Source organism: Capra hircus, chromosome 19, assembly GCF_001704415.2.
Source record: "Capra hircus breed San Clemente chromosome 19, ASM170441v1, whole genome shotgun sequence".
Classification (NCBI taxonomy): Eukaryota; Metazoa; Chordata; class Mammalia; order Artiodactyla; family Bovidae; genus Capra; species Capra hircus.
In genome coordinates, this window is record NC_030826.1 from 39,154,707 (window position 1) to 39,366,829 (window position 212,123).

The 212,123-nt window shown below is 47.2% G+C and overlaps 6 protein-coding genes and 2 non-coding genes across 17 annotated transcripts; 1 reads left to right on the plus strand and 7 right to left on the minus strand.

Moving 5' to 3' along the window:
* Positions 3,779–28,390, minus strand: FBXO47 (F-box protein 47). 2 transcript variants are annotated; one of them, XM_005693734.3, is made up of 11 exons: positions 28,227–28,390; positions 25,585–25,791; positions 24,897–25,064; positions 20,142–20,218; positions 18,599–18,676; positions 15,534–15,642; positions 10,479–10,655; positions 9,138–9,284; positions 8,307–8,449; positions 5,082–5,241; positions 3,779–4,419 (listed from the first exon to the last, which is right to left on the minus strand). In XM_005693734.3, the coding sequence occupies exons 2-11, from the start codon at positions 25,763–25,765 to the stop codon at positions 4,307–4,309; spliced, it is 1,353 nt and encodes a 450-aa protein (XP_005693791.1). In that variant the 5' UTR covers positions 25,766–25,791; positions 28,227–28,390; the 3' UTR covers positions 3,779–4,306. The 2 variants fall into 2 exon arrangements, with proteins under 2 accessions (XP_005693791.1, XP_017920480.1); XM_018064991.1 differs by lacking the exon at positions 18,599–18,676.
* On the minus strand, positions 86,431–149,518 carry PLXDC1 (plexin domain containing 1). Its single transcript, XM_018064992.1, has 14 exons — positions 149,269–149,518; positions 141,510–141,688; positions 118,932–119,075; positions 118,575–118,644; positions 117,822–117,944; positions 117,076–117,194; positions 115,988–116,087; positions 106,902–106,997; positions 103,390–103,471; positions 100,000–100,060; positions 98,527–98,662; positions 92,056–92,091; positions 89,092–89,252; positions 86,431–87,754 (listed from the first exon to the last, which is right to left on the minus strand). Exons 1-14 carry the CDS (start codon positions 149,342–149,344, stop codon positions 87,635–87,637), a joined length of 1,503 nt encoding a protein of 500 aa, XP_017920481.1. The 5' UTR covers positions 149,345–149,518; the 3' UTR covers positions 86,431–87,634.
* TRNAC-GCA lies at positions 151,280–151,351 on the minus strand. Its single transcript has one exon. It is a non-coding gene; the product is annotated as a tRNA-Cys (tRNA).
* Positions 152,032–152,103, minus strand: TRNAC-GCA. Its single transcript has one exon. It is a non-coding gene; the product is annotated as a tRNA-Cys (tRNA).
* On the minus strand, positions 153,202–159,588 carry ARL5C (ADP ribosylation factor like GTPase 5C). Its single transcript, XM_005693735.3, has 6 exons — positions 159,477–159,588; positions 158,784–158,844; positions 157,370–157,517; positions 156,433–156,516; positions 155,735–155,886; positions 153,202–153,767 (listed from the first exon to the last, which is right to left on the minus strand). Exons 1-6 carry the CDS (start codon positions 159,520–159,522, stop codon positions 153,719–153,721), a joined length of 540 nt encoding a protein of 179 aa, XP_005693792.1. The 5' UTR covers positions 159,523–159,588; the 3' UTR covers positions 153,202–153,718.
* CACNB1 (calcium voltage-gated channel auxiliary subunit beta 1) lies at positions 164,258–182,755 on the minus strand. 4 transcript variants are annotated; one of them, XM_005693737.2, is made up of 14 exons: positions 182,463–182,754; positions 179,939–180,025; positions 176,807–176,926; positions 175,736–175,858; positions 175,034–175,170; positions 174,725–174,801; positions 173,331–173,350; positions 172,984–173,064; positions 172,483–172,541; positions 172,189–172,298; positions 171,891–172,042; positions 168,660–168,755; positions 168,050–168,235; positions 164,258–166,095 (listed from the first exon to the last, which is right to left on the minus strand). In XM_005693737.2, the coding sequence occupies exons 1-14, from the start codon at positions 182,544–182,546 to the stop codon at positions 165,631–165,633; spliced, it is 1,797 nt and encodes a 598-aa protein (XP_005693794.2). In that variant the 5' UTR covers positions 182,547–182,754; the 3' UTR covers positions 164,258–165,630. The 4 variants fall into 4 exon arrangements, with proteins under 4 accessions (XP_005693794.2, XP_005693793.2, XP_017920482.1 ...); XM_005693736.3 differs by lacking the exon at positions 173,331–173,350 and adding an exon at positions 174,161–174,315 and having other exon boundaries at positions 182,463–182,740; XM_018064993.1 differs by lacking the exons at positions 173,331–173,350; positions 179,939–180,025; positions 182,463–182,754 and adding exons at positions 174,161–174,315; positions 178,523–178,625.
* RPL19 (ribosomal protein L19) lies at positions 185,813–189,545 on the plus strand. The gene is made up of 6 exons (XM_005693740.3): positions 185,813–185,911; positions 186,612–186,718; positions 187,793–187,915; positions 188,536–188,656; positions 189,020–189,130; positions 189,336–189,545. Exons 1-6 carry the CDS (start codon positions 185,907–185,909, stop codon positions 189,457–189,459), a joined length of 591 nt encoding a protein of 196 aa, XP_005693797.1. The 5' UTR covers positions 185,813–185,906; the 3' UTR covers positions 189,460–189,545.
* Positions 194,591–208,453, minus strand: STAC2 (SH3 and cysteine rich domain 2). Of its 6 annotated transcripts, none has more exons than XM_018064997.1 (11): positions 207,984–208,453; positions 200,701–201,007; positions 200,234–200,331; positions 199,969–200,059; positions 198,533–198,645; positions 198,383–198,455; positions 198,229–198,290; positions 197,682–197,779; positions 197,264–197,315; positions 196,781–196,918; positions 194,591–196,098 (listed from the first exon to the last, which is right to left on the minus strand). In XM_018064997.1, the coding sequence occupies exons 1-11, from the start codon at positions 208,071–208,073 to the stop codon at positions 195,994–195,996; spliced, it is 1,227 nt and encodes a 408-aa protein (XP_017920486.1). In that variant the 5' UTR covers positions 208,074–208,453; the 3' UTR covers positions 194,591–195,993. The 6 variants fall into 6 exon arrangements, with proteins under 6 accessions (XP_017920486.1, XP_017920485.1, XP_017920488.1 ...); XM_018064996.1 differs by having other exon boundaries at positions 197,237–197,315; XM_018064999.1 differs by having other exon boundaries at positions 197,237–197,315; positions 200,962–201,079.

A 212,123-nucleotide genomic window follows, 5' to 3' on the forward strand; every position in this document is an offset into this window, starting at 1 on the left:
TTGTACACCTGTAATTTATATAATGTTATACATCAACTTAAAACATTTAATTTTTAAAATAAAAAAAAAAATTTAAGGCATTACATGCTCAGTGGTTTGCATAAAGACAAACTCTGAACAAGAAATGTTTCTAATTGTATTTTACTAACATTAATAAATAACAAATAAAATTTAGCAAATATGTATAAAGACAGTTCACCATAAATACAATACTTTAACAATGAATATTTTTCAGTTTTGTGCACTTTTAAGAAAGCAGTGATCTTAGAAAATCTACAATTATTAATCTTATTAAATGTAAAAAATTTTCAAGGGATAAACTAAGTTGTTTTTTTTTTAAGTCTAGTTACTTGAGGAATTTTCTGGAGTTGTATTTGCTTTCTTGATGGAAAAAATGTGTTCCTAGTCCTCTGGGACCTTTTTTTTAAAAGACGTTTTTTAGAAAAGACTGTCCAATACAGCTGCCTGTCGGGTCACCTTTCCTATGTTAGTGATGTCTCAATAAGCCAAGGAGCATATGTCCATCACCTGATCTCGTACAGCTTTCAGAGCTGCCTGCTAGTGGAACTGGTAAAGGAGTCCTAATGCTAGTATGGTATCAAATAACAAAACAAGTTTTTGTGGGAAAATCGTGCTTTTATCCTTTACAATATTGACATGCAAATCTGTAATCATATGCTGCTGCTGCTGCTAAGTCACTTCAGTCATGTCTGACTCTGTGTGACCCCAGAGACGGCAGCACACCAGGCTCCAGAACACTGGAGTGGGTTGCCATTTCCTTCTCCAATGCATTAAAGTGAAAAGTGAAAGTGAAGTCGCTCAGTCGTGTCTGACCCTCAGCGACCCCATGGACTGCAGCCTTCCAGGCCCCTCCACCCATGGGATTTTCCAGGCAAGAGTACTGGAGTGGAGTGTCATTGCCTTCTCCATGTAATCATATAATTGAGTATTATTCACTTAGGCAATTAACTCTTGAGTAATCATCGCACAAAGAGGCTCAGGTTTGCTTTTTATTGACATAATGTGGTTTTTCCAGTTACACCTTTTACTGGGCACCTCATGCTTGCTCTAATCTCCAAAGGTGAATAATTATCCTGGCAATAAAATATCTTGTTATTAACAGAAGAACTGGAAGCACCAACTAAGCCATGAAGGGATGGATAAAGTATGAAATCAGGTGCCAGTTGTTCTTGTCATGGAGAGCCACCTGACAGAACAGTTGCTTGAGCTTCCTGAGTGGCTTTCCAAGTACAGTATGTACTACATTGTGAAGATGATAAAGCTGAGGGGTCAGCACAGCATGCGAAGGAATTATCTAAAAAAGTATTAATGATAAAAGTTCTATAGATTCATAAGGCACAGAGTATTTCTCACAAGATAGAAACTTTAGTCTCTAAGAAAATGAGTGTCATTAGATTGTTATTAGTGTTATTGTGGTGTGATGTCTGTGTTTAGAAACAATAGTAAAGATAAATATGATGATGTTAAGTTTGTCTTCTAGTGGAAATAAAAACCATCCTATAAATCAAGCTCAAAAGAGACTGAGGAAATCATTATCAAAAGAGGAAAAAGCTAGAAACCCAGGTTAATCTCGTAGTTTAGAAAGAGGTACAGGATAAATTATCTGACCTGTTGACAATTTACATCATTATTTTATCATGACTGTTCTAGAGTGGGTTAGAAGTGGACAGACAGCCCCCCACTGTTTTTAGGCTATTCATTTTGCAAATGCTCCCTTTCTGTAGTGATATGACTGCCTCTACCATCACTTAACCATCAATACTATCGATAATAATATATACTTTTGAAAGTTAATTTCCCACTTTAAAATTTGATATCACATTTCATTCCTGATGACAAATGTATTCAGCAAAAAAACTGCCAAGTTGAGGAAACTGCAATTTTGGTCTCAAAGATTATCTATATCTATTAATAATCAAATGAAGAATTTATCAGTCTACTTTTTATTGGTAACAAGATGATATCATTTATTTACTGTATCCAAAGAATGAATCAGATTTTCTTATGTTCCAAATTTCTGGGGAGGATGAGATAATAATCTCACAATTATTAAGAATAACAAAATAATGTGAGTAAAAAAAATTTGCTGCAGCAATCATGTCAGGTGAAGTGTGTAACACAATTCACAATCCAGATTAAAAAAATGTTTTAAATTAAGCCATTATTCTTTTGTAAACATGCTGAAAATAACTGGTGTGGAGACTTGGTAATTCAAGAAATCAAAGCAATTTCACAATGTTAAATTTCTTTCTCTAAGGCAATGAACTTAACATCCATCTAGGAAATATTTAAAATATTCACTATTTATATGAAAATTTTTACCTTTAAAAATTTTTCTTTTTTCCCCCCATATAATCTAATATTCTCAATTTGGAATCACCAGTGTTTTGATTAAGAAATGGATTAGGGTTTCCAAAGCACGTATGGAAAAAAGAGTGAGAAAAGGGGGGAAAAAAGCTAATTAAAGTGTTATTTTTGTATTCTGGTATCTGACAACTTTTAATCCTTATAATTTAATTGTGGGTGAATCCTTAAATTGAAAAGAAGAAAATGAAATCAGGATAAAAGAAAGAACTTTGTGCAAAAATATACAAATACTAGACTCTGGAGAAAAAAATTCCTGCTACTGATGGAATTAGTTGGACAGTCCATCAAAGAAAGGCAGTTAATTTCTGACCCCTCAAAATAAAGGTAAGTCTTTTTGCTATTAAAGTGTAGTAAAATCTTGTTACAATTCATATTTTCTCCACAATTTTCACTCATTCTCAACCCTATTAAATCTCTTAACCCTCTTTGTCGAACTTGAGAATTTCCCACAATTTCTATCCCAATTCTGTGGGTAATTTCCATATCTTCTAGTTTTTCTTTCCTTCATCAGCTCCAGAGATGATTTAAAACGTCAAGGGCTCAGGAAAAGAAAGTCAGCCTCTGAGAAGTCCAGTGGGAAAGGGTGTATCTTCAGCAGAAGTAAAGTGATCAAACCCAAGGAGAAGAAAATGGGAGATCCAGGAGGGCTCCAGCATTATTTCAGCTCAATGGGCACTATTTTTTCTATTTTAATAGTAAGAGTGATGGTTGCAGATACTAGTCAAACTGAAATAGTCCTGGAGCTTCTTGGAATCCATTTACTTGAGTGAAGATAAACCTCACTCTCTCATGGATTGCTGGAACCATTCATGCTGGAACCATCAAGTCCTATTATTTAAAATAAGGAGAAAAGCTTTAGGAGCAGAATAGCTACTTTCTCTCACTTTATATTTTCCCTTACTTGCAACATTTTACTCAAATCCCCAGGAAAGAATAAAAGATGATTTGATTGTGTTAAGATAATATATACCATCCTCTATTTATAGACTTTTTAAATTATTTGTCTTAAAGAAGGACATATATGTGTGTTTGCACATGTGTGTGTATGTGGTATGCATATATATATACATACACACGTATATATACACATATATGTATGGATCTGTATATACACAAAAACATACTTCCTTTGCTTTTTTTTTTTTTCCCCCGCGGTGCTACCCCTTCCTTTGCTTTTTGATCCATAAAAACTTGAACCAAATACAATGTTCTCTGTGAAAGTGAAAGTGAAGTCCCTCAGTCGTGTCTGACTCTTTGCGACCCAGTGGACTGTAGCCTACCAGGCTCCTCTATCCATGGGATTCTCCAGGCAAGAATACTGGAGTAGGTTGCCATTTCCTTCTCCAGGGGATCTTCCCAATCCAGGGATTGAACCTGGGTCTCCCACATTGGAGGCAGACGCTTTAACCTCTGAGCCACCAGGGAAGTTTCTCGAATGTTCTCTGTAATCATATGCAAAAAGGTGGTAAAAAAAATATGATTTATATCTGCACAACCCAAAACATCATACTGCAAATCTTCATAAAACATTCTAGGCTATGTCTATACAATCTAAGCAAAGTGAACACAGACACACTATTTGGGTCTGCTCTAATTATGTAACAGAATTTTCTCTTGCTTTGAGGATCCACATATATGGGTTAGCTGGCCCTGGAATTTTTAGCACTAATGTTCCATTTAGTTTGAGAGGCACAGCTTGTTTTCTAGAGAAATCTCAATACAGGCTGGGTTTGCCTGTAATTTTTATATTAATAATGATTTAAGCAGTTGCTTCTAGAGTTTTATGCAGCTTTTAAATTCTTAGGTTACTTAGGTGATAAAAAGTCCCAAGGATGCTATTCTTTGAGTGTGGAAAAGCAACACTCTTCTAATCATTAGTTCAGTGAGGTATTCTCTAAATGCAAAGATTTCTGAGTATTTAGGAAGAGAGAACATTCATGGTCAAATACAGGACCTCTTTATGGAAGCTAGCCTGAGCCTGCACAAGATGGAATAAATTCATAAAGCTTCTGTCGTCGTCATCACCATCTCCTATGCCATACACAGGAACAGACATAGAGAAAAGAAAATGACAGTTAAGTTGCTAAATATATGATTTATTCAAAACATACTACACATTATCCCTAATACTGTGTAACAGAAGACTAGTTAGTGATTTTCATTAAGTTAGATGTTAACAACCGAAATCATGGAATTATATTAAGAGCACTGAATTAGAAATCAGAAAAAAAATATGCTGGTCCATACTTTATTGCTTCTAACTTCATGACCTTGGGCAAGTCAGGTAATTTCTCTAAGCCTTAGTTTTCTCCTTGGCAAATTAGGGTTAATTATAATGTTTGCCACCTAATAAAACTGTGAAATAATATAATGAGCAAACTATATGAATAAAGGATATTATTATGATGGTTATAATAGTTGGTCAAGTAAGCAGCTTAAGATTTTTTGCTGTGCAGAATTATATTGGTTCCTTTCAGAGCAGACTCTTCAACTTTATGTTTTCCATTAAAACCAATACCAGATTTTAAAAGTGACAATACTAGAAACTAAATATATCTCATGAAAACACTAACAGTGACTGACTTTTCGATTCTTTGCTTAGAAATAAAAGTCTACACAGAATTATATTTGTCTTAAGGGAAGACTAGCATGCATTTTACTCACACTTGTGTACCATCTATGTGTATACTCACCAGACATAACGGACTGTAGCATTTCCATTATAGCACATGCAAACGCATTTGCCACACTCTGCAGGAAGTTATTTCTTTCCACTGGAGTGCTGAAGACTTTACAGACTTTTTGCATCATTTTAACTGCCCAGTCCATGGAGTATAGCTCTTTCTCACACACCTGGTTTAGACATACAAAGCACTGTGGTAAATTTCCATGTGAAGAAAGTTGTAGAATTTGAAAATAGTATTAACAATTACTGTTTATAAGTTTAACATAATTTAATAACATAGTATATTGAGTCTATAAATGGCAAATGCTCTTATATCTAATACTCCTTTGCTTTCAAATGGTACAAATTTTATGGGGAAAAAAGCATGAAGTAAATAAAAGCCTGGTTCAAGATTATTACAGGATACTATTAATGCAAAAAAATAATATTGAAAACAATTACTGGGAATTCCCTGGTGGTCCAGCGGTTAAGACTCTGTGCTTCCACTACTGGGGGTATGAGTTCTATCCCTGGCTGGGGAACTAAGATCCCACAGGCCACACGGCCAAACACACACCAATTATTCAGTTCAGTTCAGTTCAGTTCAGTCGCTCAGTCGTGTCCGACTCTTTGCGACACCATGAATCGCAGCACGCCAGGCCTCCTGGTCCATCACCAACTCCCAGAGTTCACTCAGACTCATGTCCATCGAGTCAGTGATGCCATCCAGCCATCTCATCCTCTGTCGTCCCCTTCTCCTCCTGCCCCCAATCCCTCCCAGCATCAGAGTCTTTTCCAATGAGTCTCATGAGGTGGCCAAAGGACTGGAGTTTCAGCTTTAGCATCAGCCCTTCCAAACAAACGCCAGGATTGATCTCCTTCAGAATGGACTGGTTGGATCTCCTTGCAGTCCAAGGGACTCTCAAGAGTCTTCTCCAACACCACAGTTCAAAAGCATCAATTCTTTGGCCCTCAGCTTTCTTCACAGTCCAACTCTCACATCCACACATGACCACAGGAAAAACCATAGCCTTGACTAGACGGACCTTTGTTGGTAAAGTAATGTCTCTGCTTTTGAATATGCTGTCTAGGTTGGTCATAACTTTTCTTCCAAGGAGAAGAAATTTCATGGCTGCAGTCATTATCTGCAATGATTTTGGAGCCCCCCAAAATAAAGTCTGACACTGTTTCCACTGTTTCCCTATCTATTTCCCATGAAGTGATGGGACCTGATGCCATGAGTACATCATGAGAAATGCTGGGCTGGAAGAAGCACAAGCTGGAATCAAGATTGCCGGGAGAAACATCAATAACCTCAGATATGCAGATGACACCATCCTTATGGCAGAAAGTGAAGAGGAACTAAAAAGCCTCTTGATGAAAGTGAAAGTGGAGAGTGAAAAAGCTGGCTTAAAGCTCAACACCAATTATTAAACATTCGGAAAGAAAGGCTCCTGCTCATTTACTCATTCATTCAGTAAATATTTATTGAGCACATGCTAAGAGCTGGGGATACTATGGCAAGCCATAAACACAAGGCCTCTATATTCAAGGGATCCCATGAGGGTGACAGAGACACAGGCAATTTCAATAAGCAAGAGACCTCTATGATAATAATAACTTTCCATCTTGAGAGCTATAAGGAATATTTCTCTCTTATTTAAAAAATAAATAAAATGAGGATTACATGTTTTTAGCTAAAACTGACTGAAAGCAAAAAAGGCTGATTTACTAACATTCTAAATGGCAAATTGTTCATGTAGCCACATAACATACAGCATGAAAATAAACTATATAATAATATAAGCAAATAATGCTAATCTGACAGGAAAGATTTATTGACTACTTATTATGTATAAATCACTGTATAAGACATTGTGAAAGAAGTAAGTGACACAGTTCTGGATTTCAAAGAGTTTCCCTATTTAGGGAGACAATTACCTCACAAAGATAGTGGCTTAAGAACACCAGTGGTAAATGAAGATAAATAGAAGACAAATCTGAAGTGATTTAGAGAAAATTAATGATCAGAGTTGAGATGTTAATCAGAGATGGCTTCTCCACCCCTAATGGCTTCCTCTCCATTCCTTTTGCCAGAGTGAGGCCAAAGTCACCTTCCAAAAAGTAAAACTGATAGTGTCTCCCTGTCTCCTAAAACTGTCAGCAATGTGGCTACTGTGGTTCAAGCTCCACAGAATGGCCTGCCAGGACCCTCCTTGCCTGGCCCCTCTCTTCTTATCTAAACTCCTCCCTTCTTATCCACCTCCTCCTCTTCTGCACATTTTCCCCTTCAGAAATGATACTGAGATGTTTATAGTTCCCTGAAGACAGCCATGCAATTCCAATTCTCTCTTTTTTTTTTAGGACATCTGCTTATTAAAATAAATATTTACATTGAGAATACAGTTAATTTGGTAGCTTTCTTCACATTTTCACATCTTTTAAAAATACTTATTTACTTATTTAGTCGTGCCAGAGCTTTGTTGCAGCACACGGATCTTTAGCTGAGGCATGCACACTCTTAGTTGTGGCATGTGGGATCTAGTTCCCTGAGCAGGGATTGAACCCAGGCCGTGGCAGTGACAGTGCCAAGTCCTAACTACTGGACTGCCAGGAAATTCCCACACTGAATTTATTTATACATACTTTGATATGTCTTAAAAGACTATAAGCAGCTTTGGTCAGGGATTTGTTCTACTAATTTCCATAGTCCTAAAATCTCACACAGTGTATGGCCCATAGTAAACACTCAATTTGTGTTAAATGAATGGACATTAAATATATTTTTTAATGTTTTATTTTAAAAAACATTTTAACTACATAAAAGTAAAGAGAATAGTATTATAAACGCTTAGTATCCATTCTCTAGCTTCAGCAATTACAAATCTTGTTTCACTTCTACCACCACTCACTTCCACATTCTCTTCCTGATGCCCAGGAAGTATCCTGGAGCAAATTATAGAGGGTGCTTTATTTTTTTTAAATGGAATCTAAGGGGAAAAAAAGAATATAACTTGGCAGAGCTGTATAATGACAATCCAGATATGAGATATGGGGAGAGGTTAATATAAGGAATGTCTCCAAATATGATAGTTTATTATATAAATTTAAAAATTTAAAGTATATATAAAAATATACTTAAATACTTATTTTTTCAAAATGTTTTGTACATATTTCAGTTCCTTCATGGCAGCTTCTTAGTAGGTCAGCTATAATGTTAAACAACTTGCTAGAAAAAACATTTTTTACTTACCAAAGCCAAAAAGACTATCAGCCTTGCCAGTTCAATGGTGCGTCCATTCACAGCTTTACTAGCCATGAAAGTGAAACAGATATTGTTCCCACTTAGGATTAGGAGACGTGCATTATTCTCCAGAAGCCACTCACGAGGAACCACTTTTATTAAAGGAAAAACAGTATTTAATGAGATATTACATAATAGCTATAGTAAAGATCATTAAATACATGTAATGTTATATCACTTTATTGAAAATACAATTAGTGTCAAAGGAGAATCTTGGAGAAAATGCTTTAGTTTTCCAGTTACAGCCTTTACTGGGCAAAAGACATTATTGCCAAGTCACAGTGACTCTCAAAAATGTACTAGTAATATAGTCAAAGCATTTCTCCCACAAAGGTCTACCAACAAATAGTCTAATCTTGGGAAAAGAAAGAAATCTTGAGAACTTAAGAGTCTAAAGGATGAGGCAGGAATGGGAAACATTGTTTCGTCTCTTTAGTACCAACTGGAGAGGGCTTTCCTCTTATGCAACAGTAGGAGGTGTTTCTGAGAATTGCAAAATGGGAATAACTAAGCTAATAAAATAATGAAACTTTCAAATAATAATAACAACAATGAATAATATCTATAAAATTGACAAGGGAAACCAAAGGAAAGTAAATTGATTATATGCATTCTCTTCAAAAATCAAAAAGTGATTTCCGATGATAAGTCATTTGTTTCCGATAGAGCTGTATGTATAACTTTAAAAAAATTTTTTAATTGCTTTATGTCCTTACAATTTTATAACTGTATTCTAATAATATGCTTCCATTACTCTATGTGGTAAATATTTTTTTTTACCTGATAGTTCATCTACAAGACTGATAACATCATCTGCTGTCCATTCCTTGGTGCTTGTGTCATATAGCAATTTAATGGCATCAGCCAAACTTTTCAGGCAGGATTCATCTGTAGGTCCTTCTATCATTTTCTGCCAAACCACCTGTCCTGAATGATAATTGAAACAAAAACTAGGCTATGACAGAATAGTTGCTTCTCTGAAGATAAAGATTATATGGATTATTTAAAAAGGAACTTGGATTGCATAATGAAATCCATTACTTATACATGCTACTTTCATAATGAAAGGTCAATTCTGATAACAGTATAAATTTTAATGTCTCTGACTGATGCAATGAAGCACAGCAACAATAGCTAACTGAAGTAAAGAAAAGGTAATTTCACCAAGCAAAACAGTGTTTATGGTTCAAAGATAATGTTATCTATAACAGATATGAAAATAAACAATCGACAGAATCTTACTAAAATGAAATAAAACCTAGTGATAACCTTCCAAAAAGAGAGCATGCTGTATTTCAGAATCTTCCAGACACTTATATCAAAACTGAGTAACCCAGTCAATTTTTTATTGTTTACCTATGACCAATTTTTTTCTGAATTATACACACAAACAAAATTTGATTGCAGATTGACTTCCTGCTGCTACGCAACACACTTTAAACTGGTTAAGTCCTGACATAATGCCGTGTGAACTTTAGTAATTAAGAATGGTGAGAGGTCTCTGCTCTCACGCTGCAGCCACAAGGAGAGACCTCTCATCATTCTTAATAACTAAAGTGGATACAACTGTATACTACATTACACTACATTTGCTTGGATGAATATATTTCTTTTGTTCACACGGCAAGAGTATGAACTGTGGCAGCTGGAGTCATGTATTAGTTGAAAGACGTGCAGCCGAAACTGTAACCAAAGGAGGCATTATGCTTTCAGAAAAATCACAAGGAGAAGTATTGCAAGCAATGGTGGTAGCTGTTGGATCCAGCTCTAAAGGGTGGACAGATTCAACCAGTTAGCATGAAAGTTGGAGATAAAAGTTCTCCCAGAATATGGAGGCACCAAAGTAGTTCCAGACAACAAGGACTATTTCTTATTTACAGTGGTGACATTCTTGGGAAATATGTTGACTGAAATTGAAATGGCATCATGTGAAGCTGCCCATTCCACTGAAGTTCTGAAATCTTTCATCATGTAAATAATTTCCATGGTTCTCTTTTATAATAACTAATGATACCCCCCAAAAAAAAGAATGATGAACTAAGCAGGCACAAAATGATGTTTCCTAAAGTAAAAGTAATTAACCAGCTTTGAAACATACATCCCTAAGAAATAGATGCTCACCATCTTGAGGAGACACAGGTCCGAAGATGATATACAGTAATCTTGCCTGATTCACCATTGGCCACGGTTTCAATATACGTGTCAACCAAAATGCAGAATCACTTCGATGGGTCCAATGATCAAGCAGTACATTCCTACAGAATAGTCTGATCCTTAATTCCAGTTTTCGGGCGCTTCCTATGAAGACAAAAGAATTGTAAAGCATTCTTCTTAGATTGATACGCATAATTGGATAGATCAAAGACATACATCACTAATATGCTTTGTACTGAGAGTGTTACTTCATTTACTCTGTAAAAATTTTAGATTATCAAGAAACTACTTTTTAAAACAACTTTACTGGGATACAATTTACATACCATAACACTTACCAATTTAAAGGATATACAATTCAACTTTTTTCAGTATATTCATAGATATATGCAGCTATCACCAAGTAAATTTTAGAACATCGTCATTACCTCTAAAAGAAGCCCTGCTCTTTTAACTATACCTCTCCCATCCCTCTGTCCTTTATCACCCACAGCACTAACCACTACTTTCTGTCTCTATAGATTTCCCTATTCTGAACTTTGATATGAATGAAGTTATATAGTAGATGGTCTTTTGTGACTGGCTTCTTTCCAAAGCATGTTTCCAAGGTTCATCATGTTATAGCATGTATCAATACTTCATGCTTTCTTATAGCCAGATAATATTCCATTGTATAGATATGCCACATTTTGTTTATTCACCCATTGATGGTTGTCTCTACCTTTTGGCTCTTATGAACAATACTGCTATTAACATTCATTTACAAGCTTCCGTATGAATATGTTTCTCTTGAGGGTATACCTAGGAATAAGATTGCTTGGTCATATGGTAACTCTATATTTAATCATTTGAAGAACTGCCAGGGTGTTTTCCAAAGTGGCTGTACCATTTTGCATTCTGTCCAGCAGTGTATCAGGGCTCCAACTGCCCCACACACTTACCAACAATTGCTCTCTGATGTTTTGGTTCTAGCCATCCAAGTGGATATAAAATGGTATCTCATGTATTTTTAAAAACAACTTTATTGGAATATACATATAATTTATATACCATATAACTTTAATGTATATAATTTAATATATATAATTCAACAGTTTTTGATATATTAATTATTTTCTTAAATTGTAGTAAAATATATATATAATCTAAAATTTGCTATTTTAACCATTTTTAAAGTATAAAATTTAGCGGCATCAATTATATTCATAATGTTGTTCAACTGTTATCACTCTTACCCTATCTAAAATTTATTCCCACCTCAAACAGAAACTCTGTGACCATTAAGCAATCACTCTCCATTCCCCTCTCCCCCCAGTTCCTGGTATCCTCTAATCAACTTTCTGTTTTTATGAATTTGCCTGTTCTAGGTGCCTCACAGATGTGGAACCATACAATATTTGTCCTTTTGTGTCTGACTTATTTCACTTCATGTGTTTTCAAAGGTCATCCATGTTGTGGCCTATATCAAAACTTCACTCTTGTGAATTCCCTGGTGGTCCAATGGTTAGGATTCTGTGCTTCCACTGCTGGGGCCCAGGTTCGATATCTGGGAAGGGAACTAAGATCCTGCAAGCCACATGCTGTGGCCAGAAACTTCACTCCTTTTTATGACTGAATAATATTCTACTGTATATATATGCCACATTTTGTCTATCCATTCATCTATTGATGAACACTTGGGTTGTTTCCTGGTTTTGGTCATTGAAAATAATGTTTCAGTGAATTCTGTTGTACAAGTATTTATTCAAGTTCCTGCTCTCAGTTTCCTTAGTTAGGTGCCTAGGAGTGGAATTACTGGGTCATATGTCACTCTACATTTAGTTTTTTGAGGAATGACCAAACTGTTTTCCATGGTGGTGACACCATTTTACATTTTATATTCTTATACTACTTATGATCTACTTACTTATACATAGGTGTAAATGGAAGGTCTACCAACACACCAAAAAAAGAGTGCAAGTGAAGTCACTCAGTCGTGTCCAGCTCTTTGCAACCCTGTGGACTGTAGCCTACCAGGCTCCTCCCTCCATTGGAGTGGGTTGCCATTTCCTTCTCTAGGGGATCACTTCCTTCTCCAAGGGATCTTCCCAACCCAGGGATTGAACCTGGATATCCCACATTGCGGGCAGACACTTCTGAGCCACCAGAGAAGCCCTCACACCAAGGCCATGTGTAAATAAGTATTTCTTGATGTGTTAAGTCAAGTAGCTCAGAAGTTTAGAGGAGAGAGAGTATTGCAGGTCTAGGGAGATCAGGAAAGATCAAGTAAACTGGGTCTTAAAGGATGAAAAGGAGACATGGCATTTCAGGAAAAAGAGAATGAATGAAAGGTATGAGGTAGAAATGTGTAAGAGGAATCTGTGATACAGAGCAATATCCTTGTGTCCAACTGATAGAGAGTAGTAGGCAGTAAGTTTGGAAATGTAGTTTGGGATTAGTATATGAAGAGCAGGATAGTTTGGACTTTGAAGATATCAGTTGCTTAGTGTGCTTAGTCCCTCAGTTGTGTCCGATTCTTTGCAACCCCTTGGACTGCAGCCCACCACACTCCTCTGTCCATGGGGATTCTCCAGGTAAGAATACTGGAGTGGGTTGCCATGCCTTCCTCCAAGGGATCTTCCCAACCCAGGGATTAAACCCAGGTCTCCCGCATTGCAGGAGGACTCTTTACCAACTGAGCCACCAGGGAAACCCAAGAATACTGGAGTGGGTAGTATTTCCACTACTGGAGAAGTAGCTACCCTTTCTCCAGGGGATCTTCCTGACCTAGGAATCAAACCAAAGTCTCCTGCACTGCAAACAGATTCTTTACCTGCTGAACTACCAGGGAAGATATCAGTTCAGTTCAGTTCAGTTCAGTCGCTCAGTCGTGTCCGACTCTTTGCGACCCCATGAATCGCAGCGCGCCAGGGCTGCCTGTCCATCACCATCTCGTGGAGTTCACTCAGACTCACGTCCATCGTGTCAGTGATGCCATCCAGCCATCTCATCCTGGGTCGTCCCCTTCTCCTCCTGCCCCCAATCCCTCCCAGCATCAGAGTCTTTTGCAATGAGCCAACTCTTCGCATGAGGAGGCCAAAGTACTGGAGTTTCAGCTTTAGCATCATTCCTTCCAAAGAAATCCCAGGGCTGATCTCCTTCAGAATGGACTGGTTGGATCTCCTTGCAGTCCAAGGGACTCTCAAGAGTCTTCTCCAACACCACAGTTCAAAAGCATCAATTCTTCGGCGCTCAGCCTTCTTCACAGTCCAACTCTCACATCCACCACAGGAAAAACCATAGCCTTGACTAGATGGACCTTAGTCGGCAAAGTAATGTCTCTATTTTTGAATATGTTATCTAGGTTGGTCATAACTTTTCTTCCAAGGAGTAAGCATCTTTTAATTTCATGGCTGCAGTCACCATCTGCAGTGATTTTGGAGCCCCAAAAAATAAAGTCTGACACTGTTTCTACTCTTTCCCCATCTATTTCCCATGAAGTGATGGGACCAGATGCCATGATCTTCGTTTTCTGAATATTGAGCTTTAAGCCAACTTTTTCGCTCTCCTCTTTCACTTTCATCAAGAGGCTTTTTAGCTCCTCTTCACTATCTGCCGTAAGGGTGGTGTCATCTGCATATCTGAGGTTATTGAGGGAACTAATAAAGCTTTCTGAGCAAGAGAAGGACACGATAAATTAATTTTGCTATTGTTTCACTGGGCTTCTATAACTACCTTAAAAAATTCTGCCATGATTTGTTTCATAATAAAATATTTTAAGCTGACAGAAAAACAGAGATACTATAACAAACACTGTATACTGATCATCTAGTTTTGTCAAATCTTATTATATTTGCTTCAGAATTTAAAAAAGAAATGAAACATTATTCATACAGTTAAAACTTCCTGTTTATCAGTCCCAATCCCCTTCTTCCCTAGAGATAATCACCATCTTGAATTGGGTTTTGTTCCTGCTGTATGCATCAGTGCTTTCCAGAGAAACAAAAGTAGCAGGATGTGTATATATACATAGCATTTGTCTTGCTTATGCAGATCACTGAAGCTTGGCAAGTCCATAATCTACAGGGTAGGTTGGCAGGCTCCAACAAGGCAGGGACTTCTAATTCAAGTCCAAAGACAGTCTGCTGGCAGAATTCTTTCTTGTTTGGGGAGAAGAGTCATTTTCTATTAAAGCCTTCAAGTGATTGGATGAGGCCCGCCCACATTATGGAGGGTAATCTGCTTTACTCAAAGTCTACTGAGTTAAATGTCAATCTTTTCTAAAGAATAATTTCAAACATCTAGAATAATGTTTGATTAAATATCTTGGTACCATGGACTACCAAAGTTGACACACAAAATTAACTATCATACCTCCCAACTATGTTCTTATATTTTTTTACATATGTATATAACCATAAAGAATACATAGAACTATTTTACATGTTTTTAATATGTATATAAATGGTATGTTAAAAGTATTATTTGGTAGCCTTTTCTCTCAAGTTGTATTTTGAGATTTATCCATATTAAAAATACACATGGCTCTAGTTAACTCATTTTAACTATTAATGGTTTTTAATTGTATAAATATGCCACAATTCATTTATCCATTCTCTTGACAACAGGCATTAGGTTGTTGGCAGTCTTCCCTGTAATGCTCATTCTTATACATGTCTCCTTGTGCACACTGTGGGAGTTACTCAGAGTGACATTGCTAAATTATAGATTTAATTTTTAAAATATATTTCAGATATATATAAAGGTTTCAAGAATATTATAATGAAAACCTTTGTATCCTCCACCAGTTTAAGTAATAAAATATTATTAATATGGTTGAAGACCCTCTGAGCTCATCTCTGTCTGTAGTTAGAGGCCACTTCTGCCTCACTATCTGATTTAGTGTTTATCATTCCCTTACATCTCTTCGTCCTCTTTCTACAAGTAAACACTGCAGTTTATTTAAAAATACACTTTAGAAATATATTATTTTTTTCTATTTTAATCTTTGTATAATGTTATCTCCGAATTTTAGTTCTTTACCTGGTTTGCTGCAGACAACTGTCTGCATCTTACGGGACAGATGAGTCAGCTCACATAAGAAATTATAAACACGATGGCACTCGAGTTCATCCCAACCTGCTGTTAAGGTCTGAGAATGATAAAACAAAGGAAACTTTGCAGATATTCAAACCATCAAATCAAAACATAAGTCACTATTGCCTTATGATCATCAACTGTTGCAGCACAAAATCAGGGTGATGTGCAATTTTTATCCAGTATGGGACTGTTAAAATTCATACGAAATTTTATACTAAACAAAACCTAGAAATGCTTCAAAATCCAATTTCTTTGTGGTTGCATTGAGAGTCTCTTTTCAGAGAACTAAATGGTATTGAATCCTGACCTCTGACAGTTATGAGGAAAATAACAAAGTAAGGCTCAAACCCTAGAGCACAACTTTAGATATCTGACTCACAACCATACCATGGCTTAGTTTCAGACTACAGTAGAATTTAAATCAATCCCTTATAACTATACAGTGGAGGTGATGAACAGATTCAAGGGATTAGATCTGGCAGACAGAGTTCCTGAAGAACTATGGATTGAGGTTTGTAACATTGTACAGGGAGTGGTAACCAAAACCATCCCAAACAAAAAGAAAAGCAAGAAGGCAAAGTGACTGAGGTGGCTTTACAAATAGCTGAGAAAAGAAGAGAAGCGAAAGGCATGGGACAAGGGGAAAGATATACCCAAATGAATGCAGAGTTCTAGAGAATAGCCAGGAGAGTTAAGAAGGTCTTCTTAAGTGAACAGTACAAAGTAATAAAGGACACCAGTAGAACTGGAAAGACTAGAAATTGCTTCAAGAAAATTGGAGATATCAAGGAACATTTCATGCAAGTTTGGGCACAATAAAGGACAGAAATGGTAAGGATCGAAGAGAAGCAGAAGAGATTAAGAAGTGGTGGCAAGAATACAAAGAACTATACAAAAAAGGTATAAATGACTCAGATAAACAGACGGTGTGGTCACTTACTTAGAGCCAGACATCCTGAAGTGTGAAGTCAAGTGGGCCTTAGGAAGCATTACTACAAAGCTAGTGGAGGTGACTGAATTCCAGTTGAGCTATTTCAAATCCTAAAAGATGATGCTGTTAAAGTGCTGCATTCAAAAGTCTAGCAAATTTGGAAAACTGAGCAGTGGCCACAGGACTGAAAAGGTCGGTTTCCGTTCCAGTCCCAAAGAGAGGCAATGCCAAAGAATGTTCAAACTACCTAACAATCGTACTCATTTCACATGCTAGCAAGGTTATGCTCAAAATGCTTTGAGCTAGGCTTCAGCAGTATGTGAACCAAGAAATTCCAGGTATACAGGCTGGGTTTAGAAAAAGCAGAGGAACCAGAGACCAAATTGCCAATATTCGCTGGATCATAGAGTAAACAAGGGAATTCCAGAAAAATATCTACTTCTGCTTCACTAACTACACTAAGTGGATCACAACAAACTGTGGAAAATTCTGAAAGAAATGGGAATACCAGATCACCTTACCTGTTTCCTGAGAAAACTGTATGCAGGTCAAGAACCAAGTTAGAACCAGACATGAAACAACAGACTGGTTCAAAACTGGGAAAGGAGTATGACTGTATATTGTATATACAGCCTGTGTATATATATAAAGACTGTATATTGTCATCTTGCTTATTTAACGTCTATGCAGAGTACATCATTTGAAATACCAGGCTGGGTAAATCCCAATCTGGAATCAAGATTGCTGGAAGAAATATCAACATCCTCAGATAAGCAGATGATACCACTCTAATGGCAGAAAGCGAAGAGGAACTAAAGAGCCTCTTGATGAGGGCAAAAGAGGAGAGTGAAAAGCTGGCTTGAAACTCAGCATTGTAAAAAAAGAAGATCATGACATTCAGTTCCATTACTTCATGGCAAATAGATGGGGAAAAGTGGAAACAGTGACAGATTTTCTTTTCTTGGGCTCTGAAGTCACTGCGGACAATGACTGCACCCATGAAATTAAAAGATGCTTGCTCCTTGGAAACAAAACTAGGAAAAACCTAGACAGTGTATGAAAAAGCAGCGACATCACTTTGCTGACAAAGGTCCACATAGTCAAAGCTATGGTTTTTCCAGGAGTCATGTACAGATGTGAGAGTTGGACCAGAAAGAAAGCTGAGTGTCAAAGAATTGATGCTTTCAATTGTGGTGCTGGCAAAGACTCTTGAGAGTCCCTTGGACTTCAAGGAGATCAAACCAATAAATCCTAAAGGAAATCAACCCTGAATATTCATCAGAAGGACTGATGCTGAAGCTCCAATACTTTGGCTACTTGATGCAAAGAGCCGACTCATTGGAAAAGATCCTGATGCTGAGAAAGCAAAAGGAGAAGGGGGCGGCAGAGGATGAGATGGCTAGATGGCATCACTGTCTTAATGGACATAAATTTGAGCAAACTCCGGGAGATAGTGAAGGACAACGAAGCCTGAGGTGTTGCACTCCATATCCGACTCTGAAACCCCATGGACTGTAGCCTGCCAAGCGTCTCTATCCGTGGTATTCTCCACACAAGAATACTGGAGCAGGTTATCATGCCCTTCTCCAGGGGAACTTCCCAACCCAAGGATCGAACCTGGGTCTTTTTTGTCTCCTTCTTCAGCAAGCAGGTTCTTTACCACAAGTACCACTTGGGAAGCCCCATAATAAAATCAGTTGTATCTATCATTTCCCATAGTCACAATTTTTAAAATACAGTTGATTTCTAAAATCACATCCCAATAACTAGCCCAAGACTTAAAATTCATTACACATCCACACTCTGTACCCCACAATATTTCCAGTCATTACAATTGGCTGGAAACTTCAAGGACATTGGTATAGAGCATATAAATGTTAAACATTTCTTACTAGTGAGAAATCCAAGAAGAAAACCTTAGGTGGGAAACATATTAACACATTCTCAAAACTTTACAATGTTATTTTGTTTTCTTTTTAGATTATTATCACTTTTATTATTTTACAGACAGATTACACACTCTACTTATTAACAGTTCAAAAAGAACTTTTTCTTCTTTCAGTAAATTAAAATGTACCTGTAAAAATATGCCATAACATAATAATCCTACACATTGCAAAGGAGCTGCACATCCATTGAATTTAAAACAGGAAACCTATAAAGAGAACAACTATTAATTCCTCCTTTTCAGTGGAACTGTACAGTGATTTGACATTCAAATTAAGTGGAAATATGCAATGACCTTTTTCAATCTTAACTGAAAATAACTAAAACACTATATAACTGATTAGCATCATGTTACATAGGTGGAGGATTATGAAAGAAGTATAAAACAAAGTCTCTGCCTCAAGGAGCTCACAATTTATTAAGGCCAATACACACATCTGAAGTTATCTTTACATTTCAGGTTAGAATATGTATAAATGCTACAATGACCAAATAAACATATCAGACATGATGAAATCAGGGAAAGGATCATTCTGAGAATGATTTAAAAAGCTTATGAAGGATGTAAAACAAGTAATGTTTTTGAGTGGGATTCAAATATAATGAATAGACAGTATTTGTAGGGAAACAATAAAGGGAAAATTATATAGAGGCAAAAATAAAAAGAAAGATATGAGCAGCTTAGTCAGGCTCAAGATAGTAGGAATTAAGCTTGCACTGTCAAAGTGAAGTTGCTCAGTCATGTCCAACTCTGCTTTGCAGCCCCATGAACTGCAGCCTCTCAGGCTCCTCCGTCTATGGGATTTTCTAGGCAAGAGTACTGGAGTGGGTTGGTTGCCGTTTCCTTCTCAGAGGATCTTCCCAACTCAGGGATTGAACCCAGGTCTCCTGCATTGCAGGCAGACACTTTACCCTCTAAGCCACCAGCGAAGCCCCTGTCAAAGGGAATCTAAATACCACCTGTGGACTTTGGACCTTATTGTGATGAAATTGAGTAACCATTGAAAGATTTTTAAGCAAGAAAATTAAATGATGAAAGTGATTCAGCATACAGAATGTCCTGGGGAGTGAAGAAATGAATGGCAGGAAGATCATATTGGAAGTTGCTGCAATAACATAGAGGCTGAAGCTAATGCAAACACTGACATGAAAAAAGCCAGTGGAAACAGTTTGCATACTATTGACTGTAAAACTGAATCAGCAATAGTAGATATATATTTGGATTTATATAACAAAACTCAGTATCTAACAGAGATTATGCCCTAACACATTAATACACATTTCCAAGTCATAAATTATCATAAAAGGTTTGTCATTTTATATATTAAAAATGCTTTTAATATTTAAACAGTAAAATGTTAACACTTGGAAATTATTTTCATTTTAATAAAATATCTACATCATCACTTTAAAACATCTTCAGAATTCCCACGAGGTAAAAATACTTTTACTACTTTGATAACCTAATAAACTTGAGAGTGAAAATACTCCTAACTACATTTTGGTGTTTCATAATCTGAGTACTTGGTAAAGTATTAATTATCATCAATCAATTTCTAGTACTAATTCATGAAATTCCATGAAAATAAATACAGATTTAACATAAGATAATTAATAATAAAACATCTTTACTGGAAATCAAGATTGTGACTAATTTAAAAGTATGATCTTACATCTGCAAGTATCTTGTGAATGTACTTTAGTCTTTCCTTTGTGGGTAGCAGCAACGTACATCTTTTAAATAGCAGACCTGAGAAAGTAAAGAGACACATGAAAAAAACAATAATGTAACTAACTTAAGAATATCTGTAACTCACAGCATAATGTTTCCTGAAAGTGAGATGTACCATAGTGGACTGTGAGTTGATATCAGTTGTTTTTAAGGGGAAGTTTGGGAGGAAGGGTGCACAATACTTGTAATACATGGTGTTTACCAAGGATGACTCTGGTATTCACCCAAGAGGCTATGACATGAAATCTTACAAAAAATTGTGAAATTGGTGCTATAGAATAGATTTAAGAAAGTATTTCAATTTAAACTCCATGGACTATAGCCTGCCAGACTCCTCTGTCCATGGGATTCTCCAGGTAAGAATACTGGAGTGGGTTGCCCTTTCCTTCTCCAAGGGATCTTCCTGACCCAGGCATCAAACCCAGGTCTCTTGCATTGCAGGCAGATTCTTTACCCACTGAGCTACAAGGGAAGCCTCCCAAAAGACAACAATAACCAAATACAAAACACAATTGGGAAACTCTGTCTTTATTCCATAGAAAACATATTCCAGTATCTCTTTTTTTCCCTGTATCTCTTAAAATTAACCTCATGTCCACAAGGGAAAATGTTTTAAGAGTTGCGAATGGAAAGAGTGAGAGAAGAGATTTTGTATTCTTTTCTCCAAATACTGTACAAAAACTTAGTCATAAGTACTTGAAATTTCAGAGATTAGAAGGCTTTTTTCCCTCGCAGAAAGTATCCAGTTTGGATGAAATATTTATTTCTTTCTTTAAAGATATCCTTTTATGGGGCTCGCATGTTAAGAATGTATAGAATTTTGTGTTTACATTTTTTTTTAAAGCCTTTAATTTCCCAGTGAGCTATGTAACTTGAACTACAGTGACAGGAAGTGTATGATTTGTTTTCTCTAACTTTAAGTGTTCTGTTCTCCTAAAATGGCAATATATTGTTAACATTCCTATAAGGGCAAATATCCTCAAACTAAAAATAAGATATAGGGTAAGAAAACGCATACCTGAATATCATGACTTTCTTTAGCCTTCATCTTCTCTGCATTTACTTTTTTACATAATATAAAAAACTTTATATATAAATTCTGTGGAATCTATGGGAATTGAACTTATTTTTAGAAGTTGCTATGTTTGGGCAACACATTACCAGGATTGCATTTTAAAGATAAACTCTTCTTATTTTTGTACATAAAAAGACATTTTCAGTGTTTGGTTTTCGGGCTGAGTTCTTTTCCTTTCATGTTCTGGCATCCAGTCTCAAGGCATATCATAGTTGGGGAATCGTAAACTCTAATTGCATGCTGGTTGTTTCTTAAAATGTAGAATGCCTATTTTTAAGGGTTGCAATTTCCCATAAAAACCAATTCTGGTTGACTTATTTATTTTTTAACACAGGTGCTCTGTTATACCCTTTAGAGACCAACTTCTTTAATTTCTTTTCACTAAAATAGATCAGATGTACTGTTCTTTTCACACTGGCCATCTGCTCTGTTTTGTATGAAGCAGCAAATTAAAATGTATAAACCTCAGAATGCAGAATTCTGAAAATGTTATTTTAATGTCGGAAAACAAGAACAGAGGAATGGCAATGTGAGGAAATGGTAAGTACATCAAACATTTATCTAAAGAATCAGTCATAAGCTAGCTGTCTGCACCAAATTTAAATGGAAGGTTGAAATCATTACACGAATGAAACCATATTTAAAAGCTACCTTTAAAGATCAACACATATCTGTATTTTTAACTGAATTATCCACATAATTGTCTTAATGCTTTTTGTTTGTGTGTTTGTTTATGCAATTGAGCCTGATCAGGGAGAAAAAATTCTTTCTAATTAAACTAAAGAATAAGCTTTTCCCAAGTACCACTTCCTCCACAACTGATGATGTTTGAAAAAAGATATTTACCATAAGTGGCAAAAAGTAATTGATGTATTCTTTTGCAACCTTTGCTAAGCTTAATCATAAATACTGAAAGCAATAACATTGTAACTAAATCACATACTTTTCATTTAGTCTTATTAAGTATACTTATCAAATACAGTTTGATGTATTTCACATCTATGCAGTCTTATTTCATTATTTAAAAACTAGGCATCCTTGGGCTACTAAAAGGTAATATTCACTTAACTTACTCTCAACATCAGATATTTTGTTTCATTGCCATGTTTTGATTAACTACAGGTAGGTTCATAATTAAACTGGTGTCATTAAGTCAAGTCAAAATTAGAATTTTATTTTAGCACTCAGGAAGAATGAAATCAATGAATGGGATGAAAGATATAAATGATTACAAATCCAGGGAAGAAACCGTCCACAACTTCCTTTGCTAAAGTTAATTTAATAATAGTATAATGATTTATTAGTAAATGCACAGCATCCTTAAGAGAGGAAACCATTGTTTCTGATAACAGAATAAGTGATTTTCCACAATAATATATTTATTTTATATTTTAAGAATTAGATTATGGTTGAAAAGGAAAAGAAATACAGAGATAAAACTCATCATATCCACACAAAGTTTTACATAGAAACACATCAGTTTCCTAAACTGGTAAGCCACTAGATGAAAAGCTTCAGTGACATGTGTCCACATGAAGTCACAAGGACAGACACTTTAAAGTGCATTCTCATCTTTAAAGATAATGTAAGGGACTGCTGTCTGAGGAGGCCTTACAAATAGCTGAAACAAGAAGAGAAGTGAAAGGCAAAGGAAAAAAGAAAAAATACACCCATCTGAATGCAGAGTTCCAAAGTATAGCAAGGAGAGAGAAGAAAGTCTTCTTAAAGGAACAATGTGAAGAAATAGAGGAAAACAATAGAATGGGAAAGACTAATCTCTTCAAGCAAACTAGAGATAACAAGGGAACATTTCATGTAAAGAAGGCCTAATAAAGGACAGAAATGGTATGGACCTAAAAGCAGCAGAAGAGATTCAGAAGAGGTGGCAAGCATACATAGAAGAACTGTACAAAAAAGGTCTTAAAGACCCGGATGACCACAATGGTATGACCATTCACCTAGAGCCAGACATCCTGAAGTGTGAAGTCAAGCAGGCCTTAGGAAGCACTACTACAAACAAAGCTAGTGAAGGTGACGGAATTCCAGTTGAGCTATTTCAAATCCTAAAAGATAATGCTGTTAAAGTGCTGCACTCAATATGCCAGCAAATTTGGAAACTCAGCACTCGCCACTGGACTGGGAAAGGTCAGTGTTTATTCCAGTCCCAAAGAAGGGCAATGCCAAAGAATGTTCAGACTACCTAACAATCACACTCATTTCACATGCTAGCAGGGTTATGCTCAAAATCCTTCAAGGTAGGCTTCAACAGCATGTGAACCGAGAACATCTAGATGTACAAGCTGGGTTTAGAAAAGGCAGAGGCACCAGAGATCAAATTGCCAACATTTGCTGGATGATAGAGAAAACAAGGGAATTCCAGGAAAACATCTGCTTCTGCTTCACTGATTGCACTAGAGCCTTTGACTGTGTGGATCACAATAAACTGGAAAATTCTGAAAGAGATGGGAATATGAGACCACCTTACCCATCTCCTGAGAAATCTGTATGCAGGAAAAAAAGCAACAGTTAGAACTGGACATGAAACAACAGAATGGTTCAAAATTCAAAAAGGAGTACGTCAAGGCTGTATACTATCACCCTGCTTAATTAACTTACATGCATCATGTGAAATGCTGGGCTGGATGAACCCCATGCTGAAATCATGACTGCTGGGAGAAATATCAATAATCTCAGATATGGAGATGACACCACCCCAGTGGCAGAAAGCGAAGAGGAACTGATCAAGTTTCTTGATCAAGGTGAAAAAGGAAAGTGAAAAAGCTGACTTAAAACTCAACATTCAAAAAATGAAGATCACGGCATCCAGTCCCATCACTTCATGGCAAATAGATGGGGAAAAAGTGGAAACAGTGACAGACTTTCTTTTCTTGTGCTCCAAAATCACTGTGGATGATGACTGCAGTCATGAAATTAAAAGACACTTGCTCCTTGGAAGAAAAGTTATGACAAACCTAGACAGTGTATTAAAAAGCAGAGACATCACACTTTGCTGACAAAGGTCTGTATAGTCAAAACTATGGTTTTTCCAGTAGTCATGCAGGGATGTGAGACTGGACCATAAAGAAGTCTGAGCACCAAAGAAATGATGCTTTGGAATTGTGGTGCTGGAGAAGACTCCTGAGAGTTCCTTGGACAGCAAGATCAAAACAGTCAATCCTAAAGGAAATCAACCCAGAATATTCATTGGAAGGACTGACGCTGAAGCTGAAGCTCCAATCCTTTGGCCACCTGATGCGAAGAGCTGACTCACTGTAGAAGACCCTGAGGCTGGGAAAGACAGGGCAGCAGGAGAAGAGGGTGACAGAGGATGAGATGGTTGGATGGCATCACCAACAAGACTTTGAGAAAACTCCAGGAGATTCTGAAAGACAGGAACCCTGGTGTCCACAGGGTCGCAAAGAGATGGACACAGCTGAGCGACTAAACAATAAACAAAAGGATTGCTGTTAAGGGAAAGTCCTCACACTGGAAGAGTAAAGTGTCATGGAAATAGGAAGTATTCCATTTCCCACAGGCCTTATAGAATTGCATAATAAAACTCCCTTAATTAAAAGTATAGTTCTTTATGTGTTACAATTCTCATTATATTACATAAATTACCTAGAGATCTGTAGTGTTCCAACATAGTGGTGTCTTCTCTGTCAGGCAGCTCAAGGTCATGAAAATCCTGTAGTAAAAGTCTTTTGCTTCCTGATGAGGTTGAGATATAATTAATAACGTGTTGGCTGACTGTTTTGGACACCATGCTTAGCATGCTGATATCCTTCACTATTAAAAGAAATATACATATATACATATATGTGAATGGCTTAAATACAAGAACATCACTATTAGCAGTCTATGAACTTACAGATTAGCTCATTAATAATACTACTATTAATAATACTACTAAAATAAATAATTAAAGGGGAGAAAAGGGAAAAATCTTAAAATTGTTTGAAATCTCGTTCTCAATGAATTAGAAACATTTGGGGATGTAACAGTCAAATTACCATGTCATTATAATTAGAAGCATACTTTAAGGAGCCTGAGTATCATATTTTCTCTGAGTACCACTTACCTAACAATGATGAAATTTAAAAAAATAAACTAAATGTGAAGACAGACAGGGAGGCCTCGTATGCCACAGTCCATGGGGTCGCAAAGAGTTGGACATGACTGAGAGACTGAACTGAACTGAACTGAACACCATTAGCATTCTAGCAGGGTCTAAGATGACAAACTACTTCTTGGGGAAAATAAAATATTTCAGTGTCCATGTTGCCTATTTATAGTCGCCAAATCTCACCTGACAAATATTTTAGAATTATTTGGAATATTTCCAATGGCAAGGCTTTAAAATTTCCAAGCGTTGATAAGGGCTGAGAATCTGGGTCAAAGGTGTTGGAAAAATAGCTGGATCGACGATTACTACGTCTATATTTCTGGTTAGGAATCAAAGTGAAACTGGTATTTACTCTAGACGCCATCCTCTTCCTTATCTCATGAATTTATTCTGATTAGAAAAAAAAAGCACAAGAGACAAAGAGAAAAGGAAATTATATTGATGAAGCGATGTTGTTTCTTTAAATGGAAAGATTCATATTTTGATAGGTAACAGTTATCTCTCTACAGTTACAGAACTTTTAATGTGATGTCCAATATATGGCATTCCAACCAGTAGAGTCTATTTATTCATTCCAGCATGATATGAAATATTTAAAAATCTTTTCCCTCTTACACAGATATTTCAGACAGAGTTTTAGTAGAAAATGAGGTATGTATTTAGATGAAATGTATTCAAAGAAAAGAAGTGTGACATTTTCAAAAAGCAAAAAAATTAACACAAAAATTATCATTTCAATCCATTCAATATTTGTCAATTAGTATGTTGTTTTTACTTTAATTCTTAAAACATTCAAAGTATTAATATAGAATTAAAACTTTTCTATTTTTTAAAAACTTAATACTGACATATTCTTTTGTTGGAAACAATGAAGACAGATTAAAAAATAGACTTTAGTTTGCAGCTTTTTAAAACTGACTAGCTCTAACAGATTAAGATGGTTTCATTATGATTCACTATGTGTGGTGAAATCAAAGTTTTGTAAAATTAATAAGACTAGAATAAATTAATGAATAATTTTCCCTCAATTCCAATTTTGTTTAATAACAGCTAATAATGAAACTCCAATACTTGGCCACCTGATGCGAAGAACTGACTCATTGGAAAAGACCCTGATGCTGGGAAAGATTGAAGGTGGGAGGAGAAGGGGATGACAGAAGATGAGATGGCTGGATAGCATCATTGACTCGATGGACATGAGTCTGAGAAAGCTCTAGGAGTTGGTGACGGACAGGGAAGCTTGGTGTGCTGCAGTCCATGGCGTTGCAAAGATTGGACACAACTGAGTGACTGAACTGACAAGTCTTAGGAAGGATCTACATAACTTATTCCAAACTAAACATTTCCTAGAAAGAATTTTATTGAAGTTACTAGTAATTCACTTACACTAAACAATAATTCTTTTAAAAAGTTATCACAGTGACTTTGTGTCATTCCTTTTCCTATTCAGAAAACACTCTTTTGTAAACATACATGCATATGTACACATGCATAACTCCAATCTAGGGCTCCTTATTTCTGAAGAAACAACTAAGACATTTCATCAAAGAGTTACAAATATATCTGACCAAAATGCATTTTCTCCTTTTGGCACAAAATTGCTAAAAAATCACATTGCTACTTACTCATCTAAAAGGTTACGTGTCAATTTACATCAGTTTAAAATCAGCTGTATAATTGAAAATGTGGCCAAGAAATTTAGTGCTTAGTGAAAAGCATATTGTGAATTTCCCTTAAAACTATACCCTACACAGTGCTTTGCTAGTAGATATTTTAAAATAATCATTAAAATTACACAAGTAACATGCACTGTCAAAAATTTTTACAAAATACAGCAAAACAAAAAGAAAATTAAATTCATTTGGTTTTTAGCACAAAATCAAGCCCTTTGGCTTATAACATTCTAGAGCTTTCCATATATGTTTTTTACAAAAACAGAGGAAATCTGTGTTCACACTATTTTGTAATCCTTTTCAGTTGTAATTAAAATTGTTATTTCTTTCCATACCAATATTTATATTTCTACAAGTATATATTTTTTAAAGGACTGCATGGGATTTCACCAAATGAAAGAATATTAATTTATTCAATCCATAAGATTGTTTTTAACTTGTCACAGTAGGCATTTAAGAGCATTTTTCATTATAGTAAAATATACACCTGGCCTAGGTTTTGTTCTGTTTCTCTGCGCACTGTGTAACCTGGGGCTTGGGTGGGAGCCTGTGGGCTCTTCAGAAACTCACTGACACCTAAAACCTAGGGGGCTTTAGTGTGTCAACCACACACTGTATATATTTTTAAACCTCTGAGAGGAGTTAAAACACAGTGATCTAAATTCTGCTAAAACTAGTCTCCTCTTACAATTCCTTCTTTAACAAGACTTTGAAAATCCTAAAGGTGTAATCCCAAATTATTTCTGGTTTCCTCTCAGCCCTCTAGAGAATGAGAATCACGAACCCAAATAATCGTAATACGATGACGTTTCAATGCCCTGTTCCATCTCACTACTTTTGCCCACGTTTGAAAGGCTTTAAGTACCTCTTGGATGAACTTTTCTCCCTCTTCTCTGATAAAACCTTCCGAGAGCAATTCACTAGGATTTCTATTTTGTTTTAACATAGGAAAACCCTTTGAAGAGACCCATCCCCCCCTCTGCTCCGGAATAAGCTCAAAATATCTTCAAAGAGGTAAACTAGGGAGGCCATAAAAGAAAAACTTTCCAATTTAAGAGTCAAACCACACTGGGATGCATTTCTGACTGTCTCCAGTCCATGGAAAGATGAAACTATCTCCAGAAATTATTGGGGAAAAAAAATTTTTTTTACCACAGATTTTGACAGTTTTCCGGTTAAAGGATCACAGGAAAATGGGACTTAGTCGTTCTGCCCCACCTCCTCAAATTTCTTAATATTTAGAAAAGAAAGTATTTCCGCAAGGTTTTGCCGCCAGGAAGAGGGAAGGTCCGGCTCCCGTCGGCTCCGAAGCTGCGTTCCAGTCTCGCAGGCGCCCCCTTGGCCTCGAGAATGTTTTAGAATCCTCCCAGGAGCCCCAGCGGGAAAAAGGCCCCGCCCCCGGACCCCATAGTGCCGTCCTCCCTAAGGAATATTTTAGAACCCTCCCTGAGCTCCCTCAGAAAGGAGACTCCGCCCCTTATAAATATTAAAGAAAACTCCAATCAACGAGGACGAAGTAGGTCCTTGGTGCCAGAACCTAAGCCAAAGCCACTCGTTGCTTCAGGCTGATAACAGGAAGGGGTGGGGCCGTTAGAAACAGGAGTGCGTGCGTGCTAAGTCGCGTCAGACTCTGCGACCCCATGCGCTGTGGCTCTCCAGGCTCCTCTGTTCATGGAATTCTCCAGGCAAGAATACTGGAGTGGGTTGCCATTCACCTTTCCAGGTGATCTTCCCGACCCAGGGATCGAACCGGCATCTCTCAAGTCTCCTGCATTCGGGTTCTTTACCACTACCGCCATCTGGGAAGCCCAGAAACGGGAGGGGAGGATGCAAAATGAAGAGCCCCAATCTGGTGAACCGCACATCTGTTCCAAACAACTTCCTTTCCTTTTAACCTAGTTTTAAACCGGGTTTTAAATCCACGCCCCCTACCCCCTGGTGGCTCAGACGGTAAAGAATCCGGTTGCAATGCAGGAAACCTGGGTTTGATGCCGTGGGGAGATGCCCTGGAGAAGGGAACGGACTCCTGTATTCTGGCCTGGAGAATTCCATGGACAGAGGGACCTGGCAGGCTAGTCCATGGGATCACAAAGAGTGACTCCACTGAGCCACTTTCACTCCCCCTCACCCCGCCCCCACCCCCAAGCCAGGAGGGTAAGCTACGAAGTTACAAGAGCTTTCGTGAAAACTTATTTTGGGGAAAACCCCCAATGTTCCTTTTTAAACCTATCTGGGTGTGCCTAGAACAAAGAAGGATGAGTGCCTCCAGCATCTCAAGTTGGAGTCCGAGACAAATCTTCCTTGCTTGGTCCTCCTCCTTCCTTGAAGAATAAGTTCTCATTCATTTATTCATTCATTGGCAATTTATTGAAACCTGCTTTGGGCCAGTCACAGGATCAGGTCCTAGAGATACAACCGAAAACAAGTCATATGTGTTCTGCCTTACTGGAGCTCATTAGTCTAATGGGAAATATAGACTGAGCAGACAAAATAAACTACAGATAGCAATGTTATGGAGGAAACAAGGCAAACAAAATATGAAAGTTGGAGGCAGGGAGCGTGTACCTATTTTAGATGGACTGGTCTGAAAGATCCCTTTGAAGAGGTTACATTTAATTTGAGAGCTAATGGAGAAGGAGCCAGTCAGGAGAGGGGATGAAGAAAAGGGAACAGCAATATAGATTTCGGTTTGTTCTAGGTATTTGCAAGCCTGGCTGGCAGAGTTTAGCAAGCAACTAGGAGTGACTCTATGGAGATCCTGGAGAGGCAGCACAGATGTGGATGTGCAGGACCTCATATAAAGGCCCTAAATGAGAGCCAACTTAGAACACAGTAGGCTCTTCCTGGTAACTCAGCTGGTAAAGAATCTGCCTGCAGTGTAGGAGACTCTGGTTTGATTCCTGGTCAGCAGAGTCCTTGAAGGAATAGGCTACACACTCCAGTATTCTTTTCTGAAGCATCTCCATGAACAGAGGAGTCTGGTGGGCTAAGAGTCAGACACAGCACAAACTCTGTCTTTGCAGACCCACTCCACATTATATGCAAGAAATTAAGATGTACCCACATCCTCAGTAAAATAAAATATATAAGTAACTTCATAAAGGTTGAGATGAAATTTAGGATTAATTGACATATATCATGTAGTCACAGACATTCATTAATTTTGACTTACAAAGTTTTTTGTGGAGAAGGGAATGGCAACCCACTCCAGTATCCTTGCCTAGGAAATCCCATGGACAGAGGAGCCTGGCGGCCTACAGTCCATGGGGTCGCAGAGTTGGACACCACTGAGGGACTGAGCATGCAGTGTTTATTCAAATTTGAGCTCTTTGGAGCATCCCCTGGTTCTTGGTTCTGCAGTCTTCCCTGGGGCCCTTCATGGAGCTGACTGGGACCAAGTCACCTCATGCAGCTACATTTCTTTCTAGAGCACCTAGCCCTTTAGATTGCTGGCTCTGAGAAACAAGTACTGTGTGAACTGTGCTTGTAGTGGTCTGTTAGGAGGGCCACACAGGAGAAGGTGGCCGCGGGCCCACAGTGTCCACCATAAGCTAGGTAGAAAGACGTGTTTGTTCTGCAACGTGATGAACATACTGCCAAATCTCCAGACAGTCCAGAGGGTCAGTTGTCAAGCAAATGAGCACTTTTGAAAAGTAGTTTTGCAAGATCCATCAAGAACCACAAAAATATTCATACTTATTTACCCAATAATCCCACTTCTAGAAACCTTTTATAAGAAAAATCAGAGATGCTATAAAAGGTTTATACATGAGAACAGTAACCCCAAGACAGCAAAAACTCTGCAAACATTCATCATATGAGAATGACTAAATAAATTATGCCTCTTTACACTACAACTTTGTTCGTTATTAACAATATCCTTTCAAAGATTAAAAAATCTTCATTAAATATTTTTCATTGAAAAATGACATAGGATATAAAATTAAGTTTTAAGAAAGTTATGATATGACTCCAAATTTAAATATTCTGTTTGTATATATATATTCACACATATATTTTAAATATATAAGTGAATTAAAAGACTAGACAGAAAAAAAAAAAGTGTTTTGGAGCTACTTCTTTTTTTCCTCTTGTTTTTTATTAGGTCCACGACAAGATATGAACCTCTAGGCCTCTAGTGCCTAATGGATACAAACATACAGAGTGATAAAAAAAAACTTAGATTTTATTCAATGTCATGGAAAGTCATGGAGGTCTTTTAAGCAGAGAGTGATACAATCTGACTTACATCACTTAAAGATTGCACTGGCTTTTGTGTGGAGAATGAATGAGGCTGGTGAGGGTAGAAGAGGTAAGATCTATTAGAATTGTTGTGCAGGGTTGGAGTGATTGCCCTGGAAAGACAGATTAGAGATATTTCGGGGGATAAAAGTAACTGAATTTGTTGCTGGATTGGATATGGGAGGGAGGAAAAAGGAGATAGGGATGATTCCTAGCCTTCTGACTTCCATAAGTGGATGGATGTTAATTTCATTTACTGAAATACTCAAGGCTGGAGTTGTTCTAGCAGAAAATAAAAAGTTTAATTTTGCAGATGGTAAGTCTGGTGTATCTATGAGATATCAAGGGAGACGTCAAGAAGGCAGTTGAATTACATCTGGGGGCTCGAGGAAAATAATCTGGGTTGGATATATAAATTTAAGAGTTTTCTGCAATAGAAGAACAGAATCTCTTCAGAGATTGGGAAAAGGGAGACAGTGAAGCTCCAGACCACCTACTGAATCAGAATCTGCTTTTTTCTTTTTCTTTTTGTCACACCTGGAGGCATGTGGGATTTTAGTTCCCGATTAGGGCTCAAACCCTTGCCCTCTGCCTTGGAAGGGCAGAATCTTAACCACTGGACCACCAGGGAAGTCCTCAGAATCTGCATTTTAACAAAATCCACAGTCAAGTTTGATATATACTGATTTAGGCCTTTCACAGGCCATCTCCTCCTTTTCAACGCTTTAAAATTCCTAAATGAGAAATATTTTTCCTCTTTTGAAACTTCTTCATTCTTTGCTTGTACTAAAACCGTGCAACTCAGATTGGGACTTGAACCTACGGTCTTTTAATTGAGATCACACCTGGTCTTAGAACCTAATGAAGCTCAGTTCTCGATGTCTCCTGGCAGAATGAGTTCAGTGAGAGACAAAGTGATATGTAAGAAGTGGATTTATTTAGGATGGCCTCCACAGAGTGTGTGGAAAGTCTTCCCTGGTAGCTCAGACAGTAAACAATCTGCCTGTAATGCAGGAGACCTGGGTTTGATCCCTGGGTTGGGAAGATCCCCTGGAGAAGGGAATGGCAACCCACTCCAGTATTCTTGCCTGGGAAATCCCATGGACAGAGGAGCCTGGTGGGCTACAGTCCATGGGGTCACAGAGAGTCAGACACGACTGAGCTACTTTCACTCACTGACTCCAGAGTGTGGGCCATCTCAGAAGGTGAGAGGCCCTGAAATAGCGGCTGGACTATTTCATAGGCTAATGAGTGGGAGGATTATTCCAACTATTTTGTGGGGAGGAGGGGCATGGGAGAGGGTGGGCATTTCCAGGAATTGAGCCACTGCCCACTTTTTGGACTTTTATGGTTAAGCTCTGGACTGTCACGACACTGACATATTCAGTGTCATATTTAGCTAACATATTACAATGAACATATAATGAGGCTCAGGGTCTACTGGAGCTAGTTTAGCTCTAATCAGTTTTTGTCATGTCCTATAACTGAAGAACCTCTTGATGAGGGTGAAAGAGGAAAGTGAAAAACCTGGCTTAAAACTCAACATTCAAAAAACGAAGATCATGGTATCCGGTCGCATCACTTCATGGCAAATATATGGGATAAAAGTGGAAACAGTGACTGATTTTATTTTCCTGGGCTCCAAAATCACTACAGATGGTGATTGCAGCCACAGAATTAAAAGATGCTTGCGCCTTGGAAGAAAAGCTATGACAAACCTAGACAGTATATTAAAAAGCAGGGACATCACTTTGCCGACAAAGTCCATATAGTCAAAGGTATGGTTTTCCAGTAGTTGTGCACAGATATGAAAGTTGAACCATAAAGAAGTATGAGCACCAAAGAATTGATGCTTTTGAATTATGGTGCTGAAGACGACTCTTGAGAGTTCCTTGGACAGTAAGGAGATCAAACCAGTCAATCCTAAAAGAAATCAACCCTGAATATTCATTGGAAGGACTGAAGCTCCAATCCTTTGGCCACCTGATGCAAAGACCTGACTCACTGGAAAAGACCCTGGTGCTGGGAAAGATTGAGGGCAGGAGGAGAAGGGGGTGACAAAGGATGAGATGAGATTGGACAGCATCACCGACTCAATGGACATGAGTTTGAGCAAACTCTGGGAGATAGTGAAGGACAGGGAGGCCTGGTATGCTGCAGTTCATGGGGTTGCAAAGAGTTGGACAAGACTTAGTGACTGAACAACAATAACAATACCTATGTGATTTTTTTAAAGGTTGTGCCCTGCCCCCTTCCCTCTTGTTTCAGTAATTCCCAACAGTCACTTCATTTGGCCTTGAATCATAATTAATTACATACAGGTCTTAGTTATCCTGTTAGGTTGTGAGCTCTTTGAAGGATATAACAGTAAAATCTCGATTTAAAGTTACTAGACTTGGTACTTTGCTTGATGCTCTGCTACTTCCCATATACACATGTAAACCGACCCAAACCTAAGTGGTGCTAGTGTTGTAACTGATACTCAGAATTTTCCAGGATCCATATGTAAATTGACTCTCATATGTGCCATGTGTGGGAGGGACTATCTGTTGCAATTATTATTATTTTTTAAAGTTGGAAGATAATTGCTTTACAATGTTGTATTAGTTTCTGCCATCAGTTCAGTTCAGTTGCTCAGACATGTCTGACCCTTTGCGACCCCATGGACTGCAGCACACAGCCTTCCCTGTCCATCACCAGCTCCCAGAACTTGCTCAAACTTATGTCCATCGAGTCTGTGATGCCATCCAACCATGTCATCCTCTCATCCCCTTCTCCTCTTGCCTTTAATCATTCCCAGCATCAGGGTCTTTCCCAATGAGTCATTTCTTCGAATCAGGTGGCTCAAGTATTGGAGTGTTAGCTTCAGCATCAGTCCTTCCAATGAATACTCAGGACTGATCTCCTTTAGGAAGGACTGGTTGGATCTCCTTGCAGTCCAGTTCAGTTCAGTTCAGTCGCTCAGTCGTGTCTGACTCTTTGCGACTCCATGAATCGCAGCACGCCAGACCTCCCTGTCCATCACCAACTCCCGGAGTTCACTCAGACTCACGTCCATCGAGTCAGTGATGCCATCCAGCCATCTCATCCTCTGTCGTCCCCTTCTCCTCCTGCCCCCAATCCCTCCCAGCATCCTGGTTGGATCTCCTTGCAGTCCAAGGGACTCTCAAGAGTCTTCTCCAACACCACAGTTCAAAAGCATCAATTCTTCAGTGCTCAGCCTTCTTCACAGTCCAACTCTCACATCCATACATGACCACAGGAGAGCCTTGACTAGACGGACCTTAGCTGGCAAAGTAATGTCTCTGCTTTTGAATATACTATCTAGGTTGGTCATCACTTTTCTTCCAAGGAGTAAGTGTCTTTTAATTTCATGGCTGCAATCACCATATACCGTGGTTTTGGAGCCCCCAAAATAAAGTCTGACACTGTTTCCACTGTTTCCCCATCTATTTCCCATGAAGTGATGGGACCAGATGCCATGATCTTCGTTTTCTGAATGTTGAGCTTTAGGCCAACTTTTTCACTCTCCACTTTCACTTTAATCAAGAGGCTTTTTAGTTCCTCTTCACTTTCTGCCATAAGGGTGATGTCATCTGCATATCTGAGGTTATTGCTATTTCTCCCGGCAATCTTGATTCCAGCTTGTGTTTCTTCCAGTCCAGCATTTCTCATGTTGTACTCTGCATATAAGTTAAATAAGCAGGGTGACAATACACAGCCTTGACATACTCTTTTCTCAATTTGGAACTAGTCTGTTGTTCCATGTCCAGTTCTAACTGTTGCTTCTTGACCTGCACATACAGATTTCTCAGGAGGCAGGTCAGGTGATCTGGTATTCCCATCTCTTTCAGAATTTTCTGCAGTTTGTTGTGATCCACACAGTCAAAGGCTTTGGCATTGTCAATAAAGCAAATGTAGATATTTTTCTGGAACTCTCTCGCTTTTTCAACGATCCAACGGACGTTGGCCATTTTATCTCTGGTTCCTTTGCCTTTTTAAAATCTAGCTTGAACATCTGGAAGTTCTCAGTTCATATACTACTGAAGCCTGGCTTGGAGAATTTTGAGTATTACTTTGCTAGCATGTGAGATGAGAGCCATTGTGTGGTAGTCTGAACATTCTTTGGCATTGCCTCTCTTTGGGACTGGAATGAAGACTGACCTTTTCCAGTCCTGTAGCCACTGCTGAGTTTTCCAGATTTTCTGACATACTGAGTGCAGCACTTTCACAGCATCATCTTTTATGATTTGAAATAGCACAACTGGAGTTTCATCACCACCACTAGCTTTGTTTGTAGTGATGCTTCCTAAGGCCCACTTGACTTCACATTCCAGGATGTCTGTCTCTAGGTGAGTGATCACACCATCGTGTTTATCTGGGTCATTAAGATCTTTTTTGTATATTTCTCCTATGTATTCTTGCCATGTCTTGTTAATATCTTCTGCTTCTGTTAGGTCCATACCATTTCTGTCCTTTATTGTGCCCACCTTTGCCTGAAACGTTCCCTTGATATCTCTAATTTTCTTGAAGGGATCTCTAGTCTTTCCCACTCTATTGTTTTCCTCTATTTCTTTGCAGTGATCACTGAGGAAGGCTTTCTTATCTCTCCTTGCTATTGTTTGGAACTCTGAGTTCAAATGGGTATATCTTTCCTTTTCTCCTTTGCCTTTAGCTTCTCTGCTTTTCTCAGCTATTTGCCTTGTCAGACAACCATTTTACATTTTTGCATTTCTTTTTTTTGGTGATGGTCTTGATCACCGCCTCCTGTAAAATGTCATGAATCTCCATTCATAGTTCTTCAGGCACTCTATCAGACTTAATCCCTTGAAACTATTTGTCACTCCCACTATATAATTGTAAGGGATTTGATTTAAGTCATACCTGAATGGTCTAGTGGTTTTCCCTACTTTCCTGAATTTTCAGGGCATGGACTTGGATTACTGTGATATTGAATGGTTTGCCTTGGAAACAAACAGAGATCATTCTGTCATTTTTGAGATTGCATCCAAGTACTGCATTTTGGACTTTTTTGTTGACTATGATGGCTATTCCATTTCTTCTAAGGGATTCTTGCCCACAATAGTAGATATAATGGTCATCTAAGTTAAGTTCACCCATTCCAGTCCATTTTAGTTCACTGATTCCTAAAATATCAATGTTCACTCTTGCTATCTCCTCTTTGACCACTTTGAATTTGCCTTGATGCATGGACCTAACATTCCAGGTTCCTATGCAATATTGCTCTTTATAGCATTGGACTTTACTTCCATCACCCGTCACATCCACAGCTGGGTGTTGTTTTTGCTTTGGCTCCATCTCTTCATTTTTTCTGGAGTTATTTATCCATCTTCTCCAGTAGCAATTGGGCACCTACCAATATGGGGAGTTCATCTTTCGGTGTCATATCTTTTTGCCTTTTCTTACCATTCATGGGGTTCTCAAGGCAAGAATACTGAAGTGGTTTGCCATTCCCTTCTCCAGCGGACCACATTTTGTCAGAACTCTCCTCCATGACCCGTCCGTCTTGGGTGGCCCTACGCGGCGAGGCTCATAGTTTCATTGAGCTAGACAAGGCTGTGGTCCATGTGATCAGTTTGGTTAGTTTTCTGTAATTGTGGTTTTCATTCTGTCTGCCCTATGATCAGTTCAGTTCAGTTCAGTCACTCAGTCGTGTCCGACTCTTTGCGACCCCATGAATCGCAGCACGCCAGGCCTCCCTGTCCATTACCAACTCCCAGAGTTCACTCAGATTCATGTCCATCGAGTCAGTGATGCCATCCAGCCATCTCATCCTCTGTCGTCACCTTCTCCTTATGGAAGCTTCCTGATGGGAGAGACTGACAGCAGGAAACTGGGTCTTGTTCTGATGGGTGGGGCCATGTTCAGTGAGTCTTTAATCCAATTTTCTGTTGATGGGCAGAGCTGTGTTCCCTCCCTGTTGCTAGACCTGAAGCCAAACTATGGTGGAGGTAATGAAGATAATGGCGACCTCCTTCAAAAGGTCCCAAGCATGCACTGCTGGACTCGGTGCCTCCGACCCTGAAGCAGGCCACCACTGACCCACGCCTCTGCTGGAGACTCCTGGACACTCACGGGCATGTCTGGGTCAGTTTCTTGCGCACTGTCACAGGTTGGCCGTGTGTCTTAACCACCTCCTTGATCCCGGCCACTTGGTTTCCCGGGCACACCATGAGAGCACCGTCTCAGGTATGCTGAATATCTCCTCTGGAGAGCTGACCTCAGGCTGAGACCCTCCTGGCAGATGTCAACCATCCAAGACCTCAGGAGGAGGTGGTTAGCAGCTGGGAGCTTGCTCACAGTTTGGTGGAAGATGCCATCTCTGGGGCTAAGAGTGTAGCAGCCCCTTACATTCAGAGCCTGCCTCTCTGCCTCCTGGTGGGGAGGGGCCAGTAGGCAGCCAGCTAGCTCTCTTTTTGTATTCGCTCAATCCTTTGTTCTGAGAGCAGGCCAGGCTGCGTCTTAAGCTGTTAGGTTAGAGCCTTTCGCAGGAAAGTTCTCTTTTGTGCAGTTGTGGTTAGGTGTGTATTCTGCGGGTTGGTTTTTTTTTTTTCTCCCGGTTATGTTGCCTTCTGAGATCCCCAAACTCCTCACAGACCCGCCTGTGAGAGGGTTTCCTACTGTGTAGAAACTTCTTCTTCACGACTCCCTCCCCAGGACAGGTCTCCATCCCTAACTCTTTTGTCTCTCTCTTTGTCTTTTATATTTTGTCCTACCCGCTTTCGAAGAGAATGGGCTGCCTTTCTGGGTACCTGGTGTCCTCCACCAGTGTTCAGAAGTTTCTGCCGTACAGCAATGCAAATCAGCCTCAAGTATACATATATCCCCTGTTGCCATTATTTTTTACTTAATAAAATGAGCAATTAACTATTACTTTATGTTATGAAAGCCTAGAATATCATTCCTTTTACCTTCAACTGCAGCGAAGTGATCAAATTATGTCTTCATTCACGAACTCCAGAGTAAGCGGAGAGCTGACATAAAGTATTCAAAAACAAATGGTTATTTGCAACATCACACGAAAATTTTAGGAAAGGAAATTTCACAAATTTCTTTGATTAAACCAATACATATGTTTTTTCTTTAAAAATATTAATTTAAAATTCCTATTAGAAATCATTGTTCAGTGCAGAAAAAAGAAAAATATACACAAGTCTTCTTTCCCTCCATCCCTTAAAAATCAACTTAATTTTTCTACTTGAGGGTAACCAATAATAATACTTTGGGACATTGCCTTCCTGATGGAATCTTCCCTGGTCTGTAAATATAGATCTGTATCATCTTTTTCACTAGTTACATGGTATTTCACTATAAAGATACATCAGACATTGGTTTAACTGGTTCAGCATCACTATTTTTTTTCCAATTTTTTTATATTAAGCAATCCTGTAAAGAGCACTTTGTATGTTCATTTTAGGATAAACTTTGAAAAATTTTGGTTGTAAGAGGCTATCACTTAAAATTAGGAAAAGCCTCAAGTGATAGAAAACGCCAAAATATAGTAGCTTAAACAAGATAGAAGTTTATTTTTCTCATATAAATAAAGTTTAGAGATAAGTAATTGGGACTGGTGTGGCAGCTCCACAAACATGTGGAACCCAGGCCCCTTCTATCTAGTTGCTCCACACCCTCAACCTGTGGCTTCCACCTCATGGCCCCAGAAGGCTTCTTGAGCTCAGGCTATCATGTTCACATTCCAGTCAGCAGGAAGAAGGAAAGGAAAGAAGGGACTTCTCCCTGACAGTTTAAAGACCCTTCCCTTGACGTGGATTTAACCAGAATTTAGTAACATGGTCAGTCCTAACTGAGAAACATCTTGGAAGACCCTGTGTCCAGCTTAAAAATAGGGGATGCTATTACTATATAAGAAGGGAAGAGCAGCTATCAGAGTACAACAACAGTCCCTGTACAAATAGTGAGCACATTTTCCACTTTTGGTACATTTTATCTTTTGGTTTCCCAACCCTTAGTAAACAGTTTTTAAATATCCAAATTAATCTAATAGCTTAAATCAATTTCCTGTTGGTTCTTGATAGAGAAGACCACATAGTTGGCTTATATCTTTTATATCATTGAAAATAATTAAAGCTACTTCTAAATTCCCTTGTTTAGACAGTGATTTCCTTTCTAGTTTGATTTCCTTGGCGTATCCAAATCCTATTCCATCCTTCTGGGATATTTCTCATCTTCTCTTAATGTTGCTTTATTTGGACCTAAGTCTGTTACCTTTTTTTTTGACTAAAGCCTAACTGATTGAATTGAATTGAAACATAGTGATTTCTGTCCTTTACTTTTGAGCATTTATTTCTTTGAATACGAAAAATAAAGCCCACTGACTAATTAAAAAAAAAAAAAAAAACTTGTCCACGCCCCATGGTGTGTGGGGAGTCCCCCAACCAGGGGGTTGAACCTATGGCCCCTGCACAAGAAGCACAAGTCCTAAGCACTAGACCTCCAGAGAAGTCCCCCAATAGATGGGGGTTTTTTTAAAAATCATTTTTTTGGTCCTCATTTTTTTTTCTTTCAGAAAAGATGGGTATTTTTTTATGTTTATTTTATTTTTAAAATTTTATTTTTATACTTAAAGACTAGTCAACTAAATCAGAAAGATTGCCAGCAAAAATAATAAGGCAAATTCATGTGCCTTGGGCACTTGAATCAGGCAGTCAGAAAAAAATAGACTAAGAATAAAACTGTGTAAGGGTATATGGAACCAGAGGTTATTACATAAAGTTCTTAGACTGTAACCTGGTGACAAGATTTCATCCCACAGTAGGCGTTGATAACAGAACGGCAAGACATTCCTCACTTTTCAGGCAAGGACACCAAGGTCCAAAAAATGTGTCTTCCTAAGTTTTTCATCTCCAGTATCCTGCTTGTTATGAAGCCAGTTTGAGTAATTACATTTGGGTCATGTCAAATTTTGCCTGGAAAATTGAGGGCAGGAGAATAAGAGGGTGACAGGGGATGAGATGGTTGGATGGTATCACTGACTCAATGGACATGAGTTGAGAAAACTGGGAGATAGCGAAGGGCAGGGAAGCCTGGTGTGCTACAGTCCACCAGGACGCAAAGAGCTGGACATGCCTAACAACAACAACAAAAACTCTACTGTATAAAAAGAAGGGAGGGGAAGAGGCCAAAAAAGTATACTATAACGTGCATGCTGCTGCTGCTGCTAAGTCGCTTCAGTCGTGTCTGACTCTGTGCGACCCCATAGACAGTAGCCCACCAGGCTCCCCCGTCCCTGGGATTCTCCAGGCAAGAACACTGGAGTGGGTTGCCATTTCCTTCTCCAAAGCATGAAAGTGAAAATTGAAAGTGAAGTCTCTCAGTCATGTCTGACTCCTAGCGACCCCATGGACTGTAGCCTACCAGGCTGCTCCGTCCATGGGATTTGCCAGGCAAGAGTACTGGAGTGGACTGCCATAGTGTTATACTATTTTAAAATGAAAAAAATGTATTCATGAGTATATAAAATGCTGGGAGTGTAAGCTGATAGGGTAGGGGCTCCCTGGAGAAAAGAGAACCAGACATAGCTTTTTGTAATCTAAGCCTGGTCTCAGTGCTCGCCTTTGAACAGGGCTCAGTAATAATGAACGTGAAGTCACTCAGTCGTGTCTGACTCTTTGCGACCCCGTGGAACCTACAAGTCTTCTCTATCCATGGGATTCTCCAGGCAAGAATACTGGAGTGGATTGCCATTTCCTTCTCCAGGGGATCTTCCCAACGCAGGGATCGAACCCAGGTCTACCCGCATTGGAGGCAGACACTTTAACCTCTGAGCCACCAGGGAAGCCCAGCAATAGTGAACTTAAGGAAACAAAAGAACAATCTGTTAGCAGGCAAGAGAAGTACCAGCAGCAACAAAAGAACAATCTGTTAGCAGGCAAGAGAGGTACCAGCAGCAAAGATAACAAATCAGTTATAAAGATTTCAGATTCTGTTTCAAAGGTAGAGATCAGCCTGAAGCACTTTCTTGAGCTGTTTTGTAGAATTCAAACCTCCTCAGCACCAAAGCAACTGGAATCTAAATGATGATTGTATTGACCCCTTTTGACCTCCATGGCTTTAATCAACTGAAACTTGGATTCTGTTGTCCTTTACCCCAGTTCTATGCTGACTTCTCTTTTCAAGTCCCTTCAAAAATATGTATGTATGCTTGGCTTAAAACCTTGCCCAATTTTGCTGTTTGGGGAGATACTGCTTTGAGAAAGATCCTCTGTGGTGTTCTTACTTTCTGCAAGTAATAACTCCTTCCTTCCTCCAAACTTTGGCTTGGGTGTCTCTTTTGGCTCAGTACCCACTAAGAGGTGAACCCAGTTTTCAGGTAACAGAAGAAATGCCACAGTAATATGTCGTATGTCATGCGTGCATGCTCAGTCATGTCCAACGCTTTGAGACCTGATAAACTATAGCCCTCCAGGCTCCTCTGTTCATGGGATTCTTCATGCAAGAATACTGGAGTAGGTTGCCATTTCCTTCTCCGGGGGATCTTCCCAACCCAGGGATCAAACCCTCGTCTCCTGAGCCTTGTGCATGGGCAGGCAGATCCTTTACTACCATGCCACCTGGGAAGCTCTCCTGAGTAGTACAGTAGTTATTTTTGCATGGCAATATTAAGGGAGATTTAAGTAAGTTCTTTTTTCTTTTGTGCATTTCTGGGTTTTCTAAGCTCTTTGTATTGAGTATGTATTATTTGTGTTATTAAAAGCATTATTTAAAATATACACTGTTGCATATTACTGTAGGACAAATGGAAGAGATGGAAGAGGGTTGAAAAGTCATTTTGGATGTTTTTTAATGAGGATCATTATCAACTGAAAGATATCAATAAATAAATATACTCAAATATTTAAGCCAGTTGATAGCTGTCTGGGAAATCACGAGGCAGAAGAACAAATAGCAGAGAAGTTAGTAGGCACTACCCAACTTTCCCAAAATCTTTTTCCAATCTCCTTTCAAAAGGAGCCCTCCTCCAAGATTAGTTTTTAAAAAGGTGTTGGATTCTGATTTTTTTTTTTTTTTTGAATTTGCGACTTGTGGGATTTTAGTCTTGGCAGGGAGAACAGTCTTAACCACTGGACTGCCAAGGAATTCCCCAAGATTCTGATTTTGTTACTTCTTAGATTGCATCAAGGTCCAGGCAGCTGTACCAAGAAACCCCTAGATACTGTGGATTCAGATATGAAGGGACTGGCTATTGGCTCCGACCCTTGGGAGCCAACTCAATCCCAACTGGCAATACATTTTTAAAAACTGAAGTATAGCTGGTTTGCAATATTGTGTTAGTTTCAGGTATATAGCTAAGTGAATTAGTTATTTTTTTCAGATTATTTTCCATTATAGGTTATTACAAGATTTTGACTATAACTCACTGTGTAATACAGTAAATAAATCCTTGTTGTTCATCTATTTTGTATATATTGTGGTATATCTGTTAACCCCATACTCCCAGTTTATCCCTTCCTCCCTCCCCTTTTGGTAACCTTAAGTTTGTTTTCTATGTCTGTGAGTCTGTTTCTGTTTTGTAAACAACTTCATTTGTATTATTTTTTTGATTTCACGAGTAAGTGATATATAATATTTGTCTTGCTCTTATTTCCACTTAGTATGATAATCTCTAGGCTCATCTCTCATTTTGCTGCAAATGACATTATTTCATTCTCTTTTTTGGGGTAATATTCTATTGTATATGTGTACCTCATCTTCTTATGCATTTATTTATCAATGGATACTTAGGTTACATTCATGTTTTGACTATTGTAAATAGTGCTACTATGACTACTGGGTGCATGTATCTTTTTTAATTAGTCTTTTCTGGGGGGGTGGCAAACCACATGGCTTGCAGGATTTTAGTTCTCCAACCAGGGATGGAAACCATGCCCCATGCAGTGGAAGCATGGAGTCCTAACCACTGGACTGCCAGGGAATTCCTTGAATTAGAGTTTTCATCTTTTCTGAATACATGCCTGGGAGAGGAATCACTGGATCATATGGTGGCTATATTTTTAGTATTTTGAGGAGCCCGTATACTGTTCTCCATATTGGCTGTACGAATTTACATTTCCACCAACAGTATAGGAGGGTTCCCTTTTTTCCACACCCTCTCCAGCAATTATTATTTGTAGTCTTTTTGATGATAGCCATTCTGACCTGTCTGAGGTGATATCTCAATGTGATTTGTTTTGCATTTCCCTAATAATTATCATTGTTGAGCACTTTTTCATGTCCAACTAGCAATACATTTAGTCCTATATTTTATATTTCATGATTGAATTATTTAGGTTGCACTTTTAGCATTGTGTTGAGAATTCTGGAAAGTGGTTTTAATTACTTAAATAATTAAGGCCAGTGAGGCATAAATTGGGAGCAAATACTTGCAAAAGACATGTTGAATGAAGGAAATTTACCCAAAATATACTATAATCTCTTAAAATTGTAAGAAAATGAACAACCCAATTAAACGATGAGCGAAAGACCTGAACAGATAGATAAACCTCACCGAAGAAGATACACAGGGACTTCTCGGCGGTCCAGAGATTAAGGCTCTGTGCTTCCACTGCAAGGAGCACAGGTTTGATCTGCACATCGGTCCCGCATGCCATGCAGTGTGGCCAAAACATAAAAGTATTGAAAGAGGAAGACATTCAAGTGGAAAACAAGTATATGAAAGATGCCATGCATCACGTCTTCAGGGAATTGCAAATTTTAAACAACAGTGAGATCCCGTTACACACCTATTGGAACGGCCAAATTCCAAAATACTGACAACACCAAATGCTGGTGAGGCTGTGGAACAAAAGGAACTGTCATTTATTGTTGGCAGAAAAACAAAATGGTACAGCCACTTTGGGAGACAGTTTGGCAATTTGTTACAAAACTGAGCATGTTCTTACCATATGATCCAGCAGTCACACTCCTTGGTATTTACCCAAAGGAACTGAAAACTTATGTCCACACAAAAACCTGCACATGGGTGTTTATAGCAGTTTTGTTCATAACTGACAAAACTTGGAACCAATCATGTCCTTCAGTAGGTGATAGATAAATAAACTGTGGTATATCCAGACAACGGATTATTCAGTGCTGAAAAGAAATGAGCTATCAAGCTGCTGAAAGACAGAAAGGAAGCTAAAACACATATTATTAAGTGAAAGAAGCCAATCTGAAAAGGCTACATACTGTATAGTTCCAACTATATGACATGTGGAAAAGGTAAAACTATGGAGAGAGTTAAAAGATCAATGGTTGCCAGGGGCTAGGGAGGAGGAGGGAATGAACAGGCAGAGCACAGAGGATGTTTAGGGCAGGGAAACTATTTATGATACCATAATATGGACAGAGGTTCATAATATTCTGCAGGAGGCAATGATCAAAACTGTACCAAAGGAGAAGAAATGCAAGAAGACAAAGTGGTTATCTGAGGAAGCTTTACAAATAGTTGAGGAAAGAAGAGGCACAAAGGCAAAGAAGAAGGAGAAAGATATGCCCAACTGAATGCAGAGTTCCAGAGAATAGCAAGGAGAGATAAGAAAACCTTAAGTGAACAATGAAAAGAAAAAGAGGAAAACAATAGAATGGGAAAGACTAGAAATCTCTTCAAGAAAATTGGAGGTATCAAGGGAACATTTCATACAAGGATGGGCATGATAAAGGACAGAAATGGTAGGGACCTAAAAGAAGCAGAAGAGATTAAAAAGAGGCGGCAAGCTTACATAGAAAAACTATACAGAAAGGACTTAATGACCCAGATAACCATGATGTGTGATCACTCACCTAGAGCCAGACATCCTGGGATGTGAAGTCGAGTGGGCTTTAGGAAGCATTACTACGAACAAAGCTAGTGGAGGTGATGGAATTCCAGCGGACCTATTTCAAATCTTAAAAGATAATGCTGTTAAAGTGCTGCACTCAATGTGTCAGCAAGTTTGGAAAATTCACCAGTGGCCACAGGACTGGAAAAGGTTGTTTTCATTCCAATCCCAAAGAAAGGCAATGCCAAAGAATGTTCAAACTACTGAACAATTGCACTCATTTCACATGCTAGCAAGGTTACGCTCAAAAATCTTTTGGGCTAGGCTTCAACAGTACGTGAACCAAGAACTTCCAAATGTACAAGGTGGGTTTAGAAAAGGCTGAGCAACTAGGGATCAAATTGCCAATCTTTGCTGGATCATAGAGAAAGCAAGGGAATTCCAGAAAAATATCTGCTTCATTGACTATGCTAAAACCTTTGGCTGTGTGGATCACAACAAACTGGAAAATTCTGAAAGAGATGGGAATCCCAGACCACCTTATCTGCCTCCTGAGAAACCTGCATGTGGGTCAAGAAGTAACATTTCAAACCAGACATGGAACAACAGACTGGTTAAAAATTGGGAAAGGAGTACAGCAAGGATGTATATTATCACCCTGCTTATTTAACTTCTATGCAGAGTACATCATGCAAAATGCCAGCCTGGATGAATCCCAAGCTGGAATCAAGAGTGCCAGGAGAAATATCAACAATCTCAGATATGCAGATGATACCACTTTATTAGCAGAAAGTGAAGAGGAACTAAAGAGTCTCTTGATGAGGGTGAAAGAGGAGAGTGAAAAAGCTGGCTTAAAATTCAATATTAAAAAAAAAAAGAAGAAGATCATGGCATCCAGTCCCATCACTTCATGGCAAATAGAAGGGGAAAAGTGGAAACAGTGACAGATTTTCTTTTCTTGGGCTCCAAAATCACTGCGGACAGTGACTGCAGCCTTAAAATTAAAGGATGCTTGCTCTCTGGAAGGAAAGCTATGACAAACTTAGCATATTAAAAAAAGCAGAGGCATCACTTTGCTGACAAAAGCCTGTATAGTCAAAGCTATGATTTTTCCAGTAGTCATGTACTGGATGTGACAGTTGGACCGTAAAGAAGTCTGAGCGCCAAAGAATTGATACTTTCAAATTGTGGTGCTGAAAAAGATTTTGAGAGCCCCTTGAACTGCAAAGTGATCAAACCAGTTGATCCTAAAGGAAATCAGCCCTGAATATTCTTTGGAGCTGAAGCTCCAATCCTTTGGCCACCTGATGCAAAGACCTGACTCACTGGAAAAGACCCTGGTACTGGGAGAGACTGAAGGCAAAAGGAGAAGGGAGAAGCAGAGGATGAGATGGTTAGATAGCATCACCGACTCAATGGACATGAATTTGAGCAAACTCCAGAAGGTAGTGGAGGACATGGGAGCCTGGCATGCTGTAGTCCGTGGGGTCACAAAGAGTCAGACACAACTTAGCAACTGAACAACAACAATACTGGATACATGTCATTCAGTTCAGTTCAGTTCAGTCGCTCAGTCGTGTCCGACTCTTTGCGACCCCATGAATCGCAGCATGCCAGGCCTCCCTGTCCGTCACCAACTCCCAGAGTTCACTCAAACTCACGTCCATTGAGTCGGTGATGCCATCCAGCCATCTCATCCTCTGTCGTCCCCTTTTCCTCCTGCCCCCAATCCTCCCAGCATTAGAGTCTTTTTCCAGTGAGTCAACTCTTCACATGAGGTGGCCAAAGTACTGGAGTTTCAGCTTTAGCATCATTCCTTCCAAAGAACACCCAGGGCTGATCTCCTTCAGAATGGACTGATTGGATCTCCTTGCAGTCCAAGGGACTCTCAAGAGTCTTCTCCAACACCACAGTTCAAAAGCATCAATTCTTTGGCACTCAGCTTTCTTCACAGTCCAACTGTCGCATCCATACATGACCACTGGAAAAACCATAGCCTTGACTAGATGGACCTTTGTTGGCAAAGTAATGTCTCTGCTTTTGAATATGCTATCTAGGTTGATCATAACTTTCCTTCCAAGGAGTAAGCGTCTTTTAATTTCATGGCTGCAGTCACCATCTGCCGTGATTTTGAAGCCCAAAAAGATAAAGTCTGACACTGTTTCCACTGTTTCCCCATCTATTTCCCATGAAGTGATGGGACCAGATGCCATGATCTTTGTTTTCTGAATGTTGAGCTTTAAGCCAGCTTTTTCACGCTGCTCTTTCACTTTCATCAAGAGGCTTTTTAGTTCCTCTTCACTTTCTGCCATAAGGGTGGTGTCATCTGCATATCTGAGGTTATTGATGTTTCTCCCGGCAATCTTGATTCCAGCTTGTGCTTCTTCCAGCCCAACGTTTCTCATGATGTACTCTGCATATAAGTTAAATAAGCAGGGTGACAATATACAGCCTTGACATACTCCTTTTCCTACATGTCATTATATGTTGTCAAAACTCTTAGAATGTTCAACACCAAAAGTGAAACCTAATGTACTTTGGACTTTGTTTTGAGTGACAATGATGTGTCTATCAAGTTTAACAAATATTACATTCTAGTGGGAAATGTTGATGCTGAGGGCTGTTTTGTGAGCAGGGGATCTCAGGCGAGGGGCAGGAGGTATATTGAAAATCTCTGTACCTTCCATTCAATTTTACTGTGAACCTAAAACTGCTCAAAAAAAAAAAAAAACTCTATATGTAAAAAAGTTAAGGCCAACAATTAGTCTTTAATTTAGGAACATTTTTCCAGTTATAATTAAAAAAAAAAACTAGACTTTCCAGATATAAAGCAGATTTTAAAAATAGGTATATGTATTCCAGATTATGTGTGAGTGTGTGAAAATAGTTGAGTGTTTGTAGAAACAAAAATTAAATATCTCAAAAATCTTTATAAGATACTTTAACAAAAACATTTTTTCTGTTCTATTGAGTACTTCTTATCAGATCTCATAAATGCAGCAGTAACAGTAAATAATTTTATTTGAGTAGATTTGGGAGGACAGTCATTGCAAAACACTGGGTGTTATGGGAAAAACTGCTAAAAACTAATTTTTTTAAACTTATTTATTTTTAACTGGAGAATAATTGTTTTACAATGTTGTGCTGGTTTCTGCCATACATCAGCATGAATCACCCATAGGTATACATATATCCCCTCCCTCTTGAACCTCCCTCCCACCTCCTACACCATGCCACCCCTCTAAGTTGTTACAGAGCCCAGGTTTGAGTTCCCTGAGTCACACAGCAAATTTTCGTTGGCTCTCTATTTTACATATGGTAGGGTATATGTTTGGAGAGGGAAAAGGTATATGTTTCCGCATTACTCTCTCCGTTAGTCCGACTCTCTCCTTCCTCCCCCCACTCCCATGTCGATAAGTCTGTTCTCTGTGTCTGTGTCTCCATTGCTGCTGCTGCTGCTGCTGCTGCTGCTGCTGCTGCTAGGTCACTTCAGTCGTGTCCGACTCTGTGCGACCCCATAGACGGCAGCCCACCAGGCTCCCCAGTGCTACCCTGCAAATAGGCTTATCAGTACTATCTTTCTAGATTCCATATATATGCGTTAATATGTGATATTTGTTTGTATCTAGGTCTACTTCACTCTATATAATAGGCTATAGGTTCACCCACCTCCTTAGAACTGACTTCAATGTGTTCCTTTTTATGGCTGGGTAATATTCCATTGCACATATGTACCACAGCTTCTTTATCCATTCATCTGTTGATGGACATCTACGTTGCTTCCATGTCTTAGGTATTGGAAATTGATTTTTAGATGGTCAACTCAGATGGCTTGATTCATTTGGAATGTTTTAAAAATGGAAAACAGGGCTTCCCTGCTGGCTCAGATGGTAAAGAATCTGCCTGCAATGAGATCCCTGGATTGGGAAGATCCCCTGGAGAAGGGAATGGCTACCCACTCCAGTATTCTTGCTTGGAAAATTCCATGGGCAGAGGAGCCTGGCGGGCTGCAGTCCATGGGGTCACAAAGAGTCAGAGACGACTGATCAACTTTCACTTTTACTTTTTTTCCCCAAGGAATGCAAAATGCTAGAACTGGGAAAACTTGCAAATCTATAATTCTCATTAATCGACTGAAATTACTAAGTAAACAAGCCATAGGATCTAGAGAATTCAATGGCTACTGAAAAAGAGTGCATTTCAAGCAGAAACAGGTTCTGTAATTTTTCCAGCAGGTGACAGCAGAGAGCTGTGTAAAATTTAATATGTTTTCTCAAATGAGTGGAATCCTGAAGATGGGGAACTGCAAAGAGCTTTAGCACAGAACACTCTCAGTTTATAGATGAAGAAATTGAGCTGCAAGAGATTATCTGACCTTCTTAAAGCAAAATTCTTCACTAGGCTATGCAAATTTCACTTATAGTTATTTTATACTCAAAGCAAACAAATTAATTTGATATGAAAAATATATTTCATATGAAATATTAAGTTATGATAGGAAAGCCTTTGTTTGGAGTATTTGCAGAACGCTTTCCTTTTTTGGTTAAAACTTAAAAGAAGAAAGGAAGGTCATCTGAAAGCTTTCTAAAATGGGAGGTGCACTGAGGGAAAAAGTACAGATTTGGGAAGCAAGCCTGAATTTGATGCTTCATCCACCTCATTTCTGTTGCCTCATCTTGAATAACTTATGCAAGCTTTGTGTTCATTTAAAATTTTTTTCTTTTTATCTTTGAAAATTATTTTATATATTTAAACAAAGTGTACAGCAAAGTGATTTAGTTTTATATATATATATATATACATACATAGATTTTTTTTCAAATTCTTTTCCCTTCTAGGTTATATATAGCTCCCTGTACTATACTGTTCGCTTTTAAATGGAATGGTAATATGTATCCCATGGGGTTGTTGTAAAGTTTAAATGAGATCACAGTTGTAATGTACTGGGCTCATATGGAGCCAACACTCAACAAACATTTCTTTCTTTTTCTAACCACTGTGGGGCACACAGGGGTGGAGAAGCTGGGTATGTATGTTAATGGGGGCTGCCAGATAAAATATAGGACACCCAGTTGAATTTTATGATTTCAGATAAGTAGTTTTTTAGTATGAGTCCATCTCATGAAAAATTTGGGACATGGTTACACTGAAAAGGTGTAACCTTTTAATTTTTGCATGGGACATACTCACACTAAAAATTACTTGATTATCTGAAATTAAAATTTAACTGGGTTTCCTGTATTTTTCTTTGCTAAACCTGTATCATAAATTTTAAAGGTTCCTGATTTATTACAAAATGAAGAAACACCAAAGCGGTGTTATACAATTAATTGTAAATTTTAATAAGTTTACATTTAATAAATTAGAATGCTGAATCAAGAAATGTAATTTTTATAAATTCTTGTCAAAAGATAACAATGGGACTTGGCCTGCTACTGGGACACACACTTCAAGTTACATAAAAAATGTCTTTTAAAACTCTTGTTTGTGTGCCTTTGTGACTGTATTGTAATCTTATTTGGAGATGAGGTCAAAGATCTAAATTTGGGGTTCCTTGAAACTGTAAGGGCTCTGCCAAACAGCCCTCTGGTCCCCCATAATAAGCCCACTTACTTTCTAATATAATAGTAGAGATATTTGGTACTTTATCCTGGAAAAAGGTTTCCTTTGTCAAATATGACAGGATCTTTTATATGGCTGTATTTTATGTATTGTTCCTTCGTTGATGTTGGGAAAAGGCAGAGAAAGTTAATGGAATGAATGCAGCCAAGGGACATAGTGGCCCACTTTCTACCCTGTAAGGAACTGGAGGAGCCACAGCAAAACTTTAATAGCCCAGAGGAGGGCACATTCTCCTTTTAACCACTTGCATAAAGGAGAGTTATGGTTTATTATGTACTAAAGCTGTCTGCTCATCACATTACAAGTACTTCTTCAGACAGCTGTGATGGTCTCAGGGCACCACAAAGGTAGTAGGATAGAAGTAGCCTAGACCAGTCTAATGAAGCGGTTGGCCTCAGTGTTTGATGCTGTGCCAGATTTACAAATAAAGCCAAACCTCTAAAACATATACTGTTAGGGATCTTTTAAAAAATTACATTTATTAAATACAGAATAAATTAAAAGGAATATTTGAAAAATATGTGTAAGAAACAAGAATCATGAGATAATAGACTCCTGTGTATATCTCACCTCTCCAATTTTAGGGGAAAAAAAAAAACAGAAAACGAAAACCATCATGACCAGTGACGTCCCCTAGGGTCCCCCTTTCCAGATCCCTTTCCTTCCTTCTCCTCCCTTCCCCTCTTCCCTCTCACCATTATTTTGAATTTGTGTTTATAAATTCCCCTGTTTTTCATGATAGTTTTGCCACATACATTTATATTCCTGATATTTATATGTATATGTGTATTTAAAATTTTAAGAGAAATATGGCATGCATACAGTATCAGGCATGAAAATACAGTCTTTTAGTTTAAAAAACAGCAATGAATACCTATGAGTCTATTACCAGGCCAAGAGGGAACATTGTCAAGACCCTACTTCTCTTCGATTGTATCTCCTTTCTTCATCCCAGAGATGAATATTAATCTGGAGCTTTGAATTAATATTAACCACTTTTTGTTGTCAAGGCTATGGTCTCTGTGGTAGTCATGTACAATTGTGAGAGCTGGACAGTAAAGAAGGCAGAGCGCCAAAGAATTGAACTTTTCAAACTGTGGTGCTGGGTAAGATTCTTAAGAATCCCTTGGAAAGCAAGGAGATGAAACCAGTCAATCTTAAAGGCGATCAGTCCTGAATTCTCTTTGGAAGGACGCTGAAGCTCCAATATTTTGGTCACCTGATGTGAACAGCTGAATCATTGGAAAAGACACTGATTCTGCGAAAGATTGAAGGCAGAAGGAGAACAGGGTGACAGAGGATGAGATAGTTGGATCGCATTACCGATTTAATGGACATGAACTTGGGCAAACTCTGGAAGCTGGTGAGGGATAGGGAAGCCTGGCATGCTTCAGTCCATGGAGTCTCAAAGTGTAGGACACGACGTGGTGATTTAACAACTTTTATTGTGGTAAAAAATACATGATATTTACCATTTTAACTATGTGTAATATACAAGTGCAGTGAACTGGAGTACCTTCATTTTGTTGTGCCACCATCACCACCATCCATCTCCAGAATTTTTTTTTTAATTTTCCCAACTGAAACTCTGTACTCATTAATACTAACCCTTCATCCTCTCCTCCCCACAGATCGTGGCTGCTGCTGCTGCTGCTGCTAAGTCGCTGCAGTCGTGTCCGACTCTGTGCGACCCCATAGATGGCAGCCCACCAGGCTCCCCCATCCCTGAGATTCTCCAGGCAAGAACACTGGAATGGGTTGCCATTTCCTTCTCCAGTGCATGAAAGTGAAAAGTGAAAGTGACGTCGCTCAGTCCTGTCTGACTCTTGGCGACCCTATGGACTGCAGCCCACCAGGCTCCTCTGTCCATGGGATTTTCCAGGCAAGAGTAACTGGCAGCCATGAATTTATGAATTGCACTACTTTAGTTCCTTATATACATGGAATCTTATCAATACATTATTAATCCTTTATTTAACCTGACGTCTTTGAGCATCATCCATGTTGTAACACGTGTCAGAGTATCCTTCCTTTTAAAAAGAGGCTTAAATTTGAGATAGGCCTAGAACCTGGGACCATTCACTGCAATACTGCAGTGCTTGCACCTGGACACACCTCTTCTCAAGCAATAAAATACAAAGAAACTCCATGAGACTAAAAATGCCTGTGTGCTTGCGCAGTTGGGACAAATTCTGGACAAAAGATACAAGAGACTAAAAGACCCAACTGCCACTTTTGAGGAGCCTGGAGCAAAGTCAGGGGGTCTGGAGCAAAAATGGGGTACTGCGTATGTCCTCTGCACACACCACCACCTAAGAGGTGGACAAAACACCTCCTTCAGCCTGACTCCTGGACACACCCGTACCCTCAGCCTATATAAGGAGCAAGCTTGCCCACCCCACCACCCCGCCCCACCCCTACCCCCACCATCCACCAGGGAGCAAGCAAAGGAGACTGTTGTTTGTTCTCGCAGAGGCCCCACTAAGGCCTTGCCTGAATTTCTTGTCGGGTCTCTAGTCAATTTCTATTTTTCTATTGATTGGGGAAGGCCAAGAAATCTGGTCGGTAATAAATTCATCTGTGGAATGGGACTGCCATGAATCTGAAAGTTTTATTTGAGGACACCTGATGCTTTTATTCGGAGAAGGCGACGGCACCCCTCTCCAGTACTCTTGCCTGGGAAGTCCCATGGACGGAGGAGCCTGGTAGGCTGCAGTCCATGGGGTCGCTAAGAGTCGGGCACGACTGAGCAACTTTACTTTCACTTTTCACTTTCATGCATTGGGGAAGGCAATGGCACCCCACTCCAGTGTTCTTGCCTGGAAAGTCCCATGGACGGAGGGGCCTGGTAGGCTGTAGTCCACGGGGTCACTAAGAGTCGGGCACGACTGAGCGACTTCACTTTCACTTTTCACTTTCATGCATTGGGGAAGGCAATGGCACCCCACTCCAGTGTTCTTGCCTGGAGAATCCCAGGGACGGGCGAGCCTGGTGGGCTGCCGTCTGTGGGGTCGCACAGAGTCGGACAAGACTGAAGCGACTTAGCAGCAGCAGCAGATGTTTTTATTAATGCAAATCTTGCAGTTTATGAACATAATAAAGCCCCTGTTTATTTTAGTATTCTTTAATAGCTCTTAACAAAGATTTACAATTTTTCCCCATAGCGATTTGGCACATCTTTTGTTAGATTTAGTCCTAGGTACTTCATTATTTTTAACTTTATTATAAATGATATCTCTTTAAAAGTACAATTTCTTTTAGAGGCTGGTGTAGAGAAGTCCTCTTGATATTCATTTATTGATTTTGTTTCTAATACAATTGCTTGCTAAATTCTCCTATTAAATCTACAAATATACATTTACATCCTTTAAGATTTTCATTGTAAATACTCTTATCATTTGCAAATAATGACAGGTTTGTTTCTTTCAGTCCAATTTTTGTACGTGCTGCTACTCTGATGGTCTTCAATACAGTATTGGAAATCAGCCATTCTTGTTTCCAGTCTTAAAAAAGGAAATGTTTATATATCACCATTATGTTTGCTAATAGTTTTTCTTTTTAAAAATCATTAATATATGTTCAATTTTATCAAAAACTTTTTTCCCTTATTCAGTTAATGTGGTACATTTCATTGCTTGGTTTTCCTTTTTCATTACTTTGCATTATGAAAATTTTCCAATGTACATAAAAGTTGGAAGGATGGTATAGCGAACATAACGTATATCTATGACTTAGGCATAAAAATTGTGAAAATTTTACTATTTTTTCTTTATCTCTGTACCATCTGGGCTTCCCTGGTGGCTCAGATGGTAAAGAATCTGCTTACAATGCAGGAAACCTGGGTTCGATTCCTGGGTGGAGAAGATCCCCTGGAGAAGGAAATGGCAACCCACTCCAGTATTCTTGCCTGGAGAGAGAAGTCTAGTGGACTACAGTCCATGAGATTGCACAGAGTCAGACATGACTGAGCAACTAACACATGTATCATATAAGTAACATAAATGTCTATATAGATTTTTTTGGAATAGGCTGTATATATTTTTTTAACTTTTATAACTTTGACTCCACACATTTTATTATCTATTTATTTATTTTTGGCTTCACCTCTCAGTTTGTGGGATCTTAGTTCCCCAATCAGAGATCAAACCCAGGTCCTGCACAATGAGAGTACAGAGTCCTAAACACTGGACTTCCAGGGAATTCCCTGTATCCTTTTTCTTAACTATTTAAAGATAACCTGCAAATATCATGACATACCACCCATAAAATACTTCAGTATACAGCTCCTAAATATAAAGGACATTTTCCTATTAAAACACAATAAATTATCACACCTAGGAAAATGAATAATTAATTGACTTCTTAGTATTCAGTCTACAAGATATTCCTGGGGTAGATCCAATTTGAGAAAAGTGTATTATTCTTTTAAACTCTGATGAATTCAATTTGCTAATAGTTTACTTATGGTATTTGCATCTATGTTTGTGAGTGAACTTGGCATATAATTTTCCTTTCTGTGCTATTCTTGTAATGGTTTACAAGGTTGCTTGGACATTGTTTTTAATTTAATCAATTAAATTTAAATTAATTTAATGTGTCCATTAACTTGAGCTTGGTAATTGTTCTATTCAAATTTCATAAATCCTTACTGAGTTTGCTTTGTTTGGTTACCTGCTTGGTTTCCTGATCACTTGAAGATATTGCTGTCTCTTGTTATGATGACTGTTCAGTCCCATCTTTCAGTTTGCCAGTTTTTGTATATTTTTCATCATCATGTAGTGAACTTTTCATATCTAATAGTATTTTTGGCTTTCGAGTACATTTTGTCTGTTACTTATGTAGTTTTGTCAACTTTCTTTTACTTAGTATTTGCTTAATGTGTCTTTTCCATTCTTTTGATTTCCGCCTTTCTGTATCCTTATATTCTAGATGAGTCTTTTAAAAAGTATATAAAGCTGGATTTTTTACTGCTCTGACAAGTTTTTAACTGAAGCATCTATTACATTATACTTACTGCAATTACTGATACACTTTTTTTTTAGTTGTCTCTTTGGTTCCTCTTTTTATGATTATTTGTTCTCTTCTCTCTTAAGTTTGTTTTGATTGCTAACTTGTTATCACTACATTTCTATTAGTTTAGAAGCTAAATATTTTATTCCTAGACTTTAAGTGGTTTGATCTAAAACTTTATTATGAGTACTTAACTCATCAAAGTCCAAAGTAAATCATTACTCTTTTGCCTTTTCCAAACACTGTGAGAACCTTAAAACACTTTAATTCCAGTCACCCACCTTCTGACTTATATGTTCCTGGGCTGTGTATTTTGGCTCTACCTTAGTTGAGTTTGTTTTCTCCTGTGAAGTTTTTATTATGCACAGAGCAGGGAGGGGACTCAGTCTCTTGGCAACTGCTTCCCTCGTGGTGGCCAGGACATTGCTCAGTTCTCTTGCTTTCCTCTTGGCGCAGATATGTGTCCCTAACATTTTCTGGATGAACTTGAGGGCCTGCTTGTCCTTGGAGACCTTGAACTGTTCTGTGCCATGTTGCTCATTTAGCGCAGAGCTGAGCACTTCTTGGATCGCGTCCTGAGAGAACTTGGTAGTGTGCTTGATGAGGTGCCCAAGGCCACAGCTGTGTCTTGGTTGGGTCATGACCTTGGTCCCTTTCTGGCCCTTGTTAAGCCCATGGCAACATGGGGTAGCATGGAGCTGTGGCTGGACCTATACTGCAGGCCCTGGGGCCAGATGACCACAGATATCCTCTTTTTTTTTTTTTTTTTAATGCCTTAGAAACTTACTATAGTTTTACATAGTCAAATGCTTAGATAAAATAGATGATCAATATTTGATTAATTATTTTACCCCTTACCACTCTACACTCCTTTTTATTTGTTTAATATTCCTTCTTTTCTAGCCTTTGTTCTTAATAGATTTTCAGTGGGTATGGAATTCTAGGTTGATTGTAATTTCCTCTCAACACATTGAAGATATTTTTCCATTATCTTCTTACCTTTATTGTTGCGGTTAAGAAGCTGGCTATCAGTCTAATGTTGCAGCTTTGAAGTTATCTGACTTTTGTCTCTGCTTTTATGATCTGGTCTGTCTTTGGTGTTCTGCAATTTATTATGATGTGCTGGATTGCAAATCTCCTTTCTTTCTTTCTTTGGCTACCCTAGTCTTTGAGGCATGTGGGATCTATTTCCCTGACCAAGATTTGAGCCCAGGCCCCCTGCATTGGGAGCATGGAGTCTTAACCACTGGACCACCAGGGAAGTCCCTGCAAACCTCCTTTTATTTCTATTAGAAATTCACTAGAAGGATGTCTCTGGTTGTCCAGTGGCCAAGACTCCAGGCTCCCAATGCAGGGAGCCTGGGTTTCATCACTTGGTGAACTAGATGCCCACATGCCTTAAATAGGAGTTCACATGCTATAACTAACAGAAAATGCAAATAAATAAATAAAAATATTTTTTAAAAGAAATTCACTGGGCTTCTTGAATCTGAGTATTCTTTCATATTTCATTTCTTTGTGTCACTGAATTTCTTCAGGTGTTTTCTAGTTCAATAATTCTTCAGTGTGTCTAATCTACTATTCTGTCTACTGTTTTAAATTTTAATTATTACATTTTTTCATTTCCACCATTTGTTTAAAACTTCTTAATCATTTTTGTAGCTCTTCTTATTTACTTTATTATTTCTTTTTCTTTCTTCAAAGCTCTTAAATAAGTTTTTAATATTGTGTTTCTGATCATTCCTATATCTGAAGTTTTTATAAATCTGATTCTGCTGCCAGTATAACATTTCATCTCTGGTGATAATTTCCTTGGGTTTTGTGATTTTTTTTAATTATTTTTAAAAAATTTTATTGAAGTATAGTTGATTTACAATGTTGTGTTAATTTCTGCTATACAGCCAAGTGACTCAGTTATTTATATATATATATTCTTTTTCATTATGGTTATCACAGGATGTTAAATATAATGTTGAGTATAGTTTCCTGTGCTATACAGTAGGACCTTATTGTTTGTGGGGTTTATGATTTTGGACTGTGATTTAATATTTCTTAAAATTTTATCTGTGGGAATTTTGTAGGGCCAAGGATAAAGGTGGGTTCACCTAAGAGGCTTTGTATTTGCTCTTTCAGCACTTAGGATCACTTTACATTACATTTTCTGCTAGAGGCTTTTCAGACCATCCAACTAATATGAATCTGTGCTGCGGATTTGGGTTAGGGCTAGCTTTTAGTTATACATTTTCCAGAGTTTGTTTCATTTTCCTGTGGTATCAAGAATCAAGGCAGCTCCTTCTAGTTGCAGATCTTCCAGATGAAAAGATTAGATATATTTCTGGATTAGCCTAACAGTGAAAGTGTAGACTTTAAGTGCCTCACCTACATGCTGCTGCTGCTAAGTCGCTTCAGTTGTACCCGACTCTGTGCGACCCCATAGACGGAAGCCCACCAGGCTCCCCTGTCCCTGGGATTCTCCAGGCAAGAACACTGGAGTGGGTTGCCATTGCCTTCTCCAATGCATGAAAGTGAAAAATGAAAGGGGGTATCAATTAGAATCTCCACCTTAGGCAGACCTGGGGCTCTGTCTTATTCCTTGATCTCCTTGAAGTCTTGAAAACTGAGAGCTACATGGTTTGATAATTTCCCCACTTATCTCTTGGGGTTCCTACCACCACTTGGTTTTGGCTGATATTCCTTATTTTTATTAATGAATTTAGAAGGTATTTTCAGTATTTTATCCCAAATTTTTATTTTCAGTAGAGGAATTAGGATATCTGGGTTTATGACACTATCTTAAAATCAGATTGAGACTTGAACCCAGCCAAAACCCTGATTGGGACTTGGACTATGTTCTTTTAATTAGAATCACTCATCTGGTGTCTGGACTTACTGAGACTCAAATTCTTTGTGTCTCCATGCAGAAAGAAGTCGGCAAGAGGCACAGTAATAGGCAAGAAGTAGATTTATTACTGTAAGATGCTTGTGGATTCCCTGAGGATTAAGTGGGCTACAAGTTTACAAAGGAAAGTAGGGGAGGGCGAAAAGACCACCTTCTTCATGTAGATGTCAGGCTTATATCACTAGCTCCCCCTTCATGTTGGGCAGGAGAGTTTCTGACCATATGAGGTCAAACTAGGATTATCATAGCGCTTATTCAAATCAACAGAAGGGTGGTAACATTTTTCTTTCACCTAAGGACCTGGGGTACATCTCATTCTTTTATTTATGGCTTTATAGTTAAGTCTGCTTTGTTCCACAGGGTTCCAATAGCTTTCTTGAACGATCATTAACTTATAGTCATCTCCCAGCATTTCCTGGGTTTCCTTCTCTATCCACAGTTCCCTACTGGGACCTCTGCAACTACCTGCTTAACTATCCCATTCTGTCCCCATCAATCTGAAATGGAAGTCTGCATCATTTATTTTTCGATTATATTCATAAAGTTTCTTTAGAAAATACTTAGGCTTTTAAGTGCATTGCCTTTATGTGCCAAACCTTTTTTTCCATCCCTTTATGTTATTCTTTCTTTTCAATACCCTGTCCTTTAAGCATGACACATACTCATTGAATTTTAGCATGTGAAACTGATATCTTTGGCTGATGAAGAATTATGTAACGTTAGGCAGAGAAAAAGATTTCAAGGGCAGCTGAGGTCTGCAATGTTCATGCAGTTTTGGGTCATTTTTTGCCTCTTGTTTTCTCTTATGGTTTAAACTTCAATTTTTAAATACTTCTAAATAGCCCTGTTTATTTTCCTCCTTAACATTTCTGGTAAACAGAACAGCTTAATGTTTATCAAAGGAACATTTTTAAGGACAGCATGAGCAATTGGATGGTCTCCATTTTCAGCATGTTTGGTTTTGAAGCACATAAGAAGCATTTTGAGCATCTGATTCTCCACATTTTATCAAATAACAAGATTTATTTTCTATGAGTGCTCTGATTATTGCAGCAAGAGCAAGAAAAGACAGCAAAGAGGAGAGGAGATGGACTCTACTCTCTCTTCTATTTCTCAACTCAAAGGTGCCTTTTCTTTTTTCTCACTTATCTTTTATTTGCTAAAACCTCTGACCAGCTTGGAGGAAGCCATCCTCCATCCTTCAGAAAGGGAAGAAAAATGGGACTGCTCTCACTTTCAGGAGCATCCTCCCAGGTGACCTGCTTAGATCCCAGTCCTTTCTGGGACATCATTTTCTCCTTTTTTTGCTCTCCTGTCTCTCTGGCTTCTCCTTCTCACCGATTTCCCAGCTCTTTTCTTTTACCTGTTCCTTAAATGCCAGTGCTCATCAAGGCTGTGTGAGAGACCATTTTCTCTTTATCCAAACAATCATCCCCACTCCTGGCTCCATCCACCTCCATATGTTGATGATTCACAAAGATACAGCTCCAGGTCAGCCTTCACAGGAGCTCCATCCAGATCCCCATACCCAACTACCTACTGGACACCCCCGCCTGGATGGCCCGGGGTCTTTTCAACCCAGTGCGCCCCAAACTTATTTTTATTTTCTAAAACAATTTCATTTATTTATATTTTTGGCTGTGCTGGGTCTTCATAGCTTTACATGGGCTTTCTCTAGTTGCAGCAAGCAGGAGCTAGTCTTCATTGCGGTTCGCCAGCTTCTCATTGTGGTGGTTTCTCTTGTTGAGGAGCACAGGCCCTAGAGTTCACAGGCTTCAGTAGCTGTAGCTCCCAGGCTTAACTGCTCCAAGGCATGTGGAATCTTCCGGAACAGGAACAAACCCATGTCCCCTGCATTGGCAGGCAGATTCTTATCCACTGCACCACCAGGGAAGTTCCCAAACTCATTTTTCTGCTCAGCTGTCCCACCTCCACTAGTATCCATTTCTCTTCCTGCTTCTGTTTCAGGCAGAATCTAGCAATAATTCTACATCATTCTGTATCCTTTTTCCCTTATCTCCTTTGTCCTCTAAGGCTGACAATTCTTTCTTCATATACATAATTGTAGTAGTAGTAGTTCAGTCGTGTCTGACTCTTGCGACCCCATGGACAGTAGCCTGCCAGGCTCCTCTGTCCATGGGATTCTCCAGGCAAGAATACTGGAGTGGTTTGCCATTTCCTTCTCCAATATACATAATTAATCCAAATAACATGATATGATATTATTCATTCTCTATTCCATTACCAGTGCTACTGCCCTATTCAGCCTGGCCCTTATCCTTTCTTGCTTAGGCATCCACCCTCCACTCTGCCTCCAGGGGTCCTCCAGAATGCAGGTTCTAGAATGCAAATCTGAGGATATTGTTCTCTTGCTTAAAATCCTTCAATGGGGCACTTACCTTCAGGACACATTAGAATCCCTCAGGGTAGCATGCGAGCTCCCCTGCTTCTATCCTGGCACTTGGCCTCTCCTGGCCACACCTGCCCTTGTGTGCAGGCGGACTGAATAACTCCCAGTTCCCAAAGGCCCCAGGCCAGTGTGCTTTGCTGGGAATGCTTTTCTCCTTTTGACACTTCTCAGCCAGCTCATTTCTGTTTATCCCTCCAGACTCAGCTCAGCATCACCTCCCCTTGTAAAGCTCCCTTGACACATAATTCCTCTCCTTTCCTTCTCCTGAATTAGCACCTCTGTTGAGCACTTTTATGTCTTAGAGCCTCTGTCTATACCATGGAGCTCACTCTACTGGGTTGTCAGCTTCTTGTGGGTAGGAGCTATTTCCTACTTTGTTTGGGATCTTTGGCACCTACAAGGTGCTGGGGATTTTAATCAGTGATTGTCTCTTGATTGATTTCTTGTTCCCAAGTTCTTCTGTATATTATCTGTGTGAATGAGTCTTTTAACCTCCTTATATTTGAGTAGAAATAATAATAACATGCCTATCACAAGGATTAAATGAGAAGGCATTGCAATGAGAAACCCATGCACCACAACGAAGAGAGCCCCTGCTCTCTTCAATTAGAAAAAGCTTATTTTTGTGTATAGTGTGACCGAGTGTTTTAACTTCAATAATTTACGTATGACTGTCTAGCTTTTGCAACACCACTTGACGAAGACACTGTTTTTTCTCCATTGTATTATATATTCTTGCCTCCTTTGTTGAAGATTAATTGACCGTCTATGTGTGGCTTTATTTCTGGGCTCTCCATTCTGTTCCATTGATTCATGTCTGTTTTTGTGCCGATACCATGCTTGTTTGATTACTCTAGGTTTGCAGGGTCATGTGAAGTCTGGGAGGGTGATGCCTCTAGGTTTGTTTTTTTTCCCCCTCAGGATTGCACTGGCAATCCTAGGTCTTTAGTGGTTCCATATACATTTTAGGATTATTTTTTCTAGTTCTGTGAAAAATGTCATGGGTAATTTGATAGGAATCACATTGAATCTGTAGATTGCTTTGGGTAGTGCGGCCATTTTAATGATATTGATTCTTCCAATCCAAGAGCATGGTATATATTTTCATTTCTTTAAATCATCTTCAGTTTCCTTTATCAATGTTTACAGTTCTCAGCATATGTTTTCACCTCCTCAGTCAGGCTTATTTCTAAGTATTATTTTTTAAATATGACTTAAAAAGGAATATTTTCTTTACTTTCCCTTTCTGATATTTCATTTTTAGTGTAAATAAATGCAACCGATTTCTGTATGTTAATCTTGTATACGGCTACCTTGCTGAATTTGTTTATCAGTTCTATTAGTTTTTATGTGGAGGCTCATATTGTATTCTACGGGACAATGCTGGTTTCAAATAATGATCAGTCGCCATGTTTTAGATGCCTAACTAAATGCTAAGCACCTTATGTGCATTCCCTTATTTGATCTTTCCACCATCTCCACAATTTTATTGTTATTCTGTTTTACAGATGAGGAAGCCATAGCTTAAAGGAGCTATATATAACTATGATAAAAGGGTAAGTTAAAAATAAATGTATCACAATGGAAAGTGTCCACAATAAATTGGTTTTTTGACCATACTGGCTCTTAGCTCACCAACCAAGGACTGAACCTGTGCCTCTTGCATTGGAAGTGCAAAGTTTTAACCACTGGACTGCCAGGGAAGTCTCTAAATTTTTTTTTTAAAGCAATGATCATCCATTATCAGAAAAATAAAATATACCTATATCACTTATTTAAATTAAAACATTAAATGACTTGCTTGCGGCCGTCCAACTAACCATAGGGCCAACACTTGAATCCTGGGCCTGTGATGACTCCAACTTCATGATCTTATCCCCATGAGGAGCCATAGAGATAAAAAGGCTTTGGAGGGCATAGGAGCTAAACGACCACACATGACAGGTCTTCTTTCTGGAATATTCTTGGAAAGTAGCCAGCTAGCCCCTGCTTGAATACCTATAGTAGTGGAGAGTTCATTACCTTCCTAGGCAGCATGCCCCATTGTTGACTACTTAGGAATCTGTTCATCCTAAATTCTGTCCTTAAGTTTGGAATGCTCTTAGTGAAGGTGGCCCCCTTGAGCTAGGCTGAAAGGATAGGCTGGTTTGCACTGGTCTCTAAGGAGAGTCCAGCATGTTCCCCACTGCTTCACGGGGATGGGAGCCCTAATCTGCCTCCACCCCTGCTCCCACCTCCCAGACCCAGCACTTCCTGTGGACTGACTCAGGTAAACCTTACCAACTCAGCATAGGCTGCCTCCCTCGTGTGGCTGCAGGGCCACAGCTGATGCAAATGCCTGAATTTCCATTCACGGTGAAGCCTCCCTCCGCTGAAAGGATAATCAACTCCCTGCTCCACTGACAGGTTCTCATTGGGTGAGGGCTGAATGCTGGGTTTTTGGAAAAGACACCAGAAAAGGCAAGAGAAGTAACAATAGCAAAGATGATATATCATATCTCTGTATTTAATTATCTTAAGTGGACAAAAGAATGCAGGAACTCTACCTGTTATCAGGCAAAGAAGTAACAATAGCAGATGATATATCAGTTGTAAAGACTCCCAGTCCTTTTTCCAGCAGTAAAGATTACTGAAGTGCTCAACCATTGGAACTGGATCAACTGGAAACTAGGGGACGATGTGACCTTTTCTGACCTTTGTAACTTCAATCAGCTAAAGCTTAGACACTACCTACAGCCCAAGCTCCTTCATGAATAGGTATATATCCTTCAGTCTGTTCAGTTCAGTCACTCAGTCATGTCTAACTCTTTGGGACCTCATGGACTGCAGCATGCCAGGCTTCCCTGTCTATCACCAACTCCTGGAGCTTGCTCAGACTCACGTCCATCAAGTCAGTGATGCCACCCAACCATCTCATCCTCTGTCATCCCATTCCCCTCCCACCTTCAGTCTTTCCCAGCATCAAGGTCTTTTCCAATGAGTTAGTTCCTCTCATCAGGTGGCCAAAGTATTGGAGTTTCAGCTTCAGTATCAGTCCTTCCAATGAATATTCAGGACTGATTTCCTTTAGGATTGACTGATTTGATCTCCTTGCTGTCCAAGGGCCTCTCAAGAGTCTTCTCCAACACCACAGTTCAAAAGCATCAATTCTTCAGCACTCAACTTTCTTTATGGTCCAACTGTCACATCCATATATGACTATTGGAAAAACCAAAGCTTTGACTATATGGACCTTTGTCAGTAAAGTAATATCTCTGCTTTTTAATACGCTGTCGAGGTTGGTCACAGATTTTCTTCCAAGGAGCAAGCGTCTTTTAATTTCATGGCTGCAGTCACCATCTGCAGTGATTTTGGAGCGCAAGAAAATAAAGTCTGTCACTGTTTCCATTGTTTCCCCACCTGTTCGCCATGAAGTAATGGGACCAGATGCCATGATCTTAGTTTTTTGAATGTTGAATTTTAAGTCAGCTGTTTCACTCTCCTCTTTCACTTTCATCAAGAGCCTCTTTAGTTCTTCTTCACTTTCTGACATAAGGGTGGTGTAATCTGCATATCTGAGGTTACTGATATTTCTCCTGGCAATCTTGATTCCAGCTTGGGATTCATCCAGCCCAGCATTTCACATGATGTACTCTGCATATAAGTTAAATAAGCAAGGTGACAGTATACAGCCTTGACGTACTCCTTCCCCAATTTGGAACCAGTCTATTGTTCCACGTCTGGTTCTAACTGTTGCTTCTTGACCTGCATACAGATTTCTTAGGAGGCAGGTAAGGTGGTCTGGTATTCCCATCTCTTTAAGAATTTTCCACAGTTTGCTGTCATCCACACAGTCAAAGGCTTTAGCATAGTCAATGAAGCAGATGTAGATGCTTTTTTCTGGAATTCTCTTGTTTTTTCTATGATCCAACAGTTGTTGGCCATTTGATCTCTGGTTCCTTTGTCTTTTATAAACCCAGCTTGAACATCAGGAAGTTCTCGGTTCATGTACTATTGAAGTCTAGCTTGGAGAATTTTGAGCATTGCTTTGCTAGCTTGTGAGATGAGTGCCATTGTGTGGTAGTTTGAACATTCTTTGGCATTGCCTCTCTTTGGAATTGGAATGAAAACTGACCTTTTCAAATCCCGTGGCCACTGCTGAGTTTTCCAGATTTGCTGGCATATTGAGTGCAGCACTTTTACAGTGTCATCTTTTAGGATTTGAAATAGCTCATTTGGAATTCCATCACCTCCACTAGCTTTGTTTGTAGTGATGCTTCCTAAGGCCCACTTGACTTCGCACTCCAGGATGTCTGGCTCTAGGTGAGTGACCACACCATCATGGTTATCTGAGTCATTAAGATCTTTTTGTATAGTTCTTCTGTGTATTCTTGCCACCTCTTCTTAATCTCTTCTGCTTCTGTTAGGTTCATATCGTTTCTCTCCTTTATTGTGCCCATCTGCCTGAAATGTTCCCTTGGTATCTCTAATTTTCTTGAAGAGATCTCTAGTCTTTCCCACTCTATTGTTTTCCTCTGTTTCTTTGCACTGATCACTTAGGAAGGCTTTCTTATCTCTCCTTGCTGTTCTTTGGAACTCTGCATTCAGATGGATATATCTTTCCTTTTCTTCTTTGCCTTTCACTTCTCTTCTTTTCTCAGCTATTTGTATCCTTACCTCACAACTTCCCTAATTTTGCTGTTCAGAGACTGCTTTGGGAAAGATCCTTGGTGTTCTTACTTTCTGCAAGTAAATTAATCCCTCCTCCTGTTCTTTGGCTTGCTTGTCTTTTGGCTTGGCACCCACCTGAGGCAAACCCAGATTTCAGGTAACAACCCTGTCTTTTCCCACTAACAGGCTTCTCCCTTGTTGTCTTATTTCTACCAGTGGTCTTCCCATTCTCTCCTCCATCCTAGAGTCCTTGCTCTTGCTTTCCTCCCACATCCAGTCACTTGCCAAGGTTTTTAGATGCTCATGCTGAAATACTGTGGCTCCCCCACCTAACCATTTCTACTACAGCCACCCCTTCAAATAGGTCTCAGTACTTGAGCCCTAAACTGTCTTCATAGCTTATCACAAGTGTGGCTTTTTCCTTTCTTCCTTCCCTTCTTCCCTCTCTTCCTCTTTTTTCTTTCTTGTAACATTTGTTGAGCACCTACTATGCACCAGGCGCTAATAATTTTATTGAATACCTACTAATGTCAGGCAGTAGGGAAACAAAAAACTAACACAGTGCAGACCCATTCCTCAAGATGTTTAGAGCAAGTATTAAGGAAAACACTGATCGAAACTGCCTGCTCCAGCCAGGCAGTGTAGTAACCATTTGCATGAGTTATTCTATGACAGGAGGTCCCAGTAAAGAACTAACAAGCCATTACCAATTGGAAAAATTTGGGAAGGTCAAAAGGAGACACCAGTCTATATATCCTACCTACCTCCCAGAATCCTTCTGGCTGGATTCCATCTTGGTTGAGCCATGCACATGCCACCAGGAAGGACCCTGAGTCAGAATGATTGGCCAGACAACCTGGAAACTAACACCATTGCCATAAAATCTGAGACTCTGATACGTGGCAGAGCAGTCCTCCTGGGTTCCCTTACCCTGCTGCTCTTTGCCCAGGCACCCCTTCTCAATAAATTCTCTTGCTTTGTCAGCTCATGTGTTTCCTCAGACAATTCATTTCTGAATGTTGAACAAGAGCCCACTCTCAGGCCCTGGAAAGAGTCCTCTTTCCTGCAATACAAGTAGAAGGCGTATTTCAAGAGGACTACTTCCCAGTGGGGGTAAGTAAGCAGATAATTACAAAGAGGCTAGACCCTAGGCCTTCTTTCTAACTGGTCTCCTGGCTTCCATTTATTTCCTCCGTTCCAATCCATGTCGCTTGCTCTGCCCAGTTGACATTCCTAAGGTACAGTGACAGTTCTGCCAGGTCCCTTCATTAGCTCTTCATTGCTAATGTAAGTCCTCAACATGTTCTTATGGTGTTCACAAAATGCCCCAGACTGCTTCTCCAGATACCCTCCATGGTTCGCCCCATCTTGCCCTTCACTGCAGCTCATCCACCAGTTGGAATATCCTGCCTCTGTCTTTCTTCTTATAGTTACCTCTCCCATCACTTCTATCTGTAAAAACCTTAACAATGGGTCTATTTGCTATAGACCCCCAACCTATATACCTCCCAACCCTAGAAGGTATAACTCTTTCCTCCAATAGAGCTTCAAACTGTCTTATCATCTTCCCGATACTCAGAAAACGGATGGTTTGATGAGCAAACACATCTGTTGGAGATGCAGAGAGCTGCAGCGTCACTCTGCCTTCTGGGGTTAACAAGCAAACCCTGAGAGCCAGCAGCAGCAGCAACTAGGGTTCCATGGGAGAGACAGCAGTCCAGAGCAGTCAGGGGCACCTTGGAGTCATGGAATAAGAATGCAGATGGAACCAAAGCCAGCTACACTCAGTTAAGGGCCATCGCCAGTGTCATGATGCGGAGAGCACAGTGTGTGGCCTCTAGAGTCGCTGGCTTGGGGCATGCACAGCGAACTGCACCAAGTCCTCGGAAGCAATCTGTTTGCACCTCCGCCACCAAAGTTTCCCGGTTTCCCTCAGTCGCGCATAAAGGCTATCGCCTTTCAACTCCCTGGACATGTTATTTTTACATCTGCTGTGCCAGTTGGTATGTTCCTCTTTATAGATCTTTTTATTTGTATATTTTGTCTTATTACTAAGTAATTTGCAGACTTGAATACAGAGAAATATCTTGCATTGTAGTATGAGGCAGGAACTATATTCTATTCTTAGTACCCCCTATGGTGACTCATAGGGTGACTTCTGTGAACGTGTACATTCTCCAGAAATGCTGCTGATTGATGGACTCAGCCCCTGAAGGGATTATATAGACTCCTTTCCATAATATTCCAGTGCAGGATGGAATTCTGAACCAAATGGAAATTTGTTCTTAAAAAATTTGTATTTACGTATTTGGCTGTGCCAGGTTTTAGTGGCGGCATGCCGGATCTAATTCCCTGACTAGGGATCGAACCTGGCCCCCCTGCATTAGGAGAGCAGAGTCTTAGCTACTGGATCACCAAGGAAGTCTCCAAGTGGAAATTTGAGCGGAGAAAAATCAGATTGAAATTTTCAAAAATCATGCGTTTGGTTCCAGACACATAAGGAAGGAAGCCCCTAGCTCAGTGTCTGACATATGGTATGTGTGCCAAGTTGATGTTAATGTTATTCCATGGGCACATGACAGCCAACAAGGTAACAAGTTGTGAGACAGTGCAGCTGGAGAGAACTGGTTCGGTAATATTTTCCAGCAGATAAATGTTACTCAGGGGTAACTGGCAGGAATGTTATCCACGTGGCCTGGTGGCCAAGTCCCCATGATGTGGGACTGCCAGATGGGCGTTCCTGGACTTAGCAGATAATGACTATATCCTCCCCGCATTACGTGGAAAGGTCAGATGCAGTCAGAGAATGCTTCATTCCCCTCTGGAGGTAATGGAAATTTTGCATATTTGGGGGTACTTTCTCATTATTGGGTCATTATTTTGAGGAGGTCAAGAGCACAGATTTTGAGCATCCCTCTCCAATAGAGACACAGGCTGGACTATTTACAGATAAAATGGTACAACTTAAGTTTGCTTCAAAATAACCCAATAAAGGAGCACAGGTGGACGCAGAGCTGCCACAAGATGGCCCTGTGTTAATGGTCATTATAACTTGGTGAGGGGTATATGGCAGCTCATGGTACTAGTTCGTGGCAGTTTTATGTAGTTAGAAATGTTCCATAATAAACGTTTTGTCTTGTTATGATTTGTTTAATTTAATTTTGTTTTTTTTTTTTAAAGCACAGAGTTTTAGCCCAGGACAGATCTAGGTTCAAATCCCTTCCTGCTATTTTTTTGGCTGGGCAGTCTTGCATTTAATGCTTCTGAGTCCAGTCTCCAATTCCTAAACATTTGTAAGAATAATTCCAGGCTCACAAATTTGCTGCAAGTACATAAAGCCCTTAGGGCAAAGCCTAAAACACGGTTGGCAATCAGTAATGCTACTATGAGTTTCCTTGAGCCTAACCCTCTAGTTACACCAACTCTTAGGAACAACCTGCAATCATGGTATGGTTGCAAGCAGATGGCTGGCCCGCTGTCTTGACCGCAGGGTCCGTCACAGCTTTGGCAGATGGAATGGAACTGGGGATCAAATTATAGGCTTCAGACCCTTTACTAAAACTCCTGGAGGGGGGGGGGCATTTCTTTTACAGCATTTTTATTCTTTATAAAATTTTCAAAACTGAAGCATAGTTGATTTGAAATATTGTATGAGTTTCAGATGTGCAGTGGAGTAGTTCATTATTCTTTGATGTTGAAAGCAGCCATGAGAGGAGAGAAGAGGCGCTGGGAGGGGTTTGATGATGCCACTTTTCTTGGCTGTCAGTGTTCCAGGGTTCACAGCTCTGCTGTCACTGGCAGGGGTCAGACTGGGAAAGCACACCCCATGATGTACATGGTCAAAGTTGGGGGAGGTCCTGTCTGCAGATCCGTCCTTCCAGGACAGTTGCCTGTCCTCCCTTTCATCTGTTCACAGGCAGCTAGCATTTCACAGGTTGTCCAGGGACTTGGGGTTCTGTCCACCTGGGTGCATTTTCAGGCCCCGGCTGGCAAGGCAGCCCCATCCATGTTGTAGAGGAGCCTGTGCTGGAAGAAGAAAAGTGAGATCACAGGAAATTCTTTAGCATCCCAGATTCTGCTTCTTTCCTCTCTACACATCCTCCCCCCGCACTGCCTAATCTTTATCCCAGCAATTTCTCTTTAAAGTGGCTGAGGGAATCTGTCAAAGCTGGGCCAAGAACTTGCCTTTTCTGGTGTCTTTTCTAAAGACCCAGCATTCAGCCCTCACCCAATGAGAACCTGTCAGTGGAGCAGGGAGTTGATTATCCTTTCAGCGGAGGGAGGCTTCACCGTGAATGGGAATTCAGGCATTTGCATCAGCTGTGGCCCTGCAGCCACACGAGGGAGGCAGCCTATGCTGAGTTGGTAAGGTTTACCTGAGTCAGTCCACAGGAAGTGCTGGGTCTGGGAGGTGGGAGCAGGGGTGGAGGCAGATTAGGGCTCCCATCCCCGTGAAGCAGTGGGGAACATGCTGGACTCTCCTTAGAGACCAGTGCAAACCAGCCTATCCTTTCAGCCTAGCTCAAGGGGGCCACCTCCACTAAGAGCATTCCAAACTTAAGGACAGAATTTAGGATGAACAGATTCCTAAGTAGTCAACAATGGGGCATGCTGCCTAGGAAGGTAAGGAACTCTCCACTACTATAGGTATTCAAGCAGGGGCTAGCTGGCCACTTTCCAAGAATACTGCAGAAAGAAGACCTGTCATGTGTGGTCATTTAGCTCCTATGCCCTCCAAAGCCTTTTTATCTCTATGGCTCCTCATGGGGATAAGAGCATGAAGTTGGAGTCATCACAGGCCCAGGATTCAAGTGTTGGCCCTGTGGTTAGTTGGACGGCCACAAGCAAGTCTCTTAATGTCTTAATTTAAAATAAGTGATATAGGTATATATATATATTTTTTATAATGATGATAATTGTTAAAAAAATTTTTTAGAGACTTCCTTGGCAGTCCAGTGGTTAAGACTTGGCATTTTCAATGTAAGAGGCACAGTTCGATCCTTGGGTGGGGAACTAAGATCCAGCATGGCCAAAAAACCAATTTATTGTGGACATTTTCCATTGTAATACATTTAACTTTTAACTTATCCTTTTCTCATAGTTACATAATTTACTCATTTAAGCCATGGCTTCTTCATTCATAAAATAGAATAACAAATAAAATTGTGGTGATAATTAAATAAGAGAATGCACATAAAATGCTTAGCATTTAGTTAGGCATCTAAAACGTGACAACTGATCATTATTCAAAACCATCATTGTCCCATAGACTATTATGTGAGCCTCCACACAAAAACTAGTAGAACTGATAAAAAAAATTCAGCAAGGTGACAAATTAACATACAGAAATCTGTTGCATTTATTTATATTAACAATGAAATATCAGAAAGGGAAAGCAAAAAAAAAATTTTTTTAAGTCACATCAAAAAGAATAAAATACTTAGGAATAAGCCTGACCAAGGAGGTGAAAGACTTATACACTGAGAACTATAAAACATTGATAAAAAAAACTGAAGATGATTTCGGAGAAGGCAATGGCACCCCACTCCAGTACTCTTGCCTGGAAAACCATGGATGGAGGAGCCTGGTAGGCTGCAGTCCATGGGGTCTCGAAGAATCGGACACGACTGAGCGACTTCCCTTTCACTTTTCACTTTCACGCGCTGGAGAAGGAAATGGCAACCCCCTCCAGTGTTCTTGCCTGGAGAATCCCAGGGACGGGGGAGCCTGGTGGGCTGCCGTCTATGGGGTCGCACAGAGTCGGACACGCCTGAAGCGACTTAGCAGCAGCAGCAGCAGAAGATGATTTACAGAAATGGAAATATATACCATGCTCTTAGATTAGAAGAATCCATATCATTAAAATAGCCATACTATCCAAACTAATCTTTAGATTTAATGTGATTCCTTTCAAATTACCCATGACATTTTTCACAGAACTAGAATGAATAATCCTAAAATGTATATGGAACCATAAAAGACCTAGAATTGCCAAAGCAATGCTGAGGAAAAAAAAAAAACAAAGCTGGAGGCATAACACTCCTAGACTTCAGAGGATGCCACAAAGCTACAGTGACCAAACAAGCATGGTGTCGGCACAAAAACAGACATATGAATCAATGGAACAGAACAGAGAGCCCAGAGATGAAGCCACACATAGACGGTCAATTAATCTTCACCAAAGGAGGCAAGAATATGTAGTACAATGGAGAAAAGACAGTCTCTTCATCAAGTGGTGTTGGGAAAGCTGGACAGCCATATGTAAATCAAAGAAGTTAAAACACTCCATCACACTATATACAAAAATAAATCTCAAAACGGCTTAAAGACTCAAATATAGACAGGACACCATAAAACTCCTAGAAGAGAACATAGGCAAAACATTATCTGACATGATTTGTAGCAATGTTTTCTTAGGTCATTCTCCCAAGGCAAAAGAAATAAAAGCAAAAATAAACAAATGGGATTTGGGCATATATCCAGATGGATCTCTAAGTCAAAAAGATACAGGTACCTCAGTGTTTATAGTAGCTTGTTTACAATAGCCAAGACATGAAATCTAAATGTCTACTGAGGTATTTAGATAAAGAAGATGTGATACACACACACACAATGGAATACTACTCAGCCATAAAAAGAATGAAATAATGCCATTTGCAGCAATGTGGGTGCACCTAGAAATGATCATAATAAGTGAAGTAAGTCAGAGAGAAAGACAAATACATCACTTACATGTGGAATCTAATATATGATACGAAAGAACTTATTTATAGAACAGAAATAGACTCACAGAGATAGAGAACAAATTTACAGTTACCTAAGGGGAAAGGCGGGGGAGGGATAAATTAGGAGTTGGGATTAGTAGATACAAATGGCTATAAATAATGGCTATACATATACATACATATATATATATAGCTATATATATATATATATAGCTATATATAAAGACTTTCTTTTCTTGGGCGCCAATATCACTGCAGATGGTGGTGACTGCAGCCGTGAAATTAAAAGACACTTGCTTCTTGGAAGAAAAGCTATAAGAAACCTAGACAGCATATTAAAAAGCAGAGACATGACTTTGCCAGCAAAGGTCTACATAGTCAAAGCTATGGCTTTTCCAGTAGTCACGTATGGGTGTGACAAAGTCAAAGTCGCTCAGTTGTGTCTGACTCTTTGCGACCCCATGGACTATATAGTCCATGGAGTTCTCCAGGCCAGAATACTGGAGTGGGTAGCCTTTCTCTTCTCCAGGGGATCTTCCCAACCCAGGGATCAAACCCAGGTCTCCGCATTGCAGGCGGATTCTTTACCAACTGAGCCACCAGGGAAGCCCATGGATGTGGGAGTTGGACCATAAAGAACGCTGAGTCCCAGAGAATCGATGCTTTGGAATTGCAGTGTTGGAGAAGACTTTTGAGAGTCCCTTGGACAGCAAGGAGATACAACCAGTCCATTCTAAAGGAAATCAACTCTGAATATTCACTGGAAGGACTGATGCTGAAGCTGAAGTGCCAATACTTTGGGTACCTGGTGCAAAGAGCCAACTCATTGGAAAAGACCCTGATGCTGGGAAAGATTGAGGGCAGGAGAAGAAGGGGACAACAGAGGATGAGATGGCTGGATGGCATCACTGACTCAATGGACATGAGTTTGAGCAAACTCTGGGAGATGGTGAAGGACAGGGAAGCCTGCCATGCTGCCATTCACAGGGTCACAAAGAGTCAGGTATGACTGAGTGAACAACAACAACATATATAAAGTAGACAACCAACAAGGCCCTACTGTACAGCATTATATTCACTATCTTGTACTAACCTATAATGGAAAAAGAATATGAAAAAGAACATGCATTGTATGTATATGTATAAATGAATCACTTTGCTGTACACCAGAAACTAACACAACATTGTGAATCAACTATACTTAAATTGGGGTTCCCTGGTGGCTCAGACAGTAAAGAATCTGCCTGCAGTGCAGGAGACCTGGGTTCTTAAATTAAAAAAAGGAAAATATAACGAGCATCTCATATGTAACTTAAAATTTTCTAGAAGCCACATTAAAAAAGCAAAATTGATTTTACTAATTTATTTAACCCAACATATACAGAACATTATAATGTTAACATGTAATCAAGATAAAAATTATTAATATGATATGTTTACAATAATTTTTTTGGTACTAAATTTTTAAAAATCCAGAGTTCAGATTGAATCAGCTACAGTTTAAGTTCTCAGTAGTCACATGTAGCTAGTGGCTATCATACTAAACAGTGCAACTCCAAGTCTTCCATCTGGGGCTTCCCCTGGTGGCTCAGTATAAGGAATCTGCCTGCCAATGCAGGAGACATGGGTTCCATCCCTGGTCCGGGAAGGTCCCTCGTCCCGTGGAGCAACTACGCCCATAGTTCAGCTCAGTTCAGTCACTGAGTTCTGTTCAACTCTTTGAGGCCCCATGGACTGCAGCACATCAGGCTTCCCTATCCATCACCAACTCCCAGAGCTTGCTCAAACTCATGTCCATCAAGTCCGTGATGCCATCCAACCATCTCATCCTCTGTCATCCCCTCAATCTTGCCCAGCATCAGGGTCTTTTCCAGTGAGTCAGTTCTTTGCATCAGGTGGCCAAAATATTGGAGCTTCAGCTTCAGCATCAGTCCTTCCAATGAATATTCAGGATTGACTTCTTTAGGATTGACCGGTTTGATCTCCTTGCAGTCCGAGGGACTCTCAAGAGTCTTCTCCAACACCACAGTTCAAAAGCATCAGTTCTTCCGTGTTGAGCTTTCTTTATGGTCCAGCTTTCACATCCATACATGCTGCTGCTGCTGCTGCTAAGTCACGTCAGTCATGTCCGACTCTGTGTGACCCCATAGACGGAAGCCCACCAGGCTCCTCTGTCCCTGGGATTCTCCAGGCAAGAACACTGGAGTGGGTTGTCATTTCCTTCTCCAGTGCATGAAAGTGAAAAGTGAAAGTGAAGTCGCTACATGACTACTGGAAAAACCACAGCTTTGACTATATGGACCTTTATTGGCAAAGTAATGTCTCTGCTTTTTAATATGCTGCCTAGGTTGGTTGTAGCTTTTCTTCCAAGGAGCAAGCATCTTTTAATTTCTTGGCTGCAACTATTGAGCCTGTACTCTAGAGCCCATGAGCCGCAACTGCTGAGCCCACGTGCCACAACAGGAAAAGCCACTGCAATGAGAAACCCGTGCACCGCAATTAGAAAAGTCTGAGCAATGAAGACCCAGCACAGCCAAAAATAAAAATAAACGAATATTTTAAAAATTATTTTAAATCTTCCATCTTATTTCTCCTTTGAGCTACTGTAACTCTGAGAGTTTAGTCTGCTTACCAATTTGAAAGAAAGTGAAAGTTGCTCAGTCGTGTCCAACTCTTTGCAACCCCATAGACTATACAATCCATGGAGTTCACCAGGCCAGAATACTGGAGTGGGTAGCCCTTCCCTTCTCCAGGGGATCTTCCCAACTCAGGTGTCCCGCATTGCAGGTGGATTCTTTACCAACTGAGCCACCAGGGAAGCTTACCAATTTAGGCCATATAAATTAGATTGTATTATTTTCTGTCTTGAAGCATCTCATCTTCTCTCTGATAGACTTTACAGTGAGTACCATAAAGACAACTAGCTCCTGAATTCTCTCCCTCTTTTTTTTTTTTTTTTTGGTAGGGAGTAATGTGCCACGAAGCTTGCAGGGTCTTAGTTCCCCAACTAGGGTAGAATTTGGGCTCTGATGGTGAGAGTACCGAGTCCTAACCACTGGACTGCCAAGGAACTCCCTGTGTTTTGTATTTCTAAACTCCTGTTTTACTGGGCTCAGGTTGATGCCTAAAAAATGCACTTTGATTGGTGTCCTTAGGAATTGAACAGTAAATGAAGTCACTGGCTTCTTTTCTACTTTCTGGCCGAAATGCCTATGAGATGCTTAGTATTGCCTGGACCATGAATGATACTCCATAAACATTAGCTGTCATTGGTAAATTATCAGTGGTGGAGGTGAAGCTCTAAATGTGATCTTCCTTTCAGAGGCAGTGGGACCTGGGAAAATCATTCAGTGTTCTGAGCTTCGGTTTCTTTTATCCTTAGTAGGAGATGCAAGTTTCCACCCTGCCAATCTCAAAAGAGAACTACATTGCTCAGATAAGATACCATATTGAGAAAGAGTTTTGAAAGAAGCCAAGAAGATCTGTCAATATCACGTATGATTATACTAGTACTGAACTCGGCATCTTGCTTGGTGTTGGGCTGGGAGTAAGGACAGGATCAGATTTTCCCTGGTGGCTCAGATGGTAACGTGTCTGCCTACACTGCGGGAGACCTCTCGATCTCTGGGTGGGGAAGATCCTCTGGAGAAGGAAATGGCAACCTATTCCAGTACTTTTGCCTGGAAAATCCCATGGACGGAGGAGCCTGGTAGGCTATAGTCCATGGGGTCGCAAAGAGTCTGACATGACTGAGCGACTTCGCCTCAAGGACAGGATCAGGGGTCCAGATGGTCCTCGAGGCACACAACTTGAACGAGAAAAAGTGTTTTGAAAGCTGTAAAGCCCTAAGGGAGCTATCTTTTTATTATGAGTGAGAGTGGAGGCGGGAGAGGGAGCCCCTGTTATGCCAAACTGGTGAGGAGCTTTGTTTTACTAGAGCATAGGGAAATACAAGTGCTGTGAGAGCTGCATTCATTTGGGTTCTTGTAATTGTTGGTTGTCAGATCTACAGCCTGTAAAGAAGGAACTCATGCAACTAACAGAAATCACTGTGGTAGATGTTTCTTTAACTATCAGCTCCAAGTAAAAGAACCAGGAGAAACCTTAGAGAAGGCTACTGGGAGCTTTTATGCTTCTCTGAGCCCTGAGAGGCATAATGACTCCCTCAAAGGGACTTTTCAATACATCTTCATAAACACAGGAAAGGGGATATTCCTTTGTAGCCTTTTGATGCTTAACTCTGATCCCCTAGGGCCATGAACCCTTCCGTGCCTCCCACTCTGCTTGGGTGTTTTCTGCGGCAAAAAGCGATTTTACCCAGAAATTGAGAACCAGATGACAAAGACCCGGCCTGGAAGGAGTTTGTTTCAGAAACCCCTCTGGCACTTTGCTCTGCATTTTGTGTCCTTTTCTAGTGCGGGGGCTGCCTGTGAGTCTTGTACTTGGGTGCTGAGGACTGAGAGCTAATTTGTGCCTTTTCTCCCAAATAACCAGAAACTGGCAGACCCAGCCCTGGGTCCTATATGAGTGGGAAGTGCTTCTGTGTCCAATGACCTGTTGTCCTGATTCTGGGGTTGCCGGGGACTTCGACATCTCCCCTCATGAAGGAGAGGAAGCTGGTAATCAGAGGAATGAGGATGCTAAATGTGGGTTTTCTGGTTGTTCTGTGGACCTGCAGGAGAGCCACATTTGGGCTTATTTTGGCCTCACTTTGAAAAAACACTAAAGGCTTTTCATTCTTTTCCTTTTCATCAAAATATCAAATATGATTTCCTAGGTGAGGAAGGGTTTCTAGTTAAGAGGAATTCCTCTCCTACATGCATCTTTTTTACAAATACGCAAAGTATTTGCACTTATTGCAAATAAGTGCAAATATACACTTATTGTGGGTGCTTTGTTAGTTAAATCTGTTTTTTTTAAAAAAGAAATTGCAACAATTAATCTGATTTACGTTGAAAAGGAACTAGAAAAGCTAAAAAAGAAAAAAGGAAATGGAAAAGCCAGACCAGTGCCTCATCCAGTCTACTTAAAAAAAGTCAGCCTTGAGTACTGAGACCTTCCTTCAAAATTATTCACTGAGGGAAGTGTCTAAGGTTTGATTTCTGCAATATTCCTTTCTCTTATTCCCTTTTTTCCCTTAAAGGACACGAAAATGAGCTTTTGAATATAATTATAGAAAGTTTAGAATGACGAGTTTCAATGCCTGTTTCCTTGAAAGAAACCAGAGCCACCTTGTTACATGGGTGTCTGTTGATGTCTGTCCCCATCTCCAGGGAAAGTGGGAGGCAGTCTGAGACGGATGCTTTCTGAGCAAATTAACCAGCAGAGCATTTCCTTCTGTAGCAGTGATGCTCAAACATACAGACAGCAAGAAGCACCAGAAAATCCATCCACTGCCCTGGATAATAGGTGGTGTTGCATTCAGTAACTAACAAGTAAAAAACAGTCCAGGACTTTTGGAACACTAACTGCTATGTTTGGCTCCAAACACTGAAATGTTTAACCCTCACAAAGCCTGAAGAGGCAGGTGCTATTTTACATATATATGTATGTTGTTCAGTCACTAAGTCATGTCCTACTCTTTGCAACCCTATGGACTGCAGCGTGCCAGGCTTCCCTGTCCTTTGCTGTCTCCCAGAGTTTGCGCAAATTCATGTCCTTTGGGTCGGTGATTCTATGTAACCATCTTATCCTCGAGGGGCTTCCCTCATAGCTCAGTTGGTAAAGAATATGCCAATGGCACCCCACTCCAATACTCTTGCCTGGAAAATCCCATGGACAGAGAAGCCTGGTGGGCTGCAGTCCATGGGGTCGCTAAGAGTCGGACACAACTGAGCGACTTCCCTTTCACTTTTCACTTTCATGCATTGGAGAAGGAAATGGCAACCCACTCCAGTGTTCTTGCCTGGAGAATCCCAGGGACGGGGAAGCCTGGTGGGCTGCCGTCTATGGGGTCACACAGAGTCGGACACGACTGAAGCGACTTAGCAGCAGCAGCAGCAGCAGCAGCAATGCAGGAGACCCCAGTTTGATTCCTGGGTCAGGAAGATCCCCTGGAGAAAGGATAGGCTACCCACTCAGCATTCTTGGGCTCCCCTTGTGGCTCAACTGGTAAAGAATCCACCTGCAATGTGAGAAACCTGGGTTTGATCCCTGGGTTGGGAAGATCTTCTGGAGAAGGGAAAGGCTACCCACTCCAGCATTCTGGCCTGGAGAATTTCATGGACTATAGACATGGACATGGTGACCTATGGACATGGTCACAAAGAGTCGGACATGACTGAGTGACTTTCACTTTCATTTTCATCTCATCCTCTGCCACCCTCTTCTCCTTTTGCCTTCAGTCTTTCCCAGTATCAGAGTCTTCATGGACCAGAGCCTTGTCATGGCAAAGGGGTTTGTGTAAATTAATGAAGCTTCATAAGCTATGCTGTGCAGGGCCACCCAAGACAGACAGGCCATAGTGAAGAGTTCTGACAAAATGCAGCCCCCTGGAGAAGGAAATGGCAGTTCATTCCAGTATTCTTGCCTGGGAAATCCCATGGACAGAGGAGCCTGGTGGGTTATAGTCCATGGGGTTGCAAAAGTCAAGCACAACTTAGCAACTAAACCACCAAGAGGCTCTTTAGTTCCTCTTCACTCTGCCATTAGAGTGGTATCATCTGGGCATCTGAGGTTGTTGATATTTCTCCCAGCAGTCTTGATTCCAGCTTGGGATTCATCCAGCCTGGCATTTCGCTGCTGTACTCTGCATAGAATTTAAATAAACAGGGTGACAATAGACAGCCTTGTCCTACTCCTTTCCCAATTTTCAACCAGTTAGTTGTTCCATGAAAGGTTCTAGCTGTTGCTTCTTGACCCACATACAGGTTTCTCAGGAGACAGGTAAGGTGGTCTGCTCTAAATATATATCTGTATTTATTAATTTGGCTTCACTGAGTCTTAGTTGTGGCATGTGGGACACTTTTTTTAGTTGTGGAATGCAGGATCTTTTGTTGAGGCATGTGGGATCCAGTTCCCTGACCAGGGATCAAACCTGGGCCCCTACATTGGGAGCACGGAGTCTCATCCACTGGACACCAGGGAAGTCCATGGTGCTGCTCTTTTCATCTCTTCCATTTAACCAAAGCAGAAAGTATACAGGGACATTGAGCAACTTTGTGAAGTCACAGAGGTGGTATGTGGCATCACCAGGATTCAGCTCAGGTGTGGTAGCATCAGAGCCACTTACCCTCCATACATGCTGGAGAACCAGCAGGGGCAGCTCTCTCACTTCCTGTGTGGTCTTGGGTGTGACTCTTGACTTTCCTGCAGCATAAGTTTTCCATCTATGAAACTAAGGGATTGAGAGACTGGACAAGAGAGTCATTTTTACATTCTGGGCTCTTACAAATGAGAAAACATCAGGTAAGAGTCTCTTAGATGTGTGGCCCAAGGATGGGAAGAGCACCCCAAGAGGGTTCATTTCTACAGGGTGAAAGACTAATCACCCCATCTGTGGGGTCTCAGAGATTCAAAACTTCCACTTGAAACTAGGGCAATGGTGCCTCTTCCCACCCAATTTCACTTCCTGGCTGGGAAATGAGTCTTCTGTGGAGGACAGGGTCCACAGTGCCTTTGAAAGAGGATGGGTCAAGGTGTTAAGGGTAGGAGGAGAGTGGGCATACCTTGGCCTCAGGAACCAAAGCTGAGGGCCAAAGGCTTCAGTTACCCTTGCCAAGTTCTAGATACCTTGCCTGAGTGACCTCATTGGTGACCCTGAGCAAATTCCCTCATGCTCTGACCCTCAGTCGCCTCCTAGGTAAAGTAGATAGATATAGCAGTAGCATTGGCCCATAGGTGATGATACAAATAACTCTCATAAATCACTGCCTGGAACACAGTACTTAGCAAATATCACCTGTGTGATCATCATCTCAAAAGTAAATAGATCAGGGTCTTGGTAAGTAAGCTTTGCTAATGCCTGGTTTTGTTGGGTTGGTTCGTCCTTCACAGTGAGGGAGGGCTGAGTGCTTGTCTCTGGAGGCAGAAGGAACTGTGAGCACAGAGGGCCTGGGGGGAAGAACTCTGTATGGTTGGGCTACTCAAGATGGCCATTCTCTGGCTCTCTGCACATCTTCTGCCCGACCAGTGTCTGCTTCACTTCTGTCTTGCCCACACAACTGACCTTTCCATGAGCTTGCCCCTGGCCCTAGCAAGTCATCATTCTTGTCAAAGGGGCAATGAGGAGCATGCCCCACTGCTGGTTTCTGTGTAACTAATGAGCCCACTGATGTCAATTCCCTTATAACTGGTAAGCTCCCCTTCCCCTTGGGAAGCAGTGAAGACTACCACTGTGTCCTGCCCACTGCCATCTGCTGCACACAGTAGGGTGTCACCCCAGGACCTTGCTTCAGACGTGTAACCTTCCCATTCATGAAACCATTCATAACTCTGATGCTGACTCTGGGCTCCTTCTTCGGTCTTGAAGTTGGGCGGCACAGGCCTCGGAGGCCTGTGGGGTACAGCCCAACAAGCCCCATGGAACACAGCGGGGTGTCTGCAGCTCTGGAGGTGGGAGTGAAGCTGGGACTGGCTGCCTTTTGAACTTGAGGGGGCGATCTTGGAATTAATACATACCATTCCTTGCGGTGGGGGCAGTAAGAACAAAAGATCACCACTAGACCCTTGCCTCCACTGTGCCTGAGTTAGTTGAGAGCAGCAAAACTCTGCATTCAAAATGCGGTCTAGGCGACTTCCCTGGTGGTCAGTGGCTGAGACTCAGTGCTCCCATTGCAGGGGGCCTGGGTTCAATCCCTGGTCGGGGAACTAGATCCTACATGCACCACTAAAGATCCTGGTGCCACAACTAAGACCTGGTCAGTCAAATAAATAAAAATTTAAAAATAAAAACTTACAAAAAACCAAATAGGGTCTAAACTGAGAGATGGTAAGATGGATCAATGGGGGAGAGATGGGATCTGTTATTTTTTAAGGCTTTTCAGACTTCTCACCACTGGTTACGGTGATTCTTATACCTTTTGGATACCCCATGTGGTGACAGCCACCTTCTGAATAGAAAAATGTGAAAAGGAAAGACTGAAGCTGGAAAGGAAGTTTCTCACCCAAGACTGGGAATGTATGATGAGATTTTATTGGCCTACATTCAGATGTTTCTTTGTGCTTTTAGCTTTGTGGAAAACTGTGGGTATGATTCAGCCATCTCTAGGGACCAAATGTAAAAATGTTTTGTGAACATCAGAAAAGCCATCCCCTGAAGAATTTCTTTGGTGTCAGCAGTTAGAGTAAGGATTCTCCCTCCCCTCCCATCTCCCTTCTCTCCAGCCCCTTGGGGACCGTGAAGTAATCAATTGTCTTCCATTCAAAAAAAATAAGCCCCAGGGCAAGCCTTGTGTTCTGTAAAACTTTAAGGACAGTTTTTCCAAATCTTCCTGAGGGAGTGTGACTGGAGTGGGGGATCCGGATGAGGAGGCAAGAACAGTGAGTCTTGGACTGTGTAAATACATAGCTGATAAGCTCACAGTTTCAGGAAATAAGAGTGCAGGTCCTTGTTCTGCATCTTTTTAAGACTCTTATAGGCCTAGGATGGCTCTGTTTATCTTTATTTATTTGGGTGCTCCGAGTCTTAGTTGCAGCATCTGGGATCTTTGGTTACAGCATGTGGGATCTAGTTTCCGGACCAGGGATCGAACCCAGGGCCCCCTGTATTGATAGCACAGTCTTAACCACTGGACCACCAGGGAAGTCCCTGCTCCCCAATTAAACTGTGGCCACTTGCTCTGGCACTGCCCCACCCTAGAGGAACAACCCCAGATGGTAACCCAAAGTCCTGGGTTTGGGAATTCTCTCAACTACTGGGTGACCTTGGGCAAGCCACTTAATGATGCCTGGCACACAGTAGGTGCTTAATAAGTATGGAGAGAATTAGTAGATAAACAAGGAAACCTCCTGAGTCTCAATTTCCTCATCTGAGAGATGGAGAAATAATGCCTCCGCAACAGGCTGTGATCATGTCAGTAAAATTGCTTCCTAGAAATGCTTCTCAAATGTTCATGCATCTCACCTGAGTCACCTGAGCAGCTGGTCAGTTGCAGATTCTGACTCAGTAGGTCTAGGGTGGGTAGGCCTGAATTCTGCATTACCAGCTAACCCCCAGGGGATGCCTGTATGGACCACACTTTAATACTCTACTGGTACTTGAGATTGTTAACATCTCCTCAACCAATGGGTTCAGGATAGACTCCAAGGATAGACTAACCACTGTCCCAGTGGGTTCTTGATCGAGTGGTTTCCCGGGACACAGGACTCTCAGTGTTAAAGTCGGGAAGTCTCAGGCAAACTAGAACAAGTTGGTCACTTTATTAAGGATAATGGAAACCAAAGGGATGCTTCCATTCAAGCTGCTTGTTAATTGGAAAGAACAAAACCAGATGAGCATATTTGCTAAGGAGAGGAAAACATCCTCTCCTTAATTCAGTTAGTCCTCCCACTTCTTATTTTGCAGAGGCCCAGGGAAGTTGGATGACTTGGCCAACAACACACAGCTTCTCAGGGGTGGGGCAGGGGCCAAAGCTCCCACCTTCTGAAGCACTGTGGAGTAACCCAGGGCTTTCTCATCAATCCACATCACCTTCTCCAATACACCCCTCTTTATTTGACAAACACAGCATGTTTATTTATAAGCTGGCTTGTTTGGAGCCTGAAGTTTGGCACAGCTGAGTTTGGCTGTGAGGAGTTCAAATTTTTCCTCTTTCTGTTTTGATTTGCTTAACCATGTTTTGTGAGCAAAACTGAGAAGTAACAAAAACACGGCGAAGCTGCTAAGGCGGTTCAAATGCAAAATCTCCAGAAATGTGGCAGCATCAACTTAGCAGATTTATTTTCTGTCTCTAGATAGTAGATTAGAAACCCATGTAATTTACTTCCAGGGACTTACAAACCTCTAATAAATAAATAGCTAGAATCTCTTTCCAGGCTGTTTCTCTTTGAGGTGGGACAGGAGTTTGGGAAGAACACGACTGCTTGGCAGATTGCTGGAGGCTCTTCCCCTGCTCCTTAGGGTAGGTCCTCAGAGAAGGCCGTCAGCAGGACTAAGGGCCGTGTGATGACTTGCAGAATGTCATTCAAAATCTTTTGCACTTAATTTTGCACATGGCAGAAGTTATAAAAGAATGTTGCCTTTTATTATTAACACTGGGAATCTGTGCAAAGAATTCTCATGCTAGATATGTGAATAGATTGCATTTAAAACAGGGAGGCTTCCCAGGTAGAGCCAGTGATAATGAATCCATTTGCCAGTGCAGGAGACGAAGGAGATATGGGTTCAATCCCTGGGTTGGGAAGATATCCTAGAGGGGGAAATGGTAACCCACTCCAGTAATCTTGCCTGGGAAATCTCACGGACAGAGGAGCCTGGCGAGTTGCAGTCCATGGGGTCCCAAAGCGTCGGACATGACTGAGCACAAGCGCGCGCGCACACGCACGCACGCACGCATGCACACACACACACACACGGTGCCCTCATATCCCAAATCCTTTGAATTGTGCTGTAAGCTCAGGTGTCTTTTTGTTTCGAGGGGGGGCACCTGGGGGAGGGGAGAATGGGAGATGGTGAGAGATAGAGAGAGGCTGATTTGATTTGTGACTCTACCTGATGTGGGGAGTCTGGATATGGCTTCTGATCAGTGCTTTGTGCAAATCTGCTCCAGCACCCAGAGAAGACAGTCTTAGCTCTGTCCACAATGAGATAAGTGAACAGCTCAAGTGAATACTCTGTTTTTCACATAGTGTGGTTGACTGACAGCTTTTCCCACTGTCTTAACACATCAAGCTACAGGCTGAACACAGCTATAAGCTTCATCCAATGTTTTTAGCAATTTTACATACATGTTTATGTGTGTTTGTATAAATGTATATACATACACAGGGGCTCCATTACACAGTAGAGTCCTGGCAAAACACACAAATCAATAAAATTGCTTCCATAGGCCCATCGAGAACCTCTAATAGTGACAAAAGGACATTTTCAACCTCAGGCTCCAGGCTGAGACCTGAAGACATGAAGAGGCAGTCTCCAGAGTCAAGGGCCTGCTGGGGTGAGTGGGTGGTGACAACCTGATTAAAGCAGGAGGGAGATGGTGTGTTAATCCAGCTTGGAAACCCCATCTGCTCCACCTGGGGCATTCCTGGGTACTGGAATTGCTGGCTGGGCTTATATGCATTCATGTTCTAGAATCAGAAACCCCCAAGGACCTTATTGGACAAATCCACAAATGTAAGGGCAGCTGATTACAGGGGAATTAAGTTGTGCTCACACCCTGATCCAGGGATTCCCCCCTCACACTTGGCCTCTGCATTTTTCTTCTCTTTTTCTTTTGTGGCTTGGGAGATTTTAGTTCCCTGACTGGCCACCTCAGTGGAAGCAGAGTCCTAACCTCTGGACCGCTAGCAGATTTCCTTCTCATTTTCTTGTTGGCTCTCTTAAGAGTTCTGATGTAAAACAGAGCCTCCCAGAGAGCTTCTGATTTCTGGGTACCACATGGACAGCTGTTTCACGGGATTCAAGCTTTCTGTCAGTGATGAGCTTTCATGGACCCGTCCAAACCCTCTCCAGTGGGCTCACTATGAGGATGCCCAAAGGCACCACATAGGGAAGGATCTGCTGAGCACCTGCTCTCCTGGGTGATTTTGTTTGCCTGTGGGTCAGAGAGGCCTGGAAGTCTGCAAGCTATCTGTGGTTGATGGTGCACAAAAGTACTCCTTTGCTGGTTGACCATGAAACCGCTATGTCTCGTTTTGGTCATTCACTCTGCAGCTACCTGGTGAACCCCCTCTAAACCTTGGAGTTAAACTCTCGGGTCTGAGAGATGCTTGATCTCGTGAGAGAGCCTAAGGACAGGTGAGAACCAGCATTAATTCTGTGAGCTACTGGCTGTTTCTTGGGAGCGCTTTGTTTTGACTTGAGGCACTCTGCATGGCCAGGGACCTCTCTGAATGACACAGCTTTAGTTCTTTTTTGCTGTTAACAAACCAGGCTACTTGCTGACAAACAGCTCCGCTGCCCTCACCACTGTCATCCCAGGGGCCAGCGAGGCTTGCTCCGACTGGCCTGAGGTATCTTGTGCTTTCTCTCTCCACCTGCAGTGTTTCTAGTAGAGGCCTCAGCACATCACTGCCCATTTTTTCATCCTCAGTCTTCTTTCCCTTCAGGAATCAGCATGATCAGAAGAGCCCCCGTTAGGAAGAAACATGCTGAAGTTTGGGAGTGGGACCTGTGATGCTGTGCACTGCATCTTGTCACAGCAGGAACTCCCTCACTGGCTGTTTTAGACACACAAAGGTCATAGATTTTCTGCTTGTCAGCCAAGGGCAAAAATCACCCTCCTGCCAGCCAGCAGTGCTGGAATCCCTGAGTATTTCAGTGCCTGGCTACGATTCTCTCATTAGGAGGGCTCTGTTTCATACCTTCAGAAGCTTGAAAAGAACTCTATTCTCTTTGTTGCATTATCCTTTTACTTTCTCAAATTTGGATACAGTTTCTCAAAATCATAGCTCTTCCTTGCCTGGCTTATGAAGGATACCTATGGAAAGCAGAGGTCCAGCATGTTTCCCACTCCAATGGTTATTAGCATTCTCACCAAGGATAAACCATGGAGCATCTGCAAGACCATCAGTCCAGTGTTCGTATGTGCCCGGTTATTTGCAGACCCCCTACCCCCCTTCAGGAGGCTTTGTATATAAACTTCTTTCTTTGGTAGCATGCTAGTGATATGCATAAAAGGACATGACTAAGGAGAGTGGAGGGCTTCCCAGGTGGCTCAGCAGTAAAGAATCTGCCTCCCAATGCAGGACACATGAGTTTGCTCCCTGGGTTGGGAAGATCCCCTGGAGAAGGAAATGGCAACCCACTCTAGTAATCTTGCCTGGGAAATTCCATGGACACAGGAGCCTGGCAGGCTACAGTCCATGGGGTCACAAACAGTCTGACACAGCTTAGTGACTAAACAACAACAAAGGACGGTGGAGACGATGATTTACTGTTTATTTGCTGCTGACATTTTTTTTTTTACTTTGAATGAGGGTGAACTATAGGTTTTCATTTGAAATGCTCTTCAGAAGCAACACCAACTCATCTCTAGGGCAGAACTCACTTAAAACCAGATTAGGTTTGGGAGCCTAAACTCTCTGCCCCAAGAATTTCCGGCAGATATAAAGTCCTTCCTTCCCGCATCAGCTTCCTCTGTCCCAGTTGTTCTAGAGGTTTTGCTTTTCAACAGAATCCAACTGAAGTTCCCTGTTGGGTATGTTTCAAGAAGCTTCTCCCCACCTTATTTTTCTTTAATGGCGATAAAATTCCAGCTCAGAGGAGGCAAAGTATTGATCAGGCAGGCCCTGCCTTTGGAGGTACTGACTGGCACTGATGGAAGACCAGGCCAGTGAAGACAGTGGACACCCAAGCGTGCCACTGGAATGAGGAGCCCACCTGGTGGATGTGGCCGCGCACAGCACGGCTCACCTGGTGGGCTGGGCTGCCAATGGATAAAGCCCGTGACATGGGCCACACACATGTTCAATGCAGAAACTAACTGGTTCTCAGCAGACAGGGCAAGTTGGGGGAGCGAAGCCTAAAAATGCAATCTGCCCACAAGTTCTCTCTCCTCTCCTTTGGCTTTCTTCGGATGCCAGCATGCCAATCAGTGTTTTGCCGAAAGCGCTGGGAGCAGCAGTACCTGTGTGTAACAGATGGTGAGAACTCCTTCTCCAGACTTCTAGACCACAGAAGCTGGAGCAAAATACGCTGAATCCATAGCCATGAGGACCCGCTCTTGAATCTCTGGACCCTGGAATGCGGTGGCCACCATCAAAAGCTGGGTTCTCTTTGTCATACACGGGGGCATTAGGTGATGGGGGCAGGGCATCTGTCCATTTCCAGGTGGGAAGGGACCTCTGAGGCAGCTCCAGGGTAGACCATTGAGAGACTCAGAAGGGGAGACCCCTGGCACTGGTGATTGCTACTGGTTATTGTGGCTTTTCTGCCCCTGCTTCAATATCTGGGGTATGATGGCCAAACTGTAGTGCAGGCACCACAGACCACGGGCTCGTTTTCCCAGCCAGAGTGTGTTCAGAGGAGGCCAAGAAAAGTCATTTCTCTGCTTTGCTTTGACTCATGTGTTTTGAGGTCCCCGGGTCTTCCTTTGTACCCTTCCAAGGGAGACCTGGCGCTCTCAGCACTGCTCCGCCTCCACGAAGCCCTCCTTCTCGTGCCCTGAGGGCTCAACCTCTGTGTAGGTGGAGTGGCTGGGGTGGTTGCGGAACTTCATGGCTGGCCAGTGGTGAGGTCTCCGCTGTAGGGGCACAGACGCAGAGTGAGTGGGCGCAATCCCACCCACTGGGGACCCTCCCCACTTTCTCCCCTTCACCCAGGGGGACAGCTCTGAGCACTTTTCAAGGGCTCTTGGGGGCTACTGTGTGTGAGCCAGGTGAAGTGTAGACCCCCTTCCCAGAAGGCTCCCGGCTGTGATCCTTGGTGCATTGGGAAACCCGCTTGGAGCCTCAGGAGTTGGGAAGGAGGTCATCTGATGCTTTGCCATGTGGACTGCATGACACAAGGTGAAAAACTCAGCAATACACAGAGTGGAGCCCTAAGACTTCAGAAAGTGAGGAAATGGGTAAGAGATGGAATGATCTGGGAGGTTCTGGAAATGCCAAGATAACCCTCTAGACAGGACAGGTCCTGTGTCAGAGGTGGGGAAATGAAGAAAACGCAGATTCCCAGGTCTCAGACCTTCCTGTCTGCATCCCTGTGGCTGGGGATCTGCAGGTTCCCCAGGTGAAACCAGGTAGGTCTTAGCCTTGGCAGGTCTTAGTGTCAACCTACCAATGACTGGTTAGAATTCATAAGAAACAGGTGGCATTGAACCAGAGGGGAGGGAACCACCCAGGCCTCTGGATGATGAGGTCAGGGGGCGTGTGACCCACGTGGAGGGCTGTGGACCTAGAGGCCACCCTGCTGTGGGATTCAGGGAGCTGGTCAGTCACCACGGGTGGGCGGTGGGCAGGGGCTCCTGAGCTCTGCGGCTCACAGTAAAGGAGCCCAGGCCTTGCTTCCCACGCTGCACGTCAGGCTGGCTCTGCTGAATTTCTGAGACGTTCAAAACTGCAGTATCCTCAATGAAAGCTCCCAGACAGAGCGACTCTTATGATTACTATGGCCTGTCAAATCTAATAGAAAAACGCACACAGCAGGCCAAAAGGCAAGACCTCAGTTTCATTATGGCTTTGGATAAGCCCCAGGCCTTGGAATTTGGGTGTGAGAAATCATAAATCATTGGGGATGGTCACATAACCACTCAAGGGCATGTGAGCCATCTGTGGTTTTCTCTCCTTCCTCTGGGGATGGTCACTGTTCTGATTCCACAAATGGCGGAGGCAAAGCAGAGGCCATTCGACAGGACAAGCAGGCCAGAGGAGTCTTGAGGGGCCAAGCCCTGGGGATTAGGGACTCAGAGAGTGCCTGCTAGTGGGAGATAAGCCCGGATGGAATTGATGAAGCCCCTCAAGTGGAAACAGGAGCCTGGTGTGAGGTGGGTGAGGGATGAAATAAGGAGAGATAGGGACTGAATGGCTAGGGAATGCTGACACAGATGGGGATGGCAGAGGGGTGGCCCCACCCCGCACGGACCTCGATGAAGAAGAGGGCAGCATTGGAGGTGGGGTGGCCATTGATGTAGATCCCAGCCAGGATGATGGAAGCCACCAGGAGGACGGCCAGCACAATGCCCACGATGGTGCCCAGGTGCAGAGGGGACCCCGTCGTCTTGGGGGCCAGGTTGTTCTGAAGGCCTGCGAAGAGACCATTAGGTCAGGGGATCGAGGAAGGGGGCACTGTGGAGTCCTGGGTTCTGACAAAGTCCCAGAGATGAAAGCCGACAGAACCTTCAGATCTACTTATCAAATACATGAAAGGGTGGATCGGGTGGAACTATCATGAGGGTGACATTAACTTTGTTCTTAGCACAATTTAGGTGGTTTCCCAAAATCACTTAAAAGTTGCCCAAATGTCTCCTAGGGATCATAAAAGCTCTCTCGAATACCCATCCCATATAGGTCCTTTTAAGGAATTCACAAAGGGCATGTGATGGTTAAGAGATCCGATGGTTGTGGGGTCTGGAGTCTGGCTGTCTGGTTTCAAATACAGACTCTTCTACTTACTAGCTGTGTAATCTTGGGCATCTTATTTAACTTCTGTGTGTCTCGGTCATCATTTCTATAGAACAGGATAATAATGATAACTACCTGATAGGATTACAGTGAGGATTAAAATGAAATAATTCATGTTAACTGCTAAGGAGCACAGCCAGTCTCTGGGACAACTTCAATAAGTGTAGCTATTATGAGAGCAAAATGACCACAGTTTTACCTGTCACTGTCCACTACCAGATTGTGACCTCCTGGAGGGCAGAGACGGTGTCTTATTCATCTCAGTGTCCTCAGCTCTTAGAAAAAATGGCAGACCCATCAGAGGAACTCAATAAAAGAAATGAACTAGGTCCTCTAAGGGCTAATAAGCCAGCAAACACTCTCTGAGAACATTGCAAGCGTTTGAAATACAGCCCAAGGAGAAGGCTGAATATTTTCCATAGACTATGGAGCTGGAAGCACATCCGGCCCAACCCTTTCTCGTACAGCTGAAGGAATGGAAACACAGAGAGGTAAAGGGATTCGTCCAAGGACACAGTCAGTGCCAGTCACTAAGAAGCCTTAGTTCAGTTCAGTTCATTCACTCAGTCATGTCCGACTCTTTGAGACCCCATGGACTACAGCGCACCAGGCTGTCTATCACCAGCTCCTGGAGCTTGCTCAAACTCATGTTCATCGAGTCGGTGATGCTAAGAAGCCTCGTTCGCTAATATTACCTGCGGTGGCTTTTTGCTGCTTCTCCTTATATCCTAAAAGGATGTGGGGCTAATGACACAGAGAAGACAGAGGATCATGCGAGCAACAGAAATACTGAAGTTTGTTTTACTTCGCTGGTGGGTGTGATGGGAATCAACAAGGGGTGGGGATTTTTAATAAAATGTTGCATACGTCCAGAGTCATTGTGTTCCCCATCCCCTTTTCTCTTCAAGAGAAAAAAGCTTAGGAGAGAAACTACCCTGGGGCACTGCCAGAGTATCTGCCAAGAACTGGAGGAGTGGAGAGGACACACCCCAAGCTGGCCTCTCCTGACCAGGCCATCAGCCCGCAGCCTTCAGTGACCCTGATGATCTGAGGGCAGGGCTTGGGATGACGAGCACATGGTGTGGAATAAGGGGAACGAACGTGGCTCAGAGCCCCCTGCCTCCCCTCAGCCCAATGGACACAGGTGCACTCTCACTCACACCTGGTGCCCACAGATGATCAATGGCTCCATCTCTGGTGGGAGAAACCATCTAACTGTGCTGTGTTAACAGTCCCTCCTCTCCTGCTGGAGCCAGGTTAACAGTCTCCCAGCCCCTAGAGCTGGAAGGCTCTTCCATCTCCCCTTTGTGGTAGTTGCAGCAAGGGCTTAAGCTGGCTCTGAGCAAAGGCCAAGGGAGATGGCCGCCCCCGCCTCCACATCACCAGAGAGGAAATTATCCCCCCAGGCAGTCCTGGTAGCAGGGACCCTACCTTCTTAAGCAGTGTAAAATTGTGGTGGACAACTTTTGTGTCCTCTCTGCCAACCCACGTTGGGAATCAAAGGCAACTTAGTTAGGGCACACACTGATCAAAGCTGCCTGCCCTGGCCAGACCCCATAGTGCCCACTTGGATGAGTTATCTTAAACTCATGGTTCCGGTAAGGAACGTGGAACTAACAAGCTACCACCAACTGGCAGAATTCGGGAAAAGTCAAAAGGAGAGAGGAGACTCCAGTTCATGCACCCTACCAACCTCCCAGAATCCTGGCTGGCACCCATCTTGGCTGATGCACATTACACCAGGAAGGACCCTGAGGCAGAATGACTGGCCAGCAACAACCCAGAAACTAACACCATCACCATAAAACCAGAGACTGCAAAGCACATGGCAGAGCAATCCTCCTGAGTTCCCTTACCCTGCTGCCCTTCCCCTGGGCTCCCCTTCCCAGTAAAATCTCTTGCTTTGTCAGCCCATGTGTCTCCACGGACAATTCATTTCAGAGTGTTAGACAAGAGCTCACTCTCGGGCCCTGGAAGGGGTCCCCCTTCCTGCAACAACTTTAACGAATCTACTCTCCACCCATCATTGGTTGGGAGGCCCCTTGGGGACAGAGGCCAGGGCCACAGGTCCGTGGCCATGCCTGCCCTAGCTCAGCCTCTCCTCTGCTTCTCACTCCTTTCAGGGCAGTGAATACTCAAGAGCACTGTGGTCAGAAGAACTGCAGGAGGTTCCCGCCTGAGAGGAGAAATGTCTAGACGTAGATTTGCTTTTTCAGCCTAGGAAGTGTGTGCCCAGAAGCCCCCGCCCACTTCCCGCACCTTCCCACTGAGCAGGAGGTTGGAGAAGCCCAGGCTGCTGCTGTTTCCCCCTCCCCCACTCCGGGAGTAAAAGCAAAGAGGCCAGGTGAAGGCTGTACCACCCTCTTGGGGGGTGAGTCCAAGAGGCAGTGCTGTGATGAAGAGGGGCAGTTGTCTCTGTACTCACCGTCTCCTCCTGCGTAGGGGTTCACCTTGGTGTCGTCTTCAAACGGAAAGGAGAGAAGGTGCAAGGTTAGCAGAATAACAATGGCCTTTGTCCCGTTGGATTGGATTGGATGAGACTTTAGGGAGGTTCAGTTCAGCCCTTCATTCTGAAGGCTAGGAAACTGAAGCCCAGAGAGGGGAGGCGACTTGCTCAAAGTCACACAGCAGTCTAAAGGTCAAAGGCCACAGACAAGCCAACTTTCCCCAGTGTTCATTCGTTCAACAAATACTTACTGAGTGTCGGCTGGGAGGTGAGCCCAGGGAGTAAGTACTGTGGATAGATGTGATCTCTGCCCTTAGGGAGGTCATGGGGTGAGGGTGGGGGGCGGGGAATGGAGGGACAATGAAAATTGTCCACACAAAGGCAGTCAAGAAGGCAGGATGAGACGTGGGGCTGAGACACAGTCCCAAATAGACGGTGGGGCAAAGGCTGGAGTCAGCAAGAACTTGGCCAGTAGAGGCATAAAAAGCAGTTCAGTGCAGCTGGAGGGCAGACAGGCTGTGAGCAGGGGGTGATGAGAGTGAGTGAGGCTGGGGGTGGGGGTGGACAGCGGCCTGGAAAGCCAAATTCAGGGCCTTTCACAGTATCCTAAGGGGCAGCAGGAAGGGGAGGAAGGATTTGAGGTGGGTGTGTGTGAGTCACAAGATTAAATCTGCTTGAAGACCCCCAGGGTACAATGTGGGAGACCGATTTCCAGGCCAACACACTCCCTCTACACCTCAAGGAGTGTACCCTGCAGCCTCCTAAATAAGTTCCAATGGTTGACCCTTCCTGTGGTTCTTCCCCACAGATTCCTGTGGGGAAAGGACAGCAAAAATTTCTACGTCAGGAGAATGTTCTAGATGACTAGAGATTACTGCTTCAAGCATCAAACATTAAACGAATGGAACCTTGCACAATGTAGGACCTGCAACCTGCTCTGCGTCCCTTCTCCCCCTCCACTGGCTCCTCATTCAAAGCGGAGCTTCCACTGACTCCCCTTTGATCAGAGATGTTCAAGACCCTTGGAAGTTTGTCCCAGTCTTCTCCTGTCACCTGGGCCAACTCAATAGCACTTGTTACAGTGGCTGTAACAAGCTACGCAAGGCTCTCTAGACCTTGGGGTCTTCTCAGATCTCTGAGTCGCTGCATATTCTGTTCCTCCTACAGGACATGCCCTTCCTCCCCTTCACCACTCCTCTTTCAAAAGTCCCGCTCCTGAAATGCCTCTTGCAGGGCTGAGGCTAGGGTGACACAAGTGAAACAGGGTCTGATTCTGTCTTTTTAAAAATGTTTTGATATTTTGTTTACCGTGATTCTTGGCATTACTTTTGATTTTTGCAAATATTGCATGAAAAGATTATTTCTCTTAATTATTGCTTTTGTGTGTGCATGTGTGTGTGTGTGTGTGTGTGTGTGTGTGTGTGTGTGTGTGTATGTCTCCTTAACTTTTATATCTGCATTGAGTGTGTCACTTATCTCAGCCTAGTCCTGGTCCCAGCCCTGTCACTTCCCAGAGGATAGATGGGTGTGTCCTCCCCCGTGTCCCATGCCATTTGATCGGTTTCTGGAGCATCTTGGGTCCCCTTGTTTGCATAGAGTATGAGCCTCTCAGCAACCAACCGTTTTACGCTCCCAGTACCTGAATATAGCACCTGGTTCTGCTATGCATTTCCAATAAATCTTCAAATATCAAAAAATCACACTAGACAGTAGAAGAACAAACCATAAGAAAATTTAAAAATAGTACCCCATAGAGGAAAGGGGCTTCCCTGGTGGCTCAGATGGTAAAGAATCTGCCTGCAAAGGAGACCCTGGTTCGATCCCTGGGTTGGGAAGATCCCCTGGAAAAGGGAATGGCAACCCACTCCTCTTTCCTCCAGTATTCTTGCCTGGGAAATCCCATGGACAGACGAGCCTGGCAGGCTACAGCCTATGGGGTCACAAAGAGCTGGCCACGACTAAGCAACTAACACTTTCACTTCACTTTCACAGGGAAAATGGGGAATAGAATGGAGGAAGAAAATGAGAAACTAAGCTTCTTTGGATATAGTTGCTTTTGTAGATTTCACTTTGGAATCATTTAATTGTTTATCATGTATTGTCATCGTCGTTGAGTTGCCAAGTCATGTCCGACTCTTTGTGACCCCACGGACTGCAGCACATCAGGCCTCCCTGTCCCTTACTATCTCCTGGAGGTTGCCCAAGTTCAAGTCCATTGAATCAGCGAGGCTATTCAGTGATGCTTTTTCATCCTCTGCTGCTCTCTTCCCCTTTTGCCTTCGATCTTTCCCAGCATCAAGGTCTTTTCCAATGAGTTGACTGTTCACATCAGGTAAGTTAAATTCAGAAAGTTAAGAATCTGCCTGATAATACAGCAGATATGGGTTTGATCTATGGTCTGGGAAGATCCCCCTGGCTGTGGAGCAACTGTGAACCACAACTAATGAGCCTGCACTCCAGAGCCCAGGAGCCACAGCTACTCAGCCCGTGTGCTGCAACTTAACGAAGCCCACCTCCTGGAATCAGTGCTCTGCAGCAGGAGAAGCCGTCACAACGGGAAGCGGCAGCTAGAGAAAAGCCTGCACAGCAACGAAGGCCCCGCAGGGTCAAAAATAAATGAACAAAATTATAGAAACACCGTAAAAATTCAAAGTAAAACAAAACAGAGAATTGTTGACTTATAATAGAAAGATACGTTTTCTTCAGGAATTGCAATACACAAGGTATTTATATACACCTCTGAATCTGTTTTTTTTACTACAAGTTAAAAATGATGAATTGATTACTCGAAATTGACCAAAATAATCCTAAACATGACTGGATGAATTAACTTGATTTTTTGAATCAACTTGTTTTGAATCTAGACCATTGGAAATACATTGTAGCCCAAGCCACATGTAGTCTTGATAGACAGACACCTGCAGCCAGTCCCTCCCACAAGATGACTAAAGGTGACCACGCTGTGCCCACAGCAGCTTTTCTTCCCCTCACTGAGGGCTGGGTCCCAGATGCTGCCTTGCTAGGGGTCCATGGAATGCACACTCATTCCCTAATTAACAGATTGTGGTGCAGGCCCATGAAAACCCACAGAGTGAAGAAATGTGTGTGATGTCTACTGAATAAGTGGTCATTTTCCTGTGGTTAGCAGTCACTTCTTGCTGCTACCAACATGTTCTGTTCAGCTGCTCATCAGATGAGTCCTTAGACTGCACAGATATTCCGGGTCAGTGCCTGTCTATCCTTAACGATAAAATGCATAGATTTTGTGGCAGCTGCTCGCCACTCTGAGGTCATTCTGGTTCATTTAAGTGAGCAGCATTTAAGCAAGTAAGTAACTTAAAATCCAGCTCCCACACTTCCTGCTTCCCTAGCCCTTTCTGCTTTTCTGGCTGGCTGGGGAGAGGAGGAGTCCACGACCCTTCAGCAGCCGCTCCCACTAACTTCTCTGCTCTCCACCCCTGCCCTGACCAGGTGGGTCCCCCTGGCTGAAGTGCTCTATCCCCTTCGTTCACAGCACCTTCCTGGACCCTGAGCATGTCATCTCCCTGTGTAGGCTGTAATAACACAGGCAGGGGGTGACCCAAACCTGTCCCTCCAGACATCTTGAGAGTTTGTTGCAGGGACAAGTCCTTGTCACATTTTTTTCTTATAAAGGCAACTTGCTAATCTTTGCCACCTCCTCCAGGACTGGAAGGCCATAAAGCCATAATTGTCCTTACTCTAATTAATGTTTCCCATGTGGAATTTTATTACATAGCAAACAGGAGGGACACATTCCTGGGCTGACAGGAGACACACACATGATAAAACTGATCAACGGGACACACTGTGTAGGGACAGCCCTTCATGGCAGTAGCCCGGGACTAAAGGAGAATAATTCCAAGTCAGGGCTTGAACCCAACCTCCAGATGCCAGACATTGGGCTCTCTCCATGCCCGCTGTAGCCACTCCTCTGGGCTCAGGCACCGTGGCTCACCCAGACATAAGCCCCTCAGGGAAAGGCTGGGTTCTCACCTCTCAGACTGAGCCCCCGGTAGCACATAGGGTTAACTCAAGGGTGACTGGCCAGGGGGCTCTTTTAAGTGGCGTTTCCTTTAACTGGAAGGTCACCCCTGAACTCCATTATAATTCCTGAGGGCAAGGTCTCCTCTTGCCCCTTTTTCATGTAATGTATTGAATCTCCCGCTTCACTGCTCACCCTTCACTATTCTCCCACCCACTGAACCCATGAAGACCCTTCTCTATTCCTTTCAACAGTGAGTGGGCTTGAGCGAGCCAGACTGCTGCTTTGGGAACCAGATGAGACCCGATGCCACATTTTCCTGGCTGTGTGATTTTGGGTAAGCCCATCAACCTCTCTTAGCCATAGTGTCTCGTCTGTAAACTGGGGATCAAAGAGCATCAAAGTTCAGGATAGTTAGGAGGATTGAGTATTAATGGGTACACAACGTCAGCACCCTACCTGGTCCATGGTCAGTCCCCTCAAATGTTTGCTCTTTCTATCAACTATTGGCTTCCCTCCAGCCAGATCCATGGGTTCCTGCTTTCTGGTTCTCTACGTTGGACACGACTGAAGCGACTTAGCAGCAGCAGCAGCAGCAGCACGCTGCATTTCAAAGGCAGGCAGAGACCTCAGAATATTCCACTGCTGAGCAACCTACTTTGCCCCTCACGAGCCCATTTCCTTGTCTATAAAATGGGGTTGTGGATGAATAATGTTTAAAAATACCAACTTTTTTCTCCTTTCCATTTGCTCCTTTCAAACAGGTAATTGGGCTCAGGGGAGGCAGGAAGACCCCATACGTCTTTCCGTCTTAGACTTAGAGCAAGGGCTTAAAATCTAGATGCCATGTATCAAAAAAGGATGAGGGAGGAATTTCTCAGAGTTAGCCAAAGAATCCAGGGACCCTGCCTGGTCTTCCCCCCAAGGTGGATGGACCTCCGGCAGCTTTGATAAAACCCTAGGCCTGGGTGAAACAGAGCAGGATCCTATGGCCCTTGCCCCGCATGTCCTCAGCCTACATTTTCTCTGCGGAAAAACTTTACCCAAGGAATAAGTTTAGTCAGAGAGGTGAGAAAACACGGAAACACAGGAAAACAGTTCAACAAGACTAAATGATAATACAGCCGTTAGGCACAGTCAAGGACCTCTGGACACCACAACCTCCACCAGGTGGAAGAAGCTAACTGCATGCTGAGCAGACTGCAGCCATGACTGCACAGTTCCGAGAACTGGCCTCAAAGAAATGGAAGCAACTTGACCTTGGAACTGAAGACTGGTAGATAGCCAGTCGGGCATGAGCTTGTCCCACCCCATCCTGGACAGGGTCACCTTTCCCTGCCTGACCTGGACCCTGGTGACCAGAACATGCCCAGAGAGCTCCCTTTTTGTGGTTAAGGACTGCAAAATTTCCAGCCTTATCAGGACCAAGTCAGATAACAAAAACCCAACGGGGCTTTCCAAACCGCCAGTACTAGTTGGTATAATGACCTAAGAGGTGACTTGGAATAGCCTGGGGTTCATTATACAGTATTTATAATAAATTAGTATTGCCATTCCCTGCCCAACACCCCCCCAACCCGTTTCCACTTGGGTGCTTATGGGTAAGCGGCTGTACACAGGAGAAAAGTTATGTAACCTAAAGCTGTCAATCAACTCATCAATCCAGTAATGGAGGACACAGGGAGGGACTTCCCATCACTCTGAACAACCCAACTCTACCTTCACTGTGGGGCTGCTTCTGGCCCCCAGTCTGCTCTCCTCCCTTCTCAAGAGTGTACATTCTCCTTTGCTTATTAAAACTCCTGCTGCTTAAAACTGTTCCATGTCTCTAGATTGCTTTCTTTCCCTTGTGAGGACGAGAACCCAGGAATCACCATTCCACCAGTAACATGAGGATGGCAGAGAAGTCCCCAGGGACAGCCAGGCCTGAAGAAGCAGTTCAGCAACAACCCAAGATGGTCAGAGCTGTCCTGCATTACCCTCTACCCCCTGGACATCACAGGAGTGGAAAGTCAAGCCCCAGCACGGTGGGGGTGGAACTTCCCACCCCGCCAGCCCAATGAGGAGTGGGAACCAGAAGGGAACAGAAAAATTATGCAATCTTTCTCTGATGTCTGAGTGTATGGGACTGAGTTCATACCTGCTACCAGGATGCTAAGATCTCACAGGTTCTCTGAGAATTGCTATTAAGATGAATCAAGTTATTATGTAAACAAATTGGCATTGTGCTGGGACAGTAATTTTTCCCATCGCCACAGTGAATTCTGTTCCACAGCTCTGACGTGCACGTGGAGTCCACTCGTCCTAAACCTAGCTCTGTGTCTCACTGGCAAGTGACCTCTGCTCTGGGAGCCTCAGATGTGACAGGATGCAACAACTATGTTCCCTGAGATAATCCCCATCAGGGGCAGTGATGCTGCAGGGCCACGGCTCCTCCCCACCCTTACCTTCCGTGGTGAGGCTGTCAATGAAGAGGGAGGAGGAGGTGGTGGTGAAGTCTCCGTCAAAGGGGCTGAAGGAGCTGTCGGGCGAGGACGAGTAGGAGTCCTCGTCCTGGAAATCCTCACACGTTCTGCCTTCTGCCTGCAAGAGAGACCCAGTGCTGCAATGGACAGAGGCCTTGCCAGCAGCTACGTCGCACACAGGAGGACCCTGGGGGTGCTTTCATCCCTCAGCAGCCAGAAGATTTAAGATTCCAGTGAGTGGTCCAAGCATGGTAATCTAACCAAAGCTGGGCTCTGAATGCATTTAAGCTTTCCACTTTATCCTGAAAGTGTCTTATCTTACAGGGCAATTTATCTGTCAGCCGCTTTGAATCCTTCCTGAAGGAGCTGAGATGCTAATCTTAAATAAATAAAGCGAATGAGTACATTCACCAATAGCCAATGTTAGAAACAGGCTGCTGGATGGACAAGGGGTTTTGGGGTTTTTTTTTTTTTTTTTGAAGACCAGAAACAGCTCACCCAGCTTCACTGATAAAACAGATGGTAGTGAAAGCCTAGCAGTAATTCTGGGAGTTCACATTTAAATGCTGGGCCCAGCACCTTCACCATTTCACCAGCTGTGAGCTGCAAGCCAAGTCACTGAACCTCTCTGAGCCTCAGTTTCCTTCCCTGATCAGTGGGGACACTGGTCCTTAGCTCCTGGGACTATGATAGGATTAAATCAGAGCAAATGCTGGGCACATGCCATGTGCTTGCCCTGCAAGAAGGGAAAGTGAGAGGAAGGGAGGGGAAGGGATGCGTACGTGAGTGGGTCTCTCTGTGTCAGTAAAAGGTGTGAGAATAGGACATTACCCATCCAAAGCGTTGAGCATTCTGGAAAATTCCAAGTGACAAGGAACCTGTGCTTGTGCATGCGTGCTAAGACACTTCGGCTGTGTCTGACTCTGAGACCCTATGGACTGTAGCCCGCCAGGCTCCTCTGTCCCTGGGATTCTCCAAGCAAGAATACTGGAGTGGGTTGCCATGTCCTCCTCCAGGGGATCTTCCCAACCCAGTGGTTTAACCTGTATGGGATTCTAAATGGGAGGTGCCAGGTACAACCCACTTTGCTCCCAGAATGACTGCCTTCCTTAAATGCCTGAAGGTTGGAGCCAGGGCAGTCACTTCTTGAATGTTACCAGGCACACAGTCTCCTAGAAGATTCCAGTGTGGCCAAGGCCACACCCAATATACTCTCTGCAAGGCCCAAGAGAGCCCCTGGAGAACTGCCGCTCCGGGCCAAGTCACTGGGAGAAGTGCTTGTCTCAAGGACTCACTGAGCCCTCAAAAACCTCCCACAATGGTCTCACTGGTGCAGAGCAGAGAGGGAGGCGAGCCCCAGGTAGAGGGGAGAATGTCACCAAGAGAAGAGAGACCAGGCAAGGGGTGAGCCTGCAGCCCTGCCCTTTCCCCACCAGGCTCACTTCAGCCTCTCACCTCCTGGGCACAGCCGTAGGCCAGCCACTCCTGGCGGTAGCGGTCAAAGCCACTGGAACATCTGCAGGGGGAATCAAGAGGCCGGAGGTGTGATGGGATTGACAGAGAAGCCCTCCCTTACCCCCATGCAGTAATAGCTCTCCAAGGGGAGCAAGGAGGAGGTGAACCTCCCCAAGACCACTGAGCAGGTGCCCCGGCACCAGGTGGCTGTGATCAAGCCCCTCCTGCCCCCTCTACTCCTTCCCTCAAAGGAGGGGAAGCTATCTGTGGCATCCTCACCCTTCTCCTGACCCAGCTCCCCAGGACCAAGGCCACACCCACCCAGATGCATGTGTGTGTATGCGTCTGTGTGTTTGTATGTGTCTCTGTATTTATGGAGCTGACAGACTGCATGACCTTTAATGACCTTAAGCCCCACCCTGCAACTCTGGGCAGCCCAGAAATTGCTGAGAAACCAGGGAGTTCACACACATGTTCTCATCTGGGGAAAGTCTTGCTTATTTGCTGAGCCTCCCTTCTTTGTGGAGGAGCCTAAATTTGGCAAGGAGGGGCAGGGCCAAGGATGGACATCAGCCAATCTGGCCAACACCCACCATGTGGTCACTGAAGGGCAGAGGTGAGGTCCTGCCAGAGACTGGGAGAGATGAGATCTTGGCTGACCAGGGTCCCCTGAGAGGACACCGCACAGCTCAGCTGGGCTGGAAGACATCAAGTGCTTCCTTAGGGAAGGGGTGGGGTACGAGGATGAACCAGAGAATATTCTCCTCAGCGTCATACTCAAAGTTCCGTTCTTCACTCTTTGGTGCCAGGAGAATCCACCAAGTCTTACTCAAGTGCAGGGATCTCTGCATGGAAAGCCAGTATTACCAGCCACCAGTGCTGAGAAAGGATGCGAGGCTGGTGAACTCTGCACCGGCAACTGCCTGCCCATCTGTCCAAGATCTGACGAGGCCGAGGCTTCCAGGCTCTGTGAGTCGTTCCTTCTGAAGACGCTTCTGAGCTGCTCTTCCTGTAGCAGGGACACTGAGCGGAGCCATCCACAGGCCCCTGTCTTGGGTCCTCCGTGCCCCCTCCTTTGAAGCGTGGAAGACTAGGGGCACCGTTGGGGGCTGGGAACTGAAGTTTCCTTTAGGCCAAACTAACTGGTTCTTTCAAGGACTGAGCCTTGGATATAGGTCCAAAAGCACCCCATTCCAAGCCCGGGGCCAACCAACCCAGACGCAAAGGAGAAAGGCATGAGAAACGGCCATTGTTTGAGCATCTGCTGAATGCCAGGTGTTGCCCCAGTCACATGCTGCCCTTGCGCTATCTCACAGGACCTTTGCAATGACACTGTAAGGCAAGGGTTATGATGCTCATTTTCTGAGCCAAATCCTGGAGTCAGGGTCACCCGTAGACTCCAAGGCGGGCCGTTAGGGGACAATGTGGGACGAAAGGAAAACATCTGCATGATAAGTGAAATCATCTGAGTCAGATCCGGCCCCCACGCAGGGAAGGAAGGCTCTGCAAGGCTGCAGAGAGCTAAGCAGGTGGAGGCAAAGCCAAGAACCATGAGGTGGTTTCAAGCAGCAGTTGGTGGGAGAGACCACGGTGGCCGACTGCCCTGCAGCAGCCCTGATCTCTGGCTTTTTAGAAATCTGGAGTCAGCTCTCAGCTGAGGCTCCAGAGATCTGTCAGGAAGGAACGGGCCTGGCTCGGGTGAGCCCAGGCCCACGTACATCTGGGGACAGGATCCCTGATGGAGCTTTTCTGTCCTCTAGTTGACATAATCCAGCAAAGACAATGTCTGCAGCCAAGGCCCTGCCCTCCCCCTGACCAACTCTCATTAAACTGTCATGGTTTCCTGGGTATGGGCATATGCATTAAGTGGGGGTGTAGCAAGCTAGGGTTTTGCTTTCATCTGACCCATTCTGCAGTCCTCATGGCTCAGCTGTTGTTGGATGATGCTGAGTCACATGGTGGCAGCCGGCCGCAGCATTCCAGGGCTCATCTGAGGTCATCTGGATTATCGCCTCACACTCACACAGGGCTCTCACACTTGAAAGTGCACAAGATGGATCACACCGCAAGTCTCCATGCCAGGAAGACGCAATCTCGGGTCTCCCCCGGGTACTCTCTCTGAGGCTCTGTGCATTTCACGTGAAGGACTCTGAACACTTTGCAAAAATTCTGTTTGGTATTTGAGGAGTTAAAATAACAGGCATGTTCCTCACCCACATCTCCCTGAATCACATAACCCCAGCCCATTTTACAGGGAAAATAAACTGAGGGCGCAAGAGAGTGAATAAGAACACAGCTGGTGGGAAGAACAGCTGGGAGGCCCGATGAGGGCCCCTTTCTCCTCCTGGCCCTGAGCTGTGTCTTGTCTGCTAGGCAGGCCGCCTGTAAAGGCAGTGGCTTTTATTTCTGCACCAGGACATTGGAAAGGAGCAAAGGAAATATTGACAGTTACAGGACAGCTGCAGGAACTCAAAGCCTCTGTAATTTGCAATTTTCAAGATTCCAAGGTTCTTGGAGTTCATAGGTCTTCCCAATCTCATGGGAGCTCTAGTCCCCCAAGAAACTCCTTTTTCCCCCCAACTCCCCCCTCCCCCCACCATTTATTTATCCTGGACAGGAGAACAGGGATCAAATTTTGAGTCTAATCTGTGAGGAAATGATTTCAGAACAAGGAGTAGAAGATGAGTAGGATTTAAGAACTTTATCCCTGAAACTGAATCTCATCCAGAATTTTCCCTGCTTCCAAAACCAAACAAACACGGCTTTGTAACTTGTCCCAGCTTTCCACAGATGCCTGAAATGTCCACACCCTTGGATTTCAGGGAACCCTGTTGTAGCCTGAGAACAGTCTTGAGGTGCGGTTTCGGGATCGTGGGGTTCTCGCCCAATGACGGTGTGTCTTAGGTTCACCCCTGAGCTGGCAGGTCTCATGCTTGCTTACAGATGAGACAATGAGGTAAAATGTAGGCTCCCTGGCTTCTTTCTGAAAGACCCTGATGTGGGGGGCCAGGGGTGGGCCCCAGGAATCTGCACATTTAGCTCGAGCCCTAGCTGATTCTGGGATGCTCACAGCTATGGACCACTCTTGGAAAAGGCCTGCCAGAGAATGAACCAACCGTCCCAGTTGTGAGGAGAGAGCTGCAGTAGCTGGAATCTCTGCATGGTCTTCCAAAGTCTAGAGTCACTGCAGGGTGACAAAGTCACCTTGATGGGTCACAAGCCTCAGGGAGACACTCACTGCTGTAATATTCTTGTCCTAAGCATCTGAGTAGCACTGGCCAAAGTTACCTTCATGTTGGCCATGAGACTTGAGGCAGGGAGCAGGGCGGTGCCACCCTCTGCCCCCGCACAATCTGCCTGTGGGAACCAGAGGGTGAGCCTGGTACAAACCTCTGCAGGACGTGGCACCAGCTGCAATTGAAGGTCAGGTCTGAGGACATGCAGGTGTCACAGCTCCGATGCTGTAGGCAGGCTGCGAAGAAGAAGAAGGCAGCAGTCACTCAGCACCAGTCCCGCCACAGACCTCCAGAAGTGCAACTTCCCTGAATGCTGGGTCCTTACAGAACTCCGGAGGCTCTGACCAGCAGGGACCCTAGACGTTTATAAGGCCACCCTCACTTGAGTCCTTCCCTGGTGGCTCAGATGGTAAAGGAACTGCCTGCAATACAGGAGACCCAGATTTGATTCCTGGGTTGGGAGGATCCCCTGAATGGCAACACACTCCAGTATTCTTGCCTGGAGAAGTCCATGGACAGAGGAGCCTGGTGGGGTATAGTCCATGGGGTTGCAAAGAGTCGGACACGACTGAGCAACTAGCGCATTACATTGGGGTTTCCAGTGGTGAGAAGGGCTAGGAGAAAAGTGGAGCAGAACAAGCGGGGGATGTGTTTTACTCAGGGAGGCTGGGGAAGGCCTCTAAGGAGCTGCAGAGGAGGGAAGCCAGCAGGCAACTCTCCTGGGGGGGAAGTCCAAGCAGAGGGACCCCCCCTGGGCAGAGGCCCAGGAGGAGTAGGTTCCAGGGTGCTCCCAACAGCAGGCAGCACTCTGCAGGGTGGAGAGGTGGAAGGTGGTGGGAATGAGGAGGAATGGCAGCTGGGGCCTCACTGGGCAAGGCAGGGGTGGAAAGCAGGGAAGTTAGTGCAAGTGGTGGCTGGAGGGAGTGTGGATCCCTTCCATCATCAGCCAGCCAGGAAAGCAGAGAGGGCCAGGGGAGCAGGAAGAATGGGAGCTGGATTTTAAGAGTTGTTCACTTGCCCAAATGCTGCCCACTTAAATGACCTCGGAGTGGCAAGCAGCTGCCACAAAATCCATCCATTTTACTATAAGAACAATCAGGCACTGACCCAGAATAACTGTATGCAGTCTGAGGACTCATCTGGTGAGCAGCTGAACAGAACACGTTGGTAACAGCAAGAAGTGACCGCTAACCACAGGAAAATGACCACTTATTCAAAAGGAATTTCTTCACTCTGTGGGTTTTCATGGGCCTGGACCACAATCCATTAATTAGGGAACCAGTTTGCATTCTGTGGACCCCCAGCAAGGCAGCATCTGGGAACCGGCCCTCTGTGAGGGGAAGAAAAGCTGCTTCGGGCACAGCGTGGTCACCTTTGGTTGCCTTGTGGGAGGGACTGGCTGCAGGGGGCACTGTGTGCTTTCCAGGGCTTGGCAGGCTTTGGAAGGGTGGAGGGAACTCCGTAGGCAGAGAATAAGCAGGGACTGGCCTGACCCCAGAATGACAGCGCTCTGGCTATTTTCTTCTCTGGTGCACCCCGAGGGTCTACAGCAGTGCCCAGCATGTGGTAGGCAGTTAACAAAAGTTTATAGGATTGATATAGAGTTGCTCTCATCCCCATTTTACAGAGGAGGAACCTGAGGCTTGGAGAGAGTCACAGAGCTAAGAGAGGCAGATCTGGGTTTGAACCAAGGTCTGTCTAAGCCAAGAACCTGAGCTCCTAGCCTTGAGGTCCCCCGGGAGACCCCCTTCCCCAGCTTCCACCTTCATGCCAGGCCACCTTTTCAGGAGTCTGTTCTAGAAGAAGGACCAGCCATGGCATATGATGGCTTGAAGAGCCACATCTCTGGAAGAATTTTGGCTAAGTCCCCCTGACCCCCAAAGGCAAGGGAGAAAACCTGGGGCTGTGGGGTGCAGAGTTTTCTGAGAACAAGGCAAACCAGCTTCCAGGAGTTTAAATTAGTTTCGTAGCAGTTCCCTCCTGGACTTGGGAGCCCGTGACCTGGTCATTCCCAAGTGACTCTGGAGGCCCCTTAAATGGCTCCAGTCAAACTGAGAAAAATGCCTAGGAGCCTCATGAGACATTAAAAAAACACACTGACCTTTACTTTCATCTGCATTTCAGATGTCCTGTGTGCTATTAAATGCTCACAAAATTCACTGGAGGGGTGGAAAGAGGCTTAAATGTACAGACGTGTCCCAGAAACCGCATTCCCAGGTTGTTTCACTTCTTCTGCCTGGGTGGTTAGCCCTGCCCTTGGATGTCCTTGCTCCCAAATGTAGTTTAGTCATTCCTAGGACTCGAGGTTTGCTCTCACCAGTCCTAGAGGAAGCTCTGCCCAGAGGGAGGGCGACTGGGATGGGGGTGAGCCTGGGACCCCAGCGGTCCCAGCCCTGTCCCTAGGCATCAGGGGAGGACACCTGCTGGGATATGGCCTAGCATTTGAGAAGACCCTTCCTCCTCCTCTTCTTTCTTCACCCCCTGCTCCCAGAACCTCCAAGGAAAAGGAAGAGGAGAAAGAGAGGCAAGAACAGCCCCAGAAGGCAGGGAGAAAGCCATGGCTCCAGAGGGAAGCTGGGAGGTATCATGAAACAGGAGAGGAAATTAAAACTGTCTTTAGAAATATAAGCATGGGGGCAGGTGGCAACTTCTCTCGTAGTCCAGTGGTTAAGACTCCACGCTGCCAATGCAGGGGACCTGGGTTCAATCCCTGGTCAGGGAACTAGATCTCACATGCTGCAACCAAACACATGCACCATAACTCCTGAAGCTCATGAGGCAGATAAAAGACCTGGTGCAGTTTATATAAATATATATATATATATGAACAGGAGCACTGTCCTTCCCTCTCTCTCCCCATCTGCCCTGACTGGATCTTTCAGGCTCCGCAGCAGCAGTGGGAGGCCTCCACCATGGCATGCCTTCAACAGCAGGTGAGCAAGGTGCAAAAGAGTGACAGGACCCAGCCCCCTGGATCCTGGAGGGCTGCTGGCTAAATCCCGACACTGCCTTCTACCTGTGGATGCCAGCATCACGCCTCCTCTGAAGAAAATGCAGTGATAAACTTATGGTTCCTTTCAGTTCCTGTATTATCTTTTCTATGAGCTCAATCCAAGTTATCAGAGGTATCTCTTTCCTGGGTTACAATTACATGTTAATAACAGCGCCTGCGTGCTAAGTCGCTTCAGTCATATCCAACCCCTTGCGACCTCATGGACTGTAGCCCACCAGGCTCCTCTGTCCATGGGATTCTTCAGGGAAGAATACTAGAATGAGTTGCTGTGCCTTCCTCCAGGGGATCTTCCAGACCCAGGGATCAATCCTGTGTCTCCTGCAGCTCCTGCACTGCAGGCTGACTCTACCTCTGAGCCACCGGCGAAGCCTGTTAATACCAGCAGCTGTCATGTATCAAGCACAAGCCATGCCCTGGGCCTGGGATGTGCCAGTGAGTGTCTGGACTTGCAGTTCTCACCCATAACATAGCCCTGGGAAGGAGGCAGTGTGAGGCCCATGTTACAAATGAGAAATGGAGGCCCAGAGAAGTCAGGTGGCCGTATCTAGACAGGGGACCCTAGTGAGCCTGGGATGGAACTCAGTCTGACTTCAGCGCTCTTGCCAGGATGGTGGCATGCCTCTCTTCCATCAGTGGGGACAAGTCCTACTTACTTGGCAATGGGGTGAACTCCACGGCAGATGTGCTGGTGACCTTGCTGGGGTCCAGCTCCACACGGTGGTATTCGAAGATGGTCCTTCTCCGAGATTCTGAAACACACAGAGCCTGTCATCGGGAGCATTTCATAGGCTTTGGGACCTGGAGCCTGACAGGGGGGCAGGAGATTGTAGTGAGAGGAACCTCTGAGGGCAGGAAGTAAAACCATCATCCCGGGATGATGCTGTTGAAACTCTGGAGAGACAGGAGGATGGGAGTTGACTTTGAGCGGCGAGCTCTGTGTCATAAGCAGGCTGAAAATGCAGCGGCCCAGCTGCTGCGGGGGCCAGAACACAGGAGTCCACCTTCTGCGCCTTCACAGCTGCTGTTCCCTTGACCCATCACACTCTTCCACCCTTTCTCTTCTTGTCTAGCTCACTCTCTCAGACCTAGCTCAGGGCCACTTCCTCTGAGCAGCCACCCCTGGACCAGCTCCCTCCCTTTGCTCCAGGCTCTCCTCCCACTGCACTCCTTGCAGTATGTGGTCATGATGGTCAATTTGGAGGGTGGGGACCACTCAGCTGTGATCTCTGGTCCTGAACCTGACCCACAGTGAGTGCTCTGCAAATGTCTGCAGATGGATCGGCTGACCTCGGAGATCCTCTCCCCTCCTCGATGGTTCAAGGGCCAGAGTCAGGGTGACATCCTGCCTCAGTCCCTGCAGAAACTTCCTAGGGGACCTCAGAGTTGAAAGACCTGAATTCTGAGTCAAGTTTTTCTCCTGACAAGTTGGATACCCTTAGGGCCTCAGTTTCTTGTCTGTGAAGTGGAAAAACATTACTACCCCAACACCCTTGCGAGGAAAAAGCTGGAATTGTAGATAGAAAGACTTTTCCTAAAATGGCAGTCTGAGATGCTCTGATATTTCCCCCATGCCCACCCAAGAACCATGACTTGTGGTTGGTTTCCTTCAGCTCCAAAACACAGGCTGCAAGCAGCTGAGTTTCATGAATGAGTTTTCCCATGAGGGGAAAGGGCCACTTGGTATTTGGCCTACCCAGCACCCCTTCTTCCTTCTGGAAACAGAAGGAACTGCCCCCAGCCCCTTCCTACATGTGGTCTGTACTGTACCTTCTTTCATGACTCTGCCTCCCTGGCCAACAGTGATTGGTCCAGGGTTGGGCATCTGATGAAGCTGGACCAATCAGAGACCTTCCCTGGGACTTTTTAATTGTAACCACATAGCCGTTTGCTCTCTAGTAATAATGCTGAGAAGATGCAACCTCAGTGTCCATGAATGGCCACAGTTCCAGTCTCACGGGGAAAGCTAGAGGATGAAGTCACCTTGTGGAAAGAAGCATGGAGTACTAGCGGCATCCCAGTCCCTGGAGTCCCCAAACCTGCCCTGGTCCTATCTTCCCGGTGTTGGCTCTTCCTTTGGTTCTTTGGGCTACTTCAGTATTCCCAATGCACCCCTTTTCAGCTGAACTAGTTTCAGCTGGCTTTTTTTTATCACTAGAAGCCCAGAATAGGTGAGGATATAAGTTTCCTTCCAGCTGAAGGTGATTTTTAAGGAAAGTTTCCTAAGGTGGCAGAACTCAGTAGCTGCTGCTGCTGCTGCTAAGTCGCTTCAGTTGTGTCTGACTCTGTGCGACCCCATAGACGGCAGCCCACCAGGCTCCCCTGTCCCTGGGATTCTCCAGGCAAGAACACTGGAGTGAACTCAGTAGGGGCATCCATAAAAAGGAGGGTGTCCTGTGCAACCGCTGGGCACCCCGACCTGAATGAAGAATCTAGGGCAGCAAATACTGCTCAAAAGAACATTTCAGTTATGTTTCTATCATCTATTTATCCTCAATCTATAGCTTGGCTGAAACGGTAAAGAATCTACTTGCAATGCAGGAGACCCTGGGTTTGATCCCTGGGTTGGGAAGATCTCCTGGAGAAGAGAATGGCAAACCATGTCTGGAGAATTCCACGGACAGAGATGCCTGGTGGGCTACAGTTCATGGGGTCACAAAGAGTCGGGCACGACTGAGCAACTAACACCTTCTGCTTAAGCCAGGATTGAACCCCAGGTGATAACCTCAAAGCATGCTCTTTCCACTGTGCTCTCTGCTCTGTGGCAGAGCCTGGGGACACCTCTGTCCCTGAAATGTCTGCAACCACAGAATGTCCTTGAGACATTCTGTGCAACACAAAGGAAACTGCTCTGGCGCAGGTGGCCACAAAGCTCCCCTGGAACTAAAGAGGAATCTGCAGCCCCATCTCAAAGGTCTGCACTTGAAATGTGAGTACCACCCACTCACATGTGCACATGTGAGCGCCTGCACACACACACACACACACACACAGAGTCATATGTGTGTGTGTGAGTGCCTGCACGTGCACACACACACACACGAGATTCTTTTGATATAAGAAAGGCCCCTTGCCAAACAGGGGTGGGTCTGAAAGAGATTGAGGTGAGAGGTTATCTGCTCAGAAGAGTCTCCAATTTTCAATTCACCCAACAGCCCACAGGTGTGATAGGGCCCTCCCTGTGTGACACCAACTTCTCTGCAAAGGTGGCCTGGACTTGACTGAGCCTGGGCCATGTGAGACCTTAGGTGGAGGATGGGGAACTTCCAGCAGCCTTCCGCAGCTCCATCCCACCCGCCACCCCCAGGGGTCAGCTCTACTAAAAAATCACCCCCTTCAACACCCAAATGGAATAGGATAAAAGTAAATGTGAAACCAGGTCTTCCAAGATGCCTGAGGCCCTGGAGTCTAGACTCTGTGTAAACATTTATTCCTTAATCTGCCTCTTCTGTCAAGGTTCAACTCAAACAACAGGTCCTCCTTGAAGACATCCCCCAAGCAGGGATGCAGTTAGTGGCCCCTCCTCTGAGTGCCACAGCCCCCTGTGCCCCATCCTGCATCACCTGCTTTACAAACATTTACTCTGCTGGCCACCCATCCCCTGAGACCGTGAGCTCCCCAAGGGCAGAGCCTGCAAGTTATACCTCTCTGTCCCCCAGCCCCTCGCCCCAGGCCTGGCACACAACAGGGTCTTGAGAAAGGACTGTGAATGAATGAATGGCTTACAAATAGTCAGGAAAACCCTAGCAGTTTCTCATAACTTCAGCGCACAGCACAAAGGAAGAACACCTTTCCTCCCCAGCCCACCACAGATTGTGCCTATTCTCAAGAGGGCCGCCCCCAAAGCTGCTCTGTCGTGTCCGACTCTTTGTGGCCCCATGGGCTATACAGTCCATAGAATTCTCCAGGCCAGAATATTGGAGTGGGTAGCCTATCCCTTCTCCAGCGGATTTTCCCGACCCAGGAATCAAACCTCAGTTAGAAGGAAGGTGAAATAGGACAAAGGGGTCAGTGTTGAGGCATGAAGAGAGATGCATGAACTTGTCAAGAGAGTCAGTTTTAGGGATAGAGAGGAGCAAGCAGCAGCTAGGGAAGCCAGGGCTCCCAGTAAACCCTACCCCAGAATCTAGGGATGGGTCTCCGACCAGCCAGCTGGGGAGTGGGGATGTGCCTCAAGTGAGGGTTCAGCCAGAGATAATGGGATATATCCTCCAAAACCCAGCACAGCCCCACCAGCAGGGAAGGGGAGATGTGTGTGGTAAGAAGGGGGAGGAGGGTGGGTGGACGGAAACATATCTCTGGCTAAAAATATTTGCTCACTTCAGCGGCCAGCTTGTACTTGTTTAAGTGTCTGATTTGGTAAGACTTTTATTTCTCAATAAACAGAACCCTTAGTATCCCAGTCTGTGTTACTTGCATTTGGATTATCTTGCCAACATCTGGGGCTCGCCCAAAGATGATGACGTCCGTCTTCATGACCAACAGATCCCTCCCGGAACCGAGATGGTGGCCGCCCCAGAGCCACATTCCTGGCAGTTTGAGACATTCTGTGTTATCTCTGCTTCCACTCATCAAACATTCAGAAATGCTAAGATCCAGACCCAGAGAGCCCTGCCATGCAATCAAGAGACGTCCATGGCTCAGAGGAGAGCTTGGCATGTCCCGTTTTGTTTCCACACCAGACACCAGTGGGAGAGGGTTGGTTTGGTCAGAAGAAATCGGACTGACAGATCCAGCCACAAACTTCCCTCCGAGATGGTGGCTACCGTACAAAAAAATTGAAGATGGGGGATCAGGAGGAATTTTTCATTTACTCATTCACATCTTCCTCTGCTCATTCAGTTATTCATTTAATAATCGTGACTCGAGCCCTAGCAGGGGACCCCAGAGATCAATACAATGAGAATCCTATACCCCAAGGAGCTTGCAGCCCAGCGAGGGAGGCCCCTCAGCACAGATGCAAAGTGGAAAAGGGACTGAGGGAGGAGAGGAGACAAGGAAAGGAAACGCTCAGGGAGCAGAGTAGGAGGAAAAACAGAAAATACAAGTAAAAATCAGGGCCGGGGGGCGGGGTTGGGGGAGGGCACCAGGATGGATAAAAAGCCACAGCAAAGAGCACCATGGAGGATCCCTATCAGGAGCAGGGAGATGACAAAATGGGCACGGTGACGACACCCCCTCCCATGCCCTTACTTGGCTGCTCCTTCTCACTCGTCTGCTGCCAGTTCCCGGGGCCTCCTCTTCCCCACCCAGCACCAAGGTACAGCGGGCCTCTGCCACATTCCTCAAGTTTGCCTTTGCAACAAAAGGAAGGTTCTGGAACAGGAGAAGGTTTCAGTGCTTGGGCCATCCAAGGCTATTCTGGGGCCAGCCAAGTGGCAGGTTGCCATTTGGAGCTTTTAAAAAGGAAATCCTCATTAATCGATTCCATTAATTCAGAATCTATCAGTTTTGATATTGGAGACCCTGAAGTTGCTTTTATACTGTCCGTGAAAGACAGGGTTTCTTAAATGAATACAGGAAATTATATTGACTTCTGGGCCCCCCTCCAGTCAAATAAAGAGTGTACCAACTACTGTGTATGTTTTGCCTGCTTCTGCAAACAGATGCTACTAATCTGAATCTTTTCTCTGCAACAAAGCACACTCTGCAGACTCTCTGCTCCAAAGCTTGCAGAGTGGTTTCTGCAAGGAAGTGATGGTAAGAGAAACTGCCTGTTTTCCTCACTCAGCCCCAGGAATGAGACTGTGCAGAATTCCCTCCACCTTCAGACAGGGGTTGGAGGAAAGTGTTGGGAGCCTGGGGGAAGGAAAGAGTCCCCCAGACATGGTTCTGTGGCTGGGGGATTCTTGAATAGTGAGGAGTAAATGCCACTCCTCACAGCACCCTAGGCAGGGAGGAGGCAAGCTTGGGTGCTAGGGCGGGGACATCACCTATTCTATAGGACAGGTGGGTTGGGACAACAGGAATATCCACAGTGACTATCACAGTGACATTGTCTGTGGACTAAAGGCCTCTCCCTGAACTTCTATCATGGTGTTTTGAAATATGTTGTTATTGGGTTGGCCAAAAAGTTCATTTTCCATAATATCTTATGGAAAAACCCAAATGAACTTCTTGGCTAACCCAATATTTGCATCTCAACCAAATTCAAATGAATTCCCTATTTGCTGGGTTGACTATCAGACCCAGAGGAATCTGATCTCTCAGCCACATAAAAGCCATCACTCTGAAAAGCAGGAGTCGTAGCCTATTTTAAATTCCACTGAAGGCTGTGGATACCGCCCTAGAAAAACGCGTACACGTGATTTACTTCACCCACACCTCAGTGTTCCTCTCAAGTCCACACGTGAGCCCCAAGCTGAAAAGTCTCTGACAGAAAGTCCATGGGATTTTCCAGGCAAGAGTGCTGGAGTGGATTGCCATTTCCTTCTCCAGGGTTATCAGAGCACTCACCCCTAAACTCAGATGCCAGGCTCTGTTCTCACCTAGCATCACCAGAGGGCAGGGCACACGGTCTCTACCACACCCAGCCTCTGCAGCGCCCATCTGGGGCTCATTTTTTGAGCTCCTGCCCTGCTGCAGGCACTGGGCTAAGTGCTGGAGCCCCGAGGAGCTCACAGCTAGTTGGGGAGAAGCCGAATGAGGCAGGATGGTGTCATGAGTTCTATATTAAAGCTCTTAACAAAGTACCCAGAGGAGGGAGGAGGAACGTGAATTCTGCTGCATGGAGGAAGCTGGACCAATGGATAAGTAGGATTGTGCCAAGCGGTAAAAGGACGAGGGCAGGGGGTGGCATTTTACATGAGGAACTGCATCAGAAAGATGGAGATCCCCCCTTGGCATGTTTGGGAAACACGCATGCAGACCAGTGCTGACTGGACGGAGCGGTGGGTGACAGGAGGGTTCAGAGACCAGCCCACAAAGGTAGGCCTGTGCCCATAATACACGTGAGAGATATAATGAACACTATGTGTGTTATCCATGAAAGTTATTAAGAGAATAAATCCTAAGAGTTTTCATCACAAGGAAAAAAATCTTTTTTTTTTTTTTTTTTTTATGCTTTAGGTTTGCATCTTCCTGAGATGGGAGATGCTGACTAAACTTACTGTAATCATTTCATGATGTATGTAAGTCAGATCCTTACGCTATAGCACCTGAAAGTTACACAGTGCTATATGGCTTCTCTTGTGGCTCAGACGGTAAAGACTCCACCCGCAATGCGGGAGACCTGGGTTCAATCCCTTGGTTGGGAAGATCCCCTAGAGGAGGGCATGGCAACCCACTCCAATATTCTTGCCTGGAAAATCTCCATGGACAGAGGAGCCTGGAGGGTTCCAGTCCATGGGGTCGCAAAGAGTAGGACACGACTCAATGACACTGAAAGAAAAACAAAACAGTAGGCTATGCCCAGCTGTGTAGGCCCCAAGTGCCACACTAAGAACTCTGAATTGATGCTGGCCCATAAGGAGCCAGAGAATGACAAGATCAGCTCTGTCTGGCAGTGACAACAAGGAGCAGGGGGACAGGGGGCAGGGGGCAGGAGCCTGGAGGCCGGGAGCTGCTGGGCAGTGTCTTGAGTCAGACGTGGGTTTCCCTTGGCTGGTAGACTCAGCGCCTCATGAACCACAGCTGGAGTCACCTGATCTAGCCCACAACAGCCCTTTTATCTCCTCCAGTTCTCACGGAACAGGCGCAGCCGCCCTCCTGTTATTTCAGGTGGGTTCTGCTTCCTCCCTCGCTCCTCATCACCACCTCCCCACATCGCCCTGGCTTGCTCTAAAACAGCCTTTCATTCTAGAACCACAGAGAAGCCTCAGAGGCAGACACTCTCGGGGGATCTGACTTCCTCTAACTCACCCTCATTCCGCAGCTGGATCCAACACACATTTCCTGCCACCGGGCACAGGGCCTGTGAGGGAGGCACAGACCCCACCCCCGAGGTGCATCAAATAGGGTGGTGGTGAGGGGCAGGGAGGCATGGATACCCAGAGCAGTCCTTCCTGTAAAGCAGCCTGGGTGTGTGCGCACGGTGCTGTGGGTGTTTGGGGAACTGAGGAGGGAAGGATTCCCCGCTCTGGATGGAGTGGGAGTTGGTCGGATTTAGAAAGCCCCAGTGGTGGACACTAGGGTTTAACAGAAGATTTGGGTTTCAGTTCTAACCCTCAGAGCTGTGTAAAAGCAAGTCACGCCACCTCTCTGAGCCTCCTTGACTTCATTTAGAAAGAGACAAACGCACAGACTTCATTACAGTGCTGCAGGATAACCCAATAAGATAACTGTAAGCTCAGTATCCAGGGATGGGGTATAATCAGTGTGCCCCTAAATGACCCCAGTGATCCCTGCCTCCTGGGATTCACACCCTGTTTAATCCCATCTTGAGTGTGGGCTGGACCTAGGAACGTCCTTCCAACCAGCAGAAAGTGGCAAAAGTGACGAGGTTATGAGAAGGTCCTGGCTTCCCTCTCGTTCACCCTCTACTGCTGTCTTCTTGCCTGCTCTGATGGAAGCCAGCTGCCACGTTATGAACAGTCCTATGGAGACGTTCAGCAGCCAGAACTGAAGGGGGAACTGAATCTTGTCACAACCACGCGAAAGCTCTTAGATGTCCCCCCAGCAGTCACTGAGGCAAGCCTGGCAACCACTTTGGGAGCAGCCTGTGAAAGAGTCTAGACCAGAGGACCCAGTTAAGTCATGCTTTGTTTCCAGATCCACAGAAACTCTGAGATAATGTTTTAAGCCTCTAAGTTTTGGCACAATTTGTTATGCAGCAGTAGCTAACTAATACAATCAGGGTGATACTGAAACTCATAACTAGCTCAGTGTAGGTTTTAACTAGCCAATTAGAGTAGTTGACTGGTGCAACAGAGCAGGGTCTGAGCCACTCACTAGAGTGCTGGGAGTTTGGGGGTGGGAGATGGGACAGTGGAGGGACAGGTGAAGTGATGGGAATTAACCTTATGGAAATACTCACACAAGAGCATAAAAGTACATATTTGTAAGAATATTCACTGCAGTATTATTTGTTGTAATGAAAGATTGAAACAACTGAAAAGTCTGGGCCCAGGGGACTGGTTCAATTAAAGTACATCCATGCAAGGGGTGAAGTGACTTAGCAGCAACAGCAGCAGCATGCAAGGGGTATACAGTCATTAAAGAGAGTGATCCAGAAAGATGGGCAGGATATACTTTATTCAGGAGCAGAACAGAGGACATCGTATGCCATTGTTCATGTTAAATACACTTATGTATACTTACTGAAGGCTGGTAGCTATAGAAATACCCTGGTGGCCCTGGTTGCCTCCAGGAAGGGGAATTGGGGAACGAGGATCAGGGACAGGAGAGAAATCTAATTTTCCTGTCTCCTGAAGCCCCCTGTGATGCTCCTTCTATCATCTGGGTTTGGGAGGCAATTATGGTTGTGTTCTGGGAGGGCTAATAAACCCTAATTTGGTGTCTTTGGAGATTTTTCTAAGTGGAGAGTGTGCTAAGTGGAAGGGCCCTGGCTCCGCACCTGCCTCCACCACCAGAGCAGTGCCTCCCACTGGAGATTTTCTTGGAGAAATGGTTCCTCAGCTCAAATGAAGAGAAGTTGGAACTCACTCTGTCCCTTTTCTTCCACACTTAACTCTCCCCACTCCCCCAACCACTTCCTGCCACTGCCCCCTCCCCCTCCAGTCTGGCTCAATCGGAGCCGAGTTCAGCCCCGTCCAGTGATCTCTGTGGGTCCCTGGGGTCTCACCTGGTACATCTGGGGATGGATTGAGAATCATGAAGGCATCTGACAGGCCTGCTTTGACAGGGTGCTGGGATGAGCTGATTTCCAGGACGGGTATAGGGATCTGCAGAAGGGGAAGAAGAGGCTCCGTCTACCCCTCAAACATTCTTGGACCAGCTCTCCTTGGAGCTTCAGACCCATCTGCCTGGTGGGCATTGGCTCCTGGAGGGCTCAGACATCTCAAACCCATCCAAATTCCAAGTCTTCCCCTCATCATCTCCAAACACGTTTCCTTTTTCTTTTCTTTCTCTTTGTGAATGGCACCTCCATGGAGGAGTCACCCTCAGCCTCTCCCAGCTTCCTTTCATTTCCCTCCTCCTCTGTCAAACACATCTCCAATCCTGTTAACTGGCCTGCTAACAGGCTCTCAAATCTATCCAGTTCTCTCCATCACCCCCACCCCACCCCAAGCTAGCCCGTTCTGCATCATCTCCCAGCATTCCCTCTGAGTCCCAGCCCTCTGCTCTCCACTTTGAAGCCAGGGTGTTTTTCAAGATTTTTTTTTTTTTTTTGATGTGGACCATTTTTAAGGTCTTTATTGCATTTGTTACAATATTGTTTCTGTTTTGCTTTTTCAGCTGGGAGGCATGTAGGATCTTAGCTCCCCAAACAGAGATGGAACCCACACCACCTGCACTTAACCACTGGACTGCCAGGGAAATCCCTAGGCCCCCTTCTTTCAGTGCTTTATACCAGCCATGCTCAGTCCCGCCACAGAGCCTTTGCATACGCTTTGCTCCCTCCCAGAACACACTTCACCCTCCTCTTTGCTTCCTTAACTCCTACACGTTCTGAAGATTTCAACTCTTTTCCTCAGGAGAGCCTCCCAGGCTCCTGTTCAGGTAAAGAGTCCCGTGAAAGGCTTTCCTGGCATCACTATTTAAGAGCACTTGCCCCCACAGTTACTATCTATCCCCCAAGCCAGATTCTCAGCTGCACGAAGATGGCCCGGCAGCCATCCTGTGAACTTGTGTATCTCTAGCACCATACCCTAAGTCTGGCGCACTTCAGGGCTTCAACATATTTGTTGAATGAAAGAATGGCCCACTCACCTCTTTGTAGCCAAAGACAATGCGGCCGTCTTGGTGCAGAGCCGCCTGGAAGGTGAAGCTGCCCCTGTCCTCCCGACCCTGGAGGTAGACGTGGTCCCACTGAACGACAAAGACTGTCCCTGGTGAGGAGAGCAGAGACTTGGCTGGTCAGGGAGGTCGTGCGGGGAGCAGGGCCCTGCAGAAATGGTGGCCCACATGGATGGGACACCAGCTGGTGCCTTTAGCGATGATGGGGGCAGTTTGCAAATTTGACAGGAGGCAGAAGCTGGGCAGCCCACAGTCTGCCTCCCAAGCTGGAGAGAAGCCAGGAGACCCTGCTTCGCCCTCCCCGCCGCCAACTAGGTACTGTGATTGTACCTGTATCATCTCCAACCCCAAGCACGGCCCTGTCCTTCTTGCCTATCCTGACCCCCTGAGATGAAAAGGAGGAGAAACAGTAGAAACTTCTGTTCTCCTGGGGCAGAAGGTAGGTTCCCAAGGGACAACCTGATGAGAATAAGAAACAATCAAGGTCTCTAATATTTATTTCACCTCTACCGAGAGCCAAATGTTTTCATCTAATTTTCTCAGCAGGTAGCAGGCGTTTTGTCCCCAGGTGAGGAAAATGAACACAAAGGTATGGTAGCTGCCGTGCTGTGTGACTGTGGGCAAGTCCCTTGCCCTCTCTGGGCCTTGGGTGCCTCTAAAGGGGCTAGACCAAGGGATCCCTGGAGCTGGATGAATTAAACTCTGAGCTCTGATCTCACCATTGTCAAAATAAGCAACTGTGGAGTTGTCAGAGTAGCCAGGGTTGAAGTTGGCCATCAGAGGGGCCACGTACTGAGTTGCTGTGAGCATCCGATGGACCACATCACCCATGAAGATGAAGCCTGGGGTGGGAAGAAGTGTAGATGAGTCATCAGAGATGGACTTGCTTCCTCGTGCAGGAAGGAGTAGTGTGGATGGAGCTGGAAGTGAGTCTTAGACCTCTGACCTCCAGCATCAGATGCTGGGCATGGGTCTGGTATATACAGAGCAAAAGGGCCCCAGACTAGAGAAGGTTCTCTCTGCCCCTCCACCCATCTCTGTCCCTTGGAAAGTGCACAGGAATCCAAGATGGGCTCCCTCATATCAACAGGGAGCCTGGTCCCAGGAAACAGGCTCTCAGTGCAGTCTCCTCCCTCTCACTCACAGACTCAGAAGCACAAGGGCCAAGGGACTGCCCACACTGGCCTGTGCTGACCCAGAGGGAGACACATGCACCCACATCCACACACACACACACACACACACACACACACACACACACACACACACACAATTGAGTCAGCAGACGTGAGGGAGGTGATCCGAAACACTCATGACCTCTCACCTGAGAGTGGGGTCCCAAGAGAGAGCCACATGTGGGACCCACCCCAGTCCATCTATAAAACCCTGTCTCCCATGAACCTTCCCAGTTAGGTCCCAGGTTCTGGCTGAAATCTCCACACCCTCTCCCAGCCCCACAGACAAGGCCTTACCTCCGGTTGCTATGGTGATCTGCCGCAGAGGATGCCCGTAGAAAGGGAAATCAAAGGACAAGACCACTCTCTGCAGGGGACGGGAGAGAGTCAGGAGGGCCAACCTGCAGGCCAGGTGGCTGGGCAGTCACACTGTCCCATGCTTATCTGGATGGGGTGGGGGGGTAGGCATGTCCAGGGCAGGCCCCCAGGACTACAGGTGGGCACCCCAACTCTGGTCAGCCCCCTAGGATCCTCTGGGAAGGCACTCCCCAGACTCCAGACCTCAGACCATAGCCATGCCCACTGACCAGGCAGAGTGGGCTGGCCCCCAGCCTCCCAGCCCGGGGCAGCGCTGCCAGGGACTGGGGCACTCACCGAAGCCTGCCGGTGGGTGTTGGAGAGGATTCTGTGAACTTTCACTTGGCTCCGGTTGGCCTTGGCCACGTCCACCCACAGCTCCTGGCTGCGGGGCTCGCTGGGGCCGTACAGACGGGACACATAGTAGCTGTGGTTGTCTTCCTGCGTTACCCAAGACAGAGTCCACAGGAGGGTGAGGAGACAGCATGCTGGCAACCACCCTCTGCACCTCCTCCATCCAGACGTCTGGATAGAGAATCCACGGTCCTCCCAGACCATAGCCCAGAAGAGCTGGTTTAGGCCTGAGAGCCCCTTGCACGCCGTTGGCCCTGGAGAGCTCAGTACCTGCCCCCTAGCTATGTCCCCAACAGCTCTGCTCCAGCTAAATCCATGCCTGCTATACCTGTGCTCCACTCTGCCATCCCCAGGACAGGCCAGGGGGCTTTTCCTGGAGCCCTGAGTTCCGCTCCCCACTACCTCACCCCCACCCCAGAGCACACCCAAGGCAGAGCTCAACTCGGGGCCTGAAGGAGCAACAGATAAGGCAGCCCCTAACAGAGCCTTGTCTTCAGGGAGCTCCCAGACTGAGGGGGAGACACAGCCCCCTGCCCTGGGGAGTACCCAATTTAACAGAGAAGAAAAATCTGAATCTTGGAAGCTACCCATCTAAAGACGGAGGCAGATCCTTGATCTTGGGCATTGCTAGCCTAATGGAGGAGGTGGGACCCGTGCAAACAGAGACCCTCTAGCAGAGAGATAAGACAGGGCCCATACAAGTCACTAAAGAGTTCAGAATGGGGAAAGAAGCAGCAATGATGCCTTCAAGACATATGCTTAAGCTTTACTATGTGCCTGATTGGGACAAAATAAAGAACAAGCCAGAATCCAGAGGGCTGGGAGTTAATTCTGTAAAGCCTCTCCTGCAAGGGAGCATTTAGGGGCAGGATTTAAGAGAGGCTGGGAAACAATCAGCAGAAAGAGCGGAAGAGCCTGGGGAGGAGGCCATGTCAAAGCCTTTCAGCCCATCTGGGAGCGTAGCCGAGGAGGAGCGGAGGCACAGCGGGCAGGTCCATTTGGCCGCTGCCACAGCCACGGGGTTGCTGACCCGTGCAGAGCCCTGGGTGTTGCGGGTCATTAATCAGGCTGTCGGGCAGCAGCGGCTGCAAACACAGCAGAGCTAACCAGGTTCTCCCTGCCAAGCTGCCAGCTGCCCAGGCAGCCCTTGCCCGGGTCCCAGCACAGCAGGGTGAGGGTCACCTGCTCTCTCCACCCGCCCAGAGGCAGACTCTGTTCTTCTGACAAGTGACACACTCTGGGGCCTGGGGTTGGGGCAGAGCTGGGGGAAGATGAGCAGGAGAAACACGGGGCCAGGCAGGGTGGGGGTGGGGGGTAGATTTCCTTTGGCCACTGCCTGGCTCCTCCCCTCCAGCCTCTAGACTGCCGGCCCCTCCACCCATTCCTAGCACGGACATCAAGCAAATCTAAACAAATCGGAAACACATGAGGCCACACTCCTCTGCTCATAAACCATCTGGGGCTCCCACTGCCCTGGAGACGAAAACCCAAACCTCAGCCTTGCACATGAGGTTCCACCAGGAGCCCGCCCCACCCTCTCTCTAGCTTCGCTTCTCGCTCTCTCTCCTTCACTTATGCATCCTTGGGCGCCCACTCACCAGACCAACTCCCCAGCAGTCTCAGGCGGCCAGTGGTCACTCAGGCCTTTGCATATGCTGATCTTCCTGCCTGGAATGACTCTGCTTTCTCCCCTGGCAGATCCCTCCTCTTCAATGCTCAGCTTAAAGATCACCTAATTGATCTTCTCCCCCGACTTGCCCAGTGAGGACCTCCACCATCCACAGTAGTCCTCAAGGGGTGACTCATGGGTACTGTTTGTGAGAGTCACCTGGGCCCCTGCTTGTTGGATTTCTGGTTTTACTCATGAAACCTCCTGAGGGGGAGCCAACCTGATGCCACCAACCATGGGTGCCCATGGATATTGCCTCCCACTGCGGCCACAGTCATCCACCCTGAGGTCCTAGAAGATGCCCAGAGGAGGAAGCACTGCATCTCAGCTTGTCCACAGGCGTTGGAATATCTGTGCTCACAGCCTCCCTCAAGAAAGCAGCCCCCTCAGCTTCTGCTTCTTCCCTCATCCCACCCCCTACCAAAGACTAGAAGTCACATTTTCCCCGCTGGGTCTCCAAGTTTCCTATCCCCAGTCATTTCTGCTGGTATCCCCACCTTGACCACTGAAAAAAAAAAAAAAAAGCCAAAAACAATCCCCAAAATCACCTGACACCACTATGCAAAACAGTATGGAGGTCCCTCAGAAAACTAAAACTAGAATTATCATATGATCCAACAATCCTACTCCTGAGCATATATCTAGACAAAACTATAATTTAAAAATATACATGCACTCCTATCTTCATAGCAGCACTATTCACAATAGCCAAGAGATGAAAATAACCTGAATGTCCGTGGACAGATGACTGGGTAAAGCAGACGTGGCACATATATACAGTGAAATACTACTCAGTCAGAAAAGAATGAAATGATGCCACTTGCAGCAGCATGGATACAACTGGAGATTATCATATACGTGAAGGAAGTCAGAAGGAGAAAGACAACTACCATATGACATCACTTACACGTGGAATTTAAAATAGGACACAAATGAACCGGTCTACAAAACAGAAGTAGACTCACGGACATAGAAAGCAGACTCGTGGTTGCCACCGGGGAAGGGGTGTACAGAAAGGATGGACTGGGAGTTTGAGATTAGCAGGTGCAAAGTGTTTCACATAGAAAGGATAAACAAGGTTCTACCGTATAGCGCAGGGAACTCGATTCAGTATCCTGAGACAAACCATAATGGAAAAGAATGCGTATATATATGTGTGTGTGTGTGTGTATACACTGAATCACTTAGCTGTACAGCAGAAATTAACACAACATTGTAAATTAACTATGTATGCATGCATGCTAAGTTGCTTCAGTCATGTCCAACTCTTTCAGACCCTATGAACTATAGCCCGCCAGACTCCTCTCTTATTCCTTTCTCCAGGGGATCTTCCTGCCCCAGGAATCGAACCTGGGTATCTCGCATTGTAGGCAGATTCTTTACCAACTGAGCCACCAGGGAAACCTGGTAAATTAACTATACTTCAGTTAAAAAAAAAAACCTGCCAATAAAGAAAGCCCCTTGCACACCAACTCATGCAAACCCACATGAATAAATATGCCCACGAGAGGAGTCCGAAGGCCCCCAAGCTGCTTCCAGGAATCACGTGGTGAGTGGGTTTTATTCCACCTCAAAGAACAACCACAGGGGGCCCTGACCAACACTCTGCACCTGAAAGTCTGCAGGACCGCAACTCTGAAGCCAGTTCAGGCTCAGCTACGACCGCCTGCCACAGACACAGCCATCGCTCAGTTCTTCTCTCCACTGGGTCCAGCAAAGGAGTGGTTTCGTAAACAGCATCAGTGGGCCTAACATTTTGCCTGAAGAAAGGAAACCCTAGTTTAGATGCTATTCAGCCCACCATTGAGATGTCCTCTCCAACCTCCACCCCATCGCCTCAAACTCTGAGCCCCTGACACAGAGGGACAGGCAAAATCACCTCTGCGCCACGGCTCAGGATCCCTGAATCCTTGATGCCTGAGAAGGGTTTGCTGAGGTGAGGCGAGGCCTGTGCAGGGAGCCCAGAACCTTCCTTTTGCCCTTTTATAGAAGTAAGAGGGACCAGTGCCTAGCACAGTCAAGATTTTGGAAGTAAACTTGCTTCCCTAATTCCTGGGCTGTCTTTTCATAAAAAGTAGGGGAGGAGGACATGAGCAGCCAACAGAGCCAAACAGGGTCTAGGTGGCACTCTAGTCCTTTTAAAAAACATATTTATTTAATTTAATTAATCTATTTGGTCATGTCAGGTCTTAGATGCGACATGCGGGATCTAGTTCCCTGGTCAGAGATCAAACCCTACCAGGCCCCTTGCATTGGAAGTTGGGAGTCTTAGCCATTGGACTGCCAAGGAAGTCCCTCATTGACCTGGTGAACTAACCAGGTTAGTCCTTTTGAATGCACAGAAGGTTTAATTTTGTCCCTCATAAAGCTATGTTTAACTCATAACCTCCAGTACTTTGGATATGACCATATATGGAAATGAGAGTCTTTGCAGATGTCAAGTTAAGATGAGGTTCTACTGCATTAGGGTTGGACCTAAATCCAATGACAGGCTTGTTATATGATTGTTACAAAACAAAGGAGAGGGAGATTTAGATACAGAGACACAGACAGGACACAGGGAAGAAGTCTGTGTGACAAGATAGAGATTGGAGTGATGCAGTTTACAAAGAAACACCAAGGATTATCAGAGGCCACCAGAAACTGGGAGGAGGCAAGGAAGATCTCCCCTAACCTCTGGAGTGACTGTGACCTTGCTGACACCTTGATTCAGATTTCTGGCCAAAACTGTGAGAGAATAATTTCTATTGTTTTAAGCCACCCAGTCTGTGATACTCTGCTATGGCAGCCCTAGGAGGCTAATTCACAAGTCCACAATTGTGTGATGCTGTGCCTCAGCGGGGCAGCCCTCAATGTCTCCCTCTTCTTGTCACAGTCCAGCTTGGAACATTCTGCAGCTTCCCAGCTGCACTCAGATTGAAGGCCACATTCCTTACCATGACCTCCAAGGCCCTGTGAGGCAAACTCTAGACTTCGCCTATCCGATATTCATTATCCCGCTTCTTTATTAATAGCACATTGATTTAGTAGCAAGCAGCAATGTAGTCAACTAAAAAACTTCATTCCCTGGATGACTTAAGGCTTACCATGTGATGCAGGCTGGCTTATGAGATATACTGAAGGTTCTAGTAGAGCCTTTCACAAGAGGTCAAATTTGACTGCTCATTCCTCTTGCCTTTCCCCTTCTCTTTATTCCTGCCTGGAATGCAGATATGATGACTGGAGCTTCAACAGCCGTCTTGTGAGCATTAAGACAAGTGAAAGGGTAGTCACTCAGTCATGTCCAACTCTTTGCAGCCTCATGGACTATAGCCTGCCAGGCTCCTCTGTCCATGGGGTTCCCCAGGCAAGAATACTGGAGTGGGTAGCCATTCCCTTCTCCAGGAGATCTTCCCAATCCAGGAATCAAACCCTGGTCTCCTGCATTGGAGGCAGATTCTTTATCATCTGAGCCACCAGGGAAGCAATAAAGATAAGATAGGATAGTGGAGTGGACAGTTAGACAGAACCTGGGCTTTCAATGCCTGAAATCACCAAGTGCTTGTCTGTCTCAGGACCTTGGTACTTCCTATGCCTCAAAACCTCTTTTTCATGCGGTTCAGAAGCTGACTCCTCACGGTCCTTCAGACCTCAGTTCGGTGGTCACTTCTTCAGGTGCTCTTTCATCAGGAGGGGCTTCCTGATGTCCCTGCTACACTCATCACACCTCGGTCTTCTGCCTTTCCATTTGTTGCACACTTGCGATGACTGATTTGACTTTTAGACTTGTTATCTCCATACCTGCCTTTCCTAGAAGACCATAATTTCCTCACAAGTAAGGTCAGCCTTTACCTATGATGGGTTATTTTTAGGCTGTGCTGTACAGCATGTGGGATCTTAGTTCCCAAACCAGAGATCCAATCCGTGTCCCTCTGTATTGGGAGTGTGGAGTGTGAACCACTAGACCACCAGGGAAGTCCCACCTCTGGGGTTTAAGCAGAGTATGCGTTTGATTGGAGGATATGTTGATAAGTGAATGACCAACCATTCATAATTTCAAAGCATAGTTTGTTGAAAGCCTACTCTTTCTTTGTTTTATTGCTATCGCCATGCATTCTAGTGAGCAGGATGGGATGTTATTACCAAACAAAGCGAGACAGAGGCTCATAGGGAACAGGTTTAAAACAGCTGCCTGGAGGCCTGGAAAAGGGTCTTGTTTCCATCACCTAATCCCTGGGACTCACCTGGTGACATTGTTCAGCAAACCTCCAAGCACTGGAAATGAGAGCCCTGCACAGAAGCCACGCTCTGCAGTTGTGAAGCCCAAACAGACGCTGACACATCTCTTGCTATGTCACCTAAGAGGCAAAGGGTGGGGTGACTGGGGATGTGTCTCACCAGCCTGTTACTCTGAGTCCTCTGCCCATGAAGGACAAACAGCCCACCACCCTAGCCAGCGCTGCTCCGCTGAGGAGGCTGTGTGCTACTGCGGGATCCTGGGACAGGGTCAGCTCATTCTTGGAGTTCCCAAGAAGCCTTCCAATGGCACATCTGAACTGACAGCAAGGAGATCGAACCAGTCCTAAAGGAAATCAACCCTGAATATTCACTGGAAGGACTGATGCTGAAGCTGAAGCTCCAACAAGGACGGCATCCTCCCCCATCACTGATGGCAGCTGACAGACACAAGCGCCACTTGTGAAGGAAGCAAGTCTCTGGACAGCATTCCCACAGGCAGGACATCAGGCACAGGGGAAGGTGCCTCCAGCTCCCCGTCTTCTCCTCCCCAGACGCTCGTACCATCACTTGAGGAGGCCCTTCCAGTCAAAAGACCTGAATTGGTACAGTGCAGCTTGAAGCACATCCCTTGGGCTGTATTCCTGTCTGGAGTGGGGCAGGGTAGGAGGAATTTGAGATGCAGGCAAGGGGAGAGGATGAGAAAAACAGTTCTCTGTCAAAAGAGGAAAGGAGAGAGGGAGGGAGGGAAGGAAGGAAGGAAGTCGCCTAATTCCTCAAGCTCTTCTCCAAGGAAGTGAAGCTACGAGGGAGATGCTTTCAGGCCATGTAAGGAAACCCGGATCCCACCTGCTCAGACTCAAAGCAGGTGCTGGTAGTCCAGTGGTTAAGACTCTGCATTTCCAACACAGGCAGCACGGGTTCAATTCCTGGGCAGGGAGGTTCCCCATGCTGCCGCCTGACCAAAAGCCACAACAATAGACCCAGAGGACGTGTACTCGGTCACATGACTGAGAGGGCAGCAGAGCAGCAAGTGAGGAGCACAGGGCCTCTGTTGTAATCAGGGCCTTCTCCTAAGTGTGACTGCTGTTCCGCAGAAAGGAGAAGGAAGCCAGCCCTCACATGGGGCTTCAGTGAATATGTGTTGGATAAGTGAAAAAGAGACCGAGTTGAGGAGGGTCTCAAAAGACAGAAAAAGCAGTCCTGGTTCCTGATGGCTTTCTAGGTCCGAGGTCAGGCTGGAAGGTCAGGCTTCATCTCTAGCCCATGAATCCCATGGCAGGTCTCTGAACTCTCTCTATAACCTTACCCAAGACAGCTTGAATGGCTCCTTGGAACCAAAAGAGCCCTAAAGAGAACAGTTGTGCTCTAGGGGTGATCAGAGGAAGGATTTTGAGGGATAGCCCAGAGAGTCCTTCACCAGCATAGATAGCAAGAATCTGCATGGAAAGAGAGAAATGAGAAACTAAATTTCTGGGAGAACTTTTCCTTGGCTGCCATGTTTTTCCTTCTACAAAGGCAGTCGCCACTGGCCTCTGGGCTTGGTGGTGGCTTGGGATTCACCAGCCATGGGGGTGCTTCCTGTCTGCCACTGCAGGTCCCTTAGCATGTGCCAGCGGCCTGCAGTTTTGATGGTGCAAGTCCACTCATGGTAGACCCTGAAAACTGTCTCCCAGTAATCCTCCTCCTCTCCTTCCTTCAGTAGCAGAATCGCTCAGTTTTTGTTAGACACATGGGCATCCGGCTAGATCGCATTTCCCTGCCCTCCTTACAGCTACATGTAGCTATATGACTATGTCTGACCAACGGAAGATGAGAAGAATGATTCCCCTCAATAGGAATGAAGAGGCTCTCACCTTTCTTAGTTTCCATTGGCTGGGATGCAGATGTGATGGCAGGAGCTGAAACAGCCATTTTGGACCATAACATGAGAGATAAATGTTGTAGAGGGAAGCTGGGTGTCTAACACCATAGAAACACTTCAGCAACTCCTGCTTACTTATGCTCACACTATTACATGGAAGAGAGGAATAAACCTCTTTCATGTCCAAGTACCTTGTCAGTTGGTCATTTTTACAACAGCTGAATCTGTATCCTAATTAATACAAGCTTCTAAATGGCCTCCTCAGGCCACTCAGTCCGAAGCCTTCTTCACTGTTTTCCACATAGATATGTCTCCTGAAAGGACTGCCCAGGTGGCTCAGTGGTAAAGAACCTGCCTGCCAATGCAGGAGCTGCAGGTTTGATCGCTGGGTCGGGAAGATCCCCTGGAGGAGGAAATGGCAACCCAATCCAGTATTTTTCCTGGGATAATCCCATGGACAGAGGAGCCTGGCGGGCTACAGTCCATGGGGTCACAAAGAGTCAGACACAGTTGAAGTGACTGGGCACAACAAAGGAAAAGGACTTAGAGGCTTGCCTGGCAGTGAACTCACCTGAGGAATTCACACACTTCACAGCTGACACTGCATTTGACCTGCTATCTGTGGGGTGGACCTGTTGCCTCGGAGGGCAGCCTTCCAGGCACTGTGGCCAGAGGCTTGAAGCTGTGATGGGGGTGACCTGACACTACAGAAGGGCAGAGAGCACAGCACAAGCCAGACCACTTGGCAAGTCCGCCAGAGGGAACTGTGTTTCCTTGAAATGCCTGCAAGAAGCCCCAGTGGGTAAACCACATTCATTTGGGGAAGCAGCATGACGTGGCTTTCAAACTTTTTTGGCCATGAAACCTTTTCTTCCAATTAACCTTCCATGGCGGCGCAATACATAAATTACATCAAAGTAAAGCACTCTGCAGGGAGAAAAGAGAAGGCCTGGAACCCAGCCTGCTGTTCTATTTCCCTCTTTACCACCCTCCATCCACGGTGGCCCCCGAGGTACCTCTGGGAACCCTTAGGGTTCTGTGGACTGCAACTTGAAAACGACTCTTCTAGGATCAAGGGCTGGGGCTGTGGAGTTAGCAGCCCCAAGTTCAACAACTAGCCTCACTATATAATAGTTGGTGCCACACACTCCTCTCCCCTCTGAGCATCAGTTCCCTCATCAGTAACCTTTCTCACAGAGCTCTTGCAAGAATTAGACAAAACATAACACATACAGCTCTTAACCCAGCAGCCACAGTAGGGGTTTGAAAAGTGGGAGCTGTTATGATGAATCTGTTGAACCTTTCCAGGAAAGGTCTTGATTGTGGAGGCTGCCTCCTCAAAACCATCCCCAGCTCCATCTTCAGCGCCTGCTGTTTCAGTGTCTCTTCTGCCTCAATTATTCATGCTGGGAGCCTGCCAGGCACTTCATTTCTGACAGCGGGGCAGCATTTACCTTGGCTGAGCTCAAGCCGTTTCTGGACAAAAACTCTGGCTAAGCTGTCACCATCAGCCCATCACCTGCCAGCCAACTGGCAGGTGGAAATGCTGGGGCAGGCGACCAAGTGCACCCTGCAGGGCCTGTTGAAGAAGCCAGGCTGGCCGAGCTGGTTAGAATGGTGGGCCAGGCAGCTGGGTCCAACCCAAGACATGCTGAGGGGATTACTGGGTATCCCACTGCCTGCCTCCACAGCTCTAGGAGGCCTTCCAAGGCCAATGGAAATGTTTTCTAGATCCCTGCTACTCAAAGTGTGGCCCAGGGACCAGCACCTTCAGATTCACCTGAGAGCTCACCAGAAATGCAGAATCCAGGTGCGTGTGTGCTAAATCACCTCAGTCGTGTCTGACTCTTTGCGACGCTATAGACTGTAGCCCGCCAGGCTCCTCTGTCCACAGGACTCTCCAGGTAAGAATACTGAAGTGGGTTGCCATTTCCTACTCCAGGAAATCTTCTCCACCCAGGGAATGAACCCACATCTCTTATGTATCCTGCATTGGCAGGCGGGTTCTTTACCAGTAGTGCCAGCTGCAGAATCCAGACGCAACCCTGAAACTGCTGGATCAAAATCCACATTTACCCAAGCTTCCCAGGGCATTATTTGGCACAATAAAGTTTGAAAAGCTCTGGTCAAGACGTGCCCTCTGTATGGACCAACATGTCACTCGTTTCTGTCTCTGAGGTCTCCGAGGACTGAAAGACCTGAGTCCTCATCCTGGCTCTGCCACTCACTAGCTGTGCAACCTTTGCCCAGCACTTTAGGTCTCTGTTCCCAGATAGTATTAGACACACTTGCTTCCTGGAGTGTTGTTGTTCAATCGCTCAGTTGTGCCCAACTCTGTGTGATCCCATTGACTGTAGTATGCCAGGCTTCCCTGTCCTTCACCAACACCTAGAGCTTGCTCAAACTCATGTCCATTGAGTCAGTGATGCCATCCAACCATCTCATCCTCTGTCGTCCCCTTCTCCTCCTGCCTTCAGTCTTTCCCAGCATCAGGGTCTTTTCCAATGAGTCGGCTTTTTGCATCAGGCAGCCAAGGTATTGGAGCTTCAGCTTCAGTATCAGTGCTTCCAATGAATATTCAGGACTGATTTCCTTTAGGATTGACTGGTTTCATCTCCTTGCTGCCCAAAGGACTCTCAAGAGTCTTCTCCAGCACCACAGTTTGAAGGCAACAATTCTTTGGTGCTCAGCCTTTTTTACTGTCCAGCTCTCACATTCATGCATGACTAATGGAAAAACCACAACTTTGACTATACTGACCTTTGTCATTGAGTGGATGAAATGTAAGGCCGGGGAGTGAGGCCAGCTCTCAGGGAGGGCTCCTTTAGTCTCCCTCACCTCATGCACCTACATAATAACCTCGATCTGCCCTCTTGAGGCATTCAAGCCTCAGACTGAAATAAACCACATGGAACATTGTCATCACAGAATTGCAGAAAGTAGGTCCCATGGGCTAGCCTGGAAAGGGAGAGACCCAGGCTAGACAAAGAGGCTTTGATATGGTGCTGAAGACCATATGGGTAAAGAGGTGTCAGGGTGCATGAGGCTGACCTGAGAAGGTGCTGAAAGAGGGGTTTGGACCAGGCTTGGAAAGAGGGTGTGAACTGGCTTTCTAGACAAAGTATTTTTTAATACCCCCTGACACTTCATGGAAATGGAAGAATCATCTTATCCTGACACTGATTCAATATGTGGGCTTTTGGAGGAGTATCTATCAGTCAACCAGAGATTTTGACAGCATCAATATATTTCATGTAACCATAGAGAATTAAAACAACAAGGAACAACAACAACAACAAAAAAAAGGCCTCCTCCACCCATCACCTGGTCCCATTCTGGCATATTTCCTTCTAGTCTTTTTCATCTGGATGTAATTTCACGTGGCTATAATCCTGCTGACTACCCAGTTGTGTGGACGGCTTCTGTCATGTTTCATGCTATCTGAAGCAGTTTCTGATGCTGAACATGGTCTTTTAACAATCATTTGTAAATGAGTCATGACCATCTACTCAGAAGAAAACACATAATTTTCTTAACTATCTCCTTATTCAGGAGCACTTAGATAGTTTCCAGTTTTTATGCTCTATTTTTCTATTTTAAATACTACTCTGATGAATTTGTTGATACACTTTTCATATCTGGAATTATCATCCCTGCTTCAAAGCCTCTGATAAAGCAGTGCTTCTGAAGTTTTAATGTGCATAAGAATCACCTGGGAGTCAGATTCTGTTTCTGCAGGTCTGAGGGGCCTGAGCAACTGCATTCCTAACAAGCTCCCACTATACAATGAGTAATTGTGATAATATGAAGAGTAGCCCCTAAAGCTTCAAGGCCAGGAAATCCTCCTTTGTGGCTGGGGTCCCATTTTTGTACTTCCAGCTAAGATCTGGGGAGAAACCACTACTCATTTTTCCTAGACCTTTCTGATTAACTTTTCAGCCAATTAGCTCAACTGATTTTTATGAAAACTCTATGAGACATTTAGGTGAGGAAACCGAGGTTTAGAGTGACAATGCAGCAAAGATACACACTATTTACCATATTGGGACCAGATCAAGATGGCCCACTGTCCCAATGTGCCTGAGACTGAGGGGTCTCCCAGGATGCTGGACATTCAATGCCAAAAACAGCACCATCTCGGGAAAGCACAGATGGTTGGTCACTTAACCAGAGCCTAATTCAGAGTCAGCTAATGTCTGTCATTCCCAACCCCGGGCCCTTTTATGTAGGTTAGTGTAGGTTAGACACCTTTGCTATTAGGCAAGAGCATCCTCATGTAACAATGAAGAAATGGGCTCAGAGAGGTTAAGAAACCTGCCTAAGACAAAAAGACAAATCACCCAGTTTTTCAAATGGGCAAAAGAAAAATAAATGGGCAAAGGACATAAGTAGACATTTCTCCAAAGAAAATATACAAATGGCCAACAAGCACAAGAAAAGAAGCTCATATCATTAGTTATTCAGTTCAGTTCAGTTCAGTTCAGTCGCTCAGTCATGTCCGACTCTTTGTGACCCCATGAATCACAGCACGCCAGGCCTCCCTGTCTGTCACCAACTCCCGGAGTTCACTCAAACTCATGTCCATCGAGTCCATGATGACATCCAGCCATCTCATCCTGGGTCGTCCCCTTCTCCTCCTGCCCCCAATCCCTCCCAGCATCAGAGTCTTTTCCAATGAGTCAACTCTTCGCATGAGGTGGCCAAAGTATTGGAGTTTCAGCTTCAGCATCATTCCTTCCAATGAACACCCAGGACTGATCTCCTTTAGGATGGACTGGTTGGATCTCCTTGCAGTCCAAGGGACTCTCAAGAGTCTTCTCCAACACCTCAGTTCAAAAGCATCAATTCTTCGGCACTCAGCCTTCTTCACAGTCCAACTCTCACATCCATACATGATCACTGAAAAAACCATAGCCTTGACTAGATGGACCTTTGTTGGCAAGGTAATATCTCTGCTTTTCAATATGCTATCTAGTTTGGTCATTACTTTCCTTCCAAAGAGTAAGCGTCTTTTAATTTCATGGCTGCAGTCACTATCTGCCGTGAGTTTGGAGTCCCCCAAAATAAAGCCTGACACTGTTTCCACAGTTTCTCCATCTATTTCCCATGAAGTGATGGGACCAGATGCCATGATCTTCGTTTTCTGAATGTTGAGCTGTAGGCCAACTTTTTCACTCTCCTCTTTCACTTTCAAGAAGCTTTTTAGTTCCTCTTAACTTTCTACCATAAGGGTGGTGTCATCTGCATATCTGAGGTTATTGATATTTTTCCCGGCAATCTTGATTCCAGCTTGTGCTTCTTCTAGCCCAGTGTTTCTCATGATGTACCCTGCATATAAGTTAAATAAGCAGGGTGACAATATACAGCCTTGACGTACTCCTTTTCCTATTTGGAACCAGTCTGTTGTTCCATGTCCAGTTCTAACTGTTTCTTCCTGACCTGCATATAGGTTTCTCAAGAGGGAGGTCAGGTGGTCTGGTATTCCCATCTCTTTCAGAATATTCCACAGTTTATTGTGATCCACACAGTCAAAGGCTTTGGCATAGTCAATAAAGCAGAAATAGATGTTTTTCTGGAACTCTCTTGCTTTTTCCATGATCCAGTGGATGTTGGCAATTTGATCTCTGGTTCCTCTGTCTTTTCTAAAACCAGCTTGAACATCTGGAAGTTCACGGTACACGTACTGCTGAAGCCTGGCTTGGAGAATTTTGAGCATTACTTCACTAGCGTGTGAGATGAGTGCAACTGTGCGGTAGTTTGAGCATTCTTTGGCATTGCCTTTCTTTGGGATTGGAATGAAGACTTACCTTTTCCAGTCCTGTGGCCACTGCTGAGTTTTCCAAATTTGCTGGCATATTGAGTGCAGCACTTTCATAGCATCATCTTTCAGGATCTGAAATAGCTCAACTGGAATTCCATCACCTCCACTAGCTTTCTTCGTAGTGATGCTTTCTAAGGCCCACTTGACTCCACATTCCAGGATGTCTGGCCCTAGGTGAGTGATCACACCATCATGGTTATCTGGGTCGTGAAGCTCTTTTTCGTACAGTGCTTCTGTGTATTCTTGCCGCCTCTTCTTAATATCTTCTGCTTCTGTTAAGTCCATACCATGTCTGTCCTTTATCGAGCCCATCTTTGCATGAAATGTTCCCTTGGTATCTCTAATTTTCTTGAAGAGATCTCTAGTCTTTCCCATTCTGTTGTTTTCCTCTATTTCTTTGCATTGATCGTGGAGGAAGGCTTTCTTATCTCTCCTTGCTATTCTTTGGAACTCTGCATTGAAATGCTTATATCTTTCCTTTTCTCCTTTGCTTTTCTCTTCTCTTCTTTTCACAGCTATTTGTAAGGCCTCCCCAGACAGCCATTTTGCTTTTTTGCATTTCTTTTCCATGGGGATGGTCTTGATCCCTGTCTCCTGTACAATGTCACAAATCTCCGTCCATAGTTCATCAGGCACTCTGTCTATCAGATCTAGTCCCTTAAATCCATTTCTCACTTCCACTGTATAATCATAAGGGATTTGATTTAGGTCATTAGGGAAACACAAAGCAAAACCATAGTGAGATACTAGATCGCACCCACTAGGATGCTATAATTTAAAAAAAAGAGAGAGAGAAAGAACAAATGTTGGCAAGGATGTGGAGAAATGGGAACCCTCATACATTGCTGGTGGGAATGTAATATGGTTCAGTCACTGTGGAAAACAGTCTGGCAGTTCCTCAAAGAGTTTAGCATAGAATTACACTATGACTCAGCAATTTCACTTCTAGGTATATACCACAAAGAGCTGAAAATATGTACTCTAACAAGTACAGGTATACATGTTCACAGCAGCGCTGTTCACAATAGCCAAAAGGAGGAAACCTAAATGTCTATCAACTAAGGAACAGATGAACAAAACTGTGGTATATCCATGTAATGGAAGACACTATTCAGGCATAAAATGGATAGCGTGAAAACATTATGCCAGGGGAAAGAAACAAGACATGAAAGATCATATATGGTATTTCATTTATATATGAACTATGCAGAACAGGTAAATTCATAGAAAGAGAACACAGATTGGGGGTTACTTGGGACTGGAGGCGGGGGCTGTGGAGCGACAGCCTACATCCAGGGTTTCCTTTTGGGGGATGAAAATGTTTTGGGACTAGATAGAGATGATGGTTGCACAACACCGTGGGCATGTTAAACGCACTTCACTTTAAAATGGTTAATTTCTTAATGTGAATTTCACCTCGACAAAAAAGAAAGAAAACCAACCAACCGACCGACCAACCAACTAGCCGGCTGAAGGGAAAGAGAAAGGGTCAACAAAAGGGACCTGCGTGGGAGGCGGACCGCCTTAGGCTGAGCAGCCAGCAGATGGCGCTGTGGCACACTTACCGAGCCACGCAGGGGAGACATCCCCGACTGAGAACCCATCAAGTGCCTGGCATTTTGCTTTTGAGTCTCAACTTTGTAAGATCAGTACCTACCCACTCCATTTGAGAAATCTGAAGCTAGTACGGGTTTGAAATGCCACGTTCATTAACTGAAGGTTTTATAAGTGCCCGGCCCAAGGTCTGCCGCTGGTGCATGCCAGATGGGAGGCCAGGACGGTGGTACGCTTTCCGCAGCGCTGGATTGAATGTCCGGACTCCATCTTTCACCTCTCAGGACACGCCTCCTTTTCACAATATCTCTTATTTTCTCTCTCTTTGCAATTCAGCTCACAACTTTCCTTCCACCCACGTCACCCTCTACCCTCAGGAGTCTTCCCCTAGCAGCCTCCTCACCCCACCCCTGCCCCTGAGTGCAGGCACTGGCGTGCCTGGGTTCTTCCCTGAGCCATTGCTTGGGGCTCTTCTTGTGTCCCTGCTTCGAGTCTGTCTGTCCTGTCTTCCCTAGGCCCTCAGGTCTGGGGAGGGGGCCTTCTAGAGGTTTCATTTGGGGAACAGCTTCCTTTGGGCGAGTGTAGAAACCAGGCAGATGCACCCACTTGTCCCTCTTGCTGCCCAACTGTCTTGAATGCTGTGGTCCTGCCCAGCTGCAGAGTTCCTCAGCATTCCTAGGCTTGCCAGGGCGGTCAGATGAGCTGGGAAGTTTTGCTTGGGTCAGAGAGAGAGGAGAGGAATTCAGGGAAGGGAGGCCAGGGGGAATACTGGGGTGAGAGGTGGGGAGTCAGAATTTTCTGTTATGGAGTAAAACTGTTCTATTACGGGGGAACTCCCAAATCTGAATGCTCTTAAACTTGGTTCCTCCCAAACTGTGTACCAGACATGAACCACAGAACCAAGAAAACCCTTCATTTGGATTTGGAAATCCCCAGGTTTGAAGATATTCCCCTTCAGCCTCTTGGAGGATAAACTGTGCCTCTTCCCAGATTTCTGACTTAGCACTACAGCCTTCCCCAATCCCTCCCTCCCCTATAAAATTTCCAGTGTCCCCAGGGCCTCAGGATTGGCCTTGGTGGAAAATCTCTGGAAAGCTTGAGTCTAGACAAGAATCCTATTTCCACGGGGAAATAGGATGGTAGATGGTGGCAGAGTGGGCGTGGGAATAAAATCCAAGGAGATGGCTCTGAGTCCACCCTGGGAACACAGGCCAGACGCCTCAAAGTTTCCAAAGCAAGAGGTCCGAGTTGAAGGAGCATTGTGGCAAGGTGGCCAGGCAGGAGGTGCTGTGCAGAAGGGACTAGGAAGAAGGGGTGAGGCCAAAGGAGTGAGACAGGAAGATGGGGGTGGGGGCGGTGGGGCTGGGCAGAGAAGGTCTGGAATGGGGGCTGGGCAGACAGGCTGAGGTGAGGGAGCTGGGCCAGCAGGGAAGCCGGGGCCAGGAGGGCGGACTAAGGAGCCATGAAGGGAAATGAGGGGGCTCCTGGGTGGGGTGGTGGGGGTGGGGACAAAAGGGATGGTAGCCCAGGTGCCAGGAACCAGAGTCTGGTTCCTTTTGGCACAGAACAGACTGTGATGTGGATAAATGGTGGAAATGTTGTCCTGTGGAGGCCGAAGAGAACTTTCTGAAGCAGACCAAATCAAGCTTGCTGAAATGTCCCCTTTCTGCCACTTCCCTCTCGCTCAGCCCTCTGCTGCCAAGATGGAGTTTCCTTTGGACAAGGAGAATCCAGCTCTCAGAGATGCTGAGACACAGGAGAAGCAGGCCTCTCTGGGCCCCTTCCTGGGACACCTCAAGAGGGCCTGCTGTCCAGGGTAGGGTGAGCACACAGCCCGGGGGGTGTGGAGGTCTGGCTGTGCTGAAGAGAGGCAGTCATTACCATTCTCCACTGAGCGCTGCTCAGGGCAAGGCCTAATGGGTTCAAGGCCAGGTAGGAATGGAGCACAGACCTCTCTGAGGATTCAGGCACGAGGCCCCCACGCCAGATCGCAGTGCGTGTACATGTGTTCCGGTGCGTACAGGGTATATAAGCACTGACATTGTCTTACGTGTGTGGGAACCCAGAAGTTAGTAGAGTTGGGTCCTTTGAGGCCAGTACATCCAACGACTCACCCCGGGCAAAACCTCTTCTCTTCACCAACCCTGTCTTTCAAGGCCTCTGGAGATGGGAAATCCCTGCCTCCTTTGTTCCTTCCAAGGAGGAACGCCCACTGTGGGCCAGGCACTGGCGACAGAGTGATAAGACAATCTCAGATCACATGTGCCTCGGTTTCAGGGAAAGAGAGGCAATACAAATAAACAGATAATTCCATACAGGAAGGGATATGAGCTATAGAGAAAAATAATCCTTTCCCTCTGCCCCAACCCTGCAGCTATTAGAAAACAGCCACATCTAGAAGTTTCTCTATTGCGGGCTAAATACTCCAGGCTCCTTCAACCATTCAGACTACTCTGGTTTCTACATAACCATCTGAAACGGGACACAAGCCCCTCAGCCATGGTCAAGGCAAGAAACACCCTCCCTCCCCACCACAGGATTCCCAGAGCCCCAACCCTTGTCGCCGGGGTTTCTGTGGGTTTCCATGAACACAGCTGGCTCCCACCTCCGTCCTTGGCAGCCACTCCACACTCCTGACTCATCCCAGCCCACAAGCAGTGAGGAGCTCCAACTCTTTTCCTCATGAACTGCTGCTAAGCCACATCTCTCCCACCTGATCTTAAGCTGAAGTGCCAGGATTTATATTTGTCCTGGAAGTTTCATCCGGCCTGAGGCCACCTATCATCCAGCCTACAGAGGAGGGCTTCTGGTTCCTAATCTGACATCTGAACTCTCTTCCGACTGTCAGAGAAGTCTCATCTAGAAGTTTGATTTTCCAATCTTCTGGGCAGAGCTAGGGACACGTCTACTGCAGTCAGAGGGGCTTTCCAGGGTGGGGCCGTGCTCCTTCACGTGGACTCTTTTTTTTTCCTTCTGGCTGCACCAAATGACATGGGGGATCTTAGTTCCCCAACCAGGAATAGAACCCCTGCCCCCTGCAGTAGAAGCACGGAGTCTTAACCATCAGACCACCGAGAAGTCCTCCTTCGTGTGGACTCCTGATGTGTGGAGGGGGCCACAAAGCCCCCAGGGTAGTGGAAGTCTTGTGATCAAGTACAGACGCATGGCACCTGAGAAAGCCTCCCCTTCCGGTGATCAGTCTGGTAATGGATTTTAAAATGGGCGTGGAATGTTATAGCTCAGAAGTTCCCACACGTAGAGAACCATCAGTATCATATGGGGGGACAGCTGCAGTGTTTCTCAACCAGTCAGTTCCGGGTGGAGCCCGAGAATTTATGTTGTTTTTTAGGCTCTGGGGTTATTGAATCCATACTGGCTCTTAACGATCCCCACTGCCCTTTCCGAACGCCCACAGACAATTGCTTCCAGAAGGCCACGTCTCTGTGGCTCTCTTCCGCAAGGGCCTCTCTGCCCAAACTGGGCCATGGTCCTCTGACCGTGGTGTCTGGCCCAGAGCAAATACCAGTTCTTTAACTGATGGCCCAACAAAGCTGGAGGTTGGGGGAGGAGTGAGCCTCCAGGCGTTCCCTTCCTCAGGGTGCCTCCCCTGCCCTGGCCCTCCGTCCCATCACCCCACCATGGCTCCATGGTTCTGCTGGATGAAGAAGACAGGGCAGGATGGGAAGTGAATGGGACTGCCTTCTCTGAGGCTCCACGTCAGGATTGGTATTAGGGTGAGGTGAGGGAGGCCCCGACTTCCGGTCTAACCCTTAAAATGGCACCAGCGAAAAGAACTTATTTACAAAACAGAAACAGACTTTCAGATTTAAAAAATGAATTTATGGGGACCAAAGGGGAAACATGGTGGGGAGGGGTAAATTAGGAGCTTGGGATTAACACACAGACAAACTACTAGATATAAAATAGGTAATCAACAAGGACCTACGATGGCACAGGGAACTCTACTCAGTGTTCTGTAATAACCTATATGGGAAAAGGATCCGAAAAAGAATGAAAATATGTATGTATAACTGAACCACTATGCTGTATACACACCTAGAGCTGGGCTTCCCTGGTGGTTCAAATGGTAAAGAATCTGCCTGCAATGCAGGAGACCTGGGTTGAATCCCTGGGTAGGGAAGATATCCTAGAGGAGAGAATGGCAACCCACTTCAGTATTCTTGCCTAGAGAATTCCATGGACAGAAGAGCCCAGTGGGCTACAGTCCATGGGTCGCAAAGAGTTAGACTCGATGGAGCAACGAACACACACACATACCTGAAACTAACACAACATTGTAAATCAACAAGACTCCAATAAAAAAATTTGTAAATAATTTTGTTGATAAGTGGCATCAACAAACTCAGCCATCAAGAGAATATTTTAATGCCATATATTTTTAAAATCAAATTAATTAGTTCAACTGATGCCCAAACGTCCACGAGGAACAAAAGGTTAACGTTTTAAATAAAGACAGGATCAGTAATGGTGCCAAGCCACATCGGAGGCTGAGGTAAAGGGAAAAATAAGTCACAGAAACAATGCAGAAAGACAGTTCAGAGCATGTGTTACCCTGCTCCCTCCGTACCAGGCTGCAGAGAGGCTGGGTTCCTCTCCCACGCACACTGGTGTGCCTGGTCCAGCAGCCCCTGTGGCAGAGTGGCACAGCTCCCCCTCCTCTGAGGAGCCTCTCTCCCTGCCAGCTCAGGCTCACGTGCACAATTTTAGCTGCTCCCTGCTGCAGCTTCTCCTAACATCTTCTCTTCCTTCACCCTGCCCACTCCTGGCCCCTCTGTGTATACTGTTCCTACATTAAACTCTTTTAAAAAACAGAAAGAAAGAAAGAAATGCTGCAGGAAAAAAATATTAAAATTCAAAAAATATCCTTAGAAAAGCTATTACATCCATGACACAAGAACCATAGGAGACTATTTTTTTAAAGAAAAGAATAAATAGCTCATGGAAACGAAAAATATGATAGTAGAAAATAAGGTCGAGGAGGCTTCCCTGATGGTCCAGTAGCTAAGACTCTGTGTTCCCAATGCAGAGGGCAGGGGTTTGATCCCTGGTCAGGGAGCTAGATCCCACATGCTGCAGCTAAGAGTTTGCATGCTGCGACTAAAGAGCAAAGATCCCATGGGCTGCAACTAAGACCCAGCAAAGCCAAATAAATAAATACTAAAAAAAAGAAAGAAAGAAAGAAAGAAAATCCCAGAAAGTGGATCAACAACAACACTTACAAGCCAACTAACAGGCAACAAAACATGCAAAGGGATAGACAACAGAAGAGAGAAGAAAGTTTGGGAATCAATTCCCTAGATGGACATCTAACCAAGGGATCTGGAAGAAAGAACTGAGTATGTAGTACAGAGAAGATAGTCAAAGCAATAAAACAAGATTTTCCAGAACTGGTGAATATAAGTGTTTGGGTTGAAATAGCCCGTCAACTGTCCAGAGCTGTGAGAGAGAAAGACAGGACAGACACTTTTAGAAGGCTGGGGTTAACTTAAGGTAACACTCTGAGAGCTTCTGGGAAAGCAGTTATCTACAATGAGCCTAAGCACGACATCAGACCTCTCAACAGTGACATCAGAAGCCAGACGACCATGTGAGATGCCTGCAAACTCGTGAAGGAAGATTATTTTTAATCTAGAATTCTATATTCAGCCAAACCATCAATCAAGTGCGAGGATAGAATAAAGGCATTTTCAGACGTGCAAGTTCTCCAAAGAATTTCTCTTCTTCTATAACCTTTCTCAGGAAGCTAAACAAATGAGGGAGCAAAGCAGGAAAGAAAAGACACAGGATCAAGAGGACAGGGCACCCAGTGAAGAGAGAGATTAGGGAGTTCCAGGATGGCTGCGGGCAGGCAGGCGAGCACCAGGCCAGGTTGGAGCAGCGTGACAACAGGAGAGAGATTCCAAAAAAAAAAAGACAGGTTTGACCATACCAAAAATTATGTTTGAGGCCAGTGAATGCTTAAGAATACAGAGCTATGGACTTTCCTGGTGGTCCAGTGGTTAAGACTCAGTGCTCCCATTGCAGGGAGATGTGGATTTGATTATTAGTCAGAGAACTAAGAGCCCACATGCTGTGCAGTGAAGTCAAAAGATTAAAAAAAAAATTAATTAAAAAAAAAGTACATGTACTGTTAGTGCAATAGGTGGGGGTGGGAGGTAGGAAAAGCAAAAATGATGCAAGAAAGGAAACAATGATAGTGCCCTGATTGGCTTAGTGGTGAACAATATTTACCTGATAAAGATAAAAAGCAGAGCCTATGGATTTAACAATATTGAGAGCATTAAACCACGTTTGGGGGAGTATACAGAAGGTGAATCTTCATCTACACAATGGGCAATCAACATATAATGTCTAAACAGATTTATCAAGAGGCAGCTGCATAAGCAAATTACTTAGGAACATGGAGGTAAAAGCCAGGTAAAAGGCTCAAAGTGCCATATTCTGAGCAAGGAGTGGGCAGGTCCAGAGCGGAGGGGCGGACTGCTGTGTTTTATTTTCTGACTTCAGCACTATTTGACCTTTTTGATTGCGTGCGTGTCTTGGATTTAAAAAACGAGTTATTGACACATAAAGAAATGCCCATCCTCTTGTTGCTTCTCCTTCCGTAGTTTTTCTGCCGCCTGAGAATCCACCCTATTCACTTGCAGCCGTGGCTGCCTCCGCTCACACCCATGCTCCTACAGTCTCTCTCATACACTCACACTCATCACAGACACAGCAGCCCACGGTGACAGACACACAGGCAAAGGTACATAATACACAGTAACCCTCAGACACACACGCAATTACAGATTCTCCCAGACACAGAAGCCCCCATCAGCTCTTCTACTGCAGTCTCCAGGTCTTCCCTGCTACACCAGCCCCAGGACTGCCCCAGGCAGAGGAGGTTTTCTTCAGCTGCACCACCCTAATTGCCTTCTCTGCTCAGAGTGTCCTGCCCTGGGGCTGAGCAGTCACACCATTAACCCTTTGAGGCCATGTGGTCTGTAGATGGTACAGAAATGAAGTAGGCACAGGGCCAGAGCTGGCAGTCAATGTGACTAGTGATAGCCACCTTCATTCTGCTTCTAGTGGAGGCCCTAAGACATGGAAGAGTCCAGTGTCTTGAACCCTGTGGTAATGCTGTGCATCCTTGAGCAAGTCACTGCCCCTCTCTGAGTCCACAAGGAGGTAGGCAGCCTGTGAAGCTCTGAGATGCTAAGATTTTCTGACCCAGGCTGGGCCAGGCTTCCATCGCCTCCCCTGGGAGCCCTCTCTCCATGCTGACCTCCAGGATCGACCCCAAAGGATACACTTGTGGCTCTGACAAGCTTACAAGGGGCACCTGGGGACCCCCCCCACCACCTCCCTCCCCCTCTGTGTCCCTCCAGCACTCACCACCACCCTGGTCCCGTTATCCGGCAGTTTGTCAATGGCCAGGGTGCCCCCACCCAGGTCCTGGCTCAGCTGAGTCCTGTCCAGCTCCGACACCTGGCCAGGGCTCTCTCGGGCTCTCCGATTCCAGCTCCACGCGGTTCCCTGGGTGGCCCCTCCAGAGCCTCGGCCTGCATCCTGACCTGGGAGAAAGGGACAGAAAGCTGAGTCCTGGCTGCCAGAGTGAAGGCCAGGAGGGGGATCAGCCCACTTACTCTGAGAAGCCCTGACCCCCTCTGATACCATCATTGACTCTGGGGTCACTGACACCAAGGCAGGAGACACCCAGCATGCACCAAGCTCCACCCCACAAACTTTGCATACAGAACGCTTGAGCCCTCACTCCAGCCCTCCACTGAAAATCTGATGCTCTCCATTTTTCGAAAAGGAATCAGCAGCTCACAGAAGTTAAAGAAGGTCATAGAACAGATCAGGGATGGAGATAAGTTTCAAACCCAGGCTGATCTGCCCCTAAAGGGTTGATTATTCTCAACCTCACTAGAATCATCTGGGGAGCTTTAAAAATTCCTCGTGTCTGGGTTCTCCACCCCAGAGATTCTGATGTAGTTAGTCTGTGGTGTGGCCTGTGCATGAGGACACTTGAATGATCCCCAGGAGAGTTTTTGAAAAGCCCTGGACCTAACAAGGGAGACAAGGGTGAGAACAACCACTCTAGTACTTTCCAAACCAATTCCCTATTTCTCTGCCAGAAATGGCACATAATCTCATCTTCCAAGGGACTCCAGGGACTAGAAGCCAGAGAGCAGAGTTATTTTAGTTCAGAGCTTCTCATCCTTGGTACCACTGACATTTTGAACTGGATAATTCCTTGTTGTGGGGGACTGTCCCATGCACTGCAGGATTTTTTTTTTTTGCAGCATTCCTGGCCTCTACCCACTCGATGCCAGTAGCCCCTCCTCCCAGGCTGTGACAACTGAAGATGTCTCCATAGTGGGGAGCACTGTTTAGTCTTATCACTACCTTGAGCAAGGTAGTGCACTTTCCCCATGAAACAAGGAGCTTTACAAATCCATTGAGGATAACAAATGGGTTTCATCTCAAAAGCCACCTCCAATGGATTAGTGAGAATCAGGAACGCTCTAATTGGGAAGAATTCTGAGGCTCCATTTGTGTTTAGCAGGAAAGATGGTCACGATCAATTGGCAATGTCTGCGGTGAGCACAGCATTGAAGAGCGGCTGCACCCAGGCCATCCATCAGCCGCTCCTCAACCCAATATTCTCTCCAGTTCCCTCTTGGTCATTGAATGTATTCCAAATGACACAGAAACCATGCTTTCCCCTTTCAGAAAAAGAGTTATGGATGCCCACAAAGATGTGTCTTATCCTGTTTCTCCAACTGCCACACCTATTATGGACGTGTATATGCACCAGATGGGAGGAGCCGACCTTCCCTGTGACCTCCATCAGTTTCAGGCCTGTGCTGTATCAGATGCCCTGCCCCACCTGGTCCCCAGAGCTCCCGGGGTAGCCTTCTCTCCTGCAGCACCCGCCAGTGGTCCAACTATGTGCCCGTCTCCCTGGTAGACTTGGGTTCCCCCAGGACTCTGCCACCTACCGTAAATGTGCATCCTGGTACCTAGCAAACAGTGGGTGCTCAATCACTGCACAACTGAGAATAGGATACTGGAGGTAACTTGGGAGCCAGCAAGGACAGAGGTTGAGAAAAGGCTTGGCCAGGACCAGGCCTGGGGCTAGGGCCAGGACTCTTTGCTGTGGGGCTCTGGTTTGTCATTAGACATTTTATCCAATTAAGTCATTCTTGGCTGCTGGCGCCTGCTGGATCCTTGCCGGCCTCCTTTCACTCCCCTGCCCCTAATTGCAACCAGATGCTCTGGAGAAGATGGGGAAAGGGTGGTCTCCAGACCCCTGCCCCAAGATGCCCACTGGCTGAGATGGACCTGAACCCAATAATGGGAAGGCAGCCTGCCTGTGGCTCAGACCCCACGGCAGGGCTGTCTTGCCCCTCTCGGGTGGGGCCCACAGCTGTCTCTGGAGTCAGAACTATTTGTGCTGGGCTGCCTGGGTCCTCCTGCAAGCAGCCCTCAGGCCTGGGCAGGAGCCAGAACAGGAAAGGAGCTTGTGCAGAACAAGCAGAGGAGCTGAGCTGGCCCGGAAAGGGCTGCTAGGGATCTGCAGGCATCATAGTCCTGCATCCGAGACAGAAGGAGCCTGGACGGTGCGGCCCGAGGCCTGGTGAGAGGGCCCCACCAGAAGTGTGGCCAGGGACGGCACACCTGACACCCACAGGCTGTGTGACCTTGGACCCATCAGTCTACTCGTCTAAGTAGAAGTAGAAAATGGGAACGGCAACTGTGCCTATGGCACAGGCCACCATGAGCACACAGCAAGAAGCAAAAGTACGATTTTATAAGTAAGAAGACTCAGGGCCAGGACCAGAGACCAAGTATCCAGAAAGGGGAAGGGCCAAAGGACAGAGAAGGTGGTCACCAAGAACCTGCCCCACCCTGACCTAACCCTGAATCTTGCCCTCCCAGCCCCCACCGCACCTGTCTCCCTGACACCCAGTTGACTAGGATGGGACATCACTCCCTCAGCTTGCAGAAGCAGCCAGCACAGCTGGCTTTGCACGTGCGTATGTAAGGGCCTATGTGCACACACACACACTTGCCTGAAGGCCTGGGTCCTCCTCCTGTGGGCTCCAACCCCCGGCTACCACCTGCTCTGCCCTCCTCCCAGCACCCATCCCCTGCCTCTGCATATGAGGGGACCTGCCTGTGAGTGATGGCGAGAAGTTTCCAGAGCACCACTAGCCATGTATTCATCCATTCCACCACGCATGACCCCAAGTAGCGAACAAGTCTAGTGTTCGCACTGTGAGGGGTAATAACAATAATACCTCACTTCTAGAGAATGCTTACCCTGTCCTGGCACTATTCCCAGGGTTTTAAACCCACTAACTCATTTAATCTCCACAATCGCCTCATGAGAGGGGTGCTGTGGTAGACCCATTTTACACACTGGGAAACCCAGGTCACGTGACCAGTCCATGAGCGGGTTTGCACTCAGGCACAGCAAGTGCAGGTTTGCTCACACCATGGTACACCAGGTGACTCACACGCAAGGTGCAGGGCAGCCCCAGGGCAGGATGCACAGGTGCCGTTGGGCCCGAACCTGGGAGGTTCCCCGGCAGACTGTACCCCTTGGAATGCAGAGGGGCAACCCAGTGGCCATGCCCCAACCCTCTTCTGGTGCCACTGCCCTGCTCCAGGGCAAGAAGCAATGGGCTGACTTCAGGAGGCCTGGTCACACCATCCCAGTGCCTGAGCCAAGCCACCTTCATCCCACCCGTCACCCAAGCATGCCATTCCAGCCCCACGGCCACCACTCGGTTGTGGCCACCATCACCTCTTTCCTGGTGATGACTTCAGCCTCTACCGTTCATGCCCTTGGGCCAGTCTCCCACACACCTGCCAGAGCATCCTGTCCAGAGGAAAAACTCCATTCCATCCCTCCTGTGCTCCCCTCTTGCCACGACCCTTCGGCTGACAACCCAGCTCTCCCACTCAGCACTGGAGCCTCTTCGTGATCAGATCCCTGCTGGCTTCTTCAGTCCCCCAGTCCTTACCAGGACTCAGCCCCACTCTCTCTGGCCATGGGACTTCACACAGGCAGCTTTCTCAGCCTAAATCATTCTGCTCCATAAATAAATGGAGCTGACGAGCTCTTGCTCATCCTTCAAGTCTCACGAGATGTCACTTCTTCCCAGCGCCTTCTCTGACATTTCTGTGCCTCACCCCAAATGCTATGTGCATAGTCCCAGCCCTGATCCTGACAAATCACTGCTATCTGGGCAACCACAAGCTCTAGGTGCTTGACATAGAGTAGATGCTGGTCAAGCACACACAGGTGATGATGGATGGAAGGAAGGAAGGAAGGAAGGAAGGCATGTTTAAATTCTCAGAACTCCTGAGACCCACAGGGCTTAGAAGACCCTTCTCTTGGGGCACAGCCTCCCCAGAAAGCCTCCTTGTTATCACAGCAATAAAAACACAAGTTTGGAATCAAATAAGCTTGAGATAGAACCTTGACTATCGCTTACTGACTACGACATTGGACAAATCGCACAATCTCTAAGTTTCCTCCTCTAGAAAATGGAAATGATAAAACCTACACTTGGCAAGTCATTGTGAGTCTTTAACAAAACACTGTACACACAGCATCCAGCAGGGTCCTCCTGCCTTTCCTGGGTTTCATATGAGGACCAATTTTCCAAGGGGTTTCTGGAAGGCTCCAGACCCTAAATTGAAATCTTGCCTCTCAGTTACAAAGCCGCCAACCGCACTCTCTTCCCTCCTGCAGGCAGGCAGAGACTCACTGAGGAGCCTGATCTGGGGAGCGAGAGGGAGGCATGAGGAAGGGGCAGCGAGGGATGGCCAGTGGCTCAGAGGAAAAGAGGGGAGGAAAGGAGAAAAGAAGAATCTGCCTCTCTGAGTTTCTCTCAAAGGGACAGAATGGGGTCTGTGAGCCCCTCCAATTCATTCACTCACTCAATACATGTTTATTGAGCCCTGTGTTCCAGGCGGGCTTCCCAGGTGGCAAGAGTGGTAAAGAACTCGCCTGCCAATGCACGAGACGTAAGAGACGCAAGTTCAATCCCTGCGTTGGGAAGATGTCCTGGAGGAGGGCATGGCAACCCACTCCAGTATTCTTGCCTGAAGAATCCCATGGACAGAGGAGCCTGGCGAGCCAAGGCCCATAGGGTCACAAAGATTCTGTGCATGCACGCACTATGTGCCAGGCACTGTGTGAGTGCTGGGGCAAAAACAGCGAACAGGTAGACACAAGCCCTGTGCCCATGAAGATTCTAGTCGGGAAAGACATACACAAGATGAGTAATTCAGCCAGTAAGACAATGTGAGATGGTGAGAAGGACTGTGGAGGAAACAGAAGGACGGAAGGGTTGGGGTTGTTTCTGCTCTGGACAGGCTCCTTAGGGAGCCTCTCTCAGAGGTGGCCCTTGAGCTGACTGAGACCCGGATGAAGAGAAGCCAGTTACCTGGCGATCCCAGGGGACAGCAGCCTGAGTGTTTGGGGCAGTGTGAGCAGAGGTGGGGGTGGGGAGAGGCTGTCCAATGGCCACTGGACCGAGATTGGATTTCAGTCTCCATTTGTTTGAAGATCCCTCCCTGGTGAGCAAGAAGGCTGGAAGCAGAGTCAAGGCTACAAGGGGCCCTAGAGGCAATCTGATCCAAACTTCATTTTATAGATGGCGAATCCAAGGGGCAGAAAAAGGATGAAGCGGCCAGGGTCACCCAGGGTTGGAGATGGGCCTGATCTGCTAGCTCCCAGGACAGGATGCCACCTCCAGTGGCCTTTTCCTTCTCTGTCTGATGTGGGCACTTCCAGTTTCACTCAGCCCAGACCCCAGGGTGCCCCCAGCTCCCACCATGCACCCTAGTATCTTCCTGTCTCCCCATCTGTCTATCTGCCTGTCAACCTCTGTTGGTCTCCCTCACCACCTGACTGTACCTTTGGGTCACTCATCCATCTTTCTCCTGCTCCTGTTTTAATGATAGATGAAGTTTCAAGGCCAGTTCATCAAGAGGGAGGGGAGATCTCAGCTCCCCCCGAGCCCCGCCCCCTTCCACTCCCCACCCACATCCCCTCTCCGGGCACAGCACAGAGGACTTGGAGCCTTGGGGCTGGATGGCAGCACCCACCCCTCAGGTCCAGCCCCCAACTGCCTGCTCACCTGTCACCAGGGCTCCACCACCAATCGGAGCAGCCCTCTCCCAGAGGGTCCCACCCCCACATCTGTTCTCCCTAGAAGACAACCCCTGCCTCCAAACAGGGCCCGCTCAAACCCAGTCTGGTCGTTGTGAAAAAAAAAAAAAAAAAAAAAAGCTCGACACAGAGTCAGCAGCGCCCCCGCTGGCTTCCTTCAGTCTCACCAGTCTCGCTGCTGCAGAGAAAGTTCATTTCTCCTGGCTGAATCTGCCAAAGCTGAGGAGACAGGGCATCCTGTACTGAGAGATGTGATTCGAATCTCTGCCTGCACCCTCTTTGGCCCCCCAGGGTATCTCCTCTTCCAACCACCTCTGAAGAGGCAGCCCTCAGCCCGGCCTGGCTCTGGCACCTGCATTGCCCATCCTTGTTTCCTTCCAGTGCCCTCTTCCCCACCCCTTTCCATGGATCTCCCATCTCAGTCAGGTTCAGAGCCATCCCTCATCAATCCAGTCATATCCAGAGTTCAGAAGATCTCATCAGGATGGGTTTGCAAAAGACCTAAAAAATTGACCTGTCCAACCCATTCCTTCTTATATTGACTTAATTTTTGTTTTTTTTTGCAATTACCTCATACACATCATAACAAATCTGAAAAAGAGAGACAGTCATAAAAAAGATCTCTCACAATCCTATAATCCCACAAAGATTTTGCCCACAGCCTCACTTTATAAGGGAGGAAACAGGCCCAGAGAAGGAAAGTAACTTGTTCAAGGTCACACAGCAAGCAAGATGTTGGAACTAGAAGTCACATCTCTGGCCACTCTCTGTGTGGTCTCTCTGAAAACTGGTGGTTTTGCATCAGCAGCCTCTTGCCACCTAGGCTTCCGCTGCCCTCTGCCCACACTCTCCTTCTCAACAGAAACCCAGGCCTGTCTCAACTATATTCAGGGACCATTAAAGTCAAGAATGCCGTCCCTGATGCTGTGCCTGATGCCCGCAGACCTCTGAGACACAGCAGCCCAACTATAGCATCCCCCTGGACAAACCCTCCACCTGCTCCATCCCACCCTGGGGGACATCTATGCCTGTGAGGCAGGGAACTCTATCTTCCCAATCTGTCAAGAGGCTTGACTGCAATTACCCACCTCCCCAACCCCAGAGAATGCCTGCATACAGAAGGAAGAAAGAGGAGAATGCAAAATTACTTGCTGAAAAATGGTTCTCCTTTATAACAGGACAGACTCAAGGTAGATCTCCGAACGGACTTTCCAGGTGGGAGAATGATTGCAGAGAACTGCTGTGGGGAAGGTAGGACACCCCACCCTCCTAATCTAGAGCCAGAGCAGCTAAAGGCCAAGGGCCGCCAGGGCAGAGTAGAGCCAGAGTGACTGGAGGACCCTAGAGGCTGGGGGTGGGGAAGCAGCAAGTTGCTTCTTTCTGGGCCCAGCGCTGCTCTTCAAGTACCAGAGAGGAGAGGGCGTCAAGCTCCCCACTGCCCTTGCTGGAGGAGAGATGGTGGGTCTCCTCCATCCTCCTGGCTACTGCCACTCAGCCCTCAGACTGGGTCAGCTTGGGAGTGAGGGCAGCGGAGAGAAAAAGGAAACAAAACTGAAGCAAGAGACATCCCAGACTCCGCATCTCATCAGAATTCAGCCTCACCCAGTGTGGCCAGGGGTCCCTGTGACTCTCCCACCGTCCTCTTTGGGGCCAGAGCCCAGTGCCTTATGGATTCCCTCTCTGCTGGGGTCCCTCCAGTGTCCTTCCAGGAGGGAAGGAGAAATCGGGGCATCGGGGTCTGATCCTTCCACCCTCACTCACACACCCTGTGTGTTTAGGAAAGTAGGGGTCCTTGTTCACCTGCCACCGTCCACAGCGCTCCTGGCCTCCCTCGGACACGACCCCCGGCGCCTCTGACATCGCCAGCCTGCCCGTACCTGTCCATGCCCACGCTCGCCCACCTGCCCCCTCGACCTACGACCCTGACCCACCCCCACCAACTCTGGCCAGTCCTACCTGCTCCGGGCTGGGGGCTCAGAGCCCGGGCAGCCTCCCTGAGCACCAGCACGAGGAGCCAGAGCTCGGCCCGCATGGTGGAGGCCAGGACCCGCCCCCGGCCCGCAGCTGTCCCAGCCCGGCTCGGGCGGCGCGGTCCCCCGGGCTGGCCGGCGGAGGGGTGGGCGGCGGAGCGGCAGCGGAGCGCGGGGCAGGCAAGCAGTGAGAGCGGCGCAGCGCCAGCGGGCGGCGAGCGAGCCGAGCGGCCTCCCTGAGCGGGGACCGGGGAGGGGGCGGGGCGGGGGGGGGCGCGGCGCCTCCGGAGCTCGCCCCGAGTCTTCCCCAGCCCTCCCAGCCCTGCCCGAGCGCTCCCCGAGAGCTCCCGCGGCCGCTTCCCAGGCGGGGGGAGAGGGTAGCGGGAGGAGGCAGGGGACAGGGCGGGGAACCCTCGGGCTGGGAGAACCCCCGAAGAGCATCAGCTACCCCTACACCGCACCTTAGCTTCTGCCGGCCTTCCCCTCCTCCACTCCCTGGGGGAAAGCGGTGGAGAGAAGGCTCGAAGGGCCAGATCCCAGGAAGGGACAGTGGGCGCCCCTTTCTCAGACCCTGCGCTCCTACCATCCACACCCGACCCATTTCCACCAGGCTTCCCGACTTTCTGGGCTGTTGCACAGAGTTGTGTAAGGGATCTGATGCCCACCCCCACCCCAGGAGTCTCCCCTTGCAGCAGAGGCCTGAATTCCACGCCCTCTTATGGCTTCTCTCCACTTTATCCCACCACGCAGACATGGGGATGGAGGGGACCTGAATCATCCCTACTTTGAAATAACCTGGACTTCTTCCCACCCCGAGAAAGTAACTGAGGTCACCCTCCTCTTTGGGGACCCCAGACCTCCACAGGGCCCGACTCAGTCAATCTTCAGAGGTGAGCAAGGAAACGTCTCACCCCAACTGCCACCACCTTATAAGCAGGCTCTGGGAATAGATCACTTTTTTTTTTTTTTTCACCCTACCAGAACAGAATAAAAATACCCTCAATTTAGGAGATTTAATAGATGGCAGGGAATCAGGTCAGGGAAGGTGCCTCTTCCCTCCTCGACCTAATTCGTGCGAAGGCAAGGAGATCCAGCGCTGGATGGAGGGAGAATGAGGGTGAAGGGGACGCCCTGATATATACAGGCTGGGGCCCTAAAGACTAATCTTTCAGAATCCCAGTTCGTTCTTCCTCAGGACCCAGGGTCCCAGAACCGACCTCCTTTAGCCCGACGTCCCCTAATCACTTACAATGGGACAAGGCTAGGCCTGTCTGTAAGTTCTTGTTGTCTCATTTAAATTGCGGTTTTGCCAACTCTCAGGATCAAAAAGGCTGCTGCTTCCAGCTGCGGCTTCTTGCTGCCCTCTAGTGGCCACGTGACGAGCCGCAACGCGTGTGTTTTGCGGTTTTCCTCGATTTTCCAGACCTGCCTACGCGCTTCTCGCTATCTCCGACTCCAGCCAGGCGGGTTCACATCTCCTTGCCCCTACCTTCCGAGAGGTCAAGGTGAGAGGACCCAGGACGGAATTTCAGCTCCGGTAATGATCTTTTTGAACAGTCCCCTGTCCGGGATGCCCCGCGCGCGGTCTGTTTTAAAAAGTTTCTTAATAAAGGACTCAGGCTGAAACAGCAACTTGGAAATAATTAGAAGCAAATGACGTGTCAATTTTTTTTTTAATGTAAGCTTCTAGAACTTGAGTGTACATCAGAATCACCTGGAGGGGCTTATAAAACACAGATTTCTGGGAGCCACCCCCAAGTACTATAGTTCTGAGGCCGAGAATCCATATTTCTAACACATTCCCGGCTGGTGGTGCTGTTCTCAGTAACACATTTTGAGAACCTCTGCTCTAAATTTGTTTTGCTGTTTCGCCGTTCCTCATCTCGCCCAAAATAGAAGTGGTGAAATAAATGTCAACACAAAATCGTGGAAGTAGGAAGTTGTAAGAAAAGTGGTGGCTGGGAAAATCTGAATTTGGATCCTTAAAAAGGTATACAAGGGGGCACCCGGATTTGAACCGGGGACCTCTTGATCTGCAGTCAAATGCTCTACCACTGAGCTATACCCCCTCTGTTGGTTTTCCGCCTGCGGATGACTTCTTAGTGCTACTCCAGCGCAGGCGCTGTGACTGCGTCCACAAACGGAAGTGGAATCCAGTATTTTCAAGAGACAGAGAGACTATAAATCTCGAGAGACTACTTATCTGAATGCAGAGTTTGTTTCCTGAAACTCTGAACTAAAGAATTCTAATGATGTAAGAAAAAGCAATTTGGGACTGCGGGAGGGGAAGCCCCTCACTTCCCCTAGATTTCTCACTTCCTGGACCTTCCTTTGGGCCTGGGTCCGCCTTTCCTCCCTTGCCAGAGCGCCCCTAGCGATTCTCTTGGCGCCCATCTCTCTCCTACACGCTCACAGACACCTCCAGTCCTTCCTGTCCCAGCCCAAGCCCAGCCCTTAGAAACTCAGTCTGTCTTCCAACAGACTGAGATCCCGGGCAGCTGAGATGCCGGGACACGTAGATCCGCGTGCGGGCGCTCCCGCCTCCACCCTACCATCAAGAGCGCGGGCCTTTGTACAAGCCCCCAAGAGGCTGAGGGCGTGGCTTGGCAGGACCTGGGGCTCCACCCTGATCGCCGGCAAAAGAGGTCCGCAATGTTGAAGGACCCTTCCGCTTTAGCCTGTAAGGGAACTTCAGGAGGAGCACTGCAGGACTAAGAAGCCGGGGAAGGAAAAACAAACTAGACCTTAGAGGGGGCACCCGGATTTGAACCGGGGACCTCTTGATCTGCAGTCAAATGCTCTACCACTGAGCTATACCCCCGTGGTACCAGTGCTGCTTGCCAGCTAGGGTGAATTTCTACGGAATAAGGAAATTATTAATTTTCACCTATTGTGTTCTTCTTTGTAGCTAACCTAATGGAAGGAAGACGGCATCTGAATGGAGACATTTAGACTTCCTATGTTCTTCCCCCTCATCACTCTTTATGGAAACCACCGGGTTAAGAAATCTTGAGCCCACTGTTTCTGTGTCCAGACTCTCACAGGGTTGTGCACTTCCTGACTTTGGAAGAGAACATACCCACTGACCTCAGGACCATCCCAAGTTTTCTGGGGGGTAATAGCACTGCTCCCTGTACAGGACAGGCAGATGGGTTTCCATCCTGTTTTCAGCTCTACCTTGATAGGACTCCTGGGCTTTTCCAACCCCTAAAGTCCCCTACTCCCCTCCGTCCCCTAGGCCCAGGCAGAGCCTAGAGCTCTGAGTGCTGGCAAACCTGGTGTTAGTCACCTGGCAGAGGGCTATAGAGCCCAGGACCGAAGGGCCAGTCCCCATATAGACCCTTGAGGCAGCCCCTTTCCATTTCCTAGGTGGATTTCCCCTGCCAGAGAACTTTGTATGAAACTGAGTCAGTTTTGAGGTGCAGCCAAAGGAGCAGGCAGCAATAAAAGATGAGCAGTTTTCAATGGCATTTATTATACCTTCATAAAATTCCTACTACAGTATGGGGGGAAAATCACTACAAAAAGACAAGATAAACAAATGCTGTAGGAATCTGGGATGTTGGGAGGAGTGGGATTCACACTGGAAGGACACTGGGAGTGAAGGGGTAGCTTAAAGCTCAAAAGCTGTGGTCAGACCCAGCATCTCAGAGGGAACCGGAAGGTGAGGAAGGAGTGGAACCCCCTGCAGTGTGAGGACCTGTCTCTGGCTGGAAGGTCGGGTCCTCCACCCTCTCCCTTCTCAGGTTTTGGCTCTGCCCTCCTTCCCTGGTGGTTCAGGGGTTAAAGTGTCTGCCTGGAATGCGGAAGGCCCGGGTTCGATCCCTGGGTCAGGAAGATCCCCTGGAGAAGGAAACAGCGACCCACTCCAGTACTCTTGGCTGGAGAATCCCGTGGAGGGAGGAGCCTGGTAGGCTACAGTCCATGGACACGACTGAGCGACTTTACTTTCTTCCTTTCCTTCCCCTGAGCCAGCCCCTTCACCTTTCTGGCATCTCCTTTGACCCAAGCATATGGGACAAAGATGGCTAAGGGGCCGGAAAGCTGGAGTAGGGGTTAAGGGGTTGGTGTAGAGGTCTAGGAAATAAAGAACAATTCCAGGGGTCTCTTACTCTGCCCTCCATTTTTCCTACAGAGAGGTTGAGGACTGAGGGAGGGGCCTCCACTTCCTGATCCCCCAACAGCTTTCCTGGTGTCTTTAAGAAGGATGCCTGCTTCCATGGAGTGAAGGGCAGCTTTTTCTGCTGTCCTGTCTGCGGGACAGGGTGCTCCACCTAGCTCCTCAGTGGGGGGGTTGGGTGTACAGTGGCAATCTCACCATCCATAGATACCCCTGGTCACTAGAGCGTCATAGAAAAATAATAGTCACTTGGGTTTTCTACCCACATAGTCCATGCAAAACCCTCCAAGTTTCTGGTTGGCCTCAGGCTGGGACATCACTTGGCAGTGGCCTGAGACTGCATCCACTGCAGCCCGGCAGGCAGCCTGAGGAAGGAAAGGACAGGGCAAGGATCAGCATATCCCATGAGGCTGATGGCATTCCCAACCCCCAGCCCCGCCCAGAGCTGACTGCTTGAACGCCCAAATTTATATCTAGTTTTGCATTCAGTTAACAAACATAAATGAACTGTGCAATGGGTATTATGCCAGGGGTTACTGGTGAAAAAATAGACATGCCCTCTAGGGCTTGCAGTCTAGCAGAGGAGACAGATATTAAACAGATGGTCAAACAAATAACTGTATAACTACATACTGTGATAACGTTTAGAAAGGAGATGTACAGAGACCTCTGGATGTTTGGGAGTCAGGGAGGGCTTCTTGGACAAAGAGACCTGGAGACCCACCTTAGCAATGTCTTTGGGCAAGCCTCCAATGCCACCTGTCCACCCACTCCATCATTGGGTCAGTGCCAGGGTGGCTTCAAAAGCCTGCGAAGAGGCTCCATAAGCAAGTTCTTTCATTAGACTGTGAGCAACTCCAAGCAAGAATGGGGTCTCGGTCATGTCTGTATCACTTGGCACAGAGCATGGCACATGAGGGTTACTTAGGAAATGCTGATTGAATTGAACTGAATATGGGTTGGAGACGGGGGTGGGGGGCTCCTCTTGACCCAGGAGTTAGAAGGACATGGCCAGAAATACGTGGTTCCTTGTGCTGGCCTGCCTAAAGTCTCCCCTTCTTCAGCTAGGCATCCAAGCCCCTAACCCACTGTGACTCCACTTGAGAGGGAAGAGGACAGGGGATTCTCCAGGCCTGATTTAAGGCCCCTTCTGTGTGACCATGACCTAGCTCCTTCACATCCTCAGATATTTAATTAGCAGCTCTCTTCTCAGCAGCCCCTCCCTGGACACATTATCTAAAATTACAACATTCTCCCCAACATACATCCAACTTCCCTTTCCTATTGATGTTTCCCCTTCACACTTATCACTTTTTAACTTACTGTACATTTTTCTTATTTTTATTGTTCAGCGTCTCTTTCTCCCCTCCTGGAAAGTAAGCTCTGTGAGGGCAGGGATTTCTATCTGTTTTGTTCACTAATTTTTCTCAGGTGCCTAGAACAGTACCTGGCACAAAGTACAGTTGTTTCTCTGTATCCATGGAGTTCCAGGGTTCCAGGACCCCTGCAGACATCAAAATTCTCAGACATTCAAGCCCCTTGTATAAAGTGGCATATATTTGCATATAACCTAGTCACTGATTTAAATCAGAACTTTAAATCAACTCTAGATTACTTATAATACCTGATATATTGTAAATGATATGTAAAAAGTGGTAAATATAATATAAATGCTATGTAAATCATTGCTAGCACATGATAAATTCAATTTTCACTTTTTGGAATTGTCTGGCTCTTTTTTTTTCTGAATATTTCCAATCTACAGTTGGTTAAATCTGAGGATGTGAACTCCATGGATATGGAGGAACAACTGTAGGTTCCCAGTGAATGTTAATTGAATGATATCATTTCTTCTCTACAGAAACACTGGAAGGAAACAGCGTTCTTTACAGATAAGGAAACTCAAGGCCAGAGTCAGTGATTTCTGCCTGGAAGGCTTGTCCCCCAGGTCTTCCCATGGTTGTCTCCTTACTCAGGTCTCAGTTTAGAAGTCACCTCCTAGTAGACAAGTCCCCTGACCACCAGAGCTCTAGCAAACACACCCCTGTTATTCAATTTCACTTTCCTCGTAGCATTTCTCAGTACTGAAAATGTTTGTGTTTGACCGGAGCATCACCTCTCTCCCCAGTAGAACAAGCCCCTGGAGAACAGAGACACTGTCTTGCTCACTGCTTACCCACAGCATCGTAACTGTGGGTAGGTGTTCAGCTGTCTTGACCCAGATGCTAAGGGATGCTATGAGTCAGATTCTGACAGGAGAGAGACGAGAGAAGTTTCTGATGCTCAGCTGGTTGGGACAGGCCCTGAAGGTCCAGGTAGGACAGCCACTAACCCTTCCCCGGTGAGGGCACAGCAGCCCTGTATGTGCCACGGGTGGTCTTTGATGGCACTAAGGGTGAGGAACTGGGAGAGCTCCACGATGGTCATGGAGTCCTTCATGTCCTGCTTATTGGCAAAGATGAGGATGGAAGCATCTCGTAGAGCCTGTGGAGAGAGGAACCCAGCCCCAGTCAGCCTGTCAGGACCCAGCCTCCCTTCTCACTGCCCCATGGAGCCCTCTCTAGCTCTCTTGCTTTCCCAGCAAGATAGCACCCTGCCCAGGTGGGGCAAGTATGGAGGCCCTGCCCAACAGTAACAACCACATGAAACGACACCAACAGTTCATGGAATGCCTCTCAACCAGCTCCTAGAATCCTTACAGTGATCCCAGGAGGTAGGAATTGATGACCTTTCCCACTTATATTGCACTTGTAGAAACTGAGAATTAGAGAAGTGCAGTCACTCGTGTGGGGTCCCACCACAGTGAGTGACAAGTGAGGTCAGGACTGGCACTTGCAGCTCTGAATTCTGTGATCAGTTGCGCTGAAGGCGTTATTGCCCTTCATCTGGAATAATCTTGCCCTGCCCAAGCTGCTAGGATAGAGGTGCTCAGAGACTGGGGCATCAGTAATGATACTCAAGAAGCTGTGTGAGTAGACTGAGGTCACAGCTAGTAGCTAGTGCCCTGGGTCCCAACTGCAGGGAGCTTACCTCATGGGCCAGCATCTTATACAGCTCCTCTCGAGCGGTCAGCAGCCGATCCCGGTCTGTGCTGTCAATCACAAGGATGATGAACTGGGCAGCAGAGGGAAGTTGTGAGTGATGATACACATTCATTCATCCCATGAATGTGTCTCTTCCCACTTTACTCTGCCTTGATGTGAGCCCCACAGAAAACAAACTGTCCAGTCTCAAGACCTCACTGCCCTAGTCCCATTTGAATCCCGTTTTTATCCAGACCCAGGGTGGACAGAGCACAACTTCTGATTGTGTGCCAGAGGTTATGCCAAGTCCTGGGCATTGTGACTCCACTTGGGTCTCACCACAACCTTGTGGAACTGGAACGGTTACTATCCCCATTTACAAACTAGGAGATTGAAGGTCGGTGAGGTGATGAGGTGTATCTTGCCCTCAGCCATACAGCCTAAGAGTGGTAGCACTGGAGCTTGAAATCAGCTCTCACTCCAGGAATGAAACCACGGGATTCTGCTGCTGCCAGAGTGAGAAAGTAAGGCCCCCAGAGACAAAGAGCTTACCCCATCCGATGCATCACACAGAAAGCTGCCAGCAAGCAAAAAAAGCTGCCAGGAAGTATTCAAAAATTTTAACAGGCATTGTGCTGCATTAAGTATTCAACACATCTGAATCAGCACTTGTTTAATTTTTTTATTTTTCACAACTCATGAGATCATTTTTTAAAAAATTCTTTGGTCAAGTTGCACAGCATGTGGGCTCTTAGTTCCCCAACCAGGGATCAAACCCACACCCACTGCAGTAGAAGCACAGAGTCTTAAACACTGGACCACTAGGGAAGTCCCAGAGAGGTCATTATTACAGTTTCCATCTGACAATGGGGGAACCAAGGCTCAGAGAGGTTAAGTGGCTGGCTAATATCACACAGCCCCTCCAGCCCAGGCCGCCTCCTCACCTCAGTGTTGGAGTAGTATGTGTTCCAGGTGGAGCGCAGAGACTCCTGTCCTCCTATGTCCCACATGAGGAAGTGGGTCTTTTGCAGAACAATCTCTTCCACGTTGCTACCAATGGTGGGACATGTATGGACCACCTCATTTGTCAGGCTAGGGAGGTAGGAGAGGGCACCAACCATTCAGCCCAGCCCACTGTCAGCTCTGGCCCCCACCTTAAGTCAGGCTGAATCAAACCCAGAGCAACTCAGCCCAGGCTGACAGAGTCTCTGTTGGGGATGAGGGAATGCAGACAGGAGTGAGATCAAGTCCTGCTTGACTTGGACCCCAGAAAGGGGAGACTCATTAGAACAGTCTCCCCCAACTTTAATATACAGCTGAATCTTGCTAAATGGCAGATTCTGATCCAGAGGGTCTGGACTGGGGCCCAACATTTTGCATCTCTTAACAAGCTTCCAGCTGATGTCAGTGCTGCCAGTCTGTGGACCACAGTTCGAGTAGCAAGGGATTGAAAAAAGGAGACAGACATAAGTGGGGGCCTTCAGAGAGGGGCTTTGTTTAAAGTGAGTTAGAAAAAAACACATGTTTTTATATGTAGGAAATACCTCTGGAAAACCTGGGACATAAAACTGGGAGTTAGGGGTGAGAGGGAACTTTACTATATATGTGTATATATATATATATATGCTCATGTTGTTTGAATTTCTCTTTTCTTCTAACTTCTCTTTTCTTCAGGAAAAATTATATTTTTTCAGGGAGAATTTTCCTAAGTAAATACTCAGGAAGTTCCAAACAGGAGAGATGCCATCCAGAGAGTGAATATCGGGAAACGCACACGTGCCAGGCTCTGCTAGACCGGGACCTACAGAGTCCAGCCAGACCCAAAGCCGGCCCTCCCTTTTGGGTCTGAAAGTGAGTGAGTGAAGTCGCTCAGTCGTGTCCGACTCTTTGCGACCCCATGGACTGTAGCCTACCAGGCTCTTCCGTCCATGGGATTTTCCAGGCAAGAATACTGGAGTAGGTTGCCATTTCCTTCTCCAGTCTGAAAAGGGACTGAAAGGGGGAGAAAAATGAAGACGCAAGGCTGGGGTGCCGGAGTTAGCAGAGACCTGACGCTAGGGGGAGCGAAGCAAGAGATCATCGGTCAGGTTTGGACACCTTTAAGCTCACAACCGGCTTTGGCAGGGACCGCGGGTAAATGGCGGGGAGCAGTGGGGTTGCTCATACCGAGCAGGATTCGAATGCCTGACCCAGAAGCCACTGAACTGAGAGGCCCCTGTACCAGGGAGGTCACACTAGAGTTCCGCCTGTTTGTTCTCCTGGCTACAAGAGACCCAAGAAAGGGCTCCGGTCATTGGTCCAAATGCCTGTCAGTCTAGTAGGAAGGCCCAGCCCTCTCCGTATCCGAGAGTCACTTACAACTGGTAGAGAATGGTGGTCTTCCCTGCATTGTCCAGTCCCACGATGATAACCTTGTGCTCTGGAGGCATCCAGGGGAAGGGCAAGGTCAGGGCCAAACCCGATGACAAAGGGATTGTGTGCCCCACCGGGCCTCCCAGGAAGGAGACAAGTGTTCCCAGCAGGCTGGGGGACCTCGGCCCACGGTACTACTTCTGCTCCCTCGCCCCCTCCCCCCACAAGAAACTAACAGGACAGGTTTCTTTCCCACCGGGACGGGACCCCCGAGCCACCTCGGGACAGCGGAAATGAGAGCTGAGCCCCACTGTCCCCTCTCCACATTTCCAGAAAAATGATTGTGCAAAAGGTCCGGAGAGCTCAGGGCTTCTTGTTAAGAGAAGGGGTCTGAAGAAAGAGCTGAGCGTGAAGTCGCGACCGTAGGAAACCCGCGGCGGCGTTTAGCCGGAGGAAGGAGGCTCGCCGGGCCGGCCGCCCAGGGATGCATCGAAGCGCGCGACCGACGAGGGAGTGGGGGGGGAGGGGGCAGGGGAGACTTCGGAGCAGGCAGGGAGCCCCCACGCAGGATTCTTTGAGCCTGAGGTGCCCCATCGCATCTTCCCAGACCGCCCCACAGGTTGAGGGGGATGAGAGGCGGCGGGTAGCAGGTGGGAGCTGGGTCAAAGTGGTCACTTGGATGACTTATGTGCCTCTTACCCCGTTCCCCGAAGATGCTCATCAACTTGGCCATCAGTTGTCCCATGGCACGTCCCAAGTCAGACGGGGCTAGGACTCGGGGGTCTTCCGGGGCCCAGGTCGAGCCCAGGTGTGGCTCTCACAAGCTTTGCCTATGAGGTCTCTGAAGCCGCGCGAGTCTATCCCCTAAGGGGCCTGGGAATCCCCTGGGACGCTGGCCCCAGGAGGGCAATGAGCTACCTGTCCAGAGCCCTGGAGGTGCAAGGAAAATGGGGTCCAGAATTTACATCTTCCCCCTTACCCTGAGGAAACCCTTGAATTCTCTGGGTGGACTAGTCTCCCCTGCAAATCAAGAGACCTAGCACAGGGGCCCACACTAGATGCCAGCTCTCGCTTCTCCAAGTGCCGTGTCTGGGGCACTCAAAACAAGCAAAACCCTAAGCTACCCACCTTCTGTACCTACTAGCTGTGTGAGGCAGAGAGGGCTCATGGATCCTCTCTGAGCTGGGAGAATGTTCCATCCCTCAACAGGTCTCCAGCTGTGTCATCAGTGTGGGCCTTTCCGCCTCTTTCGAGTGAGCTCCCTTAGGGAGGGCTGGGTGTCCTCTCCTGCTGCAGGCTCCTTGGTGATGGACAACTCCTAGGAGTAAAGCAGTACTCCTCCCATGATTTGCTGGCAAACTGCCTGCTTGGACATAGCTTTTTGATTCCCAACAGTGAGCATCTGAAGATAGGGATGGAGCAAAGAGAGAGCCTTCAGCCAAGAAGAGACCCTATAAAGGGGTCCAGGATCCTGAGACCCAGCGAAGGAGAGCCCAGGCCAAGAGAGAACCAGGCTGGAGGAGACAGAGGAAGGGGGGAACTGCTTGTTGTTGTTTGTGTGTGAATTTCCTTCTTTGCATAAACTGGGGAAAACCAGAAGACAAAAGGAGATGTGAAGAAAGCAAACCAACATCAGGCGGAGGGGGCAGTTAAGAGAGACCCATCACCACATGAGACTCATCTTCCTCCAGGCCACTGCCCACCTACAGCCCATCAGTGCTCCTCTCCCCCAAGAGAACAACTTTTTAACTGGTCTCCCTACCTTAGCATCTGCCTCACAGCCCTATTAACCTTTCTCAAGCACAGCTCAGAGTCTGGTACTCCACAGCTCATCAACCTTCCATGGCTCCCTGTTGCCCACTGGATTCAGATCCATCTCCTCTCCTGACATTGAAGAACCCCCAAGAACAACGCCCCAGGAGCCTTAGCGGGTTATCCCCCATGCTCTGCATCCATGGTTCTTGCCCGCACATGCCCAGCTATGATTTTGCTTCTGCGTTTCCTCCATCTGAGCGCCTTTCACCTTCTCAGAACGGTGGGTTCCTAAATCCCTTCAAGTGCCCACTACATAAGCCACCTACTTCCCAAGCCCTGGCCTGGTTCTCCAGTCAAATGGGGCTTCCTTTCTACACTGAGATGATAACTGGTCTGTCTGCTTTCTCCAATCAACTGTGAGTCCTAGAGGGCTGGCTCATGTCTCTCTCCCCTGTGTATTCCCCACCACCCACTCCCCATCAGCCCAGAGCCTGGTGCACAGTGGGGATATGTTGCTTTTGGACTGAAGAGCTATAAGCTAAGTTACAGCCTGAGAAATTGTGTTTGGAGTATTTTAAAAGCAGTATGAACGGAAGTTGAAGAGGACTGAAGACGGCTGGGTAGCTTGTGGAGAGAAGAGGGAAAAGTTCACTAAATACAGAATTTTCATCCCACCCAGAGTGGTGCCCAGAGTTAGATGGAAGGAGAATTGACTACCAGAGCCCATCTAGGCTGATTCCATTTCTGCACTAGTTAAAAATGGGCTGGGCTGCGCTGGGGTGGGGTAGGGTAGAGGCTCAGAAATGTGCTAGGGGAAGCAGCAATATTTAAAGCATTTTCACCATCTGTTTCCTGGGGGGGTTGGAGGGTGGGAAGAGGGAAGGAACCTCTTAGTGCACCCTGCCCCCACCATCAATTGCAGAATTGAAAGTGACTGTTTCTGCTCACTGGAGCACATTCAGTAAACAGACAGGAGCTGCCTCTGCTGTGAGGCCCAGAGGTAGGCTCTTCAGGGGGGACTCATTCATTTATTCATTCATTTGACAAATGTGAGTCAGGAATTAGAAACATGCCAAGCAGACAAAACAGGCCTGTCCGGGTCTTATGAAGCTTGCCATCTAGTTAGGGAGACAAATATACGCACCCAAAAAACAACTAAAAAAGAGACAGTGGGGGGAAGGCCTGATTTAGAAGGGAGCTGTTCTTGCTTGGAGAATCCCAGGGACAGGGGAGCCTGGTGGGCTGCCGTCTGTGGGGTCGCACAGAGTCAGACACGACTGAAGTGACTCAGCAGCAGTAGCAGCAAGGCACACTCGTCTGCTGATGTGATTACTGGGGCTAAGATGAGATTTTTCTTGAGGTTACTGAGCTGGAAACCACCCCATCTTCTACCCTGCTCCTAGGTCCTGGTGGTCACAACTCAGCTCTCATTTTTTAGCATGAGGGAAACCTTCAGCCTCTCTGACCTCAGCTCACTCTGGGGCAGAAACTACTGAAACAGAAACAGTCAAGGAGGGAGGTAGGAGGTGTCCCCAGCATCTCAGTTCCTGAGTCCCTGAGGTGGCTGCGGTAGGAGCATCAGCCTCTCTGGGCCTAGTCCCAACCAACTTCATGGTTGTTGAAATCCTCACGTGTTGACAACCACCAACATGCTTGTTGTGTGATGGTTGAGGGTTGGTGGTTACCAAGAGACAAGAATCTCTCTCCCCTCATCCCTCAATATCTCCAAACCACCTAGACATGCCCCTGCCTGCAAGGTCCGGGCAAATGCAATTTCAAGCAGAAGGCACACGGCGAGAAGACAGAAACATACTCAGACATCTGCTTCTTCCTGCCCCGCACCCCTCCCCTTGCAGAAACCAGGACGCTCTGGGCCAGGGGAATCAGCACAAGACTTGGGGGTCATGGACACCACAGAACTTGAAATCTGAAGATCTCAGTTCAAGTTCTTGCTTGATGGCTGTGTAGCTATGAACAAACTGCTTAACCTCACAGAGCTTTATCTGTAAACTGAAGCCAATGATCCCTGCCTTTGATTGAAAGTACCAGGATCCACTGCAGATGGAGTTCTCTGCGGAGCCCCAGACGGAGCCTGTTTTCTGCTCTTTCCCTTTTGGATGTCCTCCCACAGGAGGAGCTGTCTGCGGCTCCCACTTAGGCTTGTGCCCACTTTGTCCAAAACTAATGTCTGTCTCTAACCTGGTTTTTTCACTTGCTTCCTCTATGTCTGGGAAGACCATCATCACCCACAGTCATCCAAATGCCTCCTTCTCACTAGCCACCTCCAATTGCTCTCCAAGAACTCTCAATCCTAAACACTATTTGTCTCTTGCAGCCACCGCCTCCTTACCTGTTCGACTGCAAACCCTCATTTCTCACCTGGAGCACTGCAGCTGTTTCCCAGCTAGGCTGCCTCAAATCTATGCTCCTATGACCCCCACTCTTCCCTTCACCTTGAGAGCCCCCTTTGCTAGTGAAGTGTCAAGAATGTGTCATGCATGTCATTTGCTTCCTCTGCCTTGAATACTTTCCCTCGTTCTCTGCAGGTTAACTCCTAACCAGCCTTCTAGACTCTGCTCAAGTCTCACCTCCTCTAGGAAGCCCTTCCTGATCTCCCCAGGTTAAGGCGGGGACTTCTCTTTCAGGTTCCCCTAAGACCCATTGCTTCCCACATCAGAGAGCTCCCTTATGAACTGTCTGCTGCTCCCATTTAAGACTTGTGCCTGGTACATAGTAGATGCTCAATAAATGTTTGCTCAATGAATAAACACAGGAAAGATTGATTCCACTGCAATGCAAGGGGAAGAGCACCACATGGAGGCAGAATGGGCTCCAGTCCCAGCAGTGCTGGCTTTGCCATCAACTCCCTGTTGACCATGAGCCAGTCACTCAACCTGTGGGCCTGTCCAGTTCCTCTTTCCTTGGGTTTGCTAACCCCTCATCTGGAGGGTCTGAATGTCCGTTGCCCTCTATACACACACACACACACACACACACACACATGCACACTCTGGACAGGATTATCTGGGTCTACTACCCAAAAACAAGAAGCAGGAGAGAGGAGAAATGGTTTCTGGGTGCTGTGCGAGGCAGACAAGTCCACATCCTGCTATGTGATGACAGCAGGAACTGTCACTCTCACCCGCTGACTTTCTTCCTGGCTTTTTCTCTTTCAGTCTGGGACTGGGGGAGTTCCCAATTCTCTACCCACCCCCCACAAACAGACTTCCTTCTCTCTCACAAGGCTAGTTAGCAGTGACTGGGGTGGGGGTCGTTGTGGAGGCATCAGTGGAGGAAGCTGGAAGTTCAGCCCTTCCATCCCTGAGGAACCCGGGAGCAGCTGAGGCCACAGGAGCAGAAAAACACACATGCTTCCAAGACTGTGAGCCAGTGGCTCTGGATCTGACCCCCTGAATGACCTCCGGGACACTCCACTTCCCTCTACAGTTTCTGGTTTTCCCTGGCTCTACTTATGGGGAGACAGGACAGGTATGGAGCTTGGGGTGGAGTGGAGCTGAGACTGGCCACGAAGCTCCTGTCAGGCTTGAATATAATGTGTCAGAGTCGAAAGTCAAAGCACCATCTCTCCAGCTGAGCAAATCACTCAGGGTGCCGTTGCGCGCCCACCGCTTCACTCTCCCCCTGCAGGTGAGCAGCTCCCACACACCTAGGCTGGCAACCGAGTAGCAGTGATGGGGACAAAGAAGCAGGCCTGGGAGGCGGCGCAAAGGACAGGACGGCGGTTTTATATGTGGCAAAATACTTCTAGGGTAGTACAGACGAACAGACAGACAGATGGGGGCACAGGACACCAGACAGGAAAGGGGAGGGGTTGGGCAGTGGTCTCTTCTAACCGGTAAGTGGAAGCTGCACCCCACCCCAGGTGGAGGGTGGGGTGGGACAACATTGGCACAGGAGGTGGCGAGACAGGCATGAGGTGCCCATCCCTGAGGCGGGCAGCCGGGCAGGGCCCAGTCCTCGTTGGCACAATCGGCTCTCTCTGGCCCAGCTGGGTACTGGGGGGCAGAGCTGCTGGGCAATGGGATGCTAGGCAGAGGGACACTCCAGAGCAGAGGGCGTACCAAGGCCTCTCCTGGGTGCAGTGGACATGGGTAAAGGACAGGATCACAAGAGGCAAATACAGAGCAGCAGCAGCAGCAGCAGCCAAGCCCCCCACCCCTCCAGGGGAGATCTGATGTCCAGAGGCAACCCCTGGGGTGGTGATTAACTCTGGGGCACCAACCATCGGGCCTCTTCCCTGGGGCCTCAGGGTGAGAATGAAGGAGCAGTTTTTTTGGTTTCAAAATGAGGCGGATCAGAGTGTTCCATGGGCCCAGGTGACGACAGGATGGGGGGGCTCAGATGCAGAGGGGCCCCCTCTTCTGATGGCAGCAGGCAAGGGATATTGTAGGCAAAGCTCATTCCTGGGGTAGGCAAAGGCTTGAGGCATGGAGGTGGTGGGACTGGGAGCAGCATCTCGGGTGGCCTCCTCCTCAGGGTTCTAGGTCCTGGGCAGGCACAGGGCACTGCACCTGATGCCTGCCAGCATCTGCCCAGACCACTCCAGACCACTCCGTGAGACAGCTCCCCACGGAGCTTCCAGTGCTATAGCTTTCACCTCCCAGACAATGAAGTCAGGAAGCTGCAGGCAGGTGCTGGGGGCGGGGCTCATGGTAAAGGACGCCGGATCTGGGGTTTGGGGAAGAGAGCCCTCATGTGAGAGTCTCTGGTCTCCCTCTCCAGGAAAAGCCCCTCCCCCCCTCATTCCCAAATACTCCAGGGTGGAAAAGAAAGGGCCACACCATTTTAGAGCCCGGAGTAGGAGTTAAGCAAGTGCACCTTTTCTCTGGGTGAAGGGAGAGAGCCCCCTGAGGTGGAGAAGGGGATACTGCAGAAAGGTGGGCATCCTCCATACATCCACAGCAGGTAGGAGCTGGGTGGAAGGTTACCACCTAAGAAACCCCAATCTGAGCAAAGGCATCCGAAAGGAGGGAGACAGCGCCCCCTGGAGGCAAGATACACCTCCGTGGTGAGCCCCCCTGTCCCTCCCCTCTCTTGGGCTCAAGAGCCCTTCCTCCCACTGTGTAGCCCCTGCCCCTCAGCGGATGTAGACACCCCGCCCCCAACCCTCCAGCTCGTTCTTGTTGCGCCCCAGAACTGGGCCCCCGCCCTCCGCGCAGTAGCGGGCCTGATTCCGGCCGCGGTTCCGGTTGTCGGTCAGCTCCTCTTCATAGTCTTCTTCCTCATCCTCCCAGGATCCCTGTCGGGCTGGTGGGGTGCTGCCCCCTGCAGGGTCTCCAAGCCCTGGCCCCTCGGAGGGGTCAGTCTCCATGTCCACACACGAGTCTCCCAGCTCCGTGTAGGCAGAGTTTCGGTTGCCAGGGGTGTCGGCATCAAACGTGTCTTGGCGGGACAGTGCCCGCAGGGTGCCCGCCCGGCCTGGCGGGTGGCTGCTGGGGTAAAGGCCTGGGGGCTGGCCCAGCTCTCCCGGGTACTCGTGCACACTGGCGTGCTCCCCCGTGGCCCGTTCCAGCGACTGGTCCCCGGAAGCAAGGTAGGGTCCCTGGTTAGCAGACACACGGTACACGCCATGCAGATCAGGCAGGAGTGAGAGAAACACAACAAAGCAAGGCAGGTTAGTGAGGGCACCAAGACACCCAGCCTGGCTGAAGGAGGAGGGTGCTGGCCCTAGGGTTTGGGCAGCTGGGCAACCGGCTCTGGAGCCCAGCCAGAGGACAGAACTCAAGGCATTTGTTCTTCCATTAGGAGAGGGGGCGCCCAACCTTCTTAGGTGTGAGAAGGCCTGACTCCTGGTAACCATGGTAGAGAGCCCATGAACAATTAGTCGTCACTTCCTCAAGGCACTCATTAACACTATCTTGGGCTAAATCATCATTAACAGCTCATTAGTATTGCCACTTGTTAGTGGTTGATTGGGTTAGTCGTTGCCCCAAATATACTAGAGAGAATTTCATCCAGCTCCTTCAGCCCAATGGCACCCTAATCGTAGGCATCCAGAACTCCACACTTCCCCCTACTCCACTCTGAGTCAGGTGACAGTCTCCAAGGTTCATAGGATTCCTTCCCTGCCCTCAACAGACTCAAAGCTTCGGGCTGGGGAAGGCTGCTGCTGCTAAGTCGCTTCAGTCGTGTCTGACTCTGTGCGACCCCATAGACGGCAGCCCACCTGCTCCTGTGTCCCTGGGATACTCCAGGCAAGAATACTGGAGTGGGTGCCATTTCCTTCTCCAATGCATGCATGCATGCTAAGTCGTTTCAGTTGTGTCAACTCTGTGCAACACTATGGACAGGAGCCCACCAGGCTCCTCTCTCCATGGGATTCTCTAGGCAAGAATACTGGGGGAGGCCGATGGGTCTGTATTTCCCACTGGCAACGATGAGATGGCTCAGTGTCCTCAGCACCAATGTCACATGAAGATGGCCATGGAGGCTGCTGGGTGGGGTGCCAGGAGGCCTGGGTTCTGGTGCATCCCCTGCCACTTCAAGCTGTGTGACCCTGAGCAGTGACTCCCATCTCAGTGGCCCAGTTTCTCTGTGGTGCTGTGATGGGGATTAGGCTAGAGCAGCAATTTTCATTCCCTGGAGTTCTGGGGTGGATGGACAGGACATAGAGTGCTTCAGGGGTCCCCGTGGAGGTAAAGTGGAGGCCAAGCCACTAGCCCTCTCCAAGCAGAGCAAGGATGCCTTATTTACACACTGAACTTCCCATAACATTCAGTGAACAAATGGGTTCTGGTGCTGAAAATAAATTTGCAAAGCAGTGGTCTAGAATGATTTCCTGGGTTTCTTCTGGCTCTAATCTAGAACTCAATACTTAATGGTTTGACCTCAGAGATAGGCCATGGCTCCCATGGGAGATCAAGGTAGGGTGGGGCACCCACAGGAGGATCTTCCCTGGAATCTGTTTAACTGGAAGAAGGGTGGAAGGTTCTATATCAACTCATAGAACATGCTTCATTTTGGGTCTCTTCTGAGAACCCCTGGAGATTAGGGCTCTGGAGTAGGGGGCAGTCTGTCTGGTTTTAATGGCCCTGCTCTGTGGGACTCCCTGGGTCTGAGGGCCGTTGGTCTGTTGCGTCTAAAATGCTGTGACCTCTGTTGAGTCTAAAATGGGTGCAGAGTCCAGCAAACATACATTGATTTTCCTCTGTTTCTTCCTAGTCTCTTATCTTACAAGGCCCCCAAAGCAGAAGCCCCCAAGGCAGCAGATACAGTCTTATGGGACCAGGCCCAGATAGGCCCCACCAGCTAGCCCCAAACCCATCAAAAACCACAGACACCAGAAGCTGCCACTCACCACATTTTTTACAAAATAAAACTTTTCCCTTCCTTCCCCAAGTTCCCTGCACTCAGTTCCGAGCCCTGGGCGGGAAGGGAGACGGGCGGGGCACCTACACGGTGTGCTCCTGCTGCTGGGGCACCGCCCTGGCTCGCTGGGAGGCCTCTAGCCCGCCCCAGAAGCTGAGATTTCTCCTGAGTGAGGTGAGCACTTGTACCTGGAGGTTGGAGACAGGGGCAGGGCTGGCAGCCAGGGCTGCAGTAGCCATGGTGCGGTTCAGCAGCGGATTGGGCGGAGTGCTGCTGGGCGGGTGTGTAGCCTTCCAATAGGCTTCCAAGTACTCTGCCAAGTGCTCGCAGGCGTCCTCCAATTGGTTCTCATCCAGGATGATGTCAAACATCTCCTGTGGAGGCGGGGTTAAGGGCAGGGCTGGGGTGAGCTGGGCATGACCAAGGGCTGAGGGTGTGGCCTGGGGGCAGTGGGTGGAGTCAAGGGGTTGAAGGACAAAGTTAAAAAGAAACCTCTGGATGTTCAGGAAGAGGAGGGCTCTCAGATATGTAAATTAAATACATATAAGGAGGTCTTAGCACCTATATATTACAGCTCCCTCATTCTATATATAAGGTAGCCAAGGGGTGGAGAGGGGCTTAACTCTCCATAGAGAAGTGGTGCTTCTGGGATTTGAACACAGTCTCTAACTGCCTGTCCAGCCCTCTTTTCCCAGAAAATCCATCTGCACCTCTGGACCAGACCCAGATGTTCCTGGTCACTCTCTCAGCAGGAAACCAGGAGAACCCAAATGCCCTCCCTTCCCTTTGAGCACTCACAGGGGGACACTGCGCCAGTTTCTCTGAGGCCGCTATTTGGACGTTGAGGTGTTTGGACTGAGACTTCCCTCGAGACTTGATGAGCCTCTGAAGAACCTGTTTGGTAAGGGGAAAAGAAGAGCTAGAAGGACCCTGCAATGCACCAACCTGGAGAGGCAGGTCCTGGTTGGAGCCAACATGGAGAGACAGTTTTAGGGCCGGGGGAACATTCCATGATGCCAGCCCTGGATGCCTTTTCAGAAATGACCTCACCAGCCCTGTGTCCATCCTACACAAAGCTCAGGCTCTCTCCTGGGTCTCATGCCAGCCTCTCCTGGGACATTCCAACAGTGGTTGTATGAAGGAAAGTGATTCTTCTTCCCAACTCCTGTAACCTTCTTTACAGGTTTCATTCATTCTCTGAGCCAACTTCCCCTTCGTGTTAACAACAGGCAGCCATCCTTGAAAGGGACACTTGCTATGCCTTGGTCTGTGCTTTTTTTCATTTTGTTGTTTAGTTGATAAGTCGTGTCCAACTCCTCTGCAACCCCATGGACTTGTAGCCCGCCAAGCTCCTCTGTCCATGGATTTTCCAGGCAAGACTACTGGAGTGGGTTGCCATTCCCTTCTCCGGGGATCCTCCTGACCTAGGAAACAAACCCATGACTTGCACATTGCCAGCCAGAAGCTTTACCACTGCACCACCAGGAAAGTCCTTCTTTTCATTTAGTCCTGACAGTAATGCCATTAGGCAGCCACTATTATAATCCTCCTCTCAATGATAACAATAATAATGATAATAATAGCTAAACATAAAGCTACAACCTTAACAAAGTTAACAGTACCAACAATACAACAAACCAACATCCTACGCTTCCTGATGTAATGCACTCAGAAGGACACATCACTCGGGTAATATTCCTACCGGAAATGCAAAACCTCAATCTGTTGACAGGGAAACATCAGACAAACCCACCTTGAGCAACAATCTACAAAATAAGTGATCTGTACTCTTCAAAAATGATAGTCTCATGAGAATCGAAGAAAAGCTCAGGAAAGTTTTTAGCTTAAAGATTACTAAGGAGAAAAGAAGTAAAGAAGAAAAAAATGCTAAAGAGATATTGCAACTAAATGCAACACGTGATCCTGGACTGAAGGGGAAATTGCTATAAGGGGCATTTTGGGGACAACTGGTGAAAACTGAAGATAGACAGTATTTTAGTGAGATTTCTTGAATTTGACATGTAAGTTAATGTCCTTGTTCTTAAGAAATACATGTTGAAATTTTGAGGGATAAAGAAATACAAGAGCTACAACTTAAACCGTTCAAGAAAAAAGATATATATATATAACCACATATATACATAATATAGACATACATAAAGTGTGTGCCTGCTAAGTCGTTTCAGTTGTGTCCAACTCTGTGTGGCCCTATGGACTACAGTCTTCCATGGGAATTCTCCAGGCAAGAATACTGGCGTGGGTTGCCATGCCTCCTCCATGGATCTTCCTGATCCAGGGATCAAACCCACATCTCTTACATTTCCTGCATCTGCAGGCAGGTTCTTAACCTGCTGAGCCATGGGGGAAGCCCTAAAGATAAAGTAGATGTGGCAAAATGTTCAAAATTAGTGAGTCTGAAAAAAATTAAATTGTATGCTTTAAATGGCTGAATTGAATGGCATGTGAATTGTATTTCTAAAGAGCCATTAAAAAAGTAGTGAGTCTGAGTGAAGGGTATTCAAAGGTGATCCTTTGTACTGTTCTTGCAACTCTCCTATAAATCTGAAATTACTTCAAATTAAAAATCTTTAAGAATTGAACACATATAGCACTTAATAGGTACCAGGCACTTTGCATGGTTAATTTGTTTATTTAATCTTCACAAACATCACCTAAGGATTCCTATTTTCCAAATGAGGAAACCGAGGCACAGAGAAGTCAGGTGACCTGCCCAAAGAGCGCAGAGCCAGTAGGTAAGTGGCAGCAGTGGGACATAAACCCAGGCAGCTGGGCTTCAGAGTCCCCACCCTTAACCTCAGAGTGAGTGCTCAGTGAGGGCAATGGAAGTGTGTCTTACTTTCTAGTTCACAAAGTGCTTTTGCATCCATTATCTCATTTGATCCTTTCAACCACCTCAGGAAGTACTTAAATCCCATCCTCCCCTTTATACTCATTAGAAACTGGGTGCTTAGCTCATAGGGTGCTATCATGCAATGTTAACCCCTGATTGCCTTCATCAGTCAGACAGAACTCTGGGCTCTTTACATCACTACCTCAAGAGAAGGATTATAATTCCCATTTTGTAGGTGAAGAAATTGTGCAAAAGCTAAATTATCTCCCCAAGATCCAAAGCTCAATAAAATACAACCAAATAAACAACAACAAACTTTAATTAATTAAAATAAGCCACTCAGAGCTAGGATTTGAACCTCATAAGAAGTTAACATGAGAAGTCAGATGTTTAACCTTCTAACTTAAAATCCTTCACTTAGGGACTTCCACTGTGATCTACTGGCTAAGATTATGCACTCCCAATGCAAGGGGCCTGGGTTTGATCCCTGGTCAGGGAACTAGATCCCAATTGCTACAACTAAGAGTTTGCATGCTGCAACTAAAAATCCCACACGACACAACTAAAGACCCCGCATGTCACAACTAAGATCCGGAGCAGTCAAATAAATAAAGCAACATTTTATAAAAATCCTTCAACTTAGCTCACCTTCCACGTTTCTCAAAACCACTAATGTCTAGCGGGGGGAATTGATGGAGCTGCCGTATGACAAAGAAATAAATCAGTCTTCCTACTGAGTTCATCTCTATCAAGGTCTAAATGAGGGCAGTATAGCAAAAAGGGCTGAAATAAAAAGACAGTAGAAAATAAAAAAGACAGGAGAGGTCTTTTTCCAACTGCCAAGTAGCTGGGTGACACTGAGGCAGAACACAGAATTCTATTTTCTGGACTAAGGATGGGAGGTCAACAAAGTAGAGATAGGAGACTAACCTGTACAACTCTAATAGTAATATTTAAAACATCTGATACAAGATGAGGTATATTATACCAGATCATTTGCTAAGTGCCAAGTATTCACATTAGGTTGAATCTTCACAATATCCAGACAATGGAGTTTGATGGAGAAGGGAAACTGGGCTTGAGGAGATGAAGTCACATGATTAGTAAGAAGTACCTGGGGCTTAAACACAGGCAGCCCACCCAGAATACTCCTGTCCCCAGTAGGGTCTTGTACCCACCTTAGGAGAGGTGATCTTGATGTAAACAATGATGGGGGCCAGTGAGGTCTTGGAGAGCTGGGCTGGATGGTTGATGGTGTCAGCGTCCAGAGCAACCAACTGAAGGGTTCGGGCTAGCTCAAAGATCCGCTCGATCTCGCTCTGAACCTCAGCTAGGCGAGTGGAGTCATGGGGAAGGGATAAATGTAAGGGAGTCTCCCAGGAGGCAGTGGGCAGATCGAGCGTTTCTAGAGATGCCCCCTCACTCCCACATCTGGCCCCAGAGCAGGGTGGGGGTGGAGTCAAGGGATGGGCTCACCCAGGCTGGAGCGTGTGTTGGAACGCTCAATGATGATGTGTTTGCTGGGGTTGTTAAGGACTGATCGCTTAGCCAGGGAAATGTCCGCTGTCACACGAGTGATGGAGATCCTGGGGGGCAGAGTAAAGAGTCAGGGGTCAGGGTGGGCTAAAATCTCCTGCCTCCTCCCCAGGCTCCATGCCAACCTCGTAGCCCTCAGTCCAAGAGTTCCAGGATTGTCATTCAAGCCATCCTGCCCAACCCCAGCAGCAGAGAACCATACTGGGCATGGAGAGCCAGCTCCGAAGGGCTTACCTGCCATCAAACCGATGCTTCAAGAAGTCAAATAAAGCTTTCTGCATCATATCTGTAACCTGAGGTTGGGGCAGGGGGTGGAGTAGGAGGAGAAGTTAGGTGTTTAAAGCTCTCAAGAAGGGTAGACTGCTAGGTATTTGCCCCCTGACATTCCATTTTCTTCTTTAATCCCCGAGATGAATGTCCCTGTTCGGGGGAGGAAGTGATCTTTCTGAGTTTGAGGGGCCTCTAATGGGGTCTCTGATTCAGAGATCCTTTCAGGTAGAACCTCTAGGAGGACTTTTCTGGGTATTTTTGAGAAGACTAGACCCTTCTGAGTGGGTCTCCCCATGGGTTGGGGTCCCCCTGGGGAAGGGGGTGGTCTCTGAAGGTCTGTAGCCCTCTGGGGAGGAAATCCTGGGAAGACCCTGCTGGGGGATGTCTCTGGAGTCTCAAGACCTTACAGAGTCTTTCTGGCAGTCTGGGCCCCGCTGGTCCCTATGCCCCTCTAGGGGCTCCTACCTCATAGCCCTTGAGCGACGGTCCCACCAGGATAATGGGCCTCATGGAAGGTACCACATCATAAGGGGGCACGTGTTCTGTCTGGGGGGAAGCAGGGAGGGGAAACCCCAGAGTGGAGATGGCATTAGCCCCTCTCCCCCCGCCTCCAGGCTCCCCCATGCATCCTTTCCTCCCCCTGGTCCCAAAGCCCAGATATAGGGGATCAGGGTGGGGGTGGGGAGGTGTGGCTAGGGAGAACCAGGAATGGTGGAGGGAAAATGGGGGCAGATATGGGAATGGGTGTTAGAAGGTCCCCCTAGCTCATCCCAGAGGGTAGGGAGGGAAACATAGAAAGCTGTGCTACTCACCGACTTCTGCTTCTGTTTGGCTGGGTCCAGAGATTGCCAAGATGGGGGAGGGGGAGGAGAAAGGGGAGGGTACCCAGGCAGGGGCAGAGGGCAAGGGAGGAGCCAGGACAAGAGAGGGAGAGCGGGCGGACGAGGAGAGATAACAGGGCATGCGTGTTAGTGACAGACAGAGCCAGAGAGAGGGGATGGGACCCCATGCCAAGGGGCAGCCAGAGATGGCCCTGAATCAGGGCCAGGAGTGGGACTGACAGCCAGTCCAGTGAACTTTGGAATATTCAGACATCCTCTACCCCATCTCTGGGTTTTGGAAAAAAGCTGGAAAGAGTGATAGCCCCTAATTTGGTGCCCATCTCCTGGCCCCAGTGCAGGCCAACCTGCCCATTGTAAGGGTTCCCTTAACTGTCCTGCTCTGCAGCCAGGAGATCCCTGGGCACCCTATGGGATCTGAAAAGGGCAAAGAAGAGTCACCATTCCACTTTCCCCTTCACGTGTCGGGGCGAGGGCAAATATGGAATATGCCACTGGTAGTGAGGGGGAAACATCAGGTTTCATTAACAACCAGATCTGCTTTCAGTTGGGGGGCGGGGGCTGGAAGGGCTGCTTTCATGGCAAGAACCATCCCTTCCGGGGAAGAGGGCCAGGGTGGGATTGTGTATGGTGACAGCCGTGCCCATTCTTGGTGCCACTCTACCCTTCCCTCCTCCTCGGCAGGAAGGCCTGATCCCCACAGAATCAGGCCAATACCCCATCTGAATCCATTCCAGCCCCCCTCCACCCACCAAAGAGCTGGGTCCTGACCTCCCCACTCACAAGAACCCAGCAAGAATTACCTTCTTGAAGAAGGGGACGCGCTTGCCGTGGGGCGGCGGGGTAGTGACACTGCTAACACTAGTCTTAGCAGAGCCGCTCTGCTCCCCGAGCTCTGCCTCCTCATCCTCTAACTCTAGGGGGTCTAGTTCAAAGGCTAAGTTAGTCATTTCATTACCTGGACCGGAGAGTCAGGATTGAGGGAGGGAGGAGGCGAGGTGGGGAGGAGTGAGATGGACATGGAGACACAAGCACAGAACGCAGGGATGGGATGGGGAAAAAAGAAAGAAGAAGAGGTGAATGGAACAGGGCTGGGAGAAATGAATGGGGGGCAGGGGGTGGGGGAGTCAGGAGGAGAGATGGAGCTACCGAAGAAATGGGAGAGGACAGACATGAGAGAATGGGTGCTGACTGACCAGCCCAGCTTGGGGGGTGCCCTGCTCTTCATGGAGAGGGTACTACTGGATGTGTTTGGAGGACTCAGGATTGGGATACCCCTTACTGCAGGGAAAGGAAGGGACAGGCAATGGGGAGACCACCCCACCCAGGAGCTCCACCCCATCCCCTGGGGTGGCAGCAGCTCTTACCACTAGCAGGGGGCGTGGGGCGGCGGGTGCCAGTCACCACGTCTCCCAGGCTGGAGCTGGAGTTGTCACCTGATTTGCTGTGTGGGCAGAGAGGCAAATGGAGCCATGAGCAAAGAGGTGGGTGTGAGGGCGGGGGATCTTGTTCTCTCACAGGCTGCCCCTCCCCGCCCCATGGCCCTCATTCGCCAGCCCCACGGGCGAGGCCTCAGGCAACTCTGTGTCCTCAGAATATGAGGTCAACCCTTGGGGCCTCCTCCTGGCTGGCCGGCCTCTCCAGGGGGTGGGAGTGCCCCGCCCCCAGCCAGACACCTGGAGCTGAGGCGGTTCTGGCGCAGCTTCTGTTCCTGCAGCAGGCGCAGGCTGTCCAGTTTGACAGGGCTGGGGATGAAGCCAACCTCACAGCCCTCCTTCACCAGTCGCCCGATCCACCAGTCATTATTGTATTTCTGCAAACAACGGCAGGTGGGGTGGGGGAGACCAAGAAGGAGATTAGAGGTACAAGCCAGCAGCCAGCTCCAGGGGATACCACCCCCAATCTTGCCTTCTCTGCCCAGGGTATGGCACCCTCAAAGAGCCCCAGCACCAGCCTCTGAATACAGCTCCCAATTCTCAGGGCTCTCTAGGACCAGCATCCTCTTGTGCCCTGGACCACCCCACCCCAAGCACATCCCTGTTCTGAGAGTCCTTCCTCCCGCCATGTGTCAGCTCGACCCTGGAAAAGTGGGGAGAGAAGTAAATGCTGACACCTCTGTATGCCTGGCACACTGCCACTCCACCAACAGTCCTCTTCACAAACCCTCCCAACAACCCTGCAACCTAGGTATTACCATCGCACGTTGCCAATGACAAATCTGAAGCTCAGAGAAGTGGAAAGATTTGTCTAAGATCACAGAGCAGATTCAGCTCAGCTCTGCTTGGTTCAGAAGTCTTTTTCCACTAGAGCTCTGACTGCCCCTCTCCTGGCACACACTATACTGCCCTCCCTCCAGATGCCAAGCGGTCTCTCCCCACCTCTTTGATGTGCAGGAAGTCCTTAGGCTCGAAGGTGATGGCCACTCCCTGCACAGGCACCTCATCCCCTGGAGATGGGTTGTAGCCGACATTTGTCCGCACAGCAAATGCCACTGGCTTGGTCTAGAGGAGGCACCCAGGGTGGATGACAACCAGAGAGTTATATCACAATGGGATGTACAACTTCCTGACTCGGGTGGTGATTATGGAGAGGTTTGTTTTGTAAATTCTTCACTAAGATACACATTATACACACCACTATACACAAAGTAAACACAGTCCTACTGTACAGCAGTGAACTATATTCAAAATCTTGTAATAACCAATAATGAAAAATAATCTGAAAAAGAATATATATACACGTATAACTGAATCACGTTGCTGTACACACCTGAAACTCATACAAGACGGTAAATCAACTATACATCAAAAAAATTATTAAAACAACAAAAGTATACACTGAATGGCTTATGCAGTTTTTTACGTGTATATTAAATTTCACAGTAAAAAAAAAAAAAAGCAAAAAACAGAACTCGGTCCTCTCAGGATGGAGGGGGCATCAGGGAATAAGTATAGGTGGTGGGGGACCCCATAATGATACCAAGAAGGAATAGTCATAGTAATAATAATAATAGTAGTCATAATGATAGCAGCTACTGTTTAGTGTGCCAGGTACTGTGTTATATGTTTCACATCCATTATCTTATTTATTCATTACAAAAATCCTACAAAGTGCTATTATCGTATTCACTTGAATGAATGGGAAAACTAAAATTCAGAAAGGTTAAGTGAATTGCCTAAGATCTCACAGCTAGTAAGAGTCAACGCAGAAAGAGTGAAAATGTTTAGCTCCTGTTATGTGTGCAAAGAGTTTTAGGCACTTATTACAGTTTATAAGAAGGCAGGTATTATAGCTTACATTTTTACAGTTGAAACGCAGAGGCACATGGGAGGCGTATGTCCGCCGGAAGTGGCTGGCTGGGCCAAGACTTGACTCGGGTCTGTCCAGGCTGTCTCTAAGGCACGAGGTAAGGGAAACAATGCCAGCACAGCCCCTCCCAACTTTCTCACCTTGGCTTTCTCTAGCTGGGCTAACGCCTGACGCTCTGCCTCCTTCCTTAAGGCTTCCCGGTCCTCCTCCAGAGACACGTCAGAGTCCGACGGACGGCTGGTGTAGGACTCTGCTGAGCCCTGAAAATAGACAGGGCCAGCTCAGGGCCAACACCGCCTCCCCAGCTCCTGGGCCACAGAAGGCACCAGCGTGAGACCACAAGGGCTAGGAGAAGATGGTATTCGACAGGAAGAGCCTGAGAATGAGGTCTGCAGGCCCCTGGGAAGAGTGTGGCCCTAGAAAGGGTGATAGCAACAAGCAGGGAATTATGGCAGGCCCAAGGACAGCTGCTTGGGGCCCAGGGAGGGGTGGGAACCTGATAGGGTGCAGTGCAGAGGCGGAGTGCCAATGGTCAGTCTCCATTCCCTGCTCCTCCTTCCCTCCCCTGCTCCCCCTTCCCTCCCCTGCTCCCAGAACCCGCTGAGACAGACTCAACACAGGCCCAGTGAGTCCTTCCAGGGGCCACAGCCACCAGCTTAGGTCTGAGCCCTCTGCACTGGTAGCCATGAGCAGCCTGCTCCATGTGCTAGGGCCACACAAAAATTTGCTACCTTCTGCTCAAGGGTGAGGGAAGATAGAATCCTACCTCCCCTGCCAGAAGGTGGAAAGCCCCACCCCTTAGGCTCTTATAAGATACAAAAAGGAACCCAAGGTTCCTGGGGTGGAGCAGACAGGAGAAACACATCAAGAGAAGAATACGAGCAGGCTTTTCCCTTGCATTAGGGCGGCCAACTGCCAGCACTGAGGCAGGTTCAGAAGTCTGGGTGTGCCAGGAAGCTGGCCTTGACCACAAGGACCATCCCAGGGCACAAGGAACTCCCTCAGCAATGCAGACACATGTGTAAGGCACACATAGCCCAGGAGGTGAATGAACATGTTCATTCATGGGTATACTTGTATGTGCAACTTCAAGTCTGTTTGGGAGCATGTGGTCTGTAGTATGTCCTGGTGCATGACTGAATGCATACAGGTCCCTGTGTGTGCACACAGGGCAGAGGCAGGGGGCACCCTCAGTGTCTGTGTCCCCAAGGGCATGTGAGGATGGGAGCCAGAAGGTGTGGATTTATTGCTACAAAGGGCCAGAGGGGATGTGATGAAAGGGTAAGACTGCAGGGGTGGGAGGGTTTTCTTCTGAAGACAGGAAAGGGTCACTTGGCCAGGAATGCCCATTAGCCTGGTATGGAGGGGACCTCGGAAAGAAAGAAGACCAGGTCCCATCTCCCCAGAGCACCCTCGTCATCAGCCAGTGCAGTGGCCCATCCATTTCCCAGCCAAATCAGGAAAATGGGAGACTCTGAGAGGAAAACCGGGGGGTGAGGTGGGGTTTTCATAGAAGCTGGAAAAGTGATACAAAGGAAAGAGTGAAAACCAGTGAATCAACTACTCTTTATCCCTCCTGAGCACTCATAGTCAGGAAGACAGCCACCAGGAGAGCCAGAGGAACAGACCCAGAGATGGAGAGGGATAGGCACTTACTGACCCCAACACACACACACACACACACACACACACACACACACACACACACACACACACACACGTACATGCCAGAAATGGCGGGAGACAAGGCAACAGTGAGAAGGCAAGGAAACAGGCTGGAGTGAAGGCCTCCCACCAGCTTTCCTGAGGGGCTGCTCCCGCCCCCCACCCCCGCCTTCACTCCATCCCCAGCTCACCACTACGAGGGTCTGGTTGGGCGCCTCCATCCCGGCGCCCTCGGAGCCTGGCCCTGCTGGCCTAGGGGGTGGCCCAAACTGCCCGTTCCCCCAGGGGGCTCAGGTTACAAGCAGAGTTGCTACATGTGCAAACTGCTAGGGTATATTTAGCTCAGAGATGTGGCAAGGCCTGCCCCCCCACCTCCCTGCCACCTACTGGGGGTCAGAGCTGGGGAGCTGAGAGGAGAAAGGATTGGAAACTGGGGTCTGATCCCCTAGGTTGGCAAACACTGAAGGAATGAGGCCCTTTTCTGTCAAGAGGGGCTCCACTGAGCAGTGTCATTTTTCCTAGCCCTGGCCCTGGTCCTGCCCCAGTCCTACAACACACACAAGGGATGAGGGAAAGATCAAAGAAAAGACTTCCCACTTGTATGTGTATTTAGGAATCCTGGGAAGAAAGATCCCTTTCCTGACCCTCTCAAGTCAGGCCTGGGCTTTCGAGTGCCAAGTGTTGTGGAGACCTAAGAATCAAAAAGAAGGGCCTCACTCCAGTCAGTAGTGGATCTGTCTGGCATCACCCTCTCTCTTTTGGCCTGGGGGTGGCTGACTTTCCTACTGTCCTCTGTCCGCATGTGCCTGCCCGTTTTTTCTTCGATGTACTCCTTCCTTGTCTGATCCTAAGCCCCTCTCGCCTTTTTTGGGTACCAGGCTTTGTTGAGATGCTCTGTAGTCATAGCAACCACATGGCTCTCTCACTGCTTCTCCCTGAGCCTGAGATGGCCTGGGGTTGAGAGTTAGAACAGAGATGAGAATGGCAACTTCCTGACTGAGAACAGAAGACCCCAGAAGGCCATTCAGTTATACCCCCTGCCCTTTCATTCAGGGGTGCTGGGCTGAAGTCCTCTCTAAAATCAACTTCCTGCTGCCTCTCCGCCACCCCCCTCAACACATGTTCTCTCTGCATATTAAAGAACAGTCACAACTGGATGTGAGGAGGGCGTTTCCCCCGATCCATACCTAATCAGGGCTCCAGGGACCCAAATGTCCCGGCTCCTCATTTCGTAGGACCTCCCTCTACCCCATGCTGTCACAGATTCTGGGGGAGGACATGGAAGAAGACAGCCGGCAGGGGGAGTGGGTGACAGCCTGAAGCAAGCTAGAAGGAGGCAGGCCAGGCTGTCCCTGAATGAGATGACGCAGGCAGGCAGCAGGGGCTGGTGCCTGGTGCTGGGGGAGGGGCTGGGCGGGGGCTGAGGGAGTGGGTACAGCTGACAGTATATGCAGAGGAGGTCATGGGGTGTAAGGGTGATGGGTGGTTCTAGGCAGGTAACAAATGACATGGGGGAGGGTGCCTGGAGAAAGCCTCAGACCCAGCTCACCAATCCTGGTCTCCACCAACCAGCCACCTCCCTCCTCTCAACCCAGCCTCCCCATTACCTGGCGGACAAAGCTGTTGGATGTTGTATCCGAGGATGTGCTCCCATCCGACCTTTTGAACCGCCCTTTCCTCTTGCTGTATTTGCCCTGGAGAAGCCAGGAAGGGACAAGAGTAGAATCTCAAAGACCCTTGCCCAGCCCTCATCCCATCAAGTCCAGAACTACTGCCAAGCCTTGGCAATATCATTCCCTGATCTCAAGAGCCTGCCCCTCCATCTTCTTCCTGAGATGGTACAGCCCGAGGGAGAAGGAGGGCCCAGACCACAGCCATGGGGTCGGGGACAGAGCAAGAGAGCCCTAGGAAGCACACACAGAAACCCCAAAACCAAGTCAGAGGTTGGGAAGGGGGAGGTGCTGAGAAGCTGGAAGCTCATTAGGCAGCAAAGCTAATTAAGATGCTGGGCAGGCTGCAGAGGCCTGGGGGGAAGGGAGAGACTGCCTGCAGTGCTGGGGGTGTGGAGAGAGCCCCCGGGAAAGTCCCCTTCCCTCTCCACTTCAGCTGGAGCAGACCAGGGCTGAATGTGCCTATAGCCCCCAGAGAGAAGAGGAATCGCCAACCCAGGCCCAGCTTGGCTTTCCTGAGCCCAACTCTTGCCTTCTTTTTTGCAGAGCGGGGAGGGGAGTTGCAGCTCTCTGGTCTTAGAGACCTAAAACGATTAGATTTCTAGGGAGGAGGGGAGGGGACATGAAACTGTATTTGGAAAGTAAATATCTAACCCCAACCTTGACCCATGGGGGAAGATTAAGCACACCCCTCATCCTGGTAGGACTCTTTTTCAGCCCCCTTTTCACAATCACAGTGATCATACCTCTTCCCAAGGGGGCAAGAGACATCAAGCCCTCTAGCCCTCAGCTGCCACTGCCCACGTCCTGTCCCATGATGCCCACCAGGCTGCATAAATCTAAATGCCCCTTGGCCCTCCCCCAAGAAAAACCGAGGACACAGCCCCTGAAGGGCCTCCGGGAAGCTGGGCTCAGTCTCGCTGGCTAGGCTCCTGGCTTGGGTGGCGTGGACACTGCCTGACCTCTCAAGTAGCCACCCATTCAGGTATTTCCAGACCTCCTGGGAAGGGGGCTGCTTCTTTGCCCTACCCAACTCACATATACACATCGGCCCCCAGGCAATCTAGAGTGAGAGGGGATGATTGAGGGTCCAGGCCCTCCAAGCCGCTGTCCACAACCTCCATCCTAGAGTTTCTTTGCCAAAGAAGCTAGATAAGCCATAATCAGACTAGAGGCTCTGGTTCCTTGGGCTTGAGTACAAGGAGATGGATGGATAGATGGGCGAGACACCTGGGAACCCTTCAAGAATCCTCCCTCTCTCACATTCTCTCAAACCAGACATATATCCAACCTCTAGGACTGAGGATCCCTATGAATTTAAGAGGATTCCCCCAGTGAGCACAAGGCTCTCTTTCACATCACCACTATCCCAGGCTAGGAAAAGGGAGTGGCACCCAGAGGGACAAGGGACAGCTGAAAGGAAGGCCCCAGTCAGCTGCCTCCCAGGCTCCAAGGGGCCTGGGATGGAGAAGGGAAGTATTTTTAGGTCTGATCTGACACCCCCCCGCCCCACGTGCCCATCAGCCGTACTATCATGGTGGTTACAGTTGCTCCAGGCTGGCCACAGCAAGAAAAGAGTTAATGCTGTCCTAGCCCTTGTGGTGTTGCCAGAATGGAAAAGGACATGTCCCAGAGAAATTCTTGGGCACGACCACCCCAGACTCTGCTGATCACTCCACCGGCACCCTCCACCTCAAGAATATCCCTTCTTGGGGGTAACCAGTGGGTACAGGAAAAGTGTGAGTGGGGGTGGGGAGGCAGACCCCCCCACTTCCCCAGGTAACACAGTTTCTTCCCCTCCAGGACAGTGAGTTGGCATCCGTCCAACTTTCCAAACTTTGGAGGCGTTTTCTGGGGCTAGGGGGATGGGTCGAGAAGGGCTAACACGGGTGTCGGGGGAGGGGAGGTGGTCTGATATAGAGGTGGAATTGAAGTGGCTGGGACGGGGGCCTAGCTCGGTGCTGGTCCCTTCCCCACCCTCGAGGGCCAGTGTCCGCAGCTCTGAAGGCCTGCTGGCACCGCCCTCTGACCACCGCCTCGGCCATCTCCCAGTGCCACCCCAACTCCACCCACACCCGCCCGGAGCCCCTGAACGTGCTCTGCGTCGCCCCCTTTGCCTGAGCTCCCTCTCTAGCCTCCCTCAACCCCCGGATCCCGCCGCCAGCACCCACACTCTTAATCCACTGGAGCCGGTACCCAAGGAGCAAAGCCCCTGACGCGGGGGAGAGGAGGAGGCGAGGGTGACAGGCGGCCCGACCGCCCCCTCCCCGCTCTGCAAAACCGCAGCATAACTCCCAGCCAAGCGCCCATCAATCATTCACTGGCAGGGATGGGGGGCGCAGAGCCTTTTCCCCTCCACGCCGGGCATATAACCCCTTTCTCCCCGGTCCCCCCTCGATCCGACCCCACAAGGTCTACGGGAGCGGCCCCCTTCCCTCGATCCCAGGCCATCACACCTCACCTGTGGGCTGGGGTCGAAGACCTCCATGGGGATCTCCTGGGAGGATGGGTAAGGGCCCCGGGACATGCTGGTCTTCTGGACCATGGAGAGGAGCCTTCCCTCCGGCCGCCGGCCCGGCCCAGCCGGGCGCCCTCAACGCATGAGAGAGGCCGTCGGAACCGAGAGCAGCGTAGCCAGCACCCGGTCCAGCCACCTGGCCCGGCCTTCGGTTGCCCTCTTCCTGCGTTCCCTCCCTCCTCCCGCTCTCTCCTCTGCTGCCGCCGCCTCCTCCGCCCCTGAAGGCTCAGCATCTCCCCCCGCCCCCTCCGCTCCCACCCGTCCCTCCCTCCCTCCCTCCCTCCGCCAGTCGCGGCCCCGCCCCTCGCAGCCCCTCCGCTCGCTCTGCACAGACAATGGGAGGGAGGCTGCTGGGACGCACGCCTCTCCCGGCGAGCTCAGGTCTCTGACTGGCCTAGGGTGAGGGTGGCCACTCTGGGGGACATTAGAAACCTTGCCAAGGGGCTGAGTGTGGGGGGTGAGGGGGTGCGGTTTACCAGCGGATGCCAAGCGCAGATGGAACCGAAGCGAGGATTAGCATGGCTGGCACCGCCCCCCGCTTCCGTCCCAAACCGCTCTTCCTAGCTGGTCTCCCCATTCCATTCCAGGCTGGGCCACCGGAACTTCCCAGCCCTGGTGATCCTGGGACCCGGCTTTAACTCCTTTCTCCCCATTGTTGTCCCAGGCCGCCTTGAGCCAAACAGAAAGGACCCTCCCTCCCCAGTAGGTTGGTGCCGGATGGCTAGAGGCTGAAGCTGGGGTGGGGAGGGTGTCCAAACAGAGTTCAGCGGAGACAGCAACAGGAAATCCCAGGGATTCAGGAGTCCTATTGCCCTAGCGCTAATAGCTATACCCCAAGCCTTTCCAAAAGGCCAGGGGTGGCTTGTGTGAGGTCTGTGTTCCTGGGTAGAGAGGGAAGAGGAGGAAGAAATGTGGAGCTGAGACTGGAGAGTGGCGAAAATCAGATCTAATGCCCTGTGACCTGGAATTGTTTCCCCCTTCATCCCTTATTTGGGGACAGATATCCAAGGCCTGGACCCCAACCACCATGATCTGTGAAGCTAAAAGGAGTAGAGGATTCTGGCAAGAGGCCTTAGTGCCAACTTGGTTCGGGCTCTTTCTGGTGGTGTGGCTCTGGGCACATCAGTACACCTCTCCTGTAAAATGGGTTTGCTGGTACTGTGGTGTCTTTGTCACCTGGGATTTTTGGGAGGAAGAGGAAATTAAGTGATGGGTTTCTGAGATGTTTGGAGATGCTGTAAGATGCTGTGCAGGGCAGGGGTGGGGTAGGGAAGGGAGGGGAGAGTGTCAATTTTGACAGGAGGACCTGTTACCACCTTACTTGACCCCTTCCCAGGCTCCACAAAAAAGAGAAATGAGAAGTAGAATGGAGATTTGCCCAGGTTCGATGGCTCTAAAAATAAGCCAAGCTGGGAGTTTTCTGGCAGTCCAGTGGTTAGGAGTCCATGCTTTCACTGCTGAGTGAAAGTGAAGTCACTCAGTCGTGTCTGACTCTTTGTGACCCCATGGACCATAACCTACCAGGCTCCCCTGTCCATGGGATCTTCCAGGCAAGAGTACTGAAGTGGGTTGCCGTTTCCTTCTCCAGGGGATCTTCCTGACCCAGTGATCAAACCGGGGTCTCCCACATGGCAAGCAGACGCTTTACCATCTGAGCCACCAGGGAAGCCCAGGTTTAATTCCTGACTGGGGAGCTAAGAGCCTGAAAACTGGCCCTTCTAAAAGTAAGCCAAAAAAAAAAAAAAAAAAGCCAACCCCCCTCCCCCAAAAATAAATAAATAAAAAATAAAAGTAAGCCAACCTGCTGTGTTCTGCTGGAGGGGAGTCTGTGGAATACACTGACTCCTCCTTCTCACCCTGGATTTTGCAACAGGTGTGGGTCAGCCCTAAGATCCAACCCTAAGCAGGGCTCCCATCTTTCCCTTGGACACAAGAGAGCCTTGTATGAGAGAGAAGGCCTGGGTTTTGTAGAAAGACCTGGGTTTTCAATTTCTCTACTGTGAGAAATTGGCATAAATTTTGATTCCCTTCCTCTTTTTTTTTTTTTTTTTTTGAGGGGGTGAAGATGGCCACACCACACTGCTTGTGGGATCCTCGTTCCCTGACCAAGGATCAAACCTGGGCCCTCAGGCAGTGAAAGCAGAGTCAAATCCTCTGGACCATCAGGGAATTTCTTTCCCTTCCTCTTTTGGACCTCATCAGCACTATTTAGCTGGCTTCCCAGCTAGCCCTAGTGGTAAAGCACCCACCTACTAATGTAGGAGACATAAGAGAAGAAAGTTCGATATCCTGGTCAGGAAGATCTCCTGAAGGAGGAAATGACAACCCACTTCTGTATTCTTGCCTGGAGAATACCATGGACAGAGAAACCTGGAAAACTACAGCCCAAATGGTCACAAAGAGTAGGACACGACTGAAGCGACTTAGCATGCATGCTCTATGTAGCAGCCAGGAAAGTTCAGATGATAGATGTGGGGTTACCAGCTGGAGCAAAGTAAGGAGTTAGAATCAGAACTCAGCTTTATGTTTCTTGGACCCGGGAATGTTCTCCTTGGGTTCTTAACCAAGCCTTCGGTTCTCCGAAGCAAGAAGAAGGAACTATGAGAGGTCCTGTCGTTTGATTTTTTAAAAAGACTTTCCAACTATTCTTTCACTCACTTGCTATTTCTCAAGTGCTTACTTATGTGCCAAGCTGTATGAGCCAAACCCAAGACTGGTTCCTGCCATCATGGAGCTTGTCTTAACGCCTTCTTTTGCAAATTAGATATAACTATACAGGTACACTATACAGAGGAGGAAATGGAGGCACTAAGTAATTAAGGACCACAGTGGCTCAAAAACTAATGCTAGTGCTAAAACTGCACTCCAGGGCTCCCCAGTTACTGGGAGAGTGAATAAAAGGTTGCTTTTGTCTGGTATCTGAGCTCATTCTCTCTTGCTTCATTCCCGCCCCCCCCGCCGCCCCACCCCCCCTACCCCTATTAATAAAACATCCTTCCACAGAACCCACTACACCTGGGAGGAGTAGGCCACTCTAGCAAAGCCCCTTTATCCCGCCTACGCAATCCAGCTGACTTCCGGCTTCCACTACCCACGTCATCGGTTACCCTCGCTGCGCATGCCTAATAGGAAGTCGGACTATACCACTTTGGCATACCGAAGGGGGATATTTTCCATGTTTTAAAGTTTAAAACCGACTCCTGATGTTAGACTTCTATTACTCTGAGTCTTTTCAGAATATATAAGTAAGTATAAGGTGGCGGAATATGAAAGGGCCGAACGGGAATACGGGCGAAAGCGGAACGGGTGATGGACTCTCCCCTTCACAGATAATGGGAGGAGCCTAGCGAGGACAAGTTCTTTCCTTTCGCCGCTGCGGCTGCGGCCATGAGGTAAGCGCTTTCGGGTGCTGGATTCTGGTTGATTTTTGCTTTGCGGAGCTCGGTACCGCGGCCCATACGGGAAAAGACAGGGAAGAGGCTTCCCTGAAGCGGCTGGTCTTGGAGCTTGGGGTAACCGGAGCACACTAGCGCCCGGCCTCGAGGGGAGGTGGGTAGGGGGACGTCCCGGCAACTCTAGGCCGGGGGAGGGCTGGCTACGCGCCCTGCACGTGTCTGAGGCGACCCACTCGGGCAGAGGAGAGGCGGCGGCGGGGACTGGGCCGTGGCCCCCTTAACTCGCTGGGGCAGTCTGTGACTCCGAGCCCATCTCTGCTTCCATGTGACGTAGGACAGGCCGCAAATAGGCCCCAAGCCTCTGCCTGCCAAAAGTGAGGCGATCCTAGCATTTTGATGTCTTCTGCCCCTTAGAACCATCATTAAGAAAACTTTTAAAGCTAGTTTATTGCTGAGATAAAAAACGAGCTGAGGAAACAGTCCAGTGGCCACAGATTCTTCACGTTAAACACTATTTTTCGTGCTGGGTACCAGAAAAGGCGTCAGCCCACTCTACATTCCAGTTTTACTCGTTAATCTTATTTTCTAGAGGGGAAAACAGACCCACAGACGTTGTCTACGTGGGGTGAGCAGGTTTTGTTGGGGATGCGCCCAGGTATGGTTTCCAGGCCCTGAGAGTGTTTTCTGTTCGTCACAGTATGCTCAGGCTTCAGAAGAGGCTTGCCTCCAGTGTCCTTCGCTGTGGCAAGAAGAAGGTCTGGTTGGACCCCAATGAGACGAATGAAATCGCCAATGCCAACTCCCGTGAGTTCTTGGGGTCTGCGTGCCTTCTTTACCCTCCCCATTTCTCATCCTTTGTGCAATGAAAGGTGACAACTATGTTGACTGTTACCATAGGCTAGCTTACAGTCTGGGGTTGGGGGGGGGGGTCTCATAAAATGGAGGAGTCATGAAAATATGGATTGCCAGAGGTTCTCTTCCTGACCTTTGCCAGAATGACAGGATGGAAATTGATGGCAACCACTCTGTGTTAACATTAATAAATATCACTAGAGTGGATGTTCTGTTTTATAGCTATGTGAGAAATTTTTGGAGAGATAGTACAGGGACTTGGCTGGACGGGCAGGGGTGGCTGTGGTGTAGAGATGGCCAAGGAAATGAAGTGATGAATTGGGAAGTTCAAATCAGAATATACAGTGGGCAAGTAGGAATTTATAGCCAAGGAGCATGGTGAAGGGGGTCAGTGGATGAAAAATTACTAAGAGGACGACAAACTATAGTGGAAAAGAATATGAAAACGTGTGTGTGTATATATATGTACAACAGTCACTGTGCTGTACGGCAGAAATTAACATTGTAAATCAACTACAATAAATATTTTTTTAAATAAAGAAAAACCTTAAGAGGAAGTAGGTTAGGGGGGTTTCTGGCTGAACTGACCTAACAGGATTCTTTAAGGAAGTGTACAGATTGGCCTGTGAGAAGCTTCAGGAGCTGATGAAAGTTTAGCAGGAATCTTTGTCAGTATCAGGGAAATTCTTTTTCTGTTTGGGTTTGTGGTATTGTAATATGTGCTCAGAAATTTTAGACTGGTAGCTAATAGGTGAAGCAGAATCTGAAGGACTAGGTCATATCTGTATACTATTTTGATCACATATCCCCAAATATGTATATTTTGAGTGCTATTAGCATCTAAAAGGATAGAAGGTTTTTTTGTTTTGTTTTTTTTAGGAAAGAAATAGAAGGTCCCCTTGTTTGCACCATTTTTGAAAACCAGGGATGTGAGCCGTGCCTCTGTCATGTCCTGTTTGGACTCTTGAGTTTTGCCTGGTGGGATTAGGGCCCACCTGACTGACCAAGTATATTGTGATTTCCCAGGCCAACAGATCCGGAAGCTGATCAAAGATGGGCTGATCATCCGGAAGCCTGTGACTGTCCATTCCCGGGCTCGATGCCGGAAAAACACCTTGGCTCGCCGGAAGGGCAGGCATATGGGTATAGGTAAGTACGTTCTGTTTATTCCAAGACTCAGGGAAAGATAGGTGATTAAATCTAGACTGGGATAGATTCAGAGTCTTTCCCCATTCTGACTTATTTTGAACCCTTTTCTTAGTCCATGATGCTTGGTGTGTTTTTCTGTCTGCAAATCAGAATGTTGGCACTGGTGTGGGAATTGACGGTATTGGTAGAAAGAGGTCTTATTTATTGAGCACCTATACCTTGCCAAGGATTCTGCTGGATACTTGGGAAATGTCGTCGTATAAATCCTAACATCACTTTGTAAAGTCAGCATGATCTGGGGAGATGAAGGTCACACCGCCTTTTAAGATCTCCCAGTTTACCCGGTGCAGGCTGCCTCGGTGCATGCCTTGGAGTATTCACATTCTGCCTGAAGTGAATGAAAGATAATTGCCTTGTTTCTGCTTTTTTGAAAATTGAGTAAATGAAAGAAGTTTAATACTTGAGATCATCTGTAAAATGGAAATAATGCTACTTAAGATGAGGTACGACTCTTGGTACATGACTCAGTGTTGCAGAAGTTAGTTGCTCTTGTTGCGACTAATCAGCTGGCTCTAGTAACCCAGATGCACTATGGTGATCCTGACTCTTCTTCCTCCTAGGTAAGCGAAAGGGTACTGCCAATGCTCGAATGCCTGAGAAGGTAACGTGGATGAGGAGGATGAGAATTCTGCGCCGGCTGCTCAGACGATACCGTGAATCTAAGAAGATTGACCGCCACATGTAAGTACCTTCTCTTGGGCTCACCAAGATCCATTGCTGCTTTGATGACTTGTTCTTTGCACAGATGCAAGCTCTGTCTCATTGGCCTTGGGCGGAGAGCCATGTGTCTTACACTTTTCTTAGGAAAGTTCTTCCATTTGATCCTCCCTGCATACACCATCAGGGTAGCCCAAGATCTGCGAAGTGAGCTGTCTCCTAATTGTGCAGAAAGTTTTGGATGAGGGAAAGAATCCTCTGCACCAAGAGGGCAGAGGACAGGAACTCTACATGCTTAGGGGCCTTGTGTAGAAGAGCAGATCACAGGCCCACCTCTATTGATGCCATTGCTGACCAGAACCTCTTAATAACCCTTGTACCCTACAGGTATCACAGCCTGTACCTGAAGGTGAAGGGTAACGTGTTCAAAAACAAGCGGATTCTCATGGAACATATCCACAAGCTGAAGGCAGACAAGGCTCGCAAGAAGCTTCTGGCGTAAGTTCTGAGGCATTTAAAATATGCTAATGTCTAGTTTTAACTTCCATGCAGTCTGTCCAGCTGTTGTGTTAGAGATACATACTGCTGTGTCTTGTACACACCCACGCTCCACCCACCGTCAGTGTTGGGATAGTGTGGGGCTGTTGGTTAGTTGACTCAGCTTTTGGTGTCCCCAGCAGCTCACCCATCTTCTCTTTTCCAGGGACCAGGCTGAGGCCCGCAGGTCTAAGACCAAGGAAGCGCGCAAGCGCCGTGAAGAGCGGCTCCAGGCCAAGAAGGAGGAAATCATCAAGACTCTGTCCAAGGAGGAAGAGACCAAGAAATAAAGTTCTCCCCCTCTTCTCTGTACATAGTGGCCTCGGCAATTGCATAGATCACTCATTCAATAAAAGACAAGCCTTTATCTGCCTAACTCTCTGCTTCCAAAGTCTTCAGTGGGGTTTTCACTGTTTACAGGACCAGAACTGAGGACTGGGATACAGACCCTTCCCTGGGTTCCTGGTGTGTTGCTTCCTTGACTCCTAGCCTCTGGTCAGGCTCATGCCCCCTCCATCCATGGCATGTGGGGCCTACTTTGAAGGGAGGGGAGGAATGACTGCTCCCAGGCTTCGGATATTGTGCCTCAAAACTGCCCTTTACAGCAGAGTATGAGTGGCCTCAGATGTTGGTTTTTGGTTGGTATTCAGTTGTGAGTTGTCACATTAATTAAAAGCAACAGAAAATAGTATGCTTGTGCTCCTCAACTGCACTGAGGTTCAAAGTTGCAGTCTGCTGCCTTGGAACCCCAGGACAGTGGGGATTGAACCACCACTGGTCCAGAAGGTATGATCTGAACCTGAACCGCTGGCTGCTGCCTGAGCTCTTTAGACAGACTTACTGAGATAGAACTGAAGCCATAATCTTGAGCATCCCTATTTTAAATTTCTAAACCTTTTTTTCTTTCCTGTCCTTATCAGTACTGTTTCCTGTTTTTGTTTTTTGCTTTATAACCATCAAAGTGAAAGTTGCTCAGTCGTGTCCAACTCTTTGCAACCCCATGGACTATACAGTCCATGGAATTCTTCAGGCCAGAATACTGGAGGGGTAGCCTGTCCCTGCTCAGGGGATCTTCCCAACCCAGGGATCAAACCCAGGTCTCCTGCATTGCAGGTGGATTCTTTACCAGCTGAGCCACGAGGGAAGCCCATCAAAAGGTCCAAAAAAGACTTTCTTGGCAAGAGTTGGAACAAAGGCACATACGCACACTTGTCAAAGCTATTCTGGGTTAACTTTATACTCTGCAAATGAGAAGTAGGTTTTATTTTCCCTGTTATATGGTAGTAATAACCAATAAATTCTTCAATAAAGTATGTGCTCTATGAGCCAAAATACTGAGGCATTTACATTGACTTGCACTGATTCCGTAACATTATAAAATAGTGTATTTGCTTCTCCATTTTCAGATGAGGAGGTTAAGCCACGTGTTGGGAGTCACCTGTTCAGCCTGAATTAGTGTTGTATCATTAGGGATGGGGAGAATGAATTTGAGATGAATAACCTGGCTTGGTTCCCAGGCCTCAAGCTTTGGAAGACGGCAAGAGATGTCTTTGATGGTCAGAAGGATCCAGTCACAGTGGAGGATGCCTGGAAGAGCTGACTTGAATATCTTAAGTGGGTAACAGTTTGAGGGACTGGTGTCCAGGTGGAAGGGATCAGTCAACCAATTAAATACAGAAGTGTCAGCCCCGGTGAGACGTGGGAAGGAAAGGGGAACAGCTATGACTGGTGCCCCTCCTGGTTACTTCCCTGCCTTCCACCTGTCTTCAGGAGGAATTCTTTTGGAATAATGAGAAGGCCAGGAAGGGGTCTTCAGGGTGTGTAATAATCTCCATTTGGTGTGGAAAAGGCAGGGCTAAAGTGATCTTGAGGGCAGCAGACCTGTCCCCATCTCTGCCTGTAGTCTCCTTGTCCAGTCTGGACAGATAGGGAGATGGGTAACCCAAGGCAGGGAGGCGCAGACACAATAGTCATAACAACCTCGACCACCACCCGTGTGCATCAGAACCTGGGCTGAGAGAACACTGATTTGGGGTTCCCACCATACCAGCCTGTGCATAGTGTGTCCATAGGACCTGCTGTAAGCCTGTCATTCCAAATGGGGAAGCTGTGGCCTGGAGGAAGGGCTATCCCCAAGCTGCCTGGAGCATGAAACGCCTTCCCATGCCTGGACCAGAGGAGGAAGGGCATGAAGGCGACCCACCTCCGCCTTCTCCAGGCAAGAAAGAGATGACAGGAAGGACATTAAGAACCTTCACTGGGGCTCCTGAGTCGCCCGCACAGAAAAGGGTTGCCATCATGGACCAGGAGATGGTGCTATTCCCTCACAGGTCACCGAAACGAAGTTAAGTGGTAGTCCTACAGTCGTGTCTGACTCTTTGCAACCCCATGGACTGTAGCCTGCCAGGCTCCTGTCCATGGGATTCTCCAGGCAAGAATACTGGAGTGGCTTGCAATTTCCTTCTCCAGAGTGTTCCCAACCTAGGGAATGATCCCAGGTCTTCCGCACTGCAGGCAGATTCTTTACTATCTGAGCCACAAGGCAAGCCAGACCACAGGTCACTGAAGATATAGGAAACTGCCTTACTTTGGTGAGGGGCTGAAGGGAGGGGGAGGGACGAATTAGGTTGTAGGAGCCTATCTCTTGGGAAGGCTTGCATTTAATCACTTCTTTCTGAAGCTCACTCCAGGGCTAAGGTTACTTCTTTCCACCACCGGCCTCTAACCCCTTTCTAGGCAGTGCCTTGGAGGGCCCCCTCAGCAGACAGATCCCCTAAAGTAATCACTGGATCTCTTCCAGTCCTGGAGCCTTGAGAACTTCTAATGAAATGACATGTCCATTCAGGACTTTAGTCATGGTCCAGTGGTTAAGAATCTACCTGCCAATGCAAGGGACACAGGTTCGATCCCTGGTTCTGGAAGATTCTTCATGCTGTGGAACAAAGAAGTCCATGAGCTGCAATTACTGAGCCCACACGCCGCAACTACTGAAGCCTTCGCATGCTAGGGACTGTGCTCCGCAGCAAGAGAAGCCACTGCAATGAAACCCACACACCACAACTAGAGAAAACCCGCGCGCAGCAACAAATACCCAACACAGCCAAGAGAAAAAGACATGTCCATTCTCTCAAGAGCTTGCAACTGGTCCCATCATATAATTTTGCATATCCTTTAAAGGGGTTCATGGCCCCAAGTAAAGACTCCCTAAGCAAGTCCATTTCTGGAGAAGGAAACTGAAGCCTGGAAGGGCCCCCAGAATCCAAGCTTGGCTTGAACACCAGCACCCACCTTTGATTCCTTCAGATGTGCATGGGTGAGGGGGAGGGTGACTCAGAGTGGGCTGCACCTGACAGGTACAAGCACAGCTGCTGTGCCTGGAGAAAGGCTGAGGTCCCTGGTGCTCGCTCTGAGGTGGAAAGATGAACCACCTGGGCTGGCTCCCCAAAGCACAGGGAGAGAGGAGGCTGGAGGTATGCGCTGTCTTCCTCGCACTCTTGAGCAGGTGCCCCCGACATCCTAAGCACTGGGAAGGGGGTGTTAAAGAGGTGGGGGCGGGGGGAAGGCTGAAGGCTCCAAAGGCAGCAGGGCTAGTAAGATGGGAGGGCCTTACTCTGTCTGCATCTCCCTGCCTCCATCTCTGGTTTCCATCTTTCTGCCCTTTTAGGCCTCATGTCTCTGGCCCCCAGACTTCCCCCCTTTTTGCATCTCCCCTAAACCTAGATAACCTTAATCCCTCAGGGTGCCCAGGTTAAGCTCCGGCTGAGGTGGGGGGACAGAGGGCACAGACAACAGCCAAATGGTGGGTGGGCACCACCAGGAGGTTGCTGAACATCCTCCACCCCAGGCCAATGGTGTTGCTACTCCTGCCACCCCCAGAGTGGCCACAGAGGAGCGCTGCGGCTACAGTGGGGGCACCAGCTGTTCCCAGCCCCCAGGCTGTGAGCCTGCTGTAGGGTGGTTCAGCCACCCGAGAAAGCTGCTGTGTTCAGCAGTGCGGCAAATGAGCTGGCGGGAGGCGGGGGTCCAGGCCAGCTGCCGGCTGGTACGGACACAAGCGAGTGTTCAGAAGGTTTGGCTGAAAGTCTCTGACTGTCTCCAGGGGGTGAAGTCTTGACCCCTGGAGCCCCTCCAGCATCTCCAGGGGTCTCTGTTTCCATCATACTGGTTTAAGGCCCTGAGGAACCCAGGGTCAAGTTGGGGAAGAGTTGAACTGGGAAGCAAGAGATATTAATTTGCTGGGTGACCTTGGGCAAGTAATGAGTCTGCTCTGTGCCTCAGCTGCTCCGTGTAAAAAAGGGACAAGTTTGGGCTGGATAATCTGTTTGACCATGGGCAAGCCACCTAATGTCTCTAGAAGTCAGTCCCATCATCTGTGAAAAGGGGACACCACCACTTTCCTCACTGGGTCCTTAAGAGGATAAAGTAAGTCCTGGCACAGTTTCCCAGACACAGTAGGTGTCTATTTGTGTGAGTTCCCCTCTTTATAAGCCTTTCCACTGGGTCTGTGACCCTTTTATCCAATCCCACCATCAAGGGTCCTAGGAAGGGGAGTCACCTTCCTCCTGCTCCTCTGCTGCCTCCCCACCCCCATCATTCCTGGATGAAAGGGACCAAAGCAAGCATGGTTGGGGACCCAGGGACTGGTCTCACCTGGCCCATCTTGATTTGGGGGTGGGGGTCTGGAGGGCAGAACTGGATGGGTGCCTATCCGGAGGAACAGGCCCCCCACCCGTTCTGCATTCTGGCGGCACGCCGTTGCCCTGGCACCTCCGCAGCCCGCCTCTCCCTCCCTCCGCGCGCGCCCCTCTGTCTATAAATAGCCCAGGACGTGCTCGCCTGGGCGATGACGCGGCCCGGCGTGCCGGAGGGGAAAGGCGGCTCTGCCGAGCAGGTGGGCGGCGGGCACTGCGGCGGGAGGGGCGCCACTGGGGCCCCCTTGTGCCAGGCTCCCAATGATGGGCGTGATTGAGTCATCTCAGGGCCGCACGGTCCGCCAACGTATCTGCCTCGGGCTTAGGGGGCTGCGGGGGCGAGGCTGATCTCGGGTGGATATTGAGGCCGCCAGACCCTGGGTTCGGCTGGTCTCCGGAAGCACCTCTGGGTGGGCAGAAACGCGGAGGTGCATGCCCGCCCGCTGCGCGATGCAGGTCCACATCGATCTAGAAAACGACCGCAGCCCCACTCTCTCTCCCTCCAGCGTCCCCCAAACCTCCTCCTCCATTTCCTCAGATCTGGAGTGAGGAGGCGTGGGGACCCTCACTGTCAGGGCCAGCCCAGCCCCTGTATCCCTCCTCTCAGAGATGAACGCATTCTCCACCTTCAGACTCTCTTCTATTTTGGTCCACACCCACCACACCCCCAGGCCCCGCCCACCCCTTCCCTTCCTCTGACCCAAGCTGATAGATACATAGAACAGCCAGGTTGGGACAAGAAACATTTAATTAGGAGTCTGGGGGCTCAGCAGTGCCCCAGCAGACTCCTCATGCAGCCTCGTGTACAGTGGGCATTGGGCCCGCCCCTGGGATATTGCTGGCGGGGGGCCTCATGGCAGCAAACAGGGCAGTGTGGCTTGAGTTCCTTCCCCTCTGCGAGGGAGAGGTGGGGCAGGGGCCAGTGGGTAGGAGCGTGTGCCCCTCCCACCACATGGGAGGGTGTGACTGTGCCCAGGATGGGGGTGGCATTGGCTGGCACGATCAAGGGCACAAGAGGAGGCTCAGAGCTTGGGGAGGAAAGGGAGGTTGGCACCAGAGAAAACCAGCCTGCAAGGGAGGGGTCCTCTTTGCGTGTCCCCACACACCCCTTCCCCCAGCATGCCTACCCCCTTCCCTTTCTGGTGGTCAAACAGAATTCATTGTCTGTCTCCCACTCCTGCTTCCTCCCAGGGCTGTGTCCTGGAAAAGGGACCAGATGCAGCCAGAAAAAGGGCCCCCTGCAACGGCAGCCCTGTCCCCAACAAAGCCCCGAGTGAGGGGGTAAGGGAGGGCTATTGCAGGGTCAGTCCTGAGGGTGGGGTTCCTGGGGCAGGCCTGGCAAGGCCTGGGACAGGAACTGAGCGTTCCGAGTCCTGACAGTGAAATGGGGATTGTTTTGATCAGGTGGGCCGGTGGGTTTCTGTGTGCAGGCCGCTCTTGGATGTGTCCTCTCCCAGTGAACAAGGGTAGAGTGAGGTTGCTCTGTGGTGACTGTCCTACTGGAGGGGACAGCCTCTGATTTGCCACACTCTCCCCAGACCTCAGCCCTCCCCTCCTCTGTCCACCCAAGTTTCAAGTAACAGGAGAGAGAGCCACAGAACTTTCCTGAGAGTTGATGGAGTGACAGAGGTGATAAGATCAGGGTCCTCCCACAGCCCTGAGCTCCCTCCCCACCCAGAGCTGGGGCTGAGGGACCCAGGAGGGCCCCACTCCCAAAGTGACAGCTGCAGGGTCACACATACAAGGGCCCAAGCAGAGGCTCTGTGAGGAGAGGGGTGTCAGGCATGCAAAGGTGTGGTGGGCAGGGGTAGGCTCTCTGGAAGAGGCAGCCCAGATGTTCCTCAGGAACTTCCTCTCAGGGCTGTGGACTCTGCATGGCAACTGGACTGGGGGGACCCACCTGGAGTTTTGCCATTGCCTCCCACTTTCTCCTCCTCCCCACCCCCAAGTCTCAGAGCTGCAACCTCTTCAGGGCACCCCAGGACCCCAGAAATAACACCTTTCTCAGTACAGAAAGCTCCCATGCCATGGTGAATGGCCCCTGGGAGAGGAGCAGAGGGAACCCCCTGAGGGGCCAGAAGCTAGGAGGGCTGGGCACGGGCAGAGGCGGCTTCTGGGTTCTCTTGGCTTCTCTCAGATCTCAGTCAGGGCATCGGCTGGAACCAGGCCCCGCTTCTTGCCACTGCTGACGCGGATGAAGCCGTCAGCATCTTTGCCCCTGCCCACACCCACACAGATCTGAGAGGGAGAGACACAACGCTGAGGCCTGGCACTGCCTGCCTCCCTGGCCCCGAGTCCTGCTGATGCCTCCCATGGGGCCTATCCCAAGGGATGATGGGACCAGCATCAGATGTGGCTGGAGCCGGGGTGATGGGAGCAGATCCCATGAGAATCCAGGGCACAGCAGCAAGAACCAAGCGGACAGCAGACACGGAGCAGCACTTCGGGGCTGACCTTTGAGATCAGCTGGTCTAATGCCCCTGACAAACTCCCCGTTTCCCAGAGGAGGTAACAGTGGGGAAAGGACTTGCTCGTGGTTGACAATAACGTTCAGACCTAAGCCTCTGGACTCCTACACCAATGCTCTTCCCCCAGCTGTCTCTAACTAACATAACTGAGCCCATGCCTGTGTTGGCCACCAGGCCCGGTTCCCAGCAGTCCCACTGCTGCTGCTTCTCTCTTTTCTTAGTGAGAATCTCAGTTCCCTGACCAGGGATTGAACCTAGCCCATGGTAGTGAAACCCTGGAATCCTAACCACTGGGTCACCAGGGAAGTCCCCTGTCCCATTGCTTCTAATCTGCCCTCCCTCCTGCCCCCAGGCTCCAAGCCTCCTCCTCCTCCAGGGTGCTCGCCCATGTTCCTGCCACTTATCTCCCTCCTACGCCAGCCTCTCCAGCCATGCAGGGCCCAGGTCCTCACCTGGTTCTCCTTGAGGCTCATGTAGCCTTGTTCCTTGTTCCCGGAGAAGGGTTGGCAGCAGCGCCAAACGTTCTCGCCTGGTCTCACCCGCTGCACAAAATTAGCTGGGAAGAAGCCAACCCGGTCGCCGATCTTGCCCTGGAATGAGGCTGGCAGTGAGCGCTGTGCTGCCCCAGCCCCAACTGCTTTCTCTAGACCTAATATCCACTCAGAGCCAATGCCATCATCCTGTAGATCCTGGGTTCTTTGTGTTTGAGCCCTTAGTTGGGGAGCTTCTGGGTTGGGAAGGGCACAAGGTAGGTAGGCAGAGGGCCAAGACTGGGGCACGGAGGGGAGAAGTAAAGGCAAGACCTGAGGGTGAGCCTAGGCCTGGCTAGGTCGTGGAGGAAGAGGGGTGGGTGTTAGGGAAAGTGCCCTCCATGGGTCTGGGCTAGTCGGGTGCTTACCACCGCTCACCCTCTGCTCCCCACCCTGGCACATCACCTTCCACCAGTCCTCATTAGAGTCATCCACCAGCATGATCCGGTCTCCAGGCCTGGGACAAGAGAGTGCGGGGGGGAGGGGGTGGCATGTGGGGCAGGAGGGACCTGCCCGCCCTGCATCCCAACAGTCCTAGACCCCCAGGTCCCCTGCAAGGGCACTCGATGGCCTCTGTGTGACCATAGGTACACAGGCACTATCTAGGACAGAGGCCTGGCATCAGTACCAAGCCTCTTGGACTCTGGCCCCTCTGTCTCATTTGGGGGCTCAGTAGCCTCCAGCATGCCAGGCGGAGGCTCCTGAAGGTCCCCCTCACACTCATGTTGCAAGGTCTGGGAGTGCAGGGCCCTGAGGTTGGAGGCAGGCAGCCCCCAGGATCGGGGTGGGGGTGGGAGAGAGGCAGGGCAGCTGGGGGACTCACTGCAGAGCCAGGTCATTCTTTTCCTGGGGCAGGAACTTATAGAGTGCCACGTAGGAGTACATGGGCCCCACATCTTTCCGGAGGGCAGGCCTGGGGGGCTGCGAAGAAGCTCAGTGTCATGGCTGGGGGAAGGACACCTTTATTACTCCACCCACTCTCCCCTTCCCCTGATCTTGCCTACCCGGGGGCTAGGATATGGGACAGTGACAGAGAGAGGTCAGAGTCTCCTGTCTGCTGTGCCCATACACCCCTGAGGGACTGGGCCAGGGATGGGAAGGGGGCACCTCCTCTGCCTGCTGCACTGGAACTGCCCACCCTTGGGAGTAGGAGTGGGCTCAACAGGCATGGGTCAGCGTTGGGAGGGGTAACACCCCTCCCTCCCATGCCTACTGACCCTAGCATTGCCCATCCCTGTAGACTGAGGATACATGATGGCACAGCGAGACTCCTATTCAGCATGCTCTCACCCACCTAGGGATCAGTGACAAGGAGAAGGATGTCCCCTTTCCACCTGGCCGGCCAAGGCTCAGTGCCACCCCAACCTCACCTGTTGTCCTGGGCTCTTCTCCTCTGGTCCTGACCCTTCGCTCTCGGCTGGGGCTGTGAATACTACAGATGCCAGGGTGGGGCCAGAGTGTGAGGCTGCAGGTGGTGGCCCCCACTGTGCTCCGCTCCTGCCCCTGCTCCCCAGCCCCACTCACCGCTGTCGCCAGGGCCCTCCTCTGAGCTGCGGATGCTGCCCTCCCCATCCTCGGTCAGCTCATCCCGCTCGCTCTGGGGACAGAGACAGGGGAGGGCTCAGCCCCCGACCCTCTGGGACCCCTGCCCCCTCCCTTTGGTGTTTCCCATACCAGGCTCCTTGTGGGGGACTCAGAGGTGCTGCTGAAGCTGGAGCGGTTCATCAGGGCCAGGGAGGTGCCATAGCGCAGGGTCTCGTACACAGGGTCTACCTTCCCGCTGGCCCCTGCCGAGAAGTCACCATCAAGGCCGGGCACCTGGCCACCCTGCTGGCTGCCCTGCTCAGCCAGCTGTAAAGTGAATTCTGCATGCCCCTCACCTGCCCCTCCCAGGTCTCCCTGATTGCAGTGAGAACTCCATGTCCTCCCATGGTACCCAGGCACAAGCCTGAAGCCTCCTCGACCCCTCGCCCTCTGCACTGCCCATGTTCACTCCATCACCTCGTCCTGCCTCCCAAACAAGTCTAGCATCTGCTCACTTCTCTCCATCTCCACGACTGCCAGCCTGATCCAAGTTACCAAACTGGCAACCATCCTAGCTTCCCCATGGTCTCCCTGCTTCTCTCCAGCCCCTCCAATCCACATAGTAGCCAGAATGCTCTTGTAAAAACACAAAAATTGACCTTAGAATAAAATCCAAAGACTTGTGGTTACTGAGGAGGGGTAGGGGAGGGATGCACTGGGAGTTTGGGATTAGCAGATACCAACTGTTATATAGAGAACAGATAAACAACAAGGTCCTACTGAATAGCACAGGGAACTATATTCAATATCTTGTGATAAAACATAATGTGAAAGAATATGAAAAAGAATGTATATAAAGAATGTATATAACTGAATCGCTTTTCTGTAAAGCAGAAATTAACACAATGTTGTAAATCAACTATACTTCAATAAATTAAACTTAAAAAAAAAAAAAGAATAAAGTTCAAGAACACTCTTAAAAGGGACCCTAAGGCCCCGCACCCAGAGTTCTATCTCACCTTCTCACTCCCAGCCTCATTGTCCTTTTTCTGCCCCTTTCTGCTTCCGGCCTGCCTTCTGTCCACACTGGTCTTCCCCAGATCCTCAGGTTAATTCCCTATTCCCTTCAGGTCTCCTGGATGCCCTCTTTGTCTCTGCAGATGAGGTGGATGCCTTTTTATCCTCCCTTTGTTTCCTATCCTTCGGTTTCAGGCATTCACCAAATGGCTAACTGATGACTTGTGTGACTATTGCGTGTCTAGCTCCCTTACTAGACCATGAGCGCCACCTTCTCTAAGACTGCATTTCTGTGTCTAGCACAGTGCCTGGCGCTTAGCAGGTGCTCTATAAAGCTTTTGTTGAAGGATGGATGGATGGATGGATGAACGGATGAATCAACTCTACATTCAGCACAGGAACATCCAAAGAATTAGGGGGAGGGGAAGATGAAGAGAAATCTAAAAAAATTAAAAGGGAGTGGTAGCAGTGCCAAGAACAGGCAGTGCCAGCGTAACTCAAAGCCCATCTGAGGAGTGTGTGGGTCTCTCCTCACACTGCAGGGATGAGGGGCAATGCTGGACACTCACCAGTGGGTGGGGACTCCTTGCTCACGGCGCAGGCTGGTGGAGACTCATGTACCAGGAGTGGGGAGCTGAAGTTGCGGCGGAAGGAGGAGGACTGTGGCCAAAGCAGGCAGAGAGAGGGTATGGAGAGGTCACGGCCTCCGAGAGCCTGGCCTTCCCCAAGCCCAAGCACCCCTCGACCTGAGGAATCAGCCCTGAGCGGCACTCAGAGCCCCAGAAGCCAAGCCTGGGAGCATGAGTCAGCCATCTCCAGGTGGTCCCCACTCACCGTCTTGCCTGGGCATTGCTGGTGGGAGATCTCCTCGGAGCACCAGAGGTGGACGCTGACTTTGCATGTCTTACACCGCAAACCCTGCTTGGAATTTCCTGGGAAGAACGGGACGGGTGGTCAGTGACAGAGGGTAGTCAAGATGGGCTACATCCATGGGGAAGGAGCAAAGGAGGTAGGTTAGGGCGTGGGGGGAGCAAGGGATTGGGCTTCCTCATGACAGCCTGGGGCCAAGCTCTGAGCGCTGACCCCGATACAGTCAGGGTGGAGCTGACTCTGAAGCCTGAGTTGTTAGTAAATCCTGAGACCCCACCCACCCTCAAGGGTGCTATGTGTCCGCCCACGTGGAGGGGCAAAGTTAGGTCTGGGGACCATGAATAGTTGGAGCCTCGACATCAGGCAGTCCGTTGCATGGGCCCACTCCCCACACCCACCCTGGCTCCTTCTGTTGCCACCCAAGCACCTACCCACAATGAGCTGGTGGCACAGCTCACAGGGGTTGGCTCGCTTGAAGACGTGTTCCTGGAAGCTGTGCAGCCTCACTGGTTTGAGTGGCGCCAAGGGGCGTGGGACTGGGCAGGGGGATGGGGTGGGGATGGGCAGGCCCCGGTCTGCGGAGGCTGGTGGTGGGGTAGGAGGGGGCAGCGGGGTCGGGGGCGTCAGCAGCACCTCGGTGGGGCACTTAAGCTCAGAGCCGGAGCGAAATAAGAAGTTCTCAACGCTCTTACTTCGGAGGATGGTCTTGAGAGAAAGAGAGCGCTTGAACCGCTGGAGCTGAGAGAGGAAGAGGGATGGTGAGCCTGGAGGGAGCTGGCTCCCGGGGGTCTCTCCTTGGCCAGCAGCAGCCTGAAGGTGAGAGCCAGAGGTGATACAAAGCTTCTTCTGAGAGAGAGGCTGCCAAGTTCCTGAAGGTAGGTCACCACCCCAGGTGCCCACAAGAGCCAGGCAGGGAAACTCCTCTAGCAAAGGAGTTCTGACTGGACAGGCATAATTAGGAGTGGTGGGGACTGTGGCAAACTGTATGGCCAGCAAGTAGCTGCTGGTCTCCTCTACCAGCTGAGGCTAGTCTATATGAGCAGCTCAGCATTGCTAGGGTTCCCAATTTTTAAAAAAAAATCTAGACTTTTTTAATAAATGTAATTTTTTTTTTTTGGTAATTTTATTTTATACTGCATGTGTAATCTTAGTTTCCTCATCAGGGATCGAACCTGTGCCCCTTGCATTGGAGCATACAGTTTTAACCACTGGATCACTAGGGAAGTTCCATATAAATGTGATTTTTTAATTAAAAAAATTAATCCGCTTAATGAACTTATGAGATTTAAAGTCAGTTAAGAGGGACTTCCCTTGTGGTTCAATGGTTAAGACTGCGTTTCCAGGGAGCTTCCTGGTGGTCCAGTGGCTGAGATACCTAACTTCCAAATGCAGGGGGACCAGGTTCGATCCCTGGTCAGGGAACTATATCCAGCATTCCACAATTAAAAGAGTCTGTCTGCTGCAATAAGGATCAAAGATCCCACATGCCACAGTTACAACCTGGTGCAGCCAAATAAATATTAAAAAAAAAAAAAAAGACTGTGTTTCCACAGTGGGGAGTGGGGGTTGGGGGTGATGAGGGGGTTGAGGGATGGTCTTGGGAAAATCCCCCATGCCTCGTGGCCAAAAAAAAAAAAAAGTCAGTTAAGAAATTGAGACTCTTATGTGAAATTGAATAGAAACAAATTCAAGAGATTTTATTCCCTTTTTTTCTTTGCAGAAATGGTAGTATACTATTTCTCCTGTACCTTGCTTTTTTTCACTTAACAGTAAATCTTGGAAATCATTCCATACCAGTACACAAAGAGTTTCAGCATTCTTTTTCTATGGCCACACAGGAATTTCGTTGAATGGGTGTGCCATTTACTTGAATTAACAAAATAATACTTTGGGGGCCAAACAAAACATGCCAGGTCCTCAGTTCTTGCACAGGAAGAGGGGAGTGGTCGCTCTGGACCCTCTTCCTCAGTGTTGATTCTCCCCCTGAAACACCTCTCCAGCCCATCCCTTGCAACCTCTCAGCACCCCCAGAGCCCTGCCCTAGTTCAGGCTCTGGCACCCTCAGTCTGTTCAAGGCTATAACTCTTTGCCTCCACCTGGCCCATCCCCACCTGTTCTCCATGCAGCAGGAAGGTGACCCCTGACGATGCAAAAACCATTCATGGCTCCTCAGGACTCAGTCAAGGCCTTTGTGCCTGCCAGGGCACTACTACTTGGCCAAACCCACCCTTCCACCCCATGCCTTCCACCTGACTTCAGACATAATGACTTGAACTCATCTGTATTTTATGCCTCTGAGCGTTTGACATGCTTGTCCTCTTCTCTGACTTATCCAATTATGTCTCGCTTTCTATCCTCCAGGGTTTCCTGTGACTATTCTTCCTCGGGGGAGCTATCTCTTCTGTAGGGATTCCTTTTAGTAAAGAGCTCCGATCAGGTTTATGTTTTGTCATTTACTTCTCACTCCTCCAGGAGGTTGTGAGCCCCTGGAGAGCAGGGAAAGTTGTTTCAAATCCCCATAATGGGCTTCAGCACATAGAAGATGCTCATTCCATGTTTGTGGAATAAATGATGAGCAAGTGGCTTGAACCCTAAACAGAGTGCATGTTCTGGAGCATAGGGTGGATTCTGCATGAGGCCGGAGCACATTGGCCACCTGATGTGAAGAGCTGACTCATGGAAAAAGACCCTGATGCTGGGAAAGATTGAGGGCAGGAGAAGAAGGGGGCCACAGAGGATGAGATGGTTGGATGGCATCACTGACTCAATGGATATGAGTTTGAGCAAGCTCCTGGAATTGGTGAAAGACAAGGAAGCCTGGTGTGCTGCAGTTCATGGGGTCGCAAAGAGTCAGACACGATTTAGTGTCGGAATAACAATGACAAAGAGCTATTTCTACTGCTCACCCAAACACACCCTTATTCTGCCTGGAATGAAATCTGGACCACCCTACCCAGACCCTTGTCCCACTCACCTCCTGTTCAGAGCCCTTTCTCCTGCCCACTTCTTTTCACCAATGATTAAAAAAAAAAAAAAAAAAGATGGGGGGAGGGGACATAGGGCAGGGAGACTTGGCCCAGGTTCCGAGCTGGGATACCAGGCAACCTGTGTGCCATGGCTGCCAGCTTGGCAGCCATGCCAAGAGGATGGAAGTGGAGACCCCTCTAGCCCTGGGGAGGCCAGCAGGCCACAGGACAAAGGGGAAGCAGAGGGGGAAATGTTTGGGCACGAGGCGGGTCCTGGTGTGCCAGCTGAAAGGCCAGACAGAGCCCTGGGGTGACTGGCATGTTGAGTTGCCCACCTCCTTCCAAATCCAGTTTCCTGGCCAGCACTGTGGGCTTCTTTGTGTGTCTCTGAGAAGCAGGGCCCCAGGCCCCAGATGCCAGGGTGCTGGGGCAGAGGTGGAGGCCCAGAGGGACAATTAATTAGAACACAAATGTGTTCTATGGGCCAAACGTGGCTCTGGAGGCTGTGACAGGCCTGGAGGCTGGTGAACCAGCCGCTGCTCTGCCCAGGGGCTGTAAGCACTGAGCACAGCAGGCCTCTGGGAGGACGAGCTGAGGGTAGGGGGCAAAATGAAACCTGCTGCTGAAGGCAAGTCACTTCACTTCCTCTCTCTGAGCCTCAGTTTCCCTACCCCCAAGAGGAAGGAGTCAGTGTTAAGTGCTTTCTAAGCAAGACAGAAAGCAAGAACCTGAAAACCCCAAAGCAAAAACCTAAACATATGGGGGACTTCCGTAGTGGTCCAGTGGCTAAGGGAGGGGGCCCAGGCTCCATCCCTGGTTGGGGAACTAGATCCCACATGCCGCAACTAGGAGTTTGAATGATGCAACTAAAATGGAGACCCAGTGCAGCCAAAATAAATGAATATTAAAAAACAAAACAACTAAGTTTATAAACGTAACGAGAGGTGGTTATTATCAGAGTCCTGGAATGGATATGCAGCATCTCATTAACCTTCCACCATCCTCTGAGGTAGTGACAATTATTGTCCCACTTTTCAGGATAAGGAACTGAGGGGTTAAATTACTCACTCATCATGCGTCCTCAGCTGCTAAGGAGCAGAGCTGGGACTTGAACTAGTGGCTTTGGCTACTGAGCCCAAGGAGTAAGGCGCCCTCTGCCTTGGCCCTCACCTCTGCCCCTCAGTTGTGCCACAGGCTTGTCATGAGATGTAAGCTTAGAAAGAGTGGCCACCTGGAGCAGTGCCCACCTGCACCACTCTGGCCACAGCCCCTTGGAATTGCCGTCTGACTCTGTTGGTCATCTCTTGTGATGGCAAGAACACCCTCTCTTGGGACAGTCATTCCATCTTTGGGCAGCTGCAATCGCTGGAAAGTGCTTCCCTATATAGAGCTGAAACCTGCCTCCCTGCCTATCAGCCCTTGTTCCTCCCTTGGCTCCAGAAAGGGCTACTCCCGCTTCCGCACATCAGTTCTTCAAATATTTGAAGACATCAATCATGTTCCCCCCTTCTGAGGCCATTACTTCCAAAGTAATCCTCACAGGATGAGGTTTCAAGCCTCCCTTCTGTCCAGTCTGTGCCCTTTCCTGGTCCCTGCCTGGCCTTAGTGCCAGAAGCCACCGCTGCAGGGGACCAGAGGCCTCTGGAACAGACTGTTCCCCAGCACTGGGGCAGTCCCGACTCTGCCCCAGATCCCAGGAGGGTAGAGAGGCAGGAAGGAATAACACCTGGGGTGGCTGGCGGATGTCAAAGGCTATGGCTGGAGGGCAGGTGCAGGCATCTCTGCCAAATGGCTTAATGCCTGCCCACTCCAGAGACATCAGCCTTGGCCACCCAAACCCATCTGGGCTTAGCCTGGCCAGGTATTTCCACTCCTGGGACTTTTAGTTTCCAGGGAAGACCTCCCCACCACTATCTTTTTGGTGCCCCTACTGTCCCAGGGCCCATTCCCTGACGGGAGAAGTTGCCATATACCCTGGCAAACGGGCACATCTGCATCCCATTTCCTCCCCACCTCCCACCCAATCACCGCCAAAGCACCAGGAGCTTGTCTGGCTTGGAGCCTGGACCACCAGGCCTGTCATTCTGAGTCCCCTCGGAGGCAGGACCTGGCCTGCCTGCCTCCTCCCCAGCTCTCCACATTCTGGATGGTCCTTTCTTCCCTCAGTTCCCACCAGCTCCTGAAAAGGTATCAGGCAACTGGCAGATGTGACACAAGCTGACTCAGATGGCAGAGCTGGCATGACAAAGTTTTCCCAAGAATGGCAGAGGGGTGATGGCAGACCCCATGAAGTAGGATGGGATGGGGACCCAGAGAGGGCAATGCTGACACTAGGAAGCTCACTGAGTACCTTAGGTTTAGGAGTAACACCAGCCTTAGAGTGAGCAGGAGGCTGAATTTGGGCTGCAAGAAATTCCCAAGGACCCCCAAACACTGATAAATAAGTCTGGAATGTTGGCTTCACAGCCTAACAGGCGCCAGCCTCCTCTGTTGTACCTGCCTCAAACTGAGCTGGGTGGGCAGCAACCAACCCTCTCCCTTCCTTCCCCTCCACCCCCACAGTCTGAAGACAGAAGCTTCCTTGGACAAGTTGAGATGGGGGGATGGAAGGAGGCTGGCAAAGGTTCTGAATTCTCTCTGCCCACCTCTGCTCTCCTGAGTGCCTTCCCCCCAAAGCCAAAGCCCAGCCCGTGTTGTTATTACGGAGCCCTTCATAAGCGAGGTACAGGGAGGGGGGGCAAAGGGGCAGGGATCCAATTGACCTGGTACAGAGGGACCAGGTCAGGTATACACTCCCTTCCTTCCCTGCTCCTCAGATCCCCATGGCTCAGATCCAGAGGTGATGGAATGAGGTGGTCCTTGGGCTGGGAGAAAGGAGGCACAGACCTGCCAGGCCCTGGCAGGCCCCTCCCCACACAGCTGAGCTTGCAGATTGCTGAGGCAGCGCTGCCCAGCACTCCTGCCTGCCTTCAGAAAGCCCTTAAGGAGGGGCGGAGTGGCCAGGCCGTGGTGTGGGAAACAGGGCAGGACCTGAGAGGCCCCCAGTGCTCTGGGAAGCAAGCAGGGAGGTTGTATGTTTCTGTCCAGGGTGATAAGAAGGCAACTGAGGTCAGAATGGGGTCTGTTCTTGGGACCCTCTGCTTGAAAGAAACTGTCACAGTTATTCCAAGCAATATCCTCCCACCTCAACACCTCATTCTTCTCCCAGTAGATTTGACTCTCTAAAGGGGAGTTAACTCTGTGGCCTGAGAGCCCAAGGTTTCCAGTTCTCAGAAGGGAGCAGGAGGTCAAGCGTGAATCTGAAGTCTTGGACATGGAGACCCACTGGGTCCCTTCAGTTTAGGGACGGGAAGCCTACCTGGGGGTGCCTCAGCCAGACTCCATCCACTCTGGCCTTACTCATCTTTCCTTGGTCATTCCCTGGATGACCTTGACCTTGAATTAACCTCATATCCTGGGAAGTAGTCCAGACAGAATTAGGAGGAGGATGGGCATGAGAAATAGCTATAGATGAACTAGTGATACCACGGGGAGCCCAAGATGGCACCCATTTCTGGTCTGGGCTGCCCCCCTCCTCATCTGGGTAACAGAAGCCAAGTGGGAACCAATTACCAGGGTGGAAAGGAAAGGGTAACCTTGGCCTGAAAGTCTGGGGAAGGGGCAGAGAGCACTGCCCCCTCTCTCCCCATCCCCAGGGACCCTGCTCAGGTTGCGTCCCGCATAACTTCTTGCGGGTCAGCATCTAGAACTTGGGGAGGCAGCAGATAGAGCAGAGGTGGGGGTTGCAGAATGTGAGCCCTGTTGTGTTCTCCGTCCCCCTCCCCGCCCCCAGCCCCTTCAGCGCCAGGAGTCTGAGCTGCGCCTGACTTCATTGGGGAATAATTTATTCATTGTGACTCCCGCAGGAGTAACAATCATACATAATTAGGGTTAATTATGACATTCATTAATTATGATGACTTCCCTTTTTGCTTCTACCCGCTCCCCACGCCCCCACTACCACCCAGCCCCCGTCCCGCTGGTAGGGTGGGGGTGGGTCTGCCTGTCTTTCTGCTCCGGAGCCGCAACGACAGTCCGCGGGTCCCCGCCCGTTGATGGCCCGCGCTGCCGCAACACCCAGCGCGAACTCGGAAGCTGCGCACCCCGGGGCCGCGGGCTCACGTCGCCTAACCGGGCTGGGAGGAGGGAATGTCGGACTGCGGCGGGTCAGAGAGAGCCATCTAGAGACTCTGAGATAAACACGCAGAGAACCCGGGAGAGACGCACAGAGAGATACTAAGGCAGAGACAAACAGGTTGTAGAGACACGGGCAGAGAGACACGGACAGAGAGAGAGGGACAGACTGAGCTACAGGCGGAGACCTGGCGGATACAGGAGAGGTGCGCCTGGCGCGCACACTCGGGCGCGTACACCGGCCCACACCCGCTACACACCGCTACACACTCCCTCCGCTTTCGCTGCGCCGACTCCCTCCAACAAAGCCGAGTTACAACCTCCCTGGAGGGTCGCGGGGGAGCTCCGCTCATCACGCGCGCAAGGGCGTGTCGTGTTTGAGTGACGGGAGCTGTTGCGGTCCCTCATCCGAACCTACTGCCTCTGGGTCGCCGCGCGGAGCGTTAGGGACCACACGGGCCCTTCCACGGTGACTCCAGGACACCGGAGGCCACAGTGGCAACTGAGTCGGGAGGAGGATGACCCGGCTGGGGGCGCACAGGGCAGGGGTCCAGGCCTCGCGCCTCTCGAGTTACCTTGGTTTCCTGGAGGGCAGAGACGGTCCCCGGGGGGGTGTGGGTGGCAGCGTCATCCGGTTCGTTCTCCTTCTCGCTCATTTCGGTCATGGTTAGGGGAGACGGGAAGAGAGGGTGCCGAGACCCGACGGCAGCCCACCTGGAAGCAGGCTAAGGGTGGCAGGCGTCTCTCCGGGACCTGAAGCCCTTAGAGACAGCCCCCCAACCCAGTGAACCCCTGGAGAAACCCGCCCAGGCAAAGCAACCCCCACTCCCGGCTGCGGGCGGAGAAAGTTCCTGGGTTGGTGGGTGAGAGGAGGCAATTATACGGAGCCTAGGAAGCAGGACGACCCCAGGAGTGAGGATCAGAGGTCTGAAGAAGATGCTGCTCGGAGCGATGGGAGGAGGGAAGTGGGGACTCGGGTAGGAACCGAGGGAGGGAGCGATGGAGCTGTCAGTGTCCGGCCCGCTCCGCTGTCCTCTGCGCCCGCCCCCCACCCCCTCCCCCTTCCCCTCCCCCCGCCGGCCCCAGCCGGGCACCCGGCGGCCCCTCCGCCCAGTCCTCGCCTCCCAACTTTGATTTAGGAGGTCGCCTGGTCCCTCCCCCTTCCCTCTGCCGCTCCCCCGCGCCGCTATGCAAATCAGGTTCTAAGCTATTGGCTGCTGCGGTGGCCAGGAGGGCGAGCTGGGCGGAGCTTGGGGGGGCTCGACAAGATGGGGAGGAGCTTGGAGGGCTAAAGAAGTGGAGGGGGCAGTTTCACACTGAAAAATCCGGAATGGGGGTGGGGGAGCATGACAAGGTTGAAGGAAGGTTCAGGAGATCATATTAGAGTCTGGAAGGGTTAGAGGAGGATAGAAATAGGTTGGATTTGCAGAAGGAGAGCCGAGAATGAGATGAAGGTAGGACTTCCTGAGAGTGAAGAGCAGGGATCCTTCCACCCCATTAACTGGATGTCTCTCTGCCCTGGAGACTTTCTCTCCAAATGTACACATCCTTGGACTGTGCGGTAGGGGTTTCTTCTGCAAATAATAGACAACTTAACACCATCTGTCAAAGGCCAGCCCTGTCCTGGAAAGCAGGCCAACAACATGGCTTTCCAATCCTGTTGTCTGGACTTCAGCAGAGAAGAGGCCTCAGTCCCCACACTTGAGGTCTCCAAACCTCTCCAAGATTTTCCCCCTCCTAAAGATCCTACCACCAGTGAAGTTAGATGGGGGTAGGGAGAGGTGGACCCTCCAAAGAGTCTTCTGTCCACTTGATCTGAAGCTACCTCTGCTAAGGCATGTCGCTCACCTGCCATTTCCTCAACTTCTCTGCTCTCCCCTCCCGGCCCTTCTGGCCCTTCATCTCTGGGCCTGTCCAAGAAAATGGAGGGAGGTTGGAGATTGAGAGAATCCTTCTCTGGGTGTGGGTGGAGAGACTTCTGGGTCTAAGTCTCCTTCCTCCTCATCTGCTGCGGGTGATGAGATGAGGAGTGGGTAACACTCAGAAGGGTCCCGCCTTTATGCCAGCCCTGGAGGAGGGTCTGAACCCTGTGTCCCTCCTCCCTACCCACCCGTGCACACAGCCATTCACGTGCTCACTCGCCTCTTGAAGATGAGCTCACGTTGGAGTTGGAGCACTGCTCAGGTTACAGCATCTAGGGAAAGATTTATTTGCCAGTGGCAGAAGTAGGACAAGGGCAGACAGGCGGGTCTGTGGCTGTGGGGGCTTAGTCTCCTCCCCCTCCAGATCCACACATGGCAGACTCTCTGAGTGCTCACTTTCCTAGAAGGAGTTTCCACAGAACCTGACCTCAGCCCTCAGTCCAGTTTCCCCAAAAGCCCATTCGTGATCAGCCTCTCCTGTTCGCCTCTGAGGGCCACCCTCTTCCCGCCAGCCCAGCACAGGTCAGCCCAACAACCCCTCCCTAGGCAACCCAGACTTAAGAATGCTTGGAGCACCCTGAGATGGTATCATCAGGCCTCTATCTCTAGCACTCTTGAGCTGGAACAAACAAGCTTCTTCTGTGTTTGGAGACCTCCTGAGGGATGTATGTACCTCTGTGCGTGTTAGTTGCCCAGTTGTGACCAACTCTTTGTGACCCCGTGGACTATAGCCCATAAGGCTAATCTGTCCATGGAATTCTTCAGGCAAGAATACTGGAGTGGGTTGCCATTTCCTTCTTCAGGGGATCTTCCCAACTCAGGGATTGAACCCGGGTCTCCTGCACTGCAGGCAGATTCTTTACCATTAGAGCCACTGGGAAAGTACCTCTATTTCCCCCCAAAGAACTGAGGCTCTGGCTTCCTTCGAGTCCAATAACTGGGTAGTCACTAATTCGCTCGACCTTGGGTAGGTAACTTTTAAAGCTTTGATTTCTTCATCAGCAAAATGGAGACTCTGCCCAGCTAATTGTTCAGAGGATGAATGAGATAGTGCAATATACCACTTAGCCTAGGAAAGACAGACACAGAAAGTTTTCATTTTTCTTCTTTCTCTCCTTTTTTCCGGGGGACTTGTCTCTTCCTAGATCTTTTTCTGAGGCAGAGAGAAGAAACAGCTTCCTTTCCTCACTTTCCTCAGCTGTTTGGAGCCTGTTATGTCATGGAAGAACTAACCCAGAAGGAGACCCTGACTAGACGTGGGAAAGAATTCTCAGGGGAATCAGTGGTATGGGGGACCAAGGAAAGGCAGGGAAGTCGGTGGGCTCTGGGGCTCATCTGGTCTCAGCAATAGAAGCCTAAGGTAGAGCAAATATGGAGGAGGCAGGGGGCTGGATCCCATGACCTCTGGATGTCCTTTCTGGCTGACAGCCTTCGTGTTTCAGAGCGATCTTTCATGAACTAAGTCTGAGTCATTGTCTCAGTGCTGACAATTCCCACTGCAGTGGCTCAGAGCTGGGGCGGGAGCAACGGGGCTAGCTTCTCTTGGGGGCACAATGTCCATCTTAGATTTGGAGGGCAGAAATGAGGGGCGGGTGGAGCAAGGGGCAAGGCATTCCAGGGGGATGAGTGGCAGTCACTCTCTCAAAAGGGCTCTCAGACCGGAAGTCATAACAGAACTACCAGGAGGCCTCTTGCTAGGAGAGCTGAGTGAATGAACACAGCTGCTGGGCTCTCAGGAGCCTGGGGATGATGGGATGGACAGATGACTTCAAATCTGCATATGGCCAAGGTCCAGCACAGTAAGAGAACCTGGTCCTCACCACGGTCTGCCCTTTTTTCCTACTCTGTGATCTTGGGCAGAGAGCTGTCCATCATCTCTGGAGGGTCCTTAGTTTCTTTCTCTTTAGATTGGATAAATTGGACTAGATTATTTTGAAACGGGGAGTTGGATTAAATGCGGAGGATAATTGTCTGTCTCTTAGTGTTCTTTTGAGCATTATATAAATTAATATAAGTAAATGATTGGACCCAGAAAGTACATGATAGTTACTATTGTATTTTTAAAAAATTTTAAGGATTCTTATTAACCTTGGGTTTGTAGTTGAGTTTCAGGGAGTTCATGAACCCCTCGAAATTGTATCAACTTCTGGAGGATAAGCATTTTCTGGAGGAGAGTCCAGAGCTTTCCTCTGCTCCTCAGAGAATCTAAGATCCCCCAAGATTAAGAATCATCAGCCTGAAAGATGCCAGGGCCCTCCACTGGGGGGTTGAGATTCTTTGACCACTATTCCATAAGGACTGACCAATTTTCTCCTGTAAACACCTCCAGTTCAAGCCCCTCCCTGCTTTGGCCTCTGCCCTCATGGGTTGTCAAGGACAGCCCAAGCTCAGCACATGAGTGGCTGGCCTTTCCCTCCAGCTTTAGAATCGGGGTTCCCAAGTTGGGGAGTTTGTCATGGTTGAGGCCAAGCCTGGGTTCTCATCTCCAGCTGGGGATGAGGAAAAGTGCCCAGGGTCAGTGGGGCTGGGAATGCAGAGAACACAGTGAGAGGCTTGGCCTTGTCCCATCTCCCTCACATCCCCCTGACAGCCCACCCCATGGGCCCCAGAGGCAGATGCCACTCTAATGAGCTAAGGCTCGTGGCAGGCATCGGTAATTATGATTTTATGGAAATATAGAAGGCTCTTACGCAAGTGCCTGACACACTTCCTGGCTGTGGCTTCTGGGACAGCAAGGTCCCCAGGGCCTGGAGGAGGGCCTCTCCACCGCTTGGAGCTCGGGACACTGGCATA

Excerpts from the sequence above, each read along its gene's own strand:
- RPL19 (XM_005693740.3), top strand. Across the intron at positions 186,719-187,792 it reads AATCGCCAATGCCAACTCCC|GCCAACAGATCCGGAAGCTG; the intron begins GTGAGTTCTTGG and ends GTGATTTCCCAG. Across the intron at positions 187,916-188,535 it reads GGGCAGGCATATGGGTATAG|GTAAGCGAAAGGGTACTGCC; the intron begins GTAAGTACGTTC and ends TCTTCCTCCTAG.
- ARL5C (XM_005693735.3), bottom strand. The coding sequence starts at position 159,522 with ATGGGACAACTGATGGCCAAGTTGATGAGCATCTTCGGGGAACGGG. Across the intron at positions 158,845-159,476 it reads GAGCATCTTCGGGGAACGGG|AGCACAAGGTTATCATCGTG; the intron begins GTAAGAGGCACA and ends GGATGCCTCCAG. Across the intron at positions 156,517-157,369 it reads CATACTACTCCAACACTGAG|TTCATCATCCTTGTGATTGA; the intron begins GTGAGGAGGCGG and ends TCTGCTGCCCAG.
- PLXDC1 (XM_018064992.1), bottom strand. The coding sequence starts at position 149,344 with ATGCGGGCCGAGCTCTGGCTCCTCGTGCTGGTGCTCAGGGAGGCTGCC. Across the intron at positions 117,945-118,574 it reads GATCACCATAGCAACCGGAG|GCTTCATCTTCATGGGTGAT; the intron begins GTAAGGCCTTGT and ends TTCCCACCCCAG. Across the intron at positions 116,088-117,075 it reads TTGTCTTTGGCTACAAAGAG|ATCCCTATACCCGTCCTGGA; the intron begins GTGAGTGGGCCA and ends CCCCTTCTGCAG.
- STAC2 (XM_018064994.1), bottom strand. The coding sequence starts at position 208,073 with ATGACCGAAATGAGCGAGAAGGAGAACGAACCGGATGACGCTGCCACC. Across the intron at positions 201,080-207,983 it reads CTGCCCTCCAGGAAACCAAG|GCTGCTGCTGGCCAAGGAGA; the intron begins GTAACTCGAGAG and ends TCTCACCTTCAG. Across the intron at positions 198,646-199,968 it reads CAAGGAGTCCCCACCCACTG|GGGCCAGCGGGAAGGTAGAC; the intron begins GTGAGTGTCCAG and ends ACTTCTCGGCAG.
- FBXO47 (XM_005693734.3), bottom strand. The coding sequence starts at position 25,765 with ATGGCGTCTAGAGTAAATACCAGTTTCACTTTGATTCCTAACCAGAAA. Across the intron at positions 25,065-25,584 it reads AATTCTAAAATATTTGTCAG|TGAAGGATATCAGCATGCTA; the intron begins GTGAGATTTGGC and ends TTCTTTTAATAG. Across the intron at positions 8,450-9,137 it reads TCTTGTAGATGAACTATCAG|TGGTTCCTCGTGAGTGGCTT; the intron begins GTAAAAAAAAAT and ends CTTTAATAAAAG.
- CACNB1 (XM_005693736.3), bottom strand. The coding sequence starts at position 182,546 with ATGGTCCAGAAGACCAGCATGTCCCGGGGCCCTTACCCATCCTCCCAG. Across the intron at positions 180,026-182,462 it reads TCTTCGACCCCAGCCCACAG|GGCAAATACAGCAAGAGGAA; the intron begins GTGAGGTGTGAT and ends TGGCTTCTCCAG. Across the intron at positions 176,927-179,938 it reads CCAACAGCTTTGTCCGCCAG|GGCTCAGCAGAGTCCTACAC; the intron begins GTAATGGGGAGG and ends GTCTATTTTCAG.